Here is a 287542-nt window from a genome sequence, read left to right as displayed (position 1 = left end):
GATTCGGGCAGTTCACTAGGCAGTGCAAACAATTTGGTTTACTAACCAAAAGTTTGGAGGATCGAACCCACCCAGCAGCACCAAGGAAAAGAGGCCTGGCGATCTGCTTCTGTAGAGATCACAACCAAGAAAACCCTGTGGGATAGTTCTACTCTGTCACACATGGGGTCACCAAGAGTTGGAATCAATTTGACTCTAAAGGGTTTGGATTTTTGGATTTATACAGGACTCTGCTTTCTGGGTTGACTTATCAGTGTCGTATCACAAAGCGGAAGAACTGGAACAGTACCCAGACCGTCCCCCTCCCACGAGAGTTCCCGGCAGGCATTACACTGTGTCCCTAGCACCACCCCTTAGAGAATTAAGGTTCTTAATCTCTGCAGATCCTTCAGGTTTTTCCCTTCCATATATCCAAAATCAAATCCACAAGCTATTTTTTTAGATGTAGAGGCTTTTGTGCATGAAAAGGGAGATCTTAAGCTGCTTTCATTTTAATTGATTATGATATTTTAAGTTGTAAGCTTAAAACTTAGTTTTTCTTAAGCTATTAAGTGCCACTTCCAAATATAGCAAGTTTAATTATATATCTAGTACTTTGTGGAATAAAAATTTAAATCATTCACAGTTGGTCTTTGATTAATGTTCATTTAGCCCAAAAATTTAACAGGTTAATTCCTTCCAAATAATTTAAGCACTGGCAACAACCAAATTCTCTTAAACATTTGATGGTAATATCAAAATTTTTTTTAAAAAAAAGCCTTTAATAATTTAAGGAAGTAAATTCTCCTAAACATTTAGACACCATTTACGAACTCGTTAATTAAAGTCTCTTAAATTATTTAAGGTGTCCTTGAATGGTACACCAGCCACTCCTTGGAAACCCTGTGGGGTACTTCTACTCTGTCACATAGGGTCACTAAGAGTCAGAATTGACTCAATGACAATGGGTTTGGTTTTTTTGGTTTTGAATGGTACAAATTGTTATATCTTTTAAGCTACAATCAGACGTTTAACCTACCTGATTTCCTCAGCCCTTCAAGCACCTTCATAAGCACTTAACTCTTGAAAAGCTGCTAAATCAATATGTATAAAAAAAAAAATACATTTAGTAAATCAAAGGCTCTGCATTTTAGCAGACTCAAAATCACATGTAAATTTACTTACTTCAATTTAGTTAATTATTCTCAATATTTCAAGTCAAATTAAGCAGAGACTCATGAATGTTTCAAACACCTTAAATAGTTTATCTTTTCAATATGTATGTATTCAAATATACATTAAATAGTATAATTATTACAGAAACTTGTTTTATCTGAGTAAATACAACTTACACAAAATATCAACATATTGGGATGATTCTTTTCATACTCCCAACTGAAAAGCATCATCCCAAGGCCTCCACACCAACTGACCCTACTAATTTGCCATTGTCAGAGATTCAAGACCAGGCTTGTGGGTTCAGGGGTTTGGGCCAAACATTCAACACTGGAAGAGGGGAACATGGGTGATCCTCCCCAGAGGATTCAGCTCACTTTGTATGTGAACAATGAGTCCCTCGGTGGCACAAATTGTTAAGCATGAGGCCAAATAACCCACCCAGAAGCACCTCAGAAGGAAGGCCTAGCATTCTGCTTCTGAAAGGTCACAGTCATGAAAACCCTACAGAGCACATTTCTACTCTGACGCACATAGGGTAGGTCACCATGAGTCAAAACCCCCTCCATGGCAACTGGTTTGGTTTGGTTTTACATGTGAAAAAAGCTGAACCCAGTCCTACATTCAGGCTCTGCTGCTATGACAACAAGGCACCACAAGCTCCAGCTTTGAGCTGGTATTGAGTTTCACAACCCAGTGCATCGTCTTTCAAGCCCTATCCTTACACAATTTTTACGATAATCATCCTCAAATTGTTATCACCTGATTTGAGTAAATCAAATTTGTCACTCTCCCACCTGGGTAGTAACTATCCTCTTTGCAGCCTGATTTGCTTTTGAAAAGACTATCTTCTTTATAGCTTTCGTTCATTCATTTAACTGTGCACTGTGGGTCTCCTATGTGCTGGACCGAGAGTAAGGGCCTGGTAATCTACTTCTGAAAGGTCACAGCCACTGAAAACCCTATGAAGCACAGTTCTACCCTGAAACATGTGGTGTCGCCATGAGTCAGAATCAGCTTGACGATGATGGGTTTTTGGGGAGGTTTACTATAGTGTCTTTATGAGTTGGAATTGACTCAACAGCAAAGGGTTTTTATTGTTGTTGTTGTTGTTGTTTACTATGTGCTGGAGTCCCTGAGTGATGCAAACATTTAACACACTGATCTGCTTACCGAAAAGTTGGAGGTTCAAGTGCGCTTCAATATTTTCTCTGTTTATCATGATGTTGCCTCAGAAGAAAAACCTGGTGATCTACTTTTAAAAAAACAGCCACTTCTAACTCAAAACTGAAGCCACTCCTGAAGTCCACCTTACAACCAAAGATTATACAGGCCTATAAAACAATAACACACATGAGGAACATGCTTCTTAGTTCAATCAAGTATGTGAGGCGAAACAGGCAATACCTTCACAAAAACTAGAGAAGGCAGGAAGGGACAGGACAATTGGACAAATGGACACGGGGTACCCAGGGTGGAAAGGGGGGAGAGTGCTAACACATTTCAGGGATTGCAACCCATGTCACAAAACAGTATGTGTATTAACTGTTTAATGAGAAACTAATTTGCTCTGTAAACCTTCATCTAAAGCACAATAAAAAACAGAAAAAGCAAAGGACCTGGGGAGTTGTGAGGATGAGAGTTTGTTCACAGGCCTCAAATGCAGCTGAACAATTTAGTCAAGAAAGGATTGATACAATAGAATATTACTCAGCCAAGTTGTTGTTGTTAGTTGCCATCCAGCCATTTCTGACTCATAGCGACCCCTTGTGCGCAGAGTAGAACTGCTCCATAGGGTTTTTCAAGGCTATGACCTTTTGGAAGCAGAAGGCCAGGCCTGTCCTCCAAGGCGCCTCTGGATAGGTTTGAACCATCAAGATTTCAGCCAGTAGTCCAGCACCTAACCGTTTGTGCCACGCAGGGACTCCCACTCAGCCATAAAGAGAAATCAAGTCCTCATACATCATACTATGACATGGATGAGCCTTGGAAGCATTATGCTGAAATAGTCACAAAAGGATAAACATTGTATGATCCCACTTATATGAAACAGGTAAATGTAGAGACCAAAGCTTACTAGTGGTTACCAGAGATGAGAGGGAAGGGGAAAAGGGGAGTCATTGCTTAGGGGACCACTGAGTTAGTGGGGGTGGAATCATTTGGAAAAGGAGAGTGGTAATGGTTGCACAACGTGATGAACATGATACTGAATTATACATGTAAAAGTTGTTGAACTGACAAATGTTTCATTATATATATATTTTACCACAATTAAAGAAAGAAAGAATGAATGATTGAGAGGTATGGACTGGATTGGGCAATACAAAGGTCCATGATAAGAGTAGCTGGTACCTTATAAAAGCAGCTAGTTGGGGGAGGTGGGAAAAGCGGTAGAATACAGTGCAAGACAGATTGTGGGGGGAAGGGGAGTGAATGGAAGGCAAGGATATGAAGACAGTCATGGGAGGGGCAGGCGCGATGGCTTTCAGTTTGGACCCCGTATCCAGGCCCTGCTCCACCAATTGAGCTTCCATACTGCCACAGTTACATTCCCAAAAATCAGAAGTAATCATGCCACTTCCTCTTGTGATTAACATTGGCTGGCTTTCATCTGCTGGACAATCAAGAACAAAGTCCAGTGGTAATTGTTTCGTATAATTTATTTCTCAGGCTTGGTTTCTTCATCACCTGCAAGAGAGAGTAGCACAGGTTCAGCGTCCCTGTTTCAAAATCCTTGGGGCCACATGTGTTTTGGAATTCATAGTATGTTGGATTCGAGACAGGCGATCTGGTATACATGCTATATATTATGTAATACAACCAGCAGAACGCAGGGCTCCACCTGATAATTAAATACACTAAGTGGGACAAATATAGACTATGAACAACCTTAGTGGAGGTCAAGTTAAGTTTTCAACCAAAGGAATTACCAAAATAATTTTTCAGAGCTTTTCAGATATTTGGAATTGTTACCATGGGTCATGGACCACCCTCACAGGGTTGTTTTGTGGCTCAAATAAGATACGCATGTGAAAACAAAGCAGAAACGATAACCACCAAGGGTGAAGAGATCTTGCTCTTCCTGACTGGGAATGGAACTTTTCTTTCTCTGACATTGTATGGGTGAGCAGTTTATAAAGAACACTCTCTGACAGGCTTTCAGAAGACATTTTTCCACAGATGGAAAGGAATATTGTTGTCGTTAGGAGCCAACGAGTCAATTCTTACTGTACAACAGAACTAAACACTGCCTGGTCCTGCGCGATCCTCACAATCCTTGTTATACTTGAGCCCATCATCACAGCCACTGTGTCAATATATGTCATTGAGGGTTTCCCTCTTTTTCGCTGACCCTCTGTTTTACCAAGAATGATGTCCTTCTCCAGGGACCGATCCCTCCTCTCAACACGTCCAAAGTATATGAGACATACCCTTGCCGTCCTTGCTTCTAAGGAACATTCTGGTTGTACTTCTTCCAAGACAGATTTGTTCATTCTTTTGGTAGTCAATGGCACATTCAATATTCTTCCCCAACACCACAATTCAAAGGTGTCAGTTCTCCCTTGGTCTTCCTTATTCATCGTCAAGCTTTCACATGCAAACGAGGCGATTGAAAAACACCATGGCTTGGGTTGGGGCACCGTAGTCTTCAAAGTGACATCTTTGCTTTTCAATACTTTAATTAAAGGTCTTTTGCAGCATATTTGCCCAATGCAATGCTTCCTTTGAATTCCTGACTGCTGCTTCCATGGGCATTGATTGTGGATCCAAGTAAAATGAAATCCTTGGCAACTTCAATCTTTTTGCCTGTTTATCATGATGTTGCCTATTGGTCCTGTTGTGAGGATTTTTGTTTTCTTTATATTGAGATGTAACCCATACTGAAGGCTGTGGTCTTTGATCTTCATTAGTAAGTGCTTCAACTCTTCTTCACTTTCAGCAAGCAAGGTTGTGTCATCTGCATAAAGCAGGTTGTTAATGAACCTTCCAACAATCCTGATGCCACATTCTTCTTCATATAGTCCAGGCTCTCGGATTATTTGCTCAGCATACAGATTGAATAGGTATGGTGAAAGATAAAATCCTGACACACTCTTTCCTAACTTTAAACTGCGCAGCATCCCCTTATTCTGTTCGAACAACTACCTCTTGATCTATGTGCAGGTTCCTCACAAATACAATTAAGTGTTCTGGAATTCCCATTCTTCAGAATATTATCCATAATTTGTTATGATCCACACAGTCAAATGCCTTTGCATAGTTAATAAAACACAGGTAAACGTCTTTCTGGTATTGTCTGCTTTCAGCCAGGATCCATCTGGCATCAGCAATGATATCCCTCATTCCCTGTCTTCTTCTGAATCCGGCTTGAATTTCTGGTAGTTCCCTGTCGATACACCGCTGCAACAGTTTTTGAATGGCCTTTAGCAAAATTTTACTTGCGTGTGATATTAATGACATTGTTTGATAATTTCTGGATTCAGCTGGATTACCTTTCTTGGGAATAGGCATAAATATGGATCTCCAGTCAGTTGGCATATTTCTTGGCATAGACAAGTGAGCATTTCCAGTGCTGCCTCAGTTTGTTGAAACATTTCAACTGGTATTCCATCAATTCCTAAAGCCTTGTTTTTCACCAGTGCCTTCCTTAAGTGCATCTTGGACTTCTTCCTTCAGTACCATCAGTTCCTGATCATATGCTACATCCTGAAATGGTTGAACACTGACCAATTCTTTTTTGGTATAGTGACTCTGTATTCCTTCCATCTACTTTTGATGCTTCCTGCATCATTTAGTATTTTCCCCACAGAATACTTTAGTATGGCAACTCAAGGCTTGAATTTTTTCTTCAGTTTTTTAAGCTTAAGAAATGCCATATATGTTCTTCTCTTTTTGATTTCTATCTCCAGGCTTCTGCACATTTCATTATAATACTTTACTTTGTGTTCTCAAGCCATCCTTTGAAATCCTCCATTCAGCTCTTTTACTTCATCATTTCTTCCTTTTGCTTTAGCTACTCAACATTCAAGAGCAAGTTTCAGAGACTCTTCTGACATCCATTTTGGTCTTTTCTTTCCTGCCTTTTTAATGATCTCTTTACTTTCTTCATGTATGATGTCCTTGATGTCATCACACAACCTTTCTGGTCTTTGGTCATTAGTGTTCAGAGCATCAAATCTGTTCTTGAGATGGTCTCTAAATTCAGGTGGGATATACTCAAGGTCCTACTTTGGTTTTTGTGGACTTGTTCTAATTTTCTTCAGTTTCAACTTGAACTTGCATGTGAGCAATTGATGGTCTGTTCCACGGTCAGCCCCTGGCCTTGTTCTGACTGACGATATTGAGCTTTTCCATCATCTCTTTCCACAAATGTAGTTGATTTGATTCCTATGTATCTCATCTAATGAGGTCCACCTGCATAGTCACTGTTTATGTTGGTGAAAAAAGGTATTTGCAATGAAGAAATTGTTGGTCTTGCAAAATTCTATCATGCCATCTCCGGCATCTTTTCTATCACCAAGGCCATATTTTCCAACTACTGATCCTTCTTTGTCTCTAACTTTCACATTCCAATCACCAGTAATTAACATATGCATCCTGATTGTATGTTCAATCAATTTCAGGCTGCAGAAGTTGGTAAAAACTTCAATTTCTTCATCTTCAGCCTTAGTGTTTGGTGTGTAAATTTGAATAATAGTCGTATTAAATGGTCTTCCTTGTAGGCATATAGATATTATCATATCACTGATAGCTTCATACTTGAGGATAGATCTTGAAATGTTCTTTTTGACAATGAATGCAATATCATCCCTCTTCAAGTCATCATTCCCGGCATAGAAGACCATATGATTGTCTGATTCAAAATGGCTAATACCAGTCCATTTCAGCCTACTAATGTCTTGAATATTGACGTTTATGCATTCCATTTCATTTTTGATGATTTCCAATTTTCCTAGATACTTTGTATATTCCATGTTCTGATTATTAATAGATGTTTGCAGCTGTTTCTTCTCATTTTGAGTCATGCCACATCAGCAAATGAAGGTCCCGAAAGCTTGACTCCATTCATGTCATTAAGGTGGACTCTAAGGAGGTAGCTCTTCCCCAGTCATCTTTTGAGTGCCTTCCAACTGAGGGGCTCATCTTCCGGCACTATAACAGACAATGTTCTGCTGCTATTCATAAGATTTTCACTGGCTAATTCTTTTCATAAGTAAACCTCTGGGTTCTTCTTCCTAGTCTGTCTTAGTCTGGAAGCTCAGCCAATATCTGTCCACCATGGGTGACCCTACTGGTGTTTGAATACCAGTGGCATAGCATCCAGCATCACAGCAACATGAAAGCCCCCACAGTATGACAAACTGACAGACACATGGGGGGATGGAAAGGAATAACCTAGTTTAAAGGGTGCATCTGAATCATTCATGAGTATAGCACTCCTTTGAAAAATCATCTATATGAGACCAAATAGTCGACATTTACTCAAAAGCAAAGACAGAAAGGCAAGGGGAACAGGGAAACTAGATTTCTGGAAATGAAGCAACCAAAACAGAAATAATGAGAAAAATGTAACCAATGTCATTGAACAAACTGTGCAGAAATTGTTCAATGGGAACCTAAGTTGTGTGTAAACTTTCACCAAAAAACTCAACGAAATATTTTAATTAAAAAAAGATCAGCAGTTTGGAGAACATCTAGCTCAATTGACATTACATAGTTTATAAAGAAAATGTTCTACATTCTAGTTTGGTGAGTACCATCTGGTATCTTAAAAGCTAGTCAGCAATCATCTAAGATACTCCACTGGTCTCTCCCAGTCTGGACCAAGACGGAATGCATAAAACCAAAGACTTAAGTAAAAGATTAGCCCAAAGGACTAATGGACCACAAGTACCACAGCCTCCACCAGACTGAGTCCAGCACAACTAGATGGTGCCCAGCTACCACCATCAATTGTTCTGACAGGGATCACAATAGAGAGTCCTGGACAAAGCTGGAAAAAAATATAGAACAAAATTTTAACTCACAAAAAAAAGACCAGACTTACTGACCTGACAGAGACTGGAGAAACCCATGAGTATGGCCCCAGATACCTTTAGAGCTCAATAATGAAGTCATTCCTGAGGTTCACCCTTCTGCCAAAGATTAAACAAGCCCATGAAAGAAAACAAGACTAAATGGGCACACCAGCCCAGGGGCAAGGACTAGAAGGCAGGAACGAACAGGAAAGCTGGTAATATGGAGCCCAAGGTTGAGAAAGGAGAGTGTTGACACATCATGGGGTTGGTAACCAATGTCACAAGGCAATGTGAGTACTAATTGTTTAAGGAAAAGCTAGTTTGTTCCATAAACCTTCATCTAAGTACAATTTTTTTTTTAAAGTTTCAAGATCTATCCTGAAATACAATGCTGTCAGTGATAGGATAATATCAGTACACCTATAAAGAAGACCAGTTGATAAGACTATTATTTAACTTTATCCACCAAATGCTAATGTCAAAGATGAGGAAATTGAAGATTTTTACCAACTTCTGCAGTCTGAAATTGATCAAACATGCAGTCTAGGTGCATTGTTAATAGCTGGTGATTAGAAAGCAAAAGTTGGAAACAAAGAAGAAGGCTTGGTAGTTGGAAAATATGGTCTTGCTAATAGAAACAACGCCAGAGATTGCATGATAGAATTTTGCAGGACCAACGACTTCTTCATTGCAAATACATTATTTCAACAACATAAACAGGGACTATACACATAGACCTCGCCAGATGGAATACACAGGAATCAACTGGGCTGCATCTGTGGAAAGAGACAATGGAAAAGCTCAATATCATCAGTTAGAACAAGGTCAGGGGCCGACTGCAGAACAGGCTGTAATTGTTCATATGCAAGTTCAAGTTCAAACTGAACAAAATTAAAACAAGTCCATGAGAACCAAAATATGACCTTGACTATGTTTCATCTAAATTTGGAGACCAACTAAAGAATAGATTTGAACATGAATTACCAAAGACCAGATGAGCTGTGGGAAGACATCAAGGACATCATACATGAAGAAAAGAAGTAAAAGGTCATTAAAAAGATGGGCAAGAAAGAAGACTCTGAAACTTGTTCGTGAACATAGAGTAGCTAAAACAAATGAAAGAAATGATGAAGTAAAAGAGCTGAACAGAAGATTTCAAAGGGAAATTCGAGAAGACAAAGTAAAGTATTATAATGAAATGTGCAAGGACATGGAGTTAGAAAATCAAAAGGGGAGAACACGCTCGGCATTTCTCAAGATGAAAGAACTCAAGCCCCAAGTTGCAGTTTTGAAGGATTTTTTTATGGGCAAAATATTGAATTTTATGGGCAAAATATTGAATGACACAGGAAGCATCAAAAACAGATGGAAAGAATACACACAGTCACTATACTGGAAAGAACTGGTGGATGTTTAACCATTTCATGAGCTTGCATATGATCAAGAACCAATAGTGTTGAAGGAAGAAGTCCAAGGTGCGCTGGAGGTATTGACAAAAAACAAGGCTCCAGGAATTAACAGAATACCGATTGAGATGTTTCAACAAAGGGATGCGGTACTGGAGATGCTCAATCATCTATGCTAAGAAATTTGAAAGGCAGCTACCCGGCCAATCAATTGGAAGAAATTCATATTTGTGCCTATTCCAAAGAAGATGATCCGACAGAATGTGGAAATTATAGAACAATATCATCAATATCACATGCAGGTAAAATTTTTTTGAAGAACATTCAAAAGCAATTGAAGCAGTACATCAACAGGGAAATGCCAGAAATACAAGCCAGATTCAGAAGAGAACATAGAACCAGGGATAGCATTGCTGATGTCAGATGGATCCTGGCTGAAAGCAGAGAATACCAGAAAGACGTTTACCTGTGTATTATTGGCTATGCAAAGGCATTTGACTGTGTGGATCATAACAAATTATGGATAACATTGTGAAGAATGGGAATTCCAGAGCACTGAATTGTGCTCAGAAGAAACCTGTACATAGACTAAGAGGCAGTCATTCAAACAGAACAAGGGGATACTGCATGGTCTAAAATCCAGAAAGGTGAGTATCAGGGTTGTTTCCTTTCACCATACTTATTCAGTTAGTATGCTGAGCACATTATTCAAGAACCTGGACTATATAAAGAAGAATGTGGCATCAGGATTGGTGAAAGGCTCATTAACAACCTCCGCTATGCAGATGACACAACCTTGCTTGCTGGAAATAAAGGGAACTTGAAGCACTTACTGATGGAGATCAAAGACCACAGCCTTCAGTATGGATTACAACTCGACATAAAGAAAACAAATATCCTCACAACTGTACCAGTAAGCAACATCATGATAAGTGGAGAAAAGATTGAAGTTGTCAAGGATTTCATTTTACTTGCATCCACAATCAACACCCATGGAAGCAGTAGTCAGGAAATCAAAGGAAGCATTGCATTGGGAAAATTTACTGCAAAGACCTCTTCAAAGTATTAAAAAGCAAAGATGTCACTGTGAGAACTAAGGTGTGCCTGACGCAAGCCATGGTATTTTCAATCGCCCCATATGCACGGTAAAGCTGGACAATGACTAAGGAAGACCAAAGAAGAATTGATGTCTTTGAATTATGATGCTGGCAAAGAATATTGAATATTACACAGACTGCCAGAACAAGTCTGTCTTGGAAGTAATACACCCAGAATGCTCCTTGGAAGTGAGGATGGTGGAAGGATGGAGGAAGTGAGGTACTTTGGACATGTTATCAGGAGCAACCAGTCCCTGGAGAAGGACATCATGCTTGGTAAAGGCTCAGCAAAAAAAAGAGTAAGACCCTCAAAAAGATGGATTGATAGAGTGGATGAAACAATGGTTCAAGCATAACAATAATTGCGAGGATGGCTCAGGACTGGACAGTGTTTCATTCTGTTATACACAGGATTACTATAGTCAGGAGTGACAGCACCTAATAACAACAGACATTTGAGCCAAACTTTGAAAGAGATGAGGGGGTGAGCCACACGGCTAACTGGAGGAGGAACTTTCAAAGGAAAGGGAACACTTGGTGCAAAAGTCCTGAGTCATACCTGGCATGTCTTAAGGAGTACAAGAAGGCAAGTGTAGCTAGAACAGAGCAAGCAAGAGTGAGAAGAGGGAGGCGGAGCCAAGATGGCGGACTAGGCAGACGCTACCTCGGATCCCTCTTACAACAAAGACACGGAAAAACAAGTGAATCGATCACATACATAACAATCTACGAACCCTGAACAACAAACACAGATTTAGAGACGGAGAACGAACTAATACGGGGAAGCAGCGATTGTTTCCAGAGCCTGGAGCCAGCATACCAGTCAGGTACGGCACAAGCACAGAGACCTGCTCCACCCCCCTGAACTAACCCCGGGAGGGGGACTAGCCGGTTCCACGGGCGGCGTGGGACGCAGCCGTTAGGAGAAGTCCCCGGGAGGCAGTGACTGATCTTGGAGCAGAAAGAGTAGCATCCGAGCCGGGGAACCGTCCCACAGGGATTTGGACTGCACGCAGGTACGCCATAAACACGGAGAGTTGCTCCACCCCCTGAACTAACCCCGGGAAGGTGACCATCCGGGTCGCGCGGGCGGCGTGGGACGCAGCCGGTAGGAGAAGTCCCCGGGAGGCAGCGACTGGTATTGGAGCGGGGAGAACAGCGTTCCAACCGGGACACTCGGTCGCGGCACAAGCACGGGGAGCTACTCCACCCATCTGAACTAACCCCGGGAGGGGGCCCACCTGGTTCACGGGGGCGGCACGGCCACGCGGCTGGAGGGACGAGAAGTCCCCGGGAGGCAGCGACTGATTTTGGAGTCGAGAGTGCACCGTCCCAGTAGGGGAGCCTTGACGCTGGGCGTGGGGCTGGAAGCGGAGGATCTGACCGTGACTCCAGCGGGCCAGACCCCCCGGGGGCAATCTCCACACAGACAGCACACATAGGCGACGCGCCCGCGGGAATCTCAGATATAAGAGTCATTCCAAGCAAGACAAGCAACTCTGGCTATATTCTGAGGTGCTACTCTCCTATCTCTCTGTTCCCTCCCCCACCCTCCCCAGGCGGCTTCATTAACATCTGAATAGCCTGAGCCAGAGGGAGAACTCTGTTAGGGATCTGACTGCAGTTTTTTTTTAGCGGATTTTCTGGAAAAACTAGTTTCCCAGTGATGGCTCGGAGACAACAATCCATATCAAACCACTTAAAGAAGCAGACCGTGACAGCTTCTCCAACCCCCCAAACAAAAGAATCAAAATCTTTCCCAAATGAAGATACAATTTTGGAATTATCAGATACAGAATATAAAAAACTAATTTACAGAATGCTTAATGATATCACAAATGAAATTAGGATATCTGCAGAAAAAGCCAAGGAACACACTGATAAAACTGTTGAAGAACTCAAAAAGATTATTCAAGAACATACTGGAAAAATTAATAAGTTGCAAGAATCCATAGAGAGACAACATGTAGAAATCCAAAAGATTAACAATAAAATAACAGAATTAGACAACACACTAGGAAGTCAGAGGAGCAGACTCGAGCAATTAGAATGCAGACTGGGACATCTGGAGGACCAGGGAATCAACACCAACATAGCTGAAAAAAAATCAGATAAAAGAATTAAAAAAAATGAAGAAACCCTAAGAATTATGTGGGACTCTATCAAGAAGGATAACCTGCGGGTGATTGGAGTCCCAGAACAGGGAGGGGGGACAGAAAACACAGAGAAAATAGTTGAAGAACTTCTGACAGAAAACTTCCCTGACATCATGAAAGACGAAAGGATATCTATCCAAGATGCTCATCGAACCCCATTTAAGATTGATCCAAAAAGAAAAACACCAAGACATATTATCATCAAACTCATCAAAACCAAAGATAAACAGAAAATTTTAAAAGCAGCCAGGGAGAAAAGAAAGGTTTCCTTCAAGGGAGAATCAATAAGAATATGTTCTGACTACTCAGCAGAAACCATGCAGGCAAGAAGGGAATGGGACGACATATACAGAACACTGAAGGAGAAGAACTGCCAACCAAGGATCATATATCCAGCAAAACTCTCTCTGAAATATGAAGGCGAAATTAAGATATTTACAGACAAACACAAGTTTAGAGAATTTGCAAAAACCAAACCAAAGCTACAAGAAATACTAAAGGATATTGTTTGGTCAGAGAACCAATAATATCAGATATCAGCACAACACAAGGTCACAAAACAGAACGTCCTGATATCAACTCAAATAGGGAAATCACAAAAACAAACAAATTAAGATTAATTAAAAAAAAATACACATAACAGGGAATCATGGAAGTCAATAGGTAAAAGATCACAATAATCAAAAAGAGGGACTAAATACAGGAGGCATTGAACTGCCATATGGAGAGTGATACAAGGCGATATAGAACAATACAAGTTAGGTTTTTACTTAGAAAAATAGGGGTATATAATGAGGTAACCACAAAAAGGTATAACAACTCTATAACTCAAGACAAAAACCAAGAAAAACGTAACGACTCAACTAACATAAAGTCAAACACTATGAAAGTGAGGATCTCACAATTTACTAAGAAAAACGCCTCAGCACAAAAAAGTATGTGGAAAAATGAAATTGTCAACAACACACATAAAAAGGCATCAAAATGACAGCACTAAAAACTTATTTATCTATAATTACCCTGAATGTAAATGGACTAAATGCACCAATAAAGAGACAGAGAGTCACAGACTGGATAAAGAAACACGATCCATCTATATGCTGCCTACAAGAGACACACCTTAGACTTAGAGACACAAACAAACTAAAACTCAAAGGATGGAAAAAAGTATATCAAGCAAACAATAAGCAAAAAAGAAGAGGAGTAGCAATATTAATTTCTGACAAAATAGACTTTAGACTTAAATCCACCACAAAGGATAAAGAAGGACACTATATAATGATAAAAGGGACAATTGATCAGGAAGACATAACCATATTAAATATTTACGCACCCAATGACAGGGCTGCAAGATTTATAAATCAAATTTTAACAGAACTGAAAAGCGAGATAGATACCTCCACAATTATAGTAGGAGACTTCAACACACCCCTTTCGGAGAAGGACAGGACATCCAGTAAGAAGCTCAACAGAGACACGGAAGATCTAATTACAACAATCAACCAACTTGACCTCATTGACTTATACAGAACTCTCCACCCAACTGCTGCAAAATATACTTTTTTTTCTAGCGCACATGGAACATTCTCTAGAATAGACCACATATTAGGTCATAAAACAAACCTTTGCAGAGTCCAAAACATCGAAATATTACAAAGCATCTTCTCAGACCACAAGGCAATAAAACTAGAGATCAATAACAGAAGAACGAGGGAAAAGAAATCAAATACTTGGAAAATGAACAATACCCTCCTGAAAAAAGACTGGGTTATAGAAGACATCAAGGAGGGAATAAGGAAATTCATAGAAAGCAACGAGAATGAAAATACTTCCTATCAAAACCTCTGGGACACAGCAAAAGCAGTGCTCAGAGGTCAATTTATATCAATAAATGCACACATACAAAAAGAAGAAAGAGCCAAAATCAGAGAACTATCCCTACAACTTGAACAAATAGAAAGTGAGCAACAAAAGAATCCATCAGGCACCAGAAGAAAACAAATAATAAAAATTAGAGCTGAACTAAATGAATTAGAGAACAGAAAAACAATTGAAAGAATTAACAAAGCCAAAAGCTGGTTCTTTGAAAAAATTAACAAAATTGATAAACCATTGGCTAGACTGACTAAAGAAATACAGGAAAGGAAACAAATAACCCGAATAAGAAATGAGAAGGACCACATCACAACAGAACCAAATGAAATTAAAAGAATCATTTCAGATTATTATGAAAAATTGTACTCTAACAAATTTGAAAACCTAGAAGAAATGGATGAATTCCTTGAAAAACACTACCTACCTAAACTAACACATTCAGAAGCAGAACAACTAAATAGACCCATAACAAAAAAAGAGATTGAAACGGTAATCAAAAAACTCCCAACAAAAAAAAGTCCTGGCCCGGACGGCTTCACTGCAGAGTTCTACCAAATTTTCAGAGAAGAGTTAACACCACTACTACTAAAGGTATTCCAAAGCATAGAAAATGACGGAATACTACCCAACTCATTCTATGAAGCCACCATCTCCCTGATACCAAAACCAGGTAAAGACATTACAAAAAAAGAAAATTATAGACCTATATCCCTCATGAACATTGATGCAAAAATCCTCAACAAAATTCTAGCCAATAGAATCCAACAACACATCAAAAAAATAATTCACCCTGATCAAGTGGGATTTATACCAGGTATGCAAGGCTGGTTTAATATCAGAAAAACCATTAATGTAATCCATCACATAAATAAAACAAAAGACAAAAACCACATGATCTTATCAATTGATGCAGAAAAGGCATTTGACAAAGTCCAACACCCATTTATGATAAAAACTCTTACCAAAATAGGAATTGAAGGAAAATTCCTCAACATAATAAAGGGCATCTATGCAAAGCCAACAGCCAATATCACTCTAAATGGAGAGAACCTGAAAGCATTTCCCTTGAGAACGGGAACCAGACAAGGATGCCCTTTATCACCGCTCTTATTCAACATCGTGTTGGAAGTCTTAGCCAGGGCAATCAGGCTAGACAAAGAAATAAAAGGTATCCGGATTGGCAAGGAAGAAGTAAAGTTATCACTATTTGCAGATGACATGATTATATACACAGAAAACCCTAAGGAATCCTCCAGAAAACTACTGAAACTAATAGAAGAGTTTGGCAGAGTCTCAGGTTATAAAATAAACATACAAAAATCACTTGGATTCCTCTACATCAACAAAAAGAACACCGAAGAGGAAATAACCAAATCAATACCATTCACGGTAGCCCCCAAGAAGATAAGATACTTAGGAATAAATCTTACCAAGGATGTAAAAGACCTATACAAAGAAAACTACAAAGCTCTACTACAAGAAATTCAAAAGGACATACTTAAGTGGAAAAACATACCTTGCTCATGGATAGGAAGACTTAACATAGTAAAAATGTCTATTCTACCAAAAGCCATCTATACATTTAACGCACTTCCGATCCAAATTCCAATGTCATATTTTAAGGGGATAGAGAAACAAATCACCAATTTCATATGGAAGGGAAAGAAGCCCCGGATAAGCAAAGCACTACTGAAAAAGAAGAAGAAAGTGGGAGGCCTCACCTTACCTGACTTCAGAACCTATTATACAGCCACAGTAGTCAAAACAGCCTGGTATTGGTACAACAACAGACACATAGACCAATGGAACAGAATTGAGAACCCAGACATAGATCCATCCACGTATGAGCAGCTGATATTTGACAAAGGACCAGTGTCAATTAACTGGGGAAAAGACAGCCTTTTTAACAAATGGTGCTGGCATAACTGGATATCCATTTGCAAAAAAATGAAACAGGACCCATACCTCACACCATGCACAAAAACTAACTCCAAGTGGATCAAAGACCTAAACATAAAGACTAAAACGATAAAGATCATGGAAGAAAAAATTGGGACAACCCTAGGAGCCCTAATACAAGGTATAAACAGAATACAAAACATTACCAAAAATGATGAAGAGAAACCCGATAACTGGGAGCTCCTAAAAATCAAACACCTATGCTCATCTAAAGACTTCACCAAAAGAGTAAAAAGACCACCTACAGATTGGGAAAGAATTTTCAGCTATGACATCTCCGACCAGCGCCTGATCTCTAAAATCTACATGATTCTGTCAAAACTCAACCACAAAAAGACAAACAACCCAATCAAGAAGTGGGCAAAGGATATGAACACACATTTCTCTAAAGAAGATATTCAGGCAGCCAACAGATACATGAGAAAATGCTCTCGATCATTAGCCATTAGAGAAATGCAAATTAAAACTACGATGAGATTCCATCTCACACCAGCAAGGCTGGCATTAATCCAAAAAACACAAAATAATAAATGTTGGAGAGGCTGCGGAGAGATTGGAACTCTCATACACTGCTGGTGGGAATGTAAAATGGTACAACCACTTTGGAAATCTATCTGGCGTTATCTTAAACAGTTAGAAATAGAACTACCATACAACCCAGAAATCCCACTCCTAGGAATATACCCTAGAGATACAAGAGCCTTCATACAAACAGATATATGCACACCCATGTTTATTGCAGCTCTGTTTACAATAGCAAAAAGTTGGAAGCAACCAAGGTGTCCATCAACGGATGAATGGGTAAATAAATTGTGGTATATTCACACAATGGAATACTACGCATCGATAAAGAACAGTGACGAATCTCTGAAACATTTCATAACATGGAGGAACCTGGAAGGCATTATGCTGAGCGAAATGAGTCAGAGGCAAAAGGACAAATACTGTATAAGACCACTATTATAAGATCTTGAGAAATAGTAAACCTGAGAAGAACACATACTTTTGTGGTTACGAGGGGGGGAGGGAGGGAGGGTGGGAGAGGGTTTTTTATTGATTAATCAGTAGATAAGAACTGCTTTAGGTGAAGGGAAAGACAACACTCAATACATGGAAGGTCAGCTCAATTGGACTGGACCAAAAGCAAAGAAGTTTCCGGGATAAAATGAATGCTTCAAAGCTCAGCGGAGCAAGCGCGGGGGTCTGGGGAACATGGTTTGCGGGGACTTCTAAGTCAATTGGCAAAATAATTCTATTATGAAATCATTCTGCATCCCACTTTGAAATGTGGCGTCTGGGGTCTTAAATGCTAACAAGCAGCCATCTAAGATGCAGCAATTGGTCTCAACCCACCTGGAGCAAAGGAAAATGAAGAACACCAAGCCCACATGACAACTAAGAGCCCAAGAGACAGAAAGGGCCACATGAACAAGAGACCTACATCATCCTGAGACCAGAAGAACTAGTTGGTGCCCGGCCACAATCGATGACTGCCCTGACAGGGAGCTCAGCAGAGGACCCCTGAGGGAGCAGGAGAGCAGTGGGATGCAGACCCCAAATTCTCATAAGAAGACCAAACTTAATGGTCTGACTGAGACTGGAGGAATCCCGGCGGCCATGCTCTCCAGACCTTCTGTTGACACAGGACAGGAACCATCCCTGAAGACAACTCATCAGACATGAAAGGGACTGGTCAGTGGGTGGGAGAGAGACGCTGATGAAGAGTGAGCTAATTATATCAGGTGTACACTTGAGATTGTGTTGGCAACTCTTGTCTGGAGGGGGGATGGGAGGATAGAGAGAGAGGGAAGCCGGCAAAATTGTCAAGAAAGGAGAGACTGAAAGGGCTGACTCAAGACGGGGAGAGTAAGTGGGAGTAGGGAGTGAGATGTATGTAAACTTATATGTGACAGACTGATTGGATTTGTAAACGTTCACTTGAAGCTTAATAAAAGTTATTATAAAAAAAAAAAAAAAAAAAAAAAAAAAAAGAGTGAGAAGAGTAGGAAAAGAAGATCAAGATGAAAGAGAGTAACAGGACAGAGGTGAACTGAGTAGAAGCTCTTGGAAGGCCATCGCGAAGCTTTTGACTTTTTCCTGTGTGTTACCACAATCATTCCAGCTGCTCTGCTGATAAGAGGGAAGCAGGACAACAGCTAAGAGCAATTGCAATTGTCCAAGCAAGATATGATGATGTCTTGGATCAGGTGGGAAGTCAGTATATATTTTAAAGATAGAGGCAATACGATTTGCTGATACAGTGGATGAGGAGTGAGAGGCAAAAAAGGGTCAAAATTGACTAGATTTTTAGCAAAAACAACCAAAAGATTGAGCTGCCATTACCTGAGATGAGAAGACTTTCTTATCTAATTGGTAATTAATTGATATTAATTTATTGACACCAGACACTGGGATAAATACTACAGCACAAATAATTGACATATTAAGTAACTCTCCTCATATTAGGGATAAGACAAACCAATAAAAAAGGTGGATGGGAATTTTTTTAATATTAAAATGTAGCATCATTCATTCAACTAAAGGATTATCTTTGAAATTCAAGGTAGCCCAAAAAAAGAGAGCAAGGAAGAGAATAGCTCTAATCTGGGCTCAATGAAACCAAAGGCTATTGTAAGAAAATATAGAACATGGAAAGGCAGAGACATTTGCAATAACATATTATATTCATAGAATTAATAAAGGGTAAACTGAGAGCACGGGAGCATGGAAGTGTGTCATACAGTACATCTGATAGAATAAAGAATTTAGACATTATTCTAAGAGGAATTGGAAACCTTAAAGTGTTTTAAGCATGAGCTTGATATGACGGGATTGATGTGGGATTTGGGGAGCAGTCTGCCTCGGGGAGAAAGACGTGGCTCTTCAGTTGTAGAATATGTTAACGGCTACCTCTTTGACTTAAGTATTAACAATCTTGCCTCTCCTCTTGTTCATGTTGTATGGAAAACACACCAGTGGAATGGCATTGGGGCAGAATCACAGTACAGTGACAAGATTCATCCTGCTGGGACTCACAGACCAGGTGGACCAAAAACAACTCCTCTTTGGCATCTTCCTGCTGGTCTACTCCTTGACTCTGGTGGGCAACCTGGGCATGATAGACCTGATCCACACCAGCTCTCCCCTCCACACTCCCATGTACTTCCTCCTGAGCGTGCTTTCCTTCCTTGACATCTGCAACTCCTCCGTGTTCACCCCCCGGCTGCTGACCAGCTTCCTCACCACTGACCAGTCCATTTCTTTTGCAGGCTGTGTGGTCCAAATGGCCTTCATGATCCTTCATGGCACAGGGGAATGTCTACTTCTGGCCATCATGGCTTATGATCGATTTGTGGCCATCTGCCACCCTCTTCTCTACCACACTATCATGTCCAAGCACTTGTGTATCCAGCTGGTAGTGGTCACCTATGCTGTGGGTGTGTTCATTTCAGCTATACAGACAGGGAATGCCTTCAGCTTGCCTTTCTGTGGCCCCAACATCATCAATCATTACTTCTGTGATATCCCCCCAGTGCTCCAACTGGCCTGCTCAGATACCACCACAGCCAATATCATCCTGCTCTTCTTCTCTGCCTTGGTCACTGTCCCCACAGTCTCAGTCATCTTGGTCTCTTATGCCTATATCCTGGTCACAATCTGCAGGATGAGGTCTCTGGAGGCCCAACGCAAGGCCTTCTCCACCTGTGCCTCCCACATCACTGCCCTTTCTCTCTTCTATGGATCTGTGTTCCTTGTATATGTCCAACCCAGTCCTGAAAGTGCTTCAGCCTATAACAAGATCCTCTCTGTGTTCTACACCATTGTGATCCCCATGCTGAACCCCTTGGTCTACAGCCTAAGGAATAAAGATGTCAAGGCTGCTGTACAAGTCAGGGTTCTTAACCTAAGCAGAAAAGGAATTTGTCAGAAAGGCATCTGGTAGCTTATAAAATAGAAGAGGAGCCTAGACAACCCAGATGGGATAGGAACTCAGAGGCAAGGTACAGCTAAGATTCTGCCACAAGAATGGTCTGTGTAATGAGACCACCATTATAAAAAGTCATGAAAAGGTTTACACACAAAAAGAAATAATTTTGATGGTTACAAGGGAGGAGAAAGGAAGGAAAAACACTAAATAGAAATAGATAACTGGAACTTTTGTGTAGCATAAGACAGTACACAATACTGGGGAAGCCAGCACAACTTGACAGAGACCAGGCCATGGAAGCTTCATAAACACAACCAAACTCCCTAAGGGACTGAATTACTAGGTCAAGGGCTGGGGACCATGGTCTCGGGGGACATCTAGCTCGATCGGCATAACATAGTTTATAAAGAAAATGTTCTGCCTCAGACTGTGGCGAGTAGCAGCCGGGGTCTTAAAAGCCTGTTAGTGGCCATCTAAGACACATCTACTGGTCCCATCCCAGCTGGAGGAAAGGAAAATGAAGCAGACCAAAGACACAGGGAAAGATTAGTCCAAAGGGCCTAATGGACCACAGCTACCACAGCCTCCAGCAAACTGAGTCCACCACAACTAGATGGTGCCCGGCTACCATCACCAACTACTCTGACAGGGATCAAAACAGAGGTTCCCAGACAGAGCTGGAGAAAAATGTAGAACAAAATTCAAACTCACTAAAAAAGACCAGACTTACTGGACTGACAAAGGCTGGAGAAACCCTGAGAGTATAGCCCTCAAACTCCCTTTTAAAGAAATACTTATGTTACTCATGAAATTTACCCTTCAGCCAAAAATTAGACAGGCCCATAAAACAAAACAAGACCAAATGGGCACACCAGCCTGGGGCAAGGATGAGAAGGCAGGAGGGGACAGAAAGCTGGTAATGAGGAGCTCAAGGTCAAGAAGGGGAGAGTAGACACATCATGGTGTTCACAACCAATGTCACAAAACAATATGTGTATTAATTGTTTAATGAGAAACTAATTTACTCTGTAAACCCTCATCTAAAGTACAATAATAAATTTTTTTTTTAAATAGAATGGTCTTTTTAGGCTGCCACCACTGGGGTCATCACTTTGGAGGTTCTCCATTCCTATAGCTGGCAACACTGCCTCTGGTCGTTAATTACTGCTCTGCAGCTGGGCAAAGCCACCTCTACACTAGCCACTACAGCACACTCTCTCTTGCATCCAACTACATATCATCATCTCCTCAAGATCAAGTCCTAGACAAGAGCATCCACCGGTTTTGTCACAGATATCCTACATCCAATGGTATCCTACATCCAGCATGGATATCTTACATCTACCCATCTCCTACACCCACACTTCTAGCTTACAGGGATCTCGGAGGTGGAAAAAGGCCCTCCTTTCATAGAGAATTGGGAGCTGGAGTCTATCTTCCTCTTCTCTTGAGATTTCTCAAAAATAGAAGAATTGATGAATGTCAAACAACAAAAATGATACATTTAAACCAGAGTAGTTTTCCCTACAAGGTTCTATAGGAAATATTGCCCTTCTGAGCATGCAACATTAGAGAAATGGCCCATGTACATTTTGAGTATAGGAAGGAGATAGTAAGCACTTGACTTAATGGTAGAAAATGGATGTAAATTACTTCCATTTTGCCCAGCTACCTCCAGTTCTGAGCTCTCAAATCCATGGAATCGCTTCAGTTTATGAATCACCCAGGGAAGGGGAAAAGCATGAGGATAACAATGTGGATGGTGTAAATGGAGAAGAAGAGAAAAAAAGCCTGACAGTGGTGGGTCCAGACAGGAAGGGAAAATAGGGAAGCCTCAACAGGTTCTGCTGGGCCAGCCTAAATGGGCTCGGGCCCCACGAAGAAGACAAGCAATTGTATCCCTGCCAGACAAAATCTCCCAGTTCACATGCAACTTCACAGAGCCTGGCCCTGTCATTAGACATAGATAGCAAAGTGAGACAACATTTTCTTTGAAAATTAAATCATTCTTGGCTGAATTTGTTAATTAATGCTTCAGGATGACATTGAAATCATACATCATCTCCTCCTGGTCTTATTTACAGGTTTATTTACACCACTGCCACCCCAATACTCCATCCCAGACTCAGAAGTTTAGGGACTGAAATCATTTCATGAAAACAATCCATTTGCTTAACAGAGTCCTTTCTTTTGAATAATAATTTCCTTTAGGAAATTCCCTTAGGGCCAAGGTAACACAGAGGGCCAGGAAACAGAAAAGGGAGTGCCACACCCCTCCATCATTGCCTTAGTAAATCCAGACTCTGCTTCCTAATTTCACCAACTTCTAAGCACAAGTCTCCCACAGCCCTAGGCAATCCAACCACAGACTAAGAAGAAGAAAACAGGTTTCCCAGGAATAGGTTAGTGAGGTACCTAAGAGGAATGGAGGAAAGATAAGACAAAGGGGTACGAGCAAGAGCAGCTGATGGCATGGCGAAGTTTGACCAGAGAGACAAGGCATCCAACTCCTTTGGCCCCATAGACACTGCTCCCTCCAAACGGAGCTGCACATTCTCCTCTTCTCTCTCTTCCCCGAAACCGCCTGCCACAGAAGGTGATGGGAGCCATGGGTATGTTGGTTTGAAATTAAGTCAAAATGTTACCTCTCTCAAGAACATTTGAATTAAATTTTTATTTACACTCTGCCTTAAGACCACCCAGAGCCAAACCAGTACCTGCAAATCTGGAACTTTCTCTTGAGGGGAAGTGGGACTAAAGGAAAGAAGGGGGGCAGATCCAGCTGCAGTTGCTGAATGGAAAACCAGTTGGTGGCCAGGTTGGACAGCCAGAGGCTTGAGCTACAACAGACCATGGTCCTAGCAAACAGTGGATGTTGAACAAATGGTTACTGTTGCCAACGACTTCCTCCATAATCTAGGGAAAATGAGTTACCGTGTTGGACTATGGAAACCCCGGTGGCGTAATGGTTAAGTGCTACGGCTGCTAACTAAAAGGTCGGCAGTTTGAATCTGCCAGGTGCTCCTTGGAAACGCTATGGGGCAGTTCTACCCTGTCCTATAGGGTCACGATGAGCCGGAATCGACTCGATGGCAGTGAGTTTGGTTTGGGTTTTTGTTGGACCTTAGATCTGCCCTATATAGGATAAAGCTCCCTAAAACTTCATGTTTATTAATAGAAGGGGGAGTAAATCGCTTTGAATCCCCTGAGCATTAATCTTGTTCTCAAGGGTCTCAAACTCATTTAAACTGATCCTAGAAGCCCTGGTTGCATAGTGGTTAAGCCCTACTGCTGCTAACCATAAGGGTCGGCAGTTCGAATCCGCCAGGCGTTCCTTGGAAACTATGGGGCAGTTCTACTCTGTCCGATACGGTCACTATGAGTCGGAATTGACTCGACGGCACTGGTTTTTTGTGTGTGTTTTTGTTTTGTTTTGTTTTGTTTTTGTTTTTGTTTTTGCTTAGAAGCCCTTGAGAGAGGACATTGTAACAAAGCAAGCAGTAATCCCTTGGTTTGGGATCTTTATGAAAACTCAAGCTCTCCAGCAGGTGACAGCTGTCACTCACAAAGTGGGATGTCTCTCTAGGCACATTTCTAGGAACAACTTGGGGTCACCATTTGTTAACTCCCAGCTTTTTTTTTCTATCCTTGGAGTAGCCAGGCATCTGCCAATCTCCACTGGCTCATGTGTAAACTATGAGGCACAGGATGACAGGAATCAAATATATGCGAGACAGGGGACTTCTCTCAGAGAAGGAATCCCAAGATAGTCTGAGAACATCATCAGGTGAAGCTGGTCAGAGGCAACTAGCATAACAGGAAGGGGCAGACAACCCCCAGAAGATTGTTGGACGCTACCAGGGAATAGTCATCCCTCCTCCTCCACAGGTCAGAGTACTGAGCACTGATCCTCCTCTCCAGAGTATCACAGATCCTGTTATGATCCCCACCCTCTCAGGACCTCAGAGAGACTCTCTCCGAGCCCCAAGAAACTGAGGCAGATGGGAAGCAAGCCTGGCTCACAGACAATTTGTTCACGATGTTGTTGTGTGCCATTAAGTCGATTCTGATGGCTGCCCCATAGGATTTTCTTGTCTGTAATCTTTACAGAAGTAGATTGCCAGGTCTTTCTCCCATAGAGCCACTGGGTGGGGTCAAATCACCAACCTTTTGGTTAGTAGCCAAACACTTAACGGTTGTGCCACCAAGGCTCCTTATGCTCTGTAAAGATGGATTTGCTCAGTAGAAGGGTCACTAGCCAATCCACTAGTCAGTCTCAGGACGCCATTCTTCTACTCTACGGTGTTCATAAAGTATAACATTTATCATCATTCTGAAAGGCTGTGGAGCCAGAGGAGATCTGACATGTAAGTTTCAAGACCAGCCCTCATAGTCGTTATTACTCAGAAAGTTCTGTGCCGACAAATCTGTGACGTGCTACCAGATGAACAACATGTCTGAAGTACAACCTCACAGTCTGAACAGTGTGGCTTCCCTCAGGTGTTATTATGGCGTCCAACAGCAGAGTTTGCTGTTCTAACCACTTCTGCTTTTAAGCTCAAAACACAATTCTTTATAAAAGCGACTCCAATCACTCTACTTAAAAACACCAGCAAACAATTGTTATGAGCAAGGCTGGAGGGCTCTCAAATCATGCCCTAGGAATATTACACCAGGAAGAGGGAGAGCGGAGAGGACTCTGCAATCTTTAGGGTGGACTGGAATTCTTCAAAATTCCTTAGGGGGCTTCCATTTTGATATCTCTGCCTTCTTGACTCTTCCTCTTCTGACTTCCCAAGTCATGTTCAGACATTCAACCCAAACATGCAGCCCTGTCTTTGCAGCCCTGGCACCAAAGTCCCCACAGTGGAGCTCCTTGAAGAAGCCATCTATCTAATGCTGCTGGAACAGGAATGCTACAAGTAAAGTGGGTGGCATTAAAGAACAGAAATTTATTTTCTCACAGTTCAGGAGGCTAAAATCAGAATTCAGATCAGGGGCATAACGAGGGTAACCAGTGCCCAGGGGCAATCTCGAAGTTGTGCCCCTTCCCTCCAATTCAAGATGAATAGACATTGATCACCACAATGCATCATTAGAAATATCTTCTCCCCTCTTGTCCAGATGCCTCAGTCAGGCAGCTTTCATATTTGTGGTGTCTTAGAATGTCATTACATGTCTCATCTTGGGCCCTCTTGGACTTGTGCCCAGGGGCAAGTGCCCCCCTCTGCCCCAACTCATTATGCCTCTGTATTCACCAGGCTTGAAGAAGGACATTGCACCATACCAGGTGAATAGGAAATGCTCAGAGGCACCCCCTTCAAGTGGCACCCAGGGCATATGCCATAACTGCCTACCTTAGATACACCTTTGATTCAGAACACTAGCTCTAAGGGAAGGCTGTCAGGCCTAGGGGAAGATCTTTGTCTCCTTCGGGTTCAGTAGCCCCAGCGTTTCTCCATTCCTTGGTCATTTTCATGTGCCATCTATCTTCACTCTATTTATGTTTGCTTGTCTCTGTGTCTATGTTGTTCCTTATAATTCAGAAGTTATTAGGTTTAGGACACACCTTAAGCTGATATGACTTCATTAACATAACAAAGAAAAGCATTTTCCCAAACAGGATGATATCCACGTTGTTGTCGTTGGTAGGTGCAGTATAGTCAATTCTGACTCTTTAACAGCTCGGTGTACAACAGAACTAAACACTGCCCAGTCCTGCCCCATCCTCACAATCCTTGTTATGCTTGAGCACATTGTTGCAGCCAAGGCTATTTCTCTTTTCACTGACCTTCTACTTTACCAATCATGATGTCCTTCTCCAGGGACTGATTACTCCCGATAACATGTCCGAAGTAAGTGAGATACAGTCTCGCCATCCTTGCTTCCAAGGAGCATCCTTTGTTCTTCTTCCAAGACAGATTTGTTCATTCTTTTGGAAGTCCATGGTATATTCAATACTCTGCACCAACACAAAAATTCAAAGGCATTAATTCCTCTTCAGTCTTATTCATCGTCCAGCTTTCACATGCATATGAGGTGATTGAAAACATCATGGCTTGGGCCAGGTACACCTTAGTCCTCAAGGTGACATCTTTGCTTCTCAACACCTTAAAGAGGTCTTTTGCAGCAGAAGTGCCCGATGCAATGCATCCTTTGATTTCTCGACTGAGGCTTCCATGGGTGTTGATTGTGGAACAAAGTAAAATGAAATCCTTGACAAGTTCAGTCTTCTCTTCCTTTATGCTTATTGTTCCAGTTGTAAGGATTTTTGTTTTCTTTATGTTGAGGTGTAATCTATACCAAAGGCTGTGGTCTTTGATCTTCATCAATAAGTGCTTCAAGTCCTCTTCACTTTCAGCAAGCAATGTTGTGTTACCTACGTAACACAGGTTGTTCATGAGTCTTCCTCCAATCCTGATGCCATCTTCTTGTTCATATAGTCCGTCTTCTCGGATTATTTGCTTGGCATACAGATTGAATAGGTATGGTGAAGGAATACAACCTTGACATACAACTTTCCTGACTTTAAACCACACAGTATCCCCTTGTTCTGTTCTAACAACTGCCTCTTGATCTATGCACAGGTTCCTCATGAGCAAAATTAAGTGTTCTGGAATTTCCACTCTTTGAAATATTATCCGTAATTTGTTATGATCCACACAGTCAAATGCCTTTGCGTAGTCAATAAAATAGAAGTAAACATCTTTCTGGTATTCTCTGCTTTCAGCCAGGATCCATCTGACATCAAAAATGATATCTCTCGTTCCACATCGTCTTCTGAATTTGTCAGTTCTCTGTCGATGCACTGCTTTAGCCAAAATTTTACTTGCATATGATATTGTTTGATGATATCCACATTTAAGTGGGTCATCTTTCTTGGGAATAGGCCAGGTAGCTGTCTTCCAAATTTCTTGGCATAGATGGAGTGAGCACTTCCAGCGCTGCATCTGTTTGTTGAAACATCTCAATTGATATTCTGTCAATTCCTGGAGTCTTGTTTTTCGTCAGTGCCTTCAGTGCAGTTTGGAATTCTTCTTTCAGTACCATCAGTTCCTGATCATATGCTACCTCCTGAAATGGTTGAACTTCAACCAATTGTTTTTTGATATAGTGACTCTACCTATTCTTTCCATTTTCTTTTGATGCTTCCCACATTGTTTAATATTTTCCCTGTACAATTCTTCAGTATTGTGACTCGAGGCTTGAATTTTTTCTTCAGTTCTTTCAGCTTGAGAAAAGTCAAGTCTGCTCTTCCCTTTTGGTTTTTATCTCCAGGTTTTTGCACATGTCGTTATAATACATTTCTTTGTCTTCTGGATCTGCTCTTTGAAATATTCTGTTCAGCTGTTTTACTTCATCATTTTTTCCCTTTGCTTTAGCTACTCAACTTTCAAGAGCAAGTTTCAGAGTCTCTTCTGACATCCATTTTGGTCCTTTCTGTCTTTTCGGTCCTTTTATTAATCTCTTACTTTCTTCATGTATAATGTCCTTGATGTCATTTTACAACTCGTCTGGTCTTCAATCATTAATGTTCAATGTGTCAAATCTATTCTTGAGATGGTCTCTAAATTCAGATGGGATATACTCAAGGTCGTACTTTGGCTTTCTTGAACTTGTTCTAATTTTCTTCAGATTCAACTTGAACTTGTATAGGAGCACTTGATGGTCTGTTCCTCAGTCAACCTCTGGCCTTGTTCTGACTGATGATATGGAGCTTCTCCATCTCTCTTTCCACAAATGTAGCTGATTTTATTCCAGTGTATTTCATCTGGCAAGGTCCACATGTATAGTTGCTGTTTATGTTGTTGAAAACAAGTATCTGCAATGAAGTAGTGGTTGGTCTTGCAAAATTCTATCATTCAATCTCTGGCATGGTTTCTATCACCAAGGTCATATTTTCCAACTACATATCCTTCTTCTTTGTTTCCAACTTCCACATTCCAATCTCCAGTAATTATCAATGCATCCTGATTGCAGGTTCAGTTAATTTCAGACTGCAGAAGTTGGTAAAAAATCTTCAGTTTCTTCATCTTTGACCTTAGCAGCTGATGCATAAATTTGAATAATAGCCATATTAACTGGTCCTCCTTGTAGGTGTATAAATATTATCCTTCATTGACAGGGTTGTACTTCAGGATAGATCTTGATATGTTCTTTTTGATGACAAATGCAACGCCATTCCTCTTCAAGTTGTCATTCCTAGCATAGTAGACCATATGATTGTCTGATTCAAAATGGCTAATACCAGTCCATTTCAGCTCACTAATGCCTGAGATATCGATGTTTATGCATTCCATTTCATTTTTGATAATTTCCAATTTTCAGAGATTCATACTTTGTACACTCCTTGTTCTGATTACTAATGGATGTTTGCAGCTGTTTCTTCTAATTTTGAGTCATGCCTCATCAGCAAATGAAGGTCCCGAAATCTTGACTCCCTGCACATCATTAAGGTCGACTCTACTTTGAGGAGGCAGCTCTTCCCCAGTCGTCTTTTGAGTGCCTTCCAACCTGAGGGGTTCATTTTCCAGCACTATATCAGACAATGTGGAGCTGCTGTTCATAAGATTTTCACTGGCTAATTCTTTTCAGATGCAGGCCGCCAGGTCCTTTTTCCTAGTTTGTCTTAGTCTGGGAGCTCAGCTGAAATCTGTCCGCCATGGTTGATCCTGCTGGTATTTAAATATCAGTGGCATAGCTTCCAGCATCACAGCAACACACAAGCCTGCACGGTATGACAAACTGACAGACACATGAAGGATTATCCATAGGTATACCAAAAAAAACAAACCAAACCCATTGTCGTCTGGTCAATTCCGACTCATAGTGACCCTATAGGACAGAGTAGAACTGCCCCACAGGGTTTCCAAGGAAGAGCTGGTGGATTCAAAATGCTGAATTTCAGTTAGCAGCCAAGGCATTAACCACTGTACCACCAGGGCTCCTCCATAGGTATAGGGATTAGGATCCCAACACATCTTTTGGAGTGACACAATTCAACCCATAATGCTGAGGATATAAGAAATTAATAAATTAACCTGTGTCTTAGGCTGGGTTCTCTAGAAAAGCAAAACCAGTAAAGCATATAAATATAGAGAGAAAGAGAGATTTATATCAAGGAAATGGCTCACTCAGTGGTAGAGGCTGAAACGTTCCAAGTCTGTGGATCATGACAAGAGTTTCTCCTGATTCATGTAGCCACAGGGTTGGGGGATCCAAGAGCAGTAGGTTGGAGAGCAGAGCTCTTCCTCACAGGCTATGAAGATCAATGAATCCAACATTCGATAGGTAAGCTGCTAGCTCAAGTCCCAAAACCCAGAGGTCAGTTGAACAGGAGCTAGCTGTAGGATCCACAGCATGCAAAAGCCAGAATGTCTACTTATATTCAGATGCAGGCCACATGCTCATGGAAACTCCCTTTCAACTGATTGGCTACTCACAGCAGATCCCATCATGGGAGTGATCACATGTAAACACTGAGAAGCATGGCCCAGCCAAGTTAACACACAATCTTAACCACCACAACCTGTGTAAGGTCTATACCTATAATTGGTAGAGTTGGGTCCATCTGATTCTGAAGGCTATGCTCTGCTTTAGTGCCTAAGACCTCTTGGATCTTCGCAGGAATATATGCAAAAATATTACATTTTCTACTGCCTCCCAAATATCCAAAGAGCTTCTCCACATTTTTTCTCCAGGCCCCAGCTTTCTATTAATCCTATAAAACCTGTACTCTTCCAGTTTTTTCAGAGAATCTGAAGGACAACTTGGTAAAGGGAAAAAAAAGAGATGGGATGAAAAGGCAGAAAGAATTAGGAAATGAAAGGGCTCCTGGTTCCATTGCCTCGAACCCACCCTCTTGCCACCAAACAAAGCCCCAGTTTTCTAGCCTAGTTATCTCTTCCCTGGCTCCTCTCTAGGCCCCCTCTCAATATTAGCATGGAGTTTTCCTTGTGAGTTACAGCAACTATAAGGCCAATTCTTCTGCCAAGGCTCATCCAGGCTAGTTTCAAAACTGGACAAGCAGTGATTCTTTGACTGAATCAAAAATTCAAGGCTTGGGGAAGAAGTGAAGTTGCTTAAAGTAGCCAGCATTTCTCCCCTAAACCAGACAAGGACCTGAATCTCAAGTTTTTCTTGTACAAAAGAAGGTATTTGGGAAAGATGATCTACGTAAGATGCCTTCTTGCCCTGATAGCCACATGAAATTTGAGCCCTCTGGGCAGTACCAATGAACTTGTATAATGATGAGGCAAACTCCATTCATAGAGGCAACTGTAATTCTGCTTTTCTTTCCAATATTCACTGTTGGAGAAAGAAAGATGGCCCAAACAGGAAACAAAATGACCTTTAAAAAAAACAGGGGAAAAATGCCCTCAAGTAACCCTGGGGGAAGAATAAATTCTCAACTGATAACTCTTCAAAAGATCATCAAAAAACCTGTTGATCAAGCAAAGCTAAATTTATCAGACCTACTGTTGTAAGAATGCTGGTAATTGTGAAGATGACACCAGACAAGGCAATGTTTCATCCTCTTCTACGTAAGGTCGCCATGAGTCAGAGTCAGCTCAACAGCAACTAACAACCGTAGTAAGAAATGACAACGGTGGTTCAGTGTTAGAACTCTCAGTTTCCACGTGGGAGATCCAACTTTGACTCCTGGCCAATACACCTCACGGGCAGCCACCCATCTGTCAGTGGAGACTTACATGTTTCTGTGATACTGAACAGGTTTCAGCAGATCTTCCAGGCTAAGACAGACTAGGAAAAAAAATGGTGATTCATTTCCAAAAATCAACCAATGAAAACCCTGTGAATCACAACAGTCCAATCTGCAATACATCATGGGAAAGGTGCAGGACCAGGTAGCATTACATTGTGTGTGGAGTCACCATGAGTAAGGGGCCAACTCAACAGAGCTAACAACAACACTGTAGTAAGAGAGAATACCACCATGACAGAGTCTTACCAGTGTCTCAGAAGAAGGAAGCCAGGGGAGGATATTTGTAGGGTTTGAAGGTCCAGACTCAAGTGGTCTAAAGTGTAGTTTTCAAGGCAGGGAAAAGATCAGGAATGGACAGTGTTTGTGAATTATAGTTTAGGGTTGGCCGACAGGGGGAACTGAGGACCTGGAAGAAAATCTTATGAGGAAATTGTTTGATGAGGAAATTTTTTGTCCAGGTAAATAATCTATTGTCCTGATAGGAGAGCTGTTTGCCCAGAGGAGCAAAGGATTTGTTCAGATAAATGGTTTGCAGGACTTTCATGAAGCCAGCATTGAAGTTATTTATTGGTTTACAGCCATGTCTTCCTTGACCTGTATTACCTGGAAAAATTAGTTAAGTCATGTTCCCACAGAAAGTCTCTGTTTTCAATCCCAGCTGTTAAACTTTGTGGATATGTTGTTGTTGCTAGTTGCCTTCGAGTCCGCTCTGACTCATGTTGACCTTATGAATAACAGAACGAAATGTGGCCCAGTCCTGTTTCATCTTAATTATCTTTGGTATGTGTGAGTCCGTTCTTGCATCTATTGTCAGTCCACTTTATTGAAGGTTTCCCTCTTTTTTGCTGACCCTCTACTTTACCAAACATGATGTCCTTTTCTAGCAATTGGTCTTTCCTGATGATGTGTTCAAAGTAAGCAAGCCAAAGTCTCACCATCCTTGCTTCTAAGAAACATTCTGGATGTACAACCAGAATGTTGTAGATATAGATGATCTCAATTCTCAGATTCAACTTATTATATTTAAAAAGCTCTATGAGAGTTTATACTGTCTCCATGGAAGCAGAACTTCACTTCCTCCCACCAATGGCATTGTGCTTGGGCTATAATGCTGCATGTTTCTCCTACCTCATTCCCCAAAGTGAGCCGATGACTGTTACTGGAAAATAGCCTCAGCTGGGAAAGAACTCATTGTCATGTGTAGAGATTCTATACCCTAAATGGTTAATTAATCATCAACATTCCCCCAGAAGGATCTAGGCCATGGAGTGGGACTGGGAACAGCAACACATGGCCATGGCATTGCAGGGTAATTTTAGGAAATGATCTTTTTATTCAGAAAGACCAGAGTTCCAGGGCCAGTTTTCACTGTTTGTGTATAACTTTTGGCAAAGATCTTCCCTTCTCTGGGTCTCTTTTCCCACCTCCAAAAATTTTGAACTAGATGTTCCCCAAGAATCCTTTTGATTCCAGCTTTCTAGGGTTTTTTGACTTGGCACCACTAATATATGTCTACCCTTGATCAAAAAAGATGAAAAGATAATAAAGTGACATCCATTTGGCTGCTCATATAGCCTTTACATTTACATTTACAGAGTTGTTATTACCAAAAAGAATTGGTCAACGTTCAACCATTTCAGAAGGTAATATATGATCAAGATCTTATAGTACTGCAGGAAGAAGTCCAAGCTGCATCAAAGGCATTAGCAAGAAACAAGTCCAGGAATTGAGATGTTCTAACAAACGGATGCAATTCTGGAAGCACTAACTTATATTTTCCAAGAAATTTGGAAGATAGCTAGCTGGCCAACTGACTGGAAGAGATCCATATATTTGTGCCCATTCCAAAGAAAGGTGATCCAATGGAATGTGGGAATTATTGAACCATATGATTAATATCACAGGTAAGTAAATTTTTGCTGAACATCACTCAAAAGTGGTTACAGCAGTACATTGACAGGGAACTGCCAGAAATTCAAACCAGATTCAGAAGAGGACTTGGAATGAGGGATATCATTGCTGATGTAAGATGGATCTGGCTGAAAGCAGAGAACAGCAGAAAGGTGTTTACCCGTGTTTTATCGACTGGCAAAGGCATTTGATTATGTGGGTCATAACAATTTATGGATAACATTGTGAAGAATGGGAATTCCAGAACACTTAATCATGCTCATGAGAAACCTGTACTTAGACCAAGAAGCAGTTGTTCGAATGGAACAAAGGATGCCGTGTGGTTTAAAATCAGAAAAGGTGTATGTCAGGGTTATATGCTTTTACCATACTTATTCAGCCTATATACCAAGCAAGTAATCCAAGAAACTGGACTATATGAAGAACTTCTCATCAGGACAGGAGGAAGTCTCATTAACAACCTGCAATATACAGATGACACAACCTTGCTTGCTGAAAATGAAGAAGACTTGAAGCACCTGAAGATCAAAGACCACAATTTTCAGTATGGATTACATTTCATCCTCACAACTGGACCAATAAGCAGCACCATGATAAACAAAGAAAATATTGAAGTTGTCAAGGATTTCATTTTACTTGGATCCAAAATTAACACCCATGGAAGCAGCAGTCGAAATCAAAGGAAGCATTGAGTTGGGCAGATCTTCTGTAAAAGACATCTTTAAAGTGTTAAAAAGCAAAGATGTCACTTTGAGGACTAAAGTGCTCCTGAACCAAGGTGTGGTATTTTCAATCACCTCATATGCATGTGAAAGCTAAACAGTGAATAAGAAAAACTGAAGAATTCATGCCTTTGAATTATGGTGTTGTCGAAGAATATCAAATATGCCATGGAGTGCCAGAAGAATGGAGCTTTGGTGGTGAAGTAGTTAAGAGCTTGGCTGCTAACCAAAAGATCAGCAGTTCAAATCCACCAGCAGCTCCTTGGAAACCCTATGGGGCAGTTCTACTCTGTCATATAGGGTCACTATGAGTCAGAATCAACTCAGCAGCAAATGGTTTGGTTTTGGGTTTTGGCCAGAAGAATGAACAAATCTGTCTTGGAAGAAGTACAACCAGGAATGTTCCTTAGAAGCAAGGATGGGGAGACTTTGCCTCAAGTACTTTGGACATGTTGTCAGGAGGGACTAGTCCCTGGAGAAGGACATTATGCTTGATATAGTAGAGGGTCATCAAAAATGAGGAAGACCCTCAACAAGAAGGATTGACACAGTGGCTGCAACAATGGGCTCAATCATAACAAAGATCGTGAGGATGGTGTAGGACGAGGCCATGTTTCATTCTGTTGTACATAGGGTCGCTGTGAGTTGGAGCTGACTCAACGGCACCTAACAACGACAACATCCTTTACGTAGTATCCCTGTTGGGATATCCTTCAAGAAGATATACTCTAAGAACATATAATATGACCCACATTGCTCAAAACAGAATTTATCACAATGCTATACACAAGCAAGCACTAAAAGCTCATAACATGCCACTGTCTTTCCCATCTACCATCAAGTAATAAGAATACAGATCTTTTCGTTCTGCATCTCTCCACTTCCTGGAGGATCCTGCCAGCTGATCTACCTGGTATAAGAACATAAGTATTTTACTTCTAAGTGAGCCTTTTGTGAAAGTTTTGTTGCTCAGGGCACTGCTGGTTGGAAAAGGACTGCTCCTAAATTACAGGTAGGCTTGTTGCCCACTTGTGCTTGCTTACCATCAAATGTCTGTAAATACAGCAAAATTTGATCAGAGACTGTCTTTCATTGCAACACATCACCTGTCAGTTAGGTTTGCAAGAATGGGAGCATATATAACCTGCCACTAATGACTAGAAACTTCTCATATTAAAAAATAATGAATTAGTGCCCGGATACCACCACTGACAGCTCTGACAGGAGTCACAATAGAGGGTTCTGGACAGAGTGGAAGAAAAATATAGAACAAAATTCAAATTCACACACACAAAAAAAGACCAGACATAGTGGTCTGATAGATAGTGGATGAAGTCCCAAGACTATGGCACCCGAACACCCTTTTACCTCAGGACTGAAGTCACTTCTGAAGTTCACCCTTCAGCCAAAGATTATACAGGTCTAATCAGAACCGACTCGATGGCACTGGTTTTTGGTTTTTATAAAGCAAAAAATAACACACATTAGAAATGTGCTTCTTAGTTTAATCAGGAGACCAAATGGGCAACATCTGCCTAAAAGCCAAGATGAGAAGGCAGGGAGGAACAAGAAAACTGGACAAATGGAAACCAGGCATCCAGCGTGACACACTGTGGGGATTGCAACCAATGTCACAAACCAGTTTGTATATAAATTATTGAATGAGAAAGTAATTTTCTCTGTAAACTTTCACGTAAAGTACAATAATATACATATATTTGTGAATTGGCTTAGGTCAGTTGGCCAGATGGAAGCTCAGTAGGAATCAGTAAGCTGCTCCTCAGAAGAGACAGGAAGGAGCCCTACCTGAGAGGCATAGAGAATGAGTTCAAACTGATGAAATAGAACTGGGGCCATGTGCAAGAAAAGGCATTTGCACTTGAAGAATGTATCAGGCAGATGAGACTGTTCATTAACAAACACCAAAATCTCATTGGCTTACAATAGCAAAACGTGCCTTTCTCATTCAAGTTTACTTCCATCATGAGTCAGCTTTGAGTCTGATCATTTTCACCCCAAGACTCACTCAGGCTAATAGAAGAGAAGCCCCTATCTACGTCTTGGACATTGCTGATGTCACAGCAGAAGGGAAAGAGGGGAGGTGGGAACCATGTGATGGCTTCTAAGAGTCCTATGGTCAGAAGTGGCACAAATCACTCCTACTCCGACTCTGGTGGCCAAACCCAGTCCTGTGGTGGATCTAAATTTAAATGAGGAAGGAAAAGGAATAATCCTTTTCAGGAGGCTAATGAGCGCTGGTGGCACAGTGGTTAGGTGCTTGGCAATTTGAACCCCCAGCCACTCCATGGGAGAAAAGACCTGGAGACCTGCTCCCATAAAGGGAAACTCTATGAGGCAGTTCTACTCTGTCCTATAGGGTCGCTATGAGTTGGAATTGACACTGACAGCAAAAGGTTTTGGTTTGTTTTTTATTTTATCAGAAGTCCACAAGAAGTAGCATTGACTATTTCGTACCATAATAAAATCAGTCACAAAGAGTTAGGGTGAAGGAGGCAATTGCATGTTCATGAACAGAAGATTGGCACAATGAAGGGGGCATTTTTTGAGAAAGATGCATCAGGAAACCTGTGCAAGTTGGAATGCAGTGGGGCCAGAAGATAAAGCTCTGTTTCATCGCTTTAGGAGAGATTCAACAGGTCTCTCCCAAGTGAAAAAACGCTCTTACCTGCAGGAAGCATGGGCAATCAAGACCCTCACCTGAGGAGACTTCCTTCCAGTCCAGTAGTCTAGGGACTGAATTTTCCTTTGCACAAACAAGTCATTTGCTTAACAAGGCCCTTTGCTTTTCATGGTGATTTCCCCAAGCATTGTGGAAACTCAAAGTGCCAGGCTCCCTGAGGAGGGGGCCAATCTCTTCTTTCCTGGCCTAGGAGAGGCAGTCTGTACACTCCATTGTCATTGGACTTGACCTTCCAGGCCCCATACCTCATCTCATGGGGTTTTCTGTCAGAGAGTTATTTATAACCGTAAAAAGTTGGAAATGCCCTAAGTGCCCACAAATGGGGACCAGCTAAGTAAATGATGGGATGCATATACAACAAAATAATTTGTAGCCATTAAATATGATGATGTCGGTTTTATTTACTAATATGGGAAAACGTCCATGAGATCTTGCCATGTTTGAAAAATAAATGACACAAGAGCTTGTGTAGTATGATCCTATTTATGGGAAACTATACTCACAGGTGCACTGAGAAATTGATATCAAGAATGTTCACCCACTCCCACTTTCTGTGGTGATGAGATTTCAGATGACACTTATGTTATTCTTGGTTCTTTTCTGTGTTGCTTAAAAGTCTTACAACTAGCATGTGTTATTTTTACAAAGACAGTAAAACTATTTTCAAGAGGAGGGGGAAATTTTTGTTTTTTGTTTTTTGCTTTTTGTTTTTAATATCCTCAATATTGTTAAGTGAATGAAACAATTATGGCATAATCCCACCATTGTATATAAATGAAAAAAGAAAACACCAAGCATGTTTCCCAGGGGTGCGCTAAATATCAAAGGAAGTAACATTTGGGGAAGACCTACCTAGATCTTCAAAGACACACAGATGTTATCAATATTTTTAGGATTTCCTATCACTTACTTTGAGACCTGGAAAAAAAGGTTAACAGACATCATGGTCTTGACAGCCTTTTGAAGCTCATTAAACTGAAAATAGAGACCCACAGGGTAGGGACACTGTAAATGAAGAGGGCCTGTCCTGGCAACGGGGCCTTTGTGAGAAATCTGCTCCTCAGGGGTCCTAGACAACCGTGCACAGGTCTCTCCAGTGTCCCTCAGAGACAACCTGCAGCTCCAGGTCTGCTCCTGGGAGAACTAGTCACAAATTCCCACAGGCACATTTCTAAACTCTAGGAGCTAGGATGAAAAAAGCCAGATGAACCTTAAAACAGGAGTCTTCCCAGCAATAAGGACTCTCAAAGCTTTGTTTAGACTGTCTGAGAAGTTCTCTTGAGAAAGTTAGTCAAAGGCAATCAATGGAAAGGGGAGAGAATCACTCTAAAGTGGTCTCCAACAACAAGGTTCCTGGGGGGATGGCCCCTGCTCTCCCACAGGTAAGTGGGCTGAGGGGCAGAAACCCATCACAAGCAGGGGCTCACACTCTTTACCTTTCCTTCCTCATAAACCATGCCCGAACCTCTTCAAAACTGAGCACCGGCCCCAGGTCAAAGGGGAAAAACCAGGGCTCAAAACAGAGGGAGGAGTCCCTGGGTGGTGTAAACTGTTAACACACTGGGCTGCTAATGAAAGGTTGGAGGTTCGAGTCCACCCAGAGGCCCCTCACAAGAAAGTCCTGGTGATCTACTTCCCAAAAATCAGCCACTGAAAACTCTGGGGAATGTAGCTCTGCTCTGACACACATGGGGTTGTTCACTCAATGGCAACTGGTTTAAGCATAAGATTCTCAGAACCGACTGAGTCTGACTTTGTTTTCCTTATATATACCCATTGCCGTTAAGTTGATTCCAACTCATAACGACCCCATAGGACAGAGTAGAACTGCCCCATAGAGTTTCCAAGGACTGCCTGGTAGATTCAAACTCCCAACCTTTTGGTTAGCAGCTGTAGCACTTAACCACTACAACACCAGCGTTTCCATTCCTTATACACATGCTCTCTAATTTTGGGCAAGTTGGTAATCTCACTAAATATAGGTGGGCACGATATTTAAATCAGAACAGGTGTGTGAAGTTTAAACAGCTGTTTAGGAGATAGGCTAACACATTGCATGGCTCATAGTGGATACCAATTTATTCCAGTTTCCCCTCTCCACTTCCACAGTACAGTCCATTCTGGGGGCATTAAAAGGGCTTCAGGATCACCTGGAGCAACAGGGGAAGAAGGAGAATCTGGAATAGAAGGAGGATATAGAATGTGTGGCTAACTGTCTCCATGAACAACTGCCTCCTTTGCCATGAGACCGGAAGAACTGGATGGTGCCCCTCTACCATTACTGAACATTTTGATCAAAGAACCTATAGAAGGATCCTGATCAAAAGGGGGAGAAATGCAGAACACAATTTCAAATTCTCACAGACTGTAGACTTTCTAGAGTCATGGAAGGTAGATGAAGCCCTGAAACTATTGCCTCGAGATAATCTTTAAACCTTAAGCCAAAAATATCCCCTGAAGTCTTCTTGAAACCAAACAATAGCTTAGCTTAACTACTAAAAAATGTCTGCCTTGAGCATTATGCTCTTTTAAGAACTATCTATATGGAATCAAAGTGGCAACAGCAACTCAAAAGATTCAATAGGAACCTTAGGGGGCAGTGAGTTTATGTTAATGGGGGGGAACAACTCAGAAAAAGAGGGTGAGAATAGTTACACAATTCAAAGAAAATCAATACCACTGAATTGTACATGTAAAAACTGTTAAATTGGTATATGTTTTGCTGAGTATATTCTCAATAACAACTACAAAAAATTTTTTTTAAGTTAACAATAAAAAAAAAAAGGGCCTCAAGATACTACTTAGCCTTAAAGAGGAATGAAGTCCTGATGTATGATGAACCTGGAAAACATCACACTGAGCGAAATAAGTCAGTTACAAAAGGACGACTACTATATGGTGTCACTTACATAAAATAAGCAAATATATAGAAACCAAAGATTATTAGTGATTAGCAAAAGGGTAAAAGGGGGAGTTTTTGTTTAGGGGGTGTGTCAGGCATCTAGTGCTGCTATAACAGAAATGCCACAAGTATTTCTTTAACAAAGAGAAATTTATTGTCTCACAGTCTTGTAGGCCAGAAGTCCAAATTCAAGGCGTCGGCTCCAGGGGAGGTCTTTCTTTGGGACCTGGAGGAAAGTCCTTATCATCAATTTTCCCCTGGACTAGGAGCTTCTCAGCACAGGGACCCCAGGTCCAAAGGACCCTGTCTTCTCCCGGCACTACATTCTTTGTTGTACGAGATCCCCCCACGTCTCTCTGCTGGTTTCTCTCTCATATCTCAAAAGAGATTGGCTTAAAACACAATCTAATCTTGTAGATTGAGTCCTATCTCATTAACATTAACTGCCACTAATCCTACTTCATTAACATTGTAGAGGTAGGATTCACAACACATAGGGAAATCACATCAGATGACAAAATGAATTGTCACATGTAAAAAATTTTGAATTGGTATATGTTTTTGCTGTGTATATTCTCAACAACAACAAAATTTTTTTGAAGTTAGCAATCAAAAAAAAAAGGGCTTCAAGACACTGCTTAGCCATTAAGAGGAATGAAGTCCTGATGTATGCCCCAACATGGATGAACAATGTTGGACAAAATAGTGGATAATCACACAATACTGCAAAAGATGGACTAGCCCAAGATGAAGCACATTTGGGGGGGTGCACAATTCAATCCATAAGTGGGGATTGAGTTTATGCTGAGCGTGGTGGAATGATTTGGAAAAGGATAGCAAGAATGGTTGCACAACCTGAAGAACATAATCAATGTCAATGAAGTGTACATGTAGAAATTGTTGAGTTGGCATATGTTTTGCTATGTATATTTTCACCACAATTAAAAAAAAGTGACGCAGGGGAGTACTTCAGGAACCAACAACTGTGTCTGCCTCTAAAGTACAAGCATGTCTCATTTGGCCTCTCCACAGTGGCAAGCGACCATGGGGGAGAATCGTACCCAAGTTTCTCTGTTCCTCCTGATGGGCCTCACACAGCAGGAAGGGCTCAAGAGCATCCTCTTTGTGCTCTTCCTACTCATCTACTCAGTCACCCTTGTGGGAAACCTGGGCATGATCACCCTGATCCACACAGACCCACAGCTCCACACACCCATGTACTTCTTTCTGAGCGTTCTCTCCTTCATAGACTCCTCATTCTCCACAGTAGACACCCCCAGGCTTCTAGAGGGCTTCTTCACTTCAAGCCAGTCCATCTCCTTTACGGGCTGTGCTGTCCAGATGGCCTTCATGACTCTCCATGGTACTGCTGAGTTTCTGCTCCTAGCCATCATGGCCTATGACCGATTCACTGCCATCTGCCACCTTCTGCTCTACCACACTATCATGTCCCAACATCTGTGTGTCCAGCTGGTGGCATCTTCCTATGTTGCTTCCATTGCCAATGCAGCTCTGCTGACTGGGAACATCTTCAGGCTGCCCTACTGTGGCCCCAACATCATTAACCACTATTTCTGTGACATCCCCCCTGTACTCAAACTTGCCTGTGCAAACACGACTGAGGTTGAGGCTATCATCTTCTCATCTTCTGCCCTGCTTTTCCTCTTTACCATCACTGTTATCCTGGTCTCTTATGCCTACATCCTTGTAACCATCTTAAGAATGCACTCCCTGGAGGCCCAGAGAAAAGCCCTCTCCACTTGCGCCTCCCATTTCACCGTCATCTCCCTCTTATATGGCACCACCATCTTCATGTATGCTCAGCCAAGCTCTCGCAGTTCCATGGAACAGAACAAGATCGTGTCTGTCGTCTACACAGTTGTCATCCCTATGCTGAACCCTCTGATCTACAACCTGAGGAATAAAGATGTAAAGATTGCTTTCAAGAGGAGATGCCTTGGCAATTTGTCTCCCTAACCAAGCGTATGTACAGGGTTTTGTTTAAACACATGCTTTCAATTCTTTGGGGTATATATCTAGGAGGGAAATTGCTGGAACATATGTTAATTCTATGTTTCACTTGTTGGGAAACCACCAAAATATTATAAATGTATTGTGCCCATTTATATTACCACCAGCATTCTAAATCACGATGTAGTTCCCAGCACGCACTCTCAACTTCATTTCAAAAAACGTGAAACTTCTTGATCTCCTTGGCTACAAGAGATTTCCCCTTTGGCCATCCCATTTAATTTCTTCTGATAGGATCCCCCTTACCTCCAAATAACCCATCTCTTCCCCTGCCCTCTGGAAAACAGATACTGGGCTAGGCTGAATTATTTCTCTTCCAGGAAGCCTCCTGTATCTACTAGTGTTATGGATTGAATTGTGTCCCCCCAGAAATATATATTGAAATCCTAACTCCTGTACCTGTAAATATGACCCTGTTTGGAAATAGGTTTTTGGTTTTTTTGTTACGTTAATAAGGTCATACCAAAGTACCAAAACCGAAAAACCAAACCCATTGCCATTGAGTTGATTCTGACTCATAGTGACCCAACAGGACAGAGCAGAACTGCCCCACTGGGTTTCCAAAGGGAGCCTGGTGGACTCAAACTACTGACCTTTTGGTTAACAGCCAAACTCTTAACCACTACACCACCAGGGTTTCCATACCAGAGTACAGTGGTTCCTAAACTTAATCAGTTCTGAGTTATAAAAAGAGCAGAAAAGACACAAGGGGAAGACAGATGCCGAGAAATGCTAAGGAACTCCCAGGAACTTCTGAGGCTACCAACAGGGAAGGACCACATCCCTAGAGCCATGCCTCCAATTCAAACTTTCAGCCTCCAGAATTGTGAGAAAATAAATTTCTGTTCTTTAAAGCCACCCACTTGCTGGATTTCTGTTATGGCAGCACTAGGTAATTAAGAAGGAGCCCTGGTAACACAGTGGTTAAGTACTCAGCTGTTAACCAGAAGGTCAGCAATTCCAATCCACTGGCTGCTTTGTGGAAGAAAGATATGGCAGTCTGCTTCCATAAAGATTACAGCCTAGGAAACCTTATTAGGCAGTTCTACTCTGTCCTGGGTCACTATTAGTCAGAATCAACTTGACAGCACACCTCAACAACAGGCTATTAAGACAATTAGGAATTGCCTTCGGCTGCTAGTAACAGGAAACCCTGGTGGTGTAGTGGTTAAGTGTTATGGCTGCTAACCAAGAGGTTGGCAGTTCAAATCAGCCAGTCGCTCCTTGGAAAGTCTATGGGGCAGTTCTACGCTGTCCTATAGGGTCACTATGAGTCCGAATCGACTCGATGGCAGTGGGTTTTTTGCTAGTTACAGAGAACTGACTACAACCATTTAAACTCCTACGTTTTTTTCTCCCATATTAAAAAAAAAGTCAGGAAATAGCTACGGACTGGTATAGAGGATCCATGAAGGCAGTGGAGATTCAGGTGCCTTTCTGTTCCAGCATTCTTAGTGCATGGCTTTCATACTAACAGCTGCCTCTTGGCCCAAGATGACTGCTGGAGATCTAGCCATCAATTCCTTGCTCAAGGAAGAGAGTAGGAAGAATGCAGACAAAATGCCAGTTGTCTTCCCCACTTTGGGTAGCCTTCTTAATAACAACCAATAACATCTATTTGTCTCTCGTTGGCCAGAACTTAATCACGTGGCCCACTGTCTGCAAGGGAGGCTGGGAAACATAGTTATTAACTGGGTACATTGCCACCTTGACTACCTTGAGAATCTGTTTTTAAAGAAGAAGGGGAGAATGGATACTGGATAGGCAACTAGCAATCCTTTCCACCTGTCTCTCCCTGCCTCCTGCCTGGAGCAGAGGATGGCAGGTGAGAACTCATGGCTCATCCTCCACCCTGACCCACCCTGCCAACAAGTTGTATGTACGTGAATAGCATAGTAAGTTTACTTTTTTTTTTTTGCCAATGTATAAAAATTTAGTGTACTTCCATGTAAAAATCCATATTCCCAGTTTCTCTGGGAAAAAAAAATGAGAGATCACTCTACTAATCTTGCGTCTACCATAGCCACAATCATCTGTTGCTGAGTCACAGCTGCCTTTGTAAACAGGACACAGGCTTTCTAGTTCACCCCCTCCCCAACCCCCCCACCCCGCTCTTTATTAGCGTCCCCCCCCCAAAAAAAAAAAACAGTGCCATCGAATCAATTCCAACTCATAGCGACCCTATAGGACAGAGTAGAACTGCCCCATAAAGTTTCCAAGGAGCGCCTGGTAGATTCGAACTGCCGGCCCTTCGGCTAGCAGCTGTAGCACTTAACCACTACGCCACCAGGGTTTCCTTATTAGTGTCTGTTGCCTCTTTATTGGGCTACCTGAGTTTTTCCTTATAGTATAGAAAACTTGTATTCATGTCTCTAGCAAAAGTGCGAAAAGAAAACACAGAACTAGAGGGTTACATGTGTCAAGATAAATAATGCCTAGAGCAATGTTTGGAGCCCTGGTGGCACAGTGGTTAAAGAGCTTGGCTGCTCACTGAAAGGTTGGCTGTCCAAATCCACCAGCCACTCCACAGGAGAAAGATGTGGCAGTCTGCTTCCATAAAGGTTTACAGCCTTGGAAACCCCATGGGGCAGTTCTACTCTGTCCTATAGGATTGCTGTGAGTTGGAATCAACTCAACGGCAATGGGTTTTTGGTTTAGAGCAATGTTTCACACAGAGAAGACAATAAAGACACTTCGAATGAATGAAGAGAATATTCCCTTTTAGATGTGAAGAATGTCCCTACAGGTTTGATACAATCCTCTTCCGCCTGCCCCCCAAAAAATGTTTGTGTAGAAAGAATAAAACCAGTAGCCGTCAAGTTAATTCCAACTCATGGCGTTTTCAATGACTGTGATCTTTCAGAAGTAGATGGCCAAGCCCTTCTCACAAGATGCCTCTGAGTGGATTCAAACTGGCAACATCTGACTCCGTAGAAAGAATAAAACCTACCTTTTTCATTCATTTAAGGTACCTGAGTAGTCACTGTAGGCATTTGAATTTACAACCTTCGGCCCATGGGAAAAATTCTAGACTCCTTAGCATTATCTTACAAGCCTGTCGCAGCCTAACTTTCCAGGGAACGCCCCACATTCCTATCAAACACCCAGCCTGCAGCCACTACCAATGGCCTGTCCTAGCCTGAACAGGCCCTCATTTTCTCATGCTTCGTCCTTTGCTCATATCTTTCCCAGTGCCTGAAATGTACTTCTCCCATTCCTTTGTCAGCCTGACAAGCCTCTTTGTCATCCTGTTAGACCCAGCTTAAATGTAACCGTTTCTGGGAAACTGACCCCTAGAGGTAGAATTTACCATCCATTCGTCTGTGTTCCAGTTTGCTTTTGCTAAAGAGGGGAAAAAGAACTATCAGAAGACAAAGATTAAGTGCTGTCAAAAACCTAAATGCACAGAGAAACACCAGAAATCAGTGTAATAGAATATATTTATTGTGAGTAGAGAGACACTCCAAAGAGGGGCCACTGAAAACAGGTTATATAGTTGGGGGCTGAGCAGGGTAGCCTCCTGAAGGTCATTGTAAATTCCTTTGTGTTGGTTTCTCAGGAGACAGAGTCAGAGCACGTGCAGGGTTTCAGGGTCAGTCAGTTGTAAAAACAGAGTCACTAAGGACATGTCATACATTCTAAAACACAGCTTCCAGTCAGACCCTGGAGTTCGTGCTTCTTAAAACTGACTGCACATAGACAATTCTCCAAGAGAGCCCAGTGCTCAAGGCAAACCAGTCTCTGCTAAGCTGCTTACTAGGCTGTTGTTTGACCTGAAGGTGACTCCAGGAAAACCAGTTCCTTAAAGGCTCAAGGTTCAAAGGGACACCTAAGGGCAAATGGCCTGGGTGGGTCACCCCAACTTCATGGACCCAGAAATCTGGATTCCTGGAGAATTAAAACAGTTTCTCTGTGCTGAGTGAAAAAGTTTTACTTCTAAGCTAGGAGCCTAATCCAGCACAGAGTCTAGGAGAGCTTTGGGTTGGAGGATGTGGGGGAGAAATGGCGTGGATTTTTTAAAGCCGGAAGACCATGAGTTGCCTATTTCCCATGTTGTTGATCTTATTAGTTGCCGTCAAGTTGAGTCAAGGCCGTGACCTTTAGGAAGCAGACCACCAGGTCTTTTTTTTGAGGTTCCTTTGGATGGGTTCCAAATGCCAGGCTTTCAGCTAGCAGTTGAGTATTTAACCATTTGCACCATCCAGGAACTCTTCCCATGTTAGGAAAGCAAAGTCTCTGGGTGTTATTGCCTGCCTGCCTGCTGACATCCAGGCCTGTCAATTAGATTAGACCTGGCCTGGCAGAGGTGGTCTTCTGAGATCACACGTGGTGCCTGGCTCAGGGTGGTGGCTCCAGAGTGCAGCAGGGGCCTAAATCAAGATGGAGTCGCTTCTCAGGTCTATACAGCATCAGCAGGCTAGGTGACCAAGCCAGCACTCACCACACTATGCCACAAATATCAATTTTATTTGTCTTCCCCATTAAACATGAGTTCCTTGAGTGTTGGTTTCTTTTTTATTTTTGTTATGTCCCTGTAGCCCACCCCTTGGCCAGGTGTCAGATGCTGAATGTTCAACAATTGCTTGTTGCTTGGCTGAAATGAAATATATGTCTCGCATGTAATAGAAAAAAATTTTTTTTTTTTTTTTATACCCTCAATAAATTACACCTATTGTCAGAGGGACACATGAAGCCATAGAGAGGACAAGAGCTCTGCTTCCAAACTATGGAGTACAGTCCTACTCTGACATACATGGGGTCACCATGAGTCGGCATGCACTGGACGGCAACTGGTTTTTTACCTCTTCTGAGAAGGGCGGGCCTTCCTTTTTCCCGTAAGGACCAATAGCTCTCATCTTCTACTCAGAAAGCTAAACAGGCGACCCCTGCCCCCAGGGACAGAGCAACCTGGAACACCTACACCCTCAACAATCCTTCCTGGGACGGGCTGTACTCTCTGTGTGTTGAATGTGGAGTGGGAACAGTTCAGAGTCTCATCTGATCCCAGGTTTTATTGTTGCCTTCACTTTTGTGAAGAAGATGGGGCAGTTGGCAGTTTACAGCATCAGGACACAGCCCAAGCAGGTGGAATCCAGAGTACAGGCTCTTTCCACAGCTCTAGACAACCCTGGAGGAGTGCCTGGGTGATGCAAATAGTTAAGCACTTAACCACTAGCTGAAATGTTAGCAGTTCAAACCCACCCAGGGGTATCTCAGAAGAAAGTCTAGCAACCTGCTTCCTAAAGATCACAGTCTTGAAAACTCTTCGGAACAGCTCTACTTTGGACACACAGAGCACCATGGGTCAGAACTGACTCACTGGCAGCTAACAACAGACAACCTTGGTCATGGCTCTGAGCGCTGGCCACCTGCTCCTTTAAAACCCTGCTACTACTAAACCCGTTGTCGTTGAGTTGATTCTGATGCATAGTGACCCTATAGACAGAGAAGAATTGCCCCATAGGGTTTCCAAAGAGTGGCTGGTGGATTCGAGTGTCGAGTGCCAAATGTCGAGTGCCGAGTGCCGACCTTTAGGTTAGCAGCCGGGCTGTTAACCTCTGCGCCACCAGGGCTCTTTAAAGTTTGTTTATAATTGTTTTAAGTGAGGAGGTTTGTGTTCCCAGCTATACTATAAACTCCCTCAGGGCAAAGTGTGTGCCTTAAGGAGCTGGGGTTTGGAAATCAGGGTTCAGTGAAATCTAGTTGGAAAATTATGAAATGGACCTGTCCAAACACCATCAATGCTGACCCCCAGCTGCGGACCTTGGAGACCTGAGTTTCTGCAAGAAACCCAAAGGCAAGTTCACAGTTTCTGTTCCCTTGGAGAAAACCCTATCAGCTTCATCCAACTTTCTCCTCAGAGAATCAATCTCTGCTCAGCAATCTTAGTAGAGTTGGTTCTGACGGGGAGCTTATGGTGATCTCCAGCACAGCTCCAGAGGATGCTGGGAACAGGAAAAATAATAATAATAATAGATGGGTGAGATAAGGGGAAAAGAATGGGGTAATAACCATGGCCCCTCTAGAACGGTCCCCTCCCCAGACCTCTCCCCAGGGGCCCTCTCTCTAGCAGGGAGAGGTCTTCTCCCAGGGTGTGGGTCATGTGAGTCACCACCAGGAAAGAGGGCTCCAGGATATGTTCAGGCAAGCTCCAGACTGGAGGGGAAGGGCCATGAGTCACTGACGATAAGAAAGAACCTGGGGTGGGGAAGGCTGGAGCAGACCTCCTAGGCTATGTCAGCATCCAGAACTTCCCTGCTGACCCCTGTGCAGGGATATCCAAGTGCTCAAGGTCCTTCCTAGGCCTAAGCCAGGGTGTCTCAACACATTGACATTTGGGACCACATAAGTGGAAACCCTGGTGGCATAGTGGTTAAGTGCTGTGGCTGCTAACCAAAGGGTCGGCAGTTTGAATTCTCCAGGCGCTCCTTGGAAACTCTGTGGGGCAGTTCTACTCTGTCCTATAGGGTCGCTATGAGTCGGAATCGACTCGACGGCACTGGCTTTGGTTTTTTTGTTGTTGTTGTTGTTGTTGTTGTTTAAGTCTTTATTGTGGGGAGCTGTCCTGTGCATTGTAGAATGTTTAACAGAATTCCAGGCCTCCACCCAAGATGCCAGTAGTAGCAGCCCTCTCTCAGTTGTGACAACCAAAAATGTCCCTGGATATTGCCATTTCAAGGGGCCCATGCACCATCTTCACCACTTGTTTGTCCATTTGTCATATTACGGTGGCTTGCATGTTTCTGTGGTGCTGGAAGCTATACCACTGGTGTTTTGAATACCAGCACGGTCACCCTTGGTGGGCAGGTTTCAGTGGTGCTTCCAGACTAAGGCAGACTAGGAAGAAATGCTTAGATATCTACTTCTGAAAATTAGCCAATGAAATCTCTATGGATCACAACAGAATATTATCTGATATAGTGCTGGAAGATGAGCTCCCTAAGTTGGAAGGCCCTCAAAATACACAGTGGCTGCAAAAATGGACTTGAGCATACCAACAATCATAAAGATGGCACAGGACCTGGAAACAATTTATTCTGTTATACATAAGGTCGCCATGAGTTAGAACCAACTCAGAGGCAATTAACAACAACATGCACCATCCAAAACAAACCCCCCAGAACTTTCTCCCACTCCTTCTAGCCACAAAGCAGCAGAAGGCTACCTCCTGGCCCTTCCTTTCCAGAGACTTGGACCTCAACCATGCCACTTCACACCCCTTGGCAGGAAGTTATAAATCCACAGGTAGATTAGTCCTGCTCCACCCTATATGCAGGCATTCTCCCAAGAGTCTAGAGCCTCCACCCAGGCTTTCACACCCTATTCATTTCCCTGTGCTGAATTTGCTCACTGCTTACTTCCTGCAAGACTACAGAACCACAAGGGCCCTTAGACCTTGCCTTGTACACCATTATCAATTCACTAATCCACTAACCTTTCCCCCATTTCTACCATATGACTCAGAATCGACTTGAAGGCAACAGGTTCAATTTGGTTCCGTAGACAGATACAGTGCTGGGTTAAGTGTCTCTCTGAAATTGATAAACCCTCAAGCCTTGTTGGTGAATCCCTAGTAAAGGCACTAAACCTCAGATTGGGGCCTTTGGTGGAGATTCATAGCTTGTCATTATGGGTGGAATCCTCCCCTTTCCAGGAGTCACTTTTCCATAATAGCTTTGCCTTCCTTGTTCTGCCAGGATGAACATCCTGAGATGAACTCATCCTGACTCAAAGACCCTTCAAGGGCACTGATGGAAAAAGATAGAAAATCCTGACACGCACCAGTGAAGGGGAAGAAATTCCAAAGCTTTACAATCTTTCTTCCTCATTGGTTATGTCCTCAGATAATCATTCATCAGCTTTTTTTTTTTTAATCTTGGTATTCTTAGTACGTGATGCCTGGTACATAGCACCTGTTGCCATCAAGTCAATTCCAACTAAAGTAAACAGTGTCAGAGTAGAACTGTGTTCCAGACAGTTTTGAATGGTTGATTTTTTTCAGAAGTAGATCACCAGGCCTTTCTTCTGAGGCACCTCTGGGTGGGCTCTCAACCTCCAACCTTTTGGTTATGGGCTGAGCATATTAACCTTTTGCACCACCCATAGTAGGATCTCAATAAATGTATGAATTTGTTGTAGGTGACAAATACAACCTATACTCTGGGATGAAAGCGAGGCCTCTGAGGTCTCCATATTTAAGACTCAGGGAGGAAGGGTCGCTTATCCACACAGAGCTGGCCCGGGTTTCCAATGCCCTAATGTTTTATCCACAGAGGCCTGGGTGGATGGCCAGATTTATGACTCCTGAAGTCAGTTCCAGTATTCTGCCGGCATCAATCCCCAGCCCAGACTGTCCTCCCTGAGTAGCCGTTAAAACCCCAGCCCCTTCCTTCTTAGGACCACCACTTCACGTTCCACTCAATATTCTGACTTTTAGGAGCCTCTTCAGTTCTGGCCCACCACTCATCCGTCAATTTGTCATACTGCAGTGGTTTGCATGTTGCTATGATGCTGCAAGCTATGCCACCAGTATTTCAAATATTAGCAAGGTCACACATAGTGGACAGGTTTCAGCAAAGCTTCCAGACTAAGACTAGCAAGAAAGGCCTGGCAGCCTATTTTTGAAAATTAGCCAGTGCAAACCTTATGGATCACAACAGAGCATTGCCTGATTCACTTGTTTTGAACACATCATCAGAAAGTTGTTGGCCATCCTAAGGATGATGCAGGACCAGGCAGCGTTTCATTCTGTTGTACATAAGGTCACTGTGAGTCGGAGTGGACTCAGCAGCAGCTGCTCTCTCTCTCTCTCTCTCTCTATCTATCTATCATCTATCTATCTATCTATCTATCTATCTATCTATCTATCTATCTATCTATCTATCTATCTATCTATCTATCTATCTATCTATCTATCTATCTATCTATCAGTTCTGGCTCTTGGGGATTTACTTAGTTTTGAGCTCAATCTTATATTCCAGGTTATTTTGTTATTTTTTTCCAGTACTTCTATGTTTGGTATGGAAAGAAGGGGCTCCTGTTTCAGCTAATCTCCCCAACTAACTGAATGCGCTGAACTGATGTACTAACACAAATTTGGTCATCTTAAATTCCCTCTGGAAACTGTCCAATGGCTCCCCATTTCCTTCAGTCCAGAGAGTACAGCATGGCATACAAGGCCCCTCAGAATCTGACCCGTGTTGATTTCCTCAGCTGGTCCTTGGGCAATGCCATTCTTATACCCTTTACTCCAACAACTCTAAAATATTTGCTGGGCCCCCAAGTCAGCCATGCTTTCTCACTCCTCCCTGCCTTTCCATATGCCACCTATCTGCCTGGAACACTCTCCCTCACTTCCACTCAACCTCCACAATTCGCCTGAGATGTCATTTTCCATAACAAGCTTTCCCTAACCTCTACCCTACAAGTTTGAGCTGATCCCACACCTCCTCTTTTGGGCTCTCAGAGTCCAATATATTGTAATTGTCTATCAACATAGAATTGTTTTCGTTTTCTCAGGGAACGCCTACCTCATCCACTGGGTTAAGTTCCCAGCAACCATTTTGTTCTACAACACCTTGCTCAAAGGCAGATTTTCCATGAAGGTGATGAAGCAAAGGCTTCAGGGCTCCTCACTTCTACAGCCAATTCCAAGGCCCTGAAAATGTGATAGCTGGTCATATGGTCATATGTACATTTTTGTGAAATTTACAAAAGAAGATATTTTAACCACAATTGGTTAAGACCACTGTATCTTTCCACCTTGGTTTCTCCTGCAACACACTCCCCCTCCTGCAGCTTTAGAGTAGCTGAAGGTAATATGAGATCCAGCTAAGGGGAAGTTGAAGTGATATTATGGGTTGAATTGTGTTCCCCAAAAATACATGTTGGAATCTTAACCCTTATACCTGTGAATGCATTCCCATTTGGGAATAGGATTTTCTTTGTTATGTTAATAATGCCATATCAGTGTGGGTGTTCTTAAACCTAACCACTTTTTAGATATAAAAAGAGCAGATGAGGCACAAAGCAAGCAAGCATGAATGGGGGAAAGATAGATGCCACATGGAGATCTCCATGGATTGCCAAGAAGAATGCTAGGGAAGCTGAGACAAGAATTTTCCCCCAGAGCAGATAGAAAAAGCCATCACCAAAAGCTGGTGCCCTGAATTTGGACATTGAGCCTCCTAAACTATGAGAAAATAAATTCATTTGTTAAAGCTACCCATTTACGGTATTTCTGGTACAGCAGCACTAAGAAACTAAAACAGGTGGGAATAAACTGAGCTTGGGTTTACTGCATATATTTATATGATTTGTAGACACTTCTGTATCTAGTTACTGGTAGCCATCTGTCTTATTTATCCAGTGCTGCTATAACAGAAATACCACAGGTGAATGTCTTTAAAAACAAAGAGAAATTTAGTCTCTCACAGTCTAGGAGTCTATACGTCTGAATTAATGGTACCAGCTCCAGGGCAAAGTTTTCTCTGCCTGTTGGTTCTGGTTGAAGGTCCTTGTCATCAATCTTCCCCTGGCCTAGGAGTTTCTCAGTGCAGGGACCACAAGTCCAAAGGACTTGCTCCCCTCCTAGTTCTTCATTCTTGGTGGCATGAGGTCCCTATCCTCTCTGCTAGAGTCTCTCTTTTATATCACAAAAGAGATTGACTAAAGATACAAGATTTTGTTATTCCAAGTAATCGTTTCTGTATGTAATTGTGTATTTTTTTTTTAAGAAGGTACCCAAAGTGGCACAAACTTCAAGCCTCACAAAAACCTAGATTTCTCCCTGAACTTATGTCCCTGCCACAGCAAGCCCAAGCTGGACCCCACATTCTCTTACTTAAGAATTTGGAACTAGGACTTCTGTGTGACTAGAACTGTAACATGTAAACTCAGGAGCAATGGGGTAACTATGTTCCTGTCTGTGGATGAAAAAGCTAAGGTGCTGACGAGCTCTGTCTACTTTCCAAACTTCAGCCTGCCTTCTTCCTTCCCTTGGGGTCTATATTAGTTATCTATTGCCGTAGAACAAATTACTCTCCAAAACTTAGCAGCCTGAAACAGCAGGTGTCATTATTTCACAGTTTCTGTGTGTCAGGAATTTGGGAGCAGCTGAGCTGCATGGTTATGCTCAGGGTTTCTTGTGAGGTTGCAGTCAAGATATCAGCCAGAGCTGCAGTCATCTCAAGGCTCTACCAGGGCTAGAGGAACTGCTTCCAATGTGGCTCACTCACATGGTTGTTAGCTGAAAGCCTTGGTTATTTCCTTGCCAGTTGAACTTTCCCACAGTGCTGCTTGAGTATCCTTACAACATGGTGGCAAGATTCCCTCAGAGTGAGTAATCCAAGTCTTGGTCTCAAAGAGCATGCAGTATTCCATTAAAATTCTTGTCAGTCATGTGTCCCAAGTTAAAGTTCAGAAAATGTCTTTGAGTGGCTCTGCCTGTTACCATGAGCCTTTCTAACCTGGACCTTTTTTACTGAGCATCCACTTTTCTGAGCACTGATTGGCACATTGAGGCCAAAAGCCCCTGCCTTTGGGGAGTGGCTGTTCTAGCAGGAACCAGATGGTCAGAGAAACACAGTTATCTCAAGTTTAATGTTAATGTTCTGTGAATACTTTTTCCCCTTGCATGCTGTAGTGGATCTGGGCCAAAGGCTGTGAGTGGGTGAAGAGGAAGAGAGAAACGAAAAACTAAAAATGACCAAAAATGGGAAGCAGCAATACATTCTCATTTGAGAAATAACTGAAAAAAAATTTCAGGGGGCTGATGTGGGTGTATGCAAATGATGTTTAAATGTGACATGCATGTTAACTCAAATTATTGCAGCCCTTTTACTTTATATAGTTGAGTGCTGGCCATTGGGACTATTCTCCTGGACTCTTCTGCGCAAAATTATTGACCATTAACCTCACTCACCCTCACTATGTATTTGATTATAGGTGAATGTTTTCCCCATTCTGGTCCTTGGTATCTCGATTCATATGAACACATCGCATACATAATCTTTAAGGTTATTTCCAGATTTTATGTATGATCTTGGTACCAAGAAAAAAAAAAAAACCCCATTGTCATTGAGTCAATTCTGACACATAGTAACCCTATAGTACAGAGTAGAACTGCTCCATAGGGTTTCCAAGGAGCAGCTGGTGGATTCAAACTGCCAACATTTTGGTTAGCAGCTATCTTAGTTATCTAGAGCAACTATAACAGAAATACCACAAGTGGATGGCTTTAACAAAGAGAAGTTTATTCTCTCACAGTCCAGTAGGCTAGAAGTCAGAATTTAGGGTGCCAGCTCCAGGGGAAGTCTTTCTCTCTCTGTCAGCTCTGGAGAAAGGTACTTGTCAACAGTCTTCTCTTGGTCTGGGAGCATCTCAGCGCAGGAACCTTAGGTCCAAAGGATGCACTCTGCTCCCAGCACTGCTTTCTTGGCGGTATGAGGTTTCCCCTTCTCTGCTAGCTTCCCTTTCATCTCTGGAGAGATAAAAAGTGGTACAGGCCACACCCCAGGGAAACTCCCTTTACATTGGATCAGCTATGTGACCTGGTAAGGGTGTTACAATCCCACCCTAATCCTCTTTAGTATAAAATTGTAATCACAAAATGGAGGACAGAATACTGGGAATCATGGCCTAACCAAGTTAATACACACATTTTTGGGGGGACATAATTCAGTTCATGACAGCAGCCAAGCTCTTAACCACTGCAGCATCAGGGCCCAATTTTGGTACCAAAACCAAGAAACCAAACCCATTGCAGTCAAGTCAATTCCGACTTATAGTGACCCTATGGGACAGAGTAGAACTGCCCCAAAGGGTTTCCAAGGAGCAGCTGGTAGATTCAAACTGTCGACCTTTTGGTTAGCAGCCAAATGCTTACCCACTGCACCACCAGGGCTCCAGTAATGATCTTAGTACAAAAAGTAATAATTTCCTTCACCCTTGATATTTACAAGAAACCATCCCCAGGATCTGAACACTCCCAAATCACAGTAAGAAGAGAAAAGAAAGTTGTGGAAAAGAATTAAGTATACAGGAAATAATAGGAGAGAGTAGAAAAAATAGAGATGAACAGGGCACAAGGTTGTAAGGAGCGTCCCACAATTCCCTGTGAGCCACAGAGATGCAGAGCCCTAGATCATCTATTTCTTCCCAGCAAAAGCACCTACCACAATGATAGGTACATACTAGGTGCTCACTTTTTTTGTTTTGTTTTGTTAATTGTTGAACTGAACCAAACTGAATTTAGTACCATTCAGTTTATTGTCTCTGGAGATGGTGAAGTCCTCAGTACTAGAGGTGTCTGAACAGAGGTCTGATGCCCAGTTGAATGAGTGTCTTAGTTTCCTAGTGCTGCCATAACAAAAATTCCACAAGTGGGCGGCTTTAAACAACACGGATTTATCATCTCACCATTTCAAAGGCTAGGAGTCCACATTCAGGGCATCTATGGTTCTGTGCTCCCTTCACTCCATGAGAAGATCATTTCTTGTCTCTCTCAGCTTCTGGCAGCCCCCAGGTATTTCTTGGCATTCCTTGGTTTATAAACAGAGGATCTTCACAAAACATCTTTCCCCTGTGTCTATCTCCGTGTCTATTCTGCTTTTTTTATAGGACACCACTTAGAAGGGATTAAGTTTAAGATCCACCCTACTCTGGTATGACCTTATTAATACAGGCAGTCCCCAGATTATGAAAAAGTTCCATTCCTAAATCTGCCTTTAAGTTGAATTTCTACGTAAGCGAGAACAGTTAGGTACTGTTCGTATCTAACATCAGTTAGTCAAGTGATTGTCTTAGTATATAGTGTACCTTTCTATGTATAAAAAACATTAAAGAAACACTTTCAGGTACACTAAAACATCTTTAACATAATAATATAGTAATAATAATAATATTTTGATGTTTATTGCAAAGTAGTGCCCATTTGTTATTACGAACCATTGTATGTACCTTGGATTTTTAATATAATAGGCTTTATGGGGATTGGTTTGTAACTACAGGCTGTACTTATGCATCCCAGGAACTGCCTGTATAACAAAAGAAAAATTGTATTTCCATGAAGAGTCATATTCACAGGTACAAGGGTTAGGACTTTGACATATCTTTTGGGGGGACACAATTCAATCCATACCAGTGAGGATGTTGAAAAAGATGAATTATGCGTCAGCCACGCCTTTTGGAGTGACCACTGAGGTTCCTTCCAGTCCTGTCCATTCTACATTTCTATGAAAGTTTAATTGTTTTAAGTTTAATTCAATTTCCTAAAATCCTCAAACCTTAGGTCTAGATACCCCTGAGTCTGTATCTGGAAATCCTGTTGCACAATGCTCTGCCCCCATCTCCATCTAATGCTTGGTACTCTCTCCCATCTCCAACTCCAATCATATTTTTTAGCTTAATCTAGGAGAAAAAAGTAACAACTAATTAGATTATCTTTTCCATGCCCTTCCCAAGAAGCTATTAGTCAATTTTCAATTCATTTTTCTTTTCCTTTCATTTCACCCCAAATCATTTTCTTCTATTATTCAACCAATAGATGTTCATTGAGCAACACTGAATATCCTGCTATGTGTTTAGAACTATCAGAGATACAGAATATACAAACACTTTTGCCCCTGCCCTCCAAGGGCCTATAGTTTGGCTGGAAAGACAAAACTGCCACATATTTAATAATTTTCAAAATGAGCTTAAAGCCATTTATTACAAAGAATTAAGTATCACAGTCAATGTGAAAATGCTGTAGGATTTCAAAAGAAAGAAATATTCTTTCATTAGGGTGGACTGGAGGAGGAAAGTTAAAACTGGACATTTAAATAAGGGAAAGAACAGTATACAAAACATTACTAACAATGCAGAAGAAAAACTAGATAACTGGGAGCCCCTAAGAATCAAACACCTATGTTCATCGTAAGACTTCACTAAAAGAGTAAAAAATTACCTACAGACTGGGAAAAAGTTTTTAGCTATGACATTTCTGATCAGCATCTGATCTCTAAAACCTACATGATACTGCAAAAACTCAACTACAAAAAGACAAATAACCCAATTAAAAAATGGGCAAAAGATATGAACAGACACTTCACTAAAGAAGATATTCAAAAATTTAAAAAAAAAAAAAAGAAGACATTCAGATAGCTAACAGATACATAAGGAAGTGCTCACAATCATTAGCCATTAGAGAAATGCAAATCAAAACTACAATGAGATTTCATCTCACTCCAACAAGGCTGGCATTAATCCAAAAAACACAACATAATAAATGTTGGAGAGGCTGTGGAGAGATTGGAACACTTATATACTGCTGATGCGAATGTGAAATGGTACAACCACTTTAGAAATCGATTTGGCACTTCTTTAAAAAGCTAGAAATAGAACTACCATAAGATCCAGCAATCCCACTCCTTGGGATATATGCTAGAGCAATAAGAGCCTTTACATGAACAGAGTTATGCACACCCATGTTCATTGCAGCACTGTTTACAATAGCAAAAAGAAGAAAGCAACCAAGGTGCCCATCAATGGATGAATGGATAAATCAATTATGGTATATTCACACAATGGAATACTACGCATCGAAAAAGAACAGCGATGAGTCTGTGAAACATTTCATGACATGGAGGAATCTGGAAGGCATTATGCTGAGTGAAATTAGTCAGTTGCAAAAGGACAAATATTGTATTAAGACCACTATTATAAGAACTGGAGAAATAGTTTAAACAAAGAAGAAAATATTCTTTGATGGTTACAAGACGGGGGAGGGAGGGAGAATGGGAGAGGGGTATTCACTAAATAAATAGTAGATAAGAACTACTTTAGGTGATGGGAAAGACAACACACAATACAGGCAGGGGCAGCACAACTGGACTAAATAAACCAAAAGCAAAGAAGTTTTCCTGAATAAACAGAATGCTTTGAAGGCCACCGTAGCAGGGGTGGGGGTTTGGGGACCGTGGTTTCAGGGGACATCTAAGTCAATTGGCATAATAAAATCTATTAAGAAAACATTCTGCATCCCACTTTGGAGAGTGACGTCTGGGGTCTTAAACGCTAGCAAGTGGCCATCTAAGATGCATCAGTTGGTCTCAACTCACCTGGATCAAAAGAGAACGAAGAACACCAAGGACACAAGGTAATTATGAGCCCAAGAGACAGAAAAAAAAAAAAAAGAGAGAGACAGAAAGGGCCACATAAATCAGAGACTACTTCAGCCTGAGACCAGAAGAACTAGATGGTGCTTGGCTACAACCAATGACTGCCCTGACAGGGAACACAACAGAGAACCCCTGACGGAGCAGGAGAACAGTGGGATGCAGACCCCAAATTCTCATAAAAAGACCAGACTTACTGTTCTGACTGAGACTAGAAGGACCCCGGTGGTCATGGTCCTCAGACCTTCTGGTGGCCCAGGACACAAACCATTCCCAAAGCCAACTCTTCAGACAGGGATTGGACTGAACAGTGGGTTGGAGAGGGATGCTGGTAAGGAGTTAGCTTCTTGGATCAGGTGGACACGTGAGACTATGTTGGCATCTCCTGCCTGGAGGGGAGATGAGAGGGTAGAGGGGGTTAGAAGCTGGTGAAATGGACACAAAAAGAGAGAGTGGAGGGAGGAAGCAGGCTGTCTCATTAAAAAAAAAAGGAATTGGGAGTATATAGCAAGTATACGTTTTTGTGTGAGAGACTGACTTCATTTGTAAACTTTCACTTAAAGCACAATAAAAAAATTTTAAATAAATATGGGAAAATAATTCTATTATGAAAACATTCTGCATCCCACTTTGAAATGTGGCGTCTGAGGTCTTAAATGCTAACAAGCGGCCATCTAAGATGCATCAATTGGTCTCAACCCACCTGGAGCAAAGGAGAATGAAGAACACCAAGGTCACACGATAACTAAGAGCCCAAGAGATAGAAAGGACCACATGAACCAGAGACCTACATCATCCTGAGACCAGAAGAACTAGTTGGTGCCCGGCCACAATCAATGACTTCCCTGACAGGGAGCACAACAGAGAACCCCTGAGGGAGCAGGGGATCAGTAGGATGCAGACCCCAAATTCTCACAAAAAGACCATACTTAAAGGTCTGACTGAGACTAAAGGAATCCCGGCGGTCATGGTCCCCAAACCTTCTGTTGGCCCAGGACAGGAACCATTCCCAAAGACAACTCATCAGACATGGAAGGGACTGGACAGTGGGTAGGAGAGAGATGCTGATGAAGAGTGAGCTATTTGTATCAGGTGGACACTTGAGACTGTGTTGGCATCTCCTGTCTGGAGGGGGGATGGGAGGATAGAGAGAGTTGGAAGCTGGCAAAATTGTCACGAAAGGAGAGACTGGAAGGGCTGACTCATTAGGGGGAGAGCAAGTGGGAGTACGGAGTAAGGTGTATATAAACTTATATGTGACAGTCTGACTTGATTTGTATACGTTCACTTGAAGCTCAAAAAAAGTTAATTAAATAAATAAATATGGGAAAGATAAATCTAGACTGTGGAAGCAATAAGGGCACCATAAGCTTGAGGAACAAGAAGACAGGAATTAGAGCAGAGCATTTATAGGTACACAATGAAGTATAATAAAATGTAATTATATAGCAACAACTAAAAAATTATGAGTATGGTTACACATGTTACACATGTATGTATGTGTCCAAGTGTATAGGTATGTATATGTGTGGGCATATATAGATGTATCTATATGCAAGTGTGATGGTTAAGGTTGTGTGTCAACTTGTCTGGGCCATGATTCTCAGTAGTTTGGCAGTTATGATGTATGTTTGGTAGTTACAATAATGTAATCACCTCCATGATGAGATTGGCTATGAGCAGCCAATCAGATGAAAGGGAGTTTCTTTGGGGGTGTGACCTACATGCAATATATATATGCTTTTGACAAAGTTCTTTGACTTTTGCTTGCTCTGGATCCTGAACCTTGCTCATCATCATCTGACCTCCAGTTTTTGGACTTGAGGCCACAGCCTGCCATCTGACCTGCCAATCTTCGGTTTGCAGCTACATGAGTCAGAAGAAGCCTCCAGCCTGATGCCCAGCTCATGGACTTGGGACTTGCCAGCCTCTACAACTCTCTAAGCCATTTTCTTGTTAATATAAAAACAAAATTGTAAGGATGAGTTTTCTAAATTGGTTCTCAAGTCTGATTAGTCTTAAAGATGTTGATGACTCTGCTTCCAGTAGTAAAGAGGACACTGCTAATCCATGGCATGAGGTGGCAATAGAAATACACAAAATATCATTCTCAATAGATCAAGTATTGGTGAGAGGTTAGGCTCTGGGTGATTGCATGTTTGATTCTACAATTTTGTCAGAATATGAAGTTTAAGGAAGCTGGTTTGTTGCTCCTACTTTTGCTAGACAAGGTAGTGAAAGAATGAAATGAGCTCAAGGCTTCAGAGTCAAAGATCGAATGCCACATAAACTATCTCAAAGTTGCCACTTGTGCTCTGAAAGAAAGTCTTATTTCTTGTAGTAACAAAGCTGATATTGCTGAAAAACAAACCCAGAGTCTTATCATAACAGTGACTGAATTATAAGGCCAACTGAATTCTCAGCCTCAAATTGTGTCTGAAGTTCAAGTGAGGACACTGATTTGAAAGAAATGGGAATCTGGGGACACTGAACCCCTAAATCTTGTTGAATCACTCCTGCCAACAAAACTATTAGCCTTTCTATGCTCATCCGATGAGATTAACCCAGCTGTGTCTGAAAAGCCTTTGTTTAAGATATCACCTAGGGCAGCATCTGAGTCATCGACTGCGGAGGCACCTGAATCACTGCCTGGGGCATAGCTTGAGGCAGATACCTTACAAAAATATTGCTGAATGTTCTCAAAACACATCCCTACCACCCATTATCCTTCTAGATCTATGACTAGACTTAAGTTCCCAAAAACCCAGTGCCCTCGAGTTGATTCTGACTCATAGCGACCCTATAGGACAGAGTAGAACTGCCCCATAGAGTTTCCAAGGAGCACCTGGCAGGTTCGAACTGCCGACCCTTTGGTTGGCAGCCGTAGCACTTAACCACTATGCCACCCCAGTGAGCCCCAAAAGATGAAGTACAAAGTGTGACCCAAGAGGAAGTACACTACACTCCAAAATAATGATGACCAGCTCAGGTTCTTGCTGAGGGTAAAGGGAATACTGAATGGGTGGTGGAAGAAGATAGTGCTAAATACCAGCTATGAACACGTGACCAGTTGCAGAAATGAGGACTGTAATTGTTATGAATATTTCTTCCTTATATGTGTGCATCAAAAATTTTTGTTTTCTTCACTTATAAAATATAAGATGTAAACAGGGCTAGTGTGTTTTTGATTGTACACATGTTAGTTGTATCATGTTAGGCAGAAATATGACTTTATAATTGTCATTATTTAGAGATTATGTGTGGTTTAAGGAGATGCGTGCAGGTACAAGAGATAGACTGTGATGGTTAAGGTTGTGTATCAACTTGACTGGGCCATGATCTTCAGTGGTTTGGCAGTTATGATGTAGTTCAAAAGTTATGTAATAATGTATTCACCTACCTCATGAGATCAGCTATGAGCAGCCAAGCAGTTGAAAAGGAGTTTCCTTGGGGGTGTGCCTTTATGCAATATATATGAACTTTCTGGCAAAGCTCTCTGGCTTTTGCTTGCTCTGGATCCTGTATCCAGTTCATTGTCATCTGACTCCAGTTCTTGGGACTTGAGCCAGCATCCTGCCATCTGACCTGCCAATCTTGGGTTTGTCAGACCCTGCAGCTACATGAGTCAGGAGAAGCCTACATCCTGATGCTTGGCCCACAGACTTGGGATTTGCCAGCCTCTACAACTAGGTGAGCTATTTCCTTGATATAAATAAATATATATATATACTTCACTGTTTTTGCTTCTCTAGAGAATCCAGTCTAAGATAACCCAGCTGAACCCACTGCCATCGAGTTGATTCCGACTCATAGCGACCCTATAGGACAGAGTAGAACTGCCCCATAGAGTTTCCAAGGAGTGCCTGGAGGATTCGAACTGCTGACCTCTTGGTTAGCAGCCGTAGCACTTAACCACTACACCACTAGGGCTTCCCCAGCCTCAGATCAAAACCAAAACCAAACCCACTGCCGTCGAGTCCATTCCAACTCATAGTGACCCTATAGGACAGAGTAGAACTGCCCCATAGAGTTTCCAAGGAGTGCCTGGAGGATTCGAACTGCCGACCTCTTGGTTAGCAGCCGTAGCACTTAACCACTACACCACCAGGGTTTCCCCAGCCTAAGATAGCAGGTGTATATTCATATATAATAAAGTACACACAGGGCACAAACACAGATATTTCTTAGACTTAACCAAACACCTCGTGGAATTGGTTTATGGGGTCTGAAGCCTTAGGACCACAGTCTTGTGGGACAGCTTAGTCAATTGGCATAATACAGTTTATAATGTTTATGTTCTACATTCTAATTTGGTGCGTAGCTTCTGGGGTCTTAAAAACTTGTGAATGACCATATAAGATACTCCTATTGGTATCTACGTGGCTGGAATAAAAGAGAAAGAAGGAAACCAAAGACTCATAGAAGAAACTAGTCTATAGGACTAATAGTCTACACGAACTGTGACCTCATCTACCCCAAGACCCGAAAAACTAGCTGGTACCCAGCTACCACTACCAACCGTTCAGATCAGGAACACAACAGACGAATCCTCACAGAATGGGAGCAAAATGTGGAACGGAACTCAAAGTCTTAAAAAGTTCAGACTTACTGGACTAGTTGAGACTGGAAGACTCCCCAATAATATCACCCTGAGATAGTCTTTAAACCTTGAACCAAACCTATTCCATGAGGTCATCTTTTAGCTAAATAATTGCCTCATAAAACAAACAATATCACCTGTGAGTACTGTGATCCTTTGAAAAATCATCTATATGAGACCAAACAGTCAACATTTACTCCAAATCAGAGATGAGAAGGCAAGGTGACAGGGAAACTAGATTACTGGAAACATAACAACCCGAACGGAAACAATGAGAAAGTTGACATCCTGTGAAAAATGTAACCAAAGTCAGTGAACAAACTGTAGAAGCTGTTAAATGGGAACTTAATAAATTTCACTGAAAACACAATAAAATATTATTAAATAAATAAAATGTAATCATAGAATTTAGATGGTGGTGATATGGATACTCACTGTACAATCTTCCAACTTTCCTAAGTTTGAAAAATTTCATAATAAAATGTTGAAAACTCTGAGTAGTGAGATTATGTGATGTTTTCTTTTTGCTGATCTGTGTTCTATATATTTTTTACAATAATTTTAAGGTAAGTTTTAATGTAAGTTTTAGTTTTTAAAGGACTGAAAAGACATTAGACATCATATATTATTATGTGAAAGAGTCTGACTGGATGGAACACAGGGACAGTCCATGCTGGGAGACAAGGAGATAAGACCGAAAGGTTTAGCATGGAATAAGAGACAGTTACAGCCATGTTTCTGAAAGCTGTCTTTTTTTGCATCATCAGCCTTTGAGGGTGTGATCCAGCCACGTTAACACTGGGGGCTATTTATGACTCTGGGAGAAAGTGTTGTGAAGTCATCAGCCCTCAAAGCCTCATTCCATGTACTTCCCACACTCAACACTACCCCAGGAATGAAGCATGTGCGGGCCTCAGTGAGTATCATTTGCAGGAAGGTCAGCAATCAGCTGGCTGAAAGAGAAGATGAGATGGAATGCGGAGGCTTTAGTGAGAAAAGTAGATGTAGGTGGAAGGTTGAGGTGACAGACTGTGAGAAAGGAGGAGAAGAAGAGGCATACCTGAGATATGATCATTAGGAAGAAGAGACGTTTTTAGACAAACTTGATTTCAACTTGTTGTTAGCGGCACCACGCCCATTCAGCACCCTCGTACCTGGACAGCGCCTCCCCCAGGCATGCTCTTGCCATTGACCACTCAGAGTTCCTATGTTACAACTTGTTTCAATTCTATCTCAGATGCACCTTTTTCCTCTTCTTTTCAATCCCCTCTTCTCAGTGGGCTGCTCAATGGATGGATTGTTGTCTTCTTGGAGATGCCTGCATTTAGCTCCCCAAGGCAAATCTGTACTAGGATGGAATCAAATTGGTTACTCTTTTTGTCTTTCCAAGAAAACAAAGCTATATTCAGCAATTTTATGGAATCTAAATTGCAATCAGTAGTCAATATAAGCTATCATTCACTGGGAGCTTACTATACCTCATTTGGTTGTCTCAACATTTCTTGCAAGATGGAGATTTTCAATCCCCTTCTACAGATGAGGAACCTAGGAGTCATAGACATTATGTAATTTATCCAAGGCTACACCATAACAAATGCTAGAACCAAGATTTAAACCTGATTCATGTGGTTTCCGAGGCCATGTTAGTGTGTCCCAAAATATGGCACCTATATCACTGGGATTGACAAGATGGTTTCAGGTGAAACACAAGTTAACAAATTCATATTAATAGTTACATATTTATTTTAATATGAACTAAAAATAAAATTGTTACGTTGCATCTACGAATTTTAGGGTTTCTTAAGGTAACGCTAGATTGATTTCACTTTTGAGTTGATATTTAAAATACTAAGCAAATATTACAGGTCATGTGCAAATTTGGCAAAAATCATCACTGACATTTGGAGAATACATGCTCAGCTAGGCTTTTTGTGTTATTGAGTGATATTTTTGAGAATTTATCTAATCCCCAATCTTGTAGGTGTTACCATAACATATAATTTCACTATGAAATACATGTTCAACGAAAGCACCCAGAGATGCAAATGCTGAGGGGTCAGCTAAACTCACTCACTAGGAAAGTGACTTGCTCCAAACACCAGTCGGGCAGTGCAGGTGGTTCGAATTCCTGTCTCAGCAAAATTGCTAGTTTTATCTCTGCTGAATCTTTAAGGTCATGAAATTGCACGTGTTAAATTGGTGAACTCCTATAGTCCTCTGTAAATAGCTCCAGGTACCTATTTCTTCTTCCTTTAGGCCAGTACCTCCCAACATGGGCTCTTGGAAACCCTAGAGATCCATGAAGAAGGTAATAGAGCTGTCTCAGAGTTATTATTAATATTTCCAAAGGCTGATGGAAATAACACTTAGGTAAAATACCATAGGCTAATTAAAAATTCCTTTGGTATCTAAAATGATAAAGATCATGGAAGAAAAAATAGGGACTAGGAGCCCTAACAAATGACTTAAACGGTATACAAAACATTACCAACAATGCAGAAATACCAGAAGAGAAATTAGATAAGTGGGAGCTCCTAAAAATCAAACACCTATGCTCATCCAAAGACTTCACCGAGAGAGTAAAAAGAAAACCTACAGGCTGGGAAAAATTTTTTGGCTATGACAAATCATATCAGTGTCTAAACTCTGAAATCTACTAGATACTGCAAAACCTCAACAACAAAAAAGACAAATAACCCAATAAAAAATGGGCAAAGATAAGACAGGCACTTCACCAAAGAGGGCATTCAGGCAATTAACAGATACATGAGGAAATGTTCACGATCATCAGCCATTAGAGAGATGGAAATCAAAACTACCATGAAATACCATCTCATCCCAACAAGGATGGCATTAATCCAAAAAACACAAAATAATAAATATTGGAGAGGTTGTGGAGAGACTGGAACACTTAAACACTACTGGTGGGAATGTAAAATGGTACAACCACTCTGAAAATTGATTTGGCACTTCCTTTTTTTTTAGAGAGCTAGAAATAGAACTACCATACAATCCACCAATCCCACTCTTTGGAATATATCCGAGAGAAATAAGAGCCTTTACACCAATAGATATATGCATACCCATGTTCATTGCAGCACTATTTACAACAGCAAAAAGATGTGAACAACCAAAGTGCCCATCAACAGAAGAATGGATAAACAAATTATGGTGTATTCACAGAATGGAACACTAAGCAACCACAAAGAAAAACAATGAATTGGTGAAACATCTGATAACATGGAGGAATCTGGAAGGAATTACACTGAGTGAAATTAGTCAGTCACAAAAGGACAAATATTGTGTGAGACCACCATTATAAGAACTCAAGAAAAGGTTTAAACACAGAAGAAAACATTCTTTGATGTTTATGAGGGTGGGGAGGGAGAGGGGTATTCACTAATTAGATAGTAGACAAGAATTATTTTAGGTGAAGGGAAGGACAACACACAATACAGGGGAAGTCAGCACTATTGGACTAATCCAAAAGCTAAGAAGTTTCCTGAATACAACCAAACACTTCAAGGGACAGAGTAGCAGAGGCAGGGGCCTGCGGACCATGGTTTCAGGGGACATCTAGGTCAATTGGCATAACAAAGTGTATTAAGAAAACTTTCTGCATCCCACTTTGGTGAGCGGGATCTTAAAACCTAGCAAGCGGCCCTCTAAGATGCATCAGTGGGTCTCAACCTACCTGGAACAAAAGAAAATGAAGAACACCAAAGACACAAGGAAAATATGAGCCCAAGAGAAAGAAAGGGCCACATAAACCTGACACTCCATCAGTCTGAGACTGGAAGAACTAGATGGTGCCCGGCTTCCACCAATGACTGCCCTGACAGGGAACACAACAGAGAATCCCTGATGGATCAGGAGAAAAGTGGGATGTAGACCTCAAATCCTAGTAAAAAGACCGACTTAATGGTCTGACTGAGACTGGAGGGACCCCAGAGGTCATGGCCCCAGGCTTTCTGTTAGCCCAAAACTAAAACCATTCCTGAAGCCAACTCTTCATAGACTGGACTATAAGACATAAAAAGATACTGGTGTGGAGTGTGCTTCTTAGCTTAAGTAGACATATGAGACTACATGGGCAGCTCCTGTCTGGAGGCGAGATGAGAAGGCAGAGGGGGACAGGAGCTGGTTGAATGGACACAGGAAATACAGGGTGGAGAGAAGGAGTGTGCAGTCACATTGTAGGACTAGCAACTACGGTCACATAACAATGTGTGTACAAGTTTTTTGTATGAAAAGCTGACTTGAATTGTAAACTTTCACTTAAAGCACAATTTTTAAATAAGACTATTGGCAACTAAAATGTAGAAAGCTATGAAAAAAGAACATTTTATTGTGGTAAAAAATACATATAATTTAAAATTTTCCATTTTAACCATTAAGAAAATTCCTTTGGTTTTAGTTGAAATAACATAAACTTGGTGTAGTAATTCTGATTTTTTTCATGTTTATATGTGTTTTACAACTTGCTCTTTTCAGCGTTGTATTGATCTAGTACCTTTGTAACACATATTTCAAAATAAGGGGTTCATGGAAAAATGGGAGGGTGGTTTCCTTTGTGGTTTGGAAAGGCAAAAAAACACTCTTACAGATGATTCCAAGTGTGTTTTATCTGTTAATGTCTTATTTTGTGCTATGCTTTGCTCTAGTCAAGAATTGCTTGCATGCAACAAATAGAATTCTATTCAAGTTAGCTCAAATAAAGAAAATATATACTGTAAAGACACAGCACTCTTGCAGATGTTAAGCACATAGGCCTCATGGGATCTGGAGCTGGTATCTGGAAAGCTGTCAGGGATGGAGCCTCCCTGCCTCTATTGCTTACTGGTATGGATGATCTCTTATCTTTGCTTCTCCTTGTGTGCCTGTCCCAATCTCCTCTCTGCAGAGTGGCCCCCTCTGTCTAGTCAGTACTTCTGCTCCTCATTAATTCAGTTTACACATGGCTCAGGCTGTCACGGTGCCAACTCCCAGCCTGACCTTATGGACTTCTAAACTCAACCTCCCAAAACCGCCTTAATTCCTCAGTTTCCCAGGGAAGACCAGCTTGAAGATGTCGATCCTTGATCCAACAAGATATGTCCAGGGAGGGTGCAATCGCATGCTACAAATATGGCCCCTAACTGAACTGAAGGAGCCGTTCCCAGATAAATGGGTTATGGATGGGTAGTTATCCCTAAACACATCTGCTGCATGTTTTTATTTGCAAAATACATCAAGTCTTCTTGGAAATGGAGAGCATTTAAATCCTAGATAATAATTAGTATTAGTAATAAACTCATCAAATCTTTATAGAGAACCTGTGATGTGATGTGCAGCCACGATGATCTCTGTAAAGGCGTAGTCTGAATAGAAGGGAAAAAAATGAACATATGCACATAAAATGTATATAATTATCGGCATACACATGGCCCCAACAAAAAGTGAAATAGGAGCTTGGCAAAAGGAGAGATCAAGATGACCAGAATTGCTTCATCTAAGCCAGCACCTCCTCATCTGTGCCTGTCTTGCTGTTTCATCTGATGGTAAACGCGTTTCTTCTCCACCTCTCCCTCTCTTTGACTTACATAAATACAAACCCTGCCCCCTAAAAATCTTCCTGAGAACACCAGCCAGAAATAGCTTCTCCATTCTGTGATCCTTCAGAGCATTTTAAATATCTCTTTTAGGCCACTTAAACCTTTCTGCTATTCATTATGTAATCACTGAAGTACATGTCTTATCTCTTCTACCAGGCTATAAGCTCCTTGATAACAAAAAGCATATGATAGAAAAAGGAACTAGTACAGTTCCTTGTACTGGTAGGTATTGAATTAATATATATCAAATGAATTAACAAATAAATGAAAGCCTGCACATATGCATGAATGAGTGAACAGTGGGTATTTCTAAGTAAGTCGGATTTGAACATGTGCTAAAGAGAGAAGATATTTGAGGTGGGATAACAGAGATTCCCTTATTTTCTTCTTAGTGAAAGCAGCTTAAATATAGACATCAAATCCATCCAGGGCACATTTTTTGACCCTCCATTGGCATCATTGGGTGAAGTACCCATTCCTGTCTCCCCTACCAACCTAAGCCCATTGTTGCTGACCAAACAACCATTCTCTCCCCCTTTCCCCTTGCCTGCCTCAGATTATAGACACTTAAAAAGCCACATACATTCTTTCACAGTCACCTTTGTGACTATATGGTCTACTTCTGGCCAATGAGCTTTAAGGAGAAAACAGCTAGCTGGCATCTGGGGAAGGTGTTTCCTAGCTGATTAAAAGAAGTCTGCCACAAAACTTCTTGTTAAATAAAGGATAAATATTCTTATAGTTTAAGATACTTTGCTTGAGTTTTCTTTCATGTGTAGCTGCACAAATTTAATAAATCCATCTAACAAACAATTCCATTTAATTCAGCAGGCTTTTGCTTATAACCCCCTGCGAAGAATTGAGCTCTCTTCTCCTCTCAGCTTCCACTGAGTTTGCCATCTCCTCACATTTCCTTACTCTAGCAATCTCACTCTAACCAAAAAAAAAAAACCCATTGCCGTCAGGTTGATTTCAACTCATGGTGACCCCATGGGTTACAGAGTAGAACTGCCCCATAGGGGTTTTTTGGCTGTAATCTTTACAAAAGCAGATCACCAGGGCTTTCTCCCATGGAACTGCTGAGTGGGTTCGAACTGTCAACATTTAGGCTGATCTCAAACCACTTGTACCACCCAGGGGCCTTCAATCTTACTCTAACTTTCCTTTATTAACTTGCCTTTGTAAATATTCATCCATTCAAATACTCACGATCATTAGCCATTGGAGAAATGCAAATCAAAACTACCATGAGATACCATCTCACCCCAACAAGTCTGGCATTAATACAAAAAACACAAAATAATAAATATTGGAGACGTTGTGGAGAGACTGGAACTTATACACTGCTGTTGGGAATCTAAAATGGCACAACTGCTTTGGAAATCGATTTGGCACTTCCTTAAAAAGCTGGAAATAGAACTACCATACGATCTAGCAATCCCACTCCTTGGAATATATCCCAGAGAAATAAGAGCCTTCACACAAATAGATATACGCACACTGATGTTCAACAGTGGAGCATTGTTTACAATAGCAAAACGATGGAAACAACCAAGGTGCCCATCAAAGGATGAATGGATAAATGATGGTATATTCACACAACAGACTACTATGCAACAATAAAGAACAATGATGAATCCGTGATACTTCTGATAACATGGAGGAATCTGGAAGGCATTATGCTGAGTGAAATTAGTCAGTTGCAAAAAGACAAATATTATATAAGACCACTATTGTAAGAACTCAAGAAAAGGTTTAAACACAGAAGAAAACATTCTTTGATGGTTATGAGGGTGGGGAGGGAGGGAGAGAGAGGGGTACTCACTAATTAGATGGTAGACAAGAATTATTTTAGGTGAAGGGAGGGGCAACACACAATACAGGGGAAGTCAGCACAAGTGGAAGAATTCAAAAGCAGTTTCCTGAATACAACCAAACACTTCAAGGGACACAGTAGCAGGGGTAGGGGTCTGGGGAACATGGTTTTAGGGGACATCTAGGTCAATTGGCATAACAAGGTGTATTAAGAAAATGTTCTGCATCCCACTTTGGTGAGTGGCATCTGGGTTCTTAAAAGCTAGCAAGCAGCCATCTAAGATGCATCAATTGGTCTCAACCCACCTGGAGCAAAGGAGAATGAAGAACACCAAAGACACAAAGAAAATATGAGCCCAAGAGAAAGAAAGGGCCACATAAACCTGACACTCCATTAGCGTGAGACTGGAAGAACCAGATGGTGCCCGGCTACCACCAATGACTGCCCTGACAGGGAACACGATAGAGAATCCCTGATGGAGCAGGAGAAAAGTGGGATGCAGATCTCAAATCCTAGTAAAAAGACCAGACTTAACGGTCTGACTGAGACTGGAGGGACCCCAGAGGTCATGGCCCCCAGACTCTCTGTTAGCCCATAACTAAACCATTCCTGAAGCCAACTCTTTAGACAAAGTTTAGACTAGATTATAAGACATAAAATGATACTGGTGAGGAGTGTGCTTCTTAGCTCAAGTAGACACATGAGACTATGTGGGCAACTCCTATCTGGAGGCAAGATGAGAAGGCAGAGGGGGACAGGAGCTAGTTGAATGTACATGGGAAATACAGGGTGGAGAGAAGGAGTGTGCTGTCACATTGTGGGGAGAGCAACTAGGGCCATATAACAATATGTGCATAAGTTTTTGTATGACAGACTAACTTGAATTGTAAACTTTCACTTAAAGCACAATAAAAAAAAAAAAATACCCATCCATTTCAAAGGCACTTTAAGCCAGTCTTAACATCTTGCTTCCCTCATTGATAAATTCTATAACCCGTTGTTGTCAAGTCGATTGCAACTCATAGTGACCCTATAAGACAGAGTGGAACCGCCCCATAGGATTTTCAAGGAGTGGCTGGTGGATTCACACTGCTGACCTTTTGGTTAGCAGCATTAACTCTTAACCACTGCATAGCCAGAGCTCATAAAGTCTTTGATATATATTCCTGTTATATTCTTGTAAGAGTCACAGTTTTAAGGTTTTTTTTAATTATGCTTTCACAGACTGAAAGATACAAGCCAAATTGATAATGTTTATCTCTAGGGAAGGAGAGGTATGGGATTGGGGTAGAACACAACAGGGATTTCAATGACCTTCAATGTTTTATTTCCCTGATTAAAAAAAGAAAAAGATTTAAATTACATATAACGAAAACATTCACATTTATTATATTAGAATGATGTACATATTAGTATTTGTTACATTAATCTCTATTTTCAATATTTTAAAATTTTTCCCAAAAAAAACAAAGCAGTAAAGTATTGAAGCATCTTATTAGGGCAAGATAGAAACTTCTGTATGCTCATCAATCCCAAATTATTGACCAGGCACCATTTGAGAGGATGAAGGCATTGTGTAAGGATTTGTAAACTGGGATCCAAGAGACGTGGGTTATGTTTTGAAACTAGAACTACTTACCTGCATGGCCTTAGGTAAGCCACTCTGTTTCTTTGACCATGAGTAGTGCTTCCTGTACGGTACACAATGAAAATTATGGTGCCCACCACTACACTTTAACCCAATACCAAACTGTAAACTAAATATAAGACTTGCAATAAGATTTTGATTTTTCTGTGATGCTTCAATGCTCCTTAAAATTATTATCACAGTATGCAGATATACACGTAATAGACAACTTTAACAATTATTTATGGCCAATTATTGCTTCATCTCTACTCTCCCTCTCTCCTTCACCATTACTAGGATAATTTTGAAGCAAATCTCAATACCCTGTCATTTCTTGCTGCTTTTTTTATGTCAAATTGTGTTTTTGTTTTGTTTTGTTTTGTTTTCTTAATGTTGATGCCTCTATTTTGCTGATGCCCTAAGCATGTGCTTGATCTTGCCTTTGGGTAACCCATCCCTGACTCAGGCACTGCTATATTATCACAGCTCGGCAGAACACCAACTAGATGGCCTGTAATTCTCTTTGGCTCTAACAATCCGTGATTCACAGAGCAATAACCACCTCCACTCCAGTAGCCTCGGCTGGGCCCAGCACGACACAGTCTCAGAAGGGCAGCGTCAGCCGACAAATGGAGAGGAAGGAAGCCACCTCCCCGCCCACAAAGCAGTTGGAGAGGAAGAAAAGGAGAGGAAGGGGACAGCTGGGAGATGAGCAGTGTGTATGCTCACTCCATTAACAAATCCCTGGGCTCCTTCTTATGCACACTGGCATTTCCTTTGCTGAGAAGTTAGCTTCATTTCTGAAAATATAATTTTTTAAAATTGTTAATATAAATAAGCTATCCATTCTGTTAACAAAGCCCCCAGTGCCTCCTCAGATAATTCCGTGGCAGCCGAAGCCAGGAGCGCTTCCTAGAGAGGGTCAGGCCAGGAATCTCTGCCCCCACTGAGCCCCACAAATCCCCTTGGTGCTCCAACACTGCTGGGACACAGCTTTGACAACAGCAGTGAAAAAGTACAAGAAAAGGAACTCACCCCATCCCTGGCCCTCGACCCAGACTCCGTTCCTCACCAACCTCTGAGCAATTCAGTATCACCAATTTGTTTGGTCAGTATTAGGGCCTAGTACAAACCCTCAATGGCCAGCAAAGAAAGCTCCTTGGATCACTTAGTCCAAGTAACTGGGTAATCTGTCCCTAGATTTTTGGAAGCTTCCAAGGGTCAAGATGACTTTTCTTCATCCAGACTTCAGAATTGAGGGAGGAAGCTAGAAGTTCCCTGGAACCACAATCTTCAACTCCTCAAGGAAATGCTAATTTCTCTGTACTTCAAGAGTAAAGCAAGTGACCAAAATCTAGAGGGAATAATCTCTTCTTCCCTGAGGCTGAAGCTTCCAGAACCCCAGGAGGGATTTGGGGGTGGGTGCGATTCAAGGACCTCCCCAGAGTCTGCTAAGGCTCTTAAGCCACCAAGGAGCATGAGGGGTTGGGCTAGCCTTATAAACTCTGGGCCGGCCTGGGATGCATCCATAGCTTCAACCCTGAGTGTGACATTCTGCTTGCCTGAGCTGTGTGCCTTGTCATCAGGTCTAGATGCGCAGCCACCCCAGACACAGCTCAAGGGAGGAGAACCTGAAAGACACAGGCTGGAGTGATAGTGAGTCTGAGAACCCCCTGACATGGCTGGGCTGAGAGGACTTTGAGTCTCCGCTAGAGGAGTATAAGGCTGGGGAGCCCCATCTGCTAAGGTTGGTGTTTGTGTCTTGGAAATTCTATCAAGTTTCGGCAGAGCTGATTCAGAAAGCTGAGGTTGCCTGTTCTCTTCTTCTCCTTCCCCTTCCCCAAAATCTCCACCTACCTATCCCCTCCTTTAGCTTGTTAGTCTCTAAGTATTTCCTGAGGTCCCATCACATTCAGGGGTCCTGAGCAAGCTCTTCTAGGTCCTTATTCGTTGTCTGTTCATAATCTAACTTGCAGTGGGGTGGAAGTTAATGTTTATCAAGTCCAACCCTGTGCTGACAAGTGTGCTAAGTACATGCAGACACATTGTCATGTAATCCTCCCAGGAACTAAGGAAACTGCCTTGGAGAGGCTGAGTAACTTGATCAGGTTTCCTGACTCTATCCAATGCACGTTGCTGCCTAGTAAATGTTTGCTGAGATTAATTCCCATTTCCAGGTCATTGCACTTCCCCTTCTCCTCCACCTAGACACGACTTTCTCATTCTTCAAGGCCCAGCCCTAGTGCTCCCTCTTCCAGAAGCCTTCTCAGATCACTCAATCACTCTTCCTTCAAGGCATTGCTACCGCAGTCAGTACCACTCAGCTTCCCTTTCGTTTTACGATCTTAAAGGGCTGAAGCCACGCCTTACACTATTTTGAACAACTATAATTGCTCAAATACTTTTGAACAAATGTAACTGTTTATTTTTGAACAAACTTAATTGCTCAAATATCTTGAACAACATTAATTTTTCAAATACTTTCGAACAATCCTAATTGTTCAAATACTTTCGAACAAACATAACTGTTCAAATACTTTTGAATAACCGTAGTTGTTCAAATATTTGCTGTTTACTTCACATAAAACAGTCCCTGCTCTCAGAAGTTATAACGTAATAAGAAAGCAAAACAGCCCAATGAGGGGAAAGAAGACTTAGAAATATTAGCAAAACCTCCTTAAAGAATTTTATATACAGCTGTGTGAGTACTATAACTCAACTGCCAGAGTACAATAGCACACAAAAAGATAATTTGGTCAGATAAGGGAAGACTGACTGGAAGGGCTGAAGAAAGACTTTGTGGGATTTCTGAGGGAGCCCTGGAGGTTCTTTGCAAACTGAGAACCTCAGAATACATCTGTAAAACTGTTGGCCAAAGTTACCATGATTAAGAATTATTAATAAGTGAACTTTTGAAGGAATCAAATGGCCACCTGGCAGCTGGAAAGGTGTTCGTAGAGAATCAGGAGGGAATACGTTTTTGAATCATGGGAAGATGGGGGAGGGGGACAAGAAACCTCATTTGCTGGAAAGCAGAATTTAGGAGCTCAGCCTGAAAATGATAGTGAGTGTGACTCTGTGTATATGTGTGTCTAGAGAGTTGGGATGTCACGCTATCAGAGAAAAATGAAATTATTGACGTTCATTTTAGGCTCAAGGACATTAGGATTTGGCAAGAACTAAGCCCCTAGCAAAATTAGGGAGTAAACACAAGAGATACAAGGGGCATCCAGGTGAAGAAACTGATGCATAGGGCAGGAAGTTGACTTCACCAGGTTAAACTTTAAGACTGAATCGTGTGATAGGACTCTTCTCAAGGGGGTTTATAGACACAAAGGAAACCCTGATGGTGTACTGGTTAAGAGTTTGGCTGCTGACCAAAATGTCAGTAGTTTAAATCCACCAGGTATTCCTCGGAAACCCTATGGGGCAGATCCTCTCTGTCCTACAGGGTCGCTATAAGTCGGAATCAACTCGACAGCAATGGGTTTGGTTTGGTTTCTTTTTAATAGACACAGCAGTTTTTGTTTTTGTTTTCTTCAGATAGTTTTTTTTAATTGTACTTTAGATGAAGGTTTACAGAGCAAATTAATTTCTCATTAAACACTTAATACATGCATTGTTTTGTGGTATTGATTGCCAACCCCACGACATGTCAACTCTCTCTCTCTATCTTGACTTTTGAGTTCCCTGTTACCAGTGTTTCTGTCCCCTCCTACCTTCTCAACCCTGTTCCTGAGCAGGTGTGCCCATTTAGTCTCATTTTGTTTTATGGGCCCATCTCTTTGGCTGAAGGGTGACTCTCAGAAGTGACTTCAGTCCTGAATTAAAAGGGTGAGTCCAGCAGTTTTAAGGGAAGCAATTTCCAGAACCTCAATGTCAATATTTACTATTTCATAGAACTGATCTTCTTGAGAACACATCTGTGATGAAGTGCTGTATTCCTTTTCCATTTCCCTGTTCCCAATTGTCCTTCTCTCACTTTTGAAAAATGCATGCTTTTATCCCCTCCTGTACCTTACTATAAGGCATTTCACTAGCATATAGAAACTTCCAGGGTACCATACAAAGAGATAATTTGATAACTAGCTGTCAAAAAAGGAAATGACTTTAATGACTACTCATAAAATCCTTTTGTAAATCAAATGGAAACCTTTCAACAAAATTGAAGGCACACTTTTTTCAAGTTGACAGATGATAGAACATTAAAAATTATTTTGGAGATACATCGTCATGTGATTCTGGGCATTAACTAAGAAGGAGTTCAATGAATTGAAAGACATTACCATAACAAAACTCTTCACATCCCTGTCCACTCATTTATGTTGACAGATTTCTTAGAACTTACCTTTCCAAGTACAAAATATCTGCCAGAGATCACTGGTGTGAGTGGCTAAGGTACATAAAAAGATCCTTGTGAGCTGGGCAGAACCTCCTAAAATCCCCTGTTACAATCAGGCATAAAACCAAACCAAACCCATTGTCATCGAGTCAATTCCAACTCATAGCCACCCCATAGGACAGAGTAGAACTGCCCATAGAGTTTCCAAGAAGTGCCTGGTGGATTCAAACTACCTACCTATTGGTTAGCAGCCATAGCACTTAGCCACTACTCCACCAGGGTTTCCACAATCAGGCATAGAGTAGCCTTTTCTAGACAAGTTCACATGTGTTCTTTCTGTGGTCCCTAGGGTCACACTGGCATAAGGGCCCATACCCAGGTAAGAAGCTCAGGGATAATGCACTCAGTCAAACTGTTGGGACCAGGTGTGACCTCAGAGATCTTCTAGACCAAATTTTTACTTTGCTAATGAGAAATCTGAGAAAGAAGAATTGCCCAAAGTAACAGAGCTAACAGGTAACAGAGGCAGAACTAGAAAATAGGTCTCCATCCTGTCAGTCCAGTTCTAATTCTGCCATATCCTGTATCTGTTACAAAGGCGGGAACCAAGGTGAGCCCGCTCTTCTATGTTCTTCTGCAGAGTGAAACCACATGTCCTCCTTATCCTCAACATAAACCTGTTTGACTTGGGTGAAGTTAGTGATGTTTCCCTACTGCTGATTTTAAGGATGTAACCCAATTCCGACTCATAGCAACCCCATGTGACAGAGTAGAACTGCTCCATAGAGTTTTCTAGGCTGTAATCTTTATGGAAGCAGATCACCAGGCTTTTCTTCCATGGAGCTACTGGGTGAGTTCAAACCGCCAACCTTTCGGTTAGCAGCCAAGCATTTAACCGTTGTACCACTAGGGTTCCTGAGGAGAGGGTAGAGGAGCAGAGAAGAATGGGACAGAAGGGAAGGACTTTGAGTGTCTCCAGTTCTCACATGTGTAAAAATCGTGGCGGTCATTCAAGCAAACATGAAAACACCATTTCCAAGACAATGGTCTCCCTGGTGAGAATCCATAGATTCTCAGAGGACAAGATGGTGATGATATAGAAGAAGAGATGCCCTGAAGATGTTTAAATACAAGACAGAATGAATACTGACTGATACCTGCTAAAACATGGATGAATTTTGACAATATTAGGCTAAGTGAAAGAAGCCAGACACCAAGGCCACGAATTGTATGATTCCATTTGTATGCGATGTCCCGAACAGGCAAATCCATAGAGACAGTAAGTAGATTAGTGGTTGCCAGGGCCTGGAGGTGGCTGGGGGGGGATGGCTGCTAATGAGTGAGGTGTCTTTTGGGATGACACAAATGTTCTGGAATTACTGTGGATGGTTGCACAATCTTGTGAATATACTAAAAACCACTGAATTGAACATTTTTAAAAGGATGAGTTTTATGGTATGTGAATTATAGCTTGATAAAAAAGACAGAATGAAATCATTTCCAAATAGTTATAAACATATAGAGAGAGGCACAAGAGCTAGGGAGGAGGCCTCACATTTACTGATCACCTACTATGTCCCAGACCCAGACATTCAAATATTTTACATTCATTTTCTTATTTATGCCACACAACAACCTGGAGAAGTATATTTTCTTCATGTCACAGATTAAGAAAGTAACCCTTACAGATACAGCTTATCCAAGGATGCACAACTAGTTAGTGCCACCGTCAGAATTATGGTTCAGGTCTGTCTGCCTTCAGAGTCCTTTCCACTTCCCATTAGCTTCTTGTATAAGGAGCTTTATACTTGCTTGGTGTTCTCTCTCACTGTACCTTGCACAGTGGTGGACATACTCAAGTAACACTGTTTGAGTGATTATCAATTGTCATCTCTGCAGATGACACCTGGAGAGCTAGCCCTTGCCAGCGGTAACCACACTCCAGTTACCCATTTCATTTTGCTGGGCTTCTCCAATTATCCAGACCTACAGGAGCTTCTCTTTGGAGTTTTCCTGCTCATCTATGCCATGACAGTGGTGGGCAACCTGGGAATGATGACCCTCATCTTCACAGACTCCCGTCTCCATAGCCCCATGTATTTCTTCCTCAGCGTCCTCTCTTTTCTTGATATTTGTTACTCCTCTGTGGTCACACCCAAGCTCTTGGTCAACTTTCTGGCATCTGACAAGACCATCTCTTTTGAGGGCTGTGTAATCCAGCTGACCTTCTTTGTGGTACATGTGACCGCTGAGAGCTTCCTTCTGGCCTCCATGGCCTATGACCGCTTCACGGCTGTCTGCCAACCCCTCCATTATGGTTCAGTCATGACCAAAGGGACCTGTCTCCAGCTGGTGGCTGCTTCCTATGTATTTGGTGGAGCCAACTCTGCTATCCAGACTGGTAATGTCTTTGCCCTGCCTTTCTGTGGGCCCAACCAGGTAACACACTACTTCTGTGACATCCCACCCCTTCTGCACCTAGCTTGTGCCAACACAGCCACAGCAGGAGTCATCCTCTATATCTTCTCTGCACTGGTTACCCTGCTGCCTGCCACAATCATCCTGACCTCCTACAGCTTGATCTTGGCAGCTATTGGGAGGATGCGCTCGGCAGCTGGGCGGGAGAAAGCCCTCTCCACATGTGCCTTCCATTTCCTGGCCATTGCCATTTTCTATGGCACCGTGGTTTTCACCTACGTCCAGCCCCATGGATCCACTAATGATACCAATGGCCAAGTAGTATCTGTCTTCTACACCATCATAATTCCCATGCTAAACCCTTTCATCTACAGCCTCCGCAACAAGGAGGTGAAAGATGCCCTGCAGAGGAAGTTCCAGATCAACATCTTCCCCTGTTGAGCCCTGCAAGGTAGTTGTAGGAAAAAGGAAGGCATAGCAGCTTCCAAAACACATTATGGATTGACCTGACCAGGCGAGCAGGCCTAGTTTTGCAGGAGGTAGATGCAGTAAGAGAGCAACAGCAAATAGCATACCTCGTACAGAGCATTACAATTTATAAACATCTTCTTATTCATTATCACTTTAAAGAGGACCTCTTTAAAGTGTTGAAAAGCAAAGACGTCGCCTTGAAAACTAAGGTGCGCCTGACTTAAGCCATGGGTATTTTCAATCGCCTCATATGCTATAAGTTGGAATTGACTCAACGGCAGTGGGTTTGGTTTGGTCTCATATGCATGTGAAAGCTGGACAATGAATAAGGAAGACCGAAGAAGAATTGACACCTTTGAATTGTGGTGTTGGCGGAGAATATCGGCCAAAAGAACGAACAAATCTGTCTTGGAAGAAGTACAGCCAGAATGCTTCTTAGAAGCAAGGATGGCATCTTACATACTTTGGACATGTCGTCAGGAGGGATCAGTCCCTGGAGAAGGACATCGTGCTTGGTGAAGTACAGGGTCAGCAGAAAAGAGGAAGACCCTCAACAAGGTGGACTGACACAGTGGTGACAGCAATGAGCTCAAGCATAACAATGATTGTCAGGATGGCACAGCACCAGGCTATGTTTCGTTCTGTTGTGCATAGGGTAGCTATGAATAGGAACTGACTCAAGCACATCTAAGAACAACATCCATTATCCCATTGAATCCTCACCACCATACTGTGAAGCAGCCATTGTTACAATGATCCCCATTTTACAGATGAAGGATACATGACTCAGTAAAAATAAGCTAACTACCTAAGTCATATAACAAGTGAGCGAGTGAATATTCAACATCAGGGTTATCACATCAAGACCAGGGACATGTCAATTCCATCACAGCCATAGTCTTCATTAGCAACTTTATTAAGTCTTTATTGGAAGTTCATCATAACTTCCAAGAAATATTAGCCAAGGGGCAATAACAGTTGTTTCTATTTTGCTACAGATTTCCTGAAGGGTTGGGGAGGGAGTGGTTGAGCTCTTTCTTCCTATTCCAGAAAGATGACCAAGGTAGAGGTGTCCTCATCTCTTATTGCAGCTGCATTTTGCTAAGCTGTCCCATTAAAATCAAGACAGACACAAAATAGCATTAAGGGTAGGGTTGCACAGCTGATTATTATAATTGCTATCAACATGTTGTATGCCTGTGTAAAAAGTTGAATTGGCATAAGCCATGTAATACATTTACAATAATGACAAAAAAAAAAAAAAGTAGCTGCTGAGGCTGCTTACATACAACCAAACACCTCGTGGAATTTGATTTCTTGATTAGGAGGATTAGGGCCATGGTTTCATGGGACATCCCAGTTAATTGGCCTAATAATGTGTTTAGTGCTTCTGTTCTACCTCCTAGTTCATTGCATAATGCCTGGGTTCCTAAAAGCTTGCAAATGGCCATCCAAGGCACAACATTTGGTCTCTATTCACTTGGAGCAACAAAGGAAGAAAGAGAGCCAGGAATAGGAGGATATGGGATGTGGGGTTAATTGCCTCCCTGAACAACTGCCTCTTTAGCCATGAGACCAGAACTGGATGGTGCCCAGCTGCCATTACTGAATTTTTTGACCAAAAATTCCATAGAAGGATCCTGATCAAAAGAAGGAAAATGTAGAACAGAATTTCAACTTCACATGGACTCTAGACTTTCTAGAGCCATGAAATGTGGAAGAGCCTCTGAAACTATTGCCCTGAGATAACCTTTAAACCTTAAACTAAAAATGTTACCTGAAGTCATCTTAAAACCAAACAATAGCAGAGCTTAACTAGTAAAAAATGTCTGCCTTGAATGTTACGCTTTTTTAAGAATTATCTATATGGAATCAAACTGACAGCAGCAATGTGAAAAATTAGTTTACGTTAAGAGGGAGGAACAATTCAGAAAAGGAGGGTGAGAACGTTTGCATAACCTGAAGAATGTACCGGTGTCACTAAATCATAGATGCAGAAACCTGTTGAATTGTATACTTCGCTGTGTATACCATATTTTTATGCAAATGACGTGTGCCTTCTACATTTGTTTGCCAGCTCTGCCCTCCCCCCAGGAGGCAGTTTCGTAAGCGTACTATGCTAATTTTTTTTACAGCAAATATGTGGAAGGGGATTGGCATGGCGGCTGTGTGGGTGCCTCTCAGGGGAAGGGGGAAGAGAGGCGTGAACAGCATACGAACACTGAAGGTGCACCTTATTTTCGTAAAAATACAGTATTCTCAGCAACAACAACAAATAAATAAGATTTAGAAAGAAAAAAAAAATCAAGAGAGACCCTTCCTTGTACAACTTTTTTCCAGCCAGATGTATATACATGTATTCTCAAGGGTGCTTGTGTGTGTATGATGTTTGGACACTTCCAGCATTGTAGAAGATACTGTGCATTGGGAGACTGATTCAAAAATACTTTTTTGTATTGGGCCTGCATATGTTTAAATATACGTGTAATGTGGTAGATACATGTTTTAGGTAATCACACAAAGAAGCTGAACTTGAAGACCTAATTCAGAGTTGAACACTGGGACTAGAAGACATCCTCTTAAACTAACCCAACTAACCTGAGCTGAGCTGGCTTCAGCTTGAAATTTTTGGATCATTAAAAGGGTTTTCCGTTTGTCTGTTTTTCCAGATCTACCTTAAGGAAACAATTCTAAATAGAGAAAACCTTAACTACACAGACAAGTTTATCACAACATCATTTTTTAAATCTAAAAATCAGAAACAATCTAAATGTTCAAAGGAGGAAAAACGTTAAATTGTTCATCCCCTATGAATGTTAAAAATTATGTTTATGAAGACTATGTAATAACATGAAAAATATTTATTACAAATATTAAATGAAAACAGCAGGGCACAATGGCTAAAGAGTGATTACAACAATGTAATAAAATGAGTAGCAAAAAAAACTGGGGAAAACACGCAAAAAAAAATGTGAATGATGATTGTATTTGAGGGGTAGCACAATATAAAAAATGTTATTCTACTTTTCTCAAAAGTTTTTCAAAAAAGTTAAAAAGTGTGTTTAATTTTGATACTTTATTTAAAAATGAATAACTTAAAAAGAAATCCTTTCCCGGAAGCTGAGTGCGAAAATTTCTTACTTTTGTCTGCAGTCATTCAGTAAATATTTGCTACATTCCTCCTATGCTCCCCATTTCTCTAACTTAGAAACTAAATTTTTATCACATGCCTGCAACTGAGTTCAGGAAGTATATGGAAAAAAATTTAGTAAAAATCTAATTCATTTACCTGAAAAAATATCTATGTGCCAATTAGGTGCAACACATGGCAGTAGGCCCTAGCCTGATTAACAGTAACAACATGAATTCATGAGGATAAGATAGCCCATGCTGCAGTAACAAATAACCCCCAAACTGTCAGTAGCTTAACACCACTAAGGCTTTCATTTATGCTAAATTTGAGATAGATCAGGTGACTCACCAGGGAAACCCTTGCCTATCTGGTGACTCAGTATCTGGGTCCCTTTGATTTGTAATGTCACCATCTTAATCTGTGCCTTCCAAGATCTTCCTGGTGGGGGATGTGATCAAGAAGGTCATGTAGAGTGTTTCTAATGACCTGGCCCAAAGTTGGCTCACATCACTTCAGTCCACATGCCATTGGCCTGAAGTCAGTCCCATAGCCTCAACCTAACCGGAAAGGAGGCTGGAAAATGTAGTCTTCTTTTGTGCCCAGAGAGAGAAAAAAGAAATTAGATTTAGCGAACACATAGCTGTCCTCTTTCACCAGCCAATTAGGCAGCTGATCAGATCATCAAGCTGTAAGAGGTATTAAAACATCACTGGAATAAATAAGAAATACAATGTTACTCAACTCATGTGTCTACATAACTGTGGTGGACTATTTCCATGGGCAGAAATTCTAAAATGTTCCTTGCCAGTGCCAACCTATCTCTGTTGAGTATTTTTTGAATCACACTTCAACTTGCATGGTGTCACTACAGGCAGCATTACACTCACGAAATCTGAGACCAGCTAGTTGACAGCTGCCTGAAGTTAGAGATCACAGTTTGTATTCTAAAACTAAATAATGCACAACGTATTGCTATTTACTAAGGGTGACCTTATCTAAGTTTAAACCCTATCATGTATCATCCAAAAAGTGGGACACACACAAACACATACGCTCTTGAAAAGAGAGTAAGAAATCATACAATAGGGAAGCATTTTGAAAACATGAAAGTCAGAAGAAAACATCAAAGTTAATTGTGCATATGATAGGGCCCTATTGTACACTTTAATTAATAGACTATCAGTTGCTATCCATCCAACTACATAAATGTTGAACAAATGCTTATAGATTTTCAGTCTTCACCTTATTTCTGATTTATTTCAGTCTCCGAGGGCTGCCATAACGAAATATCACAAAGTGGACGACTTTAAAAAAACAGAAATTTATTCTCACGGTTCTGGAGGCTAGAAGTCTGAATTCAGACTATGTTCTCTCTTTGCCAGCCCTAGGCGAAGATCCTTTGTTATTTCTTTCACCTTTTGGCTTATAAATGGATCCTCACATGCTGTCTTCCCCCTGTGTGTGACTTTCCATGTCTCTTCTCCTCTTTATTAGACACCACCACCTAGCACTGGTTAAGAGCTCAGCTGCTAACCAAAAGGTCTGCAGTTCGAATCCACCAGCCACTCCTTGGCAACCCTATGGGGCAGTTCTACTCCGTCCTATAGGGTCACTATGAGTCAGAATCGTCTTGACGCCAACAGGTTTAATTTTAGTTTTAAAAATAAGTTAAATGAAATGTCATTTTGACGGTGGCATAGGTCCTTCCCTCTAGAGGGCAATATCTTTTGAGATGAATATTGTTATCCTTCTTTTACAAATGAAGAAAAGAAAATTCAAGGAGTTAAGCAACTCATCCAAGTTCTCACAGCTACTAAAAAGACATGCAGTCCCTAGTTGATTAAAACACATATGAAAGCTTCATTGGTAATTAGGGAAATGAAAATTAAATTCATGGGATATATTTTTATACCCACCAAATTAGCAAAAAATTAAAAGTCAGACAACCCAAGTGTTATTAGCAAGGATGTAGAATGGTGGTGTGCAAATTAGACCAACTCTTTTTTACAACAATTTGGCATCAGGTTAAGAAGTTGAACTTGGATATACACTATAATCCAGTAGTTTTATTAGTAGGTTCATAACCTAGAAAAATTCTTGCACATTTGCATTGTGAAACATGTACCCGAAATGCTTATAGCAGCCTTGTTTGTCATAGCAAAAAAAAAAAAAATGGAAGCAATACAAACGTCCATCAACAATAGAAATACTTTATGAATAAAACATTTTATGAATAAAACAGTGGAAAATCATACAATGGAAACTAAACAGCAGCAAAAATAACTACAGGCCTATGCAGCAATATGAACGTATCTCTAATACATGACGTCAAGAGAAGCAAGTCACAGAAGAATGCACACAGTATAACTCTCTATTTGTATAAAATTTAAAAATAGGCAAAACTGAAAAATAGATGTTTAGAAATGCATTTACTGATGGTAAAACTACTTAAAAAAAAAAAAAAAGGCAAGTAGTGATTGACCCCAGATTTGGAACAGCGATTATCTCTTGAGTAAATGAAATTAGGGAGAAGCACACAGGAGCCTTCTGAGACCACGCTACTCAATATGTGGCCCATGGATCTACATCACCTGGGAGCTTGTTAGAAATGCAAACTCTCAGGCTATTCCTCCCACCTACTGAATCAGAATCTGCATTTTACCATGATCCCAGGGTGATTCATAAGCACATTAAAGTGAATGTTTATCTTAGTAATATTCCTTAAACTGTATAGGTTTTATACCCTTTTCTATGTATATTTCACAACTTAAAAAGGTTTTAAAATATACAGTTTTAATACAGGTTTCTAAATATTTTAACGTATATACGAAAACCACAAAGTTGACAAAGTACTGAAAGCAAATCTAGACATTTAGACTCAAAATCCAGTGCCATTTCCAACCTACCATGCCATCTCCCCAAGGCAGTAAACAAACTGACTCCAGTGAATTTATCAATTTTCTAATGGTCATGCTGCAACTGGACAGGCCAATGGCCACAATAAAAATAAACTATTGGAAACCTCAGTGGCTTGACCATTTTATTTAGATATTCTGGGATGGAGAGAAGGTAGAAGTTATTTTCCCCGTTAAAACAATCCTTGACTTTAACACATAATGCTCTCATCGAAAGTGTTTTGGAAAGTGAAATGCCTGAAATTCGAACTTTATACTTACATGTTTTGTTTGCAGGGGAGAGGAGGGGAGGAAAGCAGAGATTTAATCCAGAGAGCTAAAAAAAAAAACTTATGTTGTTCTGTGCTGCCAAGTGAATTTCAACTCATAGTGACCTTACAGAAACCCTGGTGGCATAGTGGTTAAGTACTACGGCTGCTAACCAAGAGGTCAGCAGTTTGAATCTGCCAGGCACTCCTCGGAAACCCTATGGGGCAGTTCTACTCTGTCCTATAGGGTCGCTATGAGTCAGAATCGACTCGAGGGCAGTGGGTTTTGGTTTAGTGACCTTACATGACAGGAGTAGAGCTGCCCCATAGGGTTTCCTAGGCCATAATCTTTACAGAAGCAGATGGTCAGGGCTTTCTCCCATGGAACCGCTGGTGGGTTCGAATTGCTGACCTCTCAGTTAGAGCTGAGCACTTAACCATTGTACCACCAGAGCTCCTTAAAAACATTATGAAGTCTCTAAATATAACTGTTTAATTTTATTTTACATCTTAATATTATGCACTGTACACATGAATATTTAAAATATTAAAAAGAAATTATACGTTAAATACTGACGATCAAATTTAATTTTCTGGTGCAACTTTGCAAATTCTTGTTCAATTCAGTTTGCTTGAAATGATATAGAGAGAAAAAATAATTTTAATGTTGGAAATAAAGATCTGCTAATAGCAATTATGCAAATAACGGAGCAGGAGATTGTGTAGCTGGGAAAATCTCTTTTCAGTGCTCTTGAGAAATTTGTAAAGTTAAACACCAATCGTCTTTCTCCCTTGATAAAAGAGTCTGTGTTATGGATTGAATTGTTCCTCCAAAATATGTTTTGGAGTCCTAACCCCTATACGTATGGATGTAATCCTATTTGGAAATAGTTTTCTCTGCTATGTTAGTGAGGCCATACCAGTGTAGTGTATCCCAAGGCTAATCCTGCTGAGTGATATAAAGAGTAGCCTAGACACAGAGATGACACAAACTCTTGCTGAAAGCAAAGAGGACTTGAAGCATTTACTGATGAAGATCAAACATTACAGCCTTCAGTATGGATTATGCCTTAACATAAAGAAAACAAAAATCCTCACAACCGCATCAATAAGCAATATCATGATAAATGGAGAAAAGATTGAAGTTGTCAAGGATTTCATTTTACTTGTATCCACAATCAAGGCCCATAGAAGCAGCAGTCAAGAAATCAAACAAGGTGTTGCATTGGGCAAATCTGCTGCAAAAAAATTTAAAGTGCTGAAAAGCACTAATGGGCACCTGACCCAAGCCAGAGTATTTTTAATCACCTCACATGCATGCGAAAGCTGAACAACGAATAAGGAAAAATTGACGCCTTTGAATTATGGTGTTGGCAAAGAATGTTGAATATACCATGGACTGCCAGAAGAACGAACAAATCTCTCTTGGAAGGAGTACAGCCAGAGTGCTCCTTGGAAGCAAAGATGGCGAGACTTCGTCTCACGTACTTTGGACAAGTTATTAGGAAGGACCAGTCCCTGGAGAAAGACATCTTGCTTCATTTAGAGGGTCATTGAAAAAGAGGAAGACTCTTGACAAGGTGGATTGGCACAGTGGCTGCAACAATGGGCTCAAACACAGCAATGATTGTGAGGATGGCACAGGATCAGGCAGTGTTTCCTTCTGTTGTTGTCGCTGTGAGTAGGAACTGACTTGACTGCATCTAACAACAGACACAGAGACATGCGAACACGAACAGGAGTATCCAGAGCTACAGAACCTGAAAGAGACAAGGACCTTCCCCCCAAACCGACAGAAAGCCTTCCCCTATAGCCAGTGCCCTGGATTCAGACTTCTAGGCTTCGGAACTGCGAGAAAATAGTTCTATTCTTTAAAGCCACCCACTTGTGATATTTGTGTCTTAGTCATCTAATGCTGCTATAAGAGAAATACCACAAGTGGATGGCTTTAACAAAGAGAAATTTATTTCTTCAGAGTAAAGCAGGCTAAAAGTCCAAATTCAGGGCATCAGCTCCAAGGGAAGGCTTTCTCTCTCTGTCAGCCTTCTCATCAATCTTCCCCCAGACTAGGAGCTTCTCTGCCCAGGGACCCCTGAGTCCAAAGGACATGCTCTGCTCCCAGCACTGCTTTTTTGGTGGTATGAGGTCCCCCGTCTCTCTGCTCACTTCTTTCTTTTATATCTCAAGAGATAGCCTCAAGACACAATTCAATCTTATAGATTGAGTCCTGCCTCACTAACACAACTGCCACGCATCTTCCCTCAAATAACATCATAGAGGCAGGATTTACAACATACAGGAAAAGCACACAATACTGGGAATCATGGCCCTGCCAAATTGATACACAAATTTTGTGGGTACATAATTCCATCCATGGCATTCCACCCTTTGGCCCCCCAAAATCACATCCTTGCAACTTGCAAAATATATTCATATCATATCATGAACTCCAAGTCCAAAATCCAAAAATTCCTCTTCACCTGTGAAATCTAGAATGCAAGTTATCTGGTTCCAAAGGTACAGTGACAGAACAGGCACAAGCTAGACATTTCTATTACAAATGGGAGAAACTGAAGGAAAAGAAGGGATAACAGGCACCAAGCAAGTCAGCAGAACACATTACATTAGCCCTCAAGGCTTTGAAAATAATTCTCTATTCTCTGAGACAATTTACACAATGGCCCTGCCCTCTAGACTCTAGGTATTGGCCCCACTGTCCAAATTCTGAGTGGAGGCCCCTCAGCCCTGGGTTTCAGCTCCGCCTTCCAGGCCCACTGGGACAGCAACTCTGCTCCCTCAGCTTTAGCTGCACCATTCTCCTAGTCCATCTGAGTGGCGACTCTACCCTTAGAAGCACCAAGAGGCCATGGCTCCACCGTTTGAAACCCCTGAGGTCATGCCCATGCCTTTTGAGACTGAGACGGCTCAGCTTATGTTCCTTGTCTCTTCAGCTTCTGCTTCCTGGCTTCTTGGCCTTTCGGCTCCTTGGGCCTCATGCTCGCATCTGCCCTGCTGGGGCAAGTGTTCCAAAGCTCTGTAGCTCCACTAGTAAGTATCCGGAGGCACCCCACTCTGCCAGGAAGCCTCCTTTGCACACGCATTCAGCTCTCTCACTCTGTGGGTCGGCTCCAGTGCCGTCTTACACTGGTCCTCTGGTTCTGCTGCTGCCAGTTCTCTGCTGCTGCTGGCCCTCTGCCTCTGCTGCTACTCTATCCATTCACAGTTTCAAAACGCTTCCACATTTTAGGTATCTGTTACAGCAGCACCCCACTCTCGGTACCAGATTCTGTCTTGGTCATCTAGTGCTGCTATGACAGAAATACCACAAGTGGATGGCTTTAACAAAGAGAAATTTATTTCTTCATAGTAAAGTAGGCTACCATCTAAATTCAGGGCATCAGCTCCACGGGAAGGCTTTCTCTCTCTGTCGGCCTTATCATCAATCTTCCCTTGGAGCTTCTCCATGCAGAGACCCCGGTTCAAAGGACAAGCTCTGCTCCCAATATATTCAATTCATGACATTCTGTTACAGCAGTACTAGGAAACTAAGTCTAAAAATAGCTACATCACCGTCAACAGCTTGGTGGACTGCGAACTTCCCTCTGCAAAGTGTTAGCTGATTTGATTCTCAGCCTAGCTGAAGCGGGTGCTAATCTAAAGCTCCAAACTCACCAGTACAACACACAGAATTTTTTTTTTTTTTTCCTCTGCAAGTTCTCTTTTGAGCTCCTCATCTGCCAGACAGCAGAAACATTCTGTCTGTCAGTTCAGGGCAATCTCCAACAATTCAAGGGCCTCCTCTCTTCCTCTCACATACACATACACACACTCCTTCCCTTTCCCCCAGCTTATAGAGTACCAAGTAATAGGAATAGGTCAGGCAGGGACATTGCCTGATCTGTCATGGTCTGTCCCTACTGGCATTTACTGTGACATCCTCATTCCCATCTGGTCTCAAATTGCCAGACCATGAAGATCATAGTCATGACTCCATGTCCAAACAGTGAAGCCTCTCTCTGCTCTCAGCTATTCCTCTTCCCTCTCAGACAGCATCAGACACATTCACCTACTCTCCCATGAAGCTCTGGGGCTGTGGGAAGGTTGCCTAGGGCTCTCTCTGCCTGGCCCTGCAGCGTCAGAGATGCATGACATCCAGGGGGTGGGCCAGAGGATTCCTTCCTAGGGATTCCCAGCCTCTAAGCTCACTGGAAGGTCCAGGGTGGCACAAATGGTGGACTACACCTAACTAAAGGTTGGTGGTTCAAACCCAGCCAGCAGCACCTCGAGAGGAAGGCCTTCTGCTTCCAAAAGATCATAGCCAAGAAAACCCTATGGAGCAGTTCTATTCTGCACACATGGGGTCACCATCAGTCCGAACGGACTCAATGGCAATGGGTAAGCTCAGTTCTCTGACTCTCCACCTTCCAAGGCCAGGGAAGTTTTATCTTGCCTTTGAGAAAAAGGAAGGCAAGGAAAAACAGGCTGTGACTGATTACATATTCTTATACGCCCGTGGTTAAGGCATAAGTTTGTGCCCTGGGTTATTGACCGATTCAGCTTTTGAAGTTCAAAAGCTTTTTATCTGTAAGTTTTCTCTCTACCTTGAGTCTCCAAAACATATTTTATACCTCAAAGGCCAGGGGTTGACATTTTTGGTATCTGCACTATGCTGCAACAATTCTACCCTGAGGCATGGGTGCCCAGAGAGGTCTAGTTTGAATGGGGAAGGAAAACTGGGTAAAAAAGTGTTAGAAAAAAAAATCAGTGTATCATAGTATTATTCGACTGCACATAATTGTAAAGATCCATCCATTTGCTCCATCTATGCCTTACATCTTAGACACAGAGTCTGACAATGTATTTACAGCATCCTATGTATGCGTTTTAAATTTTGTTGTTTTTCTTGATAATTAAACACAGTTGTCAGACTTTGCTTAAATTCAGTAAACATCAAATTTACTGGTTTTGGCATATCTTTGCCCCAATTGTAAAAATCATTACCATCAGCACTTTATTTTTTCATTTTCTAGTATCCTTTTATAAAATGTTCAAGTTATTGCACAAACAGTATAAAATGGCAACACTGCCAAAATGAAACTGTTGGCTGGCAGATGGCAGTGCCAGGAGCTAACTTAGTTATTTGTCAACTGTTTTGTAGAGCTGCCATAACAAAGTACCAAAAACCATTGTGCACGGGGTGGCTATGAGTCAGGGGCCGACTAAACTGCTGCTAACAACAGCAAGGACAGAAATTTATTGTCTCACAGTTCTGGAAGCCAGTAGTCTGAATTCAGGGTATCAGCAGGACCATGTTCTCTCCAAAGGCTCCTTTCTTGTCTTTCCTGGCTTCTGGTAGCCCTCGCTTGGCATACCTTGGCTTGCAGTAACTGCATAACCTTTTGCACCTGGCCATCTTCCCTCTGTCTCTCCTCTTTTAGAGGACGCCACACCACTCAGACTGGATTAAGATTCACCCTACTCCAATATAACCCCATTCATCATGATAAATTTTCACTTTCTTGATAGTATCCTTTGAGATGCAAAAGTTTTTGATTTTGATGAAGTCCATTTTTTCTATTTTTGTTGTTATTGTGGTTTGTTTGATATCATATCTAAGAAACCATTGCCAAATCCAAGGTCACAAAAATTTACTCTGACATTTTCTTTAAGGAGTTTTTATTTAGGTCTTTGATCCATCTCCAGTTAATTTTTGCATGTGGTATGAGGTAGACGTACAACTTCATTCTTTTGCCATGTGGATATCTCGTTGTCCCAGCACCTTTTGTTGAAAAGACTTTTCCTTCCTTGTTGCATTGCTTTGGCATCCTTGTCAAAAATCAATTGACCATAAATGTGAGAGTTAGTTTCTGAACTCTCCTACAATTCCATTGATCTATATGTCTATTCTTATACTAGTACCACACCGCCTTGATTACTGTAGCTTTGTAGTAAGTTTTTAGATTGGGAAGTGTGAGTCCTCCAACTTTATTCTTTTTCAAGATTATTTTGGCTATTTGGGGTCCCTAGAATTTTATGTATATTTTAGGATCTGCTTCTCAATTTCTTCAAAGAAGCTGACTGGGATTTCGATAGATTGCACTGCATCTGTAGATCATTTTTCGGGGGTATAGTCATCTTAACTATACCTTTACATAGATCAAGAGGCAGTTGTTCGGACAGAACAAGGGGATACTGATTGGTTTAAAGTCAGGAAAGGTGTGCATCAGGGTTGTATTCTTTCACCATACCTATTCAATCTGTATGCTGAGCAAATAATACGAGAAGCTGGACTGTATGAAGAACGGGGCATCAGGATTGGAGGAAGACTCATTAACAACCTGCGTCCTACAGATGACACAACCTTGCTTCCTGAAAGTGAGCAGACTTGAAGCATTTACCAATGAAGATCAAAGACCACAGCTTTCAGTATGGATTGCACCTCAACATAAAGAAAACAAAAATCCTCACAACTGGACCAATGAGCAACATCAGGATAAATGGAGAAAAGATGCATTGCCTTGGGTAAATCTGCTGCAAAGGACCTCTTTAAAGTGTCGAAGAGCAAAGATGTCACCTGGAAGACTAAGGTGCATCTAACCCAAGCCATGGTATCTTCAATCGCATCATATGCATGTGAAAGCTGGACAATGAATAAGGAAGACCAAAGAAGAATTGACACCTTTGAATTGTGGTGTTGGCAAAGAATATTGAACATACTATGGACTGCCAAAAGAACAAACAAATCTGTCTTAGAAGAAGTACGACCAGAATGCTCCTTAGAAGGATGGCGAGACTGCATTTTACATACTTTGGACATGTTGTCAGGAGGGATCAGTCCCTGGAGAAGGACATCATGCTTGGCAGAGCACAGGGTCAGCGGAAAAGAGGAAGGCCCTCAACGAGGTGGATTGACACAGTGGCTGCAACAATGAGCTCAAGCATAATGATTGTAAGGACGGCGTAGGACCGAGCAGTGTTTCATTCTGTTGTGCATAGGGTCACTATGAGTCGGAACCAACTCGACGGCACCTAACAACAACAGTCATCTTAACAATATTAAATCTTTCAATCCATAAACATGAGATGTTTCCATTTATTTAGATCTCCTTTAATTTCAACAATGTTTTGTAGTTTTCAGAGTATAAATTTTGTTTCTTTTGTTAAATTTATTTCTAAGTATTCTATTTTGATGCTACTGTAAATGGAATTGCTTTAATTTCATTTTCTGATTGTTCATTCAAGCATATAGAAATACAATTGATTTTTATATAGATTTTGTATCCTATAAACTTGTTGAACATGTGTATTAGTTTTAATAGGTTTTTTTTTTTAAGTGGATCCCTTAGGATTTTCTATACATAAAAGACCATGTTGTCTGTGAAGAGACAATCTATTCATTTCCAATCTGAATGTCTTTTATTTCTTTTTCTTGCCAAATTGTCCTGGATAGAACATTTAGCATAATGCTGAATAGGAGTGGCAAAACCAGATATTCTCGTATTTTTTATTATCTTATTATCTTAGGGAGAAAGTGCTCAATCTTTCACCATTAATTATGATGTTAGCTATAGGTTTTTCATATGTGCCTTTAATCAGGTTGAGGAAGGTCTCTTCTATTCCTAGCTTGCTGTTATCAAGAAATGGTTTTGGATTTTCTCAATGATTTTTTCTCTGTCTATTGAGATGATCATGTAGTTTTTGTCCTTATTGGTTAATTTTTGGATATTAAACCAACCTTGCATTCCTGGGATAAATCTAACTTTGTCATGTGCATCTTTTTTATTGCTGCTGGATTTGTTTTGCTAGTGTTTTGCTAAAGATTTTTGTGTCTATATTCTAAAAAAAAAAATTGATCTGCAGTTGTCTATGTTCTTGTCTGAATATTAAGGTAATACTGACCTCATAGAATGAACTGGGAACTGTTTACTCCCATTTTTTCAAAGGGTTTATAAATAATTTGTATTAATTCTTCTTTAAATGTTCAATAGAACTCACCAGAGATACCATCTCAGTCTGAGTTTTACTCTGTAGGTAGTTTTCAATTACTAATTTAATCTCTCTACTTGATATAAATCTGTTCATATTTTCTACTTCTTGAGTCAACTTCAGTAGTTTGTGTCTTTCTAGAAATTTGTCCATTTCATCTAAGTCATCTAATTTATTGACATACTATTGTTCATAGTATTATCTTATAATCCTTTTTATTTCTGTAAGATCAGTGATAGCATCTCCTCTCATTTCTGATTTTAGTAATTTGAGTCCTCTCTTTTATCTTTCGTCAATCTAGCCAAAGCCTTGTCAATTTTGTTGAACTTTTCAAAGAGCCAAAAAATTTGATTTTGTTTAATTTCTTTATTGTTTTTCTATTCTATATTTCATTAATTCCCACTCTAATCTTCATTATTTTATTCCTTCTGCTTGCTTTAGGTTTAGTTTGCACTTCTTTTTACTTAAGTGTCTTCAAATGAAAGGTTATTGATTGGAAATCTCTTTTTAATATAGGTGTTTTGTAGCTAAAAATTTTTCTCTAAGTACTGCTTTAGCTGCACCCCATAAATTTTGATATGTTGTCTTCATTACCATTCATCTCAAATATTTTTGAATTTCCCTTATGACTTCTTCTTTGACCCATTGGCTATGCAGAAATGTTTTTTATTTCCACATATCTGTGAATTTTCCAAATTTCTTTCTACTATTTATATCTAATTTCATTCCACTGTGGTCAGTGAACATATTTTGAATGATTTCAATCCTTTTAAATTTATTGAGTCTTGTTTTGTGGCCTAGCATACGGTCTATCCTGAAGCATGTTCCGTGTGCACTTGAGAAGAATTTGTGTTCTGCTATTGTTGAGCAGAATTTTCTGTAGATGTCTATGAGGATTAGTTGGCTTCTAGTGTTCAAGTCTTCTATTTCCTGTTGATCTTCTGCCTATTTGTTCTATCCATTATTGATAGTGGGGTATTGATGTCTCCAACTATTATTTTTTAGTTGTTATTCTCTTCTTTCAGTCTGAGGCCTCTGATGTTTCTCCTCAGAGGATGCAGCCTTAGGCATACACAGTCATCCTGGGATGACAGTGATTTTTAGTAGGGCCTCTTGGGCTATCTTTTCCCCTAATCACACCCAGCTATTAAACGCCACTAATTGCTGGCTGATTGCTCTATTGTTTTCAACAGTGCCCTTGGGCATAAATTGCTTCAGTCTGATCCAATTAAATACAGACTTCATTGCAGAAGTAGTTTTTGAGGTCAGTGTTTGAGGTTTGTTTTGACCCCAGGAGGGCTATTCTAAGCTAGCTCTTTCCCTTGGTTCTTTCTGGCAACCTAGCTGGCCAATACAACACAGCTTGTATCTTTCACGAATTTACCAGTCTTTTCTTAATTGCTAGAAATTCTACCAAAACCTCCATTGCTTTTTGACAATGCCCTTAGGTTTGAACTTCTCTATATTCTGTTTCAAATAAAGTCAGTTCCTTAGGATATAGCTCTCTAGTTTAGGGCCTATCGCTCCCCCTGGGAAAAAACCCTAAACCACAGCTCTGAAGCTGAAGGTGAGGCCAGTGGTGTGCTTCTCTCTGAGTGACGCCTCTGCTTTAGGAGCAGAGCACTGGGTGAGGCGGTAGAATTTGGTCATCTCAGTTTGCCTCTCCCTGTAAACAAGCAGGGTGAAGATGATTGGGGCCCCAGTATTGTCAACATGCAGCACCTGAGCTACAGCCTTCACTTTATGACTGGAGACTGATTGGAAGAAGGGTGCTCTCATCTTTGAATTGCATTTGCTGGCAGCCTGCCCCTCCTGGGAAGATACTGAAGCCCTTACAGGGAGCTGCGGGGAGAGGGCGCCTTGTATTCTTGGCTGTACCTGCCTGGAGTAGTTTCTTTCATGCTGAACTGGGAGAGGAGGAAGGAGCGGGTTATGGTTGAAATGCCACCGCCTGACAATATTCTTCTCGAGTTTTAGCAGATTTTCTTGAATGACTGTTTCTTCATTTAATGTATGCTCTTAGGATCATTATAAGAGACTGTAAATTGTTGAGGCTTTCTTATACATAATTTTTACCAGTTATGCTTATTTTTGCAGGGAGGTCTGCAGAGCTCCTCACACTGACATTCCAGAAGTTATTTCTGTTTATCCTGTCTTATTTATCCATTCTCTTGGCTGCTAAACAAAAGGATGGAAGTTCAAGTCTGCTCAGAGATACAAGAAAAAGCCCTGGTGATATACTTCCAAAAAAATCAAAATCAGCCATCGAAAACCCTAAGGAACACAATTCCATTCTGACACGTCATCAACTTGAAGGCAACTAGTTCACTGGGTTTTTTTGTTTTTGTTTTTGTTTTTTAACTGTAACATCTTGCTTGCATGCAAACCTTTTGAAGCATTTTTGACATGTGGTGTGACTCATAAGTGTGGTAAGACAGATATCACCATTGAGCTAATCTTTCTAGAAAACAGTTTGGTACTGTAGTGTATCAAGAACCTTAAAGATATTTCCTTTTACAAGGAAATTATCCAAAAGACAAAGATTTAGGCACAAAGATGTTTATTACAGCATATTTATAATACTATACACATAGGTATCACAGGGTATCACACCTAAGTATCCAACAACTGAGCAAAAGTTAAACAATGGTATATTCATTTGACTAAATATCATGTAGCCATGAAAATACTATGGCTTTGAAGAATTAACTGGGAAATGCTTATAAAACAATGGTAGGCAAGAAAAGCAGGTAACGAAATTATATATATTACATGAATTCTATTATTTAAAAAAATAGGAAAACACTAGGTAGAAAGATGCCAAAATGTTAATAGTGGCTGCCTCTGGACAAAAGGATTCAGGATTATAATGAATTTATTCTCTGCTTTAAAAAAAAAAAAAATTCTTTACAAATTGTTTTCAATTATTATATTAAAAAAAAATTTATAGCCAGTTAAAAGAATCAATAAGAAAGTTACCCAATGTGATCTTCTCTGCTCTGTCATCGGTTTTGAACTTTAAGGAAGTAACTGAACCTACTAGAATATAGTCTTAATTCTGCAAATCTTTTTACTGTATCCGTCTACCCCACTTATAAGGCCCACCACTCTATTGACTGCTATGGGCTATCCTACAAGAACAATGAGTCTGATGTAAGGCAAACATGCAAAAGCCCCTTAGAACATCTGTTTAGGTATAAATCTACATCTCCAGAACAGGGCAGATTTCAGTCTGGGTTGGAGGAAGCTAAGTATAGAAAGAATTGATGAGAAATGGGTAGAAGGAAGAAAGAGTGGCTCTCTGAAAGCAGGAACATGACTTGGCTTTCTGAGTTCAGAACTGTGCCTGGAACAGAAAAACCTAGCTGTATTGTCAGACTATAGGGCTTCTCCAGGAAGGAGCTTTACTTCAGCCCTAAAGTATTCGTTCTCTTTGGATGGGGACCAAAACTCCAGAGTTTAAGTCTATGGAGACAGAACTAAGTAGCTGGAAGTGGAATATGAGATATTTTGGGAAGATAACCTGAGTCTTGAGAGCAGAATTTCTCAAACTTTAGTGTACTCAAGAATTACCAGGAAGATTGTTTAAAATGTTGATTCCTAGGCTCCACCCCTCAGAGATTTTGATTTAATAGGTCTGAAGTAGGGCCAAGATTACTAAATTTTTGTCAAGTACCTCTCCTTCTACCCTCTCCCACCCCACAGTCAAGTCTTTCTGATGCACTGAGCATAGCTTTAGAAATCCAGAAACTCGAAATTGTAGGCAACATACTACGTGTCTTAGTTTCCTAGTGTTGCTATAACAGAAATACCACAAGCGAGTGGATTTAACAAACAAATTTATTTTCTCACAGTTTAGGAGGCTAGAAGTTTGAATTCAGGGTACCGACCCTAGGGGAAGGCTTTCTCTCTGTCAGCTCTGGGGGAAAGTCCTTGTCTCTTTTCCACACAATCTACTGCCTGAAAACTATTTTTAAAACTTGAACCGAGCTATCCTATGAAGTCATTTTTAAACTAAACAACTGTTTAGCTCAATTAATAAAGAATGTTTGCCTTAAGCATTGCACTCTTCTAAAGAATTATCTATATAAGCATGAATGACATGAATGAGAACTTTAAGGGGCTGAGAGTATAAGCTAATGGTGGTGAAACAATAGGGATGGATACAGTGAAAATGATGACACAATACAGAGTATGTAACCTCTATCATTGAACTGCACATGTAAAAACAGTTGATCAGGTTATATTTTGTTGTATATATTTTCACCAAAAATAAAAAGAAGCTATTGTGCTGTCATGTAGACATGGTGGTGGGTATCTAAACAGCTGCAGTTGAGACTGGAGCAGGGACCATGGAAGTAGTCACTTCAAGCCCAAATAACTGGCATGATTCCTACTTCCTGACAAGATCAGTCATGGTGCACAGGTCCAGACTAGTGATTCTTATCCAAGAAAATACAAGAAGGATCTAAGTTCTCCTGGTAGGAAGAGTAGGAAGCTGGGGTCCAGCCCGTGCTCTGGTAGGGGCTCAGAGACTGACTTTGTTGATATGAGGTGTGAGCGTACTTCTACTTCCTCTTTGTTGTCCTCCCTAAATGTGTGTCCCTGGGAAACAACTATTACAAATATAACTATAAAAGTTTACCTCCTGGACCAAATCTTCATTAGCTAATTCCCTCTCAAAACATATTTCTCATTCATTTGCACTATTGCAATAACCTGATAACTGATTTCCTTGCTTCCCATCTCTTTGCACTACAGTCAAGTGATAATTCTGAAACAAAAATCCGATATTTAAAATATTCAATTGTTCCCCCACTGGCTATAAAGAAAGTAATTTTTTTTTTAAGCCTCGGAACCTGTTTTTCAGTGAAACATTACCCAGAAGCCTAATTTAATGAAACAGGAGCAAAGCTTCTTTCTCACTAGAATGCATAGATGTGGCGGCATCCCCTCTTTTCAGCCCCCTCCCCCCATCCCTGTGGTTGCTCCGGGGGCACCACCGCAGAACTCTCTAAGTGTGCATGGGGATGTGAAACCCATTTGCCTGTGATGTCAGAAAGAACTTCAGAACCCAGCACCACTGCCCCGGTTACCCCCTGTTCCACTTCCTGCTGTTCCCATGCTCCTCCTGTGCTTTGGTCACATTGAACTAGTAGTTCTCAAATTCACTGTTTTTAAAAACTTTTTAAGTGTGCAGAATTTCGAGTATATATATATAAAATCAAACAGAATACTATAATGAACCTCCACGTACCCATCACTCAGCTTCAATGATTAAATATCCGTGCCCCATCTTGTTTCATTTACATTTCCATCTACTCCTTCCCCATATTACTTAGAAGCAAATTGCCTCATCATAATATTTCAGGCCTTATAATTTTAGGACAATGCTCAAATTGACAAAGAATCCATTATAACCCATAAAACCACCATTATATCTTTAAAAAAAAAAATGTAATCTTAGTAACATCAAATACCCAGTGTTCAAATTTCCAATCATTTCATGTCATGCTTAAATCAGGATCCAAATATGACCTACTCACTGAGATTAACTGATGTCTTTCTTTTAATCTATAGTCTCTGACTGAGTTATCTAGTGCTGCTATAACAGAAATACTGCAGGTAGACGGCTTTAACAAACAGAAATTTATTCTCCCACAGTTTAGGAGGCTAGAAGTCCAAAATCAGGGCACCAGCTCCTGGGGAAGCTTTTTGTCTCTTGTCAGCTCTGGGGGAAGGTCCTTGTCATCAATCTTCCCCTGGCCAAGGAGCTTCTCAGCACAAGCACCCCACGTCCAAAGGATGTGCTCTGCTGCTGGCTCTTCTTTCTTGGTGATTTGAGGACCCAGTCCTCTCTGCTCCCTTCTCTTTTATATCTCAAAAGAGACTGATCCAAGATACAACCTAATCCTGTAGATTCCTGTCCTGACTCATTAACATCATAGAGGTTAGCATTTACAACACATAGGATTATCAGATCACAAAATGGAGGACAACCTCACAATACTGTGAATCATGGCCTAGCCAAGTTGATACATATTTGGGGTGACACAATTCTATCCATAACAGTCTCCCCTTTTTTTTTTTCTCTTCCTGAAATTAACTTGTTAAAGAAATTGGGTCATTTGTAATTCCCCTTAATTTGTTGATTGCATCTTGACGGTGTAATTTAACATTCCTCCCATCCTCTGAATTTCCTATAAAATAGTAGTTGGATCTAGAGGCTTGGTCATATCGTTTGTTTTTGGCAAAACTACTTCATATTGTATTCATCTGTCAAGAGGCAAATAATATCCAATTGTCTCTTTTTGTGATGTTAGCAGCTGTTGATACTCAATGCCTAAGATCCATTTACTAGGGATTAGAGAATGGTGATATTCTATTTCAATCACTCCTTCATTTACTAGATAAGCTGTTTCTATAAAGAGAACCTTCTGTTCACCTACTACTTGGACACTTCAGTTCTTTTGTACATTGTTCCCTCAGATTTGAATGAATTCACATCTCTACTTGGTGAAACCCTAATTACGCTCTCAAACCAACCTAAATATCACCTCTCAGTGAAGCCCGGCCTTTCCCCCTCCCCTGCACAGTCAACCCCTCTCTTTTAAATAAATCTACCCATCATTACAATAACGCTTATCTCATTAATTCATAAATCTTTAGTGCCTCCATCCTTGGGACTGGAATTCCTCAAAGACAAGGATAGTCTTTGGCTCCAGCATCTGTATACAGTAATTATTAAATAAATACTTGCAGATGAATGGAAAATTAATGGAGTCAGGATTTCACTTTTAAAAATCTGTGTCACTGTATCAGTTTTCTAGGGGTGGCATAACAATTTATCACAAACTTGGTGGCTTAAAACAATAGAAATTTATTTTCTCATAGTTCTTGAGGCCAGAAGTCCAAAATCAAGATGTTGGCAGGGCCACGGTTGCCTGCATGGCTCTAGAGGAGAATCCTACCTTGCAGCTTCCAGTGGCTCCAGGTATTCTTTTGCTTGTGGCAATATAACTCCAGTCTCAGCCTCCATTTTCACATGGCCGTCTTCTGCGTTTCTGTGTGTTCTTCTGCGTTTCTGTGTGTTCGTCTCTTATAAGGACACTCATTGGATTTAGGGCCCACCCTAATCCAGCATGAATTTATCTCCATCTTAACTTTGATCACATGTGCAAAGACCCTATTTCCGAATAAGGTTCTAGATGGACATGAATTTTGAGAAGACACTGTTCAACCCAGTACTGTCACTTACCTAAACAAAGGTTACAAAACAACTAGCAATGAGGTAACCATCATAAAAACAAGGGCTGCCAGAAGTCAAGGCATTCTACAGGAACTAATGTTGCAATCAGAGCTGAGTTTACCAAATCAGTTACCAAGTATCTGCAGTCAGACATTAACTCAGCCAAGAGAGGAGAATTTAGTAAGACAGAGGTCCCCAGGCTGCAGAAAATTCCACTGCTTCAAGCAGCTTGGTTGGCACGCCCCACGGCTTTATATTAAAATTCTGGTTCCCCTCTCCTTAGCAGCTGCCCAAAACTAAAGGAAATTGGCAGAAACCAGTTTAGGCACCATGTTGACATTCAAAATAACCTTTTAGACCTCATACATAGTAAATTCCCCACCTCCGGGTGGAGTTTAACCACGATTTTCTGAACACACGATGCGTGAAGTTATATGTAAGCCCCATTGAACCTGCGTAATATGATTAAGAACGTTGCTGACGTGAGTTGTATGAACTTTCTACTTGTAAACCCCTTAAAAGTAACCTTCCCCCTTGCCCTTGCTGAGCAGTCTTGGCGGCAGCAGACCCAACTTTTCCTTTCCTTGTGCAATGAAATATAAGCGCCTTTCTACTCTCCCACCTTGGCTGAGACAAGTCGTGCCAAGCAGAACCTGAGGTTTCCACCAGGCATCGTTGGGGCCTGACTTCTCAAAAGTACAGGGAAGACACAGTTTGAGTCGGGATAAGCCATCGTCCTTCCTAGGAATTCCACCAGAAACAAGTTAGGAGCAGGATACAGCCCTCAAAGGACTGGCTAGGGCTCAGAGTCAACGGCACCCACTGCCTGTCTCTGTACCCTTGTCATCCAGTAGCAGGGCCCTGAGGTTGGGGATGGCAGGCAGAGCAACCCCAATCTTCAAATGGTATCTGGGTTTTAAAAAAACCCAAATACCTAGTGTGTCCTTGGGTGTGCTCTGAGGGAAGGGATGTGTGGAATGTTTAGGATCTGTGCCCAGGGGCACAGAGCAGTAGGAAGCTTATTTCCAAATCTTCAGGGAAGGCGGGGCAAGGAGATTGTTAGGCTGAACACCTGGGAGGGGAAGGAAGCCAGAGAGAACATAGGATATGCTCATCCTAACCACAGCACTATGGGTGGTGGACAGACGCTCTATACTGGGAGAAAGGTCCCCTGAGGAAGAGGGTCGTTGGGCTCCACGTTAGCCACAAAACATGGCCCAGAAACAAGAAGATATTGAAACCTCGGCCAAGACTTCCCCCTGCTCCGCCGCAGTTTCCCGCCCCCCCTCGCAGCCCGTCAAACCACAGCTTCTAACTGTGGTTTGGCCCGACCGCACTGCGGCCATAACCACAGTTTGAATTTGGTGCCAGAATCCTCTGCTTGCACGAAGATTTTTGCGCATGCGCAGGACCTGAAGACCTGTGTCCTCAGTCTGTCCTTGGTCCTGAGCATCACTGACGTGATTCAACACCCAGGCCTCCAAATGTGGACATGGGAGGGCTAAGGGCAGAGAGTTCCAGGCACCAAACCCAACCCCCAGATGCCACTGGAAATAAAAAGCTTCCCAACCCCCTCAGACAGCGTTGCTCCTTGTCTGCGCAGACAATAAATTTCCACTTTCTGTTTCCCTTGCAACTGGTGGTGTGGCATCCATCTTATTTCCATCGGCTTATAGGACAGGACAAGAACCCTCGTTCAGTTATAATACCGGGCTCTAAATAAAATTATGGCATAGACTTACCATGACAAATTAAGCAGCCATGACAAAAATAAGGTAGACCTAAATACAGTAGAGTAGAAAAATGTTCATGACATATTTTTATGAGGAAAAGCTAATTGCAGAAAAATATATATAGCATGCATAGAATCATTTCATTAGAAGTATATGTTATATAAGCGCATACAAAGAGGTATCTGGAAGGAAAAGAGCCCTGGTGGCACAACAGTTAAGCATTCTTCTGCTAACCAAAAGCTTGGTGGTTTAAATCCACCCAGGTGCGCCTCAGGAGAAAGACCTGCCAAGCTGCTCCCATAAAGATTTTTCTTGCTGTTGTTGGGTGCCATCGAGTCAGTTCCTACTCATAGGGATACTATGTGAAACAGAACAAAGCACTGCCCAGTACTGTGCCATCCTCACAATCTTATGCTTGAGCCCATCATTGCAGCCACTGTGTCAATCCATCTCCTTGAGTACCTTCCTCTTTTTCACTGACCCTCTCTACTTTTCCAAGCATGATGTCCTTCTCCAGGGACTGGTCCCTCCTGATACCATGTGAGATGAAGTCTTGCCATCCTCCCATCTAAGGAGCATTCTGGCTGTACTTCTTCCAAGACAGACTAGTACGTTTTTCAGGCAGCCCATGGTATATTCAATATTTTTCACCAACACCATAATTCAAAAGCATCAATTCTTCTTCAGTCTTCCTTATTCATCGTCCAGCTTTTACATGCATATGAAGCAACTGAAAATACCGTGGCTTGGGTCAGGCTCATCTTAATCCTCAAAGTGACATCTTTGCTTTTTAACACTTTAAAGAGGTCTTTTGCAGCAGATTTGCTCAATGCAGTACGTTGTTTGATTTCTTTACTGCTGCTTCCATGAGTGTTGATTGTGGACCAAGTAAAATGAAATCCTTCACAACTTCAATCTTTTCTCCTTTTATCGTGATTTTGCTTATTAGTTCAGTTATGAGGATTTTTGGTTTTTTTTTTATGTTGAGGTGCAATCCATACTGAAGGCTGTAGTCTGATTTTCATCATTAAGTGCTTCAAGTCTTCGCTTTCAGCAAGCAAGGTTGTGTCATCTGCATAACTCAAGTTGTTAATGAGCCTTCCTCCAATCCTGATGCCCATTCTTCTTCATACAGTTCAGCTTCTCGGATTATTTGCTCGGCATACGGATTGAATAAGTATGATGAAAGGATACAACCCTGACGCACACCTTTCCTGACTTTAAACCACGAAGTATACCCTTGTTCTGTTTGGTCTATGTACAGGTTCCTCATGAGCACAATTAAGTGTTCCGGAATTCCATTCTTTGCAATGTTATCCCTAATTTGTTATGAGCCCATGGTCGAATGCTTTCACTTTGTCACTAAAACACAGGTAAATAGCTTTCCGGTATTCTCTGCTTTCAGCAAATCCATCTGACATCAACAAAAACACCCCCTGGTTCCTTGTCCTCTTCTGAATCCAGCAATTACCAGAAAGATGTTTACCTGTCTTATTGACTATGCAAAGGCATTTGACTGTGTGAATCATAACAAATTATGGATAACATTGTGAAGAATGGGAATTCCAAAACACTTAATTGGTTGCAGCAGTACATCGACAGGGAACCATAAAAATTACAGCCTAGGAAATCCTATGGGGCAGTTCTAGTCTGTCACATGGAGCTGTTATGAGTCAAAAATCTACTAGATGACACCCAACTACAATGCAATAAATGGTTAGCAGTAGTGCCCCGCCTTGTTAACGTAACTGCTTCAACCCTGGAGCCCTGGAGACACGGTGGTTAAGAGCTTGGCTGCCAACCAAATAGTTGGCAGTTCAAATCTACCAGCCACTCCTTGAAAACCCTACAGAGCTGTTCTACTCTGCCCTGTAGGGTCACTATGAATCCAAATCAACACAACAGCAACAGGTTTGGGGCGGGGGGGGGGGGTGTGCGTGCACACGTGTGTGGTTTAGCTGTTACCATTTCAATTTTTACATCACAAAAAAGCTATATAAAATTTTACAGGTTAACCCAAGATTTTAAAAACTGATCATCGTGGGTATGTGGCAGAGTGGTGTTAGAAGTACATGCTCAACATGCACGTCCTCTTGCTGGAGGTGGGTCCTGGCTAGTGACGGGGTTCTGCCAGCAGAGGGCACCCATTCATTATCTCTTCTATCACATCATCTCCTCCTGTATGCATGCTCTGTGCTTGTGTTTATTCATGCTCTCTTAGGTAGAGAGCTGCTCAGCCTGCACCATTTGACCCCTGGAAGTTTGAGTTAATGTGGCAATAGTCTGGGGTAAGCCACAGGGTAAGGGACAAGAATGGATAGAGGGGATCTGGATTCTCAGGTCAGTCCTGCCAGTCCTCCAGGATCCCTAACCTGAGTGCGCTGGGAATCTCTGCTCTGCAGGGAGGCCTCTCTGACAGGGGAGGCCTTGCATAAAGTGGCTTCCTTCTGTCAATCACAGGGTGGAAAATGGCTTCAACCTATCGTCTATGCTACCACTTTTAGAGGAACAAATTGCTGAGCAGGGAGACACAAAACCAAGGATTTGTGACTCTTGATAGGCTGTTGGGTGGTACAGGTCTGGAGCACTGGTAGCAACTAGAAACCTAGTGAAGGAGAAAAGAGGAAAACAAAGCAAGAGAAGGAACAAGGAGCAATAAAGAGACGGGTAGGGAGAACAGGATGAGACAGGCCTGACAGTAGCAAGAATCTGAACTACTGCCCATTTTGTCCAATTGATAAGGTGGTTTCCAGGTCACTGAACCCTAGTTTTACACCAGAAGAAAGGAGAGTTAACAGGAAGACTGAATCATGCCCTCTAGGGATCCAGATTCTAGACCAAGAGCCAAACAAACACTGTAGGAAGACTGGAAGAAAAATAAACGTATCATCTAAAAATGAAACAGATCAAAGCAAGCCCTACTCTGTCTGCAGCTAGTTATTCCTCTTTGCACTGTGAAGCCATGCAGATGAAAAAAAAAAAAAAAGAAGCCTCTCCTAAACCACAGTTCCCATTTCATGCCCCTGGTGATATCACCAGCATTCTACCAAACTTATCTTTTCCAATACAGCCTTCCACTTCTCAAGGCTGCCTGTGTCAATCAGTAATCCATCCAGTTCCCAACCAGACACCTGGAAATCATCCTTACTTCTTCCCCAGGCCTTACCCTATTTTCTGCCAATTCTACCTTTCATGGATTGGAGGCAGTCTAGTTAAAAACACAGAATTTAGAATCAAACAAATCTGGTTGAAGTCTGACCTTTGCCATTGAGTGTAACCTAAGGCAAGTTACTTAACTGCTCTAAAATTTCATTTCTTCATCTGTAAGATGGGGATAATCAGAGTTGTGGTAAACATTTACTATTATATATGCCCAAGTCATTCCCTTCTTATAGGGCCAATGTAATGATTAAATGCCAATATATTCAAAGTACTTAGGATAACATCTTACACACAGTAAACATTAAATAAGCTATTATGATTCTTACTGAACAGACCTGAAATTGACCATTTTTTCACTTTTTTCTATACTACAACCTAGTCTAAGCCACCATCATCTCTTGCCTAGAATTTTGCACCTTCCTCTAACTGGTCATCCTCTGCCTTGCTCCTGTCTTTTCCTCTCCATACTATTCTCTATAGCTAGTAGTTTGGTGAGTTGACTGCTTAAACAAACATTTTGCCCTCAGGGTAAAGTCAAAAACTCTTGCAAGTGGTTTACAAGGCCTTCCACAATCTGAACAGGTATACAAGCTTATTCCACCTCACTCTCCTCCCACCTTGATAAGGCTCCGGCCACATCAGGCTTCAAAAGCCAGGAGAGTACTATAGTCTTTCCCAGGACCAGCCCTGTGTGTGTGCCCTTTCCTCTGCCAGGAACACTTCCCATGCACACTCCCTTTGCAGACCAAGTCTAGGTTCTGCCACTAATACATCTATGTTGTTATGTGCCTTTGAGTCAATTCCAACTCATAGTGACCCTATAGAACAGAGTAGAACAGCCCCATAGGGTTTCCCAGGCTGTAATCTTTAGGTAAGCAGATTGCAGAGCCACTGGTATGTTCCAAAGACCCACCTTCCGGTTAGCAGCCAAGCTTTCAGCCACTGCAGTACCAGAGTTACGAGCTAAATCATCATCAAACAGCTTGGTGGACTGTGAACTTCCCTCTGCAAAGTGTTAGCTGATGTTGATTCTCAGTGCAGTTAGAGCAGGTGCTAATCTACGGTCCCAAACTCACCTGGACAATACACGTGATTTTTTTTTTTTTTTCAAGCAGCCTAAGTGCTTAACTACACCACCAGGAGGGCAAGGTTGTAAATCTTTACAAAAGCAGACTGCTGCATCTTTCTCCCATGGAGGGGTTGGAGGGTTCAAACCGCCGACCTTTCAGTTAGCAGCAGAGCACTTAACCACTGTGCCACCAGGGCCCCTTCCATGCACCTATAAAAACCAAACCAAACCAAATCTGCTCCAATGGTCAATTCCAACTCAGTAGCAACCCTATAGGACAGAGTAGAACTGCCCCATAGTTTCCAAGGAGTTTGTGGTGAATTCGAGCTGCCAACCTTTTGGTTAGCAGCTGTAGCACTTAACCACTACACAACCAAGGATTCACATGCACCTATAGGACCGTGTATTTCAAAGCACCAAAAGATTAAGAAATTTGCTCAAAACCACACAGCTAAGTAGCTGAGTAAAGATTTGAACTCAGTCTGGCTCCAGAGTCTGAGCTTAGTGCTTTTTCCATTCATTGTCATTCTGAATCACTGGAAACCCTGGTGGTGTAGTGATAAAGAGGTCCGCTGCTAACCAAAAGGTCAGCAGTTCCAACCCACCAGGCACTCGTTGGAAACTCTGTGGGGCAGTTCTATTCTGCCCTAAAGGGTCACTATACGTCCGACTCCAGCAACAGGGTTTTGTTTGTTTTTACCCCAGTAAAAGATTCCTGGTGGCACAGTGGTTAACAGCTCTGCTACCAACTGAAAGATCAGTGGTTCCAACCACCAGCCACTCCTTGGGAGAAAGATGTGTTCCTTCTGGCATCTAACTTCCCATCTGGGATCATTTTCCTCCTGCTTCAAGGACATCCTATAAAACACCCTAGGTGAAGATCTGTAAGTGGCAAAAGCTGCTTTTGTCTAAAAATGTTTTGTTAGCCCTTTCTTTAAAAAGTTTCACTGGGTGTAAATTTCCATGTTTTTGTTTTTTTTTTCTTAGCATTTTGAAGATATTCCACTGTTTTCTGGCATTCGTACTCAATGCTTAGAAGTCACTCATCTGTGTGGTTTTCTACGGTCCGTATTTTCTTTCTAGCTGCTTAGGGTTTCTCTTCTTGGGTTTTCATCTTGATGTCTTTAGATGAGTTGTTTATCTTGCCAAGTGATTCATTAGGCTTCCTAAATCTGAGGTTTGGTACCTCTCACCAAATTGGAAAAATTTATCAGCCATTTTCTCTTTGAATATTGCCTCTTCCTTTCTGTTATCTCCTTCAAGCTCCAAATAATGGACATTAGATCTTCTAACCCTGCATCTCAAATTCCTTCATGTTTTTCATCCTTCTTCTCTGTGTAATTTTTTGAGATCTAGGAACTCACTAATTCCCCTTCAATTTGCCAACTGTATTTAATCCATCAAGTTTTTCAGTTCGAATTTGTGTTTTTCATTTCTAATTCAACGAGGCTTCCCCCACCCCCACCCCAAATCTGCTGGGTTGTTTTTTAATCCGCTTATTTTCTAATTAATTTTAGTTCTTTAATCAAGAAAATTTCATTATAGTCCGTGACAATGTCAACATCTGAAGTACTTAAGGACCTGCTTCTCTTTGTTCCTGTTTTCACTCATGCTGCCCACCCCAAATCTGCTAGGCTGTTTTTTAATTCTATTTTCAAACTAAATTTAGTTCCTTAATCAAAAAGTTTATTTCATTATAGTTTGTGACAATGTGAACATCTGAAGTACTTAAGGATCTGCTTCTGTGTTTGTTCACCTGTTTTCACTCATGGTGCCTTAATCTTGGGTACGTTGTATAATTTTTAACCAGGGTGGCTTGTTTGCCTTGGAAGTTCATCTATGGGAATATTTTTGAGGCCTTAGAAGAATTGCATTTACTCTTGGAAATCATCTGAGGATGTGACAACTGAGTACCAGTTTAATTACCCACTAAAGAATTCTGGACCCCACAGGTAATGTAAATTTGGGATGAAAAACCATCAGGGCCAACTTGTGGTTATGAGTTATCAGGAGGGATACTGTGTATTTCTCCTTCCATCCTGCGCCAGTTGCCATCGAGCTGGTTCCAGCTCATGGTGACCCCGTGCACATCAGAGCAGAACTGATTTTTCAGAAGTGGGTCACCAGGACTTGCTCCGAGATGCCCGTGCACATGAATTGCCAACATTTTGGTTAACAGTGGAGCGTGTTAACCATTTGCACCACCAGGACTATCTTGCACCGAGGTTGAGACAGACAAGTTCCTTTCTAAGTTCCCTCCTCTTATGGCGTGGAGTTTGCTTCTTGTTCACCTTTACTCTGAGGGTATATGTAGTCCTTTGGGGTATATCTGCTTTACGGGGGTTTCATCTGTTAGATCCTCATTTCCTGGCCCTGGTTTCCTCTGTATGGAATCCCTGGTGGCATGGTGGTTAAGAGTTCGGCTGCTAACCAAAAGGTCGGCAGTTCGAATTCACCAGGCACTCCTTGGAAACCCTATTGGACAGTTCTACTTTTCCTATAGGGTCGATATGAGTTGGAATCGACTCGACAGCAACGGGATTGGTGTTTTGCTTTTTTTTTTTTTCTCCTTAATAGCTACTGAAGTAAAAGCTTAAAAGATCAGCTGAGTTTGGCAAAATCTCTAAGTAAAAACTGGCATTGGCAGTGCTCATCTCCTAGGATTCCAACTTTCACTTCATTTTGGAGATCTGTGGATCCCTTACTTTTGTTCAGGCTCTGCAATGTGTTTTAAAGTATTCTTTACATATTTTTTCCAGCAACTTAGTTGTTTCTGCTGATTTTTCAAAGCATCTAATGCACCATACTGCAAAAAACAGAAAGCCAAATTATTTTCAACCGTACACACTGCACCTTCCCCTACCACCTGGATCCTGGCAGCAGAGCAGGTTGTAAAAAAAAAAAAAAGCCCAGAGTCCAAGATTTGAAAAAGACCAAGGCTAAACCTGCCTTAAGTGTGGAAAAAAAGTGACTGGGATGAAGACAAAAACAGGATACAGACTGCCTGGCACAACATCACCACAGATACCCATTTGCCTTTCCTCAGGCACAAGTGTTTTATGGCATCCAGACTATTTGCCTGTTAGTACTAAAAACATCTGAGGAACGATGGTAATACAGTAATTCTTTCTGTGTCCTCAATAAACGTGGAAGAACCTGTTCTTTTCAACAATAAAGACCAGAGATGAATGAGAGATAAGTAACACTTATTACTCAGCTTAATAAAAAAAACACTAGTCGCCATATGCTTCCACTTATGCATATGGATCCTACAATTACAGTAGCAGGTGTAAAGCACTTGACTCAATTCATTTGTGGATAGCTGGCCCTGGTCATTTCACACCACATAAAAGGAGAAAAACACACGAGTCAGGAAAAAATGATGCAGACAGAGCAAAATAATTTTGGTATCTATCCTACCTCACTTCCTCCAGCTTTCTCTCCATCCATGTCTGCCCCTAAGTTCTGAGTGGATCGGCTGAAGAATTGTTCTAAGTAATGGTCAGAAGACAGGAAAGTCAACAGGTCATGAAGTCATGCGAAAGGTTATGAGAAAGAAATTTACTCCTACAGATACCTTGTTGCTTACCTTTTTGTGCTTTCTTGGGGTAGGGTGTCTCTCTGGAGTGATTTAACGTTTCCAGCCATAGACTCCCTGGCTTTGGCCAGTGGGGCCTCTTGGCTAGTCTTGCTCCCATTGAAGTACCCTTTGTAGACAGAGGTGACACTTCAAAGTCAGCAACTCCAGGAGATCCTCTATGCCCTAGGAGTCCCCATATCAAAGCAGGATTCACTCCTCAGCAGCCTGGGCATTATCTATATAGTATGATTTGCAGGATATTAAGTTTCTCCTACTGACATACCACTCATATTACCACAAATTCTACCATAAGCAATTCTTCCCTTTGAGTTAAACATTATTTCTTTTATGAATCCCCTATAGACATGACAATCACCATACCACAATATACCTACATCTATCACGAAACTAGTATTATTGCCAGTGGACTTGGAGACCATTGTCCTGGGTTTTAGCGTGAGCCTTGAAACCTTAAGTCACTACACATCAGTGTCTCAAGGTGCGGTTAGCTGACCATCTGTGTCAAAATAACCTGTGCGACTCAACCAGGTTGCTACACGGGCAAATTTTAGCAAAGCCCAAAGGATTCCTAAAGTTGGTGTAAGCAAGAGTTATCCATCCACAAGCTCCAAAAGCATCACTAAACCAGTGTCAAGAAATTTAGTGATAGAGGGTCTTTACAGATCATTCTGTTTAACACCTCATTTAGTTAAGGGCACAGAAAGAGGAAGTATTTTTTAAAAGATCACAGATCTTCACTACAGAGGATTCTCGTGGATTACCATCTATGAGAAAGGATCCATGTTTCACTCTCTAACGTAAATCCAACACCTAGAACAATGCCTATTATACAAGGTGCTCGGTAAATACTGAAGGAAATAAATTAATCCAGGGAGAAGAAAGAAGAGTAAGGGTTGTGTCTTACTCAGTATAACAGAGAAATAAAGGCTATCCCCCAGTAGCCAGTTTTGTCCACATAAGTAAAAATCATCTCAGAACGGACCACCAAACCTCTTTGGAAAGCAAAGTCTAATAGCTTTTGGCTCTGTGCTTCATTTTTCTAGTCTAAAACTGTAATTGTCAGACACAGATCAAGCCTTAAAAAAGGTAATAACTACAATGCTTAGATTTCCTGGTCTCACTAGCCCAAGAAAGTTTTCATTCCCAAATCCTAGTTCAATAAAATGAGACATGACCATCATCAAGAGGAGCTATATAATTTTAATCTAACGATTTGGGCATACAGAAAGCATTTTACATAAATTCTCTTGAGTCTTTTAATTATATAATAGGAAATATGGGCCCCAGAAAAATAAGTCTCTTCCATAGGTCTTATTCCTTGGCCTCTGCAGTAAAGACAATCCCTGATAATACAACAACTATTTGCTACCCACCCAGATGTTACTTGGTAGGGCACAAAGGAAGCTACAGGCCTGTCCTCCATCTTCTCACTGAAGGATATGTACAGCCTGAGGAACAACCTCATGGCCTGATGTCCAGTATTTACATACATGGGCCTTTTAATTCTACATTTCCATATTTATTAGGATGGCAGTTGGGGTTGGTAGTTTCTAATCTTCCACTCATAAATGTAAAGTTCAAGAAGACCATATACTGCAGTGGGCTTTAGTCAACATTTTGTCAAATGTTGCCTCTTCCTTAGTCACCTTTCAGTGACTACGGATGCCATAATTCCCTATATTTCAACTATTCATCTTTAAGATAGTAATAAGCTTCCTGTACTCTACTTCAGCCACATCTATTTTTTAAGAATCTGGAGGAAGACTGTCTCAAATATAATTAAAGGGAATGTTGCTTGATATGAGTTGGGATTGACCTCAAACTAAATCCACCCTGGTATAACCCTCTGGGTGCTCTGGAGAGAAAAAGGACACAGATACATAAGGAAGTCACCAGATGAAAAGGAGAGGAGATAACAGCTTGAAGTAAAGAAATGACACAGACCCCCCACATACACACTTTCAAAACTTTATTTATATAAAAAATTCATTTGTTTTTAAAAGCATTAACAAGAAAGAAAGAAAAAGAAAAGGTACGGAGCAGAGGACGTGCTCCTTAGTAGTGTTCAGTGAAGAGGTGGGATTTTTGGTTCTCTGGTACTGAATGTTTAGTGTTTTTATAAAAAGAAAAAAAAAAATTAAAGGTCCCCAAAGGTCCATGGCTGTTCTATTACCCACACCCCACCGAGAAAAAGAGCACCAAGGAAAAGAGCAGAGGAGGACAAGAGAAAACAAGAGTGGAGCCAGATCTGGATGGGGTGAGTGCCTCTGTGCAGTGTGCTCTTAGGGTCACAGAGAGCAAAAGGCTCCTTTTTGCCAGAAAAGATGGATAAGAGTGGGAAGACATGGGAGGGAAAAAAGGGCAAATAAGGAATTTCAATGCACGGGGAAGGGAAGGGGGTGTGCACGTTTCTCCTACCCCATAGCCTCAATATGTAAGGGAAAGGGGGGTGAGGAGAAGGATGAAGATTTCCAGTTGCACTGAACTTTGAGATTAAGGGGGAGGAGGAGAAGGCAAATAAGGAAAAATGTTAAAATTAAAAAAAAAAAAAACCCCGCATAGCAGCTGATTCCTCTAGCCCAACCTGTTAATACCCACTGAACTGGGGGAGGAAAGTGTTGGGGTGGTATAGTGGAGGGAAGTCAACTTGCCTATAACTCTTTCAGAAATGACTGTAAATTCTGGGCAACTGAGGAGTAAGAGTCCCACCACTCACTCCTCCCACCAATCTCATTTTAAGATTCATCAGAATGGGATTATTATTTTAAAATCCCACACTGTTGAGCGAAAGCGTGCTACGGCTGAAATTAGAGGCTATACCAATCCCCAATAGAGAATCTGAGGTTCTCTAGGTCACCTTTCTTCTTTCTGCTATTTAGGGTCAATAATGGGTAGGAGAGCCAACAAAATATAATTTGTAAAATCATGAGAAATGAGACTGCAGAGGCAAAGAAAGGCACATGGAAGGGAGAGAGGAGATGCACCCCAGGCCAAAGGCACAAAGAAGAGGCAAAGCCGGGGGCAATCCCCGCCTTATCAGGGTAAAGGGGACAGGAGTTATGTACATCAAGTCCTTTAGTTGGCCAACCAACCCCAGGGAGCAGGCAGGGGAGGGAACAGGATTATAAGGGTAGGAACAAGAGAAATAGGGCCGGGGGGGAAGCCAGCTTTGAAGCTTCCTGCCAGTTTCAGACTAACTGCTTCGTGTACATTCCAACTACCTCCTCCTAGAGGCTCCTCTTCTCCCCAAAAGACATCTTTCTGCTCCTTCTCACCCAAAAATTCTTCCTTGACATATTCTCCTTTTTCAACAGCCTCTTGCAAATGGCCAGGCCAGGTCAGCAGATATATCACAGGATGGGAGAGGAGGGATACTAACAGCCTCAGTAAGGGGCAGTGGCAGCAGCCCAGGGTTGGCATGAGGCTCGAAGAAGAGATGGAGTCTGTAGGTCCTTTACGGTGCCTGTCTCGAAGAAGAGGAGAGCAAGGTTTCTTAATCCCAGTTCTAGGACCCTCACTTACTCAAGGGCCATTTCCAGGTGGAATGTGCCAATGCTGCCAACCTTCTTTGCTTCAAAAGTAGCGATTAGGAATAAGGAAGTGCTCACACTCCCCTTCTCCAAAAAAAATAAAAAGTCCCTTCCCCACCAGAGGAAAAAAAAAATTAAGAACCACCAGTTTATCAGATTGCTAGACACCGCATATAGAGCATGTAACTTCCAATTCTTCTCATGACTTCCAGTGAAGATTTCTACTGTTCCCCTCTCTCCACACAAGGCCAAGAGTTCCAAGAAGAGCCAGCAAAAAGAGCTAACTGCAGCAGTTTCTTAAGATAGGAGAGACTGAGGCATCCTATGCAAATAACTGGGTCAGGCTCTTTGGGAGAAACTGGAGGGGATTTGGAGTGAGGGGTCAATTAAACTTCACTGGAAGAAGTTGGGAGTTGAAAAGGCGACAGCCACTTAGGGCTATAAGGACAGGAGGCAGCCTGGCAGTTGGCACAATAGTCCAGCAAAGAAAGGAAAAAATCATCAGTCCATTTCACCAACAAAAAATAAAAGTACATATATTATAAGCTCAGATGGAACGGAGATAGTGGTGCTAAATCTTCTGCTGTAGGGAAAAAAAGAGAAAAAGAGTACGTTAAAAGAGTTGGGAATAACAGAACCAAAAAAGAGAGCTTAGTGAATCTGGAAGAAGGAAAGGAAGACAAAATGGAGAATCAAATCACCAGCTGCACATCCCAACCTCTTAGGAGGTAACAATCACAGAAGCAGAACCCCTAAACCCCTCGTGGCCAAGACTAGCATCTGTGGCCTGATCAAATCAGCATGATTGGCAAACTGCTGGCACACAGGGGCCTCCTTCCTCAAGGATGATGATCTTGGGGATAGCTGAAGGACATACCATGGTGGGGTAAGACATTTGGTCCCCCTCATCATCCAAAACCAACACATCCAACTCTTCCTCCAGAGATTCCTGCCCCTCCTCCTGCTGTAAATACATGCAATTTGTTAGTATGAAAGTAAGGAAATAGGAAATCTCACAAGTGCGTACCAGACCTAGAATAAATTCCAAAATTTGTAAACCCAAAGGTAATAGTAAGAGAAGGGCAAGACATTCGGAAAAAGGCAGCCACAGGGAGAGAAATGTATGAGAACAGAGCGGTCAGCGTTAGTCCTATTAGTAACATGCTTACAGCCTTCCTCCCCCATCTCCAGCATCACAGAATGGCCGAAGAAATCCCAAGATGGGTCAAAACCCCTACTTTTTCCTGAAAACCCGTACCAGAAAATGATGTCGTCTTTCACTATGTACTTCTTTTCCCTATTTCACAAAACATGCAGCCTTCTAGAAGGATAAGCGTATGTAAAGAGAATTTACCATCAGGGGTGTTCCCTTTAATGGCTCCATATCCCCTAGGTCCCCGGATCGATCCAGTGTTCTATTGTGGTCCCCTCTCTCATTCAGTGTGGAATAGTTGTTATCTAGATGAAAAAAACAATATACAGAAATATAATATTCTTCTCTAATACACAATACATTTCAAATAGTTAGGTATTAATTAGGCACTTCTGGTGGGAACTGAGCTTTGCCAAATGTTCCATAAAGGCATTAAGGTCTGGTAGTCTCTGACTTAAAAAGAACTTGCATCTAATTGGGAAGACGATCTATATGAAATACTGGAAGTATGACATGACAAAAAAAAGATTCCAGTAGGAGGTTACAGGAACAAAATGGGGGTGGGGGGGGGGGGTCCAGAATGAAGAGATGGATTGGCAAGTAGACCAGGTGGACTGAAATAGTGCATGCAGAGAAGACAAGAGAGTAAGCCTGGGGTTGGACCATGAAGGGCTATGAATAACTGCTTCAGGACACCAACTTGATTCTACAGGAAGAACAGAGACGCTAAAAGTTTTTTTCAAAACTTCTGAGCATGAGAAAATGTGGAAAAAACAGATGGATCTAGTTTTACTAAATTTTCTTTCATCCTATCAAATGGAAACAAACAATTTTTGCTGTTCCAGGATGGTAAATGGTAAGGGTGCTGCTAAGAAGAGGTTAAAATCTAAGAGCTAAGAGCTCTAGTCACCTCAGTGAAATATTATTCCATATTCTTAGGCAGGAATTAATCACCTACCCAATAATTTTGTGTTTGATCCCATACTGCTCATCTGAATTTCTTCCCGATCAGGTTTCTTATCTATATGGAGTCAGAAAGGTATACAGGTCAAAAATCAACTTTCCAAAATCCACACCCATTATAAAAATTGCTTCCCAACCTCCTTCTTGCCATTCAAATTTTTACTGAGTACCCACTATAGGCCAGGCAGTAGGCTATGCTCTAGGGTTATAACAAAGCCCTCATGGGGCTTAGAGGAATACCTTTTCCTACAGACTCCTAATACAAAAGCCATTCAATCTAAGCCAGCAGTTTTCAAAATTACTTGGTCTCCAGACTTAATGGTCTGACCAAGACTGGAGGGACCCCAGAAGACATGGATGGACCCTGGACTCTCTGTTAGCCCAGAACCGAAACCATCCCCGAAGCCAACTCTTCAGACAAAGATTAGACTGGACTATAAAGACATAAAATGATACTCATGAAGAGAGTGCTTCTTACCTCAAGTAGATACATGAGACTAAACGGGCAACACCTGTCTGGAGTTAAGATGAGAAGGCAGAGAGGGACAGGAGCTGGTTGAATGGACGTGGGAAATCCGGGGTGGAAAGGAGGAGTGTGCTATCACATTATAGGGAGAGCAACTTGGGTCACATAACGATGTGTATATAAATTTTTGCATGAGAAACTAACTTCAACTGTAAACTTTCACTTAAAGCACAATTTAAAAAAATTACTTGGCCTCAGGGCTCCTTTACAGTCTTAAAAATTATCAGCTTTAATTGGTGTGGGTTATAGGCATCAATATCTACCATACTGAGAAATTTGATTCATGAACTTCACTTAAAAATAACAATAAGCCCATTAAGTGTTAACATAAATAATTTTTTTAATAGTTTTATGTTTTTGTGTATCTCTTTAAAGTCTAGCTTCATAAAAGATAATCGAATTCTCCTATCTGTTTGTGCATTCAAATCTGTTGTGATATGTTGTCTCGGCTAAAATATATGAAGAAAATATGGCCTCGCATAGATACACAGTTAAAAAAGGGAAAGGAATTTTAATAGCCTTTTCATATAATTGTGGACATTCTTCTTTGATCATATACCAACATTCAACAAGCAGTTTCTTCAATGTTAGAAGCAATGTGGAATCTAAAGCCATCATTAATAATCTCTTCATACTTTGTTAAATTAAAATTCATTGGTCTGTCTTGTACTCTGAGTAGATCCCCTCATCCCATCTGAAACATCATGCATCAGTCACTCAAAAAATACTGGCTCATAGAGTTATGCAGATCTTCCGAATGTTAACACATTTCATTACACAATATCCAAAAAAAAAAACACACACTTGTTACTATCACCATTGATTTCATTAGAAAAGTATCTGAGTATTAGGAGTTATCAGGCTCACAATGGCAAATACAAGTTTTCCAAAAAAGGCTCAAATTTTGTCACGGGCAACCCAATATTGTCCGTTATCTTCCTCAAAGGGACAGGTTCACTGCATTCATTTTCGAGAACATGCTTGCCAAATATCCAAGTCTGAGTAACCATAGCTCGTCTGCCAGTCGTTTTTCAAGTAAACATGGTAGTCCATAAAAAAATGGCTAGTTGAAGTAACAACTCAAATAGCATAAGTGCTTTCCCAAGAGACAACTATCATACCCTGGGATATGCGGCATAAGCGCGTTATGAGTACTTCCTATTTTGTCAGAATAGATACTAAAAGATGTGTGCTCACAGGTAGAGACTTACTGAAATTAATAATTTTTACAGCTTCATGAAACTGACTTTTTTTTTTCCACTGAGTACACTGAGATGAATATAATGACCAGTTCAGCTTGGTGCCCTTGCCTTGATTTATGCTAAGCCACCAGCAGTAAGCACCACCACCGTTTTTCTGAGATATCAGTATGAACGTTAACAGTCTTGGGGATGCTCAGGTCACACTCAGAACCACTGATCTAGGCAGAAGCCAAATGCGATTAAGATAATAAAGAACACAAATATCCACTTAAATGAAAAAGAAGCACTTTACAAAATAAAATACATGATTCTTCTTTGGAAGGGAAATGAGCCTGCTCTAAAGGCAAAAGTGTCTAAAAGGAATATAACCTGAAATAACAGTCATTACCTCCAGGTAAGAGAATTAAATAATTTTACGTTATTTTTCTGGTTAGCTGTATTTTCTAATTTTTGAACAAGGGTTTACGTTACAGTCATCTTTAAATCCACCAGCAAAGATAGAGGATCAGACCCAGGCTACTTGCCTATTTTACTTTCTAATACTAAAGCCTACCAGCGTCTACATTACAGGACAAAGTATTATTCCCCTAGCTCACCCGGAAATAAACATATGCCCCATTCTTAGTCAGTAAGCAGTGACTCAGAGCAGTAGGGGGCAGCTAAAAGGAGAGAGGTATGTTCCCTGTATACAGTACCTGATTTTTGGTTCCGGTCAATGAGTGGGAGAGTGGTATCATCATATGAATGACTGCTCTGGCTTCGAGAAGCATTGTTTAAATTCACCTGGAGGCAAACATAAAATGCAATAATGTCACAGAACACTGAATTCACCCACATCTTATTCCCTAATGGGCCCAGACTTCTAAGTTCCTATTCCCAGTTTCAACTCTTACCAAAAGGCAACTCATAAGGGTTATATAAATGCCCTATATAGTGAAGCAAACTAGGTTGTTATGGCTTCTATTTGTGTTCGTGACCAGGCATAACAAGGCATCAAACCCTCCTAACATCACAGGAGAAAGAGTCTCAGGGACTGGCAAATTCCTCCAAAGGGCTATGGTAGATCTGGGGAAAGTAAAAAGGCCATCACCCTTCATCACCTCTCCATCTCCACCACAAGCACTTACAGGATGTTAGGACATAGAGGGAGACCAGAGCTGCTTCGGCAGCAAATGAACTGTAAGCGCTACCTTTTTTTCGGAGGAATAAACCAAATGATTTCTTTTGTGCTGGAAGGCTTGGGACAGAAGCAGACTTGGTGTGATAATAAAATAGAAAAGACAAAAGACAGAAGTATTACCTTGAGATCAAGAATAAAAAAAGGCAAAAGTCTTATAGTCTTAAGAGTTACTCTACCTGAAAGTCAGTTTTCTTCCATCCTTCTTTTTCCAGTGGCTTCCGCAGTTCTTTATATCCCCAGATTGTCTGTAATACGAGTGCTGCTGCTCTAACCTCTTTTTCTGAGCGATTCCTTTTAAGAAAAGTAACACCAGATGGAATTTGGATATAAAACCAAGAAAGCAGCTCAGTACTGTACCCTCCAACACAATGTAACATAAAAATATAAGTGCCAAAATGGGCAAGATCAAGTTTTCTCCAAATCCTGTATTCTGTTCCAAACATCAGCACTAAAAAAATGTTTGATGAAAGAGAGTATGTTATCGATTTATAGATCAACATGACAGAAAACAGAGCAATACCTCTCATCACTTTACATGTACATACAGGGAAGGAAACCTTAGAAAGCAAAAGGGGAAAGCTCTTTCATACTCAAATTCTCCCCTCTCATACTCAAATTCTTCCAGCTACAATTTTAAGACATAATCTTACCCTGATTTGTTGATCAACACCAGCTTCTCAATACCCTGCGTCTCCCGAAGCTTCTTGGCAGCCTCCAAGTTCTCAGCAATAACCTCATTGATGGTGTTCAAAATAGAGACCACGGTATCCTCAGAGACATTCCAGGATGAGCTCTGTTGCCCTCCTGGCAGATTCTTTACCAAGTTAGGAATAGCATGTTTACCTATAGCAGTAAGACAGAAACACATGTGCAGGGAGAACAAGGTCAGTCAGGTCATGGGGAGTCTTCAGTAAATGGAACTGCACTGATCATACAAAAAGCACAGGTACTGCTCCATATGAATTGACTTCATTTTCCTACAGGATTATCCTATCAAAAGGGACAAGGACCTGGAATAGCCAGGGATTTATTTTCTTATTATTTTTCTTCCCCTTCTTCATTCACAATAAAACCACGTAATAATGAATATCAAACGTGCTATGCAGTCTTTTCAGACACTCTAGTGGAAAAGGCATATTGGATGAACAGAATAGAGTCCTTATGAATTAAACACACACACACACACACACAAACCTGGGCTCTGCCACTAACTAGCTATGATAACTCTGGGCAAATTACTTAACTTCCCTGACCCTCAGAGTTTCCTTATCTTTGGTCTACAAATGAGAACAAAGAGAGGAGCTTAACAGTGCCTAGTAACAAAGTAAGCGCTCAATAAATCACCGCTACCGATTTGCAGTGCAGTCAGTTCCAACTCATGGCAACCCCATACATGTCAGGGTAGAGCTGTGCTCCACAGGGTTTCCAATGGCTGATTTTTCAGAAGTATAGCACCAGGCCTTTCTTCTAAGGCCTTTCTTCTGAGGCACCTCTGGGTAGACTTAAACCACCAACCTTTCAGTTAGCAGCCAAGTATGTTAACTGTGTGCACTGCCCTGGGACTATGCTCAATAATCGCTATTCTAATCTATCTTTCAAGAGTCATCACATATTTTTCCAAGTACCATTAAACTGCAGTCCTCTCCATCCAGTCCTTGGTTTCATAAACTATGGAGAATTCTTTCCCTCAACCACTGCAATAAATAAATCATTAAGTGTCTGCTGTACTAGATGTTGAGCATGTAATGGTTAGTATTCAATCAGCTCCTTACCAATTAACTCCTTGTTGCGAGGATCCACAGCCAGATTTCTCAGTGCTCCAGATGCAGCTTTCACTACTCGCTCGTGTTCACTGGTCAGGAGATCAGCTATGGCAGAAAGAGCCTTCTCCTGACGAAGAGCAGAGCGGATGTATCTACCATACTACAAGTAGCACATGGGAAGAGGTGGAACACATTACAAATGGCAGAAAACTAGCTATCTGAGTTCTCCCACCTTCAAATCTACTTTCTAAAATGTACTCACTGTCCAGCGCCCTGCACACAAGTTCTGGATAGCTCCAGCAGAGGCTTCTAGGATGGCAGGAGTCTTGCTCTCCTTGAGGAGTGAGATGTATATCCGAACTACCTCTGGTTGAAATAAGAGCTCATAGCCTACACAAAAAAGGGCAAGAAGGCAGAAGATGCTAATCAACACTTACAAACCAGACTCTGGCTAGGTGGAGTCCAGACTTAGTACTCTGAGTTGATGGGTTTATGGTCCTATACCATTAGGCTCCCTACGCCCTTCACTCAACAGCAAACTAAGAGGTCCGCTTCCATGCTTTAAGAATAAGTAATCCACGGTATCAGCAGAACGGATGTCAACTCATCATTCGGAACTCCTCTCTCTCCTCCCTTCCTCTCTTCTCTCCCAGCTTACTTTAGCCTTGGCTTGGTAATGGGCACTCAGAGGATTTATTTAGCTCATTTATGGCAATCAGTGTTAAAGAGACCTCATCTCAAATAAGTGTTGTTGTGTGTGCTGTCGAGTGGATTCCTACTCCTGGCAACCCTATGTGACAGAGCAGAATTGCCCCATAGGCTTTTCTAGGCTATAATCTTTATGGGAGCAGATTGCCAGGTCTCTTCTCCCATGGAGCCACTGGTAGATTCAAATGAATAGGCAAGATTTAAGTGGCTTAAAACCAAAATCCACTGTCCTCAGGTCAATTCCGACTCATAGTCTAGACTACCAAAACCAAAAACCAAACCCACTGCTGTCAAGTTGATTCTGACTCATAGCAACTCTATAGGACAGAGGGCTTCCAAGTAGCAGCTGGTAGAATCGAACTGCCCATCTTTAGGCTAGCAATGGAGCTCTTAACCACTGCCCCGCCAGGGCTCCTCTAGACTACCATCAGGACCTTATCCTTACCCTATCATAAAGTAATCTGAATAGTTGCCTTAACAAGCAGTCTCTTGTAAGCTACTATAGCATTTCTTAACACCTTCACCATCATTTCAAATCCGTAATCAGAGAAGAAAGAAGAGTGAACACACTGCCTGTAATCTGCTATTTGGCTACCAAACACTGTATCTGTGGACTATGTTTAGGAGGCCCTTGGAGGCTAGAAGAAAAAGTAACTCACCTCGAGCAGGACTGGTCCTTTTAGGGAAGTCCACAGTATCGTTGGCTGGATCCTCTGTGGGTTTTTTCCCTTTGGAAATTAAGAAAAAGTGGGGGAGGGAAGAAGTTTAGGAAAGGAAAAACTCTAATCTGGAACATTTTTTCATTCTTCAGTCAGAATCTTTGAATTAGAGATGCATCAAGAGGAACAAAGAAAAATCAGGGCCCCCAGCTTGTTCCAGCAGGGAGCTGACAGAAACGAGGCAGCAGAGAGGTAAGACCAGGATAACCACTGTTGTTGCTATTGTCCTTAGTCCTGATAACAGGTACTGCTGCCCATAAATAGCATGCCATGAGCTCAGAAAAGCTACGCCTGTTTCAGTGGTCTTCCTCTACTCAATTTTCCTACATGCATCCATAGGGAGGGGTTAGGCAAGGAAACACTGGAAAAGGTCAAACCAAAACATGCAAATTAGAAGTAGACAAGCGCCTTAAAAGATTCCACTCACCTCTGGAGAACCACTCATCTTCCAGTGCGTCACCCAAGGTGGAAAGCAGAGGAGAGATTGAAGAAAGAAAAATGCAGGAGAAAGATGTCAACAGGATCACGGGCAAATAAGCAGGAAAGCACAGAGGGGAAAAGAGAAACACAGGAAACACAAAGGAGGAATGGGGGAGAAGGCCCCATATTAGTTCAATTCTCGTCCTTCACTGACCCAATCATTAATACAGAAACCACACCACCACCACCTTGAATAAAGCACACAACACAGGGAAAGCAGCAGCAGAGCAAAAAGACATCCTTGACCAGCCAGACTGCTTGGCAAGTATTTTGCACCTAAAAGAGTTCGTTCCTTTCCCCATCCCACATTAAAGAGCAAGGAACAAGAAATCAAGACTTACCTTTGCCCTTCTTGGCCCCAAAGCAACTAGCGGCATGTGGCCCAGTATTGTTGGCAACAGTGGGAGGTGCCTCCTGGTAACGCTCTGCTTGTGGGATCTCCCGGTGAACTTGATATGATAAGTTCCGAAGGAGACAAACACAGTTCTCCACAAGCTTGGGGACATAAGATAAAAGGCTCATGAGAGAAGAGAATGCATACAGTCATTTCTCATATGTACAAGTTTCCATGATTCAAGTATTAAAATACTGATCCTCAAAAGCGCAGCCCAATCCATCATCTCTCACGATGACTCTTAAGCACCCTGAAGCTTCTCAGAATCCTTGTAGCCTCAGGCTAATGGAAGAGCCAGCTATGGGGCATATATTGGCTTCTTTCACTATTTATTATGTGACCCAAAACAGGTCACCCTGACTTTTTCCTATTTAGAACAATGTACAACCTTGAAAATACAGCTAAGCAGCTTTAAAATATATAGGTGAAAGATATTCTAAAGAATATCTTTCTTCTAAGTCCCAGCTAATGTGAGTATCTAACATTATTTGAAAATCTGAATTTACAGTTCTACATTCCAGGTACCATGTGATTGCTGTGAATGAAATTCACTCAGCCATTAACATACCTTGCTGTCTGAATCCTTCTGCCCAATCTCAGCCTGAACAATGAAAATGAGGGCATCAACTAAACCATCACATTCCCGAAGTTTCCTGCGAGCTTCACTCCTCTCTGAGCTGACATTCCTGAAAGGAAAGAGAGGCCTCAAGATTACTCAAATTCAGAAATCTTTCTTTAAATATCCATCAACATTTACCATACCTTTTCTATTCATTCTAGCAAATAGTGAGTACCTATTATGTAAGACAGACATTGCTGATGACAGAAAGTTGATTAAGACAGTCCCTACCTACCTTCAGGACATCAGTATTTGTGGTGGGGAAGAAAAAGAGAAAAAAAAAAAATTTTTTTTTTTTTTTTTGTGGTGGGGAAGAGGAGAGGGGTAAATAAAGTATTCCAATAGAAATCATTAAAGATAGAATAGATACCTCTTGTGTAGAAGAACAAATGAAGAATGGGGCAAGCACAAAGGAGTATTCCAAAGGAGAAAGAATATATTGCAACAGGTCTGCCTTCAGCATTATGCTCTTTTAAGAACTATATATATGGGATCAAAGTGACAAAAGCAACTCAAAAGATTAGATAGGAACCTTAGTGGGCCGTGAGTTTATGTTAATGGGAGAGGAACAACTCAAAAAAGGAGGGTGAGAATGGCTGCACAACTCGAAGAATGTAATCAATGTCACTGCATTGTACATGCAGAAACTGTTCAATTGTTGTATGTCTTACTGTGCATATTCTCAACCAAAACAACAAAAATCAAATCAAATAAAAAAGAACACACTGCAGCATTTGTAGCATACAGGAAGAAGAAACCAGGAACATCTCCATGAAATAAAGGCACTTGAGTTCAGCCTCAACAGACAAATAAGGAGGGAAGGGCATTACAGAGAGAAGGAGAAACAGACTTGCCCACCTACCCTAACCCTCCCAGCAGTCTGTATCTCCTTTGTTGCATTTATATCACGGCCTGACTTGAAATATAGATAACTGAGGTCAGGGCCACAGGCACAGACTAGAGGTCTGATCTTACACATGGTAAATACAGAACAAATGTTTACCAGCTTAGATGTCCAAAGAGGCACAAAAGGGAGGGTACGTGGGGAACAGCAGGCATACCTGGTACACAAGAGGGAGTAATGACAAAGGTAGAAAGACAAGTGGGAGTCACAGTATGCAGTGCAGGTAGGGGTGAAGGCTGGGTGACAGGCTAAAAAATTTTTTTCTTTTTTATATCAAAGTCAGTCCTCAAAAATTTCATCTTCATACTCTCAAAGCCCCTACTGTTACCTAAGGCAGCCAGCTGTGTTGGTGAGCACCGACTCCCACTCAATGTGGCGAGGCTTACAATCTTCATTAGGTTCCCGCTCCCAGCCAGAATGCGGAATAATCACTTCATCTGTCAAGGCATGCAGTGCATGGTCCACAATCTCCATTTTGATTGAGTCATGGGATGAGAGATTCCACAGGGTTCCTGGCAGAGACAGCAGGTCAGATAGCTCACCAGCATGCAAGACAGTATGTTTGATGAATGCCAGAGAGAATCCCCTATTCCATCATTTGTCAGTCTTGCCCAATTACTTGTAGTGGTATTCAAACTTTTGTTTGTGACCCAGAGTAAGAAATATATTTTACATTATGGCTCATTGCAAACAATGAAGTTTCATAAAATTATACTTCCATAAGCAATGCTCTCTGACGTATCTATACGAGGGTTTCTCAAAACCTCAGGCCTACTAACATTTTGGGTTGGATAATTCTTTTTTGTGGGGAGCTGTCCTGTCTACTGCTAAATATTTACCAGTATCCTCACCTCTACTCAGGATATGTCTCCAGCCATTGTGAACGTCCCCTAGGGTGCAAAATCCCTGCCCCCTCTCCTACCACCACCGAGAACCACTAGTCTATACTATGGAAATCCTGGTGGTGTAGTGGTTAAGAGCCACAGCTGCTAACCAAAAGGTTGGCAGTTTGAATCCACCAGACACTCCTTGGAAACTCTATGGGGCAGTTCTATTCTGTCCTATAGGGTTGCTATGAGTCAAAACCGACTTGGCAGCAACGGGTTTGGTTTTGGTTTGGTCTATACTATTTCTTTTTGTTTGTTTCTTTCTCTCGGAATATTGATTGTGATCCATGAAACTGCTTTCAATACACACTAATGGATCACGACTCATCATGTGAAAAACGACTGTTCTGAAGCAAGGGGCACAAGCTCAAATGTCTACGTGTGTCAGGCAGATAAGTGAAGACAGGGCAGATATTAGAAATTACAAAAATATGGATAAATAGCAATGCCCCTCAGCTTCCGTATTTGGGAGACATCTTGCTATTTGGCAGCAGCTGGTCAGAGATAACAGGATGTACTGGGGATTACTGCAAACTGAAGCGCCTATGACCTAGTAAGTTCAGCCCAACAACTGCTATACAGGAAGACAGATCTACTGTTACTAGCTCTTCCACATTTTTAAGAGAAGTCAGGAATCTAGAATTTTAAGTGAAATTACCTGAATTTTAAACATTAGCAACCGGTTCTAAAAAATTTTTAAAACCTTGTGTGATCTAAACAACTCTGTGAGATGTATTTAGGCCAAGAGCCACCACCAGTTCACAAAAAGTAAAAAGACTGGAAAGCCCTCCAGCTCTCAACGGCTCTAGTGGGTGACTGTCCCTGACACAGCAGTTTCCCTTAGGCCTAGAACTCACCAGTAATAACTTCAGTAAGGTCCATATCACGAGCCTTTCGGAGCAAACGCACAAGTGCAGGAACACCATCACAGTTTTTTATGGCGATCTTGTTATCCTGGTCACGCCCAAAGGAGATATTCTTCAGTGCTCCACAGGCTCCAAGATGCACTTCCTTTTTGGGGTGGTCTAACAATCCCACCAGCACTGGGATGCCCTTGAGCTTCCGCACATCAGTCTTCACCTTATCATTACGGTAGCACAAGTGCTGCAGGTACGCAGCTGCATTGGACTTGACGGCATCCAAGCGGAAACCCAACATGGCGATCACCTCCGGCAGCTCTGGCTGTCTCCAGCTGGAAGGTGGGGGCCCTCCCTTGCGCAGGCTATCCAAGCTTGCTAAGCTTCCCCGTTCGTGCTGGGCCAGAGGAGCCCAATAGTACTGGTCCGATGGTACCTCCTCACCAATCATGTCTTCATAACTCCTGCAAGGTTTTAGAAGAACCAAAAGAGGAATACATCAAGCTGTCAGGTCTGGCTTCCTGGGCACTCCTGTTAGCCCTCATCTTCAAGGTAAGAATAACCCCAGCTCTAATACACTGATCTTATTTCTCCTTTACATGAATGATACATTGATCTTTAATAGAAACAATTAATCATTTTAAAGGCATCTACAATTATAATTACAACTACCTTTTTTTCTTTGGAGTATGCCAGCAAGGAAAGTAACAAGCATTTAGAGAGGTTAACCACAAAGAAAGAAGCAAATCCCAACTAGTTAGCATTTGAGTGATACCTGATAGCTATCAACTTCTCTGGTTGGAGATTAAAATAAACCCTTGGACAGCAGGTAACCAAAGTAACTGACTCAAAGTCTTAGAAGATAGGAAACAAAGCCTGAGAACAATTCTCACAAGCCCTTAGCTAAACAGGAAATGAGGCATTTACACCAGGAAACAGCTGGTGGGATAAGACCCTTAAGCACACTTTACATTCAAGATTCTCCCTACCCTAATTTGGAAATTACAAAAGGACTGATAGGGCAAAAACATTAAAGGGCTTCTTGCTACATCACAGGACTGGGCTTTGATGTTGATGAGGTATAAGCCAGAACATTAATTTTTATAATTCACTCCAGGGTCATCTCTGCTACTTCAACAAGTAGTTTGCGACCTCATTTCCATCCTCCAATGTCCAAAGACAGTATCTCTAATTCTGTCGAAATGGAGACTACTGACCAGTATCACATTTGGGACACCCAGCCACAAGGAACAGAAACAAAGACAAAGCAATTGAAGGTAAAAGTCAAACCTGAGCTAATTCCTTCCTGTTCCAGTACTGCCAACAACCACTAGAGGGGGAATCCGTCACACTATTATTTATTCAGAGCCACCAGGAAGGAAGAGACCCCATTATCTGTGAGCTCATCATACACTGTGGCTCCCCCAGGAGAGAGGAGAATCTATTGTATGGAACTCTCCAAATAAGACGATTTCACAAAACCACTCCCATTGCCACCAAACCCTCTAGGTTAGCCTGAGCAGAGAATCGGCCCCATAGGTACAAACATCACCCACTCGAGAGTGATTCGGCTGGCCAAATCATTCTGTTAAAATCACCAAGACTACTTTAAAATATCACTGAGACAAAATTAAAAGGTTATATAGCTAAGTTTTAAAAGTACCGGAGGCTACTAAACAATAGGGTAAGATTCCATTTTAGCACAAGAAAATTAAAGTCAGGGGTATATTTACATACATAGGAAAAAACTCATAGGATATGCACCAAAATGTTAAAAGTGGTTCTTTATCAATGGATGGTCCTCTTTTCTGAGTTTTTCAAGTTCTGTATTGAACATGTTTTACTTTTACTATTATTTTAATAGCAATTCCAAAAACAGACTACCATAACCAAGATTATGGTCACTACGAGAAAGCTACCTGGTATTTCCTTCTTTTACAAGCAATGGCTCATGACATTCTTTCCTTTGTTTTTCAAATAGCAAAGCTGTGCCAGAAAGATTAAATGACTTGCTTGAGGCTACATAGCTAGTGGGAGAGGCATAATTAGAGCCAAGGTCAAGTAGTCCAGTGCTTTTTCCACTACTACTCTGCTTTACTGTTTCAGTTTGACCTTTTATTACTCTCCTAGGCCCGGAACGGGAAGCAGCTAATGTCCTTGCTAGACAAGCGGGTTTCCAAATCCAACACCACTCTGGAATGAATCCAAGGGATCAGGCCCCAGACCCTCTCTTTCTATACCAAGTGCCGCAGCTATGCACAACAAAGAATGACCTGGCCTCCCGCACCCCTCTGGATCCAGTCACTCTTTCTAATGAGGAAGTCAGAAAGTGCAGACTTGTACTACAGCCAGCACCCTGGGCCCAACTTCCTCAGTGGCAGTTGCGATCTACTCACTGCTCTAGGTTGCATCGCTGAGGTCTGGTATCCCTCCAGGAATAAAGGTGAGTCACCATGGGATTTGTATCCAAAAGATACCTGACTCATGCTTAGATAATGGGGCCTCTACCCCTGTGTCCAGCCTAGTTCACTGTTAAGCAAAGCTATCTAGTATATTAGGCAAATAAGCACACCAAAGCATTTGCTTTAGAAGGTCATGACCCCATGAGAGAAATTCAGCAACAGCTGCTAGGGTACCCTTACCAACAAGACAACCATAAATCTTCCTTTGTTTCTTATTATTTCTCTTTGCCTGGAAACACTGTCTCTGGTTTACTCTAAAAGCAGGGGTCGGCAACCTGCAGGCCAAACCTGTTTTTGCATAGCCCCAGAACTAAGAATGGTTTCTATATTTTTAAAAGGTCATAAAAACAAACAAGACCATGTGCAAAAGATGATATATAGCCCACAAAGCCTAAAATAGTTCTATCTGATCCTTTACAGAAATGGTTTGCCGACCCTCATTCTAAAGCATTCTCTCAAGGCAAACCATCTTCCTGTCCAAGCATCAATCATTCTCTTTTTCACATCACCCAAGACTCTCCAGAGATAAGTAGTAAAGTCAGTGTAGGCAGCTGCTTCGTGGCCTCTCAGAAAGTCACTAACATACCACCCTCCAAGGATGCTACCCTCATTTCACTTTATAATCAAATGTAAGACCTAAGCACACTTCCTAAAGTCAAGGTTTGTTTTTAACTTTGGAATTAAAACCACAGGGGCCTTTTATGTACCCTTAACTGTCTATTCTGGCCGTGAAAGCTAAAACCCTCAACTCTGTTCTTAATGTCAAATTGGATGCTAAAGAAATTCCCAGAATAAATTAGGTATATAATCCATGATCCGGGTCAGCAGGCTCATTTGTACCGCTCCCTATCACCAATAGGGGGTCAATTCTTAGCCAGTAATAGCAGAAACCCTTGGCATGGATGCAAGGACCACTCTTTAGGACATACACCAATAACCATCACAAGCAGTTTTCTATAATTGGAATATACGGCTTTTATAATGAAAAAAAGACAATACAGCAAGTCAATACTAAGTCAACTCAAAAAGAGAAGAACAGGGCCACTTTCTACAAAGAAAGGCAGGGGGGTTGGAGGTTACAAATGTCTCCGATCCCAAAAAGCTCTCAAAAGTAGAAAGAAGAACTACCCCTTTCCCTGTCTTGGAAAGATCCGTTCCTCCCCGTATTCTCGCCTACCTGAGGCGTCGGCGAGGGTCAGAGGGTGTCCCAGTCCGACGGGCAGTGCCATAATCAGACATCATGCCATAATCCAGGTCATCATAGCCCATGCTACGTTGGTCATCCTCTAGCCCATAAGGCTCTGGATGAAAACGGTGCAGATCCACACTGCTCCCACCCACCCGAACCTGGGGCTGGGGCCCATAGACATCCTGCCTACTAGGTGCCCGGTAGCCCTCCATGCTGGGCCTGTACCGCTCATCAATGCGGGTCACTCGAGACAGACTGCCATAGTTGTCACTGCCACTTGGATAACCATCCTCGTAGTGGCGGCTATATCCATCAGGAGGGTAGTGGAAGTTCCTGGGAAGGGTAGCAGTGCCTGCCTGCCCCACATAGGGACCAGGCCCCCCATTGCCATTCTTGCGGAAGTCACGACCCAGAGTCTGGATATAGTTGTTTGAAACTGAGGAGGCATCCACAGGCAGCCCATCTGGTCCCATAGGGACTGGCTGTACTGTCCGTGTTGTCACGGTCTTCACTACCTTCTTGACCTTCAAGTAAGGGAAAAAAAACAAACTAATGAAGGAAGTCAGCAATATAACCTTAAATTCTAGACCACTCTAAGAAAAAACACAAACTCCTACCTCCAAGCTCTTTCCCTAGAAATGCCTTAAATGTAGCACCTACCTTTCTTTCCAACTTATAGGAAGTCTTCAAGCAGAAAAATTGCCCTGTAAGGAAGCTACTTGCAGGCCTTGATATACCTTCTCTCTTCCCCATTCCATCTATTTTCCCCATCTCTCTTCTTTTATCTTCTCTTTCTGGCCAGAGATCACTTTCTTTATGCCTTCCCCATAGATTAGTGGCCTGCATACCCCCTAATTAAGTGCTAAACTCCTTCCCTAATAGAAACCACAGAAAGGCCTCTTCCACTGCTCCCAGACTTCAATCAGTCTTGGCTTACTGTGGTCTCTGTGCGCCGAGTGGTTCCATCATCAGAAGTCTCCACAGAGACAACAGACATGGCTCCCTCAGGGTCCTCCTCTGTGTAGGTCTCCACAATCTGCCCAGGCTCCTGCATTCTGGGGATGGTACTATACAGAAGGTGACTATGATCCTACATGGAAAACAGAAAAAGCAGCAGCTACTACTAAGGCATATATCTTAACGATTCATCCCAATGAGAAGCATAGTAGCCCTTGGGGACAGGGATTCCTCAGGCACCTTCTATAGGCCCTGGGATTTTTACAGGAGCAGCTGTCCCCATCTTTTAAACTTTTAACAAAGGACAGCAGACATAATTCCCCAATTCTGATCATTTAACAAACAGGAACTGAATTAACTTTAGGCACATCAACATCCAAATAACCGAGACAGCAGATTTAACTTCCGAGTTCTAACTGCAGCCACATCTACAACTGAGTGACCCTTCAAAAAGGTATGTCACCGAGTAACTAAAAAATTTTAAGATAAACCGGAAAATCTCATTAAGAACCAACTTTGTTACTCTGCAGGCGCTGCCTAAGGCTCAAGGCCAGCCAGGCTTTAGGAAGGGTTTTCTGCAAAAGCAGAAGGCACATTCTCTCTAGAGAAGGAATTCAAGAACTAAGGAATCAAATGGGGAGGAGGGGTACAGTGGGTGATAAAGACCAATGATCATTAAAGTTCATTCCAAAATATAACTACATATATACTTTGGAGATCTACTGATTTATTTTCCTAACTGAAAGAAACTAATGTTAATGGGTCATTACAGTGTGCCAAGGACTTTATAAGACACTAATATGATCTTACTGGCTGGGGAAGTAAAAAGCAATGAAGGAAGTAACCCAGGCCTTGGACCAAAGCAATTACCTGGGGTCCGTTGAGCTTCAGATCTGAAAATTTCTGTCTCTCAAGGTCAGCATCGCCCACAAACCGGCCGTTCTGAAACAGAGCCCACAAGAATACAATTCAGTTTGTGGCCTTCCTTTGCTCTATCAAACATATATGATCTTTTTTTCCAAACAGGAAAAGGGCTTTCAAGAAGATATTTGCGGCCTGGAGTCCTTGTGTCAGTACTCATAAAAGAACCACATCACTCCTTAGTCTTAGCACTTCCATCAAAATTGGAATCAGGCCTGGAACTCTGGCAGACTGGGTCTCTGGAACATAAGACGGCAGAGGGTTTTGGGGGATCTGTTTTGTTCACTGATGTATGCCTGGTGCCTTGAACAATGCCTGGCACATAATAGGCACTCAAAAACTATTTGCTGATTAAATAGCAGAGACTCAGATAAGTTCCCAAATACCCAATCTTTTTGGAAAGCCATAAAAATATATGGAAAGTTGGAAGGACTGGGTTGGGGGTTTCCGAAAGCCTTCTTTATTGTTCCATGCATTTTCACACACTATTACCATTGGAAACCCCCATACCAGGCAGCTTTTTTAAGAAAGCAGGAGACAAGAATCTCCCTTTCCAAGTATTTAGAAAAAATCAAGTACCCCAATTCTCCCCAAACAAGCAGAACCTTCAACATTTTCACCGCCAAATATGATAGCCACAGAACACATTCCAAAACACCATCCTTAAGTTGTTCTGTCTTACACAGCAAGAAGATAATCTAATGACATTATACTATGTAAAAACACACTTGCCTGCTCCTCCTCCAAGAGAATAGAGATCCAACCACCTTTGGAGACTCTCCCCACCCCGCAACCCCATTCCACCCCTTTTACATAGAGAGTGTAATGCTACAGGGAGAGGAAATTAAACATTACTTTCAGGAAGAAGGAAGGGCGTGGTACCACTGCTGAGCAAAGTTAAAAATAAAGAAAGAGCAAGTGAGAGAGAGAAACCAGCACAAAACCCTGGAATTCCCCACCACTTCCCGAGCCTGAGCAGCCCTGCTCTCCCCCTTCCAATATGTATCTCTCATCCCTAACCCTCTACTCTAGCTCCTAACAAATCCTAGGAATACTGCGAACACGCAGCCTTCTTCAAATTGCTGACCATCCCCCAACTGGAAATCTGTCTTCTCACTCACAATTACAAGGTTCCTCAGTATGAGGGACCTTCTCTTCTGTCTTGAAATACAAATAATTAAGCAATCAATGAAAAGGACTATTGGAGCATGAGCACTGTTCTTGGTTCCCACACAGAGCTCTCTAAAGATGCAACTCTATTGGGCAACACCTACTACACGCACACACATAGGATCAAAGATAGAAAAAACCTCAGACAGATTACATCACATCGAAGTCAGACTAGAGAGACATGGGAAACACAAGATACTTCTCATTTCTACTACCAGCTCTCTCAAGTCACATCCCAGAGCCAACTAACCTCAAAGACCACTGGCTCCTGTGGTTATTTGGGTTCAACAGCAGCATGATACTCCCTCTCCAATTCTAACCAACAGAATTAACAATGACCCTTCCTCTGAGACGATTTACACAGCCAACAAAAAGAGCACACTAGGACAATATGGAACAGGAATACATAAAACATGGACATTGCCACACTTTCTGAGCACAGACTGTTCCCTGAGGGAGTCTGAACTGGGATTGAGAGCACAAGATGCCCAGCTTCCCCAACCACTCAGCAGGCATTTACTTTTTGGATTTTTTTTTTTTAATTGTACTTTAGATGAAGGCTTACAGAGCAAATTAGTTTCTCTTTAGACAATTAAAACACACTGTTTTGTGACACTGGTTGCCAACCCCACAACATGTCAACACTCCCCTTCTTGACCTCGGGTTCCTCATTACCAACTTTCCTGTCCCCTCCTGCCTTCTTGTCCTTGCCCCTGGACTGGTGTGCCCATTTAGACTCACTTTGTTTTATGGGCCTGTGTAATCTTTGGCTGAAGAGTGAACTTCAGGAGTGTCCTGATTTTTTAATACCAAGAAAAAAATCAAACAAGACAGGAGTAACTTGAATACCGCTCCAAACAACATAACCTACCATTACTAGAATCACATCTCAACCTAGAAACCCCACTCCAGCAAAACAGGAAGTCAGATGGATGTTTCTCAGAGATAAGTCCATCCAATTCAGCACAGCAGCAATATTCCCTATCTCTCAGTCACTATTTATTACCCCCAGGGAGGGTTCATCATGAAGCATGGGCATTGAACAACTCATCACTATCAGGAGAGTAGCTTCCCAAGAAGCTACTGTGACTCTGCCAAAGTCCTACCTGCAGGTCTGATGGAAAGAGGGGTTACCTGATGCCGGCGGGTGAGGGTGCCGTTGGCGATGAGTGGGTTGGCATCTTGTGGCGAGACCCGGACGCGTTCCAGTTGCGCCGAGACGTGGCGCCGTTCCTCCTCCAGCGCCCGGGTCAGCTTCTCAAACTGGGCCTCTTGTTCCTTCACAGAGGCCAAGATGCTGGCGGTCGACTCCACCTCTGAGTCGTCCATGATGGTAAGGGGCGGAGCCGCCGCAGGGCAGGGTAAAAAGGAAGGTGGATCACAGAGGGAGGAGAAAGGAGGGAGAACGCCCCCCTCACTTCACACTACCGGGAGAGGGTAAGAGAGGAGAAAAAAGGTCACAGGTCAGAGAAGACAGATGATTATTAATCCCACAGCCAAAGATGCCCTCTCCTGGTTCTACTGCAGGGCAGAAAGCAAGCCACCACCAAGCCTGGGAGCCCATCACCAGTGTCTGCTCAAGTAGGATCCTTTTCCCACTACCCTCCTCAACATCCCACCAGAAATAACTCTGGAAAGGCACAACCAGAGCCAAGTCTTTGTTGGTAGGAGAGAGAGGATGTGGCTAAAGGCTGTAGTCATGACATGAGATTAGAATTAGATTATTTTTCCCCAGAAAAGTCTGCTGGCACCAACTGCAATGAAAGTTACAATTCCATGGTACAGACAAGCACTCACTGTCCTGCAGGGGGCAAACCATTTCCAGAGATAAGGGAGCAGTACAGATCTTACTTAACCTCTGCCAAATCTGAACAATGGAGGTATAATATACTAAAAATCAGTATGTTAAATTAAAATGCAAATAAGAAATGGACGTTGTAAAATCTTTCTACCATGAAAGATGGAGACAAAATTAAGGCCAGCTTCTCATCTAACTACTACTACTACTACTGCAACCCACTGCCCTGGAGTTAATTCCAACTCATAAGCCCCCATATTTAACATGTTTATGTAGGGACCTTTCTACCTTTCAAAATTATACTACAATATTGAGGGCAAAACATATGTTTTGACTAACAATAGACAAGAGAAAACTCTACGTGTAAAAAGGGCACTACTTTCAGGGACCTTCACCTCTTTGGAGGGTAGGGAAAGGAGCATTAGGCTCCACTCTTAAAAATGTCCCCCAAAGTATTTCACAGGAACTTCTTACATCTCTGTAATCCTGCCGAAAGCTCTGAATCTTTTTTAGACCATCTTTTTACCCCTTAACTTGTTCCAACTCAGGGTAAATAGCCAAGTATCTAGATGGCTTATGTATGTTATTTCTATAATAAATGATAGTTATAAAAATAAAGAGCTCTACATACTCTTATTATATAAGCAGGAAGCTGGCTAATAATTGAAGGGGCATTGTTTCCATACTGTTGGTCTTAATGAGGTTTCTACAGTTATGGGAGATTTTACGGCCAATTCAAAATAACGGCCAATTCGAAACAAACTATGTTGAAAGGCAGATTCTGTAATAGACCCTCTCTCCTATACACCACCCTCTCTCATCAACCCCTAGAGAAAAAAGACACTTAAAGTATATTTTCTTATTCTTAATAAACTTATTTCCATACACACCTGTTAAGAGGTCGTAATTGATTGGATTAACAGAGAACAGCCCAGTCTAGATTCAAAAAGTCATGGGAGAAGCATCCCAGCCACCACAGCAAAGGAGGAAGCAGGCAAGGAGAGAGCTGCAGAAATATTTGGAGGAAAAACGGGAATGAGAGGAAAATAAAATATACCCAACGCATAAAAATAAAAGAAGCAAGGGGAGGAATTGCGAGAAAGACATTCTGGGAATGGAAGGGAGTAATTTCACATATGACTTGGAATTGCTTAATGTGACAAATGTCCTTTGGACTTTGCTCTGTTTCACATACCTGGGACTTGGATACGGTTTTCATAAAAACCCAATTCTACGATCATGTCAGAGTTCCTCCAGCACCAGGAACAGTTTACAATGTGGATAAAAACCCACTTACTCCATGTGTCCAGCAACCAAGGTGGGGGGGGGGGGAGGACTTGCTGTTGGAATGCCTTCCCCCTCCTCCCCACCCCTAAGGCAGAAACCTCAAAGCCTAGTCCCAGCATGCCCACAAAGACATTGAGAAACCAATGCAATAGTAGTGGTAGAGAAGACATGTGGGGACTAGCCTAGGCTGAGCCTTTTGCTTCAGCTCCCTTTCCCACGCTCCCCAGAGCCCCACACCAAGCACAAGCGCTGTGCCTGTTTGCCCTAGAGTGTATGCAGCATTCAACAAGCCAAGGGTACTCAGAAGAAACTGATGAGCAGGTGCTCAATAAACTCCTCCTGTATCAAAAACACCTGCTGAATTCTCCATTGCTAAGGCTCCTTCCAGTGGACCCAGCCCCTGAATCCAGGAATGCAGTGGCCTTCTCCAATCCCTCCTGCCCAGTTCTGGGATTCCATATTATTTATCAGCTCCTCTTCTTCCTTTCAGTCCAAAGCCCTATCCCGTTTTCTCATATTCCCACCCTACATTCCAGGGGGCCACTCAAAGATCTTTAATAAGTACCCTTATAAAAAAATGTTGCTCCCTTTTGATCTCCATTTCTTTATTTTAAGCACTTGCCCTTATCTGCTATGTACAATGACCTATGAACCTTCCACATCATGAGAACTCTGAGCTCAAGAGAAATTCTTCCATGAGTACGTTTCAAGCTTACCACTCTGGCAGCCTCCACCCTGTAATCTTTGCTAATAAAACCCCAAAATATCACTATCATGGAGCATGCAGTGATAACCCTCTGCTGCAGAGAGAAACTGTCATCCTGCCATAAATGCCCACTTTTTGCCCCTACAATTTTAATTCAATAAAGAGGGTTAGGAAGGAAGAAACCACCTAGGTCTCGGGTCAGGGCGCGATATCTGGAGAGACATTCTAACATCTTCACAGCCTTAAAGCTGACCACTTGCCTCTAATCTGGGGAAGATCGAGTTCATAGGTCTAAAAACATGAGGAAATTGTCTTCCTGAAAGAACGTAACAGATGCTGTGTGGGTTCGACTAAAACTCAGAAGACTGGTCCCAGTCTCAGCTCTGCCGCTAGCCAACAATGTTGGTAAGTCACTGCTGTGATTTCATCTGTAAGATGCCAATACCATAACCAGCCCAGGCTAACGCAGAGCTGCTGTGAGGATCAGATGAGATAATATATGTTATACAAATGTGAGATATTATGTTGTTTCAAAAGTTAGTTTCTATCTTCCAATTACATTACTTAATAGTAAGTAATGCCTCAGCCCAAAACTATTTTGTGAACTAGTAGGTGAAATTAACTGGATCAGGAGCATAACTGGGTTCTAAGGAGTAGATGAGCTGGTTTCCCTACTCCAACTCTATTCACCAGGGGGTCCCACCTAGACCAGTGTTTCTGGGACACAGGGTGATTCCCTAGTGCCTGGCAGTGGTTACAGCATTACACATCTGCTATAGTACTCGATTCTTTATTCAAGGTCTTAGCAGTTTATTACCAAAGGGAAAGGGAAGGTGACAAGAAATAACAATCACTGAATGTTTTACATTTATGACCCTGGCAATCCTTACAAAAACCTTTAGGAAGTATATTTTATTGCAAATGAGAAAACAAATTACCCAAGGTCTCACAGTTAAAAGCAAATTATGGATTTTAACCCAGGTCTATGCCATTCCAAAGCTGTGCTCTTTCTATGCTATCAAGTCCAAAACAACAGAAGTCCAGTACATGATGGACGGTTCAGCCCCTCTCCCCTATAACCTCTGAGCTTTCTTCCCAACCACCACAGGAAAAGGGGGAAAAAGTTTCCATCTTTCTTTAGGCTAAAGGGTTATTTATAATGTCTAGATATAAGAGGTAAGTGGGAAAACAGAAAAAAAAAAAAAAAGAAAAGGAAGTGTAAGTGGGAGAAGAACAGGAGTCAGGCAAACTAAATGGTCTCATAACTCAGACAAAGATTCCTCTTCATGCAGTATGTACCATAAGAAGATCACGCTACAGACCAGAATCTGCAAACCATTAATTGATTTTGTCAGATAGAGTCAAAAAGTAATCTTATGAGTCCTTTCTAGGTCTACCACTTAGGATTTTTAAGTGGATTATTCTTGCATTCACCACAAAACAGACCACATCAAGGAATTCCTCAAAGTGGGAAGGGGACATATTAAATGAATTTCCCTACAACTAGATTTTCTGAGAATAACTGGTTTTACTCATAATAAACCATAGGTCCTATATTACTGGATCCCACACACCCTAGAAAGAACTTTCCTGCTATTACCTAGAACCTACAGAAGGATCTCTCATTCAAGCACTGACAACACTAAAAGTTCGGCCTCTTCTGCAAGAACGCCAGACCAAAAGAAGTTAAAGTGAATCAAATACTCACAAGGACCAAACAGTCTGACAATGCCAACCAATTAGCAGGGCAAAAATCACTTATCAACAGCACAGTCCCTGGAATGAAGATTTGTTCTACTGCAAACTGGCTGTAGAAACATAATTTGCAATTCTGATTCTGAAACCTTAAGAATACAGGTTTTGGAAATCAGCATGACTGAGTTCAAATTCCAGCTCCACTGCTTATTAGCTATCTGACTTTGGGCAAATTACTATTTAATCTCTCTAAACCTCAGCTTTCTTTTCCGTAAAATGGGGGAAATAAAAATACATAGGATGGATAGAAAAATTGGGGAATGAATAAGGGTGATGGTTGAACAACATGATGAACATAATTAATACTACTGAACTGTACATGTGTAGAGTGCTGAAATGGCAACTTTTTGTTAGAAAAAAAAAGTAGGGCAAAGCATGGGGGAAAAATCTCTTTAAAAAATTCATTAGAATGGTTATGAGAATTAAATGAGACAATCCATGTAAAGGGCTTAGAAAAATGTTTTGACACACAGAAAACTATTAATACTGTTATTAATTTCAAATACCACTACAAAGAGCTAACACAAAGGACTAGTTTTGGTGTTGTGGTAGGGCTTTTGAATAAACCACAGATCTCTCTCCATGCTCCCTTCTCCCATTTCCAGCAGACCTATAAACTACAGAATTCTTCCATTCTTGAAAAGAAAAACAATATAAAATTCCAGATGAAGGGTCAAAAGACCTGAGATTCAAGTTCTGGCTCTGCTAAAAATTAAGCAGTAAGACCCTGGAGAAGTTTTAACTCGTGTAATCTTCAATTTCTACTATTTTTCAAGGTTGTTATAAAGCTTATTGAGCTAATACATGTTAAAAAAAAAAAAAATCTATAGGCTAGGTGACTCTGAATCTCTCTTCTACCTCCATGCAGCTCAAATAAGCATATCCAAAGACCAGAATTAGATAATAAACAAGCCTCTGAGGAAAGAAGTCCTATGATTTTTCCTGAAATGGAGAACTCTGTTGTTGCTGTGTACAGTCCAGTCCATTGCAACTCATAGCAAGCCCATGTGACAGAGTACAACTGCCCCCTAAGGTTTTCTTGGCTGTAATGTTTCCGGAAGCAGATCACCAGGTCTTTCTACCACAGAGCTGCTGGGTGAGTTCAAACCACCAACCCTTCCATTAGCAGCCGGGCACTGTTGTATACCAGGGCTCCTTGGAGAACTCAAAATCCACCAGATAGTCTTTGGATTCTTGGAAAGAGAAATTTTATCTTCTGTAGCCAGCCCTCCTCATTTCTTCCTATTTATTCATTATGAAATCAAAACCAATGTCACAAATTTATGCTCTTCCTTTAGGAGCAATGATAAGCAAAACTTCATTTCCATGTCATTCCAGGGATCTCAAAGGGCTCTTTTTTAAAAAACACAGAGTCTCCTACTGAAGAGTACCACAGGAGTCAATAAAAGATAGCACCTGTAACACTACAAAGCTGTATTACATAACGAATATTCAAGCCAGAAAAGTAGGTCCTCTAGATACCTAAGGCAACCCTGGTGGCGTGGTGGTTAAGAGCTCGGCTGCTAACCAAAACGTCAGCAGTTCGAATCCCCCAGGCGCTCCTTGGAAACTCTATGGGGCAGTTCTACTCTGTCCTTTAGGGTCGCTATGAGTTGGAACCAACTGGACAGCAAGGAGTTTGGTTGTTTGTTTTTTTTTTTTTTTTTTGGTTTTCGATACCTAAATATTTCTCTAAAATCCCTCTTATTTGCCATAGCTGGCATTTGCCCCAGAATTCAAAGCAATTATTTCTATCCAACCATACACACTCACAGAAAATTGTCATTGTGTTTCTAAATCAAAGAAAAATATTTTGTCAACAGGTTTTCTATGGCTTCTTATCATAAAGAGTGCTTGTATTAGAGTCTGAAGTCTCCACTTGATGTTCCACTGCCTGAAGCTCATGGTCAAGAGTAATTCTAGCACTTCTCCCTTCACTGTAACTCCCAAGTCCCTGGGCCTGATCTGCATTCTGACCTAAAGAAAAGAGGACCCTGCTTACTTTACAATCTGATCTCAACTGAGCGTTTGTCAGAGTCACAAAAGAATTGTCTCACCAAAATCCTAGAATCGGCCTTGACATAGGTATTGATATTTCCCTGTGGATCTACTTTATCCTAGGCCCAGTCTCCATCTAGAGCACAAAAAAAAGGTTGACTGAAGGAGTTTTATGGGAAAGCAAGGAAGAACTGGGTCTCACTGTGTCCACCATGAATCACTCTGATGGGTGAAGGATTCTCTGGACAAATCACCCCCTCTCTTAGGAAAGAGTTAGGGGGTTTCAGACAAAAGAAATTTAAAATATATTAAAAATTTTTAAATGCGTCTTGTTAAAAGGAGGTTAAAAACTAGAAGCAACTAGTGTCACGTAAAAATGTTTATTTTTGTATGAGAAATTAACTTAAGCTGTAAACTTTCACCTAAAGCACAATCAAAAAAAAAAAAAAAAGTTAAAAAAAAACAGAGGTTGAGCTGGCAACCAAGACCAAAAAAACCACTCGCACTGCCATCAAGTCGATTCTGACTCATAACAACCCTATAGGACAGAGCAGAACTGCCCTATAGGGTTTCCAAGGCTATAAATCTTTACAGAAGCAGACTGCCACACCTTTCTTCTGTGCAGCAACTAAGCACTTAACCACTGCACCACTAGGGCTCCTTATAAGACAAAAGGACTCCTTAAACTTACTTCAGTTTGATCATCCTGATCCAAAGTTACCTGTCAAGACTTAAAGTTTTACTGTGACTTAAACAAAAAATCACCACCACCATCATGACCTCCTAGATTCAGAGACCAGATGGAATATTCTTCTTGCTCTCTTTTCCTCTACCATGTATTCTGGGAACCCCTCAAACTATAACATACTAAGTGGCTAAACACTGTGCTGGCTTTGAAGCAAAGGAAGGGTGCGGCTCTCGGCTAGATGAGGGGGCCCAGAACTGAAAGGGTATGGAAAGAAACAAAACCTGCTTCTCTCTGGAGCATGGGTGACACACACACAAGACTGGTCTAACAAGTCCTTCTGATCTCTCAGGCCAGGCCGCCTCCTCTCCTCCCCCATTACCCACGTGTTCTCCAAGGCCCTCCAGTGGGACAGATAACACTGAATTTTCTCTCAATCCTGAGAGAGTCTGAGACACACTGATACTTACCTGGGTCCCTGTTGCAACCTTGCCAAAGGCGCTTCACCTACCCTTATAAGGAGAAAGCAGGGCTTTAGGGAGAGGCCGATAAGGAAACAGAGGGAGGGGCAAAACAGACAGGGAGGTGTCAGACTAGATGAAGGGGCGAGGCCAAATGCCTTTCCCCTTCCTACAACAAGAGGGAGAGGAAGGTCAGGTACACAATGAGAAAAAGTCTAATAGAAATGGAAAGGTACCATTTAACTCTTGTGTCATAAAAGAAAAATCCTAAAATTAACTAGGATACTTTATACCTTTCCCCATCCTGGCTAGAACAGAATATATATATACACCATGGAAAAGAAGCTTAACCTTATGGTTTACTAGAGGTCACCCAACTTCTCCGAGCTCACATTCCTTTTTTAAAGTAGCAGCTTCTCACCAAACCCCCCTACTTTCTATCTATAGCACTCTCTCCATCTCTGCCCATCATTTAATAATAACTTGGAAAAATTGGAAGCATGTAACTGAGTCATATTTACTCAGTTCCACTTCCTCAAAGCCCTGAAAAGACCAACACTACACCTCTTTCAATCTGGTTTAAAGTACACCTCCCTTCTGAGACAAGCAACACGGAAAGAGAAGGTGTGAACCTATGAAGAAATCAAGGAGAGGTCGCATTAAGGTCCTATTTCAACTCCAGGGCAGATAGCTGAAGGAAGTATCTCTTCCTATCTGAAAGAAGAAAATCTGACCTCAAAGGGGAAGAAAAATTGGGAATTATTGATTATTGATCTCCCCCTATAAATTATCACACATAATCCTCTCAACTCTCTGAGGTAATGTCTGTCTCTTTTTTATATATAAGTAAACTTACATCAGAAGTATTTTACATCTTGCCCAAAGTCATACAGCTTTTAAGTGGTAGAAGTGCATCTGTTCCACTCCAAGTCATGTTCATTCTCCCTGATACTGTGAAAGGCGTGTGAACTTCATTTCCTGTAGTTAAAACTCATTCTAACTCTAACAGAGAAGTTGACCAAAACAAACTTTTTGGAGGTGGAACATGAGAGGAGACGGTGGAAAATGAGAGGAGCCACACAGACCTGCCAGAAGTACTCTGGGCTGAACCCTGATCTTCGGCAGCAAATGAAAAGGAGCTACGTCTAAAGCAGCACAACTTGGAATTAGATCTCCAATTTAAAGAGCAAGATTTTACTCAATCCTGGGGAGAGAGTAGGTTACAATCAACCTCAGATTTCCCTTTTTATAAGGAACAAGTACTCAGGAAGGAAGATGGGAGAAACAAAAGAGGTACTACTTTGCACAAATCACCTACTCTTCTCCACCGGCAAGCCTTCTCTAGAAATCTGGTTATATGTCATATTCTTTGATCAACCCTCAAAACTGGAATGAAAACCCAATCACAAATATTTCTACTCTCATTTTTAAAGTGACATCTCCCTAAGCCAAAAGTGGAGATCAGAGCTGGGGTAGAAACCGAAGGAACTAGAAGCAGGGAAGATTGTGCTAGCCAGCATCAGAACAGAGGGAAGGGATTGTTCTAGCGGTATGTTAGCAATCTGCCTCTAGGGCAGCTGTCCTCCTGGGCAATCAAAGGCGGGTCTGTGTGTGTGCTCAGGGACTAGCCAGCTTGGCACGAAGTTGAGGACTCAGCCACCCAATCCACAAAGTGAGAAATGATGCCTGTTCCACAGCAGGGATAGAGGGCAGGGAAACACAAAACAAGGCAGAATAGGGGGAAGAGGGGCAACAGAGAGTGCTACAGGTGCTGTTTTAGTCTAGACATAGGGGGAAAGTCCCAGGAAACTACCAACCATTCCCCAGTCAAAAGAACTGCCAGTACCTCTCAAAACTGACATCAAAGAATAAGTAGGTTTCTCCTGCTCTGTATGTAGTAGGGTGCCATTTGGAACGGCAAGCCCCAGAGTAGCCTGCTTATTTCTGTTCCTTTCAGTCCTCAAGAAAGTATCTGCAAATATATAGAGTGAATAAACATTATTTAACAACTACCTCCTTCTAGAATTCCATTCTTAATTAAATCTTAGAGATCCATAGATAACAGATGCAAACACAAAATGCAGTGCGATCCCCTAAGAAGTCAAGGCCATTTATATAACTCAAGTGCTAAAATGCAAAAGGCCACAGTCAGAATTCACACTCCCTAATCCCTCAGAGTAGCTAGATGCTCTGAGACCCATTCACCACACAAAGGCTGCTCTCTTCTCAGTAGAGCTCTGTAGCAGAGCTGCTCTCCAGGGACAAAGAGATTTCACAGGAGAACCACAAAGACATCGCCCCTCTCCATTCCCCCACTCCCAGCTTTCTCACTTCCTGTCACAGTAGCACCAGACCACAGTCTCCCAGAAACAAACAAATACAAAGTGCTGGATTCTGGGCTTCAGGCCAACCACATTCCAGGGCATCCTGTCTACCAATCACCAGCCAGAGCTCCCACTTTGCCCTGCTCAATTCCTTATCATGTTCAGGGAAAACAACCCTCCTCCCTGCCCCAAGCCAACACCACATAGGACAAAGCTCAGGCCTTTAAGAATCAGCAGAAAAACACTGTGCACAGATCTAAGGGTTTGGAGGGGTGAGGGGAATTTTAAGATTCCTAGTAGGCAAGTTTCTCCACTTTGGAGGCACTGCACTGGGGATTTTAAAGCTACTGCTGCTGTTACATTCAGTTCAGCTACATGTGACACATCCCCAAGAAAGGTTCATGGTAGCAATCTGATCACTAACCTGGTCTCAGTCAGCAGAAAATTTCCACCTGGAGAAAACTACTTCAGGACACATCCTCTTGTCACCTTCTCTATCACCCATTTCCAAAGTTTTCAACATCTGTCCTCTTTTCCCCACAAACATAAAGTTAACTCCTAAGCAGGCCCCACAAAGAACAAACAAAGGCAGCTGACTCCACCCTACAAAGAGGCACAGACAGGCGGGAGCTTATCAGGTCTGGGAGCAAAGTTCCCTGGTGTCCCTAGAGAATGAGAAGGACCACTGACCACTAGGTACTGTGCAGCAGCCCCGGGGCAGCAAGATCAAGACACCCTCAGATTTTTTTGCTTACTACCCTACAGGCCCTGAAGGGGGTCAGAGGCTATAGATTTGGATATGAGTCAGAAAAGAGCGTCTCCCTTCCAAATAAGGGTTGACGCCAACAACAGCAAAAATGAGAATTTTCCTATTATCTTGTACAATCCCGTTGGAAGTTAGCCCTAAACCCCAGAAGCAAAGAGGCAGAGAGAGAGAGAGAGAGACTCTATTAACCAGAGAGTCTAAAAATTCAAAGAACTAACACCCTTTGCCCAAAGGGCTCAACTCCCTGTGCAGAAAACAGGCACAAGGCTCAGGAGAGTTTTCCAACCAGAGGGACATTACAGGCAACTAACTAGTAATATGCTATCATTTGTAATCTTTCCTCCCAGCTTTCTTTCTCCCAAGAACCCCTGGTGGCGTGGTGGTTAAGAGCTTGGCTGCCAACCAAAAGGTCCGTGGTTCGGACTCATCAGCCACTCTGTGGTTGAAAGATGTGGCAATCTGTTTCTGTAAAGATTTACAGCCTTGGAAACCCTATGGGGCAGCTCTACTTTGTCCTATAGGGTAGCTATGAGTTGGAATTCGACTTGACAGCAATGTGTTTGGGTTTGGTTTCCTCTCTCCAAGAGTCCTTTCCCCCTTTTCTCCTTAGACTAGACTTGACCTGCCAGAAGTACTCTGGGCTGAACCCTGATCTAGGAAGTAAATGAAAAGGAGCTACGTCTGAAGCAGCACAACTTGGAGTCAGTCCATATCTGGAACCAGTATAACCGGTAGAAGGGGGGAAGCAGAAACACACGAAATAGTCACCCATTCTAGGGCTGGAGAAAAGAAAATATTTTAGGAACCCTATGTTTTAGATCAGAATGTCAACAGCAGGGCCTAACCATTGCAAACTATCATTGAAGCACATGAAAACAAAAGTTTGATTTCTTATCTAGCGCCAGATCAGACTAACTCCCTTTTTCTGTCAAGAATAACTGAAAACTAGGAGTACTGTGCTCCTTTAAGCAATCATCTAAATGAGAGCTGACTGTCAACATTTACCCTGGACCAAAGATGAAACATAAGGGGGGACAAGGAAGCTAGATTAATAGAACCACCAGAATGGAAATATTGAGAATGCTGACACACTGTGAAAAGTGTAACCAATGTCACTGAATAATACGTATGCTACTGTTGTTGTGTGCCATCCAGTTGATTCCAACTCATAGTAGAACTGCCCTATAGGGTTTCCAAGGCTGTAAATCTTTATGGAAGCAGACTGCCACGTCTTTCTCCCTGGAGTGGCTGGTGGGTTCAAATCACTGACCTTTGGGTTAGCAGTTTACCACTGCACCACCAGGGCTCCTACCTGAATGATACGTATAGAAATTGTTAAATGAAAACCTAATATGCTATGTAAATTTTCTCCAAAATCACAATAAAATGTTAAAAAAAGGAATAACTGAAAACTTAATTACAATTGTTGGTAATCTTATCTAATTCTCCCTCATTCATACACCAGGTCAAATAAATCAGAGTCAATTAAGTACCACAATGTGGGTTAGATATACAAAAGCAAATGGAAACAGTAAAGTCTAGCTGCTGCTGTTAGGTGCCATCCAGTCAGTTTCCACTCATAGCAACACTATGCACAACAGAATGAAACACCAGACAATGTTCCACTGCTTTTCATAAGGTTTTCACTGGCCAGTTTTTTTAGGAGTAGATCGCCAGGTCTTTCTAGTAGGGGAGTTTTCTGAGACACTCAGCAAAAAGAGGGTTGTAGAAGGCATACCACAGACATAGAACTGGACCTGCCCATATCAATGCTTCTGTTCCTTGGCAGGTTCCCTGGCTCAAACTGAGTAGGTGAGACAGAAAAGGGGTACTGACTCAGAAATATAGTCAGTCACCCTGGGGTGTAAGGGAAGGGAAGGAGAACAGTATAGCCAACAGACTACAATTCAGCATGACTTCACCAGGTCCTGGTTCTAATTGTATCTCTGGTTGTTTGCAGACATATTTAGAAAAACCAACCAAAGGAATAATGAACGGGTAAGGAGAAAGTCACTGGAGGGGCCCAAGACTTAAGCTGAATGCTCAATAGTTGGAAAAGCATGAATCTGCTTTGCTATCCAAATTCCCACACCCTTCTCTCTCCAAAGCAGGCCCATCCTTAAAGAATTGGAGGAAGGGGAGGCAGAGAAAAGAAATGTGATTGGGAAAGATTTAGCTACATTCCAACTAGCCAGCCATCCCACATTGTATTAAGAGTGCCTGAGAATCCAATCCCACTATATGAGAGTTGTCAGGACTCTGCTAACATGCATCCAATTCCTCCCCCACCCCCCACCCCCAAACACTCTGAAAAGAAGAGTAATTGAGATGGCTTGATGAAGGCACCAGCTGTTTCCACCACTCTCCCTTCCCCCAACCCCAGAGACCACAGTTCAAACTCACATCAAACACTTAATACAACTGACTGGTCAGTAGCAAAGAGAAGCCTGGACTAAAATAGCAGGAAGAGTGCCAACTGGCCCCACTTAGAAGGAATGTTTTCTCGGCTCAATTTAAAAATAAGAAACCTTTGTCATCCCCTCCTCTCTACCCAATAATGTTCTCCTTCCCCCAACCTACCCCTCAGTGTCAAGGGGTTTCAGTTTCTTCTCTACAATTCTATTTTCAAATGTCAGAGAATACAGAGGAGGTGTGTGTAAGGCTGCATGTAAGAGAACGTCTGAGATATTAGAAGGCTTCCCGTACTACAACAGTAATCCCAAAACCTAGTACAGGCTTCCTGTAAGGAGACATGAACTGCACAACACCTGTCACATTATACAGACACCCTTGATGGACAGTAAAAGAATTTCCCAAGGCATGGGTAGCCAGCTAATAGTATTAACGTGACCAGCCCCACCACCACCAACCCACCCATATTCCAAGTTGGCTAGAGTTAGCCAAGGAGGAAGGGAAGGAAGCCAGCACTTCCTTTTCAGACAGGAAGTGACATTGGCCCTTCCTGTTGAGTTTTAAACAAATTGTCCAGCTGAGTTTCAATGCTAACATCCTCTCCTGAATTTGTTCCACAATTTCAAAATGGAGAGGGGAAGTGGAGATATGGTCTAAAAGTTTCTCTTCCTCCTAACAAGCAAGTCCTCCATACCATGCTAAGTACCGGCAAAACCCCCAAATCAGGCTGTGACATCTGCAATTTCAAAACAATACAGGAAACGAAGGTAGATTACTTCAAATTAACCACCTTCTTCACCATGTCTACCACCGTGAACTATTTGTCTCTATTTTGGATACTAATAAAAAATAATCACCCATCTGAGAAATCATAAAGCTATGTAATTTAACTCAAATCTCCAGTTTTGTGGTCCTCAAACCTAACTGACTTTTTAAAGCACTCAGCTACTAACCGAAAGGTCACAGTGGTGGTTCAAAGCCACTAGCCACTCTTTGGGAGAAAGATGTGGCACACAGGGGCAGATGATCCAATAAGCAAGGTAAGCACTGTATATATAAACGCACTGCCGTCGAGTCGATTCCAACTCATAGCGACCCTATAGTATATATACAGTATATGATGAATACTGTATACATACAGTCCCCCAAATCTACCTCCCTATCCTCCACCCCTTAATTTCTGGAGAGGAGGCCTGGAAATCCAAGTTTTTCTAAAACCCTCAAAGTGATTCTAACAGCCTGTTGGAAACCACTGTACTGGCCTATCCCTGACAACCCTCTGACCGCCACATTCCTCTTCCACAAAGGGCACTGGTTATAAAATACATTATTTGGGCATGTTTTACTGTTCACCACACAGCCTAGATCATTACTCAGTCTGGAATAGAAACTCTTTGAAAGCATGGATTTAAATATAAGGATAGCTGGAATTACCAGTCCTAAATCCTATATTCTAGATTCAGAACCCTCTATAAGAAATTACTCAGACTGCTGAGAAGGAAGAACTGTCTCACTTTGATCCATGCCTCCTTCTCTAGAATCCTGACTTGATATACTGGAAGATATTTCTATTTATATTGCAAATTGGACCACCAGATTACTTGTAAAACATCTTAAATTTTCCTCTGAAGAACAAGGAGCTATACCAAATTTTCAAAGATTGGTTCAACGTTATTGTTGTTTTTAGTTGCCACGCAGGTGGCTCCAATTCATGGCAACCTTCTATATAACAGTTCTACTGTCCCAAAAGAAGTCCAAAGTCCTAAATCTAGCATTCAAGACCCTAGATAATTCTAGCCCCACTGATAATGCAAGAGAAATAGCCAGAATCTCTGATTTCAAGTGTTAACTCTGACACTTATCCAAGCAAGTCACTTTAACTTCTGGTTTGAGTAAAAGAAAGTGAGTGGCAAAATGTCTTTAGAAGAACCATACGGAGAAATACTTCCACAAGGAAGCTCCTGTCACAGATTTGGGAAAGAAGAATGACATTAAAAGACATACTCTCGAGACAACCACAAATATCTTGGCCCCATTTATAAATGTTGAAGTAATAAACATCAACCACTTATTTTTAAATTTTAAACTTCAAAGTTAAAAACTTCAAAATTTGGAGGAATCTGGGATTGCCTGAAATATTTCCTATGCAAGATGATACAGTTACCTGAGCAGAGGAGGAGGAGATGGGAGGGAAAAAAATGTTTCCTGATTGAGGTCATCTCCCAAGGATGATACTATTAAGTAATAGGATGACAACTAGATAGGTATAATTAAAGAGAAGAATAGAGGGTAACCCAGGTCAAGTTCCAGGGCTAACCTCCAAATGAAGAGATAGAGAGGGAGACAGAGACTCTTTCACTGAGGGTCAGACTAGTTAAACCAGAAATCATGGAAGGGAAAGTAGTAAGTGGGTGATTCAAAACACAGGTACTCTGATAATTCATCCAATATATTTTCCTTCCCATATGCGATTGTCGTAGAACATCAGTCACTAAAAAACTAGTTGGTACTTCTTCCTCAACCCTACCCAAGTCACCAAGTGGCTCAGTATACAATTTAATAACCCCTACTATGCCTAAACATATATATGAAAAGGGAAAACAGAAACATACCGCTAGTTATCAGGAAACATGGATATGGTTGACCTATAAACTGGTCCCCAAAATCATTAAATCCCAGTGATTAGGGCTCTGGGAAAGTAGCAGCTTTTTGGTCAAATGAGCAAAAGAAAAAGCAATAAGTGGAGTAGGTGTAATATTTGGTCAAAAGCACATAAGCCAAACTAAACGTACTCAAAAGAAAATTAGACCAGGTCTAGGCAGGTTATCACTCCTCCTACTCATGGAAAATTTACTATGTAGATTAGAAAGTGGAGAAATGTATTTCTCTAGGGAAGAAAATTTTGCTTCTGATCTCATTCACCAAACCTACAGTTTATTCTAAGTAGTCACCCTACTATTATTTCCCAAGCAAAAGTCATCAACCTGTGCAAAATCTGCTACCATGCAAATTACTTGCTGACTATACGCACATGCAACTTCTGCAATGGGAGAAAGATGGAGACTAGTAACAGCTGTTGTCTCTGGGGTCTAAGTGAGGAGACTTTTCCGTACCGTATATTGCACAAGGCCTTACATTATCCAACATACACACAGGGTCTCTCTAGACAGGTCTCCTATTTTTCTCACCTCCTTTGCTCACTGACAACAACCAGCCTCTGGGCCTTTGCACTTTCTACTCTTCATAGCCACATTACTCCACTCGTTTTTATTTTGTTTAGGTTTCACTCAAACACATCATAAGTGAGGCTTTCCCTCACCACTCTATGCAAAAAAAAAAAAAAAACTTACTCCCTTCCAGCACTTATCTTCCATCCTCTTTATTCTGCTTAACTTTTTCTCAGTAGCAATACCACACTTTGGCATGCTATATATTTACTTGCTCTCCCAACTAAAATGTAAACACCATAAAGACAAGTATTAGTTCTATTTGGTTTATTGTTGTACTCTAAAACATGGTACATAGTAGGCTCTCCAATTTTACTGAATGAATAAAAATATTTTACTTCCTCAATGAAGTGTTGTATTTTAGAAAATGAATCAACTATTTTTTTTCCCCTACGCTTTTTTTTTCTAATTGTGATCTTAGGCCCATGAATTAGGGCCTGCTTTTTTTTTTTTTGTAGCCTTATCTGGAAACCCTGGTAGTGTAGTGGTTAAGTGCTATGGCCACTAACCAAAGGGTCAGCAGTTCCAATCCGCCAGGCACTCCTTGGAAACTCTATGGGGCAGTTCTACTCTGTTCTATCAAGTCACTATGTGTCAGAATTGACTCAGCGGCACCGGGTTTGGGTGTTTTGGTTTGGTAGCCTTATCTGCTGATTTGGCTGACCTTCAGCAGGGTAGACATTCAAGTTGCCAACCCTGTCCTGGTTTACAAAATAGTCAATGGAAAGAGGGGTTAAAGAACTTCCCCCATTCCAACAAAGAAGCAGTGGAAAGAAATCAGATTGGCATCCATTTCTCTTTTAAAATAGAATACTCTATTTTAAGTGTGCTGAATATACACCAGCTACTTTATTTCAATGAGATTTACTTCACTTGCAATGAAATGGGAACTGCAGGTGCTTTGATAAAGTATTGAAAGGTTGACCTAGTTTCTATAAACAATGTGTTATGTCCTCAACTATCAGAATATATTTTGGTTTCTTAAAATATAAGTTCACTAAAACAAAAATTTTTTTCCCTCCACAATGAGACCTCCCAATGAAATGCCACATACCAACGTAGAACAAACAACACAGGAAAAGCACTTAAAAAATTGCTCATTTACTCTGGGAAAGTAAATTTATTTTCTCCAGTGTCGACTGAACAAAAATGAGTACTTTATTAGTAAATGTGAATGAGATCTGAAAATCAAAAAGATAAAAACTAATCTGAATTACTAGAAGCGCTCAATCTTCCTGGATTACGACTGTTGTAATCCTAATCTAGTTCTAATTGAGTAAACCAAAAGCAGTACGCTAATATTTATACTTTTAGCACATGAGTGCAAGTTATTCTAGAATACGAATCAGAAACATCTCCCATGTTAAGTGTTGGCAAGGCAAAGCAATATCCATGAAGACCATCAAACCACAGGGAAAAAAGAATAGGGAAGGCAAAGTCCAACCCACGGGGAAAAAAGAATAGGCAAGACAAAGCCAGGCAGAGAACAGGCAAGTAAATGAAAAGGAGAAAATGTAGGAAAATCAGTAGAGTGAAATGTGGGTAACAAAAGGTGGGGAGTCAGGTAAGGGGAGTCTATGGTAGGATGATACGGAATGCCAACGGAAATTTGTTTAAATACTATTTAGAACACTACTTTCACAGGTTACTGAAAGGCGGGCAAAAACGGAGACTGGAAGAAACCAACAAGTTTCCAGGCAAGGTTGCATCTAACACATATTTAGTTCCCACAGGTCATGGTTTGGCTTTTCCACATATAAGAATAGAACCCTTTCTTAGAAGCACCCTCCTCACAGGAAGCATTCATAACTCAAAATTTCTATATCTCCCAGTTTTACAGATGTCCATAAAGAAGGGCTGCAAAAAGAATGATATTTCCTGAACACAAAAGAGGGGGGCTTATTTCAAGAAAAGGGCAATAAAACCTGCCTTCATTTCTATGTAATTGTTTCCTTTACAACCATCCATAACTGAATGTTACCTTATAAAACCCTGGTTGGACAGAGAGACTTCAAAGTAAAGAATCTCGTTCAAAGTTAAGAATAATAAACCCAACCCAAATAAATACTTTTTCAATTCATTCTCTGTGAAAATTAAGGAACGTTTACCCTTCAGATGCTCGAATTCTGTTCTATTAAAAAAAAAAAAAAAAACCGTTGCCATCGAGTCAATTCCGACTCATAGCGCCCTATAGGACAGAGTAGAACTGTCCCATAGTGTTTCCAAAGGAGCACCTGGTGGATTCAAACTGCTGACCCTTTCGTTAGCAGCTGTAGCCCTCAACCACTATGCCACCAGTGTTTCCTCTGTCTCTTATATTTCTGTTTTTTTCCTAAAATATCAAGTCTCTAAAGAAATTACTGTAAGATTGTCAAGATTTGCCGCCTGTTTCTCTTCCCTCTACTCACACTGCACTTTAAGTTATCCATTCCCATACCACCCTTGTTTTGAACAACCCTGCCCATACAACTCCCCAAAGATGTCTATTGCTAAATTTAGCTTATACACCAAACAAGCCCATTTATTCTGCAATACAATCGTCTATATTTACCATAGAATTTCAGGTTTTAAGAAATCTTAAGACACTTAGTCCAACAGACAAATGATGACTTAATTCTTTTAAAGCATCCATCCTAACACCAAACACTTAGAAGGTATTAGTAGGAGCTGGGCACTGTTCAATGAATTTCACATTTATTAAGTCACTTAATCTTCACAAAAATCCTATGAGATAGGTTAATATTATTACGGCCATTTTACAGACAAGTAAATGAAACAGTTTTCCCAAGGCTACACAGCTAGTAAGCAGCAGAGGAAGATTTGAACGCAGGCAGTCTGGCTAAAGCATCCATGTTCTTAACTACTGCCTTGCCTCTCCATGTTCGTGGAACTCTCAGAAAGTCTGTTTGGTCAGCATATTGACCAAAAAAAAAAAAAAATAGAGTAATAAAGCACGCATGGCAAAATGTTAACAATTGGTATCTAGGTAAATGACGGGTACACAGGAGTTACTGTGCTGGTCTTGCAATCTTTCTTATTATAAGTTTGAAATTTTCAAAATAAAAAGTTAAAAACTGCCTTTATCATCATACAATGGAGCACGTTTTGTGAAAGTAATGACCAAATTACCTATTGCTGGCCAGCAAAGAGGGCTTTAAGATAAGAAAACTCTGAGTCCTTATAATGCACCGCCATAACTGATACCTAAATTGTCCACACCACTCCAGTCAGAGTAAAAGGCTCACTGGAGAGAAAGTAACCTGGAAGGGGGGCGGGGGGAGATGACACTGTCCCTGAATCAAAATAGTGAATATGGGCCCCATTCTCAGTGCAAAATGTTTAATAATGAACAACATGCAATTCTAAGTAGAACTGGGAAAAATTACTTCCAAAAGGTACATTACACAACTAAATACAAATCAATCCACACTCTTATTTCCCCTTGATAGTTCTAACCAGAACAGTAGCTCTTCCCTTCTTACAATCTCCCTGTCAGGCGCTATCGGTGCTCTATTGGAAACCTTGGAGGCAGCCGCATTTATGCAGAGCAATCCCTATTTCCGCTTCATGTGATATTTAATCCCCACTGACAGGGAACAGAACATGAAAGAATATTTGTAATTATTCACATCCTGATTACCTACAGTTAATTCCTTTATGTAAGTTTCTTATTACCATTACACTAAATTACCCACGAAAAATAATTTGGGTTCTTAAACTCATAAACTTCCCATACACTTCGTGAACAAAATCTCCTGAAGCTTCATGGCTCTATCGGTAACAAAAAAATACAATGATAACCAAACATATTTTCTTTGAAACACTGATGTTCAAAACTATCATCTCGAACTCATGTTTTTATTAACAAGTGTAAAAAACACTTTCAACACAGCGCTGAGAGCAACACTTCCATGCTGCCACCTAATATGTTCTTGGCGACCAGTACCTCTCCTGTAGAAAATGGATACATTTAAGGTTTTCACGGGTTCAATGATCCAGTAAGGTATGCTGACCACTTCCTTTATTGGACCTGAGCCAACTAGGATTCTCACTGTTTACACTATTCTTTGGACTGCTTCTCCTGAAAGGAAGCAGGATTGAGGACAAATTAAATTTTTCAGTTTATCAATAATTTCCAGAAACTTTGCTCAAAAAATAGAAGGGAGGAGACGTGTGAAAGAAAGGCTGAAACTACAGACTAAAGCAAAAGTTTCAAAATTACAAGTTTATTAATCTATATTGTTTTGCTTCCCAATCTCAACTTCCTTTCAGCCTTGACCCACAAAAATCTCTGATTCTCATCAAGTGCCTTATTTAACCAAGGCTTACTAAGCACTTCGCTTAGTGTACCAGACGTTAAGATAGGTGCTAAAAGGATACAGAGATAACACAGTACCTACACTCAAGCGGAAGCCCTGGTGGCATTGTGGTTAAGTGCTACAGCTGCTAACCAAAGGGTCGGCAGTTCGAATCCACCAGGTGCTCCTTGGAAACTACGGGGCAGTCTTACCCCGTCCTATAGATAGGGTCGCATAGGGTCGCTATGAGTCGGAATCGGAATCGACTCAACGGCACTGGGTTTGGCTTTTTTTTTTTTACACTCAAGTAGCTCACATTATAGTAGAAAAGTCAAAAATGAGTAGACAATTATAATACAGTACAATACATACACTACCTGAACTACCTGCTATAAGACTCTCCTAGCAAATTGGCAAAATCGTTCCAAACCACATGCCTGAAAATCCTCTGAAAAAAGAAAACTCCATCGATGATCAAATGACTTTGAGGCATTTCTGGGGAGTTTAAGAAATTAGGACAGTAATGGTACATATTTGGAAAGATCTGTTCCAAAAAAATTAAATAATATCCACTCTAGCATATCTAGCCGCCATAGGCTTTAAGGAAAACAGATCTTTTACATACATTACCCCAACCTGGAAGACTAGCAAAGACTAGCAAGGGCTCATTTTAGTTCTGGCTGTTTTTCTCTAGAGAATGGCAATGTATTAGTGGTTAAGTCCATGGACTTTGTAAAGATTTTCAACAAACGTCAAGTTTCTCTGAGGCTCAGTTTTCTTAAAAAACGGATGTTGTAGGGAATTAATAGTACATGTAAAATGCTAGCCATAGTTCTTCAAAAAAAAAAAAAAAAGGTGGGTAGGTTAGTAACGGGATCATCAGGTACCAAAATAGAAGGCAATAAATTATACGGAGGTAATCATTTTGTTATTCCAACTGATAGTGATCTATGTTTAATTTATCTGTATCCATCCTATCTCACCACCCCTAGAGAGCAAATACCTCATATACCTAAGGCTGGATTGAAATTGCTTGGAGTTTTGTTTGTTTTTTTAATAGGTCTCCCATAGTCCCAATTTTGTGCTAGCTGAGAGATCATGTTCTCGTCTGACTCTCCATAAATGGAACCCTAAGAAAGAAACTAGAACTCTCACCTCCCAGAAGGCACCCATCCCACCTGGAACACATGTAACAAAGGAACCAACAGTCTATAGGAGTCAAACGAGGAAAGGACAATCTGCATAACTCATATTTGTCTTCATTCTTACCCCAAAAGCAAAACGAGGAGCAAAACAAAACAAACGCATGTGTGTGTGTGTGTATATATATATATATATACATGTAAAAGATTTACTTATCCCCACCCCATACTATATTTCCCGAAAGAACTAATGGAAGTGAGGTAAAAGATAAATATTCCCTCTTATCACCCAAAAGGCTCTATACTACACACCAGTCAAAGCAAAGCCTTCAGTTGGTAGAAACGGTTCTGGATGCTTGTTATCTAGGATACTCCATACAAAGCCCAGTATTTAAAGCCAGACCCAAATCACCACCACTCAGTCATCCAGAACCTATTTTCAAATTGCCTTTGTACTCCTTCAGATTCCCTCATCCCTCCCCCTAAAGGCTGAGTGGGAAACCGACACTCTGGCAGCAACATGACCAACCTTCCAAAGACCAACAAGAAACCTCCCTAGGCTGGTGTCAAGGCAAATAGAACACTGGAAAGAAAATTTAGAAAATATTAAACAAGAACTCCAGCCCAACAGATTGTACACGTTGTCTTTTTTTTTTTAACTGCACTTGGTACAATTATGAGATCGAGGCATTAAACCTTTGCTATAGTCCTTGTGTAGATTGTATCAAAAAGAGGAACAAAGTTCTGTTTCCTCTGAAACCACAACGTTAGAAGGATGAGTCATCTTTCAAGAAATACCCTCATTCTATTAAAAAGAAATCCAAGGAAGTGTTCTAGAATTGGGAAGCAGGGGGTAGAATCAGGGAATTATTAAAGATACATGCCAGCTTAAAGCTAATGAGCAGTCTACACATTAAGGCCCATCTTGTTACCATTAGAGCAGTATCTATTCCAGCTGTAATTTTCAGACTGATTAGCATTTTCAGAGACAGAAGGAAGAGAACGTCCCACTTTTCAGCTCTTCATGAGCTACCTATATAACTCTCTAGAACCAGTATTTTTGTAAGAATATATTTGCAAAAACAAAACAAATCCTAAGATTAAGTATAAGAAAGCAGACATGGGCCTTCAGCTCTTACACATTTCTGATTTCATGGTAAATTAACCAGACAAAAAACTCACCTCCAAAAAACAACTTTCTGTTTGGTTTAAAAACAAATTCTCCTTGGGCTTTCTCAAATGCATTTTAAACACTAAAGTTTGTTTAAGTGGTTTCTCTTAATCTAACCTTATTTAATCCGTTGCCCTCTCAGAGAGCACAAAGCTGAAAATACTTTCAGGTGTGTTGTTACTTTACTCAGGTGAACTAAAAGGCATGATTAGAATTTCCTTATCCCTTTAAGCACATATACCAAACGTTTATCGTATTTGCAGATTTAACATACAACACCTCCACAAATCTCTGCCATCAAAGGAGTTGTAGGAGGAAGGCGGGGATGGCAATTCAGTTAACATGGAACCATTTGTTTTCTTTTATAAGGCAAAACAGGGAGGCTCCGTCTAGCAGGAGTAAGGCTCCCACCCACCGCACCTGGAAAAGTAAAAGGCGGATCCACCCAGGAACAGCAGGGCAGAAACCGATCTGGGCCGTTCAAACTCTCCGGGGAGAAAACACCACCATTTACACTGCAAAGCTCCCTGCAACTTTCCACTTCCACAAATTCAACGATAAAAGAACAAAAAAAGAAGTTCTGAAACATATGAAGAACCATCTGTAAAACTAGCTCCCAACCCGGACAAATTCCTTTCCCAACCCACACGCAACATGCCAAAAAACCAATTTTTGGTTTGGGCTCTGAGCACAGAACTATGTTAGCTAAATCCAGAAAAAAAAAAATACAAAATCAAAGAACACACAAAAATGTAAATTTACAGAACTGCTCTTACCCCTCTGGATCTAGAGTCTCCTTGTATTAGAGAGACCTAGAAGTTTGTTTCCAGGTCTTGCATATTTTGCCTTTTTTTAATATTACTAAAATACTAAAATCTCCCAAAGTACTGAAGGTAGAAAGAAAAAGATAATTGCTTAAAAGTCACCCCTCAGCATAGCAGACTCGCTCTCGTTTTTAAATTCCCTCTGGTTACCATAAAACAAAAATTCGACTGGTTTACCCTCCGTTCCCCTTCTGTAACACATTTTTGTTTTAAAAGGCACACACCTCAAACGTGGACTTCTATAAACCAATCCTTTTAGAAAGAAACCCAAGGCTTCGCCAATGTGCTGAGAAAGACAAATCCAGGAAGGCAGTTGATTTTTCGCCACCTCTTCCTCCTTTCAGGATCTTTCCTGCTCTTCTTTCTCTCTCTCCCTCTCTCTCTTTTTTTTTCTCTCAGATCCAACACCTAAAATGGAAGTTGCACCCAGCCAAAGGCAAGGGAGCCTGGGTGGTGACAAACTGATCTGGCAGCCCTACCCCCTCGCTTTCCTAAGTGATGTCAGCCCCTGAGAACTTCCAATAGGAGCCAGGCATAAATCAGGGAGCTGACCTTATCCAATAGGAAACTTTATTATAGGAAATTAAAAAAAGAGAGAGAGGAGGAGAGAAAGAGACAGGGGGAAGTTATACATATATATATATTTAAAGCAGAGACTATACAATCTCCGAGGAATTACTGCAGAGCTTCGGGGGGGCGGGGGGCGAGGGAACAAGGGCTTCTAAGAATGGCACATCCAAGCCAGTTATCTTTGATGGTTGGGTTCTTGCTCCCTCTCCCTTCCTTTCCAGGTGGGGAAACAGAAAAGAGCTGATTTTATTTGCCTGCTGGTGTTTCATTTGTTGCTTTCTACCTCAAAGGAAGACCGGAAGGGAAGGAGAGACAAATCCTCACAACAGGACTACTGTGTGCCAATGGGATGGGGAGGGGATATCTGGGAGGTAAACTCTCAATTTCAATGTTTTGGTTTAATTGCATTAGAGCTAATTAGAAAAAAATAAATGCTTGGGCTTGTTAACAGTGTTTAGTCTCTACAGTTTCAACTAGAAGGGCGCTGAATCCACTGGGCTGCTAAGTAATATCACTGTGTTCCCATTTGACCCCAAATCAAAATAATGTGGGTTTGAGAGGAAAAGTAAACGGAATCCAATACTGAGCAATATATTTAGAGGGAATACAGCATGTATAAGGAAGACCAAGTCTCACGTGAAGAAAATTCTATTTCAGTGTGAACTCCAAGCTCAAGATGATGTTCATACATTGTCTTTTGACACTTGACCTGAATAAAGGACTATAGGGGTATTCCTCTTCTGAGTTAAGAGATATTCTTAATATGTCCTTAGACTGTAAGACCATGAAGGGCAAGGGCTGAATTTTTTTTTAAATATGGTTGACAAAGATTAGTATTTTACCATCATTCAGTGACTAATGATGAATTAAGATTTCCTTTTTCTTTCTTACTGAAGAATCTCAAACTCTGCCCTGTAGACTGCAGCCAAATTAATCTTTTTCATAAAGTTTTCACAATCTATAATAGTGGTTAAGAGCATAGGTTCTGCAGGTAGACCACCTAGCTTCAAGGTCTATCTCTGTAAGTACACGTATTTACTCGACTAAGTGTACTGCTATGTGACCTTGGACGTGTTAGATAATCTCTCTGAGCCTCAGTTTCCTTAACTATAAAATGGGGATAATAACTGTATATCTCTCACAGGATTACTGTGAGAGTTAAAGTTCTTAAACAATGTATGGCATATAGTATAAACTCATTAAGAATGAGTTATTATTACTACCCTGTCCAAAAACTTTCAATGGCTTACCATTGCCCAATAATAGCAACCAATGATTGACAGTCTATCATGTAAGAGGCACTTTGCACTCATTGTCTCGAATGTCTAAAACAGCACAATGGAGATAGTATTACCTCCATTTTATAGATAAGAAATCAAGGCTTAGCAAGGTTAAGCAACTTGCCTGAGCTCATGTGGTGAAGAAGTGAACCCCTCATCAATCTGACTCCAAAGCTGTGCTCTTTCCATCACCTTACACTGTCCTAAGGATAAAGGCCAAATTCCTCATCTGCTTTCATGGTATCACATTTATTCTTTCAATACATTAAAGTAACACTATTAACTATGATCTGACCTTTCCTTATCGGTCTAAACAGGAATTCCACTCCCCCTCAGCATGACTGTGCCCTTCTAATCAAGCTGATGTAGTCATTAGCTAACTCCCCCCCCCCCATATTTGGTATAGATTCTCATAAACCAAAAACCCACTGCTGTCAAGTTGATTGCAACTCGTAGTGCCCCACAAGGTTTCCAAGGGGCAATTGGTGGATTCAAACCATTGACCTTTTGGTTAGCTCTTAACCACTGTGCCATTACGGCTCCTTAGAGTCCTACAGACCCTCATATTTGGCCTGTAGTGGCCCAAAACGATTTCTTTCAGAAGTGTTGGAAGATCAACCACGCATCACAGCACTTGTTTGACGAGCTTTAAACAAAGAATAGTAGGAAATGAGTACATTATAACAAAGAATAAATAGTCCTTAACACATAATCTAAGAATCTTCTCTCATATCTTCTACCTCTAAACCAAAAAAAGAAACACATCCACTGTCTTCAAGTCAATTGCAACTCATAGCAACCCTAGAGGACAGAGTAGAACTGCCCCACAGGGTTTTCAAGGCTGTAAATCTTTACAGAAGCAGACTGCCACATTTTTCTCCTGAGGAGCGGCTAGTGGGTTCAAACTGCCAACCTTCTGGTTAGCAGCTGAGTGCTTTAACCACTGCGCCACACGGGCCCCACTTCTACCTCTACTCTCCATCTATTCCTGGTTCTCTATAAACCAAAACCTGTTGCCATTGGGTCGATTCTGACTCACAGTGACCCTATAGGACAGAGTAGAACTGCCCCATACAGTTTCCAAGGAGCACCTGGTGGATTCAAGCTGCTGACCTTTTGGTTAGCAGCCACAGCACTTAACACTACACCACCAGGGTTTCCTGGTCCTCTATAGCAAGTTCCAAAGCCAAAGATGATAATCAAAGGAAACAATCAGAAAGAGAAATGTTTGTTTATTCATTGGTTCCTAGATGACAGCCATATTTTATACAGAATTTTCTAGAGCTTGATTAAAAAAAAAAAACCCAAACCCACTACCATTAATTCTGACTCACAGCGACCCTATACCCACTCCACTGCAGTTGAGTTGATTCCGACTCATAGTGACCCCACAGGACACAGTAGAACTGCCCCATAGAGTATCCAAGGAGCGCCTGGTAGATTTGAACTGCTGACCTCTTGGTTAGCAGCCATAGCACTTAACCACTATGCGACCAGGGTTTCCCAGTGACCCTATAGGACAGAGTAAAACTGCTCCACAGGGTTTCCAAGGAGCAGCTGGTGGATTTGAACTGCTGACCTTTTGGTTAGTAGCCCAGCTCACTGTCGAGACGGATTAGTCTTGTTTACTTCTTACACATGTCATTACTCAAAACTTTCAAGTATTTTGTCTTTTTTTTCCATGTTTTTATGTGTGTGTGAATGCATGAGTATGTTTTCTTGTCTCTCCCCCAAAAGATGAGTCCATAAAGACACGGCCACTGTCCTTCTTGTTCATGGTATATCCCTAGAGCTCAGCCTTATATCTCATATTTAGCAGTAGCTGAATGAGTGAATGAACTCTCTTTTGCTTACTAGTTGTATAATTCTGGACAAGTCATTTAGTATTAATAAATTTGTACATAACATTCAAAATGAAATGATACACAAATCAAAAAAAGATAATTAAATGGTAAAATTTAAATTTATTTGAAACAGCCATCTTCAAATAAAGCATCACGAGTATTAATACTCACTGACTGAGGGAAAAATTATTTACACTCAGTTAATAGGAAATAAAAAGACTAGTTCCACTTGGGTTATTTTGAGCAGCTACTTTGAGTCAGGTACTCTTCTAGATGTGGAGAATGATAAGATAGGCAAGTTTCCTGCTCTCTTAAATCTTACCTTCTGGGGTGGGGGGTGCTGTGAAGAGAAGATTAATAAGTAAGATAATGTCGAATGGAATGCTATGCAGAAATTTAAAACAGATTGATGAGAATCTGTTGGGAATGTGAATGACTTGGGGCTTACTCTAGATTGGCTGTCAGAGACAAACTCTGAAAGGGTGACATTTAGGTTGAAATTTGAGTGATAAATACAGGTCAACCACTAGAAGAAAAATATGAGCAGTAAGCAGAGGTAACTGCTAATGACAAATCCCTGCAGTGTGGGGCTGAAACATACTAGGCCAGGCAGAGCATGTTGGAAATGAGGACGGGGGAGAAGTGGGATCAGAATATGAAGCAGCGAAAACAAGAGAGACCCTTAACGAGATGGATTGACATAGTGGTTTCCACAATGGGCTCAAGCATAACAAAGATTGTGAGGATGGCATTGGACTGAGCGGTGTTTCGTTCAGCTGTACATAGGGTCACTATGAGTCGAAACTGACTCCACGGCACCTAACAACAACAACATGGGTCAGAGGGGAAGCCCTGGTGGTACAATGGTTAAGTGCTCGGCCACTAACAAAAAGGATGGCAATTCAAACCCACCAGCCCCTCCTCCAGAGAAAGATGTGGCAGTCTGGTTCCATACATATTACAGCCTTGGAAACCCTATGTGACAGTTCCACTCTGTCCTATAGGGTCACTGTGAGTTGGAATCAATTCCACTGCAATGGGCTACAACAGGCTATGATCCAACTCACATTTTGAAAAGATTTGGCTGCTTATATAACAAGTTAAAGAGGGTCAAAAGTGAAAGTAAGTCAGCTAGTTCAAAGGCTGTTGCAGTGGTCAAGTTACAGAGATAGGGAAGTAGATGAAGGTGGTAGCAGTCAAAACAGAGGGAAGACAATGGGTTTGAGGATATGTTTTAGAGACACAGGGTTGTTTTTTGTTTGTGGAATTTTTTTTTCTTTCTTTCTTTTTGCATGCTTTGCTTTGCATTGCTTTGCTTTGTTTTTAAAGCATGAAATATTACATTCAGTGCTTGGTTTTACAACCCTCAAAGTTTAACTTCCCCACCTACCACCATCACCACATACACACACACACACAAAAAAAAAAAAAAAATACCCTAAAATGGTGAAAAATTAGGGAAGAACTGAGAGAGATTTAAATTATTGTATCATGCAAAGTGCTGTGCTATGCTGAATCTACTTCTAAAACTATAAATATCAAGGAATAGAGATGAAAACAAAATCAACTCCACAGAAACACTGGCCATCCACACGAAGGAAAACAAAATATTTTTACTCCTTTCTACCCTCTGGTGGCTGGCTACACGTTATCATCCAAAGTTTGTCATTCTTGAAGCTCTGGAATGGCCATTGATCGTTTCCCTTAGAAATTCTACTAATACAAAATTTAGCTACAGTGGTGGTGGATTAAAAAAAGAAAGAAAAAAAAAGGGATTCTTCCCCACTTCTTGAAAATTAATTTCATCCTGATGACAATATATTTCTGAGGGGATATAGTATACCTATTTTTTCTTACCACTTCCACAGACTCACCTATATGGGACTCCACCTACTGAACTAAGTCTTGATTCTATAGGAACGGATGCCATGAACAAGTACTGTTCTGCCGTCAGCTTTTTTCCTTTATACTGTTAACAACATCTAAAACCTGCCCTCCTCTTGCTAAGTTTCATGTCCTTTCACGAATTGCTTCCTCTTTAAACTATGACAACTGCAGCTGAAAATCTTCTGCTCCTTTTATTCTTCTGGCTTAAGAAAAAAGGCCTCAAACTAGGAGAACTACTACTTAACTTGGAGGTGCGCCCGTCCTCCCATATTTGGGTCTGCCATCTCAAATCCTTTCTGAAAAGGGGTCAGATAGCAATTATCAACGAAGACATACTTGAGTACTTTGTACTACTCACCTCTCTACTTTTCAGGTCCTCCTTTTCTTAGGCATCTGCCTCTTCTCCTTCCAGTCGGCCTCAGGGTGGGCTGCTATTTAGATTTACCACGCTATGCTACCAGTGTCTTCGGATTCAGACATTTTTTTCAGGGTACAACACCTGAAGGGCAGGACCGGAAGTCAGGCTCCGGGTCCTAATGCGCACAGCGGAAGCTCTGGCCAGGAGGTTTCTAGCGCGGGTTGGCATTCTAAATGTTTAATCTTGCAATCCCTTAATTTTTAGTATCGTCCGTGAAAACAGCTATTCCCAGTCAGGAACTGCGCTAAACAAATCACCTCTAAACAGACCCCAGCGGCCACTCCTGAGGGGATTTCTGCAACCCTCTTGGTCACCAGTTCTCCGAGATGTGGAATCAGTAAAAAAACTGAATTGAGAAAGTAGCCCAACGACCTTGTTCCGGAATATTCCCTGACCTTGGGAGATATCTAGATTAGAATATGGGGGCTTTTTCTTCCATTAAGCCTGGAGAGTTCTTAGCCTGACTAAGGTTATTTGCAGCTCCTCCTAGGGGAAGAAGGAGGTGTTCTTCAATCGCTTTGAGCCTGCCCTAATAGAGTATCCTGTCCCTCCTACTAGGGTGTTCCTAAGAGGGCCCAGGGAAAAGACGGTGGCGTTCAGAATTCCACTTCGGCTGGCCCTTCCCGCTACCTCTCACAGCCCAGCCATGTCGTCTCAGCCCGCAAGTCCCTCAAGACGTAGCCTCCCGCCCAAAGCTCTCCTCCCTCTCTGATTGGCTCCCCCAGGCGCCCTCGGCCAATGGGGATGACGTACTTAGCAGACGTAGGACGGAGGCTGGGGGGAGGAGGAAGGACGTCGGGCCCGGCGACGCTCTCTGCGCGAGGACAGCGGCGCGTGGCCTGTGGCACGGGCCGCGTAGCCTCTAGCTCTCGCTGCCACGCCCCCCACCTGGTGCATGTGGGCGCTGGGTCCCGTAGCGGTAGGAGCGTGCCAGGGTGGGGCTGCAAACCCTGTGCGCCAGGTGCCGGTGAGGGCGTACCCTGATTTCGGGCCTTCCCATCACCCACTCTCCATTCCCAGAAACCTTCGCGCCGAGAGGTCTCGTCAAAGGAGTTGGGCCGGGCGCGGGGACTGGTCGGCCACCCAGCTTTGCAGGGCCCACTCAAGCCCTGATTTCTCCTCCAACCCCTTGTGCCTTGGTTCTGGAGGGTGAGAGGAGCCGCTCTGGCCATTGTGCTGCTTTGCCAAATTTCCACGTGCGAGGCTGCACTTCGGGAGGAAGCAAGGCAGGCTGGCCTGGGGACCCAGCAGAGAGAGGACAACAGGAGCAACACCTACTGCAGAACAATTCCAGGTTGGGTCTAGGGGCAAGGCCAGGCGCCAGTGGGCGGAGAATCACCCCCAGGGCATAAATTTGGGCCCTTGCAATAGCTGCCGTCCTCCACCCGCATGGCTCTGTTTCTGATCAGCATCCAGCCTGCCTTTCCTTAATTTACCTTTTCAATCTTTTCTTTCCTGATAGTTTTGACCTGAATTTTTTGGACCCTCGGTGCCACCTGACAGAAGACTGCATGCCAGGAAAGAAATTCATCTGTGCAGTGAGTGTGGGGTTTCAGTGTAAAAATCTGGAAGTGTACTAAGCCTAAAATCAGGATATCCAGCTTGCTTTGAGAAGGGTAGAGCGCTTAACTCTCTTTGCTCTGTTGCTATCCAGGTAATTAGCCAGACTGACAAACCTAAAGGCCAAATTCTTCACCAATTGCCAGGGTCCCACAGGCGCACTTTATCCAAGAACACCTGAACTAAGAGTGCCCAATATCCTTATTTCTGTGGAGACCTTCCCACCTAGCCCAGCAGCTTCACTTCTTTATTGTGCACCCTCTGCTGGTTAGTGCGATAAGAGTTCAGAGAAAAGGTGTGTGGGACTTACTGGAGCTAATTTTATACTCAATATTGTCTTTTTAAAGTGTTAAACTGAGAATTATATCCGCGGACCTGGAAGGTGGTGCTCAGGAAGAGTATCAGTATTCAGCACAGCAGGAGCTGAGTTTCAGTAATAACGTGAATGAGAATAATAATGGCTACCATTTTGGGGCAATAGTTGTTATGCGCCAGGCACTCACTGTGCTAAGCAATCAATTTTACATGCATTGGCTCATTTAATCTTTAAAATAACTTTGTAAGCACTTATCATTATAAGTACTTCTATTATCATTCCCATACTATTACCATTCCAATAGATGAGAAAAGTGAGACTCAAGAGTAGTTAAGTCATTTGGCTTAGATCATACAGCTAGGCTAATGAACAGGAAAGCCAAGATTCAAACCTAGATTTATCTCTGAGCTCCCACATGTAACTATTGTGATCATGTTCTACTTTCTTGAGATATCCTTGGCATAATTTATAGGCTGATACTTCTCAACTTTATGCTGTATCTCTCACTTCCAGCATGTCCCTGCCATTTCAAAGACAAAAAGCAAATTAGGTATAATCATGCCTCTGAAATGTATTATCTCACCCACAGGAATCTGACCTGTGAAAACCTAGGAGGTTTGTTAACAATACCAACATGTATTCTCCAGCCAGCACTAAAATCCTATACAGGAACCCCCGGTTCCTTCGACTAGCCTTTTTGCAGCTTCATCACCAGCAGCAGACTGGTGTGTTCTGTGATGTCCTACTGCAGGCAGAAGGTAAGAGACTGGTAGGGACTCAGTTGAAAACTCACCAGAGAATAGGATAAGATTAGGGCTAGGGTAGGATAAAACCGGGAAAATGTATTATATCGTCTTTGAGCACCATAAGCTACTTAGAAAGGAACAGTTTCTGGGACAGTTACCGTTTTCAAGAATAAAATTGTGACTGGGCTTTTCTCTTGAAAAATGAAATTAATTTTAAAGTTTTTTAAACAAAGAAATTCTAATAAAAGGTGGATAGTATCCTAATGGAGTGGTTGGGAGGATGAAGAGTTAACATATACAAAGCATATAGAACAGTGCTTTGAATGTACTAAGCACAGTATAAGCATTAGATGATGCTATTTCATATTTTCCCATTTTCTTGTGAAGTTGTTGCTAAAGTTTTTTTCCCCCGTGCCCTCAAATTGGTGATTTTTTTGTTGTCGTTAGAACTAAAAATGTATAGCTTATTCCCACCCCTCCCCTTCATACTTGAAATAGTAAATCAGCATGAGGTGGAACCTGGTAAAAAGCCCAAGACTAGGAGTCAGATGGCCTAAATTAAGTCCTAGCTTTGTTATTTTGTAATGAAGTTACAAATGGACAGGTAACTTCATCTCTCAGGGACACTGTCTCTTCATTTATAAAAGGATCTTGACAACCAACAGTGTGTAGCCCTCTACACTTTGCAGAGCACATAAAACACCCACTGCCGTCGAGTCAATTCTGACTCATAGTGATACAGTTTAGTATTTCCTTTGATTCTCATAACAACTTGGGAAGTAAGTAATATTATACGGTTCCAGTTCCACAGATGAGCAAATTGATGCCTAGAGAGTTAAGTGACTTGCCCGTTGGTTCTATTAGTAAGTGCAGAGCTGGGATTCATTTAATTCAAAACAAGCAAGCAAAAAAACTATTGTCTGTTGTGCACCAAATACAGTGGTTAAGAGCTTGGCTGCTAACCAAAAGGTTGGCAGTTCGAATCCATCAGCCACTCCTTGGAAACCCTAGGGGGCAGTTCTACTCTGTCATTTAAGGCTACTATAAGTCAGAATTGATTTGATGACAATAGGTTTGTGTTTGGTGTATACCAAAAACTGTACTACTGTGGGTATACCATGTATACCCCATTGCCATCAAGTCAATTCTGACTCATAGTAACCCTATAGGACAGAGTAGATCTGCCCCATAGGGTTTCGAGGAGTGGCTAGTGGTATATATGAGGTCCCTGCTCTTAGGAAATCATGCAACGGGGAGACATTTAAGTAACCAGTCAATTATACGCAGTATAATGAATAATCCCCGGCACAGTGGTTAAGCACTTGGCTGCTAAGCAAAAGGTCAATGGTTTGAACACACCAGCTGCTCTGTGGGAGAAAAGATATGGCAGTCTGCTTCTGTAAAGATTACGCCCTGGAAACCCTATGGGGCAGTTCTACTCTGTCCTGTAAGGTCCCTCTGAGTCAGAATCAACAGCAGTGGGTTTTTTATGGGACTGTAAATAATGGGCTAAGTTTAGGCTGATGAAGGAGCCCTGGTGGCACAGTGGTTAACCATTTCACTGCTAAACAAAAGGTTGATGGTTCGAACCCACTAGTCACTTCATGGGAGAAAGATGTGGCAGTCTGCTTCTGTAAAGATTACATCCTGTCCTATAGAGTCACTGAGTTGGAATGGACTTGATGGTAGCGGGTTTTTGTTTTTGGTTATAGGCTGATACAGGAATACAAAAAAGGAATAACTCACACATTTGGGAAAGTTTAGAGATAGGGTTGAGGAAATTCTCTTGAGGGAAATGACTTGCAGGAGAAACAGAAGTAGGAGCAAGTGGGGAAAGATTTTTCCAGGCAGAGAGAACAGCATGTAAAGAGGTCCAGAGATGTCAGCAGGGATGTGAGTGGTTCAGTATGGCTGGAGCACAGACCACAGTGGGCACTGGAGATGTGGCTGGAGAAAAAGCAGTCGTGTAAGGTCCGGAGGTCATACACAAGCAGAAGAGTAGGACTTGCCTTCAGGACACTGGGAAATGTATTGAAAGGTTTTAAGCAGATGACATGATCACATACCTGCTTTAGAAACAGCACTCTGGCTGTGTGTGAAGAATTATTGGATTGTTGATGAGCCCAGACAGGCTGTTATAATCCAGGAGAGGATGGTGGCCTAAGGTAGTGGTATTAAGAATGGAGAGAAATGTATGGCTTATGAGCTATTAATGAGAATTTATAAAATTTAAGTGGTTAAAAGCCTGGGCTCTATAGCCAGGCTCCCTGGGTTCAAATCTTGACTCTTCTACTTCAAAAAAAAAAAAAAAAAACCAAACTCATTGCCTTCAATTCCAACTCATGGTAACCCATGTTACAGGTGTTACAGAGTAGAACTGCTCCTTAAGTTTTTCTTGACTATAATGTTTAAGGAAGCAGATAACAAAAGCCTTTCTTCTGGGTGGGTGGGTTTGCAAACCACTTGCACCACCCACAGACTCTGCTGCTTACGAACTGTATAATCACGGGCATGTTAGTTAATATGCCTCAGTTCACTCATCTATAATAACAGTAGCTACTTCACAGGGTTGCAGTGAACAGGAAATGAATTGGTCACTGGTAAAACCCTTAGAACAATGCCTGGCACATAATAAGCACTCAAGAAGTATTGGCTTTTTTTTTTTTTTTTTTTTTTAATTAGATGAGGTGAATAGAGGATAGGGAAGAATCAAAGATGACTTCTAGTTTTCAAACCTGAGCAACTGGGTGAATGTGATACCTTATTTCAAAGTAGGAAACATACAGGAGGCTTTTTGGAGGTAGGGAATGATGAGTTAATTTTCTGGAAAGGTTGTATTAGAAGTGCTTGCAAGACATCCACATATACAGGCTGTTGTGTGTTTAATCTCTCAGGAGAGAGATCTGAGCAGAAGTATGGATCTGAGAGAAGGGAGCTCCAGACAGACTACTGCCTGGTAGCAGTGCTGGAGCTCAGGAGAGTTGAACCCTGATTGTCTGCCTCCAAAGCTCATGCCTTGTGTTAGACAAGTTGCTTCTATAAAATATTTTTTAAACTCTTGCAAGTTAAAAAAAATTATTCAGCAAGTATTTGATCCTGTTTTGTGTCAAGCAGTGAATGTACCTCAGTGAAGAAGAGAGACATGGTCCGTGTCCTCACAGAGCTTACAGTCTAGTGAATGAGATGGACAATTCCATTACAGATAGCCAAGTGCTATAATAACTATAAAAAAAAAAACCCGTTGCTGTCGATTCCAACTCGCAGCAACTGTATAGATATGATAGCTATCTCTTTGTGGCCAGGAGCACCTAATCCAGAGAAAAACTTTCTGAAGGAAGTGATGTCTAAGCTAGACTTTGAAGGACAAAAACAAGTTAGCGAGGCAAAAGGTAATGGTGGACGGTTCCAGGCAGGCAGGAGGAACGGATTTCTCCTACCTGGATTTCCATGGAAAATGGGAGAAGGGGCAGTTCCTTTGGGTAATAACGTCTTTGATTAGCCCATGAACATGCCTGTCTGCGTGAGATAAAGTGTTTGGGTTTCCCTACAGGTGAGGCAGTCCCAGCCCATTGCTGCATCCTGTCAGCCTGCAGCCCCTTCTTCACAGAGCGCCTAGAGCGGGAGAGGCCAGCACAGGGTCGGAAGGTGGTGCTAGAGCTGGGGGGCCTGAAGATCAGGACACTTAGGAAGTTGGTGGACTTCCTCTACACCTCAGAGATGGAAGTATCTCGAGAAGAAGCCCAGGATGTGCTCTCTGCTGCCCGTCAGCTCCGTGTATCAGAGCTAGAATCCCTTCAGCTAGAGGATGGAAAGCTGGTGAAGGCCCCTCAGGGCCGCAGACTGAACCGGGAGTGCCTGCAACCTCCAATCTCTGCCAGGGTGGTGGCACCAAGCCGCCGCCCCCGAGCTCCACTACCTGTTAACCAGACTCCTTGTCCTTCTGGGACAGTTAGGTTAAAGTCCTCAGGGAAGGAAGAGGACCCCCAGGAGAAGAGCAGTCAACAGAACGCAGAGAACTTGTCTGGCACTGTTCTGCTCAAAAAGAGGGCCAGAGCCTGCCCAGCTCAAGAAAAAAGCTCTTCACCATCAAGCCACAGTCAAGGGCCTAAGGAGAATAAGAGTGACCCTGACCTTGGTCCTACAGCTCTTTCCCCACCCAGCTTGTACCCCTCTGTGGACGAGAGACTGTTGCCCAGAAAGATCAGGCTAAGCCGCTCAAAGCCATCTCCTGATGTGTGTACATCCAAAACTCCCAGCATTTTAAGCGGACCCAGCTCAGTGTCCACGGCTCCTGGCCGGCGTCTTTGGCGGCAGAGGAGTATTAAAAAAGAAGTGCCAGAGGACAAGCAGAAACCAGGGAAAGCTAGTCCTCTACAGAGTCCTCCAAGCCCCTCTGGTCTTGGAAAGACAGCTGGGAGCAAGAAGTGGAGCCCTGAAGGCAGGGCCCCTAACTCTGATTCTGTGGAGGAGGGGCAGGTTGGGAGAGTGAAACTTCGGAAGATTGTTAATGGAACGTGCTGGGAGGTGGTGCAGGAGCCTCCCCACAAAGACTCTCAAGATAGCCTCCAGATCCCAGAACCTGGGGAAGACTTAGAAAAGCCTACAGGGACTCAGTCATCTTCAGTTAACGAGCAGGAAATGTCATCTGCTCAAATAGACCTGTGTCAGGACTCCCCTGTGTGCTCTAGGCTACAAGACATTCTGCTCTCTGCTAGCTGCTCCCCAAACCACCCAGTGGTGAAGTCTGAGTTTGAGTCCAGTCCAGAGCTGGTAGGGAAGGAACCAGTGTTAGACATTGGCTGCAGAGAGCCCTATGCACTTGACACAGCCTTGCTTGGGCAGCCCTGTGAAGCTGAGGAGTACCGAATCACAAGTGCTGCTGCCACCAGTGAGCTGGAGGAGATACTGGACTTCATGCTGTGTGGCTCTGTCATTGAGCCACCTATGGGGTCTCTGGAGAGCCCTCAGGCTGAGGGCTGCAGGACCCCCAGTTATCACCTAACAGAAACAGGGAAGAACTGGATTGAAGGAGAAGAATGGTGTTTATCAGACATGGAACTCTGGCCCAGGGAGCTCACAGGACTGGAAAAGGAACCTGTCGGTAACAAAGAGTCAGTTGAGCCCCTCAGCCCCCTCATCATGCCCTCTGAGAACAAAGAGCCAGTCGAGCCCCTCAGCCCTCTTGTCATGCCCTCAGAGATGAGTGAAGGGGAGGTACTTTCAGTGGGAGGCTCTTGGAGTGCAGACCTTGAAATTACTAGCTCCCAGCCACTGGATGGTCAGAGAGTTCTCCACATTGATTCACTTGACCCTCCCCAAAGGTCCTATGAAGACCTCCCTCCTTCCTATTCAAAGTGGCTGGAGAAGGGGCTGGAGGTGCCCCTAACTATGGGTGAGGTATTGCACCCTGCACCAGATGCAGGTGAGGGGACTCGTAACTCTGAGCTGCTGGGGCCACTTCCTGCTAGCCCTGAAGAGGAAGAGGTTGATGTGGTGGACTGGACAGCAGAGGGGAGGCTGGGGACTACCAGTTTTCCCTCTGTATGGCCCGACCCTTCCTCAGAGTCAGACACAGAGGTAGATATACTAACGTAGTGGAGAGAGGAGGGCAGGCTAGGGGCCCTGGGAAGGTGGGAAATGTTAGCTAGCAAAAGGTGCACTGGCAGAGGGACTAAAGCACAAAAGGCAGGTGTACTCCTGGCTCCTTGTAGGTCTCCTCCTCCCCTCCCAGGCTTTGGGAGCCAGGCAGAAGTCACGCAGTACCAAGGGTAGAAAATTATGAAGTCTTTTTTCTGCAATCTATATTCCAGTCAGTGACAAGTGAAAAAATAAGCTGTAGTCCCCAACACCAGCAGGCCATAGATAACAGGCAAGGCCAGGTCTCCCAGGCCATAAGGCATCTAGTCATGAAGAGTTGAGAAAGAACACCCTCTGGTGTGGGTTTTGTTAAGAGAAAATGTTCCAGAAGGTGAAGCAGTGTTAGTAGTGGAATACTAGCAAGTGGTAGTCAAAGGACTTTATCCAGAACCTAATATATATGGAGAGTCTGGTGACACAGTGGTTAAGAGCTAACCAAAAAGTCATCAGTTCGAATCCACCAGCCACTCCTTGGAAACCTTATGAGGCAGTTCTCTTGTCCCATAGGGTCACTATGAGTCAGAATCGACTTGATGGCAATGGGTTTGGGTTTAAAATGTGTATGGAGCTTACCTATTGCCAGTATAGAAAGTCCGACTTACTGATAGCTTGTACTTGCCCATTGACGTTACATAAACTCACCCTCACTTTGGAAGGATTGAACCAACCCGTACTCGCAACAGATTCATCATCACAATCACCTTCACTTGCTCCTGGTGCAGCTTTTTAAATCATTGAGAAGGCTTTAAGCCTTTTCTTGTGCTAATGTAAGGCTAAGAACCATATGCACCTGTTCCGACTTACATACAAATTCCACTTAAAAGACACGGGAACTGGTTTCGTTCGTAACCGGGGGACTACCTGTATGGGAAGTCTAGCCAAAACCTCTGCAGGGGGCCCAAGAGGATGCACTTGTGTTCATCACTTCAAAGAAGTGAACTGAAACAGATTATTTGCTTTTTTAAAAAAAAAAATAAATTATTTACTTCTCTATCATAGTTGTTGCGTTTCATATGCTCTCCCAGAGACTCTAGGAGTTCCAGATTAAATAGTGACCTTGGGCTATGAAAAATACAAGGAAGCCCAATCCCACAAGGCTAGCTTTTGTACATCCCTTATCATACAATTAACTTTCACTCCATTACTCAAATACTTTATAACAAGAACTTTTATTAAAAAAAGCAAATCCAAGAACTTCTGCAGTGCCTTACTAGAACGCTGCCTCACAACTGAACCATCATTTCTGGAGGGGAAGAAACCGTGGCTTCAGGCACATGACTGAGGTTTGGCCATGTTCCGTCATAAATGCTCCAACATCACCAGGGACAGAAGGCTGCAAATGTGAGAAGGGAAAAAGGTTAAAGAAGGGACCCAAGCAATCATAAAGCCTGAGGAAGATGTCTTTACCTCCACCTGTAAACCCCCAAACCCAGGAGCCCAAGCATCACATCTTCCCCCCAGATGGTTAAGCACCTAACATGCCAAAGCACTGCATGAAGCCCTAGAGATAAAGACAAGGTCAAATCCTTGTGACCAGGAGTGACAGTACTCTAATGCAGCGTTGACAGTAACTCTAGACCACTAACAGAACATAGGAGTAACAACTGGGTGGGTGGGGGCAGGCCAGGGAGGGAGTACAGGGGTAAGCATACATCAAACCAAACCAAACCCGTTGCCATCCAGTCGATTCCAACTCATAGGGACCCTACAGGACAGAGCAGAACTGCCCCATGGAGTTTCCAAGAAGCAGCTGGTGGATTCGAACTGCTGACCTTTTGATTAGCAGCTGAACACTTAACCACTGTACCACCAAGGCTCCAAACATACATGAAGTAAAAAATCTCTGCCAGTAAAAGGGGGAAATTTCTACTCATACAAAAACACCTATCAAAGATTTTAACTTATCAATGAGGGAACTAATAAAATTTACAACCTGTTGAAAGAATTAAAAATATATAACACCATCGGAAATACGGAGATTTTTTAAATAAATGCAGAACTGCACGGCGGACAGGCATAAATTGCACTTCTACAGAGAATCACATTACCATTAGTAGTCTACAGCTTGGTTCAAGGAATGAAAGATGAAGCTAACACTTTGTAGAAGGGCACAGGAAACAGTAGTTTTTTACCCATTTCAATTTTTTCCTGCCAGTAAAAGCGGGCAGGGACATTCCCCCAAAGACGAAATCCTGAGATCAAGTAAAAGAGTTATGAAAATGCAAATCCCGTGTGGAATGAGTTTTAATACTAAGGGCTGTTTTGCAAGTAGCCACCCCATCAACATCCCCCTCCCCCTCCTCGCTCCCCATTTCAAACCTCGGCTTGAGGCGTTCTGCCCAACCCTCCCTACGGAAGGTACTTCTTCAGCTCCTCCACCACCTCCTGAGGCTCGGGGAATTTGAGCTTGCGTGGGGGCCCCTTCTTAATGCCAGTCCAGAGCTCCGCACCTGGGAAAGGGCCGAACACAGCAGTTACCGTGAGACTGGTTCCCCAGTCTCTCTCCCCGAGGTGGCCGCGGCTTCTGAGACCAGCTTTTCCTCGCTCGGACCCCGTGCCTTCCCCCCCGGGACCGCACTCACTGCTGCCGTCCGGGCGCTGCAGCGTCACCTCGAAGCTGCCCCTCCGCGGTTTGGAGGGGTTCACCTTCACTGAAAGCTCAGGGGCCTCCAGGCGCAGCGCCTGGCTCAGGGCCGCGGCGTTGCGCCCGTAGACGCGTCAGCTTGTGCTAGGAAGAAACAGAAAGGTCAGGGACGGGGCCCTCGGTCCGCGCCGTTCCCGGCCCCCCAGGACTCTCCAGGGCCTCACCAATGCTCGATGATGACGACCACCTCCTCCGCTGCCGCCTGGCCGCCAACCGGCTTCTCCCGCTTCTCCGCCGCCGCCGCCGCCACCGCCGCCTCAGCCTTCCGCTTCCTTCCGCGGGAAGCCATGGCGCCTGGAGCCCGGCGGGGAACAAAGCGGATTGTGGGGAGAGGGGGTACACGAGACTGACCGCTGAGCAGAACGGGACAACGGAGGCCCTCGCTCTGCAGCCCAGACGAAGGGCAGAAACTTCCGCTGCGGAGCACGAAGCCGCTGCAGAGGCGGCGGAAAGCGTGGCCTGCGGCGCACACGTGAGGTCTGGAGGCGGGACTTTCGGGCACAACCACTCTGCAGGCGGGGGGTGCCGGGAAGGCACAAAGAGGAAGGGGACTGGGACTAGGTAGCTCTGAAGGCAAGTCTGGCAGTGAAAACACACCGTATGTGCCACAACCCTGTGTCCCCAAGCCCTCCTCCCTGGGAACCGTGGACCCGCCAATAGCCTAGTCCTCCTAACGCCAGGCGGTCTGAACTCTGGACTAAGGAAACTGTTAGCTGACTGACATCCTAACTCACAGTAACCCACCCCATGCACAACAGAAAAGCTGCCTGCTCCCGTACCACCCGCATGATCAGACCTCTGTGATCCATAAGGTTTTCATTAGCTGCTTTTCAGTAGATCACCAGGCCTTTCTTCCTAGTCGTATTAGTCCGGGAGCTTTGCTGAAACTTGTTCCGCAGGCAAGCCGCCACTGAGGGGGTTGGGAGTGGGGTTGGCTGTGCATGAGGTGCACTGGCTGGCAATCAAACTCGGGTTTCTCGCACGGAAGGGCAAGATTTCCACCACTGAACCGCCGCTGCTCCCTTACAGGTATTAGCTTTCCCCTACTCTTATCAATCCTGGAGACAAAAGGCCCGGCATTTGATGGAATCAGATTTTGCCTGTCCTTTCTAATACAAGAGAAACACACAAACGCCAATCAAAAGGAAACCTCAGTCTTTTTATTATGGAAAATCGTCAAATGAAGGTGGGATAATCGAAATTGGGTTGTTGAGGTAATAGAAACCCCAATCCTGCCCAGGATTTTTTCCCCTAGGCCCCACCATACAAAGCCTCTATACCCCTCCTCCAACCCCCATGAAGTTGAGGCATTATTCAATAGTACCCTCAAAGATGAAAACTCTGTGAGTAAAGGTCTTTCCTCGGGAGCAGTGACAAAGTTAGGCTTATGCTTTTTAATGAAGGCCATAGACCAAGCCAGAAGGGCCTAGGGAAGCAAGGGTCCTTGAGACCTGTAAGGAAAAATCTTAAGCGCTGACTCTGTACCCCGGTATCATATGTTAGTGTTTAATCTAAGTAGGCTGTATGGGTCCACTAAGAGGCATAATGAGACCACAGCGCAGTAGAGATGTGTGACTGCTGGACAACAGCTGACACACTGATCCAAGCCAGGGATAAAAAGAAACAAACAAAAAGAAATCCAAACCTGAAGGGAAACCATTTCTCCTCCATTAAATGGATAGTTGGCCATGGCAGGGGAGGCCTCCCTGGACAATGCATGACAATTCCCTGCTTGCCTCTTTAAAATCAGAAGCAGCACCCTGCCTCACCCAGGCACAACCCAACAGGGGAAGCACAAACAACAAAGGCCACGGCCTCAGGCAAGGGTGGCGGATGCAGAGGTTCAGGGCCTCAGTGGTGCCTGGGAAGGAGCTGGATGGAGAGAGGCACTAACAAGGCAGGGCTCCTATTTGTCCTTCTTATTTTCCCCATCTGGCACTGTTGTGGGAGCTGGGGCCTCAGGCCTCTCCTCAGGGATGTGGTCTCCAGCTTTTGACAGCTTCTTGGCCCGCTGGTATAGCTCATTCAAGCTGAATTCTCGGATTACACTCTCCTGTGTAAAAGAGATGCACCCATCAGGGTTCAGTCTGGAAGGGAGAGTTAAGAGCCCCTCTTGGGAACGAGGTGCTTTCAAATGAACTCTGACCCATGTCAACCCCTTGTGTGTCAGAGCAGAACTGTGCTCCAAGGGGTTTTCAAAGCTGATTTTCTAAAGTAGATGGCCAGGCCTTTCTTCCAAGGCATCTTTGAGTGAACTTTCAGTTAGCGGCAGAGCAAATGAACCGTTTGCACCATGCAGGGACTCCATTTAGACACACTTTTGGGAAGAAGGAACCAAAGGACAGAAACCTCCCCTAAACCTTCATCTTTTTTGGGTACCTGGGGAAAGTCATCTAATAAGTGCCTATTATGTGCCTAATTAATCAGTTCAAAGAACTGATGCCTTTGAGTTCTGGTGTTGGTGAAGAATACTGAATATACAATGAACTGCCAGAAGAACAAACCAATCTGTCTTGGAAGAAGTACAGTCCGAGTGCTCCTTAGAAGTAAACATGGCAAGACTTCATCTCATGTACTTTGGACATGTTATTAGGAGCAACCAGTCCCTGGAGAAGAACATCATGCTTGGTAAAGCAGAGGGGTCAGTGTAAAAGAAGCCCCTCAGTAAGTGGACTGACATAGTGGCTGCAACAATGAGCTCAAACATAGTAACAATTGTGAGGATGGCACAGGACCAGGCCATGATTCATTCTATCGTACTTAGAGTCACTATGAGTTGGAACCGACTTAGCTGCATGTAACAACAACAACAATTATGTGCCAATCACTGTGCCAAGAGTTATATGTACATTACTTAATGCAATCTGCAAAATGACCCTGAGTCAGGTGTTACTGTCCCCGACTTACCAACGAGGAACCTAAGGCCTACATGTCATAGGTGCAGAGCCTCAGGGACTGAGTCTTACTAATAACTGTTTCCTTTAGGTGTTGTAGTAGTTAAGTGCTACGGATGCTAACCAAAAGGTCAGCAGTTCATATCCGCCAGGCGCTCCTTGGAAACTCTACAGGGCAGTTCTACTCTATCCTATAGGGTCGCTATGAGTCGGAATCGACTTGACAGCAGTGGGGATTTTAGTACTAGTAAGTCTGGCACATAGTAGAAGCATAATATAAATTTGCTAAGTGAATTAACGAATGAGGTCTAGTAACTAGTCCATGCTTTCAAAGCCAGCGGACAGGTGGCAGAACTGACAGCCAAACCCAGGTTGAGTTCCATCTACTGTCCCACACCCTTCTCCAGACGAGATGCCCATCCTTTCAAAGTACCTCAGAGAAGGTCCAAGAGACAGCTCGCCCTTTCTTGTCAATCTGTGGCCGCCGCATTACCTCCTTGCCACCTTGGAACAGGATCAGGGTAGGGAGCTGCTTGGTGAGGGGTGATGTGCTCACTTTGTACCTACAGGGCCCAGAAAGGACTCCATAAAATGCATCTATGTACATCAGGCAAAGAGATTCCCTGCTCAGACCCTCTGCCCAGGTCCTTACATACCGGGTACTAACATCAGTGTAGCGGCCAACGTCCACCTTCCCAAAATTTAGCCCCATACAGTTGTACCTGAGAAGAATATATTATTTAACATACTGAAGGAAAAGAGAACGGCTCAAGGGAAGGGTAGGGGGACAACTCTGGTTGGCGACAATGTACAAAATCAAGGCCAAAAACAATAAGCGGGGAGGTGCAGCATCTCAATTTCCATCATAATCTCTCTCCCTTGTACTACTCACTTGAGGGAGAGGTCAGCATAGATAGGAGCAAATGATTGGCAGTCGCTGGACCAATTGGCAAAGAATTCCACAATCCAAGTGACCCTCTTATCCCGCTCCAGCTCTTCCTGCCACACAGGGAAGGGAGAGTGAGCTGGATCACACAGGCTCCTGTGAAAGCTCAGACTTCAGCGTTGCATTTCTCATTCTGGCTTCCCCTCTCCCCTAAAAAAACCCAGTGCCATCAAGTCGATTCCGACTCATAGCGACCCTATAGGAGAGAGTAGAACTGCCCCATAGAGTTTCCAAGGAGCGCCTGGTGGATTCGAAATGCCGACCCTTTGGTTTGCAGCTACAGCACTTAACCCACTTCTCTAGCTCACATGATAAGCCGCATTGCCCCTGACTTCCATCCTGAGGAACCACTGCTCCTCCTAGTGAACAGAGAGCACAATTACAAAATCACCCACCAGGGCCCAATACAGAGAAGGGAAGAGGGCACTCACGTCAATGGTTTTATCGTTGAAGTATTTGATGTACTCAGGGCCCATGTACAGGGGGGGTTTGCAGGTCATCAGGAACACTAAAGACAAAAAGAAGATGGCAGAGGAAACCAGTAAGTCCTTGGGCAGCGGGTTTACTTCCAAACCAACTCAAAGATTTCAGCTACCAAAGAATATACTTTGTAAACATATGTAGGATACATTCCTTTTCTCTTAAGTCTCTGCAGGCTCTAGTCATCTGAGCTACACACATCATTAATTAGGTGCAAGAAAAAAGCAAGAAGGGTGTGGAGAAACTGGATTGGGATTGGAATCTGGCTCCCACAACCAAGCCTCTATCCAACGTAATCTTACAAAGGCAGTCTCCTCACCTATGCAGAGTGTGATATAAAGCAGGCCCATGCGAATATCCAGGCGGAAGAAAAGAATAGCGTTGGCCACTTTACTAAACATGAAGATGTTGCCTATATGTTGCTCCACGGTGACTGAAACACAGAAATGTCACAGGTCAGGCTGAGCTGCACGTGCCTACATCCCATTATTTGTCCCTCTTCCTGGGGCAGTTTGAAAAGGGGGTGGGAAGCCCAAGAATCAAATTCAGCCTTGGCACGGAACGTGGGACCAGTTTACCATATAACGCCCCTCTCCTAACACAAAGGAAAACACCTCCAGAGGGCACTCTCCTCCCCGAGAGACTGAGAAGCCAGCCACACTTACTGGATCTGCGGTTCTTCATCATCACAATGGCACTGAGAAACATCAGGATCTCCACTTCTCTCTGCAACAGAATCAAAGCGACAGAAATGCCGTGACGAGAGGACTGACCAAAAGACAAGGCAGTCAAATATGGAATAAAACCCAACAGAGATCCAAATTACCAGATAACGGGAGTCAGCTCAGGTGAGGCTGGAAAAACACTGGACAGAAGATCTAGATTCAGGTTCCACCCCGCCACAACCTGACTGGGCGCCTTTTACCAAATCACTTAACTTCTGAGCTTTGATTTCCTCAACTGAATAGCATCTTTCAAATTGCTATTGTGAGGATTAAATGAGACAATGGATATGAAAGGGTTGTATAAAGTATGATAGGGTGTACACATGTAAGATACTATTTTAACCAAATTAGTGGGACTCTAATAAAATAAAACTTTTCTAGGGAAACTTTATCGGTAATATCCCATTAATACAATATCTGGCTATTCCATTTGTTGGTTTTGATTAAGTCATTCCTCTCCACGCGATATCCATAGCGATAATCTGCATCTCTATTATAATTTAAGAACTGAAGGGTGCCTTTCAGAGCTTGTTAAGGCCTATTTCAATACCTTCGGTTTACAGTTCTTTCTCACCCTCTAAAATATAAGCTCTGTGTGAGCACGAGGCAGACAATAAACACGGCAAAGAAATGAACAAGATAATTCCAAAGTGATAACTGCAATGAACAAAAACTACATGTATACATGTACATATATGTAGTATATACACTATACATACATAACAAGAACTACATATACACATGTATATGTATGTAGTATATATACTACATATACATGTAGTTCTTGGTATTCATTGTAGTCATCACTCTTTGGAATTATCTTGTTCATTTCTTTGCCACGTTTATCCTACAGGGTCGCTATGAGTCGGAATTGACTCGATGGCACTGGGTTTGTTTTTTTTGGTTTTACATGTATATAATAAGCTAGTTGCCACAGAGTCGATTCTGACTCATAGCAACCCTATAACCAAAAGCAAACCCAGTGCCATCAAATCGATTCCAATTCATAGCGACCCTACGGGACAGAGTAGAACTGCCCCGTAGAGTTTCCAAGGAGCGCCTCGTGGATTCAAACTGCCAACCCTTTGGTTAGCAGCCGTTGCACTTAACCACTACGCCACCAGGGTTTCCAATAACCTTGTAAGACAGAGTAAACCTGCCCCATAGGATTTCCAAGGCTGTCTGTAATCTTTGGAGCAGACTGCCACACCTTTCTCCCAAGACGTGGCTGGTGGGTTGGAACCACCAACCTTTTGGTTGGCAGCTGAGCGCTTAACCACTGCACCACCAGGGCTCCTGTGTAATACAATACAGGGATTCAAATCATTACTTCAGACTGATTTACAGCTGAGATTCAGGGGGCCTAGGTTTTTAAAAAAAGGTTTTTAGCCTTAATTAAAAAAAAAAAAAACTGGATTTAGATATGGACATGTAAAGCGGGGGAATATGACAGGCCTTGGTAAACATTTTTTTTTTTGGTAAACATTACACCTTAAAGAAACATAGGAAGGGTTTTCATGAATAAAATTGGATGGGTTAGACTTGGAACTTAAAACTGTGGAAAGACGAATTTAAAGAGCAGGGACTGTGGTCAACCAAGGAACAAAAACCAGTTGCCATTGAGTAGATTCTGACTCATGGTGACCCCATTTGCATCAGAGAAGAACTATGCTCCATGGGGTTTTCAGTGGCTGATTTTTCAGAAATAGACTGCCAGGCCTTCCTTCTGAGGTGCCTCTGGATGGATTCAAACTGCCAACCTTCCAGTTAGTAGCCAAGTGCTTAATCGTTTGCATCACCCAGAGTCAACCAACAGCCAGAGGAATATTCCCTAAAGATAGAGAATGGGGTCTATGGCAAAGACTGGCTACATGTACTCCAAACCCCATTTCCCTTCCTCTTGGGCATACGACAGCTATCCTTTATCTCCCAATCTCCTTGCATCCAGGTAGGATTACTTCACTAGCGCTTTTGAATGGAATGTGAGCAGAGGTGATATGTCACTTCCACACCCTGGCAGTAGAGACAACATGTCCTCACGTTCCAGCTTTCCTTTTTCATCTGCTGGCTGGGTGATGGCGGGATGACCTGAAGGCTATATTGACCGAAAACAGAAGCAGCCAAAAAAAAAGAAACCCACCTACTGCCGTGGAGTCAATTCTAACTCATAACAACTCTATAGGACAGAGTAGAACTGCCCCATAGAGTTTACGAGGAGCACCTGGTGGATTCAAACCACAGACCTTTTGGTTAGCAGCTGAAGTCTTAACCACTATGCCACCAGGGTTTCCACAGAAGGAGCATAGGTCTCAAACTGACTAAGTGAAGCAAAGCTCTCTTGGTTGTTGTGTGTTCCTTACATTTAAACTTTTCGGAACGGAAATTTTCCAGCATACACAAATGACAGATACTTCAATGAACTCCTATCACCCAGTTTCAACAGTAATCAACATTTTGCTAATCTGGTTCTATTTCATCCATGCTACCTATTTCTTTTGCAGGGGAAATTGAAAGAAATTCCAGCTCTGTCCTCTTACCTGTAAATACATCAACAGGCATCTCTTACAGATAAGGACTTTTTTTAAAAAAACAAAACCACAATATATTATCACACTTAACATAATAGTTTCTTGCTGTCATCTAATAAAAAAAAAAAATTTTTTTTTCATCTAATACTTGGCCCTTATTCACAGGATCCTGATTGTCTCAAAATGTCTGTACAGTTGTTTGTTCAAGTTAGGATTCAAGCAACATGCACACATGGCATTTAACTGATATGTTTCTTTGATCTCTTTAATTTCCCTTTTTACCCCATGCTATGTATCTGCTGATGACATTCAGTCACTGATGCTGTCAACTTTGCCACTTTCTGGACTCATGGCATGTGTTCTGATAATGATCCCCTATCTGCCATATTTCTTATAAAGTGGGAATGAGATCTCGAGGTCTGAATACAGTGAAATCCAAATCTTTTGGCAAAAATACATCACAGGTGGTACATCACTTCAGGAGACACATCGACTTTTCATCTGATGATTTCAGCATCCACAGGTGAGCACTGCCTAGATTCATTACTTCATTCAGGGTTGCTAAAAGATGATTTTTAAATTCTATCATTCCTTCTGTATTAACTCAAATTCTTTTATTAAAAAATCAAATTTCCCTTATCGATTCTTTGGTTGCCCTAAAAGACATGACATACAGGAAAGGCAAAATAAATGCTTGATTCTTTCCCTTTAATTAACAGAAATAAACTTTTATTCTGTTAAACCACTGGAACTTTGAAGTTTATCTGTTAATGCTGCTAATATTATTCTAATACTCTAACTTCCCAATCACCAAGATAAATCAGTAAAACAAGAATTATCCTAGAAAATAAAAACTGGCAACTATAGTTAAAATAAACAAACAAATCTGTTACTGTCCAGTCGATTCCAACTCATAGTGACCCTACAGGAGTGAGCAGAGCTGCCCCATAGGGTTTTCAAGGAACAACTGGTGGTTCGAACTGCCAACCTTTTGGTTAGCAGCCAAGCTCTTAACCACTGTGCCAGGAGGGCTATTATAGTCAAGTGACTAAAAAAAATAAATTCTGGCAGAGTAATAATAGAACATAAAACCTTCCAGTATTTTGTTATTATCAGACAACGCTCTAGAGAGACAGGCAGTCCCAGGGTTATGAATGAGATCCGATCCTAAGTGTGTCTTTAAGTCAAATTTGTAGGTAAGTGAGAACAGGTACATATGGTTCTTTTAAGAATTCGACTGCTAAGCAAAAGGTTGGCAGTTCAAATCCACCAGCTGCTCCTTGGAAACCCTATGGGACAGTTGTACTCTGTCCTATAGACTCTGAGTCGGAATCAATTCGACGGCAACGAGTTTGGGTGTTTTTTTTTTTTCAGTGCAAGTAAACGCTCAAAGTCTTTTCAGTGATTTGAAAGTTGCATGAGCAAGCAAAGGTGACTGTGGTGAAGAATTTGTTGTAAGAGCTGACTCAATCATTTCAAAGTGAGGGCAAATTTACACAACATTAAAGGGCAAGCACAAGTTGTAAGTCTGACCATCACAACCCAGAAGTATGAGTTGTCAGTAAGTCTGACTTTCATATAACCCAGGGACTTACTACGTATAAAAGGTCTCTATGTTTATTAAAGGAGTGGCTGGGTGGCGCAAATGATTAAACGCTTGACAACTAGCCAAATGGTTGGTGGTTTGAACCCACCCAGAGGTACCTCAAAAAGTACTGGTGGTGCAGTGGTTAAGTGCTCAGCTGCTAACTGAAAGATCAGCAGTTCCAACTCACCAGCCCCCTCCATGGGAGAAAGATATGGCATTCCGTAAAGATTACAGCCTTGGAATCCCTGTGAGGCAGCTCTACTCTGTCCTATAGAGTCCTTCATTATTAGTTGGAATCAACTCCACGGCAACTAACAACATGTTTATTAAAATCTTCACTACTATTCTCTTATCCTTTTCAGTCCCATTTTTGTTTAAGTGGTATAGAGTACCAGATAAAAATAAGATCTTTTGAAATAGCACAGGCACATTTGAACTAATCAGTAATACAGTCTTGGAAAGGGCAAAGGAAACATAAAAGAGTAAACAGGACGGAGGGAAAAAGTAAGGGAATGGGTGCTGGGTAAAGGTCCAGACTCATTTTGGGGAATGGAAAACAGACAAAAATTCAGGATGACTCTCCCTCATCAGAACACATATCCTGCTATATATACAGCAGTGGGCATAAGGCTTTAACTCATTTTTCTGAGCAGTCCCTCCATCCTACTCAAGAGCACAGCAAGAGGCTTTCTATATTGCTTTCCAACGTACTTTTCACGTTCCCTTTACATGAAGCCTAACAGTTTTGTCTTTGCACTCTCAGGACCCAGCAATAGTGCCTGGTACATTGTATGTTGTTGTTGCTATTGGGTGCCATGGAGTTCAATTTCAACTCATAGTGACACCATGTGAAAGAGCAGAACTGCCCCACAAGGTTTTCTAGGCTGTAATCTTTACGGGAGCAAATCGCCAGGTCTTTCTCCCATGGATCCGCGCTCGGTGGGTTCCAAACGCCAATATGAACTCTGGAACTGTTTACAAAACTCAGAAATAACTAACAGAATATGCAGAGCCCCAGTTGCGCAGTGGTTAAGAGTAACAGCTGCTACCCAAAAGGTCAGCTGTTTGAACCCATCAGCTGCTCCTTGGAAATCCTATGGGGCAGTTCTACCCTGTCCTATCAGGTCGCTATGAGTCAGAATCGACTCGACAGCAGTGTTATTCTGTCCCATAGGGTCACTATGAGTCGGAATTGACGGCAGCTTTTTTGTTGTTGTTAAGAAACTGTGCAAGTACTATGGACAGAAGAGTGGTTTCAAGGCCAGCCACTCAGTAGTTGTATGACCTTGGACAAGTCGCCTAACCATGCTGAGACCAATTTCTACACCAATAAAACATAATAAATACTATTACTTGCCTCATCTACCCAAATAAGAGGCTTTACATCACATGCAGCAAAGAGCTTTAAAAACTGTAAAACGTTGTAAAAGTTTTGGCAGGGCAGTTAACGAATATGAATAGTGAGACGGAAAAAACCCTGGACCAGAGTCTGGGCTGCTGGGCAGGCTCTATAACTAACGGACTGTACAACTCCGAGACGTCATTCTTTCCTGTACTCCCATCTTAGACTCAATGACGGTCCGGGCCCTACGCTCTAATAGCCTATAAGTCCGTGACAGGTTCGGGACCTCAGATGTCCTCAAAAAGGTGAAGCCTGGGACTCCCAAATGTGGCCGCTGGGGCAAGGAGCTTCAAGGTCGCGGGGTCCCAGGCAGGGGTCGCTCACCCAGTCAAAGTCACACGGGTTGCCGTCTTCGCGTTGCGTGGGGAGACTGTGGCAGAGCGGCGGCAGTTTCCTCACGAGTAAGAACGAGGCGGACAGCAGGGCTGACAGGAGATAGTAAGGTCGGGCCAACCATCGTGAAAGTCGAGGCACCGAATACACCAATGCAATTAAAGGCGCCAAGACCGCCATCTTTTCGGCCCTTGCGGCGCCCGCTGCTCACCGGCGTATGCAGGTCTGGTACCCGCCCCCACACCACTTGAAGTTCCCATTGGACCAAGTCTCGGATGCACCGCCTATTGACCCGGAAATAGATGTCTATTGGATCTGCTGGTAGGTAAAAAGGGATTTGACACTTTATTGGTCAATCTACCTGCCGCTCTTTCCATTTAAGTCATGTTATTGGATATTGACTGCGGTGGGTGGAGATATCAGAGAAGAATTAATACGGTTACATAGCATTTCCCGGACGTTCGCATAAAGCGACGGAAGTAGTTGCGGGGAGAACGTAGGCGGGGCCTAGGGCATCCAGTGATAAACTGCTCCTGGAGGTGGAGGGCGTTGCCCCGTGAAGGGATTGTCCAATGAAAGTAATCAACGCCAGAAGCCGAGGCACCGTCGGGGCAGAGGGGACGATGGAGAATTTCACAGCGCTCTTTGGAGCTCAGGCTGACCCACCACCGCCTCCAGCCGCACTCAGCTTCGGTCCCGGAAAGCCTCCGCCTCCGCCTCCTCCTCCGCCGGGCGGAGGACCCGGCACGGCCCCGCCTCCTTCCGCAGCCACAGCCCCTCCTGGCGCCGATAAGTCAGCGGCTGGTTGTGGCCCTTTCTACCTAATGCGGGAACTGCCAGGTGAGTAGTAAGCCTGGCCTAAACTAGCCAATCAGATCATGGAGAGGGGATGATGGGCGTGGCTATAAGCCGGCCGGCGGAGGTGCGAGGTAACCTAGGCAACGCGTGCCACTGCACAGTTGCTCAAAGCCGGAAGGGCTCTGAGCATCGGCAACTCCTGGGATGGCATGAATTCGTGGGCTGGTGCATCTCCACGACCAACCTCCAGTCTGTATCCGGGTTCTGACCCTGACAATGGTTTATGGCTTCCTAAAAATGGTTCAGGGTTTGCGTTTGGTGCAGTACTTGGAAGTTTATTTAGAATGGTCCTTTTCGGCAGGCATTGTTATTTGCATCTTTTAGGTGAAAAAGCTGAAGCTTAAAGAATCTAATTTCCCTTTGGCTAGTTAGTAGTTGATGCCCACCAGGAGTTTCTTTAACCTTTCTTTTGCCTTACTCATTTTGAGTGTACCTTTTTATATCAGTGGACAAGTGATTGAACACCTGTTCTGTGCAAATGCTAAGTGGGGGGGGCGTGTAGTGGCAAGGGGAGAGAAATTAATAATAACTGGTCCTTGCTTATAAGAACTTATTTTGGCTGGGGATCCAAAAGATGTGATTTAAGGATAAAGTAATGTGACTGTATTTTTTGTCAAGACCAGTCTCATTACTTTGTGCTCATGCCTCTCACACAGCAAATAACAGTAACTTAGTGAACAATATTGAGAACTACATGGTGGTTTTCAAAATATGTTCCATGTTGTCCAAAATGATAGCATGAATAAGATGTGGCTTGAGGTAGACCTTGAAGAATTAATATTTGTTTGGAAAATTGGGAAGAATTTTCCTAAAAGGAAACAATATGAAAAATGGTTTTTTAAAGACGTGTTGGAGACCCATTTAGTTGGATCATAACTTTTGCATAGAGGAATAGTAATTAGTAAGGCCTTAAAGATAAATTGAAGTAAGATGAGTTTAGTCTTGAGTGCTAGTCAAAGGAATTTGAGCCTTCCTCAAGGATAGTAGGAATTGAGATTATTAAATTGAGGAGTACTACTTTCTAAAAGTATCTGGAGAATGTGAGTACCATAGATTGAAACAGAGAAGCCATGAGTGAAATTGGGAAGATTTGGAGTTTTAAAAATAAGAATTGAATCCACATGCAGTTGAATAAATGGAAGTTAGAAATGCAGGATTCATTTTCAGGAGAAAAGTAAGGGCTGGGGAGAGAGAAGTTGGGTGAACACACAGATTAAAGAAAGTACTAAAAAGAAAGTGCCACCAAGGTCACACGACAACTAAGAGCCCAAGAGACAGAAAGGGCCACATGAACCAGAGACCTACATCATCCTGAGACCAGAAGAACTCGTTGGTGCCCGGCCACAATCGATGACTGCCCTGACAGGGAGCACAACAGAGAACTCCTGAGGGAGCAGGAGATCAGTGGGATGCAGACCCCAAATTCTCATAAAAAGACCATACTTAATGGTCTGACTGAGACTAGAGGAATCCCGGTGGCCATGGTCCCCAGACCTTCCATTGGCACAGGACAGGAACCATCTCCGAAGACAACTCATCAGACGTGAAAGGGACTGGTCATTGGTTGGGGAGAGATGCTGATGAAGAGTGAGCTAATTATATCAGGTGGATACTTGAGATTGTGTTGGCATCTCTTGCCTGGAGGGGGGATGGGAGGATAGAGAGAGAGGGAAGCTGGCAAAATTGTCACGAAAGGAGAGACTGAAAGGGCTGACTCATTAGGGGGAGAGCAAGTGGGAGTACAGAGTAAGATGTATGTAAACTTATATGTGACAGACTGATTGGATTTGTAAACGTTCACTTGAAGCTTAATAAAAGTTAATAAAAAAAAAAAAAAGAAAGTGCCTTCTCACCTGAGCAGTAAGCATTAGATACCATCGAGTCAGTTCACATTGATAGCGACCCTGTGTACAACAGAACAAAACACTGCCGGGTCCTGCACCATCCTCTCACAGTCATTGCTATGTTTGAGCCCGTTGTTGCAGCCACTGTGTCAGTCCATCTCATTGAGGGTCTTCCTCTCTTTCACTGGCCTCCTACTTTACCAAGCATGATGTCCTTCTCCAGGGACTGGTCCCTCCTGATAACATGTCCAAAGTACATGAGATTAAGTCTCGACATCCCTGCTTCTACGGAGCGTTCTGGCTGTACTTCTTCCAGGAGAGATTTGTTCATTCTTCTGGCCGTCCATGGTATATTCAGTTTTCTTTGCCAACACTATAATTCAAAGGCATCAATTCTTCTTTGGTCCTCCTTATTCATTGTCCAGCTTTCGTATGCATATGTGGTAATTGAAAACACCATGGTTTGGGTGAGGTGCACCTTAGCTTTTTAGCGTGACGTCTTTGCTTTTTAACACTTGGAAGAGGTCTTTTGCAAACTTGCCCAGTATAGTATGTCATTTGATTTCTTGACTGCTGCTTCCATGGGCTTTGCTTGTGAAACCACGTAAAATGAAATGCTCAAAAATGTCATTAGTTTCTGCATTTATCATGATGTTGCTTATTGGTCCAGTTGTGGGGATATTTGTTTTCTTTATGTTGAAGTGTAATCTATACTGAAGGCTGTCATCTTTGGTCTTCATTATTAAATATAACCATGTGGAAAGAGGAGAACTGGCAGAGAGGGGAAAAATGAGGGTACTGTAATGGCAGGATACAGCGCCCAGAGACTATGAGAAGAGGTTCTGTGGTACTGAGTCTCCTCCCTTCACAGTAGACCACTCTTCTGAGAAGCTTGGCTGTGAAGAAAAGGGAAAGAATGAGGTAAGGTCTGGAGCTACAGAGACAGAAATACCTTATTGACCACCTAGTTTGTGATCGGCTGCTAACCTCATGGTTGGCGGTTCAGGCCTACCGGGCGGCTGTGTGGAAGAAAGTCCTGATGATCTATTTCTGTAAAGATTACAGCCAAGAAAACTCAGTGGAACAGTTCTACTCTGTAGCACATAGGGTCATCTGAGTCAGGGTCCAACTCAATGGCAGCTAACAACAGTGTGTGTACTGTACTGGCAATAAGCAATATCTGAATCAAGACACCATCTCTGCCTTCAAGGGGCTCGCAGTTCAGAACCTGAGTTTCCCCAAGTGAATGATTATATACCAACCACTTTTGACATTTGTACCCTGCATGTTCATCTTAACTATATATGAAGTCACAGGTTAATTATTTCCACCCTTGTCACTGGTTGCTTATTAAGCTACTAGCAAGTTTATATTCTTTGAGAAACGTAAGCCATGCAGTAGTTATACTGATAATGCCTTGCATTTATATAATATTTCATACTTTTCAATGTTTGCCTTTGAACCTTGGAAAAAAATGTGTACTGAAGATAGCTATTACCCATTCTACAGATAAGAGGAAACTGAGGCATAGAGGACAGTCAGGATAGAATTCCCCATCGTGTAATTAAATATTTCTTTCTTTTAGATAAAGCATTATACTTCTGGGTATCATGAGGAAGGCAATAGTAGCTAAAAATATCTGGCTGTTTTTCTATGTAAAGGTGATTAGCGCTTCTTGCTAGTGGAAAAAAATGAAGGTCCTTGGCAAGACCCTCAAGCCACTGGGCCAGATCTTGCCCTTAGCTTGGTTACAGCTGAGCTGTGAGGTAATACTGTCCTGGTTATGTCACAGGATATAATTTCTCACTGGTACGTTTTATGAAAAGCACTCAGAACCGTGTTCAGCACAGAGTGCTAAGCACCACTTACTGTTCTGGTTAGGCCGAGGAGAACGGAGCCTCTCCTTTGGGTTACAGCAGTTTGCCGCTCTGCCGTATTTGGATTTGTTTCTATTTTTTCTCCTTTCCACCTCAACCTACCATTCTATAGTGTTATCTTTTTAGGGTTTTGTTATATATAAGTTAATGTTTATTTTTGCCTTTTTTTTTTACTTTAAAAATAAATTTAAAATTTTGTAATTCTCACGTAAAAGAACGTTTACTTGGGTTATTTTTAAATAGTCCTTCGCTTTCCCTTTGCATCAGTGACTTAAATTCTCTTCCCTTGGAACTAATCTTTTTGTTATTCTCCCTGTGTCCTCTAGGCAACACTGAGCTGACAGGCAGCACCAATCTGATCACACACTACAACCTGGAACACGCCTATAATAAATTCTGTGGAAAGAAGGTGAAAGAGAAGCTAAGTAACTTCCTGCCTGACCTGCCAGGGATGATTGATCTGCCTGGTTCCCATGATAACAGCAGCCTCCGCTCCCTCATTGAAAAGCCCCCTATTCTTGGTGGCTCTTTTAATCCTATCACAGGGACCATGCTGGCTGGCTTCCGCCTCCACACTGGCCCGGTGAGTACCCACCCACCCTCCCCCGCCGGGGAGGAAAAAGGCAAATGGGGAATTCTAAAGGGTATAGAGGTGGTTTTTCTCTGTCCAAGTGTGTTCTTTGTAACTTACTGAGCAGAAGAGATGATTGGAGCAGGGGGTTTCATCCCTCTACTCACCTGGACCTTCCTTTGGTTCCTTCAGTTGCCAGAGCAGTGTCGTCTGATGCATATTCAGCCTCCCAAGAAGAAGAATAAGCACAAGCATAAACAGAGCCGTACCCAGGATCCTGTCCCCCCAGGTAAGAAGCGGTGGTTCTAGTCAAAGCCAGCAAACCTGACCTCCTGAATCTGGTTCAACCTGCCACAGCTAACCCTCGGTAAGTTCCATGCGGATCCCTGGCCTCCCAAATGCTTCTGAAGAAGAAACCAGTGTACTGGGGTCTATTGGGCAAGCAGGGACGTGAGTCAAGGGCTTTAGCAGCGCCACTGTCGCCCTTCTGGCCATTTGGAGAAAAGCAAGGGCCCTGACTCAAGGGTTTCATGTAGTCTCAAGAATTCATAGCAGTAGGGAATTTTGAGCTCTGCGGGTGATAGTCATCTAATGTCTCCTACAGAAACACCATCTGATTCGGATCACAAAAAGAAGAAAAAGAAAAAAGAAGAGGATCCTGAACGGAAAAGAAAGAAGAAAGAGAAGAAGAAAAAGAAGGTAGGGTAGGGGCTTATTACTGCAGCCCAGTGAGGTTCCCCATGTCTCCCCCTGTCCTGAGTCAAGGTCAAGGCCTCTTTTACTCAAGTTGGACCTGAGATTGAAAACCCAGGGTAGGTTGCAGTTTCTTCCTGTACAGCCTTAGTCACGGCCCGTAGATTCTAGTTGTTCTCTTAGCCCTCCTTCTCTGTCTTCCCCAGAATCGACACAGTCCAGACCACCCAGGCATGGGCAGCTCCCAGGCCAGCAGCAGCAGCAGCCTTCGCTGACAGGACCACTGGACTCTGCTGGGACAGCTTTTCCTGTTGTACTGAACCTGCTGACAAAAGCTGCCTCCCAGCCCCTTGGACACTGCCTTGGGAGTATCCCCTATGGCCGAGGCAGAGGCCGACTCCTGCTGTGCTTAGATGAGGTCAATGTATTAGAAAAGGGCCATGCTTTTGTAAGGCTCAACCCAGTTGGCTCTCTCATGGACATCTCTTCTTCCTTTCCCAGGAAGCTTTTGTTCCCTGTCTCTTTTGTACAGTTTGTCTGATTTAGAATTTGATCTGGTTTGTTAAGATTTTTCTTTAAAAAAAAAAACAAAAAACGCATTTATCAAACTGACTGAAGTGTGGCTGCCTATTAAGACGTAAGTGCCTTCCTGTGAAAATCAGTGTTTCAGCCTAGGCATTGCTAAGATCTGAGGGGATTTGGGTCTTGTCATTAGCAGGCAGGGAAACAACCAAAGTGAGATTGGGAACATGGTCCAAAAGTTAATACCTCCAGGATGAGGAGGGGCTTGCCAATTACACCCTGCTCATAACCATAATGTTGAGGTTAAAGAGTACAGTGTCATCCAAGACCCAGTGCCTGGGTGATCTTCAGGCTCAACTGTGTGTTCTAGGTCAACATTGTGTAGAAACAAAATAGCCAACTGAAAAAGCACCCACAATCACCAGTTTATTTCAGCGAGGTTGGTTCTTAGGTGTGAAGCCTCATATCAATTGGCATGAACCTCTGGCAAGCAACATCTTCTTTAAAAGACATTTCGACCTGCCTCCTCCTTTAGTTAAGACCATGAAATTCTTTGGCTGATATGAAAACATTTCTGAATTCCTAAGATAACAAAAGGTAGCCTAAGCCAACAAAATGTAAGATAATCCCTTTAATTTTTGTGGACTAGTTAACTGAAAACATAATTAAACCTGAACTGATGCCATCTGACTTTTTAAATAAGACACAGAACAGGTTTTTGGGCCAAGGTTGTTCCTAGATTAGTAGGTGGAAAACCACTCATTCAACTCATTTTAATCTTGTATCTCATAGCAAGATGTTATACTTAAGCTTTACGGACAGTGAAAAAATAAGAGTTCTGGCCGGTTTTCAGAGATCTGTATTCTAGTGTCTGAAGATGCTCACTTAAAATGAGAGCACAGGCTAGAAGAGACATGAGAGATCTAATTGTAATGCCACTATGTCCAGTCAGCCTGTTTAACAGGCTTTCATATTTTGATCACCCACTACCTCACCTTTGGCTCCATAAAAAAATGACCTCTACTTTCCAGAGACGAAAGTCTCTTATTAAGGAGCAACTGTGGCACAAGTCAAAAGTTCTCTAAGCTTTGAAGTGACAAGAAGCTTTGAAGTGAAAGATGTTTCTGCAGTTTCTGAGGCAAATCTTCCAAATAAAGGCAGGACCTGTTGTTTTAAGTAGTTCATTGCACGACAGTCCTGCCTGAAGCTGAGTCCAAACAGAAAAGCTTTTGAAGTTTGTTTTGTGACTTCACACCAGAGATCATTCACCCTCCTTAACCAGACAAAATAACGCAAGTCAGGGGGAGCTGGTTAGATCAGGATTTCTTTTTATTCCTTGTTGGTTTAAAATGGCTAATCAGAATAAAAAATAAAAGGGCCTCTGTCTAGAGGCTGGGGTCTCCCCTATGTAGAGGTTAGAACCTTGGTACCCCCTCTACCCAGCACCGTACTGAGGTGGGCTGAGGGGTAACCTCTAAGAGACAATCGGAGGGGCCTAGTCCTGCCACTCCTCTCTATCCCCAGTTTTTGGCATGTGATGAAAAATATTGCTTTTTGGAATCTTCTCTTCCGGCCTTGGATTTAAAAATAATGTTAACTGTGTGAGTTAGGGGGAGGCTTTGAGGGGTTAGTTGAAGTAGCCCACTCTAAGCCCTCTCACCCAAGAAGGGGGAATGATTCGATACTGTTTCTTGAGCTAGGCCAACCTCTTATCCTGATCTTCTCCCACCACCACCACCAATGTCATGGGGCTGACCCCTTTCCTGGGCAAACTAAGTGCCAATGAGCCTAGAAAAGTAACTCTCCTCTCCAGGTCCTCCCATCCTCTGACCAAGTTCCAGGCTCACCTCTCCTGGGCTTCTTTCCTGATCACTTAGCACCAACAACAGGGGGTGCTATTTGCTTAGTAACTGGGACAGAAGAGAGGAAACCATGGGGAATAAGGAAGACCACTGTCTCCCCTCTTTTCCTACTGGTCTGAGGAATGGGAAGAGTAGGATTTCCCTCTTTATGCATATCCCTCCCTCATTTTCCCATCCCAGGATAGATATATAATTTCTTTGATATTTATAATATATATATATTTATATATATATGTACACACACACCTGGTAACGCAGAAGAGGAAAAAAATAGAATCCGTAACAATAATAAAAAAAATTATTTCTGGTTTAAAAATGATCTGGTTCCCTCCAGGGCGAGCAATTGCACAAATGTCCACTGAGTCTGGTCCAGGGGTCAAGGAAGGGTAGGTCTTAAAAGGTGGAAAGGGGGCTGCTACCCCAGTCTCAGGGCCCCAATTCTCCGACTCCCCAACCCCACTGCATTTTGTAAAAGCTCCTCATCCTCTTGGAATCGGTAGTTTAGAAATGTCCTTGCAGGGGAAGGGAGCCCCTTGAGGGAAGGAAGGTGGCCACCTGGGGCCCTTTGGTGTAGGCGCAGAGGCGTTGGAGGAAAGCCGCCGAAGGCTCACACCGAAATCTCATAGGTGGTACCACCCACGCCCGACACTTTCTTGACTCCTCCTCTTGTGGGGCTACTGAGAGGTGGCTGGCCTGGGCCAGGGGAGGCTGAGCCTAAGCTCTTGGGCTGCCCATTAGATTTGCTGTAGGCAGTCTTGAGCTGTACTTCATCTCTGGGAAGAAAAGAAGAAATAGGTGTCAGGAAATGGGACACATAACACAGAAAAAGGAGAGTTTAAAAAGTTAGACCAAAAAAAGGTGTACTGTTCTCCAAACATGCTTTTTTACCTAAACCTAAACACTCCTCTTTGTTGTACACCTTCCTTAAAACAAGCCCGATTCCCTATCTCCCCCATTAAAAAAAAAACCAACCCCGTTGCCGTTGAGTCGATTCTGACTCATGGCGACCCTACAGGACAGAGAACTGCCCCATAGGGTTTCCAAGGAGCGCCTGGTGGATTCAAACTGAAGAACTCTGGTTAGCAGCCGAGCTCTTAACCACTATGCCACCAGGGTTTCTAATCTCCCCCACTTACTCCTCTCTAATAGCAGCTATCTCATATGCTTATATACTTTCAGGCAATTAGATACTTTTTAGGAAAATGGGATTAAGGGAAAAGTGTTCATCTTCAGTGTCTTCACAGGAATGGCCCATGAGGGCAGCTGGAGTGAGACAATGAAAATGAAGAGGTACCTACAGCAGGATACCTCTGGGTCCACCTGTGCTAGCATGTTCACCTGAAGCCCTGACACCTTCTGCAGGGCGGTATGCTGATTTTAAGCCTGCTGAGGAGCAGGATGATAGATACTTACTTGGGTGTCAGTAATGGCTGCAAGGCCACTTCTTCCGTCTCAGACACACCAGTTGCGACTTTTTGGCTGCTGTACGACATAGATCGGCCCAGGTATGGGGCAGGTGGGCCTGGCTCAGGGGACCCTAGTCCCCGGCCCCTTAGCCCATCTGGCTTGCCAAAACGAGGGGCAGCTGGGCGTCCCAGTGGAGTCTTGCCCAAGGGTGATCGCTTCGAATCATCCGAGGAGGAGCTAGTACGAGGGGCATGGCCTGAGCCTGGTGTTGACTGAATGCCGGAGTCCCCCAGCCCTGGTTCCTCCTCGCGCCCTGGGAGTGGGGGTGACTGGCGCAGTAGCTTCTCTCGTTCCTGGAGGGAGGCCACAATATGGCGCGACAGATTGTCGTACCGCACTGGTGAGGGGTCTCGGTGTGATGGGCCAGTCGGCACCAAACGTGGGTGCCTCTCAGCTTCCCGTTGCTGGGCCAGCCGGGCCGACAGGAAGGGAGAGGTGTAGCCTAAAGGCGGCTCTGGCTCAGGCCCTGCCTGCACTGACTCGAAATCAGGGCTGTCTGAAGGAGTGAGCAGGCTGTCATAAGATAGGCTTCCGTTGCGTGTCTGGTTGGCCAGGCTCTTATAGGAGGTGGAGGTTGTACCCTCTGAACGAATGGACTGCAACTGGCCCAGCTCAAACCCTGTGCCTTGGGCTGACTTGAGGCTGGAGGAGCGTGACCCACTCGATAATGGATCGAAGTGAAAGCTTTTGCCAAAGGTGGGAGAGCGGAAGCTCTCTGGCTCTAAGCTGGGCTCTGAGCGGTAGCTGGGATGGCGGCTGCTCTCTGCAATTGAGGTTGGCTCCTTCAAGCTGTCCCCACGACTCAACTGAGGAGGAAAGTAATGCAGGCCTTTAGTGCTCCTCTCGTGAGAGAGCTAGACCCCAGAGCCCAAGGAGTCAGTCAAAAATAGTATTTACTATGTGCTAGTAACAGGCTTACAACTTTTACATGCATTATCTTATTTAACCCCTAAAACAATCTGAGTTAGAACAAATAATCTCTCATTTTAAGAAGCAGAAAATGAGGCTTAGGGAGCTTAGCTTGCCCACAGGCGCAGAACTGGGTTTTGAACTCAAGCCTGGCATTGTAACCAGTGCTCTTATCTATTATGCTCTATTTCCCCTCTCTTTGATGAAGGACACACTATTCAATTCCACTAATGCTAAAAATTTGTAAAACGCCTTGTTTCCATCTCGTCTCTTCCTGCTTTTCCTTCCCCAGTCATCCTTTTCCCAGACACAGCTGGCATACGTGACGACCCCTTTTCTTAGCGAATACTCAGTACCTTGGCACTGGAAGAATGAGGCATGGCGGCTGATGTACTACTGCTACTGTAACCCGGCCGATACTTGTACATGGTAGGCGTAGGGGGGCTGTCCTTGGCCAAAAGGCTGTTATCTGCAGGAAAAAAGGCCAAGGGGGTACCATTTATAAGCTGTTCTCTTAACTTGGCTAGGGTTTCCGTAAAGTACAGGGGGAGGACAAGGTAGAAACAGATCACACCCAGCAAAAGCAAATTCAGGGAATATAATGTTGCTGAAATTGAGACTGCAGGCTCACACAAATACAGAGCACAGGGTAGGTGAAAGCACCACACAGGTCCTAGAATGTTCTCCGATCTAGGAGGTGACAGTTTTACCCAAAAAAGCCCAATTCACTGCCAAGAGCAAAGTGGCAGTCCCTCTCTTCCGGCTATTCAAGGAAGTGGCCTAAGTACCACCTACTGGGTATGCTCAGCCGCAACACTAGGAGTAGCTCCCAGCCCTTGCCTGTCCGTCCACTCGACAGCTCACAACTAACCACCTCACTCCTGCCTTCTGTTTCTAGAATCTTGCAGGTCAAAGTAGCCCTTACCCTCAGTAGCAGCCAGGCTGAGGTGTGTTCGTAGCCCTGTGTAGCGGCTCAGGTCTGGCTTAGGAGGAGGTGGAGGTTCAGCATCGACGGACTGGCTCTCTGTGATCTCCAAGCTTCCTTTAGACTAGATAAATGAGGGGGAAGAAAATCAGGTTTGGAGAATTTGGCCTTAGGGCAAATCAAAGTATTAAATTGGTATAAATGGGGTGTCAGGGAGTCAGTTGTCATGTATTTCTAAACTGGGACTTGACGACAAGGCATGAAAGTCAGTTTGAGCCTAGTACTGGGTTAAAAATAAACTGCAACAAGGCTTTAATCCTGGCACTCATATTTGTTCATTTAAACCAAGAACTACTTATTGAGCTCCTACCATCAGCAAGCTGCTATGTTAAGTCCTATGAAAACATGGAAATGGACTTGATTTCTATTGTCAATGAACTTACATTAAAGTAATCTGAACACAAGTCAGAAAGTGGTAGATGCTAGAAGAGAGATGTAAACTAAAAGCAAGTGTCCATCTCTTTGCCGTGGGTGAGATCCCCCAAGTTGCCTACTTTACTTGCCTGAATTCTTACCTTAGTTCTCCTCAACTCTCCCTGGATGCCATTGTCCATGATCTTCACAGTTATCTGCCCATCTGACACGTCTGGTCGAAGGAAGGGAGGTCGGATTACTACTGTCTTCTCTTTCTTTGGTCTTCCCAAATACCTGAGTGTCAAAATGAGAGGGCTTTCATTCACTCATTCATTTTGAAATCTTACTCGTTGCCTACTATGCATATCATGCCAGCAAAAAGGTCAGCACTGAACTGAATTATCTGATTCCATGAAGAACTGCAAGACTAGGCCTCTGTGGGCAGATACCTAGCTCAAGGCATTCTGAAGTAAATCTCATCTTCAACTCTCAAAGGAGAGTAACCGTAATACCTGAAGTACATCACCTGAACTCACGGGGGTCCACTAACGGATGGGCATGTTCTCCCTCATAGGCACTTACCATTCGAAGATAGAGAGGCCTTCCTAAAGGCAGTCTCCCATCAGTCCTCCACTACCCCAGAATAAGCCCAAAGAAGACAATGGTAAGCACTAGGCCAAAGGGGTAGCTGTACCTGGGTGCTGGGGAACTGCAGAGCACACGGCTGACATTGTTACAGCAGCCATTGGTGAAGGGGTTCACACCTCCCCGGAATTTACCCGTAACCTAGAGAGAGAAAATAAGGACCAGATCAAACTGACCTTGACCTCCAAAGGCCAAAGCACAAATCAACAGAAAATGTCTATTGTGCATCTACTACCGGGGGACACAAAAATGAATAAAACACAAGCCTGCCGTCAAGGAGCTTATACTTGTGATGGCTAGGAACGGGAGTTCTAGAGTCCGGGTCCTGGGTTCAAATCCTACATCCACCTCATAGAGGTAGCTGTCTGACCCTAAACATCAGTTTCCTCATGTAAAATAGGGATAAATGCCCCTTGGGATATTGAAAAATAACATACTTAAGAATTACCAATTACAACTAGCTATTATTATATGCACAAAAATAATGTTTACCTATAAGCAGCATTTTAAGCTTCTTGAATACTGGCCCAGGTCGTGTTTCTATAACCTCAGAGCCTTAAGTCTCCAGTACACAGGAGGCATTCAGTAAATGTTAACTCAGAAATGGCTCAGTTCTCATATATACATGAGAAACCTGGACTACCTCACCCCTACCACTAACCTCTGCATCGTCATAAAAAGTATTTGTTAAGCATCTCTTCTGGAAGCACTACACCACACACTAAATGGTGTTAAAAGACACATGCTCTGCTCTTCAAGGGTGACGTAACACTTCTCCACGTACCTGTTCATTGGTTGTGCGTCCCCTAGCCACCAGCACCACGTGAAATCCCGTGAGGCCAGCTACAGGGATGAAGAATAAGCCAGCCACACACATCACTGCCATTCTGAAGTCAAACCATCAAGGAGAACAGAACAACGTGATCGGACCTGCCAGCCCCTGAAGTGGCCATCTTCTCTCTGACTTTTCACTACCATAGGACTCAACTTTTCTCATTCCTCCCCATCCCAATCTCGTAAACCACTGGCCTTGAAGGATACGTGACAGCCGTGCGCACCCCTGAGAGTTCCTCCATGTGGTAGAGGACATAAAGGAGGCCAAAGCCAAACACACCCATAATGTGGGCCGTCAGGGAAAGGAGAAAGAGGAAGAAATATCGGTAGTTCCTGCGACCGATACAGTTGTTCACCCAGGGGCAGTGATGGTCAAATTCCTAGGGGCAAAAAGAAACAGACTGAGAGGCATCCTTCGACCATAGCATAAATCACTCTGTCAAGAAAAGAACAAGTGGCAGAACTTAAGTTTTGGTTTTAGTGATTTGTGATGTTCACCATTTAGTTAAAAAATTAAAAACCGGTTCACGCTGTTTATCTTGCTCTATTAATCTCCTGTAAGGAAGACCTTCCAGAGGTTGGTCAAAGGTCAAGGCTGGCTCTCAAAGTTTTATCTTATGTGACCAAGAAACTCTAAAAGGGATGAAAGACTTTACAAAAACTTGGAGATTCACAGGAAGAGAGGTAATTGTGGCAGGCAACTGTTTACACCAAAGATGAATTGGAAGAAAAGGTAAAATATAAAAGACAAGGGGATGAGAGGGACAGGCAGGAAGAGAAGCAGAACTGTAGAAACTGAATACAACAGCATGATGCAGTGGAAGCAAGAGGGAAGACAAAGCCAGGACAAACATAACCCAAAAGATGAGCCAATGGATGGAAGGCTGGACCTATGACTCTTGGTGCTGGGAAGCCTATGTCCGCTCTGGGTCTAAGCTTCCCTCCTGCCAGAAAATCTGCTCAGCCTCTCTCTCGTGTGGATCGCTAACACCTTTGGACAGAGCTAGAACACGTAGCCCAGGTAGTTAGCCAGGACTGTATTTCACCAAGACCAAGAAGTTAGAGGATTCAATTCTTATTCTAGGGTTAAGAAGAAGGTAACTTAGTTTAAGTGTCAGGACTTTTCCCACCTAAAGTTCTTACCTCCACACAATTGTCACAGACACTACAGTGAGAACATCGAGGAGGACGGTAGAAGCGGCAGGTGGCACACCACTTCATGCGCACCTGGATGCCCTTGATCTCCACTGTTTTGTAAAGGGGAGCTCGGAAGTCATCTTCCTTGTCCTCATCCTCCTCAGCTGCAGAAAAGAAAAGTCAATTAAAAAAATGGCTATGCCAGGACTGTACTAGACATTAGGGATGTGGTGATGTTTAAAATACGGCCTCCGCCTTAGAGGAATGTAGCCCAACGGGTGAGAGACTAGAAACTTATAACACTGTGAGGTCAGCTCTGTATATAGCGCTATGGGAACAAAGATAAGGAAGCAATTTATTCTTTCTTGAGTGAATTCACCCCCTTGAAGTGAGATTAAAGAGAAAGTGACTCAGAGGAGGCAACTCTGATACAGGTACGCTGCTGTTCTTTGGTTTATATATATTGTAAATATTTTTTTAAGAGAAATAGATAATTAACACATCAAAATACATATATCTAGAATTTGTATAGCAGCTCGATATCTACAAGTATATGACTGAACTATAGCAATGCAAGAGAGCAAGCAACATCCGCCTTTCTGCTGTATGTGAGCCCCTTACCCAAAAAGTCTTCCTCTACCTTGCTAACCCATACAGGTATTTTAGTACTGTCTGTTGCTCATGCCATTCTCTTTACCTGAATGCCCTTGCTCCCAAATTTTTATCTCTCAGAAACTTATCATCCCATTTCAAAACTTAATGGCCATTATTTGTCTTCTCATTTGTAGTGAGCAACTTTTATCTATTATTATTAATCTTTAAAAAAAAAAACACTGTGGGAAGGAAAAGTTAAATAAGTGACGGTGTAGCCATTAAAATATAAGTTTTGACAGATACTGGAGAAGCCCTGAGAATACTGCCCCCAGATACCGTTTCAGCTCAGTAATGAACTCCTGAGGTTCATCCTTCAGGCAAAGATTGGACAGGCCCATAAAACAAAACAAAACTAACGGGGCACACCAGCCCAGGGGCAAGGACTGGAAAGCAGGAGGCAACCAGAAAGCTGGTAATAGGGAACCCAGGGTTGAGAAGGGAGTGTTGACACGTCATGGAGTTGTTAACCAATGTTATAAAACAATATATGTACTGTTTAATGAGAAACTAGATTGTTCTGTAAACCTTCATCTAAAATACAATTAAAAAAAAATTTTTTTTTAAATGGTGAGTTTTCAAGTTTTACTGACTTGAAGACATGTTTACAACATAAACCAAAAAAAAACCCAAACCCATTGCCGTCAAGTCAATTCTGACTTATAGTAACCCTACAGGACATAGTAGAACTACCCCATTGGGTTTCCAAGGAGCGGCTGATGAATTTGAACTGCCAGCCTTTTGGTCAGCAGCTGAGCTCTTAACCACTGTGCCACCAGAGCTCCACAATATAAATAAGTGGAAAAAATACAAAATGAAAACTGTACAAACAGAAAGATCCCACTTTTAAATATATTAAATAAAAAATTATAGATGCATACAACAGATCTGTGGGTGTGTGTGTGTATATATATATGTATCTTCAAAATATAGGAAGAAAATACACCACAATATATAACAGTAGTCATCTTTGGACTGTGAAATTGTAGGTTGTATTTATCTTTTTAATACTTTCTACCTAATGACAATGCATCACTTATTAAAATTTTTATTTAACAAAAGGTTCTTGGCTACTTATGCTAAAATTTCTTTTTAGTTTTAGTGTGCTTTAAGTGGAAGTTTACAGCTCAAATTAAATTCTCAAAAATTTATACATGTATTGCTTTGTGACACTGGTTGCAATCTCTACAGAATGACAACACTCTTGCCCTTTTTACCCCAGGTTCCCTGTGTCCATTCATCCAGTTCCTGTCCCTTCCTGCCTTCTCATCCTGTTTTTGATAGGAGTTGCCATTTGGTCTTATATTTGACTGAATTAAGAAGCACATTCCTCACCATATGTTATTTTTTGTTTTATAGGCCTGTCTAATCTTTGTCTGAAAAGTGGACTTTGGGAGTGGCTTCAATTGAGTTGGCAGAGTGCCTGGGGGCCACAGTCACAGGTGTTCCTCTAGTCTCTGTCAGACTGGTTTTTTTTTTTTTTTTTAATGTGCTTTAGATTAAGATTTTCAGAACAAACTCGTGTCTCATTAAACACTTAATACATGTATTGTTTTCTGACACTGGTTGCCAACCTCTCGATTATGCTGAAATTTCTAATCATTCCACACACCATCATCTACCATAAGTGAGCTCTTTCTCCTCTGAGGGACTCCAGCTCTTTGAATACTTATAACTTGCCATCCAGTGTATTTATTCATATAAATTATCTTCCCTATATGTATTCCCTTCAAGACTAAGCTATCTGAAAGCAAGGACCTTTTTAAAAAAAAATCACCAAGTAACCACCACAGTGACTTTCATATTAAAAAAAAAAAAAAAACAACCAAACCTATTGCCGTCGAGTCTATTCTGACTAATGGCGACCCTACAGGATAGAGTAGAACTGGCCCATAGGGTTTCAAAGGCTGTAATCTTTATGGAAATAGACTGCTACATCTTTCTCCCACAGAGCTGCTGGGTTCCAACAATCCACCTTTCAGTTGGCAGCCGAGTGCTTAACCACTGCGCCATCAGGGCTCTGTCATCTATATAGTATAGTAGATCTATAAACATTTGATGAATTAATATTAAAGTCTCATTAAAATAGCCCTCCTTGCCTTTAGGGACTCAAGAGTTCCTTCCACTCACCTGGCTTTGAAACATAAGTCACAAACGGAGCAGTCATTCAGGCTTATTAGATGTCATCAGTAGCAAACTTCTTTCTACCTCTTATTCCACTGATGATGGTTCTTATTCTCACCTTGTATCTCAGCAAACAACCTACTTTTGTAAGCATACCACTTCAACATGCACTGGAAAATATCTCCTTCCTCTAGAAATTCACTCTTCAATTGTTCCCTTTCTTCAATTTCAGCTCCTCTCTCTCCTCCAGTTTGTCTCCTCATGCTACAAATATGCTAAAGTCTTTTGTATCCTAAAACACCTTCACTCTATAAAGTCATAATAATCCGAACAGACTGGTACTGGTATAGGAAAGACAGACAGACCAGTAGAATAGAGTTGAGAGACAAGAAATAAACACATATCTATGGTCAACCGATTTTCGACATGGGCGCCAAGTCCATTCAATGGGGAAAGAATATTCTCTTCAAAAACGGTGCTAGGACAACTGGATCTTCACGTGCAAAAAAAATGAAGCTGGACCACTATCTCATACCATCTGGGAAAATTAATTCAAATTGGATCAGTGGCCTAAGTAAAAGAGCTAAAACCACAAAACTCTTAGAAGAAAACACAAGTGTAAAGGGCCTAGTTTTTAACAATGGATTCTTAGATGGCACCAAAAGCACACACAACAAAAGACAAAATAGATAAATGGAACTTTAACAAAATTAAAAACTTTTTTCCATTATAGGACTTTTATCAACAGAGTGAAAAGACAACTTAAGAGAACAGAAGAAAGTATCTGGGGACCATATATCTGCTAAGAGTTTAATATCTAGAATATATAAAGAACTATAACACAACAACAAAAAGACAACCCAATTAAAAAACAGGCAAAAGACTTGAATAGACAAAGAAGATATAGAAATGGCCAATAAGCACGTGAAGAGATGTTTCACGTCATTAGCCATTAACTCTAGCTGCTGTGGACTTTTGACTCCTTGGCCAGTGGCAGCCTATCGAGTTAACAGCTTGCACCACTCCCCGTTATCCACTGGGGAAATGCAAATCAAGACCACAATGAAATACCACTTCACACCCACAAGGATGGCTACTATCAGAAAAACAGAAAATTACAAATGTTGGCAAGAATGTGGAGAAAATTGAAACTCTCATCCATTGCTGGTGGGACTGTAAAATGGTGCAGCTGCTGTGGGCAACAGTTTGGCGGTTCCTCAAAAAGTTAAAACAGAAAATCACCATATGACCCAGCAACTCACTCCTAGGTATAGACCCAAAAGAATTGAAAGCAGGGACTCAAATATTCACTTGTACACCAATATTCATTGCAGCATTATTCACAATAGCCAAAAAGTGGAAACAACCCATCAAAAAATGAATAAACAAAATGTAGTATATATTCATACAATGGAATATTCAGTCATAAGAGAAATGAAGTTCTGATACATGCCACAACACAGATAAATCTTGAAAACATTATGTCAAGTAAAATAAGTCAGACACAAAAGACAAATGCTGGATGATCCCACTTATATATCTAGAATGGAACAGACAAATGCATAGAGTCAAAAATTTATTACTGGTTACCAGGGGCTAAGCGGAGGAAAATGGGGCGTTACTACTTAAGGGGTACTGAGTTTCTGTTAAGGGTGAAGGAGTACATTTAGAAATGTATAATGATGATGGTTTCACAACATAGTGAACGTAACTAATGTCACTGAATTGTACACTTATAATATTTTTTTTAATAGTTAAATTGGTAAATTTTTCCTATATATATTTTGCCACAATAAAAACAAAAAATACCTCGTCCTCCAATAAGATATTGTTCCATCTCCTGCCTCCTCTGCCAACTTCTTAAAAGAATAATCTAAAACTCATTTGAGTTTCATTCCTTATTTTCCATTCACTGTTCTCCAAACCATTACAATTTAGTAATTTGGCTATATCTTTTCCTTATACATAAACACACTGTAATAACTGTTTTGCTGTGGTTGTTAGGTGCTGTCAAGCTGGTTCCGACTCATAGCAACCCTAGGTACAACAGAACAAAACACTGCCTGGTCCTGTGCCATCTGCATAATCATTGTTATGCTTGAGCCCATTGTTGCAGCCATTGTGTCAATCCATCTCATTGAGGGTCCTCCTCTTTTTCACATGATGTCCTTCTCCAGTGACTGCTCCCTCCTGATAACATGTCCAAAGTATGTGAGACATAATCTGAACATCCTTCCTTCTAAGGAGCATTCTGGCTGTACTTCTTCCAAGACAGATTTGCTCATTCTTCTGGAAGTCCATGGTACATTCAATATTCTTTGCCAACACCATAATTCAAAGGCATCAATTCTTGTAACTGTTAAGATCACTAATTTCCTAATTATCAAGAAAACGGGCAATTTTGAGCTTCCAGACTATTGTTGCTGTTAGGTGCTGTCAAGTCAGTTCTGACTCATAACGATCCTATATACAATGGAACAAAATACTACCCGGACCTGTGCCATCCTCACAATCCTTGTTATGCTTGAGCTCGTTGTTGTGGCCACTCTGTCAATCCATCTTGTTGAGGGTCTTCCACTTTTCGAAGACCCTCTATTTTACCAAGTACAATGTCCTTCTCCAGGGACTGATCCCTCTTAATAACATATCCAAAGTATGTGAGACAAACTCTCACCATTCTTGCTTCCAAGGAGCGTTCCAGGTGTACTTTTTCCAAAACAGATGTTTGTTCTTTTGGCAGTCCATAATTCAAAGGTGTCAACTCTTCTTCCTTATTCATTGTCTGGCTTTCACATGCATGTGAGGTGACTGAAAACACCAAGGCTTGGGTCGGGCACACCTTAGTTTTCAAGGTGACATCTTTGCTTTTTAACACTTTAAAGAGGTCTTTTGCAGCAGATTTGCCCAATGCAACACGTCATTTGATTTCCTGAATGCTGCTTGCATTGGTGTTGATTCAAGTAAAATGAAATGCTTGACTTCCATCTTCTCCGTTTATCATGATGTTGCTTATTGGTCCAGTTGTGGGGATTTTTGTTTTCTTTGTGTTAAGGTGTAATCCATACTGAAGGATGTAGTCTTTGACTTTCACCAGTAAGTGCTTCAAGTCCTCTTCACATTCAGCAAGCAAGGTTGTGTCAAAACTACTGGATCCCTCTAATTTCTGGTACTGCCAACCATCAGTTACTTCATGCACTCTGTCTTCCATTAATTCCCATTTTTTCCGGTTTCTTCTATTAACCTCTCTTGCTCAATCACTCTTCGATGGCTCCCCCTTCTCTTCTGCTCATTATTAAAATGTCAGTGCTGCTCAGGTCTATCCTTGGTTCTTTCCTAATTTCACTTTGCATACTTCCTCTGGATAATCTTACTCCTATTACATTCAATATATGGGTGAAGACTTCGAAATGAGGGTTTTTGTGAAAACTCAATTGCCTTTATGACCCATAAGTATCTTGATTCTAACATGTTTAAGATAGCTCTTTTTGTCTTCCCTCTGAACCTGTTCCATTCTTATAACCCGTACCTTGGTTTATAAAAATCAGCATCCAACTTATCTCCCAAGTTTGGAACCTAGGAACTATCTTTGCCAATTCCTTCACCCTCCCACTCTCCCTGAATAAGCAATCGGTCATGATAAATTCTGTTGAGTCTACTTCTAGTATCTGTAAATCCAGCCTTGAATTCAAGTTCTCACCTGGACTGTATTACTGCAACAGCCTCCCAAAAGGTATCTGTACATTATTATAAGACTTTTTTTTTTTTTACTTATCTATATAAGACTAAAGGGTCACCAGCTATTTTAAACCATAGATGAGAAGGTTAGGCAGTGGGAAGATTTAGTAAATGGAAATGAAACAACTAGAACAGAAATAACGAGAATGTTGCCACAATGTGAAGAACGTAACCAATGTCACTGATCATTATGTCTACAAGCTATGGGAGTGGTTTTGCTTGTATATTTTCACCGAAAACAAAATTAAAAAAAGAATTATTTTTGTAAAAGGAAATCTGACCCTGCTAATCCCCCAATTAAAGACCTCTTGCTGTCCAAAGGAAAAAGTATAATCTATTCAACTTAGCACATAAAATCATTCACAATCCTTCACAATCTCCAGGTTCAGCTCCTGCCCCACCTGGCTGCACCACACACTACATCCTCCATTCACACAGGGTTCACCATTTCATGGCTACAAGCTTCTGCATATGTTACTGCTTCTGCCTAGAGTATCTTTGCTCTTCCACCCTCTACTTGGTGAAGTTTTTTCTACCTACCTTCCAACCCAATTTACCTGGGGTGCACCCTTTTCTACGTTTTCATAGAACCTTCTTCATGCCTCCATTGCAGTTTGTATCAAACCATTCTAATTCATCTTGGATATCACTGTACTAGCAATATTGCCTAGCCCATGTGCTCTAAACAAACTTCCGCTGAATGTACAACTAAAAACCAGAGTTGACCCAAACTGAATCACATGGCTGGAAGTTATATGTATTCCTGAAGAACTTGACTTAATTTTTATCATTAGACTCTGAAAGTGTCCCATAATCCTAGGACTTCTAAGGCCTGGATCAACTGGGTATGCTCAAATCATTATTTTTCAAAGGTAACAAAGTGCTTCCAAGAGAGGACAGGGAGAGCTTACCTCGTGGAAAAATGCCTGGGTCCATGAAGGTGGCCATGCTGAAATTGGCCAGCACAAAGAGAAAAACAATCGCATTGTAGATGGGCACTGCAGGTGACACATACAGGCTGAGTCCTGGACACCTGCACAGACAATGAAAAAAATGAGAGGCTGCCTCTAACACACTGGACACCAACCATACTCACAAAAATCTATAAAGATTCTGAGAGGCCTAGCTCAGGGGGAAAAGGATAACTTTCTGAGGGAGACTGAGAGCCATACATTTACGAGCTATAGCAAATAAGGCATAGGGTTCCTTCCTATGTCTCATCAACAGTAGTCAAGGTTCTCTATTTCACTCAGCCCCTACACCTATACATAAATCTTCATTCAGTTTTAAATCAAGGTACAAGACTCAGAAAATCTCTCCTACCCTAACCCCTTGCACTAAGATCTGTGTTCTTCCATGTATTCTTCCCCTCTGGGCTTTCAACATGTTTTAGAATCTGCCCTATCTCCTCTCTAATAAGAGATGAGAACTAGGGACAGACCATGTATGTAACTGATACCAGCTACATTCCCTTCTTGAGAGCTGCCTGAGGCCACGTTCTACTGACCTGCACTTTGGCCCAAATCACAGGCCACCACCTGCTTCTCGGGCTCCCCTTCCCCCTTCCCAGCTGGCTTTGAACCACTCCCAATTGCCTGAAGTTTCCTCATTGCTCTAGATACCCCTGACAGTGTTATCCAACTAGAGGCTAGTTCTTAAAGTGTGTGTGTTGGCAGGGCTGGGGTGGACCAACAACACAGATAATAGACATCAGGACATAGAACTGGACCCCTTGAAGTCTAAAACTGAATGGGAAGTGGAGGAGGAAAAAAGAGGATATCAAACCAAAGAAGCCCTAAGTCCAGTAGGAAGAAGGAACTGGCCAAACATATTCAGTATTCCACAGGATTCAAACCAAGAGATATGCTTTAGGTAACTTTTGACAAAAAAAAAAAAAAAAAGAGTGCACTAAGCTCAGTTTCCTTCAGGGATAGGAGTGTAAGCACGAACCCTTCAAGAGCTCTTCCTTTCTCTGCTGATAACCTGGGAGTTGGACATTTCCGAAGAACATCTGATATGGTACTTGCTTTGTCGGCTGTGTCAAATGCTCTACTGTCTCAGCTCAGGGAGAACTTCAAGACAGTGACTAAATACCCTAATCTGCTTTGTGGCTGAGAACTTAATCTCCAGAATTAGGACAGCATCTGTCCTTGTCCCCTTTATCTGGACCAGTCAAAGAAAAGAAAGAAGAGGCCAGGAGAACAAGACATCATATGAGCCTGGTGGATTAATTCACAGCAGTCCTGGACTCTGTCAAAAGAAGTGGCCTATTCCTATCAAAACAAAAAGCACAGCCCTGAACAGTTATTCATGACAGTTTGGAGGAACTGAACTCCTTAATGAGAAACAAATAAGCCAATGGTAAGAGACAAAACTGACTGTCAGAAAACATCTTACAAATCTTCACAACCACCATCTATTTATTCGAATTCCATTCAGCTATACATTTAAAAAAAAAAAAAGTACATATTACGTGCTAGGCTTTTTAGGTAGTATCATTTAACTCTTTGCCTCTCTTGATGAGTCAGTATATTACTGGAAACAAAACAATGAAGCTGGAGTGAGGGCACCAATCTCAAGGACAAAAAGAGCCCTCAGTCACAGTGCTAGGCTACCACCAAATAAAGTCTTCTACTGAAGCTCTTCCTCATGCAAGTTCTTTAGTTCAAAAAAAAAAAAAACAAAAAAACTCATTGCCATCAAGTCAATTCTGACTCACAGAGAACCTGTAGGACAGAGTAGAACTGCCTTATAGGGTTTCCAAGGAGTGGCTGGTAGATTCAAACTCTGACTTTTTGGTTAGCAGCCAAGCTCTTAACCACTGTGCCACCAGGGCTCCTTGGTTCAAAAAAGATGGCCCCATATCTTGGCAGGGTTTCAGGTGGAATACAAGCAAGAAGAGTCTCTGCACAGCCCCACCCCAAAGCCTGACCTCCTAGGTTCCTTTGGAGGGAGGGAGAGAAACCGAAAACCAGTCATCCAGGTCAGAGCCCCTCCCTAGTACTTAGCTGTCGCTTCAATTTCCGCCTGGGGAAGAAGAGAAAGGGTGACTCACTTGACTCCCACAGCCTGGGAAGATAATTAGAAGGGAAAAAGAAATTAAATCCTTAGAACACTAAGGTGTCCATGATTTAGAAGTCTCATTCCTAGAGCTGATCACTGTGACTACTGTGGCCTCTTGGGCTTCTGAAAGAAATAAGCAAGAGTATCCTCCATTCCTGAGGGAAACTAAGGTTCTGGAAAAAAAAAAAAAAAAAGGTTCTGGAGGAGCTAGTAAATAAGAATCAGAGATTAGCCTCCTGACAGGCCCAACTGTCAATCTTTCTAACTTCATTTTTCCTTTGGTTTCATTTCCAAACAAAGCAACTCACCTAATTTCTTTGGTACCCTACCAACCACCTACCCCTGGATGATGAACTTTACCCCTACAACCTTCTAGATAGCAATCCATCCCAGTCGAAGTGTGAAATCCTGGAACTAAGTTCCAATATGTTGCCAAAATAAACCCTGCCCCTACAGTGGCAGAATCTAAAAACGATGCAAACAACTAACAGAGATAGTATTTGCTCCTACATTCAAATCAGAGATCCGTGCTTCCAATTACAGCACTCTGGCTGGAGGGAGCAACACCCCACCAAGGAGACACATATGTGAGCAGAACCTGCTTGGCTTGGGGAGAGGCTTTCTGCTGCTACAGTACCTTGCCAGATTCCTAGGTGACGACCCCAAGTAGCCTGTCTGAATCTGTTGCCTTTGATGGAAGGAGATGAGGCCTGAGCTGAAGACAGGAGTTGTTGGGGCTCGTCCTCAGCCTATGGCAATAATCATAGCCCAGGAGGCTGACTGACTCATTGATGGGACTCCCAGGCCTACACCACTCCAGGAAAAACAGGTTCCTCTGTCCACCCATTCAGCACTCCCATTTCAAGGCCAAACAAAGTTGAGAGAGTGGGTTTCACTACCCACTCTTCTGACATCCTGTTTCCTAGCCCTCCTTAGCACTTCCTCTTCTAAAAGGTGGTTAAATTCCTGGAACGAAAAACAAAGTGGGAGTCAAGAAGCTCTGGATTTTAATCCTATCTCAACTAGTGTTTGCTATGTGGCCTTAGGTAACACACAGGAAACTCTCCAAGCCTGTTACTTCAGCTATATGATACAGATACGAGAATGAAGGAGAGAATGTTTGAAAAGATGCTGGAATTTTTTTTAAAACCAGCTGGCTCAATACTGAGCGCTGGAAGATGCAAAAAATTGTTAACCATCACCATCATCATCAATTATCATTGCAGCTCCACCTTCATCCTTAATTCCACTTCCCCTATCTGAGATACTAGGTATTCAAGGACACTTAAGACAGAGGCTCTAAGCTCCTAAAGAATATGCCTATGCATTCCACCCATGCCTAATACACTGTTTGAGCATATGACTAGTGTTCCTTGCTGATGAGAGAAGGGTGGAATGAATGTCCCACTTCCTGCCCTTAGGGATCCTCATTCAGGACCGTGCCGCCCTCTGCCCTCCTCAAGATTCTGTGGGAAAACAACTTCTCCCCTTATATATGGGTAAGTTTCTCTTAAAACACCTGCTGGTTGTGGTGCCTCGTTACCCAGACTTTCCAGCATCTGAATGCTAGACGTCGCATCTGGGCACATTTATCACTAAATGAGAAAGCAACTTGGGAAGGAAAAGGAACAACGACTTCTCAGTTAAGCCTAAATCACGAGGCTGTTCCCACTCAAATCAGGTGCTAACACCTCTGCAGTCATGGAAAAAAAAAAAAAAAGACCAATAGGGACAGCCATGAGGTTGCCCAACTCTCTGGGTAAAAGGGAGGCAAGAAGCCAGAGGAAGAAACTGAAAGGAAGCATCTATATCATGGATTGGGAACAATGGAAAGACCATCATGGGTTTCTGGACCACCTTAACTTTTATCCTTCCCTTAGAGGATCACCTGAAGCAGAGATTTTGACCCTGACCTCCTCCCCAGCCATTTTGGAAATGAACAAAATGAGACACTAACTGACTTAATTGACTTATGTAACTAGAGGAGGCTTTAGACAGGATACAATTCAGCGATTTCAAATGGTGTTGCCAGGAGCCCTGAGAAGGCCACAGGGGCTCCTAGGAAGGCAAAGAAGAGATACCCAGTGGCTGGGCCCCTATGCCGCAGCCTCAAAAACTTGAATCAGAGCAGTTCTACTTTTATGTTTTATTTACTGGGGTTCCACAGTAAGATTTCATCTTCAAAAGGGGTCATGTTGCTTAAATAAAGTGTGCTAGTTCAACTTCCTCATTACAGAAGACACTAAGGCCCATAAAGGTTAGCAGATTTTACTAAAATCAGTCTCCTGACCCCCAAATAGTGCTTATCCCACTTACCCAGCACTGCCCCCTTCACAAAAGGACAAGATCCAGGTATATTATCTTAAAAGCAGTCTAGTACTTAATGGTAGGGAAAGGGTTACTTTAGCAGACACTCCTTCCCAAACAAAACAGCAAAAGGGAAGATGACTAAGACAGGATCCCCAATAACACTCCTGCTCAGTTTGGTACTGGATAAATTCAGTAAATACAAGGGACCAGGGTTTTGAAGGAAGGTCTTGACTGTTCTGTTCAAGATCCTCTGGGGCGGAAGATGGCCATTTCTTTGATGGTGAGACCCAACTCATAGTCTGTTTCTGCTCATAGCTTTCCCTGCTTCACAAAGAAACAGAGAGAGTAAATTATTCCTAATTAGTTGAAACCAACATGCCTCTACTAATTATATCTGCCAGCTGAAAGGGACTCTCCCTCCTACTCCCAGTCCTCTAGGTCCCAGGATTAATTCTCACCTGAGGCTTGTACTGATGTAAGAACAGCCAGTGGTAGCCTAGTGAAGAGAATAAGAGGATGACAGAGTAGTTGCAGGTTTAAGGGCCCAAACAGGAGCTGGTTCAAAGACAGTCTTTCTCTTGCCTTTCCATTTGAAACCATGAATTCTTGTTTAGTTTGTGTATGGTTTCAAACAGACAGTTCTCCAAGGAATTGAACCTCAAAAAGGGGCAGATTCCTCTGGGAACAGCCTACAGAACAGTGGCTCCTCAGCCCAAGTACACATGCTCGTAGAGGAAAGCCTATGGTCAGATGGAGAGGAAGGGATGAGAATTTCAGGGGAACCAAGAGCCAGGTGATAGGGGAAGATAAACAGGGTATTTGTGCCTCCACATGTGGGCAGGAGAGAGCCTAGGGTCAAAAAGGAGCTGACAAACTGGTCCTGTGGAAGCTAACACCAGGGGCAACTCTGTGGCTTAAGGTTCTTTTAACTTTGGATTTAGAAGCAACAATTTCTGGTTAAGAATTGTAAATAGAGTCAATACTGTCCTCTAAAATCCTTTGCCTGGGTCTGTGAGACCACAGAATGAGGCAAGCCCCTACTTTACTGGCACCAGGTAACAGGAAAGTAGGTTAAATAGCTTCAAATACCAGTTGAGAAAATGCCTGTGTCAGGAACTCTTTGTGGGCAAACTGGTATAACCAGCCAAGCGCTTCCAGATTTAGCAAGTCAAGAACAAGAATTCTGCTTGCCCTCTCCTAAGAACAGATGGGTTGAGAGAAACCACTTAGTCAGTACCCTGAATTTTCTAGCTTCTCCAAAGGCTTTACCTCTTGAAAGAAATACAGACACTCCTCCACTAAGCAGGCCTAAGGGTGCCAAACTGGTCTTGTACACACCCCTCCTGACCCAGTACCACACTACTACTACAAGGATACTAAGATCTGTTTTAAATGTCCCTTGGTTAAAATGTTGATCCTACTTACTAGCCATAACAACATAAACCAGAACAAGTCCTGACACTGAAGACTCACCCCTCTATTGGTAGTCGATCCATAAAGGATACAACACTAAACATGCTGAGTTTAAGCAAGAGAAAAACAGTGTGCAAGAAAGACAAGCCAGATGGGAGGAGCAGGACTGACTCTAAACCCCTGAGGGATCAGCAGGCACAGTTAGGATGGGAAGTTGGGGCCAAAGACCTATGACTTCTTCTATATTTCAGAGGAAAAGGTGAGAGGAGAGATGATGCTTATACCGTAAGTAATGGATTCATTCTTTCCTTGTTTAAAAACTAGATAGAAATGGATCATTACTTTGCTGATTCTTTTGGCCAAGTGACCCACATTTTTTAGAATTCCTTTTGGCATCCAAAGCTCAATTTTTGTGGTTTTTCCTTCTCTCCTATCTCAGATTTAATTTCTGTTCTATATTTCTCCCCATAGTAATCTAACTGCCCCCACCCCAATAAGCCCTACTTTATTTTCATTCATCCTTCAATGAGTTCCAACTGCTTTTACTCCCTACCACTTCACTTCATTATCTTCCTCTTCCCAGCAACCTCATATTGCTCTGAACATACTGCAGAGCACAATCAACTTTGAACGTGAACTACAGCAAAGTGGACTTCCCAGCTCTAGTGTGCCCGAGAGTTGCAACTAGAGAACTAATTTAATGACTCAACAGTATAAGACTCAGAGACCTAGTACATGTTAATTTATAAGTAGATAATAGCAAAGTTCGAGGTACTTGCCAGGCGATCAACAGCTATAACACTAGAGAAAAGGGAAAGGATAAATTACTCAGTCTCTGCCAATAACAAGTAGATGAACAAAGTTCTGAAGAACCTAAGGAAGAATGATGCAGATCCTAGATGGGAAATCCTTCAAATACCAAATTGCCTTTCCCAAAAGGACCAGAGAATGAAAGAATTATCGCCACTCCCTTCAGCAGGAACTAATGTAAAGGGACTCTTCTAGAGCTCTCTTCCTAAATAAAACATGCCCTTTCCCAGTGGCCCTCACTTCTCCAGCCTTCAGCTTTAATACAGAGAAAACCATCTGAGAAGCACTAAATTAACAACCAGCAAAAGCCAAAACTATCTCATCAGTGTATCTTATTCATCAGTTCTAAAACTTTCCAGTACTCTCAGTTCCCACAATCACAAACGTAAGCTTCAGACATCCCAGGGAAAAGCTATTTGAAAAACCTTTGGTTTAGTCTAGTTCTCTTTCTCTCATAGAACTGATTGCTTAAGCTGCGTCAAGCCTCTCTGGTGGTTTCCTCCCACTTCCTTCCTAGTTTAGGATCATCTAATGAGGGAGCTGGGTAGGAAAACATGAAAACACCTAGGATTCCAAAGGAAGGGAGGGAGAGGAAGGTAGAGGATTCAATGGAGTAAAAAATTTATAAGGCGGCTGAAAAAAGATGGGCTTTTTTTCACTTTTCTTACTACATCTCTGAACTTACCTGTATTAGATATCAAGAACTCCCAGTCATTTGGTTTTGTGAGTAACTAGCAAAACTCAAGAGAAAGCATACCCCCTCACCACCCATGAGTGCCCCCCAAATACCACCACTGGGAGAAAACTCACGTAAAGGCAAAGAACAGTGTCGTAGCTCCCACTAAGAAGATGGCAGCTGCTGAAACCGGGACATACTTGCTGGGTTTGAATCTCTTTCCAGACTCTGAGGGCATGTTGGAGCTCTGATGGGAGATCTGCCCTGCCGCATAGCCCAGGCCCACACAGCGGCAGAACAGACAAGAAAATGGGATGAGGGAAACGATGGAGAGAACAGTACAGAAGGAAACCAGGGAAACAGAAAATTTAAATTATCACCCTTCCCCCTCCCAAATAAAACCAAAGTTCAAAAGATCTCAAATGTAGGAAAGCATATGGGAGGGGGAAAGGTGATTCCAAATTCCAAATGATGAAAAACTACCTCCCCAAAACAAGGCAAAGGGGAGATAAGAAACACAACTTGTAGAGTTTAAAAACTGCAGAGAAACAGTACGCTGTGCACATGCAAATGGTTGCAGGCGGAGAACAGGGGCAGCCAGACAGATCAAGGAATAGCTCATGGATGGAGGCAGGTCTTCAAAAGGAAAGGAAGGGGAGAAGATCAGGGTGGAGCAGAAAACTTCGGGCAAGGGAAGATTCTTCTGAGGAGATACTATAGTACCTCCACAACTACCACACTTCCTCAAATCGTGAGCTGCACCTCCAAGAGGTGTGCCCCGTGTTTCTATGTTAATCCAAGAAGGAACCTGTGACCCCTTCCAGCTTTAAAGAGAAGCTGTTTTACTGCAGTCCTTGTTCTTTCCAGGCAGTCCCCGCAATGCGAACTCTCCCACACCTTCACTTCACCAGGGTTTGTAGTCTGGCAATGGTGGGTGAATTTTATTTATCTCTCTCTTGATAGCAAAAGCTGGGCAACAGCTGTTACAAGGTTGAGTTGTAAATCCTTTTGTTTGAAGGGGGAGGGAAAAGACAAAGAGCAAGCTTGTCTGTCTTCAAGCTCTCCTGTTATTCCCAAGCTCTTTAAAGGCTCCGTTTCCTATGGAGTTCATGCAAAACTAAAAGGGAACTTAAAATCCCTGAAGCCATATTCTCCCCAATAAGCAGAATAAGTTGAAGCAATCAATTCCACTTGATGACGTTTTATGAGGTTACTGTGGATGAAAGCAAAGTTCCAAAGATCTCCCTGTTGCCAGGTTAGTCGATGTCTCTGATCTTTCTTCTTCGATCTTGGGCTTTCTGGGTGCACAGTTCAACTGGGTCACAGTGCCTCACCTGGAGGAAACAAGTATCTTTATCAGAGAAATTCTTGGAGGGTATTTCTAAAAACACTAAGGCTAAAACTCCACAGGCTACTCTGTTAACAAGTGCTTTTGAAAGAAAGATTATTTTCCATTTCACTTACACGGATATGGGAAGACTCTCAACAGGGAGGAAAACGGATTCAGAATCCTTTACTATTCTAATGCTGTTCATATTGAAGGGAGGAAAACATGGCTTCACCTAGCCTAAGGTCAACAGAGGACCAGAAGTTAGATTAGCTCTTGCAAGGGGCCCACCTCACCTGACACAAATGGGCAGTAACAGATACCAGGAATATCAAAATCAAAAAACAAACACGGGCACAGCAGTGAAGGGCAGTCCTAGGAAAGAGAGTTCTCTTTGGACAAAGAGAGTATTTACTGCTACAATGAAAAAAGAAAAAAGTAACCTCAAAATTAGGACAGCAAGCCTCTCTCTCTCTCTCTCTCACCCTCCTATGCTTTTTAGTTTTAACTGTGCAGAGGGAGAAGCTGAATTTCTGGTCTTCTAGAATTAGCCATTAAAGGGCCTGAGTGAGAAATATTCTTGCACTGAATGGTGAGATATCTCCCGTGAGAAACTGAGTCTACTGTGGTGGTTGGTCCTTTTCTTCCCAATTCAACAGTTTTTTCTTCCTACCTCAGCCTATTAGGAAGTAAACTGAGCCCCACCTACTCCAATGTGATTAAGGATAACTATTTCTGTTGATGATAGTAACAAAATAACACCAGCACTTTGAATTTTATAGGATGCTTTTCATCTAGTGATCTCAAAGCACTTTACTCACATTATCTGGTGACACAGTCCCTTATCCTACTCTGAAATTGAAGGCTCGAGAATGCCTGAGGCCATTCCACTGAATCACTTGAGCAGCCAGGTTCAGAACCCCAGAGCCCACACATCCCTCTGCTGATACAAAGCCTTTCTACCTTTCTCACCCACCATGCTACCTGCCCAGTGATGGTAACTTGGAATTTGTAAACCAAAAACTGCACTTAAATTAGAACTTTAAAAGAAAATCCCCCTCAAGCTGTCTAGTATTTCCCTTATTACCAAAGGCTGAGATTAAAAATTTCAGAAAATTCAGATAGTGAAATACAAATGTGCCCTGGAATTTATCACTTCCTCTTTCACTCCTGGCATAGAAGGCAAAAAGCCCTTTTCCTTCGACATCTCTCTCTTTAAAACAAATAGGATTTTAAATGACCAAGTGGCAATATTAGAATAAAACACCCAATGAATATAAGAAATTATTACAGTCCTACAAAAGATAAAAACTTTGTAGCCCGATTTTACAATTATTTAACTCTCAGTTTGTTACAGGAATCAAAGCCCAACACTCTGAATTTAGACCTAAGTAACTCTGTTAAAAAGAAGGATATTCTTGGTTCACAGGCACTACTATTAAGGCAAACTTTCCTAAAAACCACAAAGATTAGAGAAAATGAAAAATTACAGTACTTTAATTTTATCTAGAGTAGGAAATCATTTAGACACCATCCATTATTTCAAATTTTAATTTCTACAGGGAAAAAAGTCACACAGTCTAATACTGCCATAGTAATGTGAGGTCATGAAAGGCCATACAATTTCAGGGGTGCAATACTGGGCTGCAAAAGAAATCCACATCTGAGATGTTTGCGGAATACACGTTAGAAAGAACACGATAAATCAAGAATTTACTGGGTTATGTATATAAAGACACCCAAGTCTTAGCAGAAGGATGTGCTGTTTCCAGTAGGGATGAGACCAGAAGAGGCGTGTGGTTCACTGGAGCTAGGAATCTGTTTTGTTCTGTTGTACACAGGGTCGTTATGAGTTGGAACAAACTCAACCACACCTAACAACAAAAACAGGAGTCTAGATCCATACCAGTATGAGAAAGGTGTACAGGAATGTGCATGACATATTCAGGTAAAGTATGGAATAGAAATATGTATATATAAATATAAAACAAACATTACAGGATACGTGGCTCAAAGGCTAAAAGTAAAACACTAGGGACATATTTAAGGTCTGAGTGTAAATTGCCAACGATGTGAAAAGTATACATCTAAGGGCAGTAAAGTACCTCCTTAAAGGAGATAGATAAGCACAGTACCACTGATAGCACAAGACTGTTGAAAAAAAGTTGTGTAACAGTAGAAACCTGAATACACAGTAATTGAGGTACAGTGGGGTAATCCACACAACAAGATACTGGAGGAAGAGCTAAGCAGAAGTTTAACATGGGTCTTATCATACACCGAGGTAACAAAGTACATGGCAGTGTAATTCTTGTAAACTTTGGGTGGGTTTTACAGAACAAGTGATGAGAAGCATTCTGAAGAGATTTGATACAGGATAGAGGGATATTGGGATAAAGGATGGACATGCAAATGTGAGATCAACCTGGACAAGATGGCAATAACCAGGAAGTGAAAAATCCAAGGCAAAAAACTCTGACCTAGAGTACAACATATATCTAGTCCCACACCTTCCCTACGAACTTCAAGTCCTTTTCTTACTTCTCACTTCAGGGTTTTCATTCGGCCAAGTGGGTAAAACACTTTCCACCACCCTGCCCCACAAAGAGACTTCTGTAAGTAAAATATTGGCAGACACATTCGAGCTCCACTTGTTAAAAAAAAAAAAAAAAGTACACAGTACTAAAAAGCATGGAGCACCCAGCTAGTGGGGGTAGGGGGAGAAGGGAGACGGGTTGGAGAGAACATACAAGAGGACGAGGCTTGAGTCCAAATAATTATCAGTAGAGTGGGGCGAGGGAACCGAACCGCAGAGCGGCAAAAGGAGAACAGCGCCTAGCCCCCACCCCGGAGCTGGGGCAAGGGGAATCAACGTATGGGGCAGAACTGGGAGGCAGCCCAGCGGCCGCCGCTGAGCGCGAGAAGATGGAATCCACGGCGGCAAGGCCCCCGGGGACTGTGGGAGTGGGCTGCGGAGGACGGCAAAGTCCGGGCGAGCAGGGCTGGGGGCGGAAGGGACGACGGCTGGCGCGGAGGGAATGGGGTCCCGAGCCAGAAACTGGGGGCCCAGCACTAACCCGTTCTGAGACCCTGCGGCCGTGGATCCCCGGCCTCTTCTCGTCGTCCGTTTCCGGGGCCCACGGGTTTCGCTGCGGTTGGATGACCGGCCCCGAGGAGGGCTGGGGCCTCAACCACCTCCCCCTCCTTGGTCCCCCTTCCCTAGAGGTCACTCTCCCCTCCCACCTCATTGGCCCGGCACTTCCGGTTCCGCAGGGGCCGGTGTCTCTGGTACTCACCCCGGCGTGGTGCCCGTCACCGCCGCCGTCGTTGTCGCCGCCGCGTCCCGGCAGTGCCGTCCGGCCTCTGAGAGGCAGCGCGCGGCCCCCGCACGCTCCACGACCGCCCTGCCCCTGCGCGCTCCCGTCCAGCGACGCTTGTCTTCGAGTCAGCGCGCGGCCGTGGCCCTCAGTACCGGGTCTCGAGCCCTCCCTGCGTTCCCATTGGCTCTCTGATCGCGGCGCGCGCGACGTCTCGCGCCGGGCACGTTTCTCTCATTCATGCCGCCGCGCCCGCCCCCGCTCACTCTCCCATTCACCCATAACCCCCTCCCAACTCCGCTCTGGAGCGTGCGCGCGAACCCCGGCGACCGCGGCGACCTCGCGGTCTGATTGGCTATACGAGGACAGCGCCGCACGCACGCGAGAAAACGAGGGCGCGCGCGCACGGCCCTCGGGTTCCTCAGGCGACAGGGAGAGGAGGATTGGCTTACTACGCAGGAGTCAGGAATAGAGAAATGGCCGAACAAGTCTTCCCTTTGCCTACAATCTATTTTCTCTTCTTACTGTATGTAGGACACGGCCTTCGGAAGTTAAAAAGATTATGTCTGTACACTAGAAGTGATCGAAAGTAACCAACTACTTGCTCGAGTTAACCAAACCTCTAAGTAAGTGTGGCACAGTCTAGACGGACGTCTAGTGTAACCAATTACCGATAGGTCCCACCCTCTTCCTGCTTCACTCCTTCCTACATTGGTCAGTTGTGTGGCGATTTACTTTTTTTTTTTTTTTTTTTGCTATGGAGAACTTTATTTAAAACAATCTTGATGGAGAAGCCCCTCACCGGGCGAATTCCCTGGTACTGGCAGACTCCCTGGGTAATAGAATGGGCTGGACTGTGGCTCCTATATGGAAGGGAAGCAGAGCTAAAAGAGCCAATGTGGGCCAAAACTGCTGCCAAAGACCCGGGAGGAAGGGGAAAGACAGCGGTCGCGAGCCTGGGTGCGCGCTATCTGCGGTGGTGACTGCCCTCCCGAGTGGGAGCCGTCTTGAGGAATGGTCCTCCTCGTCCTTAATCTCACCCACGGAAAAGGTTCTCTGGAAGCTCCTGTCCTGGCGAACTGCTGGCCAACTCTCCGTTTATCACAGCACCAAACTTTGCCTCAGTTAGCCCACAACAGCTCTAATCCGGAGAGCTACACAAGGTGTTCTCTCAACTCCAAGCCATTTCTCTTCTGAAAGCAGTTCTAGCTGTTAATAGTAGTCTTTCTACAAGATGGTCCACCAACCACTTCTCTGAAGCCAAGGTTCCTCACCTGTAAAGTGTGATCTGCCTTAGGGTTTGGATCAAATGTTGCTAGTTTAACTGTGGCTCTTAAATTTTAGTATTAAGCAGCAAACTAAAGGACAAAGGTCTACTTTCTCTTAATTTCCAGGTCTAGTCTAGTTCTTCCTCTGACAGGGCCTGTATCTGAGGTTCTAATTTATTCTTGCATGGGGCTTCAATCCACCATTTATTACAACATACTGCAGAATTCTCTTTTTAATGGCAGCGTGTACCAATAAACGAAATCTATAAAACAATTTGTTGTTACATGCTGTCATGGGTTGAATTCTGTCCCCCAAGAAATATGTGTATCAATTTGGCTAGGCCACGAGTACCAGTATTATGTGATTGTCCACCATTTTATCATCTGATGTGATTATCCTATGTGTTGTAAATCCTATCTCGATGATGTTGACGAGATGGGATTAGAGGCCGTTCGTTATGTTAATGAGGCAGGACTCAAGATACAAGATTGGATTGTGTCTTTAGAAGGAAGCAAGCAGAGACGCATGGGGAACCTAATACCACCATGAAAGCAGTGCCAGGAGCAGAGCGCTTCCTTGGGACCTGGGGTTCCTGCACTGAGAAGCTCCTCCACTAGGGGAAGACTGATGACAAGGACCTTCTTCTAGAGCCAACAGAGAGAGAAAGACTTCCCCTGGAGCTGACTCCCTGAATTTGGCCTTCTAGCCTACTAGACTGTGAGAGAATAAGCTTCTGTTTGTTGAAGCCATCCAGGTGTGGTATTTCTGTTGTAGTTGCGCTGGATAACCAAGACAGGTGACATACAGTCCATTCCAACTGATAGCAACCCTTTGTACAACAAAACAATACACCGCCTGGTGCTGCACCATTCTCACAATTGTTATGCTTGAGCCCATTGTTGCATCCACTGTGTTAGTCCATCTCGTTGAGGGTCTTCCTCTTCTTTGCTGACCCTTTACCAAGCATGATATCCTTCTCCAGGGATTGGTCCCTCCTTATAACATGTCCAAAGTACATGACATGAAGTCTAGCCATCCTTGCTTCTAAGGAGCACTCATACTACTTCCAGGACAAGACTTATTTGTTCTTCTGGCAGTCCATACTATATTCATATTAACTGGTCTTCCTTGTAGGTGTATAGATATTATCCTATCACTGACAGTGTTGTACTTCAGGGTAGATATTTTTGACAATGAATGTGATGCCATTCCTCTTCAATTTGTCATTCCCTGCATAGTAGACCATATGATTGATTCAAAATGGTCAATACCATCCATTTCAGCTCCCAAATGCCTTGGATGTTGATCTTTGTGTGTTCCACTTCATTTCTGATGGATTTCCAATTTTCCTAGATTCATAATTCTTATATTTCACATTCCAATTATTAATGATGTTTGCAGCTGTTTCTTCTCATTTTGAGTTTTGCCACATCACAAAATAAGGTCCTGAAAGTTTTACTCCACCCACGTCATTAAGGCTATTTTGAAGAAGCAACTCTTCCCCAGTGATATTTTGAGTGCCTTCCAACCTGCAGGGCTCATCTTCCAGTACTGTATCAGACACTGTTCCGCTGCTATTCGTAAGGTTTTCACTGGACAGTTTTTTCAGAGACAGCCAGGTTCATCATCATAGTCTTAGACTGGAAACTCCAGTAAAACTTGTCCATCATGGGTGACCCTGCTGGTATGTAAAATACCAGTGGCATGGCTTCCAGCATCACAGCAACATGCAAGCCACCACAGTAGGACAAACTGACAGATGCGTGGTAGTAGTAGTCAAGTGCAAACCACACGTGTCACTCAAGGATCTACTTCCAGCTGTTGTTGTTAGGTGCCAAAGAGTCAATTTACAACTCTAGTGACCCCATGCAACAGAACAGAACTGCCCCATAAGGCTTTATAGGCTGTAATGTTTATAAAAGCAGATCACCAGGTGGTTTTCCCCTAGAACCACTGGATGAGTTCTAATCACCAGCCTTGTGGCTAGCAGACAAGCACTTAGTCAGTGCACCACCGGTCGGCCTGTAAATAGTGATATATTCTCGTTAAACTAAAAAAACCAAACCCAGTGCTGTCGAGTTGATTCCCACTCATAGCAGCCCTATAGGACAGAGTAGAACTGCCCCATAGAGTTCCCAAGGAGCATCTGGCGGATTCAAACTGCAGACCCTTTGGTTAGCAGCCACAGCACTTAACCACTATGCCACCAGGGTTTCCATATTCTCGTTAGACGGTGCTAAATGGGGGGAGAAAGTTCAACCTTCCACCACCCAACCACACACTCTGAAGATCTCTTGTGGTATGCTAGATTATACCGGATACCAAGTACTTAGCTGGATGAGAACCAACAATGGCATTAATTCCAAGGTTTAGAGAGATTTCATTTTCTTGTCCAGTTTTCAAGTGTCTGCTATTCCCTAGTATCATGCAAGGTAATTTCTGGAAACAATGTTTAATAGAACATAATGTTCAAATAAGGTTTCAAAGAAAACAAGGTTTAAACTGCCATCCACTTCTGAAAAGTATTCCACAGTAAAACCTAGACTCAGACAATGGGCTATCTACCCCACCAAACTTCAATTATTTCGCTATGAGTATCAAATAATATTATAGTTTGTCTATCGTAGCTTGTCTATACTATTTCAAATCCCCTTCACTTGCATCTTCTCACACCTATAGATGACAGCTCATTGTAAACAAAATGCCACCCTTGGACTTAGAAGTAATCAGAGAGGAATACCATATTTTTACACAAATGACATGCATGTTTTTTTTTCTGCAAACTACGTAACCCACCCCATGTTATTTTCATAAGCACATTATACCAATTTTTTTTTTTCCGTTACTAACTTCAAATTTTTTTTTTTTTCTGTTCAGTAGATTTAATGTTACTGGGATAAAACTGATCCCACGGAAAGTTCACTTAAGGAAGACTCTCAATGAGATGGGTTAACACAGTGGCTATGATACTGGGCTCAAACATAGCAAAGATTCTGAGAACGGCGCAGGACCGGACACTGTTTCATTCTGTTGTACACAGGGTCACTGAGGCAGAAATGCCTCAACGGCACCTAAAAACAACAGCATTTTCCTAAATCAAGTGCAACCAGTAGTGAACTGAACGGGCTCGTAATGGGAATGGGGCACCATTTTGAAACCAAAGAATATAAATGAGGCCAAAATTCACTTCTAGAAATGTCACAAGACATGCAGGTTATATGCATGGGCACACTATGCCAGAATTTTTTTTATATAATTTTGTCATTTCCTAGCATTATGCGTGTGTTATTTATGTGGGTGTGCTATTTGCAAAAAATACAGTACCCCTGTCTTTTCAGCACCAAAATCACCAATGACCTCTTTTTTTAAAATACTTTCCTCCTGTCTTCATGAAATTTTTCTGTTCACGTTAAAGGACAGTCCCTTGTGCTCTGGATCCCATCCCCTCTTATCTACAAAAGGATTTCACTCCTGCATTTTCTTCCTTTTTCCTTCTTTGAAAAATGAAAAACATATAGGAAAAAATAGCGTCAGGAACACACAGTCATCATTAATTTCACTCCCTCTAGAGTCTGTTGATATGCAACACTTGAAGCACTCACTCATCTATGCCAAGAAATTTGGAAGAGAGCTACCTGACCAACTGACTGAAAGAGATCCATATTTGTACCCATTCCAAAGAAAGATGCTCCAACAAAATGTGGAAAGTACTCAACAATATCATTAATATCACACACAAGTAAAATTTTGCTGAAGATAATTCACAGATAGTTGCAGCAGTACACTGAAGGGAACTGCCAGAAATTCAAGGCAGGTTCAGAAGAGCACGTGGAAAAAGGGATATCATGCTGATGTCAGATGGATCCTGGCTGAATGCAGAGAATACCAGAAAGATGTTTACCTGTGTTTTACTGACTACCGCAAATGCATTCGACTGTGTGGATCATAACAAATTATGGGTAACACTGCAAAGAACGGGAATTCTAGAACACTTAATTGTGCTCATATGGAACCTGTACATAGACCAAGAGGAAGTCGTTTGAACAGAACGAGGGGATACTACATTGTTTAAAATCTGGCAAGGTGTGCATCAGGGTTGTATCTTTCACCATACTTATTCAATATGTATGCTCAGCAAATAATCTTGAAAAACTGAACTATATGAAGAAGAACGCAGCATCAGGATTGGAGGAAGACTCTCTGGGATATGCAGATGACACAACCAAAGAGAACTTGAAGTACTTGTTGATGAAGATCAAAGACCACAGCCTTCAGTAAGGAGTACACCTCAACATAAGGAAAAAAATCCCCACAACTGGACCAATGAGCAACATCATGAGAAAGAGAGAAAATAATGACATTGTCAAAAATTTTATTTTACTCGGATCTGCAATCAATGCCCATAGAAGCAGCAGTCAAGAAATAAAGCAACATATTGCATTAAGCAAATCTGCTGCAGAAGACCTCTTTTGAGCATTAAAAAGCAAAGATGTTACTTTTAGAACTAAGGTGTGCCTGCCCCAAGCCATCATATTTTCAACCGCCTCATATGTATGTGAAAGCTGGACAATGACTAAGGAAGACCCAAGAAAAATGGATGCATCTGAATTATGGTGTTGGCAAATATTGAACATACCATGGACTGCCAAAACAAACAAATCTGTCTTGGAAGAAGTGCAGCCAGAATGCTCCTTAGGAGGGAGGATGGTGAGACTTCATATCACATGTTTTGGATATACTGGGAGGGACTAGTCCCTGGAGAAGGACATCATGCTTGGTAGAGGGTCAGCGAAAAACAGTAAGACCCTCAACGAGGTGAACTGACACTGTGGCTGCCACAGTAGGCTCAAACATATCAAGGATTATGAGGATGGGGCAGGACCAGGCAGTGTTTTGTTCTGTTGTACATAGGGTGGCTATGAGTTGGCACTGACTGGACAGCACCTAACAACATGCATAGAAAGCAATTAAGAAACACTTCCACACCATGCAATGTTTTCCTGAGTGTCACAAAGTAGCACATGCATTCATTATTATGAATCTTTGTATTTAACTCAAGTTTTTAATAGTCGATGGCATTGGATTGATATGATGGATTATGGCAGTCCGTTCTTAAGTACAAGTTGTCCACAAGTCAGTCATTAGTAACCTGGGAACTGCCTGTATCCAGAAGCAATCTACTTATCAGCTCTATCTCTGCTGCCTTTATTCTCGCATTAAGTCCACTCGAGGTTTCTTGCTTCTACTCTTGCCTCTATATCCACTCTCCATCCAACAGTGATCTTTTCCAAATGGATATTAGATCATGTCATTCCTTGCCTTAACTGCCTCGTCCCCCATGGTTCCCACTGCTCTCAGAATCAAATCCAAATTCTTCACCCTGATTTCACAAAGCTCTACATTATTTGATCTTTGCTGCTCCCTTCAACCTCATCTTGTACCACTTTCTCCTTGGTTCACTACACTCCAAACACATCAGCTTTTCTCTTCCCCAAGCACATCGAGCTTGTTCCTTTCTTTGCTTCTTGCACCGATTCCACCACTAGGCAGGTTTTAATCCAAACTTCACACGCCTTTTCAGGTCTTACCTCAGAGAGGACTTTCCTGACCACCCAATCTAACTTTCTAGTCACTCTCTCATGTTACCCAATTTTAAGTCTCTACATAGCACTTATCTTTTTTTCTTGTTTGTTCTGTAATGGAAGCTCCTATAAGACTTTTATCTTGTACCTAACCAGAATTATTGTTGTCCTTAGGTGCTGCTAAGTCAGTTCCAATTCATAGTGACCCTATGTAGAACAGAATGAAACACTGCCTGGTCCTCTGCCATCCTCATGATGGTTGCTACTACATTTAAGCCCATTGTGGCAGCCACTGTGTCAATCCATCTCATTAAGTCTTCCTTTTTCACTGACCCTCTACTTTACCAGCCATGATGTCCTTCTCCAGGGACCAGTCCCCCGATAACATGCCTGTCTTAGTTATCTAGTGCTGCTATATGAGAAATACCACAAGTTGACGGCTTTAACAAACAGTAGTTTCTTTTCTCATAGTTTAAGAGTCTAGAAGCCCAAATTCAGAGTGCCAGCTCCAGGGCAAGGCTTTCTCTGTCAGCTCTGGGAGAAAGTCCTTGTCATCAATCTTCCCCTCGTCTAGGACCTTCTCAGCACAGGGACCCTGGGTCCAAAGGACGTGCTCCACTCCTGGATCTTTTTGCTTGGTGATAATGAGGCCCCTCTCCTCTCTGCTTGATTCTTTTATATTTCAAAGAGACTGACTTAAGATACAACCTAATCCTATAGCATCCTACCTTGTTAACGTAACTGCCTCTAATCCTGCCTTATTAACTTCACAGAGATTAGGATTTATAACAAACAAGATAATCACATCAGATCACAAAATGGTGAACAACCACACAATACTGGGACTCATGGCCTAGCCACGTGGACCCACATTTTTGGGGGACACAATTCAACCCGTAACCATGTCCAAAGTACCTGAGACTAAGTCTCGCTGTCCTCGTTTCTAAGGTGCACTCTCACTGTACTTCTTCTAAGACAGATTTGTTATTCTTGCACCCTCTTGTTGCCATCAAATCAATTCTGACTCATAACGACCCTACAGGACGCAGTAAAACTGCCCACAGGGTTTGCAAGGAGCAATTGGTGGATTCAAACTGCCAAACTTTATAGTTAGTAGCCAATCTCTTAACCACTGCACCACCAGATAGCCCTTCTTCTGGCAGTCCAATGGTATATTCGATATTCTTCGCCAACACCAATATTCAGAATGCCTCCTGGCAAATGTGGGTGCTCATTTACTGAAACAATGAATGGATATATGAATGAATGGTATCAGACACTTGTTAAATAATCCAAGTCTAAACTAGGAACACCAAACAATCTCTTCCAAGGGATCAAAGCGAATGGACTTCCCCAGCTTCCTACCACTAGAAAACTAAAATTACACTTTGACGTAGGGCCTGATTCCACTAAAAAAACAATAGAAAAGGTAGCTGTGACTGAAAGCAAATGAGCCATCTCTGTAAAATGATTAGATCTGAAACCTTACCCCCAGAGTTTATCAACAGCTTTCAATTCCCCAGAGTAAACCCAGCACTGACAACAGATTTAGTATCTATTTATTTATTTCTTAGTGCAAGGGGAGGGAAATCATCATAAAAACTCATCTGCTTGGCTCACAGGTCGGTTTTTGGCTTTCCCCTCCTCTAAGCAAGCAAGGTTGTGTCATCCACATAATGCAGGTTAACGAGTCTTCCTCCAGTCCTGATGCCCCATTCTTCCTCATATTGTCCAGCTTCTCGTATTATTTGGTCAGCATACAGACTGAATAGGTATGGTGAAAGAATACAACCCTGACCCACACTTTTCTGACTAAACCAATCAGTATTCCTTTGTTCTGTCCAAACAACTGCCTCTTGACCTATGTAAAGGTTCCTCATGAGCACAATTAAGTGTTCTGGGATTCCCACTCTTCGCAATATTATCCATAATTTGTTATGATCCACACAGTTGAATGCCTTTGCATAGTCAATAAAGCACAGGTAAACATCCTTCTGGTATTCTCTGCTTTCAGCCAGGATCCACCTGACATCAGCAATGATATCCCTGGTTCCACGTCCTCTTCTGAAACCAGCCTGAATTTCTGGCAGTTCCCTGTCGATATACTGCTGCAGCCGTTTTTGAATGATCTTCACCAAAATTTTGCTTGCGTGTGATATTAATGATATTGTTCTATAATTTCAACATTCGGTTGGATCACCTTTCTTGGGAATAGGCATAAATATGGATCTCTTCCAGTCAGTTGGCCAGGAAGCTGTCTTCCATATTTCTTGGCATAGACGAGTGAGCCCCTCCAGCGCTGCATCTGTTTGTTGAAACACCCCAATTGATATTCCATCAATTCCTGGAGCCTTGTTTTTTGCCAATGCTTTCAGAGCATCTTGGACTTCTTCTTTCAGTACCATCGGTTCCTGATCATATGCCACCTCTTGAAATGGTTGAACAAAGACTAATTCTTTTTGGTATAATGACTCTGTGTATTCCTTCCATCTTCCTTAGATGCTTCCTGAGTCGTTTAATATTTTCCGTATAGAATCTTTCTCTATTGCAACTCCAGGCTTGAATTTTTTCTTCAGTTCAGCTTGAGAAACGCCAAGCGTGTTGTTCCCTTTTGGGGCATCAGGATTGGAGGAAGACTCGTTAACAACCCGCGTTATACAGATGACACAACCTTGCTTGCTAAAAGTGAAAAGGGCTTGAACCGCTTACTAATGAAGATCAAAGACCACAGCCTTCAGTATGAATTGCATCTCAACATAAAGAAAACAAAAATCCTCACAACTGGATCAATGAGCAACATCATGATAACTAGAGAAAAGATTGAAGTCGTCAAGGATTTCATTTTACTTGGATCCACAATCACTGGCTATGGAAGCAGCAGTTAAGAAATCAAGACACACTGCATTGGGTAAATGTGCTGCAAAGAACCTCTTTAAAGTGCTGAAGAGCAAAGATGTTACTCTGAAGACTAAGGTGCGCCTGAACCAAGCCATGGTATTTTCAATCACATCATACGCATGTGAAAGCTGGACAGTGAATAAGGAAGACCGAAGAATTATTGACGCCTCTGAACTGCGGTGTTGGCAAAGAATACTGAATATACCATGGGCTGCCAAGAGAACGAACGAATCTGCCTTGGAAGAAGTACAACCAGAATGCTCCTTAGAAGCAAGGATGGCGATACTGCGTCTTACATACTTGGGACATGTTGTCAGGAGGCATCAGTCCCTGGAGAAGAACATCATGCTTGGCAAAGTACAGGGTCAGCGGAAAAAAGGAAGACCCTCAACGAGGTGGACTGACACAGTGGCTGCAACAATGAGCTCAAGCATAACAATTGTTAAGGATGGAGCAGGACCGGGCAGTGTTTCGTTCTGTTGTGCATAAGGTCACTATGAGTCAGAACAGACTCGACGGCACCTACAACAACAACAACTCCTCTGAGCAGTTAACAGTAAGTCATTCCAACGATGTTACTATAATGCTTACGGAATGAACTTTAAAAATCTCACCAACTTTCATGATATGGCAAAAATATTTATTAAAATACATTTTTTTTCCAAGTTTCAACTTTACTGGGAAGAGTCACTCTTTCATCTTGGATTAATGAGATAGCAAGTACTGTAAACAGACTATAAAGCAGGAATAAAAATTAAAAAACCCTCCTAAAAAGTAGTCCCCATATTATTTAATAGCACAGTGAACAATAAAGGATTATTCACAGTCTTGGAGAATTCAAATTGGCATCTTAGGTGATGGTTTTTCCTTTTGGTTCAAGACCAGAATAGTCAGGTTACCACCGCATGTTTTAAGAGGTAGAATGTATGTTTTCCACTAGTCCACCATTTACTGGTCAGCCTGCCCTCAACAGATCTCATGCCTCGGCCCATCTGCCTTCGGTGATGGTCAGAAGTTCCCTATGCCCCAGGCAGCAAGGCTTCTTGCTGATCTCTACTTAAGATCCATGAATCGGATATCCATGATGAGAAGGAAGTTCTTAGGCAGCGGGCGGGGGGCTGGAGAGAGGACAGTAAACACTTGATGCTCTAGGTCCACACTGGTTACCACGATGAAGCCAGCAACACTTGTCTCTGAAAGGTTCTCCTCTGTGCCCTCAGCAGTGCTAACGCTCAGGAGGTGGTGCACCATATCTCGGCCAGGGGTGACAGGTACTAGCTTGAGTTGATTATCCTCCTGAGACATGCCTAGAGGCAAACAGGAGTCTGGGATGGTGGGGGCCCCGACTTTGTATATTTTTACATCTGAAAACTTGACATTGAATGCATGGGGGTAGAAACAGCCTCGGAATCCATAGAAATACTCACGGATCCGTTCATCCCGACATTCCCGCCGGAAGTCCTTGGAGCGCTCAACCACACCCCCTGATTTAGGGAGGAGCACAGTACGTACAAAGTGGGGCAGGTCCCGTTTCAGTTCGTTATACAGCCGTTCTTGATCCAGAACCACAACCACATCTACCTCAAAAGCTGAGGCTGCGTGCACCAGGGCATGGTAGCCAGAGCCCTTGACCCAGCCACAGGTGTTAATGACACAGCCACTCACGGAGGCCCTCCTGTTCACCTCACACCTTTGGTTGAACACATCTGCCAGACGAGATGTAATCTGCAGAAGAAAGGACCAAGGTGAGAAAAAAAAAAAGCAAAAAACATTTTTCATGGTTGCAATTTTACCGACATAATGTGGATTGTTTCAATTTCTACTTTATGTTGCTTCTTCAACCTCCTATCTTATATCCCAAGTGGAAATAATTTAATCAATTGCTAAAATACCAAACCTATTACCATGGAGACGACCTCACATTACAGAATAGAAATGCTCCATATGGTTTTCTTGGCTGTAATCGTTACAGAAGCAGATCTCCAGGCCTTCCTTCCACAGTATGGCTGGGTAGGTTTAAACTGCCAACCTTTAGATTAGTAATCAAGCAGGAACCGTTTGTGCCACCCAGAGACCTTTACTAAGAATAGGTCTATAGAACCATTCCCAACGCCAACTCCTCAGACAGGGGCTGGACTGGACTATAGGATAGAGAAAGATACTGGTGAGGAGTGAGGTTCTTGGATCAAGTAGACACGAGACTATGTGGGCAGCACCTGTCTGGAGGGGAGATGAGAAGGCAGAGGGCGTCAGAAGCTGCCTGAATGGACACGAAAGTAGACAGTGGAGAGAAGTGTGCTGTCTCATTACCAGGAGAGCAACCGGGAGTATACAGCAAGGTGTATATAAATTTTTGTATGAGAGACTGACTTGATTTGTAAACTTTCACTTAAAGCACACAAAAATTAAAAAGAATAGGTCTACAGAAATGTTTAACAGTCTGAGAGTGGCTTACATGTGAAACGGCCTTTTCTGAAACCATCTAGCAGTAATTCCAGTCAAGACGAAGCAAAGAGATAGCTACAGACACTTTTTAACAAGCAGACAAATTTTCTCTGCTTCCTATCCTGATACCAACCCTTCCCTCTACCCCATCATGGTTCTGGCTCTGACCTTATTATAAAGCTTGATGTTGGTGCCGGGTGTGGTGGAGCCAAAATGATAGACCAGAGGGGCCTGGATAGAGAAGCCCTCTTCAACATCCGCTGGCCGCTCAATGTAGAGGGCCCCCATGGTGCCAGGGATGGACACAGAGCCCTGGCCCACATCCAGCTCCACGTAAGTCGGGCGGCGCCCCAAACGCACTGCATAGTTGAGCAGTAGGCGGCACACTGTGGACTTGCCCACATCAGTGGGGCCCACTACCATTACTCGGGGGCCTCGCTCTTCTTCCTTCTCTGCCTGCCTCCGCATCTGCTCCAAGGCTGTGTGAGTGTTGAGGTAAAGCAGCATAGGGGTGTCCTTGGAGACATAAGCCACCTCAGTGCGGCCGCTCAGCTGCACAGAGCAGCCATGCCAGGTGAAAACAGCCACCTTGGCACCAGCGTCAAAGGTGAATTTCTTGTTTCGGGTCAGCTCTGTGCCAAAGATTTCTGCCATGCCGGCCAGTAGCTCCAACTGAACTGACTGAGATGCCTCCACCTCAAAGCGAAGTTCTGTTTCTCGCTCTAGTTCAAATTTAGTTGTTGGCTTCTTGTCATCATTGGCCTCCTCTCCCATCTTTTGTGTGTAGCTGCTGTGCCTGAAACACAAATATCAGATCTACACATATGATAGGCCCCCATTCAAAATCTTCCAACAGATATTCCCTTTATCTTATATTTGTTTGTTGTCTTTCTCCCCCCGCCACTAGAAAACAAGGATTAGGCATTTTTCTTTGCTGTCGTACCTCTAGTGGCTAGAACTGCACCCGTTGCTGTCGAGTCAATTCTGACTCATAGCAGCCCTACCGGACACGGGAGAACTTCTCCACAGGGTTTCCAAGGAGTGGTTTGTGGATTCGAACTGCCGACCTTTTGGTTAGCAGACGTAGCTCGCTGTAGCTCTTAACCACTGCGCCATCAGGGCTCCTGACAAACCACAGACACCTCAGTAAATACAATGACTGAATAAATGACCCATATAGAAAAGGAAAACTATTCTACAGATTGGCAGAGGGCTTGAATACATCACCTTCATCGCTCTACTGGGGTACTGCAGGTTTGAGAATAGAAGACAACAAATGCCCACTCCTCACCCATCCTCGTCACAAGGAAGGGCGTCCGCAACCCGGATGCAAAGCAAAGGATACCGGGTTTGGCTTTACAAAACACTCTAAGGCCCGGCTCCGTAACTACAGGCAGTGTCTTTGGAGAAATCACAACTTCTCCGAATCTTTCCTAGGCTGTGAACTGGAAGCACTTACACTTCCTCACACACAGTGCTGTTCTGGGATTAATACGAATTGTAGGAGGAAAAAAGCACTGAGTAAACTTCCACTGGAAACCCTGGTGGCGTAGTGGTTAAGCGCTACAGCTGGTAACCTAAAGGTAAGCAGTTCAAATCCGCCAGGTGCTTCTTGGAAACTCTATGGGGCAGATCTACTCTGTCCTATAGGGTCGCTATCAGTCGGAATCGACTCGACGGCAACGGGTTTGGTTTTTTTTTTTTAAACTTCCACTGCCCAGAAAACGTCAAGAATTCTTTCCAATCCCAGACCGCAGCTCTAGGTCCAGCATTCGTCCCGGCCTCCGCGGCGGCGACGTTTGCCTTTCTGAGCTTATTTTCTCACCTGCACGTCCTCGAGCCCGAGCCTAAACCGGTAAACGGGAAGCTATCACAGGTAGAATTTAAACCCAGCCGGAAAGCTCGCTCACCTAGACCCACGCCGGAAACAAGGGCCCTTCCGCACTTGCGCAGTGGAAGTAGACGCGGTCGCGCGACGCCGCTTGGTAACCTAATGCCGGAACAGCCATGAGCAGCCCACTTAGCGCAGACACTCGGCCTTCTGGGAGTTGTAGTTAAAGGATTGTTTTGATCGTGACTCAAAGTGGGCGGGGCCTCAGCAATCATTGTTTGCAAAGCGGGCGAGCGGGGATTGGGGGCGTGGCGGTTACGCGGCGATCGGCTGACCAGACAACGAACTTGGAGGCGCTGCTGTTGCGGGCTCTAGTCCCTGAGTTCCGGCTCGCCTCTCGCGGGGGAAGAGTTAGTGAGGCCGACAAGGGAGCGCACACACTTTAGGGGTCCCACAGTGGTCTGTTTGCTTGAACCGCAGGCCAGAAAGAGGGGAAATTAGAAAAACTCCGTTTGGGCACGAGGGAACCGAGGGATAGGGCAACGTGGAGGGAAACAGTGTGCCAGAAGCTAAGCTGACGTGTCATCCCTTACCTGGCACAGTGCTTGGCACATACAGAGCATTCAAAACTACACTTTTTTACAAAAGAATAAATAAATTTCCAGGAGATTCCTTTCAGTTCTCATTAAGTCCCTCATTATTCAACAACTTTCTCCCACTGAGCGGGATATTTTGTTAAGAGACTTTCCTTCCCTAAAACCCTGACAGATGAAAAGGTCAGTCATCTACTCCGCAGCCCACAGGGTCGACTACGTATATATAATCACTTGCTCGTCGCGTGCTTTTGGGCAAATCACAGGCTTTAACGATCAGAAAGCCGGTTTCTTGTCTGTAAAATGGCGATAATAAAAGTACCCAACCTGTTAGGGTTGTTCTGAAGATCGAAAAAGATGACGCAAGCAAAGCACTAAGCGCAATGTCTGTCACGTAGAAAGCATCTAATGTTAGCTATTAAGTTTTTGTTATAGCCTTGGGGGGAGCAGTGACGGGATATAATAATGCCATCCATTTGTACAGTACATTTTTCAAAGCCCTTTTTTCACCCTGTAAAAGTTGGCTTTATTCTCTGCAATTTCAGAATCGGAAGGAAACTAAGGTGAAGGGACTTGCCCAAACTTTCACAGTAACTAGGTGAGCTAGGATCGGGGTTTTGGAGTCCAAGTCCAGTTATTATAATAATAACAAACACGTAAATAGTACTAGGTGCAAGGCACTGTCCTATGGACTTTACAGATGTAAGTTCATTTAATCTTCGTAAGAATCCTCGGAGGTAGGTACTATAATTATTATCCCCTCTTTACAGGTGAGTTCTTTTTTCAGTCCAGCTCACATGGTTAATCCCTACTGAGGAACCTGGAAAGATTTACTGGTTTGCTTTTCTCTTGCTTGCCCTACCTTAGCACTCACTTTCCAAGCAGTGCAGCCCTCACTTCTCACTTCTCTGTTTTCTTTGAGAGTCTGCTTTAGTTATTTCACTTATTCATCATGCATGCATTCCTTCTCCAATTAATTATTTAAAAAAAAACATTGTCATCAGAACTGCATTTGAGAGCAGTGATGGTTCAGTGGTAGAACTCTCACCTTCTATGTGGGAGACCTGGGTTCGATTCCTAGTCAATGCACCTCATGCACAGCCACGGCTCATCTGTCAGTGGAGGTTTGCATGTTGCTGTGATGCTGAACAGGTTTCAGTGGAGCTTCCACACCAAGACTAGGAAGAAAGTCCTGGCCATCTAATTCTGAAAACCGGACAATAATGAAAATCCTATGGATAATAACAGTGGATCCTATTGTACATGGGGTTGCCATGAGTTGGGGGCAGACTTCACAGCACTTAACAGGAACAACAATCTTTCAAATACTCAGTTCAGGTTTTCCCTTTGCAAATTATTCCCTTAGTGATCTCATCTTCTCCTATTTCCGTGCAATGCATCTCCCAGATCTGTTTCTCTTCACCTCCCCCACTCTGTCCCTTTGCTTGAGGCAATTTCTCTCAATTATCTGAAGGTCATCTTTATTTGGATATAGTATGATCATCTCTAGCTGAAGTTAGGGAGAAGAACATCCTTCCTTTTTTAGACTCCTCCATTTTGGTTCTTAAATACAGAAGTCAGGCACAGCCTAAAAAGCTTCTGTGCTTGCCTCCCCTCTCCTTTACTCACTTTCAATCTTTCACCGAGCACTCTTATCATCGCCATCCCAACCGTAAATAATAATACCATTTTCCTATGTCCTTCTCATTCTCCCCTTCCTGCTAAATCCTTCATCATCTTCTTCCCGAGCTGACTTAAATTCACTGGTATCTCTTTTGCTTCCAAACTTCCAATCTGTGCCCTGAAAGCTACTCACCTTTCTTTTCCCACTTCCCATTGTTCTCCTCAAATTCCTCCTCCACTTACATTTCCTATCCCATCGGTTGCCCAGACAAGAACATTTCTGTCTTCTTTCTTTACCCAGCTCTCCCTCTGGTACCATGCCTCAAGATACCCAACCAAAAAAAACCAAACCCAGTGCCAGCGAGTCAATTCCCACTCATAGTGACCCTATAGGACAGAGTAGAACTGCCCCATAGAGTTTCCAAGGAGCGCCTGGCAAATTCGAACTGCAGACCCGTTGGTTAGCCGTCGTAGCACTTAACCACTACACCACCAGTGTTTCCTCAAGATGCCCACTTTGTGTTTTTCAGAATTTACCTTAAACCCTGGAATCTTCCCTGATTAAATATTCAGAATTTCTCTTTTTTATTACCAGTTAGCAATGCCTCCCATTACAAACTCCCTTAACTTTTTGCCCCTCCTTGCAAGTAAAAAACAAAACACACAGAAGCACTTCACTTTCTGAATGTTAGCCTCTGAAATATTCTGAAACAAATGAAATTTAACTAGAAACTGATAGAAAGATGGCAGCACAAAACATGTAATTTCTTTTTTTTGGTGTCTGTCTCTCAAGATATGAGAATCTAATAGTAAATCTCTGGGTTTGGGGCTAATAAGCTGAGAATGGGAAACTCTGGTGGTGTAGCGGTTAAGTGCTACAGCTGCTAATCAAGAGGTTGGCGGTTCAAATCCACCGGGCACTCACAGTTCTACTCTGCCTTATAGGATTGCAAGGTCACTGTGAGTTGGAATCGACTCTGCAGCAATCGGTTTTTTGTTTGTTTGTTTTTTTGAGAATGCTGGTTTTATTTTGTTTTGGGTTTTTGTGTGTGTGTGTGTTTGCTCGGTAGCTTTTATTATTATTATGATCATTATCATTTTTTTCGTGAACAAACATGTAACAAAATTTGCCGTTTTAACCATTTTTAAATGTAGAATTCAGTGACATTATATTCACAATGTTGTGCAGCCATCGCTACTATTTGTATCTGAAACATTTTCAGCACCCCACACAGAAACTCTGTCCCCATTAAGCATTAACTCCCCATCTCCGCCTTCCCCCCAGCCTGTGGTAACTACTAATCTACTTTCTGCTTCGATGCATTTGCCTGTTGTAGATATTCCATGTAAGTGGGATCATACAATATTTGTCTTTTTGTGTCTGGCTTCTTTTACTTAGCATGTTTCAAGACCCATCCATTGTCACAGCATGTGTTAGAATTTCATTTCTTTTTATGGCTGAATAATATTTCACTGTATGTATATACCACATTTGTTTATCCATTCATCTGTTGATGGACATTTGGGTTGTTGCCACCTTTTGGCTATTGTGAATAATGCCACAATGAACATTGGTGTACAAGGCTTTGTTTGAGGAGGATGCAATTTAGAAACGATGGCTACTATTTACTAGGGAGAAGTGGTGGGTGGTTCAGTGGCAGAATTCTTGCTTTCTATGCAGGAGACCTGGGTTCACTTCCCGCCTGGCCAGCGCACCTCCTGCGCAGCCACTATCCACATGTCATTGGGGGCTTAGGTGTTGCTATGATGCTGAACATGTTTCAGTGGAGCTTCCAGACTAAGGCTGACTGGGAAGAAAGACCTGGCAACCTCCTTCCAAAAATCAGCCAGTGAAAACCCCATGGATCACAACAGTGGATCCTCAACTCATCACGGGGATGGCATAGGATCAGGGAGCGTTTAGTTCCATGTGCATGGGGGGAGCCAACTCAACGGCAGCCAACAACAACACTGTTTACTAAGTAGTACCTATCATGTGCCAGGCACATTTTAGGCATTTACATGTTATCTCAGTTTAACCTCACATTTTTATGAGGTAAATATTATTTGTTTCATTTAACAGAAGAGGAAAACTGAGGCACAAAGGATGAGTAACTTGCCCTGTGGTTCCTAGGAAGTAACTGGCAGAGCTAGGATTCCAACTCAGGTCTCTTTGAGACCAAAGCCACACATTTGGTCTCTGTCTGAAGATGCAACTCAACGACTATTTTGTGAGCGTCTTCTGTATGCAAGACTCTACGCGAGGTACTGCAGTCCTGGGATGCACAGAGGACTTCCCAGAGGACCCGTCTCCAGAAGTTTACAGCCCAGGAGCGAACCTTATGTAAGGTGGGTGCCTCAGTTCATGAAGCATTAGTAATCTGGAAGTGGGAGATAAGAGATTCCTGTATGTGAGATGTCAGAGGTGGTCTGTGACTCCCTTCGGGGGTATTAAACTGAGGCTTTGAGGCTTGGAAGCACCTTGTACAAGCTTGAGGGCACAGTTTGCCATCTGTGACAATTAGTCCATCCTTCATTTCCCGGCCTCGGGGCTGGTGTCCAAGATGAAATGGGAAAATGTATCATCTTGAAGGTGTGTATGCCTGCCTGACTCTGCATCCAGCCCTCCCTGGCCTGGCCACCTTTCTTCCAGCCCTGCCATCCTTACTCCATCCTGGCCCAGCCCTGTCCTTCTCCCAGGCTTTTCCTAGCTCTTTGGCCACCCTACCTCTCTCCTCAACCACCTGCCTTTCCTCTGGTCCCCCGTCCCTTTGCATCATTCCTCAGCCCCCTCCCTTCCTCCCTGCCCGCCTCCTGTGTCTCCCAGCCCTGCTCTGACGTGGGAGGTGAGGGGGGGTGGGGGCCGGATGACTCACAGTGTTATGATGCAGCTCCACAACACACAGCCACATTCACCCACAGACCGAAGCTCAGAACGAGAGACAACCTCTGGCCCCCCAGCAGCAGGTCAACTTTGCAGCCCCTCATCTTGAACCCACTAACTATCCTCCCCCACCCCCACCCCCTTCCCAATTGAAGGAGCAGAAAGAGAAGAGAGAAGAGTGAGCAGAGAGATTGAGAGAGAGAGAGAGAGATAGACGGAGATCTCTGGAGCAGACCTCAAGGTGAGGGGGCAGCCCTTCTCCAGCTGAATTTCCCCACCCCCCCCCCACCCTCCCCGTTTGCAAATTTCCTCCTGCTGCGTGTTGCTTTCTCCCCTTGGCAAAGCGCTGTTCATCCACCCTCTGCCCTCCCTTCCCCCTCCCCGCTGCCTCCGCTCCTCTCTCTCGGCTCCTCCATCCCTCTCCAAGCTCTGACGGTTCCCCCACTTCTTTCCCGGCAACTTCGGCTACAGCATCAGGCGTCACTGTTTATTATTTTGCTGCTGGTGCAGACCCCCCAAAGACCGCCCCGGGAGCTGACTGCGGTGCTAATTGTTTGGACCATACCATATGGAGCAGGCCAGCGCGGGAAGGGGCGGGGGGGCCGGAGCCTCTGAGCAGATGAGCAAATCCGTTGGGAGCAGGTGTCCCCTTCCCCCCCCCCCTTTTTTTTTCTGAGAGGCACGGGATTCGCACCTGGTTCCTCGAGCCTCCGTCTGGGCGCCTCTGCTGTCAGCGCTGGGTGCTCAGATCCTCCCCTCCCCCCCAACCTTCTCCGGTCCACCTCCTTACCCCAGCGCTCAGCTCGCCTTTGTTGTCCCCTGCTCATTTGCCCACCTTGCTTCTCCCTGTGATCTTAGCCGAGGGAAGAAATGACCCCTAATACCCGCGAGGTGCTTCTCTGGCCTTCGATGCAGCCTCTCCTTGGCTTGGCAGGGAAGGGGTGCAGGAGGGAGGCGTGACGGCGGCGGGGGGGGGGGAAGGAGCTTGGGCAGGCAGCTGGGCCGGCCCCCCTTTGGCCCTGGAAGAAGGTGTTGCTAGGTGGTGCGGGTCGGAGGTGAACTGGCAGGCCAAGTTGATGGCAGAACGTGAACTGGACATCAGACAGTGTCTGCTGGCCGGTGAGGAGGGCCGGTTCCCTGCAGCCAGAACCCAATGTCACCCTGAATCAGCCCAAGGTGTTTTCCTGGGGCCCAGCCAGGGGGAGAGGACTTGAAACTGAAGATGGTCTCTAAAGGGGCTTTTGTGGAGAGACTGCCTGGTCGCCTGAGCAGAGTGGAGCAATTGGGCCTCTCGTGGCCGCCGCAGAGGACAGGATGAGGAGGGCCTGTTTGCCCTGGCTAATCGGAGCTGTACTCCCTCTTCTCGGCTTACTGATCTCGCACTGCCGTAGCACCCAGCTGGCATCTCCGAACCAGACCTGGCTTTCCCACCCACCATGGGCCAGAAGGCCCCAGAAGGAGAGAAGGCAGCACCTACTTATCAGAGCCAGCAGAGGACACCTCCCAGCTTATCCTCAGCATCCAGGGCCCCAGCCACTTTGGGCGGATAACAACACCTTCTTCAAGATTCCTCATTAGAACCAGCAACTCTTTCATCTTCAGTCACCCACAGGCTCACTGCTGTCGGCACCTGCCACTGGGAGAAGGTGGGGAAAACATTCTCTGCCTTGGGCTCCAGAGCACTGCTTTTAAAAATAAGCCCCACCCCCTTCCCTGATCATAGTGAACGCTGCTCTCACTACTTATGCAGCTCTGTGCAACCCAGGAGATGTGGCTTCCCTGCCACCCATGTTACCCACTTCCCATTGGTTCCAGCTGCCAGATTTGTCTGAAAGAAAGATGTTTTCTCTCCTCTGGCTGGGTACCTAAACCCTTGACTGAGGGCTAAGGCCTCAGAGAACAGTATAGAAAGACCAAGGGGGCCAGAGGCTGGGAAGACAGCCAGGCGCTTCTGCGGGACTGGACTGAGTGGTGCAAGGCACAAGACTTGGAAGCGGCTATATGCAAGGTTCTCTGTATGGAAACATCCATAAATTTCTAGTGAAGAGTCCCAGAATGCAGTCCCCCCCCGCCCAGGTCCTAGGAGAGGGCTGAAGCAGGTAGGTACCTGTCTGCCTGCTCTCCCTCTCCCTCCCTTATCATGCCTGTCCAGGGCCAGATTAACCAGTAAGCATGGTTATGCATGCATTTACATTAAGGTACGCACGTGCTTAATTGTATTTACTTGCTGATCTGTGGTGAGGAGACACAACTGGACCTGTGGGTACCTTGCTTATTGGGTAATCCATCCCTGTGCCTGTCCTTCCCACATGAATGTATGAAGGGCCAATTGTATTGGAAATGGAGATCAGGCCAAAGAAAACCACCAAGCATCCCTGTCTTTTCAAAGGCCTTCAGCCCCAGTGACACAGTGCCTACAAATGCCTATGCAGTGCAATGCCTCACAGAACTGAACACCAAGGAAAGGGTGCTTGCACATGACGTTGCTCCCATGGCAGCATTTGTGCCAGCAGGCTGCTCTCAGTGGAAAATGGTGGAGGCTGCTACCGCCTCAGGAGAGTGAGACACCAGCTCCCTGGCTATGGTGCCAGAAGCCTGGAACCACTGCTGGGCTTGCCAGAGCAGAGCTGGAATCCAGGGGGGAGGGAGACACAGTGCCACTGGATGCTGGGGAGGGTGCTGATGATGGGGGAAGTAGGAGTGGAGGTGAGCTGAGCCTCAGCTTCATCCCCTGAGGGGCTTCTCACAGGTCATGGCTCTCCTGATGCCCCTTCACCTCTTCCCAGGTGACTTCCATTTCTGTCTGGTTCTCGTCTGGGGGGGCCCTGGCCGGGCAGCCCCCCCACATTTCTCCTGCCCTGAAACACGGCTCTAGCCAACCTGCTCCGCTGCTTCACCTGCGATCGACTGTGTGGGGGCTGCACAGCGCCAGCCCCTCCAGCCCGCCAGGGCATCGTCCTCCAGCCGGTCATGCCCAGCTGTGACCCTGGCCCGGGCCCTGCCTGCCTCCCTGCCAAGACTTTCCGCAGCTACCTGCCCCGCTGCCACCGCACTTACAGCTGCGTCCACTGCCGTGCACATCTGGCCAAACACGATGAGCTTATTTCTAAGGTACGCCAAGTGGGGACCTGCCACTCCCCCCGCCTGTCTCACACCAGGCTTGTGCCGGCATCACCTAGGATGGAGCTAACAAAGCCCTTCCTCTATCTCCCATGCCCTTGCGGGGATTCAGGCAGTGGGGCCAAGGCTACCAGGTAGTCACTGTCTGTCCTATGTCTCCACAGTCCTTCCAAGGGAGCCATGGCCGAGCCTACCTGTTTAACTCCGTGTGAGTCTACCTCTTTCCTTGAGTGTGTATGCTGGTGTGCGTATGAATTTTCTTCCTCTGTGGAGAAAGGGGGAAGAGCCATCAGAAGGTCATCTTGCATCTTCTGCTTTGGCCTCCCCTTTTGCAAAGGGGTTCAGAAAATCTGTCTGCAGTTCTCTTGTGGGGAGTTCTGGGCAGAGAATCATACTGTCAGAGAAAGAAGGCCCAGGCAGTGATCATAAAGGGGTGGACTGCTAAAGGCAGGCGCTGGCAAAGGCAGGGTGGGTGGAGCTCTCTCCAGGTAGAAGTTTCTCTGGGCTGCTGGGGGGCTGTACTGACTGAGCCACCCCACTGGGTGCTGGGTCCTTTCTGTTCCCTGAGACAGGGTCAACGTGGGCTGTGGGCCGGCTGAACAGCGCCTTCTGCTCACGGGGCTCCACTCGGTAGCTGACATTTTCTGTGAGAGCTGCAAAACCACGCTGGGCTGGAAATATGTAAGTACCCAGAGAACAGGGCCATCCTCTAAATGCAGGCCCCATGGCCCTCCATGCCCCAGGCGCCACCGGTCAGGTCTTTGCATGGTCCAAAGAGGGTTGGACTACGGTGGGGGCACCTGGGGGCAGAGGCAGTACAAGCGATAGTAGGACCTGGAGGGGAAGGGGGACTGCTTGGTCCGAAATTCACTGCTTCCCCCCTCCACCAGGAACAAGCTTTTGAGACAAGCCAGAAGTACAAAGAAGGGAAGTACATCATTGAAATGTCACACATGGTGAAGGACAACGGCTGGGATTGAGGGGCTCAGGCAGGCTGTGCCCTTCTTCCACATGCCCCATCCTCCCCACACATGCCCCCTGGCCCTGACAAGCAGTCTATACCAGCATGAGTACTGCCCACCCCTGGGGGAAACCTGGCTCCAACCAACCCCTTCCCTGCCCTCGCCTCATCACTACCAGGCCCCTTTTGGAACAGGGGCTTGGGGTACCCCAGGGGTGTTCAAGGCTCAGGAGTGGGCACCAGTCAGGGAGAGACAAACAGGGGAAAAGCAGTAGCTGTGGGACCCCAAGGTCCTGAAAATTGAAGCAATGGCAGGGCAGACTCAGGCAGACAGGGCTGTGGGAGGAGTCAGCTTTTGCCCCACCTCTTCTTGATTGACCACAGGACAAGGTTGGGTCACAGGGCTGGTAGAACCCAGGCCACAGGAGAATCGCAGATGAGAAAAGGCTTGGGTTGGAATGGCATTTTTGGCCTCAGACACCAGGAGGGATGACTCTCTGAAGGGAAAGTTTCCCACCCCCAGTCACAAGAGAAAAGACTCGGGGGTGGAAGGAAAAACCCAAATCCCAGACCCTGGGAAAACATAAAAGGATCAGAGGGGTTTCCATTTCACTCTACTTGTGAGTTTATCTTGGCACTGAAGAGGCACTTTGGAGTAGCTAACCTTTGCCATGTGGTGGGGTGGGGTGGGGTAGGGTAAGCTGCCCCTGGAACAGCGCCCAACCCCACCCCCACCCCCAGTTGGCTGTTCCCAGAGTAAGCAGCCTTTGTGGGCATTCTACGAGGCCCAGCTACTGCTCCTGGGGACCCAGTCCCCTGGAGGGGAGGTGGGAAATCAGTGCTACGGGGCCGGTCTTTCCCGTGGCTGCCACCAGCGAACGAAACTTTTGTATGATACATAAAGCGTTTGAGTCTATTTTTAATAAAAAGGGGAAAAGCAACTGTGAGGAGCTCTGTCCTGACTTTCCTTCCTCGTGCGTGGACCATACTTTCCCAGTCACACGCCCTTGCCTTGGGGCTTGTCCTTTCACGCCACAAGGGGGCAGCAGAGTTACTTTGTCACGAGACGCCTTCCCCTTGAGCTTTTACAAAACCAGAAAACTGCTGTCTTAGTCAATTCCAACTCATGGCGACCCCATGTGTGTCAAGTAGAACTGCACTCCATATGGTTTTCAAAAGATTAGTCAAGAAAACCCTATGGAGCAGTTCTATGCTGGTAACACATGGGTTGCCATGAGTTAATCAATAGCAAGGAATTTTGGAATTCTACCGAAGTAGATCCCCAGGTCTTTCTTCCACAGCACCACTGGGTGGTTCAAAGCACCAACCTTTCGGTTAGCAGCTGATCAAAGTCTCTTTGCAGCACCCAGGGCCAGTTGAGTTTTTACCAGATGGGTATCCAGGTGATGTTTTGCCTGGTAAGAAGGATGGGTTTTGTGAGCTGAAGCATCCAAAACAGCTTGTATCTTCTGGAACCCTTGACAGTGAATCAATTTGTGCCTGGATCCAGGATTGGGCAGCTGATCCCAGAACAGTTTCATTGCATCCTGTTACTTTTCAGCTTGGTTCTGTAATGTTTTGATCAGCTCCTGGCCACACTTAAGGCTAATAGAAAAATCAATTAGCCAAGGCACTGCTCTGGCAGTTGATAAGCAAGTGGAACAAAACAGCTCAAAATTGCAGCGTCAATGCAACCACAAGCCAAGGGCATTTTTGGGGGGCAGTGAAGTGAAAGGCCTACTGTTGTTGGGTTCTAGGCACTTACATGGGAGCCATACACAGTGTAAAAACCAAGCTATATAAACTATATTATTATTTTCAGATTCGCTCGTTGATACAAATATTTCTAGAATACCTACTACTTGCCTGGCATTGTTTTAAGTACTGGGGAACCAATGGTGAACAAGGCCTGACTTCAAGGAGTTCATGCTTTAGTGAGGGAGACAAAATAATCAGGCAATTCCAGGTGTTCCCTTGAGCCAAGCCCATAGAACTCTGAGCAGGGACTTAAAATTTTGGGAGCTCAAAGGAGAGGAATCTAGCTTACATTTGAGGAGTCAAGGAAGGCTTCTCAAAAGTGATGACTATGAGGGCACTTGAAAGATCAGAAGCCGGGTGGACAAAAAGTAGGGTGGGGCTGTGTTTCAGGCAGAGGGAACTGCGTGTCGAGGCTGGAGCTTAGTTCACTGGAGGAAGAAACAAAAGCTCCCTATGGCTTAAGTATAGGTGTATATGGGTGAGGAGAGACAAGAGATGAAAAAGGAGACAGGCAGTGGCCAGAAACCATTTAGGGAATCGAGATTTCATCCCTAGGGCATTGGGGAGAAGCTCTGGTAGCAAAGTGGTTAAGCACTCAGCTGCTAACTGAAAGGCCAGTGGTTTGAACCCACCAGCCCTACTGTGGGAAAAGGTGTAGCAGTCAGCTTCCACAGAAATTTATGTCCTTGGAAACCCTACGGGCAGTTCTACTCTGTCCTCTAGGGTCACAGAGTCAGAACCAACTTGACAGCAATGTGTTTGAAGTTTGGTTGAGGAGTGGTATCATCAAATGGCTGTTTTATGCCTAGAGAAGAGGCTCAAATATAAGTTTTAATAGACCGTAGAAGGGGCATTGGGAACACTGTTGTCAAGGTAAACATGGACAGGCTGTCTGGTGGTAGAAAGGAGGAATAGAACTGGAAGACAAGAGGAGACAGAAAGGCAAGGAAAGGGAAAAATACAAGCCATGGAGGAATGTCCAGCATCCCACATCCTAGAGGCTCAGGGGCATCTGTCCCATCCTTCAGCATCTACATATCTGATGATGCCCAGAATCTTCTCATGGGCTCCAGCAAGGGACCCAGAAACCCTAGCCCTCTCGACCTCAACTCTGGCCAAAGTTTGGCAAGTCTTCTTAAGCCCTAAGCTATGCCCTTGGAAATCAGGCCCAAACTAGCTGCTTTCTTAAAGAAGCTCACCAAATACGCCCTCCGTCACTTGGTTTTAACAATTTCTTGTTAAACCAACTAAGTGCTATAGGAGACAAAGAGAAGTAAATGGTATAGTCACTGCTCTCAAGTTCTGTATAATCTCCTTTGGAAGAATCATTCTATGGGCTTGGCTCAAAGGATCACATTTAATCTTTAAAGCTTAGATCCGGCCATGGACAGTCCTGTCCAAATCTTGCATACCCAGACAGGTGCACCCTCAAGAGGCATCATCAAGTACCCAATGACCAAAAAGGCAAGTGGAGTCACTGGAGCAATGAGGTCTTCTTTCCATGCCCTGAGAGCCTGGGAAGGAGCTGCAGATAAGTGGTGCCTTTCCCTGGGGAGCAGTCCCTTAGCCATTTTCTGGGAGCTCAAAGGAGAGGTATTTAGCCTAGATTTGAGTAGTCAAGGAAGGCTTTACAGACGTGATAACTATGAAGGCACTTGAAAGGATTATAGCCATTTTTCTTTCCTATGCATCCTCTTTTCCTCAAGGAGGTCCACTCTGGGCCCAACAGGGATCCTCCCAACCTCCTTTATCCGCCCTCCATTTCAGTCTGAGTCTGGGAACTGATTTCCTCCTTCACCAACAGATTGCCACTTTTATCCTTAAAGGCTTGAGATTTCGGGAAATACCCTCATACAACCAGCAGATGGCATTCAAAACCTTCCACCCCTCCGATCATGCCATCTCCCAGAAGCAAAACCAGTTGCCATGAATTCATTTCCGAATCACGGCGACTCCATGTGTGTCAGAGTAAAACTGTGCTCCACAGGGTTTTCATTGGCTGATTTTGGGGGACTAGATCACCAGGTTTTTCTTCTGAGGTGCCTCTGGGTGGACTCAAATCTCCAAACTTTCAGTTAGCAGCCGAGTACATGTGTTATCAATTTGCACCACCCAGGAACTCCCCCAGAAGAGAGATCCTACTCAAGCCTCTCCGGATGGGTCTACAAAAATATGGGAGAGGTGTCACACTTAGGACAGGATTGATTTTATCTAGACTATGCAAGTTAATAGGTGTATAACCTTGGCCAAACTGCTTAATCCTTTCTGGACCTGTTATTTTCACCTATAAAATGGGTAGAATACTTGCGAAGTTATACAGTGTCTAGCGTACACACTGCACATATAAGTGGCTCCGTAAATGTAAGACTACTTACTTACCAATAGGTTAAGACTACTGATAGTAGGTTTCCCAAATCCCCACCAGGGTAGCTGATTGGTGCCCAGATGGGAGAGGAAGTCACCACCCTGAGGAGGCAGCCAACGCTGGGTAGCACTACCCGGCCAATGCCCTTTTAACATTGCACTGCTAGTGATAGGTGCAGACAGTAGCACAATGTGAAAAGAGCTCTGGCCAGCAGCAGAGGCGCTGGCTCTGCCTCCTCACCCTTTCCCAGCCCTCTGAGCCTCCCTCTGCCCTTTTTCATCTCTTCTAGACCTTTCTCATTTTTAATCCTGTCTTCTCTGCATTCCTCATTCTATCTTCTTCCTTATCCCCTTCCCAGCACAGAGAAGGCCCTCCCTTTTTGAGGTTTCAGTGGGTGGGGCAGAGGGAGCAGGAGGACAGGGTATGTGGAGGCAGCTGAAGGAATACCTTGAACTTGGTGCTCAATCCTGGAATCCTCACAGGAGGTGTCTGGTAAAAAGGTCAACAGTTTAGGGGACATTCCCGGGAGCCTTTATCTAGATTCAAATTTCTGCCAGCTTCCTTTCTAGAGAGGAACTTGCCAGCCAGGGCAAAAGAATCTTCTACTCTTCACTACTCTAGAGCTGTCTCTCCTTTTAGTTTAGATAAATGGGAGTTTTGGACAATCTCAGATGAATCTCCAGGACCAGGGGTGGGGGAGTGTTGCCACAACCCCCCAGGCAGCAGAGAGAAACTTCCAGATCTGGATATGGAAGCTGGTGATGAAGTCTCATATGCTGTCTCCTCTTGGAGGTCTTCAAAGTACTTTATGGATTCGGCATTAAACAAAACTAGGAGGACGAGCCCCTTGTGTATTGAGAGTTGGGGTAGGCTTTTGTTGGCTGGGGAACTAGAATCTGAGTTGTTTCCAGTCCTATCCAGGGACTCTGGTTAAGGAGCCTTCAACTTCACCCAGTACTTCCTCTGACTTTCCTAACCTAGGGGCCTTCAACACAGGACCAACAATCCAGAGACTGATTAAAAGGCAAAGCCAGGAGGCTTCTCCGGAGGGATACCTGGATATCGGAAGGTCCACAGGCAGGAGAGCTCCGGCCTGGCACATCATACACTAGGACAGTGGCCCCCGAGCCTCAGCAACAGTTCTGATCTGGGGAAATGTGTGCACCGTCACTCTGAGGAGGTAGCCCAGAGCTACAGAGGCTGTGGGGTGATTCCTCTGGTGCACTGAGCAAAGAGTGCCTCCAGGCGAAGAAGTGGCTTCTGGGAGAAGCCCTCCTTCTCCACAGCCAGCAGGAGGCATGGGGGACAGAATTCCAGTTGGGAGCTCTTCCTCTGGGCTTCCCCTCTAGCCTCCTCCCACCCCCTCAGGAAACAGGAGAGGTTCTCTCTCCTTCCCAGGCAGAGTTTGTTCCTGTATTCTGCAAACATGGTGCCCGGCCCCACAGTTTGCACAGTTCTAATGGGCGGAAACGAAGGCCTTGCTGGGGTCAGTCGCCAGGCCTCTGCTCCTGGGGTTGGGCAAACCAGTCCCACTGGGAAATGGATCACGCCAACAGGAGGCAGAGAGGCAAAGGCAGGGCTGCTCAGCAGGGTGGAGGGGGGCTAGGGGAAGATTCTTCCCCAAGGAGTTCCCAGCTCTCTCTCCCCTTAGGGCAGGAAGAGAGGGGGCTGGGACCAAGATCCCCTCAGCTCTCCACTTAGCGCTCTCACACACCCAACTCATTCCTGAGGAGCAGGCCCAGCGATTCACCAGCCAGCAGGGCCCCTCCCCCACCTTGGGCCTAGGAGCCATCCCCCAGCTCCTTCCAGAAGCGGGTGTAGAGATCGAGGAGGAAATGGGGGAGGGGAGGCCCGGCTCAAATTCTCTCCGCTCCCCCTCCTCATTGGCCACCATCTTCCGGCCCCTGCCCCCCAGAGCAGCAGGGGATGGGGCCCAGCCTGTGGAAGGGAAAGAAAGGGCAGGTGGAAGGTTAGCTGGAGCAGCAGGGGCAGGGGGCTGGCCCCGACTGTCTCCTCCCACCCCCTCCCTGCAGCCATGGCGACCGGAGGAGGAGACGAGGCAGGAGGGTCCTGAAAGCCATGTTCTGTGAATGGGATGAGAGGGGCAGCTGAGAATTCGGGGGCGCTCCCCTCAACACCGAACTGTGCTCCCCGCCTAATGCCTCAAGGCTGGAACACTCACTCACTCACACACACACACACTCTTTCTCGCCATACTTGCTGCTCAACTCAGCCCTCATCATATACCTAAAAAGCAAGAACTGGAGTGTGAGCGCACAAAGCTCCCCCACATCCCTGCAGCCCCTTAGTGCCCCACAACTCTTAGCTTAGGGGCGGACCTCATACCCACACCCACACAGCCCCTTGACTCACCCCACAACTTCTCAAGAGGCAGAACTCCCTCCTGCCCTGCTTCAGGCACTGGGTTCCCCTCTGAACACACCCGCCAAGTCCTCTGTCCCCCAACCCTCGCACACACGCCGAGGCACAGACAGATGGCCCAGCCTCAGAGGTGTCCTCCAGAGCTCCCCCCCACCCTCTCCACCACACCCCCCACAGGAAAATGACAGGGCGGCCACCCCAGCCAGCCACGGCCAGGGCTTCCCAGTTACAGTTGTTCTGAAAGGAAAATACAGAAGAGGTGCCCACGAGCGGAGGAGAAAGAGGGAGAAAAGAAGCCGAGAGAAAGCGCCCAGACCCACAGCCCCCTCCACCGAGAGAGAAGAACCCGAAAACCAGCGGCGTTACCCTTCGGGGCGCTCACGACACTACACACTGCTCTTCGTTACGTTCCTTGCCCGCCACCTCCTTCTTCCCGGGCTCTTTCTCTGCCCTGCCCTCCCTCCCCGGCCTCGCTCCCCGCGCTCACGCCCTCCCGCCCCCGGTAGCCCCTCGCCCGGCCCCGGCTTGGCGCCCCGCGGCCGCCCGCGCCCCAGCCGCCGGGCTGGGGGCTCCGGGGCCGACCGGCCGCTGCGCCCCACGCCGCGGCCGCTCTCCTCGCTCTGCCCCCCGCGCCCCCTTTCTCCTTCCACACTCCCTGCCGTCCATCTTGAATACTTGGGATTCTTGAATGGAGTGAGCAGGATCCGCTCCCCCAGGCTCCCATTGGCTGCCGGTTAACCCTTTTGAAACGAGATCCTCCCTCCCATTGGCTGCCGAACTCCCCTCTTCTCCCCCAACCCCCATTCCCCCCACCTCCCAGCCGCGCGCGAGGTCAGGGAGCTCCCGAGGCCCCCTCCCCTGGCCTCGCGCCCCCTCCTCCACGCCAGGAAGCCCCTCTCCAGGCTCTCTCCGTCGCACTCTCAGTGAGGCCGCAGGTAAAGGCTGATCCAGTTCCCGCCAAATGCAGCCCCAAGGTGGGGCTGCCAGAAGCCCTGTTCCCAGATGCCCCTTGGGCTGGACTTGGAGCCCCTGGACGAGGCGAGGGGTGAAATTTCCTACCAGCTTGTAAACCCTCTCGGGCCAGGAGTGCTTACCCAACGGAGCATCTCTGCAGCCTTAGAACCCTACACCAGGGGTCTGAGAGAGCTCTTGAACCTTCTCGCCCCCCTGGGCTGGGCAGGAAGAGGGCAGCTCCGGAAGGAAGATCTGGGGCTCTTCAGAGGAGCTCATTCCCTGAATGCCGCAGGGCAGGTCTGACCTGACCAGGAATGTGCAGCATCTGGAGTTCTGCTGTCACAAACATCCCCTCGGACCAGCCCTGCTGTGCCTGGACCCATGGGCCTCAGAACTGCGGGAGTCCAGGAAGGCCATGGGGAGTCCCTGAGTAGTGTACTTGGTTAAGCGTTGGGCTACTAACCAGAGGACCCTCGGAAGACAGTCGTGGTGATCCGCTTCCAAAAGATCACAGCCTTGAAAACCCTATAGAGTGCAGTTCTGCTCAGCACATATGTGGTCACCATGATTTGGAATCGACAGGAGGGCAACTAACAAAAACGTGGAGGTCATGGAGGAAGGAGGCAGCAAAGAATAGAGCAATGAGTCAGGCCTAGAAAGTGCTAGGCGCAGATCTGCCAATAACAAGTTTGGAGAGTCCATGCCCCTCTCTGGGCCTCAGTTTCCTCATTTGCAAAAGATGGGTCTAGAAGAGTGCTCTCCAATGGAAGTTTCTGTAAAGATGGCAATGTTCTGTATCAGCACTGTCCAGTACTGTAACTCCTAGCCACATGTGCTACTGACCACCTGAAAAGGGCAAATGTAACCGAGGAACTCGCTTTTTAATTTTATCTAATTTTAATTCATAGCTGCATGTGGCTAGTAGCTACCATATTGGACAGCACAGGTCTAGATTCCTTGTGGTCCTGCTGGTGAATCATAACTTTCTATGATTCTTGTTGGGAACAAAAATCCTCTGTCTTCATCCTGGTACGAAATTCTCCATATCCAAGTTACAGATCACCTAAGGGCATCAATATCCAGGACAGGAGGTTCCAGTCTCTTCCACCTTTGTCGGAAGCTCTTTCCTTTATGACTTTCAATCACTGCTCGGTCAAGGAAGTTGAGATGCATATACCTATTCTACAATGGAATGGGGCTGAAGGAAAACTTTACGTATTTGCCTAACCTTGTTTTTTCAAGGACAGAAGCCAAGACGTGGAGGAATAGGGGGCATGTCACCTGTCCAAGGCACCAAGCAGATTGATATGTTCGTTCACACATTAATACATATGCATAAGCTTACTACGTGTCTTTGGGCTCTTGCATATGCACACATAGATTATTAAGTTTATTCAATAAATGAACTTCTCTGAGGGCAAACAGGAGGCTGTGGTCAAAATCAGACAGTGACTGATACCAAGGGATGGGCAGCCCCATGGGGGACAGATAGGACCTCTGACCAGCATATGAAACCCCATAGCCCTCAGGTATAGCAGGGTTACAAGAGTATGGCAGCCCAGAGCCTGCTCCCTAAACCAGTGTGGTTGAGAGACCCCCTTGTGGCATCCTCCACAGTGAGGAGAGGAGGACGGGTGGGAGAAGAGTGATTTGGGCACTTACCCTTGGGCTGACCCAGAAACAGAGTTAGCAAGGGGCTGGGGCCTCTCAGAGGGGAGGTATGCAGGGTATCTCAGATTCTAGTAGCTACAGGCTAGAACCGGTCCATACAGGGCCCTACCCTAGCAGAGAAAGAACAGCCTCAGGGACCTGGTAAAGAAAGTGGCTGCTCCAGCCCAAGCTTGTACAATATTTGTTCAGTCCTCACCTCTGGAGGGCCTCGGCCCTGAGTAAGGTGCTAAGGGTGAAAGGATGACACAGAGCAGTCTGATAAATGGTTTCTGTCCTCAATACTTCTTTACTATCGGGGGGAAAAGTGCTAAATGTCTTCTCTAGTGAGAGAAGATAAGGAGAGTTCAGCAGAGGGAAGGATTGTTCCCAATGGAAATGGTATCCAAAAAGGCTCCCTGGAAGAAGCTGCACCTGAGATTTGAAGAATGGAAAGGATTTTGACACAAGAAGAGAGGAGGAAGGAGGTCCGGGACCTGCAATGCAGAGGGAACAACACAAAAGCTGGAGCTCAACACAAAATGGTGGAGCATGTTTAGGACTGGTGGGAAATTCAGCAGGAACTTGGATGCAGGAAGGGGGATATAGCAACAATGGAAAGGCAGGCTGGGATAGATCATGGAGGTCTTGATCACTTCCCACTAGCCTCTGCTGAGCTCCAGAGACATGTTTTTCTTCAAGATGCTTTTAACCTCTTCTTGGCCAAGAGACAGTTCCCACCTCTTCATCTAGCTACCCTAGTTACCCTGCTCTGATCTCTCTTCTGCTTTGGCCCTTCTCTCTAGTACCCCTACCTAGGTTTCACAGACATCCTCTGCAGGACAGAGGGAATCTCTGTTCCCCATCAGAGGCTAGACTCCCCCTGTCTCTGGACTTCCAGTGCCCAGGTATAAGAGCTGCGTGTAAAGGGCTTCCCTTCTTACTCACCACCTTCCAAACCCCTGTCTGGCCCCATTCGTTTTTGGGAAAGAGCCAAACATGGAAAGCCAGGAACAGCCAGACGTGGTCCAACCCGTTACAGGAGTGTGAAAAAATGTACCCAGGAGCTACTTGGCTCTAAGCCATCCCACCCCACCTCCACGTCTTTCCCTCCTCAGGCAGGAATTCCAGAGTGTGCCTGGGTTTGCAGTAGTCTCTCTTCCCCACCATCCCCACAGCAAGTCCCAGAACGATCTGGAGGTGCCCCCTTTTGCCTTTCTCTCTAGTCTCCAGGGTCATACCAGATATAGGGCCCTCCTTTCCTATTTGAATACACCATCTGTAAGATAAGGAAACCAACTGCTCCAATCCTCTGCCTCTTGAAAGAACTAAATCTAAAATGCTCGAGAAAGAGTTGCCTTCCTCCTTAAACATCAATGGTAGAGACTTTTCCATGTGAGCTCCTTAAATTTCCCCTCCTTCCACAATAAGGTGACTCAGTATCTTTATCACGGTTTCTACGTGACACAGTTTGCACTCGACTACTAACCTAAACGTTGGCAGTTAGAAGCCACCCAGCGGCACCATGGAAGAAAGGCCTGGTGATCTGCTTCCACAAAGATTACAGCCAAGAAAACGCTATGGAGCATAGTTCTACTCTGCAATACATGGTGTCGCCTGAGTCAGAATCACCTCAATGGCAGTGGGTTTGGTTTTTTTGGTTTTTGTATCTTTACCATCCTGCTTCTCTTAACCACTTGTGTGTCCGAGCACTTCTTGTGTGGAAGGCTCTAGAATTATTGCTGGAAAACATTCCTGGCTTCCAGGAGCTCACCATTGAAGAGTACAAGGCAGACACATAAAGAGGAAGTTAGACAGTAACAGATGCCCAAATGGATGCAACAACCTCCTTTCTGAGGTAAACCCTTGAGGTCTTGATCTTATCCTTGCTTCTTCATCAGTTGCCCCATTTATCACATCTCTGATCCCTCTCCATGAGTGTAGGGCAAGGATCAGCAAACTGCACCCTGTGGGCCAAATCTTGTTCTCTGCCTGTTTTTTGTAAATAAAGTTCACTGGAACAAAGATATGCTCATTTGTTTATGTATTGTCTAAGCTTGAGTTGAGTGGTTGCTACAGAACCCACATGCCCCGCAAAGCCTAATATGTTTACTATCTGGCTGTTTACCACAAAAGTTTGCCAACACCTAGCCTAGGAAAAGAAACTCTGTGGGCAGTTTTGGACCTTGTTGTCTCAGAAAGATATAATAGAACTCAGGAAAGACTACTGAATTACTCTGAGATGGGAGTGGAGAGACCCAGCCCAGACTTCTCTCCTCAACCTACACATATGTGCAAGTCTTCCCTCAACCCTGCCATGAAACTTCTCAAGATGCTAATCTGCTTTCTCCAACTCTCGCAGTCCACCCATTCTTAAACCTGTGCAGTCTGGCTTCCTTTCCCAATTTCTTCTGAAATGTTCCCACCAGGACCACCAATGTCCTCCTCACTACTAATCTACCATTTTCAATGCTCACCACATACAACCTCTCTTTAACATTTGCTTCTACTGACTATATCAGTCTTGAAATGCAAGGGGCTTCTGGGAGACTGACCTCTCTTGGGTTGCCTCCTACCACTCCAACTATTCCTTCTCACCTCCCATCCTCTGGGTCCTCTTCCTCCCCTTGTTGCCTAAGTGTACACATTCTGCAGGGACTTGTCCTTGGTACTCTTCTCCTTCTGTACTCTCTAAGAGGATGAAAACATCCACAGGCCTGACTTCAAGAATCATTTCAATGTTGATGACTTCCCAATATACAACAGATTTCTAACAGAAGGCTGTAACTCCTCAAATGCATGGCCCAATATGCTTAATCTGTCCAACCAGGGCTTTGAACAGGTTTATTCCAGTTTGAACCCCTGCTGAGAATTTGCATTTTCACCCCAGATAATACTGAATAGAATTTACATTTTAACAAGCTCCCAGGTGATTCTTATGCATAATAAATTTTGAAAACCACCATTCCACCAATGGAGCCCTGGTGATGCAGTGGTTAAGAGCTGGGCTGCTAACCAAAAGGTCGACAGTTTTCAATCCACCAGAGAGTCTCCTTGGAAACCCTATGGGGCAGTTCTACTCTGTCCTCTAGGATCGCTATGAGTCAGAATCCACTTGACAGCAACTGGTTTGGTTTGGTTTGGATCTACTAGTGGTTCCCAGAATTGGTCCCTAACCAGCAGCATTAGCATCACCTGGGAACTTGTTAGAAACGCAGATTCTCATCAGGGGTTCAAACCAGAACAAATCAGTTGGAAACCCTGTGTCCCACATCAAGCTCATGTATGCCCATGCCTTTCCCCTTACTTAATCACCTTGTCTCTCCTTCCATCTGCCTCTCGCTGTTATTCCCAAGAGAACTGCCTCTGACTCTTCTCTCTTTAGGGGCAAATTCACCCATTCTTACAATTGCAGTAGTCACCTTTGCATGAATCACTGCCAAATCTATATCTCTACATGTATTTCCAGCTTCCTCCTTACATTCCCGTATAAATGTATGAGGTGAACGTCCTGTGATTTTGCCAGCCCAGAGACCATACCCTTTCTGGTAGTTATACCTTAGTTTTCCTTGGGGCCAGGGGGCCCCTATTTTCTTCTCTGAGTTCCCATGGTTCACACAGGCTGACCTTATCATCCCCTTCAAGGTCAGTGTGTAGTAGTTACCTATTGCTGCATAAAAAATTATCCCAAAATATAAGTGGCCTCTTAGGTTGCTGTTAGGCGCCATTAAGTTGGTTCCGACTCATAGTGACCCTACGTACACCAGAACAAAACACTACCTGGTCCTGCACAATCCTCACAATCCTAGTTATGCTTGAGCTCGTTGTTGCAGCCACTGCGTCATTCCATCTCGCTGAGAGTCTTCCTCTTTTTCACTGACTCTCTACCTCTCTACCAAGCATGATGTCCTTCTCCAGGGACTGATCCTTCCTGATAACATGTTCAAAGTATGTGAGATGTAGTTTCCCAATCCTTGCTTCTAAGGAGCATTCTGGTTGTACTTTTTCCAAGACAGATTTGTTCGTTCTTTTGGCAGTCCCTCGTATATTTAATATTCTTCACCAACACTACAAATCAAAAGCGTCAATTCTTCTTCGGTCTTCCTTCTTCAGCATCCAGCTTTCACATGCATAGGAGGCAATTGAAAATACCATGGCTTGGATCAGGCATACCTTAGTCTTCAAGGTGACATCTTTTCTTTCCAACACTTTAAAGAAGTCTTTTGTAGAAGATTTGCCCAATGCAATGTGTCTTTTAATTTCTTGACTGCTGCTTCCATGGGTATTGATTGTGGATCAAAGCAAAATGAAATCCTTGACAACTTCAATCTTTTCTCCATTTATCATGATGTGGCTTATTGGTTCAGTTGTGGGGATTTTTGTTTTCTTTATGTTGAGATGTAATCCGTACTGAAGGCTGTGATCTTTGGTGTCATGGATTGACTTATGTCCCCGCAAAAATGTGTGTATCAACTTGGTTAGGCCATGATTCCCAGTATTGTGTGGCTGTCCTCCATTTTGTGATTGTAATTTTATGTGGAGAGGATTAGGGTGGGATTGTAACACCAGCTTACTCAGGTCACCTCTCAGATCCAAAGTAAAGGGAGTTTCCCTGCAGTGTGGCCTGTACTACCTTTTGTCTCTCAAGAGATAAAAGGAAAGAAAAGTAAGCAGAGAGTTGGGGACCTCATACCACCAAGAAAGCAGCACCAGGAGCAAAGCTCATCCTTTGGACACGGGGTCCCTGCGCCTGAGAAGCTCCTTGACTAGGGGAAGCTGTCCTCCGGAGCCCACAGAGAGAGAAAGCCTTACCCTGGAGCCGACACCCTGAATTTGGACTTGTAACCTACTAGACTATGAGGAAATAAATTTCTCTTTGTTAAAGCCATCCGCTTGTGGTATTTCTGTTATGGCAGCACTAGATGACTAAGACATTTGGTCATCAACAGTAAGTGTTCAAAGTCCTCTTCACTTCCAGAAAGCAAGGTTGTGTCATCTGTATAACGCAGGTAGTTAATGAGTCTTCCTCTAATCCTGATGCCCCATTCTTCTTCATATAGTCCAGCTTCTCAGATTATTTGCTCAGCATACAGGTTGAATAGGTGCAGTGAAAGATACAACCCTGATGCACAGGTTTCCCGACTTTAAACCACAAGCATTCCCTTGTTCTGTTTGAACAACTGCCTGTTGATCTATGTACAGGTTCCTCATGAGCATGATTAAGTGTTCTGGAATTCCCATTCTTTGCCATGTTATCCATAATTTGTTGTTATTCACACAGTCAAAGACCTTTCCATAGTCAATAAAACACAGGTAAACATCTTTCTGATATTCTCTGCTTTCAGACAGGATCCATCTGACATTAGCAGTGATATCCCTGGCTCCATGTCCTCTTTTGAATCCCTGAATTTCTGGCAGTTTCTGTTGATATACTGCTGCAGCCGCTTTTGAATGATCTTCAACAAATTTTTACTTGCATGTAATATTAATGATACTGTCCGAACACTTCCACATTCAGTTGGACCAATTTTCTTAAGCGTAGGCATAAATATGGATCTCTTCCAGGCGGTTGGCCAGGTAGCTGTCTTTCAAATTTCTTGGCATAGACGAGTGAGCACCTCCAGTGCTGCATCTGTTTGTTGAAACATCTCAATTGATATTCTGCCAATTCCTGGAGCCTTTTTTTTCGCCAATGCCTTCAGTGCAGTTTGGACTTCTTGCTTCAGTAGCATCGGTTCCTGGTCATACGCTACCTCCTGAAATGTTTGAACATCGAACATTTCTTTTTGATATGGTGACTGTGTGTATTCCTTCCATCTTCTTTTGATGCTTCCTGCATCATTTAATATTTTCCCCATAGAATCCCTCAATATTACAACTTGAGGCTTGCAGTTTTTCTTCGGTTCTTTCAGCTTGAGAAATGCCAAGTGTATTCTTCCCTTTTGGTTTTCTATCTCCAGGTCTTTACACATGTCATTATAATATTTTACTTTGTTTTCTTTGAAATCTTCTGTTCAGCTGTTTTACTTAGTCAATTCTTCCTTTTGCTTTAGCTACTCAACATTCAAGAGCAAGTTTCAGAATCTCTTCTGACATCCATTTTGGTCTATTCTTTCTTTCCTGTCTTTTTAATAACTCTTGCTTTCTTCATGTGTGATGTTCTTGATGTCATTTCACAACTTGTTTGGTCTTTGGTCCTAAGTGCTCAATGCATCAAATCTATTCTTGAGGTGGTCTCTAAATTCAAGTTGGATATACTCAAGGTCATACTTTGGCTCTCATGGACTTGTTCTAATTTTCTTCAGCTTCAACTTGAATTAGCATATGAGCAATTGATGGTCACTGCAAATACATCTTTTCACCAACATAAACAGCTACAATACACGTGGACCTCACCAGATAGAATTCAACTACATCTGTGGAAAGAGATGATGGAAAAGCTCGTGGCATTAGCCAGAACAAGGCAAGGGGCAGACTGCGGAACAGACCATCAATTGCTCATACGCAAGTAAAGTGGCTTAGAACAGTATATATTCATTTTTCTCACAGTTTCTGTGAGCCAGAAATCCTGACAGGGCTAGCCTGAGTCCTAGTCTCTCAGGAGGCTACAATCAAGGTGTTATCCAAGACTGGGGTTTCATCCGAAGGCTCGATTGGGGAAGGATCTGCTCCCAATCCACTTTCATGGTTGTTGGCAAGGTTCAGTTCCCCTAGGGCTGTTGAGCTGAGGACCTCTGTTCTTTGGTGACTATTGGCTAAAGGCCGCCAATTCCTTGCAATGGAGCCTGTCCAGCATGACAGTTTGCATCATCAAAGCAAACAAGAACGAGGTCTGATAGCAAAATGGAAGTTACAATCTTTTGTAACTTAATCACAGAAATGGCAACCCCTCAACATTGCCATATTCTGTTGGTTAGAAGTAAGTTACTCGAGGGGAGGGGATTACACAAGGGCATGAATACTAGTAGGCAAAATCACCTAAGGCCACTTTAGCAGCTGTGAACCATACCAGATTTAGTCAATTAGATTACAATAATAGATTTAAGGGTGGGCATTTAATCAGGGTCGATAAGAATTAGGCCTTAGATGTTTGTTGGAACCTCTGGTAAAGAGGCATTGCTGGAGTTGTTATGCTGATAGATGGTAAGCTTGAAACAGTTGGCGGTCATCACTGCTGCCACACAGGATAGAGTCTGCCTCAAATGAGAACATAATAGACAAAAGCAGAGACAAGAGATACAGTCCTCTTTACCCTTCTTTATCTGCTGTGAAAATTGAAACAGCCCATATGCATGTGTTGATTCTCTAGAACCACAGGAGAGATACCCTACTTTGCAAAGATGGGAGAGGCTCTGAGGTGACTCAATGACCCACAATCTTAAATACAGGTAAACAAGAGACTCTTGGTATTTCTCCAAGTCACTAGAATCTTACGGAATTTATGGATGTGAATCACATGATTTATAGGATGAGAAAAGTGTATCTGACCCTCATATCAAAACATACCACAGACTAAAATGAAGTTCTGATGAACTGTCTAGTGAGTTGGTGGTTTGCAAGGCACCTGGGTTGCATTTGTGGAAATGTTCTTCTCTGTCTAAGACAGATTAAAAGAAAATTTGTAGTTTGAAAGTTGGTTGTCATTTCTTTTATCCTTTTCTCTTTAGAGGTCCTATTATAATTTTAATCTTTACCTTTCTTTCCCTCTACCACCTTCATCCAAATTGTCCTAAATCTCATGCCACTTCTCAGATGTGTCCTGTCCTCACCATTCCCGTGCTGCTTAGTATCCACCTTGGAGTCTGTGTCATCCTCCGAACAATGTTCCTTCAAATCCCAGTCCACCAGAGCGCAAGTTTGCAATACAAACCTCAGATCATTTGTTTACAGGAAAGTACCTAGACACTGCTTCCTAAACTTTATGGGGTCATGGATGGATGGACGGACGGACAGACGGATGGATGGATGGGTGGGTGAATGGGTGGGTGGATGAGTGGGTGGGTGGGTGGGTGGATGATAGATAGATGCTATTGAGTAGACTCTGGCTCATGGCAACCTCATGTACAACGGAATGAAGCATTGTCTGGTCTTGTGCCATTTTCACAACTGCCAGCATGTTCGAGTCCATCGTTGAGGCAATTGTGCCAATCCATCTCACTGAGGGTTTCCCTTACCCTCACTGGCCCTCTGCTCCACCAAACATAATGTCCAACTGATGCCTCCCGATGATGTATCCAAAGCAAGGAAGTCTTTAGCCAAGTGTCCAGCTGGAAATCAGGGATTTATTACAAAGGAAGAAGTGGGGAAGAGAGATTGGGAGAGACAGTTGATACTGTTGGGAAGGTGGTTAAACATGGAAATGCTGGCCTTGCAAAACCAGAGAAACCTCTCTGAACTCATGCCACCACATGCTCCTCTTACCTATGGAGTGACAGTCACTAGCCTGATCTGACCAACCCGTGGACCAGCCACAGAATCAGGGCAGCACACACAGCTACTGGAGTCAGATACAGCCTAAGTTCAAATACATCTCTGGACCTCTCCTTCCCTCCCTTTATAAGGCAAGAAAAACTATATTGATAGTGCAAGTTTGTGGTAAGGATTTTACTACCAGTAAATCCATGGGGTAGTCCTGGTAGCACAATGGCTAAGAACCAACTGCTAACCAAAAGGTTGGCAGTTTGAATCCACCAGCCCCTCCTTGGAAACCCTGTGGGGCAGTTCTACTCTGTCTATAGGGTCACTATAAGTCAGAATTGACTCTTTGCCAACAGGTTTGGTTTTTGGGATAGTTGTTGCCCATGAACGGTGCTTCTTATCATAAGCTATGTGTGTATGAGTTTTGTTGTTGTTGTTTTTTAGTGTCTATTTTTTTTTATTGTGCTAAAATATATATAACAAAACATTTGCCATTTTAATCATTTTAAGTGTACAATTTAGTGGCACTAATTATGTTCACCATGTTGTACAGGCATCACCACTATCCATTTCCAAATGTTTTTCATCACCCCAAACAGAAACTCAGTATTGTTACAAGTTTTTAATAGGAAGAGTATGAGGAGCCTCAGAGACTACTCCTGTCTTTCAATACTCTTGGGGGCCCTTTCATGTTTTGTTTTGTTTTTTTCTTTATGTAATAACTGTTAGATTAAACATCCTAGGAGGAAACAAACAAGGTGGATGATCAGGGAAATCCGATAGATGACCAGTTGCCATAGAGTTGATTCTGATTCATGGTGACCTTTTGTGTGTCAGAGTAGGGTTTTCAATCGCTGATTTTTTGGAATTAGATGGCCAGGCCTTTCTTCCAAGGTGCTTCTGGGTAGATTTGAAAGTCCAACCTTTCAGTTAGCAGCTAAGTGCATCCGCCCAGGCAGTCCAATTCTATAGACACTACGTATGCATCAATGAGGGGAAAAGTGGAAGTCCCCCCCTTTACAATAACAGTAAATATTCTCTTCTGGTGGCCCAGTGTAATAGATAAGGAAAGAGAATTCACAGGGCTGTCACATTGTTTAATCTTAGAACAGCTAAAATTCCAGACTCTAGATGTTTACTTATGCGGAGCCATCCCCCAGTTCTGACTGAAGCCATCCACCCAGGAGTGCCAAATCCTGGCCCCAAGGATCAAAAGCCCAGGGCAGCAGTGAGGGGGAAAGACCACCCAAGCACAGATGTAGAATTCATCTGGTTGAGAGATAACATGTAAGGCAAAACCCTAGCTGATAACAAAGATGAGAAACTATGCTTTGGTATTCCTCCCTCCAATGGTTTCCCAAGAAGACTCATAAAATAACACCAATATCATTATTATAAAGTAAAAATTTGACCCAGATATGGGCATTTCTCGCTATGACTCAAACGTGTTTGCTGAGCATTTATAGGCAAAGGTGGTGACAGAGAACTGTGGTGTGAATTAGTTTCACAAGGAGCTTCCAAGCAGTTGAAGGGAAAAGGCAAATACTCAAGAACATGTTAGGAATTATGCAAAGCGGTGCTTTCCTAGCACCACAGGAGTTTGGAGAAGGGGAAGGGTGCTGTGGGCTGGGGAGATCAGGGAACACTTCCTGAAGGTAGGGGTTTACACGGGACTCAGTGGAATGGGCAGCTTTTAAGTAAATGGAGAGAATTAGGAAAGGCATTTGTCATGGATTGAATTGTGTACCCCAAAAATGTGTGTCAACTTGGTTAGGGCTTGATTCCCAGTATTGTGCGGCTGTCCTCCATTTTGTGATTGATATAATTTTCCTATATGTTGTAAATCCTAATCTTTGCCTGTGGTTAATGAGGCAAGATTGGATTATGTTGAAGAGGATTAGGGTGGGATGTAACACCCTCATGTAGGTCACATCCCTGACCTAATGTAAAGGGAGTTTCCCTAGGGTGTGGCCTATACCACCTTTTATCATACAAGAGATAAAAGGAAAGGGAAGCCAGCAGAGAATGAGGGACCTCATACCACCAAGAAAGCAACCCGGGAGCAGAGCACATCCTTTGGACCTGAGGTTCCTGCACTGAGAAGTTTCTGGAACAAGGGAAAGATTGATGACAAGGACCTTCCTCCAGAACCAACAGAGAGAGACAGGCTTCCCCTGGAGCTGATGGCCTGAATTTGGACTGGTAGCCTACTAGACTGTGAGAGAATAAATTTCCCTTTGTTAAAGTCATCCACTTGTGGTGTTTCTGTTACAGCAGCACTAGGTGACTAAGACAGCATTTTTTGTTTTGTTTTACCCAACATGTACCAAGAACCAACTCTATAGGTGCCAGGCTTTGTGCTAGGAGCTGATAATAATGACAAAAAGACATGGTCCCTGCCTTCCAGGGGGGTTTCAAAATTATTTCAGCAGGGGAGCAAGTTTTTCTAATAAGGCCCACCTTGCCCAGCCCTCAACCCCTGAGGGAGTCCCAGAAGCCCCTCCAGGAGTCTCAGTCTGGAGGAAGCACAGCTAGTTAACCAGGAGTCAGGGACCCAGGGCTGATAGTCTGGCTCCGGCAGCAGAGCAGGAGTTGGCTTTGGTGCTGTACCCTGGAGCCAGCCGACAGACAGGCGTGCTGTGACCACACCAATGTGGTCCTAGGTGGAAGCCATCCTCCAGTACCCTGCTCATCTCTTCCTGGCTGGCTCTATTGTCATGCATTTTCTGCCCAGTCTGGACCCTTGGCCCTCGGGGTGGTATTTTGTCTCCCACTGTGGGACTCCTTAAGCCATTGGCTCTTGCTCCTTCTGCTCTGGCCTCCTATTAGAGAATCTCCAACTCTACTTTCATCCCATTAGACCCAAACCCACCTCTGTGTAGGTCAAGAGCACAGACTGGAGCCTCCTGTGTTAGAACTCAGCTCCACCCTGACTATTGTGAACTCGAGGCAAGTGTCTTTACCTCTCTGAGCCTCTACTTTTTTATCTGTAAAATGGGGTTGATGAGAATCCAATCTATTTCTTATGGGTGTAAAAAAAAAAAAACTAAACCCATTGCTGTCGAGTTGATTCCGACTCACAGCGACCCTATAGGACAGAGTAGTGCTGCCCCATAGAGATTCCAAGGAGCGCCTGGTGGATTTGAACTGCCAGCCTTTTGGATAACAGCTGTAGCACTTAACCACCACACCACCAGGGTTTCCTTCCTAGGTGTAGTCACTGTTAAATGAGAGAATTCCGTTAAACACTCATCTGAGTGCTTGGCATAAGTAAGCACTCAGCACATGCTAGCTTTTTATTTTGTTAATGAAGATAGCTGGTGTCATATCCAGGCTCTCCCCAGGCCCCTGTGAAAAATATGGGAACAGGGGGAAGTTGATAGGTGGGTTGGCGCCAGATAGTAAAGGTCCTTGAATTCCAGGCTGGGAAATTTAGAACTAATGCTGTGGGTAAAGCAGAGACTTGGAAAGTTTTTGAACAAGGGAGAAACAAGATGAATGCGGACATTCAGGAAGATTAATTCAATAAATAGAAGCAGAGAGGGTTTTAATAAGTTGCTAAAGGCCTAGTCTAGGGATGGTGACAGGGAGGAGAAGAAAGAGGGACATTGCCTTGGGGGGTTTTGGGGACTGATAGGGTGAGGAGGATGGGAAGAAGGAGAAGTAAAGGGCAACAGAGATTTTCAGCCTGGCTAAAGGGGAGGATGGAAGCCTCTGGGTGGTACAAACAATTAAAATGTTTGGCTGCTAGTGGAAAGGTTGGAGGTTTGAGTCTACCCGGAGGTGCCTCAGAAGAAAGGACTGGTGATCTACTGCTGAAAAATCACCCATTGAAAACCCTATGAAGAAAATGAAGAACACCAAGGTCACACGATAACTAAGAGCCCAAGAAACAGAAAGGGCCGCATGAACCAGAGACCTACATCATCCTAAGACCAGAAGAACTAGTTGGTGCCCGGCCACAACCGATGACTGCTCTGACAGGGAGCACAACAGAGCACCCCTGAGGGAGCAGGAGAACAGTGAGATGCAGACCCCAAATTCTCACAAAAAGACCATACTTAATGGTCTGACTGAGACTAGAGGAATCCCGGCGGTCATGGTCCCCAAACCTTCTGTTGGCCCAGGACAGGAACCATTCCCGAAGACAGCTCATCAGACATGAAAGGGACTGGACAGTGGGTAGGAGAGAGATGCTGATGAAGAGTGAGCTAATTATATCAGGTGGACACTTGAGACTGTGTTGGCATCTCCTGTCTGGAGGGGGGATGGGAGGATAGAGAGAGTTGGAAGCTGGCAAAATTGTCACGAAAGGAGAGACTGGAAGGGCTGACTCATTAGGGGGAGAGCAAGTGGGAGTACGGAGTAAGGTGTATATAAACTTATATGTGACAGTCTGACTTGATTTGTAAACGTTCACTTGAAGCTCAATAAAAGTTAATAAAAAAAAAAAAAACCCCTATGGAACACAGTTCAACTCTGACACACATGGGGTTGCCATGAGTTGGAAGCAAGTCAATAACAGCTGGTACTGGTGACGGCGAGGAGGGATTACTTGCAACAGAAATGGGGGTGTCAGGAGGGAAGTTGATTTAGGAAAGAAGGTGAGGTACAGGTGCCAGTGGGGCTTCCAAGAGGAAATGTTCAGCCACGACCTGGCTCTTTGAAACTGAGATATGAGTTGAGGAGTCAGTCACCTGTTCAGAGGTGGGGTGGGAGAAGCACCAATGATCTTAGGATATGCCAATAGCAGACCCTGCTTGAATACCATCTTTGGTCTTCCCAGCTGGGTAACCTTGAACAAATTATTTCTTAGAGGCTCCTTTTCTTCATGGCAAGAAATACCATATCACGTGATTATTACAAAGTTCCAATAAAATACTGAAAATGAAGCACAGGTGTAGGGCACCCTGTGAAAGCCCAGTTCAAAGGAGGTTATGCGTGGAGGCACCAAAGGCAGTGGGTGGTTCAGTGGTAGAATTCTTGTCTTCCATACGGGAGATCCAAGGAGACCAGGGTTTGATTCCGGCCACATGTACCTCATGCACAGCTGCCCGTCACCCTTCTGGCAGTGGAGGCTTGCGTGTTGCTATGATATTGGGCAGGTTTCAAAGAGGTTTCCAGACTAAGACAGACTAGGAAAAAAGGCCTGGCAATCTAGTTCCAAAAATCAGCCAATGAAAGCCCTATGGATCATTACAGTCTGATCCACAACGGATCATGGGTCATGGGGGTGGGGCAGCTCTGGGCAGTGCTTTGCAGTGGGGCCACCATGAGTCAGTTGCCATGTTACTTGCTGGCAGCTAACAACAACAGCATGACGAGGGCGGAAACGGAGCTTCACATGCGCTCTGAGTGTGTGGAGAGAAGAGCAGACGCTAACAGCTGAGCTAGGGCATGCGCATGTTTATGTCTTTGGAGAGGACTGAACATTCGACCATACTGCTTTTCACTCTGTAGAGCAAATCTGCAATCACTTGAGGAGAAATCAAGTGGCCTGAGGAAGGGCCTGAGTTGGCCGCACAGCCACTGCCACTCCAGGATGATGGATGAGCCTATTCCAAGGCTTGTGATGATTGCTGACTGCCTCTGAGAGCCTTCCCTCAGGGGAGAATGTTCTCTGTACCTCTATGCTCGGGAGACCCTCAGGACATGGGACAGGGAGGAACTTGTCCACACAACCTTCTCCAGGGAGTAGGGCTGGGATATGCACTTTACCCCGAAACTCTGGCACGGGCATTCAGAGGATGGTGTGCATGTATTTTTTACACATGCATGCATGTGGGTACACACATGTATTTATGACCCTTGTATCAGTGTATGTATGTGTGTGCATATATGTACATAAGTGTGATTGTGTGTACTTACAGGTTAACGTGTTTGGCTGCTAACCAAAAGATGGTTGGTTTGAGCCTACACAGAGGTGCCTCAGAAGAAAGGCCTGCTGATCTACTTCCAAAAAATTCAAAAGTATTGGAAATCCTGTAGAGCACAGTTCTACTCTGACACACGTGGGGTCACCATGAGTCGGAATCAATTCTATGGCAAATGTTTTGTTTTGTTCTTAAATATGTATATAAATGTGCATGTGTGCTAAGCTGCTAATCAAGACAAAGATTAAACAGGGTATGGATTGAGAGGAATAATTAAAATGCTGAACCTTCATCTGGGTCACTTGAAGCCGACTTCCACTTTCAGAGAAGGCACTTAACTAGCCCCTCTTAGTTATGCAAATGATAGGCAGCCCCTGTCCTGAGAGGGAAAATAACCGAAGCTTCTGTACCCCTGTGGAAGGTGTCACTCTCTGAGGTCTCTCATAGCCAAAATAGGTCACCAGGGAGGTGTCCCAGTTTGCGTAAGTGTTTTTCTGGGATGGGGGGAATTCATATTTCCCCAATGTTTCTTTCAAGATTCAAAATAGTGGGGAGTTTTGGGAAGGATGAGTGTAATTTCAGCCAAGGTTCTCAACGGGCAATATCAATTAGTTCTGTAAAATAAAATAACCTTGAGAAAAATGAAATCTAGGGTCCTGAACACAAATTCTGGAGCTGGATAGGATTGGTTTCTGCTCCCAACTCCACTGTTTACCTGCTATGAGACCTTGAATGTTTTCCAAGGCTTCACCTTTCTATCTATAAAAAGGGGATAGTAATGGTATGGTTGGAGCCCTGGTGGCATGATGGTTAAGAGCTTACCTGCTAACCAAAAGGTCAGCAGTTCAAATCCACCAGCCACTCCTTGGAAACTCTATGGGGCAGATCTACTCTGTCCTATAGGGTTTCTATGAGTCGGAATCAACTCAATGGCAGCGGGTTTGCTTTTGGTTTTTAACGGTATGGGTAACACTCAGCTGCTAACCCAAAGGTTGGCGGTTCAAGTCCACCCAGAGGTGCCTGAGAAGAAAAACCTGGAGGAATATTTCCGAAAGATCACAGCCATTGAAAACCCTGTGGAGCGCAGTTCCTCTCTGAAACACAATAAGGCAGAGTCCATTTGACGGCACTGGTTAATAGTACGGTGCTATTATCATTTTATTACCATATATAAATTTGAATTGAGCAAATCTGAAGACCTGAAAATCCCCCTAAACTGAAACAAAACAAAACATTCACTACCGAATAGTCTGATCAGAGACATGCTGCATGGATCCTGATAGAAAGGGAGAAAAATGTGGAACGGAATGTCAAATTCTGAAAGAATCCAGACTTTCTAGACCTATTGAGGCTGGAGGAGTCCCTGAGACTATCCTCTGAAGTCACCTTTAAATTAAGTAACAGTTTAGCTCAAAAAGTAAAGATTATCACCCTTGAGTATTATGTTCTTTAAAAAAAAAAATTATATATAAGACCAGGAGCCCTGGTGGCACAGGGGTTAAGAGCGATGGCTGCTAACCAAAAGATCGGCAGTTTGAATCCACTAGCTGCTCTTTGGAAATGCTACGGGGCAGTTCTCCTTTGTCCTATAGGGTTGCTATGAGTCACAATCGACTCAACGGCAATGGGTTTGCAGTTTTTTCGTTTATATAAGACCAAGTGGACAACAACTATTTTAAAGCACAGACAAGGAGAAGGTTGGGGGCGCAGGAGTTTAAGTTGATGGATTGAAACAACTAGAACAGAAATAACAAGGTTGTTGACACAATGTGAAGAATGTAACCAGGGTCACTGATCATTATGTCTGGAAACTGTTGAATGGGAATGGGTTTTGCTGTGTATATTTTCCACCAAAAATAAAATATTAAAAAAAAAAAAACTACCACACCGGTTCCCTCTCAAGGTGGGGACAGAAGGTTAAAGAAAGATTGACATGGACAGAACTGGATGATATGAAAACTCAGCCAAACACATTCTCCTCTGGCTAAAAAGTGTTATTAATGCTGGCATGTTGAGAATTCATAAAAGGCCCCTAACGAGACTCCCTGGACTAGAAAATTCTAAAAGCTATGGAATTGTAGATGCAGTTCTATAATGTAGGGTCACTAGGAGTCGGAATCAACTCTATGGCAACAGGCTGGACACTTCAATATTGTCTATATGTTTTGCAGTGCATATGATTATCTTTGTAATTAGAAAAAAAAATTTTTTTTTAAATTAGGTCAAAAAAAAAAAAAAAGTAACAGAAAAGAACAAACAAAAATCATCAAAACCCAAACCTGTTGCTGTCGTGTTGATTCAGACTCATAGGGATCCTATGGGACAGTGGGACAGAGTAGAACTGCCCCACAAGTTTTCCAAGGCTGAAATTACAGAACCCGACTGCCACGTCTTTCCCCTGCAGTGTGGCTGGTGGGTTTGAATCGTCTACCTTTTAGTTAGCAGCCAAGTGCTTTAACCATGCACCACCAGGACTCCTTAAAAATCATCACGGGTTGCATAGTTTAAAAATTGGTGGGCTGCACTTTGGTGAGAGGAGTCTGGAGTCTTAAACACTAGCAATCGGCTATCTAAGATGGATCAATTGGTCTCAACCCACCTGCAGCAAAGGACAGTGAAGAACACCAAAGGCATGGTAAAGATGAGCCCAAGAGACAGTAAGGGCCACATAAACCAGAGACACCATCAGCCAGAGACCCGAAGAACTAGATGGTGCCTGGCTACCACCAATGACTGCCCTGACAGGGAACACAACAGAGAATCCCTGCTGGAGCAGGAAAACAGTGGGACGCAGAACTCAAATTCTCGTAAAAAGACCACGCTTAATGGTCTGACTGAGACTGGAAGGACCCTGGAGGTCATGATTCCCAGGCCTTTTGTTAACCCAAGACTGGAACCATTCCCGAAGCCAACTGTCCAGACAGGTATTAGACTGGACTATAAGACAGATAATGATACAGGTGAGGATTGAGCTTCTTGGCTCAAGTAGACACATGAGGCTATGTGGGCAACTCCTGTCTGGAGGTGAGGTGAGAAGGAAGAGGGAGACAGGAGCTGGTTGAACAGACAGGGGGAATACAGGGTCGGGGGAGGAATGTGCTCTCTCATTAGGGGGTGAGCAGCTGGGAGTACATAGCAAGGTGTGTATAACTTTTTCTATGAGAGACTGAGTTGATTTGTAAACTTGCATTTAAAGCACAATAAATAAATAAATTTAAATAAATTGGTGGGCTGAGTGGATTGGAAACTGTGCTTTCAACTATTGCTACGTGACAGCACCACTTGAGCTGGCAAAAGTGAAGAACAACTGCCATCAGTGCCCATATCATGTGAATCAAGCTGTTGTTTATGTCCTTCATGACTTCTGGTGGTAATGTTGGTGACTAACGTGCTGTTATCTTAACAGTCAGTATTTCTATCATTTAAAATATTTTCTGTACCCTAGAATGATGTTATCTCCGAGTTCATTAAGTGATGGTGTTAGTGCCAAAAAACACTCCCCCAAATCAGTAACTCTGTAATGGAAGCAAGATTTGATAAAACACTATGAAAAAGCCCAAATAACTGCCATGACCTGCCAAGCAGTTAATTCAGGAGTGCCTTCTCTATGACATTTTAGAGATTTTAGTGTTTCCTTAATAAAAAGTTAAAAAGTAGCACGAAAGCAAAAATGTCCTACAAAGGTTGAAAGTTCCTCTCCCTCCCTTTTATAGTTATTCTTCTGGAAAACATAGTATCAAATTCTGTGAGTTTTTAATGATCTGATATCTTCAGCAACACATCCCTTTCATAAAGCGTGATCTCCTCTTAAATGAAATGATAAAATCCATGTAGAATTCTTAGCATGGTGCCTGATGCATGGCAAAACAAAAAAACAAAAAACAAAAAAAACCCCACTGCCATCAAATCAATTCTGACTCATAGTGACTGCATAGGACAGAATAGAACCACCCCATAGAATTTCCAAGGATCACCTGGTGGATTTGAACTGCCAACCTTTACGGTTAGCAGCTGTAGCACTTAACCACTACACCACCAAGGTTCCTGATGCATGCTGACTGCTATTTAATATATAATGTTGCTTCTGCTGTTGTGGTTCTCAACTTCAGGTAAGGGTTTGTAGGGACCAGCCTGGTTCTGACACAGCATGACGCTCAGGTTGGAAGCCTTTCAGAGTCTAGACAGAACCTCAAGGTGTTGATCTTTAGGAAAAAGTGCCCAAGTGTGAACTGTAAACTTAGTTATCAAATTTTAAATCCCCACTTTGGCTGTTTAAGGGGGCCCCAGTGATGCAATGGTTAAGTGCTCAGCTGCTAACTGACAGGTCAGTGGATTGAACTCCCCAGCTGCTCTGTGAAAGAAAGATGTGGCAGTCTACTTCTGTAAAGATTTACAGCCTTGGATGAAGAACACCAAGGTCACACGATAACTACGAGCCCAAGAGACAGAAAGGGCCACATGAACCAGAGACTTACATCATCCTGAGACCAGAAGAACTAGATGGTGCCCGGCCACAACCGATGACTGCCCTAACAAGGAACACAACAGAGAACCCCTGAGGGAGCAGAACAGTGGGATGCAGACCCCAAATTCTCATAAAAAGACCATACTTAATGGTCTGACTGAGACTAGAGGAATCCTGGCAGTCATGGTCCCCAAACCTTCTGTTGGCCCAGGACAGGAACCATTCCCGTAGACAACTTGTCAGACATGGAAGGGACTGGACAATGGGTTGGAGAGAGATGCTGGTGAGGAGTGAGCTACTTGTATCAGGTGGACACTTGAGACTGTGTTGGCATCTCCTGTCTGGAGGGGAGATAGGAGGGTAGAGAGGGTTAGAAACTGGCAAAATAGTCACGAAAGGAGAGACTGGAAGGAAGGAGCGGGCTGACTCATTAGGGGGAGAGTAAGAGGGAGTATGGAGTAAGGCGTGTATAAGCTTATACGTGACAGACTGACTTGATTTGTAAACTTTCACTTAAAGCACAATAAAAATTATTAAAAAAAAAAAAAGATTTACAGCCTCGGAAGCCCTATGGGACAGTTCTACTCTGTCCAGTGGGGTCGCTACGAATCCGAATTGACTCGATGGCCATCGGTTTGGTTAGGTTTGGGTTGGCTGTTTAAGAATAAACTTAAGCCAGTTGCTGTTCAGTTGATTCCAGCTCATGGTGTCCCTATGTGTTTCAGAGTAGAACTGCATTTCATAGGGGTTTTCAATGGCTGTGATCTTTTTGGAAGCAGATCACCAGGAAGCTCTATGGGGCACTTCTACTCTATCCTATAGGGTCACTATGAGTGGGAATCGACTCAACGACAACAGGTTTGGTTTGGTTTTTGTTTTCTTCCAAGCTGTCTCTGGGTGGATTTGAACTGACAACCTTTCAGTTAGCAGCTGAGTGATTAACCGTTTGCACCACCCGGGGAGCCTCTAAGAATAAAATTACCTAACATAAAATTGCTTTGAAGAAAATGGAATTTTGGACCAGCAAGAAAGCACCAAAGGAAGGACAAGCGTCCAAAAGGCTATGCAAGGCACAGCTTCAACAGTGACACCATGTGGCAGCAAGGACTACCTGAAGTGAAACCCTAAGCAGTTCTTTCTCAGAACCGCCCCAGGCAAACCCATGTGTGTAGTAGCTGTAGTTGGGGACAGGAAGCAGATGGCTGGAATTGAGTCAGCTGACCCTGAGTGGGAGTTCTGATACTCAGGGGCCTGGGGTTCACCTGGGCCTCATGGGGGAGGTCTACAACTGAAGTGAGCACGTAAACCTTTGCAGGGTCTCTAGAGACAGGGATACTGATGAAGGAATTGCATAATGTTGTTGTTGGGCACTATTGAGTTGCCTCCAACTCAGTGACCTTACATATTACAGAACAAAACATTGCCCAGTCCTGTGCCATCTTCATGATTGTTAGTATGTTTGAGTCCATTGTTTTCACTGTTGCGTCAATTCATCTCATGGAGGGTTTCCCTCATTTTTGACGACCCTTTACTTTACCAAGCATGAAGTCCTTTTTTAGCGATTGGGCTTTCCTGATGAAGTGTCTGAAGTAAGTAAGCCGAAGTCTCACCTTCCTTGCTTCTAAAAAGCATTCTGGTCGGATTTCTTCTAAGACGGATTCCTTCCTTCTTCTGGCACTCCATGGTATGTTCGATATTCTTCACCACTCTTTGCCCTGTAACTTTTGTCGTCCTTTCCTCTCTAACTTTGGGTTTGGCCAATGGGTAATGGTAAGTTGATGCAAGCAGAGATGTGAAAAAGAGACTGCCCATTTTATCTCCTCTTTTGAAACCTTGCCGTGAGAACAAGCACAGGCTAGCCTGTTGGAGAGATGTGGGAGACATGGAGAGCAGGGCAAAGTAGCCCCAGCTGAGCCTATCTTAGACCAGTCATCCCCCAAGCAACCCAACAGCCATTACAGATGTATGAACAAGCCCACTGAGATCAGTCAAATTCAGCCCAGAGCAGCAAGACTACCCAGCCAACCGAGACACTTAAGTGAAATAGTAAATGTTGCTGTCTTAAGCCACTAAGTTTGGAGTGACTTGTTACACAGCAATAGTTAGCTGATACAGGGACCATGGCAGCCCTTTTCCTCTAATATTGAGGCAGACGATATGGAAAGGCAAATGAGAGGAAGTCACAGTCTGCCAGGTTTTATTTGTAGTCTGGTGAACTGGAACCAGAAAAAGCTGCAGAGTGGTTTGGTGAGCATGACAGAGCCTCGGGGAGGGAGTAATAGAAGCAGGTCCCTTCACCAGACCTGAGGGAGCGGTGGTGGACAGGGGACACCTGAGGTGGGAGGCAGCTGGGGACAAGTCCAGGTAGCAGCAGGAGCAGAGCCGCAACAGGGGAAGCTAAGACTTGGGGGGCAGGGCTCCTAACTTAGCCCCCTGAGGTCTCAGGCCCGGGGGTCATATATCCGGCCCATGAAGACCGGGAACCTGTGTTGCTGGTCCCAGAGCAGGAAGAGGAACGGCTGCTGCACTTCAAAGCTCAGCAAGGTGCGGGCCACAGAGATAGCAGAAGCTGCGGCTGCCTCCACCCCTGACTCGGTCAGCTCCAGCATGGTCTGGTGCTGCATCGCCGATACCTGGAGATCCGGATCCTTCGTCAGCCCACACAGGTTGAGGTCACCAACGAAGTCGAAGAATTCTTGGGCATGATCAGAGGAAAACAAAGCATCAGTGACCAGCTGGAGACCCTTGGCTGCTGCCTGCTGGGGACGTTTGTCCGAGATGGTCTGGGCTAGTCTCGATGCTCTCTTCCTCCTCCTCCCTTGCTTGTTGTTGTTGTTGGGTGCCACCAAGGCGATTACAACTCATAGCGACCCCATGTGACAGACTAGAACTGCCCCATAGGGTTTTCTAGGCTGTAATCTTTACATGAGCGGGTTGCCAGGTCTTTCTCCCAAGGAGCCGCTAGTGGGTTTGAACTGCCAGCCTTCCGGTTAGCACCCAAGCACTTAACCATTGCGCCACCAGTGCTTATCAGATTATATATCTGGTCCGGTTATGGGATCCTTTCTCAGTGGGCCCATCTTCACTCCAACCACTACTCTCTTATTAAGAGGTGAGAGGCCTTGCCTCTCCCCCTCCCACCAAAACCCAGAAAAATGATGTTATTGCTTCCTTCCTCCAAGGACCTTGGAAGTGAGGTAATATACCGGAGTGCAGTCATGTGTTATAAAATGAGATCAAATACAAGGATGTGATGTCATATACTAGGAATGAGACCGTGTATCAGGAGGGCAGGTTCTATAATAGGACAAGGAGTGTGGTATCTAGACATGAAGTCAGATATCAGAAAGTGAAGTGAAAGGTAGGAAATGGGATCTCTGTGGTCTCTCCTAAACTGAGAAGCTTCCAGGGCTCTTATCCAGGCAGCTTCCTGCATGTTCCATGGGGTGGTTGACTGTTATGAAATGTCTCTGGGGAAGGAGTGTCCACAACTCACCTTGATCACCTACCTGACCCAGTGTCTACATCACAGTGAAACATACGGAAATAGTCCAGAGAGCTGGAGACCTGGATTCATGTTCTGGTTCACCTCTAAGGGTGGTTCTCAACTCAAGGGACCTTGGGTAAGTCAGGGAAACTTTGAAGCCTCAGTTTCCTCAATGACCCCATGGGATAATGGCACCTGCCTCTCTAATTCACAGGGTTGAGAGACAGACAGCCTGAGATCATGGGTGTCAAAAGTACTCTAGAAAATGCTAACCACATTTTAAGGACCCCCCACCCCTTTCTCTTGTGATGGCCTGAGCAGTGAGCCCCAGATGCCAGGGCTCACCCATCTTCTCCATGATTCCCAGCATGTCCTGGCTGGTCTTCACTTTGATACGGGGCATCAACAGAAGAGTGGGGTGGAACTTGACCATCTCCAGCTTCCTCATGATGGCCTTGAAGACGGTGGGGTTGAGGGCCTGCTCCATGTCTTCAAGGCGTTGTTTCAGATGCTGGGGCACCAAGATCACGAAGCTCAGGTTGTGAGAGAGCTGCAGCCACCCTACCTGGAGAGCAGGAGACATACCTTGTCAGTTTTCCCACCCTGGCTGTCTCCTGGCCCCTATCCTCTGTGTCTCAAGGCTGTCCTTTAGTCTACCTGCTACAGTCTGTACTGTTTCAGCAGCCAATCCTGGGCTCCCGGGCTATGCCAGTGGGGATCCCAGCTGGGTCAACAGTGCTGGTCTAACTCAGTGCTGGTGAGATGCAGAGGGATGGGCATGAGTTTCTGATCACACAGGCCTAAGAGCATACCCTGACTCCACCAATGACTTGCTAGTCGTTGCCAGTTGCCATGGAGTGACTCTGACTCATGGAAACCCCATGTATTTCAGGGGAGTACTGTGCTCTGTAGGGTTGTCAATGGCTGATTTTTCAGAAGTAGACTGCCAGGCTTTTCTTCCAAGGAGCCTTTGGGGGTACTAGAAACACCAACCTTTTGGTTAGTAGCCTACAGCACTAACCAGCCATGATATTGGCAAGTGATGTGATCTTAATGAGCCCCATCTCTTCCTTCCGAGGGTGTGTGGGTAAAGTATATAATGTCATAATGTATCAGCAAAGTTACCAGTCCCTTTAAAAACCTATGATAGCTCTTAACTGCCTCGAGGTTAAGTGTAAATCCCTTAGTGTGGCATTCAAGCCTATCCTAGCCTATCTTTCCAGCTTGCCATTAGAAGGGCTTTCAACTGATGGTCAGACAAAAAATAGGACAAAGGGGACTAACAGAGTGGTTCTCAACCCAGCGAGAATTTGCTGCTCAGTAAACATCTGGTAATATCTGGAGACATTTTGGTTGTTACAGCTGGGTGTGCATGTGGGGAGTGGGGGGGATGCTACTGGCATCTAGCGGGTAGAAGCCAGGGATGCTGGTAAACATTCTACAATGCACAGGACAGCTCTACACAACAAAGAATTATGCAGTCCAAAATGTCAGTAATGCCGAGGTTGAGAAACCCTAGTCTAACAGGGTAGAAGACACCACCATTAAAATGGCATTAAGGTTCGGGTTGAAAGAAGGTCAAGAAGAATCCAGAAGAATGCAGAATTCAGTTGGGCAATAAAGAAATTAATTGAAACCAATCAACTGTTGGAACTTGAAAAAAAAAAAATAGCTCAGAAGAAGTAGTGTATACACCAATGTCATCCAAAGAATATGAACATGAGGTTCCTGTTGACACAGGCCCCAAATAGTGTAGACTTATCTGGGCAGTACACAGACTTCAAGTCCTGTGTACAGACCTTGAATCTCTGAGCAATAAGTTACCATGTTGTGGTCTTAAAATTTCAAGCCAGTAACTTCAGCATACCTGAGATGGTAAATCTAACCCTTTTAGTCAGGTAAATATCCCTAAGCTCTGAACCCCCAAGACTATGGCCCCCCGGGCACCCTGCTAACTCAGAACTGAAACCACTCCCAAAGCCCACTTTTCAGACGAAGATTAGAAAAGCCTATCAAACAAACAATAACACGTGTGAGGAACATGCTTCTTAGTTCAATCAAATATATGAGCCCAAAGGGGCAATTTTTGCCCAAAAGCAAGACAAGAAGGCAGGAAGGGACAGGGAACTGGGCAAATGGACACAGGTAACCCAGGATTACAAGTGAGGTCACAAAAAAAAGTGTATACATTTTTGAATAAGAAACTAACTTGAGCTGTAAATTTTCACCTAAAGCATGATGAAATTAAAGAAATATCCTTAAGCTCCCCAAGAAGGGTCAGAACTAAATATGGAAATGACAAAGTAAACCAACTCCATAATATTACCACTGGGTGTTAAGTTCAGGGTAATCAGTATATTTATTATTTAAAATAGGGTTTATAATTTTTAAGAGAATCTGACATGCTAGTTTTATACTTTTAAACTAAAAATTATAGGATAATTACTATTATTAAGAATGATACTGGGATATAGAATGGAAGTTGATTTACTTTCAAATTTAATTTTGAAGTGGGCTTTAGGTGTTTAGGAAGATGGTCTAGCAGGGTTGTAATTTCGCCATTAAATATTTAACATGCCTAAAAAGAAAACCAAGGATTTCGAATTTATAAAGGGAGCTTGAAATGCTTATAGAAATATTAAGATTATAAATGGAATAATTAGTCTAAAGGAATTTAATCTGTTGAATATAATTTAATTAAAGAACAATAGAAAGTTAGTGTTCTTTTACACAAAAATTGCGCTATTATAAATAGGGTAGCAGGTTTACCTTAAAATTAAGAGGCTTAAGTAAAACTTTGATTTTGAATTTATAACATTAATAAATTAAATATTTGTTTAAAACCCAATGAACCGCCTCCATGAACAACTGCCTCCTTTGCCATGAGACCAGAAGAACTGGATGGTGCCCTGCTACCATTACTCTGAACATTACGGTCAAGATTCCATAGACGAATCCTGAACAAAAGGGGGAAAATGTAGAACAAAATCTAAAATTCTAATAGACTCTAGACTTTCTGGAGCCATGGAAGTTGGATGAACCCCTGAAACTACTGCCCTGAGATAATCTTTAAACCTAAAAACTGAAAATATCCCCCAAAATCTTCTTAAAACCAAACAATAGTTTAACTAGTAAAGGCTGTCTGCCTTGAGCACTGTGCTCTTTTAAGATCTATATGCGATCAAACTGACAACAGCAACTCGAAAGATTAGATGGGAAACTTGGGGGGCAGTGAGTTAATGGGGGAGGAACAACTCAGAAAAGGAGGGTGAGAACAGTGGTCTAACTTGAAGAATATAATCAATGTTACTGAATGATAGATGTGGAAACTGCTGCATTGGTGTATGTTCTACTGTATATATTTTCAACAACAACAACAAAAACATCCCAATGAACTATAGTCTTTTTTATGCATAAAGCTTCTCCTCCTTTGGCATTAAAAAATTTCACCTTGATACTCTCTTCCATCTACTCTAGAGTGATGCCCTCAACATGCCATAAATTTGTGCATTTGCTCAGCCAACATTTACTGAGCACCTATCATATAGAACTAGGATATAATAGGAAACAAGGCAGGCAAGGTCCCTCTTCCCAAGAAAAGAGACAATAGATAAAAGAGATAGATAATACCATAAGCAAATAAACAACAGAATTTCAGACAGTGGTAAGTACAGTGAATATAATAAAACAGGGCAATGTTACAGGGTGGGAAGGAGGCTATTTGTAGGGGGAGCGAGGATTCTTTACCAAATGATCTTTGAGCTGAGACCTGAATGATCAGAAGGGACATGCTATGTAAAGACCTGAGTGAAGAAGGGTTCAGGCAGAAGGAAAAGCTCTCGAGGTGGGAACAGCTTTGCATATTCCAAGAACAGATCTTATACTTCCCTGCCTTGCATTGAGTCATTGGGAGTCTCCCATTGTTTTCTATCTCATAGGTCTGTTTTTTTTTTTTCTGTTAACAAGATAGACTCCAACTAGTGGATCCACAGGAGAAAGACCTGGTAATATGCTCCTGTAAAAATTATAGCCCAGAAAATCCAATGGAGCAGTCCTACTTTGTCACGTGGAGTTGCTATGAGTCAAAAACTGACTTGATGGCACCCGATAACAACAGTAATAACAACAACAAGATAGAAAGGTCTAATCACTGGACATGAAATGACTTACTAACTAGAATCCTCTAACTAGGCTCCATATTCTGTCTTTCCTCCCTCCCAATCCATTGACATGCCACCATCCGATGTCTCCTAAGGAACTTCAGCCATTTAACACATGTGCATACATGCCCATGCCACATAAAAGCACATATACAGTTGTACTTATATATGTGTGCACATACATATACATGCTGTGCACAAGGTATACACCTTCACAAGACTTAGCAAGCCACCAAGGTCTTCTGATGGGTTGATCAGAAAGAGAAACAGAAGCACAGACTAGGAATATAACTCACTTTTTGCCATTAGATGCAGTAGAGATGAGTGAAGAAAATTTAGAATCCTGCCTTCCAGCCTAAAACACACAATGCCTGCCTCAGCCAAAACTCGAAAGAGGAGAGGTAGAAAAGATAGGGCAGAAATACAGATGGAAGGGGTAGAAATGATGAATTAGTAAGGGTGGACCCAAAAAGGATGGGGCCATAGCAAAAAAGAAATCAGGAGGCTCAGGAGGCTCTGAAACAGGAGTGGGAAGGGCCAAGAACTGACCTTGGCCTTCAAAGTTGGGTCGATGAAATGGGCCACAGGGTACTTCTTGCTACTCATCATGGGTACTTTTATCACAGAGGATTTGAAGTGAAAGGGCTCCATCCTGGTTTTTTTATGATCAAATGTTGTCTTCCATTTGGCTAGAGGAAAGAGAAAGTGGGAAGGCGGCTCCAATGCAGGTGGGATAAAGACAAGAGGAGCTAAAAGCCCTGTTGGCAAGGGCTGGGGCTGGTACATTGGGATCCAGTTGTGGAACTTGGATTGGGCCGGCTTTGTGGCCAGGAGGGGAGGAAGAACCCAGAATGGGAAGACCACCTGATCGAGGGTCCCCTTACCACTCAGGTAGATAGCGTTGAGAAGGACAAGTTGGGTGTCGGAGGGCAGGCTGTCCAGCAGCTGGCTGATCTTATAGTTGGTATTCTTGGCCACCCAGCTATTGATGAGCTCCACGTTGGCATCACTGTCGTTGCTGAGGACTCTGGGGCTGCTGCCATACAGGCTCTGAGAGGCGTTCACAAAGGCATCCCTTATGGCCAGGTCTGGGGGGCAGGTCAACAGAGGGAAGCATGAGTCCCCTGAACACCCCCTCCCCTTCCAAGAGCAGGCTTTGAGAGTGAGCTTGCTTCCCATAGCTCTTATCCTGGTTCCAATGAACGCAGCACATTGGAACCAGGGGCCCAGCTCCATTTTAAAGATGCAGTACATGAGGCCCAAAGAAGGCAAACCCTGGTCTAAGAGCAGGAGAGCTGAGTCCTGGAGCCTCAATCCCTCTACCTGCCATGTGACCTTGACTTGGCACAAGATAATGCTCTGAGATACTGACTTCCGTTTGCCTCCTGATGTTTCTCTTTTCTTCTCTTAATCCAGCAGGGAACAGACTCGGTGCTTCCTGCTTTTGTTCTCCAAAGCCCAAGTCCGCTGAGAAAAACAGCGTTTGAAAGAGAAAATTTTCCTGGACTAAACAGATAAAAGATACTTCCCCAGGTTTTGTGATGCTTCGGTACAACATAAGAGCCCAGAACCTTGGCACGAGTCCAGGGCGGGGGTGGGGACGAGAGGAGAGCAAGAAACCCTAAATAACAAATGAGGTTGAATTTCCCAATAAGAAATTCCAGCGAGACCAAGGATAAAGCTGATTTATAGAAAGCAAGTCAATGCAATGCTTCTTGCACACCTCTGAGCCATATTTTTCCCATCTCTAAAAAGAGGGTGTTATGGATGAACCTTGAAAACATCATGCTGAGGGAAATAAATCACTGGCAAAAGGACAAAAACTATATGATCTCACATACATGAAATAAGCAAATATATATAAACCAATGATTATGAATGATGACCAGGAGTGGGAGGAAGAGGGAAAGAAGGTCGTTTTGTTTGGGGGGCATTGAGTTTATGTTAATGGTGGCGGAATATCTTGGAAAAGGATAGTGATAATGGTGGCACAACATGAAAAGTGTGATTCATGTCATTGAATTATAAATGTGGAAGTTGGGTCGGCGAATGTTTTGGTATATAGATTTTCAGCACAATCAAAAAAAAAAAAAAAAAAGAGGGTGATCATGAGGCTGATAGGTGAGTTTTTCCTGCTTTTCTCGTCCCATCCTTTCTTTTTTGCTTCTCTGTATTTTCTGCTTCTTACAACGAATATCTCTTTCATAGTTTAAAAAAAAAAAAAGGCAATTTTTTTCTTTTTTTTAAAAAAGGAGTGTTATGCAGAAGAAAACATTCTTTGATGGTTACAAGGGTGGGGAGGGAGGGAGAGGAGTATTCACTAATTAGATAGTAGATGAGAATTATTTTAGGAGAAGGAAAGGTCAACACACAATACAGGGGAAGTCAGCACAACTGGACTAAACCAAAAGCTACGAAGTTTTCTGAGTACAGCCAAACACTATGCAGGACACAGCGGAAGGGGTGGGGGACTGGCGACCATGGTTTCAGAGGACATCTAGGTCAACTGGCATAACAAAGTGTATTAAGAAAACCTTCTGCATCCCACTTTGGTGACTGGCGTCTGGAGTCTTAAAAGCTAGCAACTGGCCATCTAAGATGCATCAATTGGTCTCAATCCACCTGGAGCAAAGGAGAATGAAGAACACCAAAGACACAAGGAAAATAAGAACCCAAGAGACAGAAAGGGCCGCATGTATCACAGACTCCATCAGCCTGAGACCAAAAGAACTAGATGGTGCCAGGCTATCACCAATGACTGCCCTGACAGGGAACACAACAGAGAATCACTGATGGAGCAGGAGAAAAGTGGGATGCAGAACTCAAATTCTAGTAAAAAGACCAGACTTAATGTGGGAGCCCTAGTGGAGAGTGGTTAAGAGCTCAGGCTGCAAACCAAAAGGTCAGCAGTTCAAATCTACCAGCCGCTCCTTGGAAACCCTGTGGGGCAGTTCTACTATGTCCTATAGGGTCATTGTGAGTCTATGAGTCGGAATTGACTTGATGACTGAGTGGAGGGACCCCTGGGGACGTGGCCCCTGGACTCTCTGTTAGCCCAAAACTAAAACCATTTCCAAAGCCAACTCTTCAGACGAAGATTAAACTGGACTATAAGACATAAAATGATGCTGGTGAGGAGTGTGCTTCTTAGCTCAAGTAGGCACATGAGACTATGTGGGCAGCTCCTGTCTGGAGGCAAGATGAGAAGGCAGAGGGAGACAGGAATAGGTTGAATGGACACGGGAAATACAGGGTAGAGAAAAGGAGCGTGCTGTCACATTGTAGGGAGGGCAACTAGGTTCACACAACAATGTGTGTATAAGTTTGTGTATGAGAAACTGACTTGAACTGTAAACTTTCACTTAAAGCACAATAAAAAAACGGGGGGAATATATATACATATTGCAAAAAAAAAAAAGGGGGGGGGTAGGAGTGTTATGAATTGAATTGTGTCCCTCCAAAATGTGTTAGAATGCTAATCCCTTTACTTGTGGATGTAATCCTGTTTGGAAATAGGGTTTTCTTTGTTACTTTAATGAGACCACACCAGTGTAACCCCAAACCAAAAAACCTCATTGTCATCAAGTCAATTCTGACTCAAAGACTCACAGCAACCCTATAGGACAGAGTAGAACTGCCCATAGAGTTTCCAAGGAACGGTTGGTAGATTTGAACTGCTGAGCTTTGTGGTTAGTAGCCTGAGATCTTAACCACTAAGCCACTAGGGCTTCCGTCACTGTAAGGTGTGTCCTTAGTCTAATCACTTCTGAATCGTAAGGAGCAGCATAGACACAGAGCCAAGCAAGCACATATTGGGGAAGATAGACGCCATATGAAGATCTCCAAGGAACCAAGGAACGCCAGGGCTACAGATGCTGGAGGGTACAAGGCTCTTCCCCTAATGCCCTGAATTCAGACTTCTAGCTTCCTAAACTGTGAGAAAATCAAGTTCTGTTCTTTAAAACCATCCACTTGGGGTATTTCTGCTATAGCAGCACTAGCTAACTAAGAGACAGGGTTAGGCTAGTTCAGTGGTTTTCAAACCTTTTTAGGCAGCAGAAATGTGTTTTCAAGTAAAGTAATCTCTGAAGTTCACAACATAAAACAGCTCTGGTGGAGGCTAGGTAGGGACTCAGGGCCCAGCTGGCTCCACCACCCTCTTACAGGAAGTGGTACCCTGTTCCCCGCTACTCAGCCTCCCTGACCTTCCCTCCTACCGCCACTCGATAACCCCTGAAACAGCTCTACAGAGCTCTAAGACTCTGAGGGACAAAGCTTGAAAACAACTGCACTAAGTCATTTACTTATTAGTTATTAGTAGTAAATTACTAATTATTAGTTATTAAAGTAATAACGTGTAAAGGATAACAAATTCATACAACACAAAAGTACAAAAAATAAGAGTCTCAAGACTACCCTAATCCAAAAATCAGCAACTTTCTTTTGTCTATTGTGCGTTTATAGCTCTAGAGCCTTCTACTTCTATTTATGAATGCATCGAACAACCAAACCCACTGCTGTTAACCCTATTTTGTCTCGTGGCAATCCCATGTGTTGCAAAGTAGAACTGCTCTATAGGGTCTTCTTGGTCCTAATCTTTAAGGAAGTAGACTGCCAGGTCTTCTACAGAGCAGCTGGGTGGGCTTGAACTGCCAACCTTTAGGTCAGCAGTCAAGCACAAACTGTTTGCAACTCCTAAGGACTTTATATATGCGTAAGTACATTCTCATTTTAAAATGAGTTGACGAATAGAAATGACTTGCCCAAGGTCTCCACAGGAGAAGTACTCTGCTAAGACCCTCACTTGCTCTGTACTCCATCCCGGATGTTCTATGTTCTAGCTCCAACTTCCCCTGTTGTCTCTTCCACTGATGCTGAGCATGCACCCCTTGCCCCCACGGAATCCTCTCAGGACCCTTCTCAGCAGCTACTGACCCTCCCCCAGCACTTACCTGCTCTGTGGAAGATCTGAGAGGCTGAGGTGACACCTTTGGAGGTGAAGGCCTTCAGGGCCTGGTGGATACAGGGAAAGTCCTTGGGGTAAGAGAGGATGTTCTCCAGGTTTCTCTTGGTCTGGTCGCCAGCCCCTACAATAAAGGGCCAACATGAGGGGCCACTGCAGGAGGAATGAGGGATCTGCCTTTTGGAAGCAGGATTGAAGGACCAGGCTGGAATGGGGAGTTATTCCCTGCAATGGAGACAGTCGCGAGCACCAGAGGTGGAAGCGACTTTTTGGAAGACAATAGATATGTCAGAAATAGAGGGATGGGTAATTATGAACAACTACAGAGCTAGGATTCTCCAGGGCTTTGGATATTCTCCTCTCCCCTTTCTTTGCCTATTTCAATCACTCATCTTAGAAAGCCTGGTCCAACTACTTGCTATTTCACCTTAACTAGTTTTTAGTTCCATTAGGTTTACAAATGCTCACCTCTAGGCAGGAACATTCAATCACTATTTAGAGAAGATATCAGAGAATCACAGAAGAGGGTGTTCAATATCTCCTCAGTTATCCATTCATTATCAAATATTCACCGTACACATCTTCCATACAATAAATGCTAACATGTATTGAGCACTTACTGTGTTCCGGGTATCACAAGTGCTTTTCTCACATCATCTCATTGTATCTTTACAATAATCCTTTTAGAGCGGGACAGCTACTATCCCCATTATACAGATGAGGAAACTGAGGTTTAAGAGATTAAAGAAATCACTCAATTTAAGGTCACGCGGCTAGTAAGTGGAGGCTGAGACAGGATACAAAGCCATTGTATCTTTTGGGCAGTAAAGAAATCAACTGAAATCAATCAACTGAAATTTGCCTCCCAGGGGATATTTGGCAGATATTTTGGTTGTCACAACTGGGGCAGGGTGGGGTGTTACCGGCATCTAGTGGGTAGAGGACAGGGATGCGGGGATTCTGGAACTTCAGGTGAAGTTTTTAACTGCTCACTGTACTACCTCTAGCAGCTTTCCTGGATTTTCCCCTTCGGAGTGACAGCTCCCCCAACTACTTGTAGCAATTTGTGTGTGCCATTCCTAGAATAATTACTTCGTGGAACTTGACGGTGTTCACTCAGGGAAGGCACAGGGATCAAGATTTATTGACCTCCCATGGAGTCAGGCACCAGATTATCTACTTCTCAACAATATTTTGAGGTAGATATCACCATCTCCATTTTACACAAGGACTCAAGCTCAGAGAGGTTAAGTGATCTACCCAAGGTCACACAGTTAGAAAGAAGCATTGTGAAGATTCTCTGATGGTTTCATCTCCCTTATCACCCAACCCTGAACATGGTTGGTAGCTGGGACCTTGTTTTATATATTCTTTTATAACCCACAGAATTTTACAAGCAGTTACTTATTTACCAGCTGCCATGAAGTCAATGCTGATTTATGGCGACCCCATGTGTGTCACAGTAGAACTGTGCTCTCCAAGTGCTGATTTTTTGGAAGTACACTGCCAGACCTTTCTTTCCAAGTGCCTCTGAGTAGACTCAGACCTCCAGCCTTTCAGTTATCAGCTGAGCTAACCATTTGTACCACCCAGGGAACTTACAAGCAATACCAAACAAAACCGAACCTGTTGCTCTGGAGTCGATTCCGACCCATATTGACTCATATTAAATCATTATTAAATGAGGGAATGGATAAATGTTTAAGAGTGAAAAGATACCCTCCCACACATAGCTCGTTTTTACAGCTTCCTCCCAGAAGCACAGGCTTGCAGAAGGTATGTGGGTTGGTGGTCCTCATGGGAGTGTCCAACATATGAACTGGAGAGAATTCTGTCTGGTTCTTACCAAGTAGGACGTGAGAGAGAAGGCTGGCAATGCTGAACGGGGAAAAGGCCATGTTGGTCTCAGCCTCCTTCACCTCTAAGAAGGCATGGTAGAGCTTCAGGGAGAAATCTATCAAAGCCTCCCCCAACATTTCCTCAGCTGCATTAATGTCCGAATCAGAACAGGAAGGAATGGACACTGGGCAGAAGGGCTCAGTAGGGGGCTGGGTAGTTGGCTGGGTAGTGGGTTGGGTAGTTGGTTGGGTAGTGGGTTGGGTAGTGGGTTGGGAGGTGGCTTGAGTGGTAGTTTGAGTGAACTGTTGGGTGGTTGTTAGCAAGGCAGACGAGACGGTTTGCTCAGTGGTTAGATTTCTGGGGATATCTTCTTCCGCATTGTCTTCTTTGTTTATCTCTTGTAAGCTCTCCGTGGGTCTGTGGCTGGTATCTTTGGGATCTGAGGAGGCTCCATCCTGTGGTTCAAGAAAATATGAGTTTCATTTTTCTTATTATGAGGCACATAATCACTCAAAACAGGAAAAGAGAGTGAGGAGATGAAAAATGTCCTATACTAAAGAGTAATTCCCAGGAAAGCCTGGTGGGTGAGCAGTCTGTCCTGGGCTACCACCACTAGCTCCTTCAGAGAGGGGGTAATATAGAGGCACTGAGGCAGGGATGAGGGAGCCCTGGTGGCATAGTAAAGAGCTCAGGCAGCTAACCAAAAGGTCAGCAGTTTGAATCCACCAGCTGCTCCCGGGAAACCCTATGGGAGAGTTCTACTCTGTCCTATAGGGTCCCTATGAGTCAGAATTGACTCAACGGCAATGGGTTGGTGGGTTGGTTGGTTGGTTGAGGCAGGGATATTCTCTGTAGAAGTGAGGGATAGGCAGGGATTCTGTTATTTCTGACCAACTACTGCCACATAGAAAGTTGTCTCCCAAGCACTGAAGCAGAGTGTCAATTGCCATTTATTCATGTTCGTTAATTTCTTTAAATACCTGCTTGTCTTTGAGACAGAGCTCCCACAGTGCTGTACTCTTTACCTGGCTTCCTCTCCTACAGTGTTATATTGTGAAACCATTTCCTTTGCTGGGCTCCTCCCTCCTCAGCTTTGCATTTGAATCCTGGTTTTTTTTTTTTTTTTTTTGCTTGAAGGTTATATGTAAACCCCATTGCACCTGGCCTGCGTAGTATGATTATGAATGTTACTGATGTAACTTATATGAATTCTCTGCTTGTAACCCCCTTTAAAAGTAACCTGCCTGCCCACCCTTGGAGAGCAGTCTTGGCAGCAGTAAGCACCAACTGACTCCATTTCCTTGTACAAGGAAATAAAGGTGCCTTTTTGTTCTCTCACCTCGGTCTCTCGTTTAGTGGCCAATATGAGCCATGCCGAGTAAGAACCTGGGGTGTCTACCTGGTAACATCTTGACTCAACCTGCCTGGCCCATACAGACATTTTAGCTTGTGGCTCTTGGTTTACAACAGTGTTTTTTTTCACATTTTGGGTTGTGGCTCATTAGTGGGTACTGAAAACAATCTGCATTTCAAAAAGGAAGGAGGGAGGAAGGAAGGAAGGGAAATAGTATAGACCAGCGATTCTCAGTTGGAGGGGGGGATCGCATGTGTCAATGAAAGGAGGCATTTTTGGTTGTCATACTGGGTAGATTGCTACTGGAATCTAGTGGATGGAGGTCAGAGATACCGACACTCTACAATGTACAGGACAGCTCCTCATAGCAAAGAATTATCCAGCCACCAATGTCAACGGTACCCGGGCTGAGAAACCATGTATTATCCCCATTTCTCAGGTGAAGAAATTGGTGCTTAGACATATTAAATAACTAGCCCAGGGTCTCACAGAAGTGGGAGGAAAAGATAGAAGTGAAACCGAGGTCTCCGAATCCAGATTCCTCTCCCATAACTACACCATCTGTTGAAGGTCAAGGGGCGTTGCCAATGACCACCTACACACAGACACAGACACACACACCCTCACACACACACGCTGTCCATTTCCTTGCTCTGTTTGATCAACCCCGTTTGGCAGACAGGGCGGGGTCTGTTCATTTTCTATAAGTCAGGACAACTAGGCTGGGAGAAGTAATTTGCTCAGTGCCACACAGCGTGCCAGGATTAGAACCTGCGTCTGACTCGAGTTCAACGCTCTTTCCCAGCTCCAGCCCCGCTTTAGGAATGCTGCCCTGAGGACTACAGCAGACTTGCCGAGCACAGAGCAGCAATCTTCACTTCCTGGGGCCTTAAGGGTTAATCCTCAGTCTCTCTCACTCTCTCTACCCCCTCCGCCCCGCCCCCAGCCCAGGAAGGGGCCACTTACCCAAGCCAGCAGCAGCAGCAGGAGGGTCAGCGGGGTCAGCCTGAAGGCCATCTGGGCGGCGACGTCAGCGGGGACCTGCCGAGGGAGCCAGCGTCGGAGCCGGCTCAGAACTCAGAAGCCCAGGGGCCCCCACCCCACCGCGGGCCCGCCCCCATTCCATTCCCAGCCCCAGCCCCTCTCAGCCGGCTCCCCCTGCTCCCTGCCGGGGCCACCCTGGCTCCTCCTCCTGTTTTGTTTTCCCCCAGACCTCTCCCTTTCCCGGCACCCGCTGGCCCTTCCTCTCCTTCTCCCCGCTCCCCGCCCCCCTCCCCAGGCCCGGGTCTTCGTCCATCTGTTCAATCTTGGGGGTCCCGCTTTAGCCAAACAATGAGGCCAGAGGCAGGAGGAGGGGAGCTGCAGAGGGGGCTAGGAACCACAGCCCCAGAGGAGGGCGGGGGAGGAGGAGGAAGAGGCAAAAGTCTCAAGGGGAAGCTAGCTGCAGAGATGAAAGTGGACAGGGAGGGCAGGAAGGCGGCAGGAGACCCTGCCTTTCACACCTTTTCACTGCGAGCTCCCTGCCGGCGCCAAACCTGCTCCCAACTCCTGGTCAGTGGACAGCCTCAGTTTAGACTGCGTGGATAGTCCTGCGGGGTTAGCGAGGGTGGGGTGTGAGGGGGTCAGTCATAGCTATTGGTTGGCCCAGGACACTGCCCAGTTACAAATTAAGGATGATTGATCGCTGGTGTGAGTTCCCGTAAATCAGGGTGGGATGGACCCGGACTACTTGGTTCTGGTTT

The 287542-nt window shown here is 43.3% G+C and overlaps 12 protein-coding genes and 1 non-coding gene across 22 annotated transcripts in view; 7 read left to right on the top strand and 6 right to left on the bottom strand.

The window, feature by feature from the left end:
• Window positions 1-19647: 19647 nt before the first annotated feature.
• LOC126080577 (olfactory receptor 1009-like) lies at window positions 19648-20610 on the top strand. The gene has a single exon (XM_049891770.1). It carries the CDS (start codon window positions 19648-19650, stop codon window positions 20608-20610), a length of 963 nt encoding a protein of 320 aa, XP_049747727.1.
• Window positions 20611-40601: 19991 nt separating this feature from the next.
• On the top strand, window positions 40602-41534 carry LOC126080576 (olfactory receptor 1009-like). Its single transcript, XM_049891768.1, has 2 exons — window positions 40602-41161; window positions 41243-41534. Exons 1-2 carry the CDS (start codon window positions 40602-40604, stop codon window positions 41532-41534), a joined length of 852 nt encoding a protein of 283 aa, XP_049747725.1.
• A 36089-nt stretch (window positions 41535-77623) lies between these two features.
• On the top strand, window positions 77624-78583 carry LOC126080575 (olfactory receptor 1052-like). The gene has a single exon (XM_049891767.1). It carries the CDS (start codon window positions 77624-77626, stop codon window positions 78581-78583), a length of 960 nt encoding a protein of 319 aa, XP_049747724.1.
• Window positions 78584-107074: 28491 nt separating this feature from the next.
• CTNND1 (catenin delta 1) lies at window positions 107075-157618 on the bottom strand. 5 transcript variants are annotated; one of them, XM_049892002.1, is made up of 20 exons: window positions 157372-157618; window positions 134982-135097; window positions 133428-133717; window positions 131073-131144; window positions 130183-130335; window positions 129234-129769; window positions 125595-126058; window positions 124179-124362; window positions 122896-123013; window positions 122275-122428; window positions 121394-121462; window positions 120289-120416; window positions 120036-120186; window positions 118914-119106; window positions 118440-118554; window positions 117779-117866; window positions 115351-115413; window positions 114594-114697; window positions 114117-114203; window positions 107075-113822 (listed from the first exon to the last, which is right to left on the bottom strand). In XM_049892002.1, the coding sequence occupies exons 3-20, from the start codon at window positions 133620-133622 to the stop codon at window positions 113811-113813; spliced, it is 2886 nt and encodes a 961-aa protein (XP_049747959.1). In that variant the 5' UTR covers window positions 133623-133717; window positions 134982-135097; window positions 157372-157618; the 3' UTR covers window positions 107075-113810. The 5 variants fall into 5 exon arrangements, with proteins under 5 accessions (XP_049747959.1, XP_049747958.1, XP_049747961.1 ...); XM_049892001.1 differs by lacking the exon at window positions 134982-135097; XM_049892004.1 differs by lacking the exons at window positions 114117-114203; window positions 134982-135097 and having other exon boundaries at window positions 107075-113819.
• An 8038-nt stretch (window positions 157619-165656) lies between these two features.
• On the top strand, window positions 165657-171363 carry BTBD18 (BTB domain containing 18). Its single transcript, XM_049890881.1, has 2 exons — window positions 165657-165780; window positions 169319-171363. The coding sequence occupies exons 1-2, from the start codon at window positions 165657-165659 to the stop codon at window positions 171361-171363; spliced, it is 2169 nt and encodes a 722-aa protein (XP_049746838.1).
• A 1203-nt stretch (window positions 171364-172566) lies between these two features.
• SELENOH (selenoprotein H) lies at window positions 172567-174537 on the bottom strand. The gene is made up of 4 exons (XM_049892000.1): window positions 174214-174537; window positions 173988-174133; window positions 173725-173855; window positions 172567-172738 (listed from the first exon to the last, which is right to left on the bottom strand). Exons 1-3 carry the CDS (start codon window positions 174336-174338, stop codon window positions 173755-173757), a joined length of 372 nt encoding a protein of 123 aa, XP_049747957.1. The 5' UTR covers window positions 174339-174537; the 3' UTR covers window positions 172567-172738; window positions 173725-173754.
• Window positions 174538-175189: 652 nt separating this feature from the next.
• On the bottom strand, window positions 175190-185182 carry TMX2 (thioredoxin related transmembrane protein 2). 2 transcript variants are annotated; one of them, XM_049891994.1, is made up of 8 exons: window positions 184937-185181; window positions 179035-179095; window positions 178689-178802; window positions 178321-178397; window positions 177836-177942; window positions 177600-177665; window positions 177377-177506; window positions 175190-176102 (listed from the first exon to the last, which is right to left on the bottom strand). In XM_049891994.1, exons 1-8 carry the CDS (start codon window positions 185123-185125, stop codon window positions 175956-175958), a joined length of 891 nt encoding a protein of 296 aa, XP_049747951.1. In that variant the 5' UTR covers window positions 185126-185181; the 3' UTR covers window positions 175190-175955. The 2 variants fall into 2 exon arrangements, with proteins under 2 accessions (XP_049747951.1, XP_049747952.1); XM_049891995.1 differs by lacking the exon at window positions 175190-176102 and having other exon boundaries at window positions 177414-177506; window positions 177611-177665; window positions 184937-185182.
• Window positions 185183-185466: 284 nt separating this feature from the next.
• On the top strand, window positions 185467-191400 carry MED19 (mediator complex subunit 19). Of its 2 annotated transcripts, XM_049891996.1 has the most exons (5): window positions 185470-185785; window positions 189851-190107; window positions 190288-190384; window positions 190700-190794; window positions 190995-191400. In XM_049891996.1, exons 1-5 carry the CDS (start codon window positions 185518-185520, stop codon window positions 191061-191063), a joined length of 786 nt encoding a protein of 261 aa, XP_049747953.1. In that variant the 5' UTR covers window positions 185470-185517; the 3' UTR covers window positions 191064-191400. The 2 variants fall into 2 exon arrangements, 1 of the variants encoding a protein (XP_049747953.1); XR_007518258.1 differs by lacking the exon at window positions 190995-191400 and having other exon boundaries at window positions 185467-185785; window positions 190288-190462.
• A 1205-nt stretch (window positions 191401-192605) lies between these two features.
• On the bottom strand, window positions 192606-219182 carry ZDHHC5 (zinc finger DHHC-type palmitoyltransferase 5). Of its 2 annotated transcripts, none has more exons than XM_049891987.1 (12): window positions 218909-219182; window positions 214420-215619; window positions 206925-207046; window positions 199510-199667; window positions 198574-198746; window positions 198317-198419; window positions 197582-197673; window positions 197049-197181; window positions 196474-196597; window positions 195905-196017; window positions 194586-195445; window positions 192606-193945 (listed from the first exon to the last, which is right to left on the bottom strand). In XM_049891987.1, the coding sequence occupies exons 2-12, from the start codon at window positions 214521-214523 to the stop codon at window positions 193780-193782; spliced, it is 2148 nt and encodes a 715-aa protein (XP_049747944.1). In that variant the 5' UTR covers window positions 214524-215619; window positions 218909-219182; the 3' UTR covers window positions 192606-193779. The 2 variants fall into 2 exon arrangements, with proteins under 2 accessions (XP_049747944.1, XP_049747945.1); XM_049891988.1 differs by lacking the exon at window positions 218909-219182 and adding an exon at window positions 218690-218825.
• An 8196-nt stretch (window positions 219183-227378) lies between these two features.
• CLP1 (cleavage factor polyribonucleotide kinase subunit 1) lies at window positions 227379-233055 on the bottom strand. Of its 3 annotated transcripts, none has more exons than XM_049891992.1 (3): window positions 232949-233055; window positions 231292-231939; window positions 227379-230403 (listed from the first exon to the last, which is right to left on the bottom strand). In XM_049891992.1, exons 2-3 carry the CDS (start codon window positions 231895-231897, stop codon window positions 229732-229734), a joined length of 1278 nt encoding a protein of 425 aa, XP_049747949.1. In that variant the 5' UTR covers window positions 231898-231939; window positions 232949-233055; the 3' UTR covers window positions 227379-229731. The 3 variants fall into 3 exon arrangements, with proteins under 3 accessions (XP_049747949.1, XP_049747950.1, XP_049747947.1); XM_049891993.1 differs by lacking the exon at window positions 232949-233055 and adding an exon at window positions 232067-232335 and having other exon boundaries at window positions 231292-231919; XM_049891990.1 differs by having other exon boundaries at window positions 227380-230403; window positions 231292-231919.
• A 1510-nt stretch (window positions 233056-234565) lies between these two features.
• Window positions 234566-234636, top strand: TRNAR-UCU (transfer RNA arginine (anticodon UCU)). Its single transcript has one exon. It is a non-coding gene; the product is annotated as a tRNA-Arg (tRNA).
• Window positions 234637-238069: 3433 nt separating this feature from the next.
• On the top strand, window positions 238070-243076 carry YPEL4 (yippee like 4). The gene is made up of 5 exons (XM_049891998.1): window positions 238070-238295; window positions 240841-241165; window positions 241339-241382; window positions 241747-241855; window positions 242065-243076. The coding sequence occupies exons 2-5, from the start codon at window positions 241025-241027 to the stop codon at window positions 242152-242154; spliced, it is 384 nt and encodes a 127-aa protein (XP_049747955.1). The 5' UTR covers window positions 238070-238295; window positions 240841-241024; the 3' UTR covers window positions 242155-243076.
• Window positions 243077-272150: 29074 nt separating this feature from the next.
• The window catches only part of SERPING1 (serpin family G member 1), a 15468-nt gene continuing 76 nt past the window's right edge, over window positions 272151-287542 (bottom strand). The window contains exons 2-9 of the mRNA XM_049891766.1: window positions 287303-287364; window positions 286767-286841; window positions 284454-284901; window positions 282597-282731; window positions 278529-278732; window positions 278194-278333; window positions 273830-274049; window positions 272151-272692 (exon numbers count right to left, since the gene is read on the bottom strand). Of these exons, the coding sequence (XP_049747723.1) occupies window positions 272439-272692; window positions 273830-274049; window positions 278194-278333; window positions 278529-278732; window positions 282597-282731; window positions 284454-284901; window positions 286767-286841; window positions 287303-287364 (1538 nt within the window). The 3' untranslated portion in view covers window positions 272151-272438. The remainder of the gene's footprint in view (window positions 272693-273829; window positions 274050-278193; window positions 278334-278528; window positions 278733-282596; window positions 282732-284453; window positions 284902-286766; window positions 286842-287302; window positions 287365-287542) is intronic.

Source organism: Elephas maximus, chromosome 7, assembly GCF_024166365.1.
Source record: "Elephas maximus indicus isolate mEleMax1 chromosome 7, mEleMax1 primary haplotype, whole genome shotgun sequence".
NCBI lineage: Eukaryota > Metazoa > Chordata > Mammalia > Proboscidea > Elephantidae > Elephas > Elephas maximus.
The sequence above is the reverse complement of the archived record's forward strand: the minus strand, read 5'-3'. Positions and strand labels throughout refer to the sequence as shown.

What these genes read in the sequence shown, in the direction of transcription:
- LOC126080577 (XM_049891770.1), top strand. Translation starts at nt 19,648, where the DNA reads ATGGCATTGGGGCAGAATCACAGTACAGTGACAAGATTCATCCTGCTG.
- LOC126080576 (XM_049891768.1), top strand. Translation starts at nt 40,602, where the DNA reads ATGGGGGAGAATCGTACCCAAGTTTCTCTGTTCCTCCTGATGGGCCTC. An exon ending in CCCCCTGTACTCAAACTTGC is followed by an intron (nt 41,162 to 41,242) that starts CTGTGCAAACAC and finishes CACTGTTATCCT; the next exon opens with GGTCTCTTATGCCTACATCC.
- LOC126080575 (XM_049891767.1), top strand. Translation starts at nt 77,624, where the DNA reads ATGACACCTGGAGAGCTAGCCCTTGCCAGCGGTAACCACACTCCAGTT.
- CTNND1 (XM_049892002.1), bottom strand. Translation starts at nt 133,622, where the DNA reads ATGGACGACTCAGAGGTGGAGTCGACCGCCAGCATCTTGGCCTCTGTG. An exon ending in GACCCTCGCCGACGCCTCAG is followed by an intron (nt 126,059 to 129,233) that starts GTAGGCGAGAAT and finishes AAAACCTTGCAG; the next exon opens with GAGTTATGAAGACATGATTG. An exon ending in ATCAAACACAAAATTATTGG is followed by an intron (nt 114,698 to 115,350) that starts GTAGGTGATTAA and finishes TTTTTCATCTAG; the next exon opens with ATAACAACTATTCCACACTG.
- BTBD18 (XM_049890881.1), top strand. Translation starts at nt 165,657, where the DNA reads ATGTATTCTCCAGCCAGCACTAAAATCCTATACAGGAACCCCCGGTTC. An exon ending in TGTCCTACTGCAGGCAGAAG is followed by an intron (nt 165,781 to 169,318) that starts GTAAGAGACTGG and finishes GTTTCCCTACAG; the next exon opens with GTGAGGCAGTCCCAGCCCAT.
- TMX2 (XM_049891994.1), bottom strand. Translation starts at nt 185,125, where the DNA reads ATGGCGGTCTTGGCGCCTTTAATTGCATTGGTGTATTCGGTGCCTCGA. An exon ending in GATGAAGAACCGCAGATCCA is followed by an intron (nt 178,803 to 179,034) that starts GTAAGTGTGGCT and finishes TCTGTGTTTCAG; the next exon opens with TCACCGTGGAGCAACATATA. An exon ending in TTATATCACACTCTGCATAG is followed by an intron (nt 178,398 to 178,688) that starts GTGAGGAGACTG and finishes TTTTGTCTTTAG; the next exon opens with TGTTCCTGATGACCTGCAAA.
- MED19 (XM_049891996.1), top strand. Translation starts at nt 185,518, where the DNA reads ATGAAAGTAATCAACGCCAGAAGCCGAGGCACCGTCGGGGCAGAGGGG. An exon ending in CCTAATGCGGGAACTGCCAG is followed by an intron (nt 185,786 to 189,850) that starts GTGAGTAGTAAG and finishes TGTGTCCTCTAG; the next exon opens with GCAACACTGAGCTGACAGGC. An exon ending in AAGAGAAGAAGAAAAAGAAG is followed by an intron (nt 190,795 to 190,994) that starts GTAGGGTAGGGG and finishes TGTCTTCCCCAG; the next exon opens with AATCGACACAGTCCAGACCA.
- ZDHHC5 (XM_049891987.1), bottom strand. Translation starts at nt 214,523, where the DNA reads ATGCCCTCAGAGTCTGGAAAGAGATTCAAACCCAGCAAGTATGTCCCG. An exon ending in CCCAGGCATTTTTCCACGAG is followed by an intron (nt 199,668 to 206,924) that starts GTAAGCTCTCCC and finishes TCTTTTCTGCAG; the next exon opens with CTGAGGAGGATGAGGACAAG. An exon ending in TCTGTGACAATTGTGTGGAG is followed by an intron (nt 198,747 to 199,509) that starts GTAAGAACTTTA and finishes TTTTGCCCCTAG; the next exon opens with GAATTTGACCATCACTGCCC.
- CLP1 (XM_049891992.1), bottom strand. Translation starts at nt 231,897, where the DNA reads ATGGGAGAGGAGGCCAATGATGACAAGAAGCCAACAACTAAATTTGAA. An exon ending in ACATCAAGCTTTATAATAAG is followed by an intron (nt 230,404 to 231,291) that starts GTCAGAGCCAGA and finishes TTTCTTCTGCAG; the next exon opens with ATTACATCTCGTCTGGCAGA.
- YPEL4 (XM_049891998.1), top strand. Translation starts at nt 241,025, where the DNA reads ATGCCCAGCTGTGACCCTGGCCCGGGCCCTGCCTGCCTCCCTGCCAAG. An exon ending in ACGATGAGCTTATTTCTAAG is followed by an intron (nt 241,166 to 241,338) that starts GTACGCCAAGTG and finishes ATGTCTCCACAG; the next exon opens with TCCTTCCAAGGGAGCCATGG. An exon ending in GCCTACCTGTTTAACTCCGT is followed by an intron (nt 241,383 to 241,746) that starts GTGAGTCTACCT and finishes TCCCTGAGACAG; the next exon opens with GGTCAACGTGGGCTGTGGGC.